Source organism: Osmerus mordax, chromosome 21 (assembly GCF_038355195.1).
Source record: "Osmerus mordax isolate fOsmMor3 chromosome 21, fOsmMor3.pri, whole genome shotgun sequence".
Lineage (NCBI taxonomy): Eukaryota > Metazoa > Chordata > Actinopteri > Osmeriformes > Osmeridae > Osmerus > Osmerus mordax.
In genome coordinates, this window is record NC_090070.1 from 12824354 (window position 1) to 13096177 (window position 271824).

General features: G+C 48.2%; 37 protein-coding genes and 3 long non-coding RNA genes across 46 annotated transcripts in view; 14 read left to right on the forward strand and 26 right to left on the reverse strand.

Moving 5' to 3' along the window:
- Window positions 1-1428, reverse strand: part of si:ch211-14k19.8 (uncharacterized) — a 1903-nt gene extending 475 nt beyond the window's left edge. Inside the window, exons 1-5 of the mRNA XM_067259112.1 lie at window positions 1409-1428; window positions 1145-1336; window positions 781-1002; window positions 263-428; window positions 1-113 (exon numbers count right to left, since the gene is read on the reverse strand). The exon at window positions 1-113 is cut by the window's left edge and continues 475 nt beyond it. Of these exons, the coding sequence (XP_067115213.1) occupies window positions 39-113; window positions 263-428; window positions 781-1002; window positions 1145-1308 (627 nt within the window). The 5' untranslated portion in view covers window positions 1309-1336; window positions 1409-1428 and the 3' untranslated portion in view covers window positions 1-38. The remainder of the gene's footprint in view (window positions 114-262; window positions 429-780; window positions 1003-1144; window positions 1337-1408) is intronic.
- A 5491-nt stretch (window positions 1429-6919) lies between these two features.
- Window positions 6920-9100, reverse strand: LOC136965109 (acyl carrier protein, mitochondrial-like). Its single transcript, XM_067259114.1, has 5 exons — window positions 8936-9100; window positions 8581-8703; window positions 8305-8392; window positions 7878-7965; window positions 6920-7515 (listed from the first exon to the last, which is right to left on the reverse strand). The coding sequence occupies exons 1-5, from the start codon at window positions 9089-9091 to the stop codon at window positions 7512-7514; spliced, it is 459 nt and encodes a 152-aa protein (XP_067115215.1). The 5' UTR covers window positions 9092-9100; the 3' UTR covers window positions 6920-7511.
- A 148-nt stretch (window positions 9101-9248) lies between these two features.
- On the reverse strand, window positions 9249-17771 carry palb2 (partner and localizer of BRCA2). Its single transcript, XM_067258960.1, has 13 exons — window positions 17724-17771; window positions 17301-17360; window positions 16812-16989; window positions 16394-16639; window positions 15419-16063; window positions 14352-15334; window positions 14053-14199; window positions 13502-13584; window positions 13193-13336; window positions 12907-13023; window positions 12720-12807; window positions 12401-12621; window positions 9249-9611 (listed from the first exon to the last, which is right to left on the reverse strand). The coding sequence occupies exons 1-13, from the start codon at window positions 17769-17771 to the stop codon at window positions 9368-9370; spliced, it is 3204 nt and encodes a 1067-aa protein (XP_067115061.1). The 3' UTR covers window positions 9249-9367.
- An 827-nt stretch (window positions 17772-18598) lies between these two features.
- LOC136965047 (zinc finger protein 721-like) lies at window positions 18599-28887 on the reverse strand. The gene is made up of 7 exons (XM_067259032.1): window positions 28660-28887; window positions 26903-26999; window positions 23278-24675; window positions 21948-22969; window positions 21713-21860; window positions 20555-21553; window positions 18599-20444 (listed from the first exon to the last, which is right to left on the reverse strand). The coding sequence occupies exons 1-7, from the start codon at window positions 28666-28668 to the stop codon at window positions 19516-19518; spliced, it is 4602 nt and encodes a 1533-aa protein (XP_067115133.1). The 5' UTR covers window positions 28669-28887; the 3' UTR covers window positions 18599-19515.
- Window positions 28888-29211: 324 nt separating this feature from the next.
- Window positions 29212-32462, reverse strand: LOC136964984 (zinc finger protein 25-like). Its single transcript, XM_067258961.1, has 5 exons — window positions 32165-32462; window positions 31808-31891; window positions 31354-31491; window positions 30797-31036; window positions 29212-30559 (listed from the first exon to the last, which is right to left on the reverse strand). The coding sequence occupies exons 1-5, from the start codon at window positions 32460-32462 to the stop codon at window positions 29847-29849; spliced, it is 1473 nt and encodes a 490-aa protein (XP_067115062.1). The 3' UTR covers window positions 29212-29846.
- Window positions 32463-33999: 1537 nt separating this feature from the next.
- Window positions 34000-38339, reverse strand: LOC136965049 (zinc finger protein 107-like). Its single transcript, XM_067259034.1, has 3 exons — window positions 37603-38339; window positions 36673-37370; window positions 34000-36232 (listed from the first exon to the last, which is right to left on the reverse strand). Exons 1-3 carry the CDS (start codon window positions 38282-38284, stop codon window positions 34058-34060), a joined length of 3555 nt encoding a protein of 1184 aa, XP_067115135.1. The 5' UTR covers window positions 38285-38339; the 3' UTR covers window positions 34000-34057.
- Window positions 38340-39959: 1620 nt separating this feature from the next.
- On the forward strand, window positions 39960-46379 carry LOC136965086 (bifunctional apoptosis regulator-like). 2 transcript variants are annotated; one of them, XM_067259085.1, is made up of 9 exons: window positions 39960-40256; window positions 40914-41216; window positions 41567-41665; window positions 41990-42092; window positions 43036-43205; window positions 43289-43433; window positions 43746-43922; window positions 44678-44874; window positions 44950-46379. In XM_067259085.1, the coding sequence occupies exons 2-9, from the start codon at window positions 40921-40923 to the stop codon at window positions 45140-45142; spliced, it is 1380 nt and encodes a 459-aa protein (XP_067115186.1). In that variant the 5' UTR covers window positions 39960-40256; window positions 40914-40920; the 3' UTR covers window positions 45143-46379. The 2 variants fall into 2 exon arrangements, with proteins under 2 accessions (XP_067115186.1, XP_067115187.1); XM_067259086.1 differs by having other exon boundaries at window positions 39960-40181; window positions 40918-41216.
- Window positions 46380-48052: 1673 nt separating this feature from the next.
- On the forward strand, window positions 48053-50335 carry LOC136965088 (gastrula zinc finger protein XlCGF57.1-like). The gene is given in 3 exon segments (XM_067259088.1): window positions 48053-48274; window positions 48797-49892; window positions 49894-50335. Coding segments are annotated over 3 exon segments (1305 nt in total). The 5' UTR covers window positions 48053-48081; the 3' UTR covers window positions 49910-50335.
- Window positions 50336-51947: 1612 nt separating this feature from the next.
- Window positions 51948-56103, reverse strand: LOC136965078 (zinc finger and SCAN domain-containing protein 2-like). The gene is made up of 3 exons (XM_067259075.1): window positions 55911-56103; window positions 55187-55438; window positions 51948-53286 (listed from the first exon to the last, which is right to left on the reverse strand). Exons 1-3 carry the CDS (start codon window positions 56101-56103, stop codon window positions 52160-52162), a joined length of 1572 nt encoding a protein of 523 aa, XP_067115176.1. The 3' UTR covers window positions 51948-52159.
- A 5376-nt stretch (window positions 56104-61479) lies between these two features.
- Window positions 61480-70567, reverse strand: LOC136965077 (zinc finger protein ZFP2-like). The gene is made up of 2 exons (XM_067259074.1): window positions 70328-70567; window positions 61480-63583 (listed from the first exon to the last, which is right to left on the reverse strand). The coding sequence occupies exons 1-2, from the start codon at window positions 70410-70412 to the stop codon at window positions 61992-61994; spliced, it is 1677 nt and encodes a 558-aa protein (XP_067115175.1). The 5' UTR covers window positions 70413-70567; the 3' UTR covers window positions 61480-61991.
- An 895-nt stretch (window positions 70568-71462) lies between these two features.
- Window positions 71463-75791, reverse strand: LOC136965576 (uncharacterized). Its single transcript, XM_067259760.1, is given in 5 exon segments — window positions 71463-71483; window positions 72409-72463; window positions 72647-73340; window positions 74227-74511; window positions 75599-75791. Coding segments are annotated over 5 exon segments (1248 nt in total).
- A 612-nt stretch (window positions 75792-76403) lies between these two features.
- On the forward strand, window positions 76404-80878 carry LOC136965062 (zinc finger protein 271-like). The gene is made up of 3 exons (XM_067259056.1): window positions 76404-76596; window positions 77891-78232; window positions 78919-80878. Exons 1-3 carry the CDS (start codon window positions 76404-76406, stop codon window positions 80805-80807), a joined length of 2424 nt encoding a protein of 807 aa, XP_067115157.1. The 3' UTR covers window positions 80808-80878.
- A 4441-nt stretch (window positions 80879-85319) lies between these two features.
- On the reverse strand, window positions 85320-91363 carry LOC136965080 (oocyte zinc finger protein XlCOF22-like). Its single transcript, XM_067259078.1, has 5 exons — window positions 91116-91363; window positions 89543-89877; window positions 88004-88468; window positions 86962-87519; window positions 85320-86739 (listed from the first exon to the last, which is right to left on the reverse strand). Exons 2-5 carry the CDS (start codon window positions 89733-89735, stop codon window positions 86399-86401), a joined length of 1557 nt encoding a protein of 518 aa, XP_067115179.1. The 5' UTR covers window positions 89736-89877; window positions 91116-91363; the 3' UTR covers window positions 85320-86398.
- Window positions 91364-93401: 2038 nt separating this feature from the next.
- On the forward strand, window positions 93402-99393 carry LOC136965073 (THAP domain-containing protein 5-like). 3 transcript variants are annotated; one of them, XM_067259067.1, is made up of 6 exons: window positions 93402-93593; window positions 94151-94435; window positions 95622-95957; window positions 96461-96775; window positions 96853-97407; window positions 98638-99393. In XM_067259067.1, the coding sequence occupies exons 1-6, from the start codon at window positions 93416-93418 to the stop codon at window positions 98739-98741; spliced, it is 1773 nt and encodes a 590-aa protein (XP_067115168.1). In that variant the 5' UTR covers window positions 93402-93415; the 3' UTR covers window positions 98742-99393. The 3 variants fall into 3 exon arrangements, with proteins under 3 accessions (XP_067115168.1, XP_067115170.1, XP_067115171.1); XM_067259069.1 differs by having other exon boundaries at window positions 99028-99393; XM_067259070.1 differs by having other exon boundaries at window positions 96853-97320.
- Window positions 97424-98703, forward strand: LOC136965097 (zinc finger protein 182-like). The gene is given in 2 exon segments (XM_067259098.1): window positions 97424-98529; window positions 98532-98703. Coding segments are annotated over 2 exon segments (1122 nt in total). The 5' UTR covers window positions 97424-97448; the 3' UTR covers window positions 98573-98703.
- Window positions 99394-100200: 807 nt separating the features above from the next.
- LOC136965056 (uncharacterized) lies at window positions 100201-106206 on the reverse strand. The gene is made up of 3 exons (XM_067259045.1): window positions 105864-106206; window positions 104160-104474; window positions 100201-103365 (listed from the first exon to the last, which is right to left on the reverse strand). Exons 1-3 carry the CDS (start codon window positions 106054-106056, stop codon window positions 101204-101206), a joined length of 2670 nt encoding a protein of 889 aa, XP_067115146.1. The 5' UTR covers window positions 106057-106206; the 3' UTR covers window positions 100201-101203.
- A 1401-nt stretch (window positions 106207-107607) lies between these two features.
- On the reverse strand, window positions 107608-112420 carry LOC136965087 (zinc finger protein 776-like). Its single transcript, XM_067259087.1, has 2 exons — window positions 112029-112420; window positions 107608-109068 (listed from the first exon to the last, which is right to left on the reverse strand). The coding sequence occupies exons 1-2, from the start codon at window positions 112291-112293 to the stop codon at window positions 107957-107959; spliced, it is 1377 nt and encodes a 458-aa protein (XP_067115188.1). The 5' UTR covers window positions 112294-112420; the 3' UTR covers window positions 107608-107956.
- A 1684-nt stretch (window positions 112421-114104) lies between these two features.
- On the forward strand, window positions 114105-125468 carry LOC136965111 (protein GPR108). The gene is made up of 21 exons (XM_067259117.1): window positions 114105-114218; window positions 115001-115268; window positions 115499-116501; window positions 117106-117225; window positions 117312-117362; window positions 117551-117642; window positions 117738-117826; window positions 118934-119037; window positions 119116-119190; window positions 119380-119442; window positions 120184-120285; window positions 120411-120544; window positions 120691-120766; window positions 121458-121531; window positions 122197-122314; window positions 122473-122603; window positions 122805-122848; window positions 122958-123007; window positions 123204-123287; window positions 123458-123579; window positions 123718-125468. Exons 3-21 carry the CDS (start codon window positions 116400-116402, stop codon window positions 123803-123805), a joined length of 1719 nt encoding a protein of 572 aa, XP_067115218.1. The 5' UTR covers window positions 114105-114218; window positions 115001-115268; window positions 115499-116399; the 3' UTR covers window positions 123806-125468.
- An 842-nt stretch (window positions 125469-126310) lies between these two features.
- Window positions 126311-130390, forward strand: LOC136964985 (uncharacterized). Its single transcript, XM_067258962.1, has 8 exons — window positions 126311-126516; window positions 127352-127411; window positions 127496-127577; window positions 128073-128193; window positions 128374-128513; window positions 128845-129008; window positions 129530-129988; window positions 130324-130390. Coding segments are annotated over exons 1-8 (1095 nt in total). The 5' UTR covers window positions 126311-126514.
- A 902-nt stretch (window positions 130391-131292) lies between these two features.
- LOC136965076 (uncharacterized) lies at window positions 131293-133891 on the reverse strand. Its single transcript, XM_067259073.1, has 3 exons — window positions 133285-133891; window positions 132109-133164; window positions 131293-131418 (listed from the first exon to the last, which is right to left on the reverse strand). Exons 1-3 carry the CDS (start codon window positions 133868-133870, stop codon window positions 131375-131377), a joined length of 1686 nt encoding a protein of 561 aa, XP_067115174.1. The 5' UTR covers window positions 133871-133891; the 3' UTR covers window positions 131293-131374.
- Window positions 133892-133896: 5 nt separating this feature from the next.
- wu:fk65c09 (keratin, type I cytoskeletal 15) lies at window positions 133897-136333 on the reverse strand. Its single transcript, XM_067258963.1, has 7 exons — window positions 136063-136333; window positions 135837-135919; window positions 135387-135543; window positions 135092-135253; window positions 134379-134495; window positions 133948-134236; window positions 133897-133907 (listed from the first exon to the last, which is right to left on the reverse strand). The coding sequence occupies exons 1-7, from the start codon at window positions 136315-136317 to the stop codon at window positions 133897-133899; spliced, it is 1074 nt and encodes a 357-aa protein (XP_067115064.1). The 5' UTR covers window positions 136318-136333.
- Window positions 136334-140886: 4553 nt separating this feature from the next.
- Window positions 140887-153998, reverse strand: LOC136964987 (calmodulin-regulated spectrin-associated protein 3). The gene is given in 20 exon segments (XM_067258964.1): window positions 140887-141207; window positions 141310-141428; window positions 141589-141735; window positions 142770-142841; window positions 143095-143384; window positions 143650-143765; window positions 143923-144789; window positions 144791-146243; window positions 146584-146614; window positions 146801-146862; window positions 147176-147227; window positions 147460-147553; window positions 147885-148024; window positions 148129-148267; window positions 149294-149341; window positions 149960-149992; window positions 150404-150487; window positions 150646-150786; window positions 150912-151297; window positions 153866-153998. Coding segments are annotated over 20 exon segments (4728 nt in total).
- A 1990-nt stretch (window positions 153999-155988) lies between these two features.
- On the reverse strand, window positions 155989-166553 carry lpar2b (lysophosphatidic acid receptor 2b). Its single transcript, XM_067259094.1, has 5 exons — window positions 166367-166553; window positions 162263-162736; window positions 160737-161231; window positions 157976-158232; window positions 155989-156348 (listed from the first exon to the last, which is right to left on the reverse strand). The coding sequence occupies exons 2-5, from the start codon at window positions 162534-162536 to the stop codon at window positions 156244-156246; spliced, it is 1131 nt and encodes a 376-aa protein (XP_067115195.1). The 5' UTR covers window positions 162537-162736; window positions 166367-166553; the 3' UTR covers window positions 155989-156243.
- A 1396-nt stretch (window positions 166554-167949) lies between these two features.
- On the reverse strand, window positions 167950-169088 carry LOC136965114 (uncharacterized). Its single transcript, XR_010879276.1, has 3 exons — window positions 168952-169088; window positions 168675-168724; window positions 167950-168418 (listed from the first exon to the last, which is right to left on the reverse strand). It is a non-coding gene; the product is annotated as an uncharacterized lncRNA (long non-coding RNA).
- A 3389-nt stretch (window positions 169089-172477) lies between these two features.
- On the reverse strand, window positions 172478-182440 carry LOC136965048 (bromodomain-containing protein 4-like). The gene is made up of 21 exons (XM_067259033.1): window positions 182312-182440; window positions 182103-182195; window positions 181820-181957; window positions 181599-181731; window positions 180895-181193; window positions 179944-180109; window positions 179625-179821; window positions 179320-179448; window positions 178962-179198; window positions 178418-178632; window positions 178207-178301; window positions 177861-178112; window positions 177471-177572; window positions 177078-177380; window positions 176327-176965; window positions 176140-176240; window positions 174655-174784; window positions 174358-174485; window positions 173994-174247; window positions 173588-173834; window positions 172478-173208 (listed from the first exon to the last, which is right to left on the reverse strand). Exons 1-21 carry the CDS (start codon window positions 182438-182440, stop codon window positions 173140-173142), a joined length of 4056 nt encoding a protein of 1351 aa, XP_067115134.1. The 3' UTR covers window positions 172478-173139.
- LOC136965116 (uncharacterized) lies at window positions 182437-184032 on the reverse strand. The gene is made up of 3 exons (XR_010879277.1): window positions 183982-184032; window positions 182779-182936; window positions 182437-182561 (listed from the first exon to the last, which is right to left on the reverse strand). It is a non-coding gene; the product is annotated as an uncharacterized lncRNA (long non-coding RNA).
- A 667-nt stretch (window positions 184033-184699) lies between these two features.
- On the reverse strand, window positions 184700-191907 carry akap8l (A kinase (PRKA) anchor protein 8-like). Its single transcript, XM_067258965.1, has 12 exons — window positions 191901-191907; window positions 191248-191527; window positions 189013-189646; window positions 187679-187844; window positions 187538-187587; window positions 187224-187254; window positions 186879-187050; window positions 186584-186725; window positions 186396-186501; window positions 186092-186222; window positions 185888-185983; window positions 184700-185786 (listed from the first exon to the last, which is right to left on the reverse strand). Exons 1-12 carry the CDS (start codon window positions 191905-191907, stop codon window positions 185100-185102), a joined length of 2502 nt encoding a protein of 833 aa, XP_067115066.1. The 3' UTR covers window positions 184700-185099.
- An 887-nt stretch (window positions 191908-192794) lies between these two features.
- ptcd1 (pentatricopeptide repeat domain 1) lies at window positions 192795-197075 on the reverse strand. Its single transcript, XM_067259061.1, has 8 exons — window positions 196350-197075; window positions 195910-196050; window positions 195430-195648; window positions 195017-195118; window positions 194043-194759; window positions 193826-193942; window positions 193542-193724; window positions 192795-193288 (listed from the first exon to the last, which is right to left on the reverse strand). Exons 1-8 carry the CDS (start codon window positions 196854-196856, stop codon window positions 193163-193165), a joined length of 2112 nt encoding a protein of 703 aa, XP_067115162.1. The 5' UTR covers window positions 196857-197075; the 3' UTR covers window positions 192795-193162.
- Window positions 197076-197700: 625 nt separating this feature from the next.
- On the reverse strand, window positions 197701-201505 carry fbxl18 (F-box and leucine-rich repeat protein 18). Its single transcript, XM_067259059.1, has 6 exons — window positions 201384-201505; window positions 200722-200919; window positions 200052-200537; window positions 198737-199821; window positions 198394-198612; window positions 197701-198085 (listed from the first exon to the last, which is right to left on the reverse strand). The coding sequence occupies exons 1-6, from the start codon at window positions 201432-201434 to the stop codon at window positions 197929-197931; spliced, it is 2196 nt and encodes a 731-aa protein (XP_067115160.1). The 5' UTR covers window positions 201435-201505; the 3' UTR covers window positions 197701-197928.
- A 105-nt stretch (window positions 201506-201610) lies between these two features.
- On the forward strand, window positions 201611-202798 carry zgc:136439 (uncharacterized protein LOC678627 homolog). Its single transcript, XM_067259101.1, has one exon. The coding sequence runs from the start codon at window positions 201783-201785 to the stop codon at window positions 202623-202625; it is 843 nt and encodes a 280-aa protein (XP_067115202.1). The 5' UTR covers window positions 201611-201782; the 3' UTR covers window positions 202626-202798.
- Window positions 202799-203315: 517 nt separating this feature from the next.
- Window positions 203316-207465, reverse strand: actb1 (actin, beta 1). The gene is made up of 6 exons (XM_067259095.1): window positions 207359-207465; window positions 206052-206176; window positions 205579-205818; window positions 204674-205112; window positions 204363-204544; window positions 203316-204141 (listed from the first exon to the last, which is right to left on the reverse strand). The coding sequence occupies exons 2-6, from the start codon at window positions 206172-206174 to the stop codon at window positions 203998-204000; spliced, it is 1128 nt and encodes a 375-aa protein (XP_067115196.1). The 5' UTR covers window positions 206175-206176; window positions 207359-207465; the 3' UTR covers window positions 203316-203997.
- A 7138-nt stretch (window positions 207466-214603) lies between these two features.
- fscn1b (fascin actin-bundling protein 1b) lies at window positions 214604-218283 on the forward strand. Its single transcript, XM_067259081.1, has 5 exons — window positions 214604-215509; window positions 216917-217073; window positions 217293-217414; window positions 217579-217749; window positions 217992-218283. Exons 1-5 carry the CDS (start codon window positions 214681-214683, stop codon window positions 218195-218197), a joined length of 1485 nt encoding a protein of 494 aa, XP_067115182.1. The 5' UTR covers window positions 214604-214680; the 3' UTR covers window positions 218198-218283.
- A 70-nt stretch (window positions 218284-218353) lies between these two features.
- Window positions 218354-220317, forward strand: LOC136965117 (uncharacterized). Its single transcript, XR_010879278.1, has 2 exons — window positions 218354-218684; window positions 218790-220317. It is a non-coding gene; the product is annotated as an uncharacterized lncRNA (long non-coding RNA).
- A 3772-nt stretch (window positions 220318-224089) lies between these two features.
- rasd3 (RASD family member 3) lies at window positions 224090-225106 on the forward strand. The gene has a single exon (XM_067259111.1). It carries the CDS (start codon window positions 224236-224238, stop codon window positions 224872-224874), a length of 639 nt encoding a protein of 212 aa, XP_067115212.1. The 5' UTR covers window positions 224090-224235; the 3' UTR covers window positions 224875-225106.
- Window positions 225107-227565: 2459 nt separating this feature from the next.
- plk1 (polo-like kinase 1 (Drosophila)) lies at window positions 227566-232130 on the forward strand. The gene is made up of 11 exons (XM_067259071.1): window positions 227566-228241; window positions 228701-228869; window positions 228992-229136; window positions 229318-229411; window positions 229607-229829; window positions 229944-229986; window positions 230156-230256; window positions 230396-230473; window positions 230622-230776; window positions 230899-231081; window positions 231450-232130. The coding sequence occupies exons 1-11, from the start codon at window positions 227879-227881 to the stop codon at window positions 231648-231650; spliced, it is 1755 nt and encodes a 584-aa protein (XP_067115172.1). The 5' UTR covers window positions 227566-227878; the 3' UTR covers window positions 231651-232130.
- Window positions 232131-232242: 112 nt separating this feature from the next.
- ern2 (endoplasmic reticulum to nucleus signaling 2) lies at window positions 232243-241781 on the reverse strand. Of its 2 annotated transcripts, XM_067259036.1 has the most exons (22): window positions 241454-241780; window positions 240240-240357; window positions 240068-240101; window positions 239895-239967; window positions 239468-239540; window positions 238956-239078; window positions 238735-238836; window positions 238360-238624; window positions 238187-238265; window positions 237914-238067; window positions 237581-237705; window positions 237211-237411; window positions 236813-237086; window positions 236520-236604; window positions 235749-235938; window positions 235571-235667; window positions 235089-235288; window positions 234581-234728; window positions 234294-234421; window positions 233998-234121; window positions 233538-233605; window positions 232243-233439 (listed from the first exon to the last, which is right to left on the reverse strand). In XM_067259036.1, the coding sequence occupies exons 1-22, from the start codon at window positions 241517-241519 to the stop codon at window positions 233257-233259; spliced, it is 2910 nt and encodes a 969-aa protein (XP_067115137.1). In that variant the 5' UTR covers window positions 241520-241780; the 3' UTR covers window positions 232243-233256. The 2 variants fall into 2 exon arrangements, with proteins under 2 accessions (XP_067115137.1, XP_067115138.1); XM_067259037.1 differs by lacking the exon at window positions 233538-233605 and having other exon boundaries at window positions 233250-233439; window positions 241454-241781.
- A 333-nt stretch (window positions 241782-242114) lies between these two features.
- Window positions 242115-244131, reverse strand: LOC136965085 (carbohydrate sulfotransferase 12-like). The gene is made up of 3 exons (XM_067259083.1): window positions 243469-244131; window positions 242901-243389; window positions 242115-242669 (listed from the first exon to the last, which is right to left on the reverse strand). Exons 1-3 carry the CDS (start codon window positions 244120-244122, stop codon window positions 242424-242426), a joined length of 1389 nt encoding a protein of 462 aa, XP_067115184.1. The 5' UTR covers window positions 244123-244131; the 3' UTR covers window positions 242115-242423.
- A 4785-nt stretch (window positions 244132-248916) lies between these two features.
- Window positions 248917-256389, reverse strand: eif3ba (eukaryotic translation initiation factor 3, subunit Ba). The gene is made up of 18 exons (XM_067259062.1): window positions 256193-256389; window positions 255373-255565; window positions 254898-255017; window positions 254214-254271; window positions 253900-254028; window positions 253410-253567; window positions 252944-253075; window positions 252671-252737; window positions 252492-252538; window positions 252083-252366; window positions 251662-251784; window positions 251434-251512; window positions 251180-251318; window positions 250443-250568; window positions 250273-250350; window positions 250044-250152; window positions 249663-249775; window positions 248917-249487 (listed from the first exon to the last, which is right to left on the reverse strand). The coding sequence occupies exons 1-17, from the start codon at window positions 256290-256292 to the stop codon at window positions 249675-249677; spliced, it is 2043 nt and encodes a 680-aa protein (XP_067115163.1). The 5' UTR covers window positions 256293-256389; the 3' UTR covers window positions 248917-249487; window positions 249663-249674.
- A 205-nt stretch (window positions 256390-256594) lies between these two features.
- Window positions 256595-261872, forward strand: brat1 (BRCA1-associated ATM activator 1). Its single transcript, XM_067259040.1, has 13 exons — window positions 256595-256660; window positions 256903-257039; window positions 257204-257358; window positions 257516-257663; window positions 257793-258324; window positions 258630-258740; window positions 258881-258972; window positions 259126-259238; window positions 259330-259546; window positions 259654-259721; window positions 259944-260028; window positions 260218-260462; window positions 260795-261872. The coding sequence occupies exons 2-13, from the start codon at window positions 256907-256909 to the stop codon at window positions 261719-261721; spliced, it is 2826 nt and encodes a 941-aa protein (XP_067115141.1). The 5' UTR covers window positions 256595-256660; window positions 256903-256906; the 3' UTR covers window positions 261722-261872.
- A 188-nt stretch (window positions 261873-262060) lies between these two features.
- LOC136965055 (zinc finger protein 271-like) overlaps window positions 262061-271824 on the forward strand; it is an 11716-nt gene continuing 1952 nt past the window's right edge. Inside the window, exons 1-4 of one of the 3 annotated variants that reach the window (XM_067259041.1) lie at window positions 264688-264918; window positions 267079-267393; window positions 267871-269206; window positions 269291-269384. In XM_067259041.1, coding sequence (XP_067115142.1) covers window positions 264726-264918; window positions 267079-267393; window positions 267871-269206; window positions 269291-269384 — 1938 coding nt within the window. In that variant the 5' untranslated portion in view covers window positions 264688-264725. Of the gene's footprint in view, window positions 262437-262734; window positions 263390-264687; window positions 264919-267078; window positions 267394-267870; window positions 269424-271824 lie in introns of those variants that run through there. The other 2 variants (XM_067259043.1, XM_067259042.1) reach the window with 2 other exon arrangements.

The following is a 271824-nucleotide window of genomic DNA, read 5'->3' on the forward strand; positions in this document are numbered from 1 at the left end:
CAGAGGTCACGGTTCAGAAGCGTGTGTGTGTGTTTCAGCTAAGCAGTCCAGCTTTTCTCCAGATCCACCAGCTCCATGCCCTCACAGTAGGACCTCGGCCTTGAGGACCTCACCTGCACACACACACACAGCACCATCAAAAACACACACACACACACAGCACCATCAAAAACACACACAGCACCATCAAAAACACACACACACAGCACCATCAAAAACACACACACACAGCACCGTCCGAAACACAAACCCAGATGCGTACCTGCCGCGGGGCTGTCCTGTGATTGGCCAGCTGCTGCAGCAGGGGAAAGGGTGTCCACTGGATGGGCTCTATGGGCCAGCTGCACACCGACAGGTCGCTGGCCTTCCCTGAGTCCAGCACACACTCCCCCAGACTGGCCTCGCTCCCCGCCCAGCCGTACTGGGAGCTGGGGCGCAGAACACACACACGGAAGGATCACTGGTTTTGTGTGTGTGGATACATTACATTACATTTAGTCATTTAGCAGACGCTCTTATCCAGAGCGACTTACAGTAAGTACAGGGACATTCCCCAAGTGCCTTGCCCAAGGACACAACGTCAGTTGGCATGACTGGGAATCGAACTGGCAACCTTTGGATTACTAGCCCGACTCCCTCACCGCTCAGCCAACTGACTCCGCATAGTAAACATACATACCTATGTTTACTTGTATGTATGGATGTATGCTTCTGTTTACGTGTATATAGGTACATACCTGTGTGTGTGAGCGTGTGTGTGTGTGTGTGAGTATGTGCCACCTGTGAGGGTAAACGGTGTTCAGCCGCATCCCGTTGCTAGGGCAGGTGGAGGCGAGCGAGAGCGTGTCGTCGTGGTAACAGCAAGTGCGGTCGAGCGCCCTCAGGTGCAGCAGCTCGTCGGAGCGAGAGAAGGCGGGATTATCCAGGGAGTCAGCTGACCCCGCCCACGACCGCAGCCAGAACCGACTGGAGAGCTCGTCGAAGTGGTTGAACCTGCGGTAGCTACACACACACACACACACATGCAGAAACACACACACAAGGTGTGTTTACTTTTCTCAGTTTCTTTCTGGCATCAGGACTGATAAAGCCACTTCCTGTTTGCTCACCTCCTGTGTGTGTGTGTGTGTATAAGTGTGTGTACCTGCTGCGTGTCTGGTCCACCTTGGCTTGTATCAGCACGGCTCTGTACCGACGCACTGCTACCATTGCCAAGGCAACCACCACGGTTACCGCGGCCACCAGGGCGCCCAGACACGCCCCCACCAGCTTCAGCCTTGTCATCCTCACGTCACAACGACCACCCATGAACCAGAAGTCATCCCCCACCAGACACCTGGACACACACACACACACACACACACCATGAACCAGAACTCATCCCCGGCCAGTGTGTGTGTGTGTGTACCTGCAGACTGGCCCCTGGTGTGTGTGTGTGTACCTGCAGACCGGCCCCTGGTGTGTGTGTGTGTACCTGCAGACCGGCCCCTGGTGTGTGTGTGTGTGTGTACCTGCAGACTGGCCCCTGGTGTGTGTGGTGGGAGCAGACTCCGTGGTGGTGGCAGTACTGGTGGTGGCAGAGGGAGGAGCAGCTGGCATTGAGGCCTGGCCTGGACACACACTGGTACCCTGGAGGGCAGCTGAGCAGCCATCCACACACACCCTCTTCCACACCTGGGGGAGGAGGGAGGAGGGGGGAGGGGAGGAGGGGAGGAGATACATAAAGAAAACCCGAGAGGGAGAAGACACTGTTAGCTGTTAGCTAATCCAGGGCTCTGTTGCCATGGGTGACGAGTGACATCTGAACTTTCCTGTTGTGACAACATCATCTCAACCTAGACCACCACTAGCAATACACACACACACACCTGACCTCTGACTCACCTCCCACTGTGATGTTTGTCACCTTTGACCCCCGGAAGCTCCTCCCCTCTCTAACAGCCTGGGCCAATCCGGTGCATTCCAGCAGAGACTCCGCCCCCGACTGTCCCAGCCAGGCCAGAGCCCCCACGGTCCTGAACTCCACCAGAATCTGGACCGCTTGGCCACTGGCACACACACACAAGCGTGCACACACACACACGTACACACACATACATTTAAAAATAAACACAGTGGTTTGAAGGGTGAGTTAATATTTGTGAAAAGCCCAAACATAACTATGGATGTAAAAACCCAGTTTGGACCTCCTCCCTCTCCCACCTCCTACTTCTCCCCTCTCACCTGCTCCAAGCTCCCAGCAGGGTGTGGAATCCTGGAGCTCTATGCAGGTGGGGCGCCACCTAGAGGACAGGGGTGGAACAGCACCAGAAAGAGAGGGGAAAATGTTACTGGAAAAGAGATACTTAAAAAAGGAAAACTGTGTCTGTGTGTGTCTGTGTCCTACCCAGGTGAAAGTATATTTCTCCAGGGTATCAGACTGGTGTGGGCCTGGGTCTTCTAGAATGATCTGCAGAAGCAGCTGGATAGAGTCCTCTGGAGCACACATACACTGTCAGTACACACACACACACACACACATCTACACACACACTGTCAAACAAACACACACTGTCAGTACACACACACACACACACATCTACACACACACTGTCAACACACACACTGTCAGTACACAAACACACTACCTTTAATGACGGCAGGCTGGTTGGGCACAATGAAGACCCTGGGTGGAGAGGTGGAGCTTCTGTCTGGGAGGACCGGAGAGGGGGGCGAGCCAGCTGCTCTACCCCATGGTGGGCTGCCCTGGCCTGGGGAGATGGGTGGTGGGGGCGGGGGGTAGGGTGGGGGCGTGGAGGCTCTGCTGGGGCTGGCTGGTGGGAGGGGGGTGGCAGTCAGGTGGGGGGCGGGGGGCGGGGGGGTTGTAGGGTCACGGTTGGGGACGGTGGTGGGGGTTGGAGGGGTAGGTTTTGCGAGGGAGGTGTGTCTGGATGAAGATGTAGGTGTGAGTGTGGAGTTTGTGTGGGGTGTGTGTGTGTCGGGTTGGGTAGTGTTTGTGTGGGGTGTGTGTGTGTCGGGTTGGGTAGTGTGTGTGTGGAGAGTGTGTATGTGTGTAGGCAGGTGGTGAGGTGCAGCTGTTGCAGTATAAGGTGTCTGTGTGGACAACAGTTTGGGTGAGGGTGTGTGTGTGCCGAGTGTGTATGTGGTAAGGTGGTAAGTTCGAGTGTGTGTGCCGTCCGTCTCAGTGTAAACCTTGTCAACCCTGCTGGCGGTTGCCGCGGTAACTTCCAATGGTGCTGATGGGTTAGAGGTCATGGGTTGTAGGGAGACGGTGGACTTCTGGACTACATCTCCCAAGGTAGGGAGCACTGTGGTGGAGGGAGCAGAGCTTGTGGGATTTGTAGTCCAACTGTAGTTTTTGTCTGTGTTGGGGCTGGGAGAGGAGGGGGAGGTGGGGGAGTGAGTCGATGATGGCGGAGGGTTGGGGGGAGAAAGGGGGCGTGGGTGAGGAGGGGGGAGGGGTGTGGAGTGTGTTGGTTCAATGACTGTATAATTTTGATTATTAAGATAGTGTGTGGTGTTTGTTTCTGAATGTGTGTTGGTCATAACAGTGGGGCTTGGTGGAGTGTGTGTGTGTGTAAAGTGTGTCTCTAAAGAGTGTGTGTGTGCGAGGAGTGTGTCTGGAGAATGTGTGTGTTTGAGGAGTGTGTCTGGAGAGAGTGTGTGTGTGAGGAGTGTGTCTGGAGGCAGTGTGTGTGTGAGATGTGTGTGTGTGGTAGAGGAGAGGGAAGGAGAGAAAGTGTCACTCAACAGTCCATCTCCAGACTCTCTCGCCAAGCGACTGGTGATGCCTGTCTCCAACGACTCAGTTGATCCTGATCGATTAGTGAGGTCTGACCCCCCCGGCTCCAGCGATGAGCGCTCCTGAGCGGGCGCTCCACTGCTACTGTCTGGAAGGAGGAAGAACGATGGGGTGCGATTAGTGATATCTCTCTCCTGAAACTCCTCCCCTTCCTGCTCAGGGTCGTGTGACGTCACGTTGAGATGTGACCTCACGGGGTCGAGGGTCCTTCCAGGGGTCGTTCGGAGGTCATGGACAGGTATGCTCCTGGGGATCCTCCAGGTCAGGGGAGCGGTCTGTCGAGGCTCCCCAGCCTCGGTGGCTCTGTCTGGGGCTAGGGTGAGGTCGAGCCCCCCTGGGGCAGGGCTGGTCGTCAGAAGCCGGGATCTGACCTGCTCTGTTGATGTTGTGTCAATTTCAGGGTGTGTGTTAGTGTGTGTGTCAGGGTGTGTGTCAGGGTGTGTGTTAGTTTGTGTGTCAGGGTATGTGTTAATGTGTGTGTTAGTGTGTGTGTCAGGGTGTGTGTTCATGTGTGTGTTAGGGTGTGTGCTAGTGTGTGTGTTGGTGAGTGTGTTACTGTGTGTGCTAGTGTGTGTGTTGGTGAGTGTGTTAGTGTGTGTGTCAGGGTGTGTGTTCATGTGTGTGTTAGGGTGTGTGCTAGTGTGTGTGTTGGTGAGTGTGTTGCTGTGTGTGCTAGTGCTGGAATGTGGGAAGGAATGTGTGTGTGTGGGTGTGCTGTTTGCCTGTGCGTCTGCATGTCTGTCTGTGCACGTGTCTGTATGTGCGTGTGAGAGTGTGTGTGTGTGTGAGAGTGTGTGTGCCGGGGCGGGGCCCAGTGTGGCGTGGGGGTCGAGTCTTGCAGCTTTATCCGCTCCATTGTGTTGTCCTTCCTGAGGAAGCAGGGGAGCTTCCCTATCAGCCTGTCCAGCCAGGAGCTGCCCTCGCTGGGGAGACAACGTCAGCAACACCCCCGGGTCCTGGAGGGTGGGACCTGGACCAGGACCAGGCTTAGGACTAGGACCAGGACCAGCACCAGGGCTAGGACCAGGGCTAGTACCAGGGCTAGGTCCAGGACCAGAGTTGTGTGTTGGTCCAGATCTCCGTATCTGCAGCTTTATAGGGGGGTGACCTCGGCTCCTCCGCCACGCCCTGTACCCTTCTTCACCCAGGGGTGAGGCGGAGGACTCCCCCTCCGTCTGGGGCTGGGGGGGGGAGGGGGGAGAGGAGGAGGAGGAGGAAGAGGGAAACTCTGGGATGAGAGGGGCTTGCTCCCTGGAACTCCTGACTGGACCTGGAAAAGAAGCCACACACACCAGGTCAGATACACACACACACACACCAGGTCAGATACACACACACACACACAGTGAAGGTGGAAACAGCAATATTGACAGAATCGAGGTGGAAACCATTACATCATAACACCATGCCATATAACACAATAACACATAACCCTGTCACGCAATAACACAGAACACAACAACCACATCACACACTGCAGAGTGAAGCTTGTGAGACCCACCTGGTCTACTACCAAGTCTCGAGACAAACATTTATTCATAGGCCTCTGCACGCGGAGCCTTGAGCTAAATAAACTACCCCACCTTGACGGTTAGCTTGGTAATAATGTAGGTCGACTTACTCTCGTAAAATACGCGCAAGTAATGCGCATCGCTGCCTGGTTTAACCTTTAATTTCCAGGTCAGCGTGGCTCGAGCGCAGCCGTGGAACAGCGCGCTTTTCCCAGTCTCCAAAACTCGTTCCGCTCCGTTGGCCCCGCAGTGTACTGACAAGAGCGAGCCATCGTCCACCATCACCGTTTCGAACCGTACCGACTGATTTGAAGGGACGTCGATGACCCATGTGCAACCGGTGTCAAACGCTTTACCGCCTCTGTCATACTTGGAATGGACGCTGTTGGGGTCCACTTTCCCCGGTATGGTGACACTGATTAAACCGTTTTTCTCCCGGTTCACGGTTCCGCCACAGTCGTACTGTAACGTAGCAAATATATTACCTGAGAAAAAGGATTGAGTTAAAAAACGACCACTCCTCAGAGACAGAACGCTTAAGACTATAAAATCACTAAACCTAGTCTGCTTTAAAACAGTTATCCATCCCCTAATTTGATTTCAAACCGAACGTAACTCTAAGTTAGAGGAACATTCCAGTAAGGGTGGAAATAAGTGCGTAACGAATTACATCCTGCTTCTAACAAACTGCCCCACTGATTACAGCGGTTCGGCCGTTTAACGTGTATTCGCCTCCTTACCTGTCGTGACAATAAAGAGAAGCCCGTACGCGTGAAGACGCATTTTGTTTGTTCAGACATCTCACGGTCCGATCCTCAAAACCCAGATACATGTATGGAGCCTCTGCGCGCGATGGAGACGACTCGGACACCAAGAACCTCACGGAAACACACTAACAGCGTGCGAGATGAGTAGAAAGCCCCCTTGCCATCGCTTCCCCGTTAACGGAAATTAGAACATTGCCCGTCAGGGTAACGTCAGCATTGAAATGGGCCACACGTGTGTTGCTTCTGTGTGTGTGTTTATAAGTGAAAGCGAGAGAGAGAGAAGGCAGTGGTTACAGCCCCCGCGCGCCTTCCCTAGTTCCATTTGAGCGTTATTAGCGCTTGGAACTCAGGGCGGTTCCTGTGGCGCGCGCGGAGGGGTGCATGCCTACGGCCAGTAGACCGCCATGATCACGGCGGGGGGCGGGCGCTGGTTAGGTTGGTTTACTCCCGGTTTATTCGGTGTGCAGGAAGCCATTACATTTTACGGGACAGGGGGACATGAAAGGGCTCGAGAGGGTAATTAGTAGTTCCTATTTGCACCCCGCGTGGAGGACAGGAGTTCGTTATAAGCTGGCGCCCGCGTGTCCTGTACAGAAACTCTCCTGGTGTTTATACAGACACGCACAACCGGCTAGGTAGACAGATGTTGATACAGATCGAACAGAGTAAAATATCCAGCGGTAGATAGACCCAAACGGAGGTTAAAGTTGACCTACGTGCTTAAAATACCTCTTAAAATATTGCCTAACGTTTTTATATATATATATGGGTTAGTCATTTCTGCCAAACCAGAAGACATGAAAACAATAATTAATATTTTTTTTCACAATACAGCGATAAACGAGAAGCACTTAATGACTTTATTTTAATCACTGAAAGGCGACAGGAAAAAAACGAACATTATATGTATACTGGCGTTTGGTTTCTGCTTGAAGAGAGAAGGGTGAGATTCAGGAAGACAGGAAGCTGGGGATGAGGACAGTCTAGTAAGATTGTCAGACAGCAAGGCATGTTTACTAACTTAGCTGTCTGTCATCATCTACTGGGTTTTCTGCAGAAAACAAACTTTGGGCTGCCACTACCCTGTGTCACCACTAGATGGTGACAAAAACACAATCACATCCAGGCGTGGAGAATTGAGACGCTACCTGTACAAACACTTCATATCTCTAAAAGCTTAAGTCAACAAACCTTGTAACATCTTATATACAGACATTTACTTTCTCTCACAGGAGTAGATTCTAGGAACTAGGAATAAAGCTTTTTATCTTCTAAGAAATGTGTCGATGGTGAGAAGGTGTGGATAGTGTGTGTGTGGATGGTGGATAGTGTGTGTGTGGATGGTGGATAGTGTGTGTGTGGATGGTGGATAGTGTGTGTGTGTGTACAGATGTTGAGGCTGGCTTGTAGGAGTAGTGTCTGCCTGTCTCCTCACCTGAAATAAACACAAAGAACATATTAGTGGGTAGAGCTAAAGCTCAGTGGTTAGAGCACCTGATTGCAGATGAGTAGAGGTTCTGATCCCCCCCTGTACGTCACTTATGGATAAAAGTGTCTCCAAAATTCATTAATCAAAAAGTCATTATTACTGCTACCAGCTACTGCTGAACTCACAGTAGCACTTTGACCAGTCTCTCAAGTCAGTTGGTGAGTGGAGAGAAAAGAGATGGAGGAATAGAGATGGAGGGAGGTAATTAAAGAGAGTGGAAGAGAGTGTAGATGAGGGAGAGGAAGGAGGAATGAGAGGAAAGGAAGAGAGAGGAAGAGAGAGAGGAGGAAGAGAGGAGAGTTACTCACAGGTAAACATCCTTCTTGTCAGCGATGTAGTGAACTATGTCCTGAGGACACATCAGCTTCTCTGCCTCACTGTCAGGGATCTCGAAGCCTGGACACACACACACACACACAGGCGGGGTCAGGGAGGCGGGGTCAGGGAGGCGGGGTCAGGGAGGCGGGGTCAGAGAGGCGAATGTGTGTGTGTGTCTAGGTGTGTATGGTGTGTGTGTGTCTAGGTGTGTATGGTGTGTGTGTGTGTCTAGGTGTGTATGGTGTGTGTGTGTCTAGGTGTGTATGGTGTGTGTGTGTCTAGGTGTGTATGGTGTGTGTGTGTCTAGGTGTGTATGGTGTGTGTGTGTGTCTAGGTGTGTATGGTGTGTGTGTGTCTAGGTGTGTATGGTGTGTGTGTGTGTGTGTCTAGGTGTGTATGGTGTGTGTGGTCTCTCACCAAACTCATCCTCCATGGCCATGATGATCTCCACCTGGTCAAGACTGTCCAGACCCAGGTCCTTCAGGAAGTGAGACGATGCTTGCAGCTGCAACACACACACACACAAACAAACATATGAACACATACACAGGTACACACACATTGACGTACAATTTAAACGGATCCCTTTAACCAGTGCATAGCACCTGCACTGGGCGAGCATGCTACTTCTAGTCTCATCAACGACGTTTCTTTCGTCCATTTCCGTTCCGCGTCAGCGAGGGAGACATTTACCTTCTCAGGGTTGATCTTGTCGTACAGTTTGAGAACGTAGATGACCCGGTCAAGGATGGTGTCGAGGGTGAGCGGGGGTAGGTCTCCATACTGCCGCTGGACGGACAACGTTAGGCGGGGAACCTGACGAAGGGACAAACGGTGTTTGACCAACTCTCAAGAACGCGGATTGAGTTTGTCCGGAGCGAATAATTGTAAGCAAACACCTAATTATCTTTGAGCGTTTCAAATGTATCGAGGCCATAGCTAATTTCTACATCGGCTTAGACCTTCCTGACCTAGTAGTAGCTAGCGTTAGCATTAGATGCTAGTTAAGGTTAGCTAGGCGGTCATGAAGACGTAAAATTACACACACCTGTGTCAAACACGTTTCTTGGCCGCTGCAAAGTTGGGAGAATAGCCTTTGACTACCGACGGTTGTCGCTGCGATTCTTACAGCGGATGTACCGTGTAACGAGGTTGTTGAATTCTGCAGTGAGCGGAGACACCGGGAAAAGATGCGAGTCGCCATCGTGGTAAACACCCAGAATGCAACTTGCGACGCATGCGCTTTTCGATCTGTAGTTTTTTGGCGAGGGTCGTTTCAAAGTCAGACATACAAGGCAAGACAAAACGAAATTGTATGAACGTTTATTACAGACATATACAAAAACACATATATTGCAACAATTAAGACAGCAGGTTAAACTTTTTTTCAAACGTTTCTTTTAAAACTCAAGTAACCGAGAATAATGTTTGGATTAATACAATAAACTACAGCACAGGATTTTGTCACTGGTGTACCCCGTCAGGTGCCTCGAGGCGTGTAGTGATAGATAGACAGGTCTCCGTTGGGGTGTGACATCAGCAAGGTGTTCTCACCTCCCCAGAGGGCGAGCAGGTAGCCCCCCTCCCCCTCCCCCAGGAGCACCGTGTCCCCCCCTCGAAGAGCCCCCAGCTCCCACACACACACACACCCGCCCCCGAGCGCCCCCCCACTCCTCTGGGTCACATACAGGACTCTGGAGCCAAGGACATCCACCTCCAACAACCTGGGACACACACACACACTTTTAAGCATAGAATAATGCAAAAATACCCCAAAACACTCATTTACATTTGAATTGTACATTGCTCTGAGTGAAAGCTTCTGCTAAATAAATAAAATATAATATGAAGTAAAATGAAGAATATTGTCCATGTCCCCCTCTCCCCCTCCTCACCTCCCAGAGCAGGCCCCACCCTGCCCCTCCTCACCTCCCAGAGCAGGCCCCACCCTGCCCCTCCTCACCTCCCAGAGCAGGCCCCACTCTGCCCCTCCTCACCTCCCAGAGCAGGCCCCACCCTGCCCCTCCTCACCTCCCAGAGCAGGCCCCACCCTGCCCCTCCTCACCTCCCAGAGCAGGCCCCACTCTGCCCCTCCTCACCTCCCAGAGCAGGCCCCACTCTGCCCCTCCTCACCTCCCAGAGCAGGCCCCACCCTGCCCCTCCTCACCTCCCAGAGCAGGCCCCACCCTCCCCCTCCTCACCTCCCAGAGCAGGCCCCACCCTGCCCCTCCTCACCTCCCAGAGCAGGCCCCACCCTGCCCCTCCTCACCTCCCAGAGCAGGCCCCACTCTGCCCCTCCTCACCTCCCAGAGCAGGCCCCACCCTGCCCCTCCTCACCTCCCAGAGCAGGCCCCACCCTGCCCCTCCTCACCTCCCAGAGCAGGCCCCACCCTGCCTCTCCTCACCTCCCAGAGCAGGCCCCACCCTGCCCCTCCTCACCTCCCAGAGCAGGCCCCACCCTGCCTCTCCTCACCTCCCAGAGCAGGCCCCACTCTGCCCCTCCTCACCTCCCAGAGCAGGCCCCACCCTGCCCCTCCTCACCTCCCAGAGCAGGCCCCACTCTGCCCCTCCTCACCTCCCAGAGCAGGCCCCACCCTGCCCCTCCTCACCTCCCAGAGCAGGCCCCACCCTGCCCCTCCTCACCTCCCAGAGCAGGCCCCACCCTCCCCCTCCTCACCTCCCAGAGCAGGCCCCACCCTGCCCCTCCTCACCTCCCAGAGCAGGCCCCACTCTGCCCCTCCTCACCTCCCAGAGCAGGCCCCACCCTGCCCCTCCTCACCTCCCAGAGCAGGCCCCACCCTGCCCCTCCTCACCTCCCAGAGCAGGCCCCACCCTGCCCCTCCTCACCTCCCAGAGCAGGCCCCACCCTGCCTCTCCTCACCTCCCAGAGCAGGCCCCACCCTCCCCCTCCTCACCTCCCAGAGCAGGCCCCACCCTGCCCCTCCTCACCTCCCAGAGCAGGCCCCACCCTCCCCCTCCTCACCTCCCAGAGCAGGCCCCACCCTCCCCCTCCTCACCTCCCAGAGCAGGCCCCACCCTGCCTCTCCTCACCTCCCAGAGCAGGCCCCACCCTCCCCCTCCTCACCTCCCAGAGCAGGCCCCACCCTCCCCCTCCTCACCTCCCAGAGCAGGCCCCACCCTGCCCCTCCTCACCTCCCAGAGCAGGCCCCACCCTCCCCCTCCTCACCTCCCAGAGCAGGCCCCACCCTCCCCCTCCTCACCTCCCAGAGCAGGCCCCACCCTGCCCCTCCTCACCTCCCAGAGCAGGCCCCACCCTGCCCCTCCTCACCTCCCAGAGCAGGCCCCACCCTGCCTCTCCTCACCTCCCAGAGCAGGCCCCACCCTGCCCCTCCTCACCTCCCAGAGCAGGCCCCACCCTGCCTCTCCTCACCTCCCAGAGCAGGCCCCACTCTGCCCCTCCTCACCTCCCAGAGCAGGCCCCACCCTGCCCCTCCTCACCTCCCAGAGCAGGCCCCACTCTGCCCCTCCTCACCTCCCAGAGCAGGCCCCACCCTGCCCCTCCTCACCTCCCAGAGCAGGCCCCACCCTGCCCCTCCTCACCTCCCAGAGCAGGCCCCACCCTCCCCCTCCTCACCTCCCAGAGCAGGCCCCACCCTGCCCCTCCTCACCTCCCAGAGCAGGCCCCACTCTGCCCCTCCTCACCTCCCAGAGCAGGCCCCACCCTGCCCCTCCTCACCTCCCAGAGCAGGCCCCACCCTGCCCCTCCTCACCTCCCAGAGCAGGCCCCACCCTGCCCCTCCTCACCTCCCAGAGCAGGCCCCACCCTGCCTCTCCTCACCTCCCAGAGCAGGCCCCACCCTCCCCCTCCTCACCTCCCAGAGCAGGCCCCACCCTGCCCCTCCTCACCTCCCAGAGCAGGCCCCACCCTCCCCCTCCTCACCTCCCAGAGCAGGCCCCACCCTCCCCCTCCTCACCTCCCAGAGCAGGCCCCACCCTGCCTCTCCTCACCTCCCAGAGCAGGCCCCACCCTCCCCCTCCTCACCTCCCAGAGCAGGCCCCACCCTCCCCCTCCTCACCTCCCAGAGCAGGCCCCACCCTGCCCCTCCTCACCTCCCAGAGCAGGCCCCACCCTCCCCCTCCTCACCTCCCAGAGCAGGCCCCACCCTCCCCCTCCTCACCTCCCAGAGCAGGCCCCACCCTGCCCCTCCTCACCTCCCAGAGCAGGCCCCACCCTGCCCCTCCTCACCTCCCAGAGCAGGCCCCACCCTGCCCCTCCTCACCTCCCAGAGCAGGCCCCACCCTGCCCCTCCTCACCTCCCAGAGCAGGCCCCACCCTCCCCCTCCTCACCTCCCAGAGCAGGCCCCACCCTCCCCCTCCTCACCTCCCAGAGCAGGCCCCACCCTCCCCCTCCTCACCTCCCAGAGCAGGCCCCACCCTGCCCCTCCTCACCTCCCAGAGCAGGCCCCACCCTGCCCCTCCTCACCTCCCAGAGCAGGCCCCACCCTGCCCCTCCTCACCTCCCAGAGCAGGCCCCACCCTCCCCCTCCTCACCTCCCAGAGCAGGCCCCAGGCAGCTCCAGTCCAGAGACCACAGCAGAGCCTCCAGTTACAGGGTTGGTGGCCAGCAGAGAGAACAGCTCTCCTCTCCTTTCAGTCTTCCTGTCATCCTCCCTCTCTCTTCTCTCCCTCTCTCTTCTCTCCTCCTCCCTCTCTCCTCTCTCCTCCTCCAGGGAGCTGTGGGACGGGTGCTGCAGCAGGACAAACAGCACCCCCTGCTGGATGCACAAGGAAATGAGTCACGTACACGATACAAACATATATCCAATAACACAGTGTTGAGTACATGCATCCAGGCCTCAGGATCACTGACCCTGGTGCTGTATCCTCTCAGGCAGACAGTCTGAGTCAAACTGTGCTGCAGCAACATCCTCTGTAGCAGCTGGCCAGTCCTCATGTTCCTACACACACACACAAACAGAGTGAGACACACACACACACGGAGACAAACCCACTATGGTTAAAGAAGCTCTTCAGATCTCTGATCTGTTCTCCCTCACCACAACACAAGATGGCCATCGTCGGTTGAGCCAATCAGAGCGTCCTCCTGCCCCTCCACAGCAGCCAGCGCACGCACACACGCACCTGGGGACACGAGAGGCTGGGTGGACTGCACCCTGCGGAGAGCACACGCACAGATAAACAAACAAGAATGAACCCACATGCAAACAATGAAACATACTGTGAATAAAACTCTCTCCCTCGCACACACACACACACCCTCTGTCTCTCCCACACACACACACACACACACACTCTCCCTCACACCCCCCCCCCTCTCTGTACCTGCCATCCTGCAGCAGAGAGAACACCTGGATGAGGGGGGCCGCTGAGTGGGAGGAGCTAACCACACACCCTCGGGACACGCCCACTACCACTTGCCCCGCCTCCTCGCTCAGCAACACCTGGGAGAGACCACAGGACAGGACCCTGCACACACACACACGTCAAGCTTCATCAATCTTTAGGGTTAGTAGTAAACCCTTATTCTGCCTGGTCTCATAGTTCTACACAACTACAGGAGTAAGAGTGTGTGAGAAATACACTGTGTGTGAGGTGTGTGTGTGTATATGACTGTGTGTGTGTGTTTCCTACCTGGTTTCCCTGACCTCCAGCTCTCCTAGAGTCACACACAGCAGCCCAGCAACATCCAGCACTGGAAACACACTGATCACTGGCTGTGGACACACACACCAAGAGGTTGTCCTGTATTACATTGTCAACAGTGTCCAGTACAGATACTCCCTCACCTCAGTGAAGTGCCAGGTGCACAGATACTCCCTCACCTGAGTGAAGTGCCAGGTGCACAGATACTCCCTCACCTCAGTGAAGTGCCAGGTGCACAGATACTCCCTCACCTGAGTGAAGTGCCAGGTGCACAAATACTCCCTCACCTGAGTGAAGTGCCAGGTGCACAGATACTCCCTCACCTGAGTGAAGTGCCAGGTGCACAGATACTCCCTCACCTGAGTGAAGTGCCAGGTGCACAGATACTCCCTCACCTCAGTGAAGTGCCAGGTGCACAGATACTCCCTCACCTCAGTGAAGTGCCAGGTGCACAGATACTCCCTCACCTCAGTGAAGTGCCAGGTGCACAGATACTCCCTCACCTCAGTGAAGTGCCAGGTGCACAGATACTCCCTCACCTCAGTGAAGTGCCAGGTGTGCAGCCGTGTGGGTGGTGTGTTTGTCCTCCACACACACACACTGCGCTCTCCTGCTATGGCCACACACACCTCTGCTGTCAGCCAGTACACACAGCATGCATCCACTACACTGTCTCCTGCAGGGGCCTGTGCACACACACACATAACACTTTTACAAAGACCATGTCGTAATGAAGACCAGGATTGTTAAATTTGGGTATGCGTGAGGTGCTAATAAAAGACGTTTTGGAGTTTAATGATAACTACAACCCCCATTCCCGAGAGAAAGACTTCTTTACCTTCAGCGTGTGGGTTCTCCTCAGGACAAATCCCTCCATCCTCTCCTCCTCTATCTCCTCCTCCTCCCCTCCCCCCAGGGAGTCTGGGGCAGGTGGGGGAGTTCTGTCATACGATCGGTTAAGGTGCGAAGGGGTGAGGAGCAAGAGGGGAGAGACGGGGGAGTCAGAAGGGCGGGGGGAGAGGGAGGGAGGGGAGAGGGCCTGTGTATGGGGGCTTCGGGTGCGGGTGAGAGTGGGGGCGAGGGGAGAGCAGGAGGGGGGGAGAGCAGGGGTGAGCCCTAGAGAGGGCAGAGAGGAGGGGGAGAGGAGGGGGGTGAGACCGAGGAGAGGTAGATGGAGGCTGGATTGCACAGAGGGGGTGTGGTCTGTTTGAATGGGTGTGGTCAGGGAGGGACTTAGGAGGAACTGGGAAGGGCCATGCTGGGGGGCGGGGCATTCAGAAGGACACTCAACTACTTCCTGATCTATAGGCTGGGCGTCTGATTGGTGGGCTACAGACAGGTGGGCTTTAGATTGGTCACAATGCTTGTCCTCTGATTTGCAGTTCATCACAGATTTGGGACCTTGTGATTGGTAGTCTACAGTGGGGATGACCTCTGGTTGGCCGAGAGGCTTGTCAATCTCACACGTTTCCTCTGATTGGTGTCCCACAGACTGCTCAGGTTGGCCAATCGAACTGTGTTCTTTCAGGGGAGGGGCGGAGTCTATGACAGAGGGCGTGAGGCTAAGTGATAGGGGCTCTGCCGTAGCTACGGCAACGTGGTACCAGTCATCGTCACGGATATGGTTGCCGAGGTGTCTGCGTCGGGTGCTGTAAGGAGATGCGGCAAAGGGTTCTGGCGTTTCTACAATGATGCGTTGCAGCTTTTCCAGCTTGAGCCTGCCAAACTGGTCGTCAGGGAGATAGAAGTCCTGGAGGTCGAAGGTCGCCAGGACTCGTGTGAGGCTCCCAGCATGCACTGCTCCGGGAGATGACACATTCCCTACACACACAGGAAGTAAACAACTAAATTACCATGGAAACTAAGATTCTGGCAAGTGATCCTCCACAGACACACAACACACACCTCTGTTTTGTACAGGAGAGCTGGTCCTGAAGATGGGGTAGACCTTGGTCTCTGGTCCTCCACAGAGAGCCTGGCCTCCTTGCCCTGGTGCCCCAGGGAGGGGCTGCGAGGCTGGGCCAGGACCAGCAGGATGCCGGGGTCTGTCTGGTGCTAAGACCTCCAGCAAGTCTAAACTCAGAGATCCTCCCAGACCCCTCCCCTTCCTGTTTCCTCTCCTCCACTTCCTGCTCTTGAGGCAGCCTCTCATTGGTTCAGCAATGCGGCCTTTGGAGACCAAGCACGCATCCTCATTGGTCACTGACTCCCGAGCAGGCATGTATTGGGTTGCCGACTCCGAGGTCACATGGTCGCCGTCCGGGCCCTGAGACGAGTGTGTGTGTGTCCCTGGCCGTGTGTGTGAGCGTGGTACAGAGTGTGTGTGTGCGGTCGGTCTGGCTCTCTTGCGCCCCCTGGAGAGCTGAGACAGAATGACTGCACGTAGATCAGGCTGGCTCTGGGAGGATGTCATGCGCCTTGTGGTGCGAACGTAATACTCCACCGGGAAAAGCAGACCCTCCACCAGTGTGCAGGAGTCCAGAACACTCCTTTCCTCTCCTCCTTCTCTCTTTCCTTGTTTCATCTCCTCTTTTCCTATTTCCCCCTCGTCTCCTTCCCCACCCCCTTCATCTTGCTCTCCTCCTCCTCCTCCCTCTCTCTCCTCTGCTCCTGCCTCCATCCTTCCTCCTCCTCCTCCCTCTATCCCTCCTGCTCCCTCCATCTCTTGGTTTACAGCTCCTCCTCCCTCCCTCCTCCCAAGCCGTGTATCTGTGTCACAGTGTGTCCCTCCTCCTCCCTCCATCTCTTGGTTTACAGCTCCTCCTCCCTCCCTCCTCCCAGGCCGTGTATCTGTGTCACAGTGTGTCCCTCCTCCTCCCTCCATCTCTTGGTTTACAGCTCCTCCTCCCTCCCTCCTCCCAGGCAGTGTATCTGTGTCACAGTGTGACATCAGCAGAGAGGGGGTTTCCGACTCCGAGCATGACAGCAGCTGTTCCTCCTCCCCCTCCTCCCCCCTCTTCTCCTCCCTCTCCTCCAGGCGCAGGCTGCTTCGTCGTGACCTGAGGCGAGGGGCGGGACTTAACAAGGGAACCTGTGTGTGTCCGGGGTCAGGGGTCGTAGGGCAGGTTCCTCCAGCAGGGAGGAGGAAGCGGACAGATGGAGTCCTCTTCTGGCCCACCGAGCTGCCTGTGAAAAATAGATTACAAACATGTTATAGACACGCTATAAACATGTTACATGCATGTAGTAATCATTTCACCAACAGAGTATAAATATATCATCCTTGTTTATAGTGCAACAGTAGAGCCGTGTCTACAGGGTTACGTAAAGTAGGTAACGTTAAGTGTTATCAACTCACCTCCAACATGGCCTAGGCCAGGAGCTGAGCCTGGGAGCGCCCTGGCCGGGCTGCCCAGAGTGAGGGGGGACGAGGCTGGGTAGAGAGCTGAGCTGGCTTGGCCTTCGTCCCTCTCCTGGTTCTGCTGGGAGATCCGGCTCCTTACGTGCCTACGGACTGTCTCTGATCGCTCTGCACGCTGGGGACAGGAGAGATGATAACAAACACACACACCTGCACGCGGGGGACAGGAGAGATGATAACAAACACACACACCTGCACGCTGGGGACAGGAGAGATGATAACAAACACACACACCTGCACGCGGGGGACAGGAGAGATGATAACAAACACACACACCTGCACGCTGGGGACAGGAGAGATGATAACAAACACACACACCTGCACGCGGGGGACAGGAGAGATGATAACAAACACACACACCTGCACGCTGGGGACAGGAGAGATAACATGATAACAGACACACACACTCACACACAGCTTGTGCACCTGAAGTCGTTGAGCTGTCCGGAGGTATTCCTTCTGAAGCAGGGACAACTTCCTCCTCAACTGGGAGGAGAGAGAGGGTGAGGAAAGAGGGAGGGAGGGTGAGGGGGGAGAGGGTGAGGGGAGAGGGAGGGTGAGGGGAGAGAGGGTGAGGAAAGAGGGAGGGAGGGTGAGGGGAGAGGGAGAGAGGGTGAGGGAGAAAGGGTGAGGGGAGAGAGGGTGAGGGGAGAGAGGGTGAGGGAGAAAGGGTGAGGGGAGAGAGGGTGAGGGGAGAGGGAGAAAGGGTGAGGGGAGAGAGGGTGAGGGGAGAGGGAGAAAGGGTGAGGGGAGAGAGGGTGAGGGGAGAGAGGGTGAGGGGAGAGATGAAGAGTTAAATGCATGTATGAATGTGTGGTTGAATAAACCCCTGAAACCTACTCTGCCCACCTGTTCCTTGTCATCGCAACTAAGAACGGCGTTTAAGTTGTCCTCCATTCTACTTGCGCCACCGATTCTGTAATGTAAAAACACACAGTACACACTGAATTTGACGTAAACAATGTGCCTTGTCAAAATAACTTACTCGTATATTTCAGTTCGTCGTTGTCAGGTAGCAAGCTAGCTAGTTAACTACTACTGTGTGTGTTATGACGTCTCGACCCAAAGGTAAATAGGGATTAATTTACGAAAACTAGCAAGCTAGCCATCCTGTTGGACACCGGCTATGTTAGCTAACAAGCTAGCATAGTGGATTACTGGTGTTGGCTCGCTAAAAGTCAACAACAACGGTAGAAAATATCGTTTACTTTACCAAGTGAACCACCAAAGAAAGTCCTCTGTACTAGTACTGTTCCCTCAAGCGCTGTTTTCCCCTCCCGTTCCGATGCTGAAGCTCCACTTCACGAGGATAGACAACTTTCCAATCTCCCGCAATTTCGGGCGAGATCAGACGATACCGGAAACCCTGTGTTGCCAGATATTATAAACCCCCTTTCTTAATGTTCATGCTTTTGGAGAACTGAGTCCTCACAAACGCAATAAAATGTGCAAATCGATTGTTGGTGTTGAATAAGAAAAAAAGAGCAATGACTATATCCGAATTAGCCAATACTACCACACCAAAACCTCAGGATATAGGCTACAAATAGGACTTAATCTTTTACTATATTTATAATGATTAAAACATTAAACCTTAAAACACCATAACATCATATTCCTAATCTGTAACATGAGCACGAGTTCACATATCTTGAGCGTGTGCGTATCGCTCATCCCGATTAATTACAACTAAACTCACTTTGACACAAGACACAAGATGGATTCAATCTTTATTATACCGTTGCTCAATGTTGTATGTCATACAGTTTTCCATAATCCAGATAATACTTGGACATGGTATGAAACCCATTTCATACATCTTGATTACATATATTTGTTGTTTTAATCAGTTACTTTGGCAACCAACCACGTGATATGGCCAGCTCCAGTAAATCCATCTTTCTCATGCAAACTCATCAAACCTTAACTAGCACTACGGTTTATTTTATGAAACTGACCGCCGCCAACAGGCCGCCGCGGCTCTCCAGGCTCAGGAGGAACAGGCTCTCCAGGTTTAGAACCCTGGTCCCGCCCCGGTCCTCTCCACACACTCACAAGATCGACCACCTCTCTCAAACACCACCTCTCTCTCAAACAAATACCACCTCAGCCCAGAGCTTCTCTGAGCAGAAAGAAATCTGATGGCACAGGCAAGCGGTGTTTACACTGAGGCGTGAACACAGTTACATTTAGGTCCGACTGTTGATCTTTAGACACTTTTAATTTAAGGATCGTTAATATAGACCAAGTGAGGATTGATAGCGACACACAAATGTTTAAGGCTAACTGTCTTCTGCATCGGTGGGCCGGGACCAGGCTCGTCTCATCACAGTGTTCGCAAGCAGAAGAACTGACCGAGGATCAGTTGAGATGTTGGGAATAATATCTGTGATGGCAGGAGGTGGAGACATGACCCCAGGGCACCGCAGACACGCAGACACACAGTTTCATGTAAAACACATCCTAGCTTTAGACTACAACGAGTAAGACTATGTTCTCCGGAGGACAAAAAAGTTAATTCTCTTAACAAAACAGTGATAACGGGAATTTCCGTTTAAGTAACTGCGTTTCCCAACGGGGTAAACAAGCCTCGTCAGTCGGCCATCTTTCCACCCGAGGACAGTCCAACATCGGCGTCATCCTAATCCTCATCGCTTTGCATAGAGTCTTCCTCCCCATTCTCCACGATCTTCATTGGCAGGGTGATTCCCGGGTGGGCCTTGCGCTGGTGTTTGAGGAGGGTGGAGGTGCGGGTGAAGCCCTGCCCGCAGGCAGAGCAGCGGAACGGCCGCTCTCCCGAGTGGGTCCTCAGGTGGGCCGTGAGGTCGGACAGCCGGTTGAACGTCTTGCCACAATGCTGGCAGCCGTGCGGCTTGTCCCTGACGTGCACCAGCATGTGCTCCTTCAGCCGGCCCGCCTGGGCGAAGCTGCGCCCGCACTCGGAGCAGGAGTAAGGCTTCACGTCCGAGTGCAGCAAGGCGTGCCTCTTCAGCGCCCCGGAGTACGAGAAGCTCTTTCCGCAGACGGAGCAGTGGTACGGCCTCTCTCCAGAGTGAACCTTCTGGTGGTCTTTCAGGTGGCCGCTCTGGGTGAAGGTCTTATTGCACATGGAGCACTTGTAAGGTTTCTCCCCGGAGTGGATCCTCATGTGGATGTGCAGCGCCGAGCGCTTCAGGCAGTCTCTGCCGCAGAGAGGACAGATGTGCTCGGTCTTCTTGGAGGGTCTGTGGGCCTGCTGGGGGGCCGAGGGCTCTTCCCCTCCAGACACTCGGTGGCGCTTGGCGTGTTTCCGGAGGCAGCCGGAGAGAGCGAAGGTTTTCCCGCAGATGGAGCAGATGTAGGGTCTCTCTCCCGTGTGGACGCGCATGTGGTCGGTCAGGGCGGACTTCTTGCGGAAGCTCTTCTCGCAGGCGGAGCAAGGGAAGGGTTTTTCTCCTGTGTGGGTCAGCAGGTGGTTCTGCAAGGAGCACCTCTTCTGGTAGCCTTTCCCACACAGCTTACAGACGTGGGGCTGGAGCGTGACGCCGTGATGGTTGGAAGCACCATCTTGGAGACTGATACCACTGGATCCTGGAGGCAGCAAAGACGGTTGGAGAAAACAAAACAGATGAAGCAGGTGAGGCACAGTACATACAGGAAAAGCTGAAAAAACGATGTAAAATCCCAGAAAATTGACTCACCAAGGCCAGGGACATCGACCATTGTTCCCTCAGAGTAGACCACAGCACCAAGACTGTCGTCTTCATCCTCATCCTCCTCTTCCTCCTCCTCCTCCTCCTCATCGCTGTCATCAACATTCACCTCTTTCTTCAGACTAAAGTCCTCTTGCTCCTCAGGCCCCTGCTGTGGCCTGCTCTGGTCACCGTGGTTACCAGTCTTCAGCATGGGGGGGGTGGATCCTGACAGGCAGGAAGTAGAACAGCTGGACTCCAACGCCTCCTGCCCGACATAACCAGAGTGAGTATAAGGAGAAGTGAGAAGGAGAGCCAAAGTCCCAAGCCCAGCCCTAGGCCCAGGCCCAGGCCCAAGCCCAGGCCCGTCCCTGGAGTGGATCTGCTGGTGTCTCTTCATGCTCCCCAGCTGGGAGAAGCTCCTCCCACAGTCCTCGCACTGGTAGGGCTTCTCTCTAGTGTGGGAGCGCTGGTGACACTGCAGGTAGGACGTCTCGGAGAAGCCTTTGCCGCACACGTCGCAGACATGGGGTTTCTCCCCCGTGTGAGTCACCTGGTGCTTCTGCAGGGCCGACAGCCTGAAGAAGGTCTTCCCACACACGCTGCAGCAGTGCGGCCTCTCTCCTGTGTGCGTGTTCTGATGCTCTCGGAGACTGCTTATCCTGGTGAACCTCTTGCCACACGCAGCGCAAGGGTGGGGTTTCTCTCCTGTGTGTGAGCGCTCGTGCCTCCTCAGCGCCCCCTGGTGACTGAACCTCACGCCGCAGTCTGAACAGGAGTAGGGTTTCTCCCCCGTGTGAACCTTCTCGTGTTCTTTCAGGTGCTCCTTCTGGCGGAAATGCTTCCCACACGTGGGGCAGGGGTAAGGCTTCTCTCCTGTGTGGGTCTTCATGTGCATCTGGAGTCTGAAGAAGGATGGACACTCCCTCCCACACTCAAGGCAGCGGTGGAACTTCTTCACTGTCTGGTTCTCCTGCTGGTTCTCATAATTGCTCTTCTCACCTTCTCCTTGAGAACACACACACACAGGGACACAGAGAACATACACACACACACACACACACACACACACAGAGCGATTGTCTTTTCTATCCCAACAACTGAAACCCAACAAAATATATCCTAATAATCCAAACATATCTTCACACAATTGACTGTCTGACTGACCTGATTGAAGAAAATCCCATTCCACTTCCTCTCCGTCAGAGTTGATCAGACCCCCTACAGCCTCCTCGTCCTCCTCACTTCCTGCCTGGTCTACACAGCTACCATCCTGTCGCCCTGGCGACACGCTGGGTATGGAATCACGGCAATCCTACAACACAGAGAAAGATCAGCGCGCAGTGACGCCAAAGATCTGCAAACTGAAACCCTCTGATGATCAACGATCCCAGTCTCCTACCGTGTGTGTGTCCCCCGCTGGGGCAGCATCGGGGCCCTGGACCCCAGCTCCTTCCACGGAAGTCTGGCTCGCCGTGCTGCAGGGGACCCCGGCTCCTCCCCCGGAGGTCTGGCTCGCCGCGCTGCAGGGGCCCAGGGAGTTCCGCTGATGCCGACTCAGATTCTCCACCAGTGTGAAGCGCATCCCGCAGACAGAGCAGTGGAACGGCTTTTCCTTGGTGTGAACCCGGAGGTGCTGCTTCAGCCGGGAGGCGATGTTGAAGCTCTTCCCGCACTCTGAGCAGCGGTGCGGTCTCTCCACGCCGTGGCTGCTCCTCTGGTGGTCCTTCAGCTTGGTGGACGTGGTGAAGCTCTGCTCGCACCGCGAGCAGCGGTAGAAGTTCTCCCCCGTGTGGATCTGCATGTGGATCTTCAGAGACACCAGCTGGGCGAAGCCCTTGCCGCAGTGGGAGCAGCGGTAGGGTGTCTCCCCCGTGTGCAGTCGCTCGTGCTTCACCAGCGTGCCCGAGTGGGCGAAGCTCTTGTCGCAGAAGGAGCACTGGTAGGGTCTCTCCCCTGTGTGCACCCTGTCGTGGCTCTTCAGCTTGGCCGCCGTGGAGAAGCTCTTCTCGCACTGGCGGCAGCGGAACAACTTCTCTCCGGAGTGGGTGAGCTGATGCAGCTTGAGGTGGGCCACCTGGGTGAAGTGTTTCCCGCACTCGGAGCAGCTGTGGGGCTTGTGGCCGCTGTGCAGCAGCTGGTGCCTCTTGAGGTCTCCCAGGTGGGTGAAGCGGCTGCCGCAGTCGGGGCAGGCGTAGGCCCTCTCCCCGCTGTGCACCTTCTGGTGGGTCTTGAGGTTGGCCGCCTGGGAGAACTGCTTCCCGCACACGAGGCAGGGGAAGGGCTTCTCCCCCGTGTGGGTCCTGTGGTGCAGCATCAACTTGTAGGCGCTGGACAGCCGGCGGCCGCACAGTGAGCAGCAGTGGGTTCCCCTGTTCTCCTGGTTGAGTTCACTTCCTCGCAAACCCTCTTCCCCTCCCAGTCCTGGGAACACAGACATGAACGTATTAGACAACATGAACATAGGGTACACCCACAAGCAGGACATCCAGCAACCATCTCCTACTCCACACCATGATCATATCTGAGTCAGGTGGCTGAGCGGTTAGAGAATCGGGCTAGTAATCAGAAGGTCACTGGTTCGATTCCCGGCTGTGCCAAATGACGTTGTGTCCTTGGGCACAACGTCATTTGGCACTTCACCCTACTTGCCTCGGGGGAATGTCCCTGTACTTACTGTAAGTCGCTCTGGATAAGAGCGTCTGCTAAATGACTAAATGTAAATATCTCACCGTACGAGGGATCTTCCTCCTCCTCTTCCTTCACCACCACCTGCCTCTCCCAGGCATCCTCCTTGCTGGACGACTCCTCAGACTGGGGTTCTGGCTGGCTGGCAGATCCTCCCTGGCTGCCTGCCACGGGCCTCAATGCCCCCCCAGACAGCCCAGCCTCCGGCCTCTCCTCCTGGCCCCCAGACTTCCTACCCGGACCACGAAAGCCCCGAGGCTCTGGTGCAAACTTCCTGTTCCCGCCGTGGGCTCTCTGGTGGACCCTGTAGTTCACCCAGAGAGAGAAGCTCCTCCCACAGAGACCGCAGCAGTACGGCTCCTCTGCAGGAGCCGCACTGGGTCTGGCGAAGCCCCTCCCAAACCGAGAGCGTCGGAAAGGCGTCTTCCTGGAATCCGTGCACACGTGTCGGGTCAGAGAGTGCCGTGGAGAGAACGTCTTCCCGCTGGCGAAGCGGCGGTTGGATATCCCCCTGGCAGGGAGGTGCTCGTGCCTCGGATCAGACCCCGGCAGGGAGAAGCTCCCGCCCTCGGGTGTTTCCTGGAGTTCCTGCAGGTCCGGGCCAGACAGACAGCTCCCCCTGCTGTCCGGGAGGGGGACTTCGCTGTTGGTCATCAGCCTGTTTTCACAGTGCGTTGCCATGTGGGACTTCAGGTACCAGAGACGGGAGAAGCGCTTCCCGCACTGCGAGCAGGGGTGCGGTTTCTCCCCGGTGTGGGTGCGGCGATGCTGAATGAGCTGCCCCTGGCTGACGAAGCTCACGCCGCAGTCGGGGCAGTGGTACGGCTTCTCTCCGGTGTGCAGACGGGCGTGGTTGTGGAGGTGCGCAGTCTCTCTGAAGCGCTTCCCGCACACGAGGCAGGGGAACGGCCTGGCGTCCGTGTGGGTGGCCTGATGCCGCCGCAGCTTGGAGGGGTTGGGGAAGTCCTTCTGGCAGACGGAGCAGGCGTATGGACGCTTCCCGCTGTGGACGTAGCGGAAGTGAGTGCTGACCTGCTCCTGGCTGATGTACGTCTTGCCGCACTCCAAGCAGCTGAAGGGCCTCTCGCCCGTGTGGGTCCTCAGGTGGACGGTGAGCCGGTGTTTGGTCAGGAAGCCCTTTCCACACACGGAGCAGCCGTGAGGTCTCTCCCCCGTGTGGGACATCGTGTGGGTCCTCAGTGTGGACGGGCTGGGGAACGCCTTCCCACAGTCCAGGCAGCTGTAGGGAAGTTTTGTCGTCCCTGACGATGCACGGCCATGCCGCCGCGGGGTTCCCGACGTGGAGGGACCCTCCTCACTGTGGAACCCCCCACTGAAGGGTTCTCCCGGAGGGGCAGAAGAGGAGCTGTGGAACCCCCCGCTGAAGGGTTCTCCCGGAGGGGCAGAAGAGGAGCTGTGGAACCCCCCGCTGAAGGGTTCTCCTAGAGGGGCAGAAGAGGAGCTGTGGAACCCCCCACTGAAGGGTTCTCCTGGATGGGCAGAAGAGGAGCTGTGGAACCCCCCACTGAAGGGTTCTCCTGGATGGGCAGAAGAAGAGGAGCTGTGATTAGGGATTTCTCACAAACCACAGAGGAAAAGATGAAGGATGTTTTCGTGTGATTTTTGAGGGAGCAGGAATGTGTACGTTATTAACAGGGTTCGTACAGATACTGTGTAATGAATCTCCAGGACTTTCAAGGACTTTTCAAGCACTATTTTGGGGGTTTTCAAGGACTACAATCAGAGATCTAATTTATCAAACATATGCTGTATTTACTTTAAATTAATCCTTATTAAAGCTACAAATGTTATTCAATCAAGAGCAGCTTGTGATTTTCTCTTTTTCTTTTGTTAACATTTGCTAACATTAATGAGACGGACAGCAGTGGGTTTATTAGACGCTGTCTCTTTAAGATCTCACGCACATGTCGTGGATCTGTCTGACACAAATCCGGGGTCAGATGGCTGAGCGGTTAGGGAATCGGGCTATTAATTACAAGCTTGCCAGTTCGATTTCCGGCCGTGACAAATGACGTTGTGTCCTTGGGCAAGTCACTTCACCCTACTTGCCTCGGGGGAATGTCCCTGTACTTACTGTAAGCCGCTCTGGATAAGAGTGTCTGCTAATTGACTAAATGTAAATCTGGTTTTCTTCCAGCTCTTCACCTTCATTTAAGATTTTGAAACTCATTTAAGACAGATTTAGGAGGATACTCACCCAAAATGGTCATTTTGACAATGTTCTGTTTCGTCCTCAAGTAGGCCTAATCAATACTGTACTGGCGCGCACTGGCTGAGAAAAAGAGGCTTTTCTCTCGGTGTGTGTGAGTCGGGTGTGTGTGCAAACAATGACGCTTCAGACTGCGCTTGTTCAGAACCAAATTGATTTCTACTTTGGCTCTTATCGTGCTTGAAAAACACAAATGAATGAGAGCATAATCATATGCTATAACACAAACCAAAGAATGCCAGAAAAAACGGATTGTGCTTTAATTAAATTAGCAGGAGGGGGGGGATGGGCTGAGGCGTTAATTCTGAGGTAAAAGACTGTTTTATAGAAGACAAAAATTAACACTTCTAAATTACTTTGTAAATTCATATATCATCTTTAAATAATTAAAGCACTTTTCAAGTACCTTGTCATTAATATGACTGTTTTCAAGGGTTTTCCAGGACTTAAATTTTAAAAAGTCAAATTCAAGTACTTCAAGCACTTTAACCCTTGTGTTATCTTCGGGTTATTCTGACCCATCAGTCATTATGACTCGCTGTCGTATTGCGACAACTTTACCGCATACAAAAACAAAGTGAAGCATTTTCTTTTAACCGTCGGGGTGTGTCAGACCCCCCACATCGCGAAGGTTCAAAGGTTCAAAAACAAATAAAGCTTTTTATTTGTTTTTATTTTGGGTAAAGTTGTCACAACACAACGATGGTTCATGTGACCCGAAGGCAGCACAAGGGTTAAGCACCTTGTACGAACCCTGTATAAAAGAATACACAATCATCAGGTCCCAAGAAGAGATGAGGCCAGTACTAACCAGTTTCCCCATCAGAACAGATGAGGACAGTACTAACCAGTTTCCCCACCAGAAGAGATGAGGACAGTACTAACCAGTTTCCCCACCAGAAGCGATGAGGGCAGTAGTAACCAGTTTCCCCACCAGAAGCGATGAGGACAGTACTAACCAGTTTCCCCACCAGAAGCGATGAGGGCAGTACTAACCAGTTTTCTCACCAGAAGAGATGAGGACAGTACTAACCAGTTTCCCCACCAGAAGCGATGGAGCAGTACTAACCAGTTTCCCCACCAGAAGAGATGAGGGCAGTACTAACCAGTTTCCCCACCAGAAGCGATGAGGGCAGTACTAACCAGTTTCCCCACCAGAAGAGATGAGGGCAGTACTAACCAGTTTCCCCATCAGAAGAGATGAGGACAGTACTAACCAGTTTCCCCACCAGAAGAGATGAGGACAGTACTAACCAGTTTCCTCACCAGAAGAGATGAGGACAGTACAAACCAGTTTCCCCACCAGAAGAGATGAGGGCAGTACTAACCAGTATCCCCAACAGAAGAGATGAGGGCAGTATTAACCAGTTTCCCCACCAGAAGCGATGAGGGCAGTACTAACCAGTATCCCCACCAGAAGAGATGAGGGCAGTACTAACCAGTATCCCCACCAGATGAATTCACCATAACGAGGCCATACTCTTCGTAGCCATCCTCCTCTTCCTCCTTCACCTTCATCACCAGGGATTCAGGTCCCTGGTTACATGGGAGACATCATGAGGTTATCCGTCAATGGATCAAAGGCATTTTAACACTTTGAATTTCGACTAAAAGTGTAACTCATAAAGCATGAATCATCTCAAGCAGCAGCACTTACATGGTGGCTTCCATTACTGCTAGCAGCACTACTTTACTGCTAGCAGCACTACTTTACTGCTAGCAGCACTACTTTACTGCTAGCAGCACTACTTTACTGCTAGCAGCACTACTTTACTGCTAGCAGCACTACTTTACTGCTAGCAGCACTACTTTACTGCTAGCCGCACTACTTTACTGCTAGCAACACTACTTTACTGCTAGCAGCACTACTTTACTGCTAGCAGCACTACTTTACTGCTAGCAGCACTACTTTACTGCTAGCAGCACTTTACTTTACTACTGCTAGATATCTTCCTTAAGCAGCGGATCATTTCAACCGAGTTCATAACACTTCAACCGAGTTCATGACGCTATTAGCCCTACAACACATTTACTCAACCATTGCTATAAAGGGAGAGCTAGCGACGCAATCCTAGCCTTTTTACAGTAAACTAACAGAGTTGAATGCTCATTTAATTTGTTTGATGTGTAACTAAACATAAGATTATCCATTGTGAACCGGTTAAACACTAACGGCTAAAAGCTCAGTAATGTGATGATTTGATGCTGGTTTGCTACATCGGAACTTGATGACTTACTCACTGTATTAAATATTTTGAGTTAATTAAGACAAACTGGACTCTGCTCCCACAAACAAGCTAGCTATGTATAGTAGCCAACTTGCTTCTCAACCTGTATCTAGTTTTGATGGCTACAACCAATTCTGTTCTATAAGAAGCCTAACCGTTACGGTCGAGTTTACATTGTTCTGAAATTAAAGAAGCAACTGATCAACTACATCCTTAGACTACTAAATAGCGTCCATGGACTCATCTGTAAACCACGAAACTGTGGTTTTCCCTGTGTGAATGTAATCTGCACCGTGTTTCACAGTCAATAAGACGCTTGCATTTACTGAAATAAGATGCTACATTTAGGCCTACACCTTAGAAATGTGTACTGTAGCTGTCTCCATCACTGCCGTAATATGGTGTCTGTCTAGTGTTTAATTGAAAGTGTAAATTAAAGAGTTGTTTTTGTTTCCAAAGCTTGCGTAACTAATGAAGCATGTTTGAGTTTTCACAACACAGATGTAGAATCCCTCTTTAAGCAAATACAGGTACACCCATTACAGAAGATCGCTAACACAGACACTGTACAATTTTCCCAGTCGCTGAATGCAGAAAAAAGGTAACTAGCCTAGCCGCTATTCCGCTATAATGAGCAGATTAACCCAAGTCCCTGCAGTGAGGCAAGCCATCTGCGTCGGAGTTGATGAACGGAAGTAACATGAGTCAAATTAAAACCCTTCAAAACGCGTTAATCTATTGTTGATTTGATAATATACATGCATGTTCTTATAGTTAATGTTATGCAATTATATAATTTTGTTATGAATATTAATTTTGTATTTCATGAAATCGCTCAAAAGGTTTCGCCCTCCCCGCTAAAGCTAGCAGTGCTAGCACTACTGTAGCTAGCTAAAAGGAGAAGCTGCATAGATAACATTTGCATTATTGTAGCTCTAATTACCACAAATTCACGACAATCATCTCACCCCATCCATCCTGAGTCGACCTCCTTTGATTGATAAATAGCTGTCGTTATCACCCTTTTTTTCTCTCCTCCTACCGTCAGTTAACACGAGGCTAACGTCCGTGATTCAGGACTGAAAGTGTTCGGTCGTTGGTTAAGGAGCACATCAGAAACAGCATCATATTGTGGTTCGGGAAATTTTTTGATATAAATAATCCACGATCAGACATTGATGGCCCTAATAATATTATTAATTGATACAATGCAAAAAGGGAACCAGTTAGTGAAGCCCTTTCTCTGCCACTGTTGGTTGATCTTGGTTTTTTTTCCGTTTCCGGGTTGCTCTCCTTTTCCGTTCCAGGTCATCGATGAGTATCATTAACCCTTTAACGTTTTTTTTTTTTCGTCCTAACTTCTATAGCTGATCTTCAGCTCGCAAGGCTGAAACCAACTATAAAAGTTAGGTCGAAAAAAAAAAGGAAGATACCTTTCGTTTGGTACCTTAAAATAAGAACCCAGATCCTTCACACCAAAGACACAAGATATATTCAGAATAATCAGTATTTATTTTAAATGTCAACAGCCATATTTCATCATCAAGATGCAAATCATCAATAATAAGCCATTTATTTCGGATAGCAGGTACATAGAGGAAGGAGGCAGATCTAATCAGTACAGCCCACACATCCTGAGCCCCCCCTCCCTCAACAATCCATGAGGCAATATCGTGATTTTGTATCATAACAAAATAGAAAAATTGGTTAATTATTTTATTTATTTATTACAAGGTTTGTGTCAAGTTACACTGCATTGGGGGTGCCGGTTGGTTTTCAAAGACGGGTGGGACAGAGTTGTTTGATAACTGAGGATTGATCGTATTAACTGCAACCGTCTTTATGATTTAGTTATTTCTAGGGAATTCCTAGTTGCTAGGAAACCACCCTAGTAACATAAGGAAATGCTGACATACTTAAAACTGTTCAGTAAAACCGAACTATACTGAGACACAGGTCCTTGACTCAAGGTCCCTAGCAGCAGGTATGACAGCAAAGCTGTGTTGTGATGAGTCGGAGGAAGCGATATCTCTCTCACACACACACACACATTTTCCACAAAAGGAAAAAAAATGGCTTCTTCAAGCCCCTGTCGTCGCTCCACACAGGAAGATCTGAGCGACAGGCTGACATCTCCTCCTGGTCCTCCCACAGCTCAGCACAGCAGCCTCCCCTCCTCCCGGTGGCTCTGCCTGGGCCGGCCCAGCTGCCTCGTGGGGCCCATGCGCCTCCCCCCGTGGGTGCGCTGGTGCTGCCTCAGTCCCTGCCGGTAGATGAAGCTCTTCCCGCATTCGCCGCATCGGTAAGGTTTCTCCCCGGTGTGCAGCCGGTGGTGCACCCTCAGCTCCTCCGCCCGCGCGTAGCTCTTCCCGCACACGGAGCACAGGTGCGGCCGGTCCCTGGTGTGGGTGAGGAGGTGGGCCGCCAGGTAGGACTGCACGCGGAAACGCTTCTCGCACACGGGGCAGCCGAACGGCCGGACGTCCGAGTGCTTCATGCTGTGCAGCCGCAGGGCGGACGCCGTGTAGTAGGTCTTGTCGCACTCGGGGCAGCGGAACTGTCTCTCCCCCGTGTGGATCCGCTGGTGGATATGGATGTAGCTCTCGTTGATGAACCTCTTGCCGCAGTCGGGGCAGGAGTAGGGCTTCTCTTGGACGTGTCCGTGCATGTGCTCCTCCAGCTGCTGCCTCTGGCTGAACTGGGTGCCACACTGCCGGCAGAAACACAGCTCCTCCAGGGGGGGCGCTGCCCAGGGGGGCAGCGGGGCACCAAGGGGGGCTGGGCTGGGACAAGCCCCCTCCTGCTGCTCCGTCTGCACCTCCTGCAGGAGGTCTGGCTCACCAGCACAGTCCACACTGGGTTTCCCTCCTGCAGAGGGCGAGAGAGAGAGAGAGAGAGAGAGAGAGAGAGAGAGAGAGAGAGGGGGGGGGGGGGGTCGAGAGCAAGAGATCATGGCTTCTGATCCACAAGCTAACATATAGGCTAAATTAAAATGTTTTTGGGATAGCCTGTTTAGGCTCCACTTTGTTCCCCTTCTCAGGGGTGAGGGATCACACTTAGCCACACCCCTCCCCTCATAGTTAATGGTCTGATCCTGTCCCTCACCTGAGTGCACCTTCTGATGCGTCTTGAGGTTTCCCTTCTGGTTGAAGCCCCTCCCACAGAGAGAGCAGCGGTGGGGCGTCTCTCCAGTGTGGATCAGCGTGTGTCTCTCCAGCTTGTAGGCGTGGGAGAACTCCCTCCCACACACGGAGCAGTGGAACGTCAGCCGTGCTCTGGGCGTCGCCACCAGGCCAGTAGGGAGGACAGGAAGTGGGAGGGTCCTCTTCCTGCCCCGCCTCCTCACTGCCGGGGTTAAAGGGACTGTTAGTTGTTTGTCGTCCATTTGTTGAAGGGACAATTACCAGAATAATTTTGGTGGAAAAAAAAATAAAAAAAATAAAGATCCATTACAGGTTATAATCTAACCTGAGAACTTCATAAGAAGGTTTCTAAAGAACTATCAAGTAATTTAGTACTCTAAACTGACAATGTAAGGACTTTACACAGACAGTTTAATCTTTAGTTTGAACTTCAATCAACCAAGCACTGTCCGGCAGCTCAGACAGGAAGCCTGCCGTTTTCACCAGGCGAGGCAGCCTCACCAGGCGAGGCAGCCTCACCAGGCGAGGCAGCCTCCATCCCAGCTCCTCCCAGCTGGCTGCTGCACCGCCGAGGCCGTGTCCCGCTGCCTGCGAGTGGGGGAGAGGCGGGGGGGTCGCCCCCTCCTCCTGCTGGAGGCTTCCGACTGCGCCTCCTTCCTGTGGGGGGATGTGCCGATGGAGGGAGGAGGGTAGAGAGGAGAGGAGCTAGGGTTTATGAACACTACTTGAGCCTGAAACCGGAAAACAACAGTGTTTTGCGAGAAAAAAGGCTTATTTTACCAGCTAAGTAAATTAAGATCATCTTCTTATTTAGGCTTCTTGCATGAAAAGGGGTTGGAAAATTCCTAACTTATATCTACTACAACAAGAAAAACATTTTTTGAAAAACTAGGATGTTCTAGAGCAGCGAGGCTGTTCTACTTGGGTTCTGCCCCATCTCCATGTCCTGACAGGAGTTCCAGGCTCTCCTCACCTGTGGGCTGACTGTCCTCCCCAGCATCGGGTCCCGGATCTGGGGGAGACGCCTTGGGAGGCCTCCCTCTCCTCCTCTTTCCTCCTGGAGGGGGGAGAGGCAATGTAAGTGGGACATTTGATTACAATGTTTAGGTTGAGGGGTGGGGGTAATTGAGGGGGGCGTAGAGGGGGTCTGTCAGTGAACTGTTTAAGTACTTTCATTTACATTTATCCCTGTTGAAGGAGCTGCAAATCAAGCATTTAATTACAAACTATTCCTGCACACTGTGCATCTGACAAATAAAGGTAGGTTTCATCAGAAGAGTGTGAGAGAGCTGGTGTGATGGATCCTGCAGAGTAGAAGGCCTCTCTTTACCGTGGATGGGAGGAACCCTCAGCACCTCCTCTTCCCATTTCAGATTTGTTTTCTCTCCTCCCCCAGTCTCCTCCTCTCTGTCTCCTCCCTCCCCTCGCTCCTCCTCCTCCTCGCCCCTGACCTCCACGATGGAGGTCTCTCCCGCTGCCTGGTCAGTCAGCCTCCAGTCCACCTCTTCACCCTCAGAGTTGATCAGGCCACATATCCCCTCTTCCCCCTTCTCCTCCCCCTCTTCCTCCCCCTCTTGGTCGTCCTCCGCGTTGACAGTCAGTCTGATGGTGTGGTCATCAGATGCCATCTTCCAACCCTCTGCCACCCAGGTGGGACTCTCTCCTGTGGCGCACGTAAAGGGATGGTCCTCAACACACACGCTATGAAGAATCCTCACATAAAAATAAAAATGTTAAATAAGATTGTTGTTAAACATGCACGTCACCTTACCTTTCACGCCCTCTTCTTCCTCCTCCTTGACAACAACTTTTATCCCCTGAAGTCCACAGCGGTCGTTATGGGCAACATGGGGAAAAAACGGTCTCTGGTTGCCATGAGAATCCTGTTGAATGAAGAGAATTAGACACACACTGTTCATTTATAGCTAGGTTAGAAAAATACCATTAAAAAGCCCTTGACGAGATAGAAACATATAACGTTACTTCAAGCATTTTAGTACACGTAACTTGTCTAGCTAGCTCTCAAATACAGTAGTCTAGTAAGTTTGCAAGCTACTATCTCATTCATTCATTCGGATAGCCTTTTTTGTAGCTTGGATAATGTAAATACATCTCGCATAACGGTAATACTATACATTTGAAACAAAGGACAAAGTCACAAACATTGTAGAAAATATGACAGGTTCCATTAGCTAGTCACATTTAGTTAGCTAGCTAGACTAGCTACATTTAACTAGTTAGCTAGCTAGTGAACACAGACGATATTGTACCTCATACATAGCGAATCAATTTCTTTCAGATTCTCCTCACTGTATTGTGAAAAACAAGTTGACTAACGTCACTAGCGATGTGAAAGGCTGTCAGGCTAGCTAGCTAACCTTGTTTAATAACACAGCAGGCTAGCTAGCCAACTAGTACTAGTACCAGCTCAACAAAACACAAAAAGTTGGCTAGCTAGCTCACGCTAGCATCTAACAAGATAACCAGCAAGCTGACCGTTAAACCAAAGCGCATAGTTCTATTCTTTAAATGTTCCATCAATTATTAGGCTGAAACAGACCCCAAACGTTTGTCTCCTTTTAGTAAATATTGTCTACAGTGTATGCCACGGTTTAAATGTATGCTAGCTAGCTGCATTTGTCTGCATGATACTGTTAACATATTACCGAATGGCTTACGTTTGCTCCTTGCGACCAAGCGCAGCTGTTGACTTTCCGGGTTTCAACCTGGTTAAGTTCCGAGTCAGTTGCAGAACCATGTCATGTCAGAACCATGACGAAATACATAAAGTACACAGGCGAGACTTATGTCTGACATTCATTCATTCAGTTATTTGTTCAGAAGGCCTTTATATCTATTTATTGCCCTTTATTTAAGTGAATACCACTGTAATTTCACAAATCAACCTCAATCATCTCACAATTAACGCAAAATGGTATGGTCTTCATGTTAATGCCCGTGTTACTTCAACATCCAGTCACACCAGCCCAGGTTATTATTTCAACATCCAATCACAGGAGCCCATGTAATTTCTCTACCCATCAACTCTAAATCTGTAGGGTGACAATCCCTTTTGTGATGCATTAAACCAAATAAACCCAAACTATAAGGAGGACACATGGTGGATGAACCATATATTATTTTATTTGTAATAATACTTTTCACATCAGGCTGAGCACAAATAGACAAACATGTCAATTCACACCACGGTGAGGGTAGACAGCTATGCGTGCAGCTCTTGCACGGTGGAAGATTTCCTCTGGTGCATCTTCTTGTGTCTGCGGTAGCTCTGCGGCGTGCTCAAGTCTTTGCCGCACTCGTCGCAACGGAAAGGGTTCTCTTCCGAATGGGTTCTCCGGTGAGAGCCAAGGTCAGACGGCTTAAAGAACACCTTCCCACAGTCCGGGCAGGCGTAGCGGTTCCCCGAGTGGGTCCTCTTGTGCTCCCTCAGACGCTCCAGGCGGGTGTAGCGCTTTGCACACAGGAAGCACACGTATGGCTTCTCCACCGCGTGGAACAGCCGGTGCCTTTTCAAGGCCCCTGAGTGGCCGAAGCTCTTGCCGCAGTCGGAGCACCGGTACGGCTTCTCTCCCGTGTGAACCCTCTGGTGGTCCTGGAGGTGGCGGTTTTGGGTGAACTGCTTGCCGCACAGGGTGCACTGGTAGGGCTTCTCCCCTGAGTGGACCCTGAGGTGGATCTGCAAGGTGGAGGGCTTCCTGCAGTCCCGCCCGCACACGGGGCAGCGGGAGCCGCTGGGCCGCTGCAGGAGGCTGCTTCTGAGACGCTGCATCGGGGGGGAGAGAGGCTGGTTCTCCCGGCTCGAGGCGGAGGAACTCACACTCTGATCTGCGGTGGAAAACACAACACTGGTTAGAGGCCGAGTAGCTGTGGACACGATGGTTTGTGTTTGAATGTGGGCATTACTCGGGATTGACTTTCCCCACTCACTGAGATCAAGAGAGTCCCATTCCACTTCCTCGCCGTCAGAGTTGATTAAACTGCCAAATTGATTTTCCCCTTCCTCTCTGTCCTCCTCTTCCTCCTTCTCATCCTCGTTCCCTGGAGGCCCGGCATAAATGATGGTCTCAACGCCCTCTTCTGACCCCTGGTCTCCATGCTGATGAGCGGTCGTCCCATGTTGAGTCTCTGCATCGTGGTTTTGTCTGTCTGCCGCTCGGTGATGGCTCCGCTCCCATCGCGGCTCACTTCCTGATTGGGCGAGAGTAGGGTGAGTCTGCAGGTGTCTGTGTAGTTTGGAGGACTGGGGGAACTGAAGTCTACATAAGTGGCAGGTGTGAACACACCTGGAAACACCCGACGATGATCCAGATTTGAACAAACAACTCCATTCTTTAGCCTCGTCATGTTCTTCCTCTTCATCATCATGCTCAGGCTCTTCAGGACACTGTGGCTGTTTTCTCAGGTCACCATGGTAACTGATAGGGTTGAGACCTCCTAGAGAAAGTGGATCAAGTTGATCAGCCATGGCAGGCAGAAGACCGGGCCGTGGCCCGTCCCTGGAGTGGATCTGCTGGTGTCTCTTCATGCTCCCCAGCTGGGAAAAGCTCCTCCCACAGTCCTCACACTGGTAGGGCTTCTCTCTGGTGTGAGCCCTCTCGTGGCGTCGCAGGGTGGAAGCCTCTGAGAAGCCTTTGCCACAGACGTTGCAGGCGTGGCGTTTCTCCCCCGTGTGAGTCACCTGGTGCTTCTGCAGGGCCGACAGCCTGAAGAAGGTCTTCCCACACACGCTGCAGCAGTGCGGCCTCTCTCCTGTGTGCGTGTTTCGATGCTCTCGGAGACTGCTTATCCTGGTGAACCTCTTGCCACACGCAGCGCAAGGGTGGGGTTTCTCTCCTGTGTTTGAGCGCTCGTGCCTCCTCAGCGCCCCCTGGTGACTGAACCTCATGCCGCAGTCTGAACAGGAGTAGGGTTTCTCCCCCGTGTGAACCTTCTTGTGTTCTTTCAGGTGCTCCTTCTGGCGGAAGTGCTTCCCACACGTGGGGCAGGGGTAAGGTTTCTCTCCTGTGTGGGTCTTCATGTGCATCTGGAGTCTGAAGAAGGATGGACACTCCCTCCCACACTCAAGGCAGCGGTAGAACTTCTTCACTGTCCGGTTCTCCTGCTGGTTCTCCTGCTGGTTCTCAGAGTAAATGTCCAACTCCTCTCCTTCAGAATTGATGAATCCCCCAACACCATTTGTTTCCCCTCCATCCTCCTTCCCCTCTTCTTTTTCCTCAACTAATTCTTCATGTTCCATCTCCAGTGTTGTGTTGAGGTCATTGTGGTGATGCAAGAGCTCCACCAGATCCAAATCTGAGCTGATCAGATCTCCTTCATCCTTATCATCTTTAAGCTTGTCTTCCTTTGCCTTCCATTCCAGTCTGGGAGCTCCAGGACCCTGTGATAGAAGAAGAAGGCACAGAGTGACAGAAGACACAATAAAAATTAAATATTTGACTGTTTTAACCTGTTTTTCGTGCAGGTCCGTCTGCACCAATTTAGTCTTCCAGCTAATACCTACCACCTCTAGGCCTCTTCAGGCCTCTGTTTTCAAAACAAAATCTAGGCGGAAATAGAAACTTTCACTTTCCTTGTGTTCAAGCTGCTATTACTCAACACTAGTAGGACTGACAGGGGTCCTGACAACAGGGAAATAACTTCAGAGTGCCAGCTTTCAAAAGAGACAATTTACATGCATGTACTCCAAATGGTTCAAGAACAGCTTTCAATTTACTTTGGGTATGCTGTTTAGGTGTTTTCAGGCAAATTTAACAGGTAAAAAATCTGCAACATAGTGTTTGATGACAAGACAACATAAATACATCTAGTCCAGCTCACCTTCCTGGGGTTTTGGGCATCACTTCCACCTTTGTGTCTCCTCAGGTGTTTCACCAGTTGCCCTGGGCGACAGAAGCTCTTCCCGCACTCGGCGCAGTGGTAGGGTCTCTCCCCGGCATGCGATCTCTCGTGGTCCCTGTGGCCGGAGGACGTGGCAAAGCCCTTCCCGCATACGGAGCAGGAGTACGGGTTCTCTCCCGTGTGGGTGACCTTGTGATCCCTGAGGCAGGACGAGGTGGAGAACCTCCTTCCACAAACAGTGCAGCCGAACGGTCTCTCCCCAGTGTGCGTGCGCTCGTGAGCCTTCAGGAGCCGCGCTTCTATGAAGCGTTTGCCACACTCGGAGCAGCCGAACGGTCTCTCCCCCAGGTGCCTCATCTCGTGTCTCCTCACATCCCCCACCTGAGCAAACTTGGCAGCGCAGATGGAACAGGAGTAAGGTTTCTCGCCGGTGTGGATCCTCTCGTGAACCTTGAGCTGCCCTTTCTGCAGGAAGCACTTACCGCACACGGAGCAGCGGTGAGGCTTCTCTCCGGAGTGCGTCATCTGGTGTCGCTTCAGCTTGTTCTGATTCACAAACTCCTTTCCACACTCGGGACAGGGGTGTGGCTTCCTGACACAGGGGTGTGACTTCCTTGCACAGGGGGGTGGCTTCCTGGCACAGCCCTCCACCTCAGAAAGGAAGTGGGAGACGCTGTCTACGTGAGAAACAGGAAACACTTAAGGGCACAGCGACACATCACATTAACCATCACATCACAATTCATTGAACAGACGCTTTAAACCAAAGCCACATTCAAATAACGCACAGGATCCGAAGTGCGTAGCTCTAATAGAGTCAAGAAATAGGGGTATTTTACCAGGCACGGTGCAAAATAACACCTAAGAAATCGTGTTGTTTAAGCCAAACCTCCATGATCTGAGACTTACCAAAACGTGGCTCCTCTTCTTCTTCACGGGCGTGCAGCTCACTGTTCTCTCCAGGAGGAACTCGTGAATTTCTCTGAGCTTTCATAGAAAGGGCTCCCTTATCAGGGTGCACTTGTTGTTGATGCATCCTCATGCCTGACGAGTTACAGAACTCCTTGTCGCAGTAAGGGCACCCGTAACGCTTGGTCCCCGTGTGAGTCTGCTGGTGATCCTTCCAAGCCTCCAACTTGGCGAAGGTCTTCCCACACTTGGCGCAATGGTGCAGTTTGTCCTCTGAATCGCTCTTCTCCTGCTCCTCCCCCTGTTCTACTTGAACAGTCAGCACCTCTAATTCATCATTGCACTTAAAAATGGCAGGGTTAGTGTCCTCGTCATTGTGTTCTGTGTTTGGAGGAGACTCGGTTGGATCATCTTTTCTATCTTCGTCTTGAACACAAAGTCTTTTGAGTTTCACCCTAACTTGGCAGCGACTGTGACGGGCACACGTAACAACCACACTTCCTGCCTGGGAGACCCGCTTTCCACTTCCTGTCTGGGAGACCCGCTTCCCACTTCCTGTGAAGGTTCCCACTTCCTGTGGGGGGCAGTGGCAGGGTGTCTCTCCTGAGTCTCTCCTCTGGTCTCCTTCCAGCCTGGCAGCTCTAAAGGTGCCCTCTTCCCTCTCCTCCCCAGACAAGTCCATGATTCTTAGAATGTCCCCCAGTTTGTTGTTTTCCAAAGCATGGCATCTACCCCCAGCTCTGGTTGCTGTGGTTACAGGCCAGGTTGGCTCAGGGCAGAGACCACTGTGTACTCCTGCATTCCAACAGAGAACAGCAGAACAGATGTTATCGAGCGCTACACACACATGTATATGTAACTAGGTAACTATGATGGTAGTAAACTACTCGCATGGACTTGGTCAAGTTTGTTAGCTGATTGACCCACACGTTTTGGATTAAATGCCGGATAATGACACTACATAGAACCTACTTAAAACATCAGAATCAGAATTCGTTTTATTCGCCATGAACGTTTGCACAGACAAGGAATTTGCTTTGGCAGGAAGGTGCAAACATTAAACATACAGGAATCAAAAAATTTTATATGAGGACTAACTATACTAAGGGTACATACCTAGCAATGCTAAGTGGAATTAGATTAAAATAAAGTATACAATAAAATATAAATTGCAGTAATTTACAATATAAAAACAAAAAATACAAATATTACAAATGGTACAAGATGTACATACAGAACAACCAACACAATAACATGTATTGAGACAAGCTACAATGAAGAAGTACCAAAATCCAAAATGTTTTTAGCAAAGCAAATCTCTTTGTCATAAACCACATGACCCCGGAATTTAGACTTATTAACTTTCAATATACGTCTATCAAATAAGTGCGAACGGACAAGAAATCATCCAATTAGATCCCCAACAAGCTAGGTCACGGTGACATCACTTAACAGTCCCCAACATATTAAATGGCCTAAATTTAACACAACAATGATGACATGAATGAAGACATGAACATTAACAGTCCCACAACCCGTATGATAATCCCCACGGACTGTCAGCCAATAGCGTGACCGTCTCCTGTCCCTACAATATTCCAGATAGCGACTGCGACTGATTTAAGACCAGGGAGACGTGAATACAAAACTAGAAAGCTACCCCATGCAAATGTTTAACTGCATCCAAAATTGTCTGACATCAGCTAGTTTGCAACCTACTAGTGCTAACGTTAGCAAGTTTACAATCCTTGACAACAACGTTTTTGGTCTAACTGACCAGTGACATAGGTGCTGGTTCAATCTTGAGTACACACCCGCAGAACATAAACTGACAAATATGTCAGTTAAGTCTAATAACACCAATGAAATGAAATAGTGTAAAACCTCGCTGGCTAAGCAAAATCGGACTTGTCTGTTTCTATTCTTCTCACTCACCTGGGTAGACAAAACTGGTTGATGGCAGACAGTAAGATGAGAACTCTTTGATCAAGAATGATTAACGTCTATTGTCCTACTTGGAACCCATAAATATACGTGCTATTGATATATTTTTATTAAAATGACAGTAGACGGTCATAAAATAGGCTAGGCTACACCTACGGCTAACGGAAAAGTGATTCACTACTTCTGTCTTAATGCGCAGATGCTGACGACAGAACAATGTATCACTGCGATGTACAAACTAGGGTAGCCCGACGAGGCGGAGTTTGTGTTCACTTGCTACTTACTGCTTGTAAACAGGCAAACCCCGTTCACCTAGGTTACAACGTGACACAAAATGTGTTTCCAAAACATAAAAGGGGAAAGCCGAAAGTCAAAAACCGGAGCTTTCTGACCTCATCTTTAATCTTGAGCGTGTACGAAATTGTTCAATGATGTCGATGAGCTGACCTCACCAATCATATTACTTTACATGTTGAGTGTAGCCAATGAGGAGCGGGACAGCATAGCGGGTGGCGTGGGAGTTGTGTTAAACTGGGTTCGGGAGCTAGCTGCTAGCTAACCTGCAAGTCCTGCGAAAGTTGATGCAAGACAAGAATGATGATCTTCCCAGCTATCGACCACAACTGAACTTGGAATAAGTAGCAGGACATTTATCTCTCCTGACGCTGTGATATGATCGTCCAGATATTTTGACTACCTTTCTTCGTCAGGTAAGATTAACTGAATTAGCTATAGCTAGCAAAGTTGTAGGGGCACCCCCTGCTAAAGCCAGACATAACGTCACGAATTGAGCTAGCTAGCTGCAGGTTATCAACACAACGATGTTATAGTCAGTCACATAACTAGCTGCTATGTACACATTGTCAATTAAAAAGTTACTGGATATTCCTTGAGTTGTTGAAGTGTAGGTCAAGAGACAGTGTCATGTGTCATTATTTTGGACGTTCGCCTGTACAAATTGTGGACGTACTTCCTGGTTAGCTAGCTAGACTAGCTACTAGCTGACCAGAATGAGCCAGTTAGCCAACAATTCTTTAAGTGGCTAGCTAGCTGTTGTAATTGAAACAGCGGTAAAGATGAGACTCGTTAACGCTCGTTATTATCCTTTGTGTCAACTTAACAAAGTGTCATAGGTTGTCGACATTTTGTTGTAGTTGGCATACAGATGGGTTACGGAGTCCATAGGTCAGAGATAGCGCCGGCCCAGTGTACACCCGTGCGTGCCCTGCAGTGAACGTACAGGTTGTGCTATGGACTGAACTGAATGTGTATGATGTCAGAGCGTTTATGCAATACAGACTCTATCTCTGTCTCTTACTCTCTCTCTCCCCCCCTATCTCTCCCTCCCCCTCCCCCTCCCCCTCCAGGCCTCGGATGATGGACTCATCCCAGATGAGAGAGGACATCAGCGGCGCAGAGGGTACAGGGGTCTTTACCGACCCCGTGGCTCCCTCCCCCCTCCCCCTCGCCTCCCCCCACCTGGCCCTCTCGGAGCGCGAGTTGTCGTGCCACTGTTGCTATGACATCCTGGTGAACCCCACCACGCTGACGTGTGGGCACAGCTTCTGCCGCCACTGCCTGGCGTTGTGGTGGGACTCCTCCCACAAGACAGAGTGCCCCGAGTGCAGAGAGAAGTGGGAGGGCTTCCCCAAAATCAACATCCTGTTGAGGTAGGTCAACTTCCAGCTGCTGGGATGGGTCGTGCTTGCTCACGGAGGACTCCTCTTTTGCTAGCTGGAAGCATGGTTACTTGGCGGCTGAGGCTCATTAATACAGATCCGTTCCTTGACTGACTGCTGATACACTGTCAGAGCTTTGCTCTTCTGATCGTTGATCTGATCAGCTGTGCTTCCGTACGCGCGTCGCTTTGGATGACAGCGTCTGCCAAATGAATGAAATGTAAATACTCCAAACTACCTGTACACACTACACATACCACCCCCACACATACTACACACCTTACATACCCACTACACACACCACCCCTCCTTCCTCTCCTCACCTTCTTGTCGTCTCTCAGGGATGCGGCTGACAAGCTGTTCTCAGAGGTAGTGGAGAGGAGACGAGCAGAGATACAGAACAACCCCAAGATCTCCCAGAGCCTCCTGGCCTTCCAGAGGTAAACAGACACACACACATAGGGTATGGAGTGGAACAGGTGTATACGTATATGTAAAGGTGTATATGGTGTATATATGTGTACTTGTGCAGGTATGGATAGGAACAGGTGTATACGTATATGTGCAGGTGTATATGTGTACTTGTGCAGGTATGGAGAGGAGCAGGTGTATATGTATATGTATACTTGTGCAGGTATGGAGAGTAGCAGGTGTATATGTGCAGGTGTATATGGTGTGTATATGTGTACCTGTGCAGGTATGGAGAGGAGCAGGTGTATATGTGGTGTATATGTGCAGGTGTATGTATATGTGTACCTGTGCAGGTATGGAGAGGAGCAGGCCTCCAGAAGCGTCCCCAGGAGCAGCCAGCCCAGAGGAGCCGGGGGGTTCTTCTCTGGAGTCCTCACTGCACTCTCATGTGTGGCTGTAAGTGTGTGTGTGTGTGTGTGTGTGTGTGTGTGTGTGTCTGGAGCCTGTGTGTAAGTGTGTGTGTGTGTGTCTGGAGCCTGTGTGTAAGTGTGTAAGTGTGTGTGTGTGTGTCTGGAGCCTGTGTGTAAGTGTGTAAGTGTGTGTGTGTGTGTGTGTCTGGAGCCTGTGTGTAAGTGTGTGTGTGTGTGTGTGTGTGTCTGGAGCCTGTGTGTAAGTGTGTGTGTGTGTGTGTGTCTGGAGCCTGTGTGTAAGTGTGTGTGTGTGTGTCTGGAGCCTGTGTGTAAGTGTGTGTGTGTGTGTGTGTGTGTGTGTCTGGAGCCTGTGTGTAAGTGTGTGTGTGTGTGTGTGTGTGTCTGGAGCCTGTGTGTAAGTGTGTGTGTGTGTGTGTGTGTGTCTGGAGCCTGTGTGTAAGTGTGTAAGTGTGTGTGTGTGTGTCTGGAGCCTGTGTGTAAGTGTGTAAGTGTGTGTGTGTGTGTCTGGAGCCTGTGTGTAAGTGTGTAAGTGTGTGTGTGTGTGTCTGGAGCCTGTGTGTAAGTGTGTAAGTGTGTAAGTGTGTAAGTGTGTGTGTGTGTGTCTGGAGCCTGTGTGTAAGTGTGTGTGTGTGTGTGTGTGTCTGGAGCCTGTGTGTAAGTGTGTTTACCTGGAGGGAGTGTGAGTGAGTAAACGGTTCTGTTTGTATTGTCCATGTGGCAGAGAGGAGCAACGTCTGTGTGTGTGTGTTTCACTGTGTCAACCAAGGTCTGGATCTGTGTGTTACACCCTGTGTGTGTGTGTGTGTGTGCGGGGGTTCAAATTAGTTTATTTTAGTAACCGAAATAACAGTTAAATAGATTTTTGCCAACGTTTTTTCAAATTATTTTATAATAGTTCATGTATTTCTAACTCACTCCACAAATTAATCCCAACCTTAGTGTTCATGTCTGTGTGTTTGTGTCTCCAGGTGCTGTTGCTGGGCTACCACTGGAGCATTGGGGAGGGGGAGGGGGAGGAGCTGGTTGCTAAGGCCATCTCCAGGTGGAGCCCAGTGGAGGTGCAGGAGTGGATGCAGCACCTGGGGCCCTGGGCCCAGCTCTACACACACCGCTTCCTGGAGGCTGACGTCAACGGGAGGTACACGCACACATCAAATCATGTGGTGATGTTGTGGTCATGTTGTGGTGATGTTGTGGTCATGTAGCGGTGTCTGTGTGCAGGTTGTTGCTGATGCTGGGTGACGAGGAGCTGGCCCTGCCCCCCTACAGCATAGAGAACCAGGCCCACAGGCGGGCCATGCTGGCGGAGCTGGAGAGGGTCAGGGCCCTGGGGGGGAAACCTCCACAGAACCTCTGGGAGTACAAGGTGAGGGGGGAGGGGCTTCTCCTGCAGTTATCTCCTGTTATCTCTGATCTCTCAGTTATCTCCAGTTATCTCTGATCTCTCAGTTATCTCCAGTTATCTCTGATCTCTCAGTTATCTCTGATTTCTCAGTTATCTCTGACCTCTGTTATCTCTGACCTCCTTGGGGTTCGCCTCATCACTCCCTTCCAAACTGTTCCTCTTTCCCCCCTGTGATTTCCCTCATCCACCAGCTCAAAAGGTCAGAAGTACACACAGAATTATAACTGTGTGTGTGTGCGCATGTGTGTGTGGTTGCGCACTGTGTGTGTGCAGGCCGTGAATGCAGGTAAATCTTTGTTCCTGCTGTACGCTCTGAAGAGTTCTCCCCGCCTCACCCTCCTCTACCTCTACCTGTTTGACTACCTGGACTCCTTCCTGCCCTTCCTGCACACCTGCTGCCCCACCCTCTCACACACCAGCCAGCCAATGGACGACAGCCTCAACAAACAGGTACCAGTCAGCTCTTTACACTGTGCCTGGCAGGTTACTTGAGATGTCTGGTAAGCACAGACCGTTCCTTGACTATGACCACTGAATTACTGTTAGAACTCTACACTTCTGATCCATGATCTTCTGCTGTGCTTTAGAGCCCGACCGATAAAGGATTTTTAAGGCCGATACCGATACAAATATTTGGTGATTTAAAAATCTGATATTCCGATATCAGCCGATATAAAAAAATATTTTAAAAATCCAGAAACGCGTAACAAAACAAACTGATTTCCCTAACAGTAGTTATTTGTAGTTTACATTTAGTCACTTTTAGCAGAAGTTCTTATCCAGAGCGACTAAGTACAGGGACATTCCCCGAGGCAAGTAGGGTCAAGTTCCTACCCAAGGACACAACGTCATTTGACATGGCCGGGAATCGAATCAGCAACCTTATGATTAATAGCCCGATTCCCTAACTGCTCAGCCATCTGACTCCTATTATTATTTCCTCACAAAAATAATATGTTAATGCAGTTTCTGATAAATAAAATGTATAATGTACAAACTTAAGATATGAAATTTAGTCCTTAAAAAAAAAACAATTATACATTTATCGGCCATTATAAATACCGATACCGATATATATTGGTCGGGCTCTACTGTGCTTTCTATGTGCACTATTGGCATGTCTCTCTTTAAGGCGACTGCTAAATTAATTAAATGGAAATGTGACATGGATTCCAATGTGATCTAACCCCATTCCTGCTTCAAAGTCACAACCTAGCTGGAGCCAGTGGGTGGAGTTTCTGGTGAAATACTTCCTGCTTCCGTACCAGCTGATCGCTGAGTTTGCGTGGGATTGGTTGTCGGTGCACTACTGGACGTCCCGCTTCATCATCGTGAACGCCATGCTGCTGTCTGTCCTGGAGGGATGCTCCCTGTACCGTCTGTGGACCCGTGCACTGATCAGGTACACACACACACACACACACACGTGTAGGTACACAGACATACCCAGTGTCTGAGCGGTGCTGTGTTCCTCCAGAGGCCTTCCCAGGCGCATGTGGGCTCACCTGTGGAGGACGCTGTCCCAGGGCCTGGCCTTCGCCCTGCTGTGGCCCGCCACACCGCGCTTCATCTGCAACTGCATGTTCTACTGGGGCCTCTACTTCAACGTCATCATCAACATAGACCTGGTGGTTCAGCAGCTACTGCACCCGGACACACACGCCATCTGACACACACGCCATCTGACACACACACCATCTGACACACACACACACACACACACACACACAGGTTGTCTGAGACACACACATACACACACGCCATCTGACACACTCACACATGCTGTCTGAGACACACACACACATGCTGTCTGAGACACACACACACACACACAGATCATCTAGTGCAGCCTGGCCCAGGCCGGGACTGAAGCTCCAGTCAGCATGACGATGATGGAGTTGACAGCTAGACGCTCTACAGGACGCTCTACAGGACGCTCTACAGGACGCTCTACAGGACGCTCTACAGTACGTCTGTGAGGTCAGACTGAGACCTCTGTTGTCTTCAAACAGGCTGTGAGGAGCGAGGATCATCTGTAGAGCTACTCTCTTTCTACCTCTCTGTCTGTCACACACTCTTTCACATTTACTCTATCTCTCTCTACCTCACTCGCACTCTCACAATCTCTCTTTCTGTCACTCTACTTCTCTCCCAATCTTTTATTGATGAGGCGAATGTGTGAATAAGGAGGCGACGGGGCAGGGTGTGTCGCTAGCGGCGGAGTTAAGGACAAATGTCTTTTCTGCAACCAACCAGGAGCAGTGGCGTCTGTTTCACTTCCTGTTGACTTCCTGTTGTGCCAAGCAAAGCCTTTCTATTGGCTCAAACTTCTTCTTCTCGTCCTCACATCTGTCTTCTTCTGTCCTTCTAGTCCTCATATTTCTGTCTTTTTTTTTTAACCGTTCCACGAGCTTCTCCCAGTGCATCTTAAAGGGTGTTTTTCTCTTAAATAAAAGGCCAGGTAAAGAGGAATGCTCTGGAAGGAAGATCTGGATCCTTAAGTTTTCAGTTTAAGGTAAATAATTTGTCTTGCTTGTCCATTTGTTTACCATGGAAGGGACGCTGGTGCACTTGGCCCAGGTGAATCTCTGCCCACCTGGGTTAGGACTGCTTCTCTGTACAACATGGTATATAGGGCTAGTGTGCTTGTTTGTAACTAATCTTACTGGCCAACCTCTGTTTTTAATCGTTAAAGAAAAAACTTCTGTCAGTGTGCAATATACTGGTCAAATTTTTGGGTTGTAGTTGTTTGTTAATATGATTAATATTTGATTAAATTAAATCTTTATTTTTTACATTATGATTAAATGTTGCACTTGAAAGGAATTCTAGAACTTTCTGCGCTGGTATTCTGTTCTCCTGTGTTCTCCAAGATGAAAACATGCCAATAAAGTTTTTATTTAAGATTATATGCCCTCAGTTATTTAATAGTTGTTACATATGCAACAAGCACAACAATTGCTCTTGTGTCTGATCAGAATCTATACACGGCTAGGTGAATGACCCAAGTTACTCATAACATTAGGGAATATATACGTTTCTATTTTCCTCATTTTGTGAAACTGGGGTGAGGGTATGGACATATGGGTATAGGCCTGCCGCCTACTGTATCTTGTAGAAGTAGAAGCCTAGCGGTTAACATGAACGTTGGTTGCAATCTGCTATTAAAAGCTAAAGAAGAGGAATATACAGAAGGAGAGCAGCTATGGGAACGAAGCCTGTTTTAAATGACTGTTTAAAGTGTCATAAACTTTAGCACGCCAGAAAGTCCGTGGTAAATTGTTGCTCCCCCGTCAGGTCAGTGTTAAAGGAACGTCTGGTTAAGCAACAAAACTTGCTAGGCTTACGGTTAGTTTCGCAGCATAAGTTGCCGTAGTAACTGAGCTTGAACGATATTCCACTGGCTTTTACGGAACCGAACCAATTGGAAATGAGTCAGACAAACGTTGCCTACATAAACTTGGCTTATTCGGTTTAATTGCTTTATGGAACAGGCCTCAGGTAAATTAGGAAGATACAACAGAGTTGTCGTATAATAACAATGCCTTGTACACAAAAGTGTACCAGTGCCTCAGCCGCCAGTGGTGGAAAACAATTTAAACTGTCCGATAGCAGACAAATCACATTGATGGGTGTGAGTGATCTATCACTTGCTATAAATAATGCCAAAATGCATCATTATACTTCTTTAAATATTTAATATTGGGTTCAATACAAGAGGACATCACTACAGTTATGTAAATAGGGGGGGAACTATAATCACTGGTAAATCTTGATGTTGTTTACATCCGGAATTAATTGGGCTACGTACCGGAAACGGAAAACCTAGCCTGGACAGTAGAGTAGCTAATTAAGAAGCTTAAGGGCCGTATCCGTTGAGCAAGGTTCGAAAATGCCAAAACGTATCCGTGAGACACTAGCAATATAGCGCTGGAGATTTTTGGTGGAGTTGAAAAAACGCTTGTTGACTAGGCTACAAAGAAGAAATCTGATTCCACAGAGGAGATTGCACGGCTACTACGGGTGTTATACTCAACACGAGATCAAGCTACACCGAACAGGTTTGATATCGAGATAGATTTGTCTCAATATTATTTGTGTGCAACAATCCGTGTGTAAATGTATAATCTGTAAATCGAAAAATACACAATACGAAAAAAACATTTGCTAACTCACAAAACGTTTGCAAATATAAAACGGATCTGCGATTATAGCCTACAAATACAAAAAAATATGGCCATATATGAGAGAGCTGTTGTCGCCATCAAAAATGACATTCATGTGAGGTCCAGTTACCTGCGTGACACAGACAGTAGTAATGGCTACGTTTTACTTGTCAGAGTAAAGTCAAAGCCCACACTTCTTTACTTAATTTGAGTGTAGTCAGTACTTCTATATATGTAGACCTACATTTCAGCTGTCATGAGACATAAAAGGCATCTAACTGTTGTCTTGCCTCTTCCTCCCCCAGAAGTGAAGCAGCTCTCTCTCCCGGAGCCCCCACAGATTAAAGAGGAACAGGCGCTGTGGACCAGTCAGGAGGAAGAGCAGCTCCAAGGACTGCAGTTTCTCTAGATTTCCCAAGGAGTCTTGAGGTTTTAGCGTCAACATGTCTAAATTAAACATGATCAGAATTTTTTTACGTGAGAGACTAACAATGGCGGCGTTGGAGATTTTCGAGGTAGTTGAAGTAATGTTTTCTGAGTGCCAAGATGAAATCTCTCGTTCCAAGGAGGAGAATGCGCGGCTACAAAGGCTGTTGGACGTTGTCACTCAACCTAATATCACGTTACACAGAACAGGTTTGATATTCATACATTCATGTTATCATCTTCTGTGCGTAGAATCGTTGTCATGTAAGAGGGGGGTAGCTAAATTAGAAAGGTTGGTTCATGCTGCTGGACCATCCGTCTTCTAGACAGTGATGTTTAGATCCAATCATAGTCTTCTTGAGGCAGATTCTATCCATTTGGGGTAACGAGAGGTTCACCTTAACACCTATTACCTGCTAAGAGCACCTTAATGTATACATTTACATTTAGTCATTTAGCAGACGCTCTTATCCAGAGCGACTTACAGTAAGTACAGGGACATTCCCCTGAGGCAAGTAGGGTGAAGTGCCTTGCCCAAGGACACAACGTCATTTGGCACGGCCAGGAATTGAACTGGCAACCTTCAGATTACCAGCCGATTTCTTAACCGCTCAGCCACCTGACTCCTATACAGACATTGTTTGATTTCAATTGGTATTTTGTTACCTGTCAGGGAAGTTAGTTTGCAGAATTATGACAAGTAGGTAAACTTATGTTTTCTCCTTCCTCCAGATGTGCAGCAGCTCTCTCTCCCAGAGCCCCCACAGATTAAAGAGGAACAGGAGCTGTGGACCAGTCAGGAGGAAGAGCAGCTCCAAGGACTGCAGTCTGAAACTACAGACTCCATCTTCACTTCTACCAGTGTGAAACATGACTCTGATCAGGAGGGCTCCTCTGAATGTTCACATGTTGACCAGACTGTTAAGGTGGAGAACAGAGAAGGAGAATCTCTACCCACCAACACAACTGAGGAGCAAATCAAAGCAGAGCTTCATGTACAAGACTCTGCAGCACCAGAACCAGGCAGTGACTCTCAGCCTCTCTCTGTTGTAGCTCCAGACTGTCCTGCAGCTCAGAGTTTGGAGGAACACGGAGGAGTGCTGCTTTTACAAAACAATGAGGCTCTTCCAAGAGACAATAGACCACAGGGAAGTCACACAGGAAAAACAATACATCAGTGTCAACAATGTAACAAAACATTTAGTCTGAAATCCAGTTTGGTTCGTCATATGAGGACGCACACAGGAGAGAAACCTTATCAATATCAACATGGTAGCAAACAGTTTGCTCATAAGTCATGTCTGGTTGACCACATGAGGATACACACAGGAGAGAAATCATATCACTGTCAGGAATGCTGCAAAAGATTTAGCTTGAAGAGTCAATTGGTTGTGCACATGAGGACACACACAGGAGAGAAACCATATCAGTGTCAGGAATGTAACAAAAGATTTAGCATGAAATGTACTTTGGTTCGTCATATGAGGATGCACACAGGAGAGAAACCCTTTCAATGTCAACAATGTAACAAACAGTTTGCTAGTAAGTTTTGTCTGGTTGACCATATGAGGATACACACAGGAGAGAAACCATTACACTGTCAGGAATGTTTCAAAATATTTAACTTTAAGAGTCATTTGATTATGCACATGAGGACACACACAGGAGAGAAACCTTATCAGTGTCAGGAATGTAACAAAAGATTTAGCGTGAAATGTACTTTGGTTCGTCATATCAAGACACACACAGGAGAGAAACCATATCACTGTCAGGAATGTCAAAACAAATTTAGCCGAAAGTCTAGTCTAGTTGCACATATGATGACCCACAGGAGGGAAACCTTAGCAGTGTCAGGAATGTAACTAATCTTTCAGTCACAAGTCTCATTTGTTTCAACATGTTCAGTCTTGTTTGAGATATCTTGTTTTATTGGGTGTGCCTGCCTTTGGCAAGGTGCCACTAGGGATGGGGATCGTTCAAGTTTTAACGGTATTACTAATGTTACTGATGCTGCTTATCAATCCGGTACTTGAACAAGTAATGAAAATTAATTTACACTAAACCTGTGTTTTGTATGGTTAGGTAAGACCATTCAAGTATAAGAATATGCTGACCACATGCTGTGCCCAGTAAGGAAATGTACTATGGATACTATCTTTGTATGTGTACTTCAGTGTATAGACGCCACTCTGTAACCTCCCCACTGCATTCATTCGACCACCAAGTGCTAGATGTTGATGGTTTAATGATTCCCGGCCGGCTACTAATACATCTGGTCAACCTTTCTCTGACTTTGTTCATTGATCCTCGGCCACCGGATTTTGTATTTTGACCTCCTTGTTTTCTGTGAGTTTCTGCTGAGATACCCTGTACAGGAGGAGTCAGGGTTCCCCACAACTGTAACATCCTCAAAGGCTCATGGGTAATCAACGAACATGTCTCATCCTACATATATGTTCATAGATCACTGTTCCCTCACAACTTAGCGGTGAACTCAGGATCTTACTCTCCAAATCTCCAAAGCTGCCGTCTCTCACAGATAAATTCTATAAACAAATCTAATTGTCCAGGGAGGTGCGTAGTTGCGTCGTTTACTGAACCACCTCTTTGTCAATAACTATCAGCTAATGTCCATAGTTTTCAAACGGTGCAGTGTAGAAATGAGACAACCTCCATTAAAAAGAATCTGTCGTTCTTCCTGAGCCCGAGTTGTGTTTTCAGACAGTACAGTGTTGCACCAATATCGGTCCAGGTATATAGTGGCAGGGGGCACCATTAAACAGATTTCAAAGTAAAAGCTGTAGTTATCCAACTTATGTTTTATTAAAGTTACCAGATTGTCAAAAAATTATATAGGCTATCGCTTTTAAGTTATTAAAGCAACAGGCAACTACAGCATTTATGGTCAAATGTTGACCAAATAGTAATCTGTCAGTTGTATTGAAATCTACAGAACATATGAAAAAATACCAATGGAACAACTCAATGTTTGATGAATCTGATATTATATTATGAAGCAGTTATAAAGCACGATTCACATGTTGTCCTTTCCCTTCTCTATTCTCAGAAGGTGATCAGTCTGTTAGATTAGATACCTGTTTTAGATGGGTATGCTTTACATCTACAGGGACTACAATAAATAATTTGTATTAATGAAATAACAACTTGGCTAATAAGAAAGTGCCAGTAAAACCTTTTAATGTTCAAAATGTAGACTGTAATACAGACTATCTTCACTACAAACCATTTCTATTAAGTGTCATCTACACATCGGTTTCTTCAGGCCTCTAGGGAAATATGTCATTCAACCTTTCAAAACATTTTTTAGCAAATATTTTAAAGCTTTAGAAACTTTTTTTTCCAAAACTTTTTATTCATTGATTTTTTGTATAAATAATTTTTCAAAAACACTTTTTCAACCTTTCAAAAAATATTATTTTCCACCTTTCAAAACTTTTTTTCCACACAGTGTAAGAAGAGGAGAGAGGAGAAGAGGGGAGAGAAGAACAGAGAAGCCTAAAATAGAGTAGAGTAAAGCAGAGCACAATAGAGTGCAGTAGTCTTTTACACTGAAAACACAGGAGGAACAGATTTCACTGGAGGTCTGAGGAAAATGGTTCCCCGCCTGTATATTACAGTCTGGCCATTTATAAAGCAATACAGTGATGCTGGTTATGTATGTTACTGTGATCATTATGTATAACAAGTTTCATCTATACGCCAGTCTTTTACACCGAGAACACAGGGGAACAGATTTCCCTGGAGGCCTGAGGAAAGTGGTCCCCCCCTATATATTACAATTTGGCCATTTATAAAGAAATAGAGTGATGCATGTTAATGTTCAGAAACCTTTTTTCAACCTTTTCAAAAATATCTAAGGTGGAAGGTAACGGTATCTAAGGTGGAAGGTAACGGTATCTAAGGTGGAAGGTAACGGTATCTAAGGTGGAAGGTGCTCCTTGCTTGGCACCAGCAGATACAACAAGGGAGGAAGCAAAGCATATAAATACCCACTGGACAGGAAATCAATTCAAACTTATATCATTTCTCATTAGATAAACCAAACTGGTCTTCTGGCATAAAACATTACATCATTCACACTATGGTTTCTCTCCTGTGTTTTCTCATGTGACCAACAAGACTACATTTGTGAGCAAATCGTTCGTCACATTGTTGACACTGAAACGGTTTCTCTCCAGTGTGTGTTCTCATGTGATCAGCAACAGAACTTTTCTTAGTAAATAGTTTGTGACATTGTTGACACTGAAAAGGTTTCTCTCCTGTGTGTCTTTTCATGTGTTGACGAAGATTACCTTTGTCAGAAAATTGGCTGTTACATTTTTGACACTGAAAAGGTTTCTCTCCTGTGTGTATTCTCACGTGACTAACAAGATTAACTTTCTGAGCAAATTGTTTGTTACATTGTTGACACTGAAAAGGTTTCTCTCCTGTGTGAATTCTCATGTGACTAACAAGATTAACTTTCTGAGAAAATTGTTTGTTACATTGTTGACACTGAAAAGGTTTCTCTCCTGTGTGTGTTCTTATGTGCAAAATCAAACGAGATTCAGATGTAAAGGTTTTGTTACATTGATGACACTGAAAAGGTTTCTCTACTGTGTGTCTTTTCATGTGACCAACATAATTTTTTTTGTGAGCAAACTGTTTGTTACATTGTTGACACTGAAAAGGTTTGTCTCCTGTGTGTGTTCTCATGTGCAAAATCAAACGAGATTCAGATCTAAAAGTTCTGTTACATTGTTTACACTGATATATTGTTTTTCCTGTGTGACTTCCCTGTGGTCTATTATCCCTTGGAAGAGCCTCATTGTTTTGTGTTCTGTTCTGGAAAAGCATCACTCCTCCATGTTCCTCCAAACTCTGAGCTGCAGGACAGTCAGGAGCAACAACAGAGAGGGGCTGAGAGTCACTGCCTGGTTCTGGTGCAGCAGAGTCTTGTACATGAATCTCTGCTTTGATTTTCTCAGTTGTGTTGGTGGGTAGAGAGTCTCCTTCTCTGTCCTCCACTTTAACAATATGGAAAAGATGAGAAAATTCAACAGAGCCCTCTTGATCAGAATCACGTTTCCAACTGAGAGAAGTGAAGATGGAGTCTGTAGTTTCAGACTGCAGTCCTTGGAGCTGCTCTTCCTCCTGACTGGTCCACAGCTCCTGTTCCTCTTTAATCTGTGGGGGCTCTGGGAGAGAGAGCTGCTGCACATCTAGAGGAAAGAGAACAGTTATATTTAGACAACATTATTTTGCAATCCAACATGTTTGACAGCAAAAAATATGCCATTTACACCCGAACACTGAAATGGAAGGGATCTCCAAATCAAATGTAATTAGTCTTCTTTTTTAAGTCACAGAGGGTTTCACATATGGGTATATACAACAGTCTGTATTTACAGGGTTAGTCAGGGAACAGTCTGTATTTACAGGGTTAGTCAGGGAACAGTCTGTATTTACAGGGTTAGTCAGGGAACAGTCTGTATTTACAGGGTTAGTCAGGGAACAGTATTTGTATTTGGGGGGTTGGATGGCTGAGCGGTTAGGGAGTTGGGCTATTAATCAGAAGGTTGTTGGCTCGATTCCCGACCGTGCAAAATGACGCTGTGTCCTTGGGCAAGGCACTTCACTACTTGCCTCAGGGAGAATGTCCCTGTACTTACTGTAAGTCGCTCTGGATAAGAGCATCTGCTAAATAACTAAATGTAAATTTAATGTATTTACCAGCCATTTCACAAATGTCCCATTAGAGGATCACTATAAATCAGACCTGAGTTAGTCTGAGTGATCATCTTCATCCTTTGATGAACCATGTCTATCCTGATGGTCTCTTCCAGGAGGGGGAGGCCTCACAAAATGATGTCATAATGCTACGGCCTTCACAGTATTATGTCATAATGCTACAGCCTTCACAGTCACCAGGGGCCGGTTGCACAAAACACCAAGTTTTTTCCTTAATTATGACACTTATGGGTAAATTTGTCCTTAGCTAAGGGATTTACTTAAGGGTGTTGCACAGAATCCCTTAAATGGTTTCCTTGACTAAGGTGAAACGTTAAGGGATTTACTACATTGAAAGTGATTTCACAGCAGTAAAATTCGACCTTTTCCACGGAGACCGCGTTTGTTCAGTTGTATCGCTAGTGCATCCCCTTACAAAAGCTAGCTCTAGCTTAGCTCTAGCTTAGCTCATAGACCTACTAAAAAATGGATGAAGGCAAGAAAACCAAATTGGTCAGAGGAGGAAAATATTGTGCTTCTACAGGAATACAACAAAAGAAAGCACATACTAAAAAGTAAATTTGAAAACAAAAAACGAATGTAGGACGAAATTGCAACAAAAATAAACTCAAGAAGTTTGGTGAAGCTGTCAATTCAAGAAAAAACAAAAAAATATGATAACTTGACTTATGTCCAAAAAAGAGATGACAAATTACAGGAGGGAGTCCAAAAAAACTGGTGATATCAACTTTACTTGTAGGTCTTGTTGCTACACAGTAACGTTTACGTGAGAGCTACTTCTTCTAACTGTGTAGATCAAAATGAGATCAACAGTTACTCTGCATTTACCGGCGTGAGTCGAGCTACTTACAGTGGTAGCCGACACATAAATAGCCTTCATGTTTAGACTGCAGCACAGTAGCCTACCAGAGTGCTATAGTGTGGGATGGGTTCATTTATCTCCATAAACTGGGCCATGTTGAGGTAAAGAATAAGTCAGAGGTACTTTAAGTTTTCTTCCTTACTTTGCTAAAGGCTTTCGTGCAACGCTTTAACAAACTTTAAGGGAATCCTTAAGTATAAGACCAAGATAAGGAGAAAACCTTAAATACTTAAGGGAACATTTAAGGAAACCTTAAGGAAAATACTTCTGGGTGCTTTGTGCAACCGATTATATTTTAAGGAAACCTTAAAGCTGACTTTAAGGTGTTTGTGCAACCAGCCCCTGGTCCCGCCCTACACCCAAGTGACCATGTGACCCCCTCCTCGACACAGCAGCATTCTAGACACAGCATCATTCTAGACACAGCAGCATTCTAGACACAGCAGCATTCTAGACACAGCATCATTCTAGACACAGCAGAGTATAACACGAAGGTATGAACATCAAACCTGTTCGTTGTAGCTTGATCTCAGGTTGGGTAACAATGTCCAACAGCCGTTGGAGTTGCACGCTCTCCTCCTTGGAACGAGAGATTTCTTCCTGGTACCCTGTAAACGGTTTCTCAGCGGCCCAGTAAATCTTCGAAGCTGCTGTTGTCAGTATTTCACCAAAAAGTTCTCTTATCTCATTTAATTGAGACATTTTGATGTCCTGTTCCTCTTTAATCTGTGTGGGCTCCGGGAGAGAGACCTCTTGCCCTTCTGGGGGAAGAATAGGCAAGACAAGAGTTAGATGCAGCCTAACATGTCTGGTAGATAGAAACCATGTCATCAGGTGTGAGGAGCACACTGGATTGGTGTCAAGAAGGGCTGGTTGTTTTTCTGACATGGTCGGCTGAGACTCTGCTACACATGTTTTTTAGGGCAAGATATCGTAGTAGATAGTGATCTCAGGACTCTGATCTGAACAGACCGGTTGATATTAAACAATGTAGGTCCTAGTAGATTGACAGTAAAATGTACACGGGGTACAACTCCACTCCCCCCTTCCTGAACATTGGATTCAATAGTTTGCAACCTCGTGGCGGTGTTCCACGAAGTCTATAACAGGGGTGGGCAAACTTTTTGGCTCAAGGGCTACATTGAAACCAATAGACTCTATAAGCTAGTTATTTGGCGGTTGTTTGGAGCTAGCCTTGGCCAAAAATATGTGGCGTTCTAACTGTTGACCTACCTGTTCGGTGTATCTTGATCTCCGGTGGAGTAACAATGTCCAGTAATCGTTTGAGCCGCGCGCTCTCCTCCTTGGAATTATAGATTTCATCTTGGAACTCAGCAAACGTTTTTTCAACGGCCCCGAAAATCTCCAAAGCTGCCGTTCTTAGTCTTTCACGGATAAAATCTCTAAACAAATGTAGTTTTGACATTTTGGTGGCTTAAAACTGATACTGTGCGCAAAAAAGCTAGCTATTAGCAGTGTCCGCAATCAGCTGCTGCTGCATGAAAAGACCGGCGAGAGTTGTCGCTTGCAGTCGGGGAGGAGTTAAAAACTATGGAATGCCGACTGTGCCAAAAGTCGTTCGTGTACAGACGTCGCCGTTTTTAATGTCTGTACACGTTTGGACCATCTATGCTTCAATGCAATTGGTTGGTGTCAACATACCCACCGCTTTTTGACGTTCGGACAAACACCCAGGTGAAATCAGTTTTATATTCGATATTCAACAGACATTCATATTTGTACCTCCGTTCAGGCTCCGCGTCATATTTAGGGACCGGGTAAAAGACTAGTACAGCCCGAATGTTTCTTCAATATCTTTGTCAAAATCGACCATACAAACTTCAAACTTGTTACACATTCTTCGACTACTAGCTGACCTAGTTGTCCAACCTTTGGTTTGGTGATAAAGTTGATTATTGATTAACCCATAAAGAGTAAGTATAAAACTAGTAGTAACTATAAAGAGATAAGGGGTCATGGTCAAATGAAGGTCAAAGGTCAAACTATGTATTATATGTCTGCACTGATCATGAAAAACAAACGGAGGCCATGTCAACATTTGACTACTGGTGGAAACTCACATCCAGGTTAAAAGTCAGTCATACAAAAACAACACTCTACCACTCTTCATTATCATTATATACACATTGCTCCCCTTCGTCGTCTTCCATGTCCTTGCTGGTGAAACAACTACAGCAGGCGACTCCTCCCTCACACTTGCAATAGTCTGTGCATGACAGGCCTGCACGGTTGCAGCTGCAGCTCATTACATCCAGGAGCCCTTGGGGAGCAACTGGGGCTGTCGAGACAGCCGGTGTGACAGTGGAGCCTTCGATGCTTCGATTATTTTATGAATGCTGTGGTGTATGATCGGTGCTTGCATACCTTTGTAGTTTTTCTTTTCTGTATGTTGTTTTCTTTTAACCAGGAACACCCAACCAATATGTTGTATTCTGACCTACCTTTTTCTACACACTGTATCTTATCAGAATCAGAATCAGAATGGGATTTATTCACCATGAAAGTTTGCACAGTCAAGGAATTTGCTTTGGCAGGAAGGTGCATACAATAAACATATAGGGACCTACAATTTAAATATGTGGACTATCTATACTAAGGGTACATAAACTAGCAGTACTAAGTGGAATTATAATTAAATAAAATATACAATAAAATAAAATATGAGTTGCCGTAATTTACAATATAAAAATACAAAAATAAAAAAATATTACAAAAAATACAAATGTACAAGATACAATTTTGTAATGCAGTGCAAAAAGCAGTGTGTTTTAAGCAGGCAGTCATTAGAGTCAGTGTGGGCCCTTGGCCTTGTTGAAGAGGCCAACAGCGGAAGGGAAGAAACTGTTTTTGTGGCGTGAGGTATTGGTCCTGATGGACCGCAGCCTTCTGCCGGAGGGGAGTGACTGAAACAGGGAGTGTCCAGGGTGGGAGGAGTCGGCCACAATCTTCCTCGCTCGCCTCAGGGTCCTCGAGGTGTGCAGGTCCTCGAGGGCAGGCAGATTGCAGCCCCTTCTCAGCAGTGCAGATGATACGCTGCAGCCTGCTTCTTTTTCTTTTTTTTATGAGATATGTACCATGTATGTTCATGAATAAAACATTTTAATTGCAAAAAAAAGAAAAGGCTCAAGACGCACTTGTTCCGGGAGTACAACGGCACTTAGGAATGCTTGGCTGGACCTGATGTTAGTTTCCCCCAGGATCACAATGACTGTTATTGAGAGACTTGTTGCTGTTGTTGGTTGTTGTAACTGTCTTAAAATGATTGTACTTACTGTGAAATATATTATTGTTGCTTGCTTTTTCCACAAGTACACTCTTGCACTTTTGAGGTTCTTGCTGTTTAATTGAAACTTGTCTAACTACATGCTCTTATTATTCTTCCCTTTGGAACTTATTTGGTTTCACAATGTATGCTTCATGTTTGGCTACCCGCAATGTTTGGGGCTATCTCGTTGTTATGATCAGTGACCTATGCACTTGTGTAAAACTCTCTTGGAAGTCGCTTTGGATAAAAGCGTCTGCTAAATGTAAATGTACTAAACACAGCAGTCACGCGATAGGGAATGAGGTGTCTGTTTCCTCTACTGAACCTATGCAGGTCACATGAAAAATGATCCAAAGACTCGTACCCAAAGACCCAGTCGGGAAATGAACGAATCTTAACTGTTTCCTCGACTGAGCCTATGCAACAGTCCCGATGCGCGGCCACGAGAAAATGAACGAATCACTCTTTGAGAAGACTCGTTACTCCCTAGTCCTTGTAAGGATTCGTTCAAAATTAACAAATCGTTCACGAACGACACATCACTAGTCTCAAGTCAAACAAAATGTATAACCGGCATTGTGAAAGACATTTTGGGCTTATGTACAATGAATGTGTTTTAAAAGAAGTTTACAATTGGCTAAGAAGCTTGATACAATGAATGTTGATTCAACTCCATTTGGCAGAGATGCCATTTGCAGTTTTATGACACCTAACTAGAGATGTGAAGTGACTTTAGAGTTCTTATCACCAACGGAAGCACTGCAGGTCTGAAGACGATGTGGATTCAACTGTGTTGTTAACCAATGACAGAAGAGTTAACCAATAACAGAAGAGATTTGGTATAGCTGCATGTCTGTAGGATGGACCAATTACTTTTGGGAACTGTCATATCTATAAAATTCACGGCCATCAGCTGCGTAGTGCTGGTGTCTGTTGGACTCTTCGGTTCCATTCTAGAATGCTAGATGGAGCTGTATGGAATTGTCTTTGTGTTATTGTCTTATGTTTGTGTGTCGATGAAGTTATGTTGGTAACGTTATTATGTTTACGTCATACGTCAAATAAACATTAACTCTGTACTTCACCCGACTTCAGCTTAACGATTGATTCTCTCAAAAACTTCCACGACAGCATTCACTGCTTCAACAATGCCGGCGCTGCATGAAGTTGAACACACCTACAAGTACCCGGCTCTCGCCTTGTGGTTATTGGTTCAAAAGTAGATACTCCATTTTACAGAATGTAAACATCATTGAGCATCTGTCCTGTATGTTCTAATCTGGGTTCTAATACCAGGTTCAATGCCAGACCAAGTTCTTTGTAGTTTAATAAGAAATTATGCAAATCAACAATGAATACAATACACCAAGGTGTCTCAAGTTTAGCTCGGCGATACCAGTCAATGTTACCAGTCTCGCTTCGTAGAGTAGAGAAGACAAAAGCCTTCATGAGAACAGTCTTGACAGAAGTCTGAGAGAGAGTTCTGCCCAGTTAAATTATGCCCAACCTGTCCAGGGCACACGTCTTGTACCCCTTCCTGGAATGGAGGTGTCTGTCAGGTGATTGGCTACCAGACGATGGAGCGAGGATGTCCTCATCCTATTTGGTTTTGGAAGGAGGTTTTGGCCAGTCAAGTTGGGAATTTCAAAGGTCAGATGATATACAGGGGGCAGAGCATTCAGGGGGCAGGGCTAAAGGTCAGATGATATACAGGGGGCAGAGCATTCAGGGGGCAGGGCTAAAGGTCAGATGATATACAGGGGAAAGAGCATTCAGGGGGCAGGGCTAAAGGTCAGAGGATATACAGGGGGCAGGGCTAAAGGTCAGAGGATATACAGGGGGCAGAGCATTCAGGGGGCAGGGCTAAAGGTCTGATGATATCCAGGTGCAAAAGGATACATTCTTCTCCGAGCAGAGGGATACATTTTCCACCGCCTAAAACCGGTTCTGTCTCCTCCTCTAGACCCACAGAGTTGTGAGGCCCATTGTACCCTCTCCTTGTCCCATGATGTGGTCATCTTGCCTCCCCTCTCTGGTACCAGACACCGGCCTTGACTTCCAAATACTCTGAAATAAATCGTATCAACCCGTACACCCCTCCCTGCCAGTATTTATTGCATTCCTCTTCTCACTAAAAGACACATTCTCTTGAGAATGACCCTCTTCTCACTCTCTCAGACACTGTCACGTCCTGGTGAATAATCATAGTCATTACTTATTTCATCTGAAGCATTGATTATATCTGGAATACATGTTCAGCATTGTTATTACACATTTTGGTATATCTGAAGTATTGATATGAAATAACAGCATAGATTTAATTCCTACACATATCGTTTTACTTCTGGCACTAGGCTCGGGAAGTGAAACAGGAGCGAGGAACTCAAGTCTGCCAGAATTATTGGTTGACCTGTTCCCGGCCGTGTGACTAGAGTACCGTACTGACTTGAATTACGTCCTGGAGTCTATCAATTGACGTGTCATATTTGATCATGTTCTGATCACAAGTCCAAAATCTACTTCTTCAAAGTTCAAAAACAGCGTGGAAACCGGAGCAGGTCTTGATACAAGCAGTAGTTTAATTCAGCTCAACACGCCTTCTTAACCCTTGTGCTGCCTTCGGGTCACATGACCCAAAGGTTCATAACGAACCATCGTTGTGTTTACCCAATTTTACCCAACAAAAAACAAATAAAAATAATTTTATTTTAACCTTCGCAATGTGGGGGGTCTGAGACAGCCCAACGGTTAAAAGAAAATGCTTCACTTTGTTTTTGTACCCGGTAAAGTTGTCGCAATACGACGGTGGGTCACAATGACTGACGGGTCAGAATGACCCGAAGAGAACACAAGGGTTAAACAACGAGAAGATTGCCTGTGTTCTGGAGACATGCTCCGGTGTCCGGAGAGTTCCCCTGTTCCCCCTTCCTTGCACGTGTGAGAAATCATGACGTTTTCTGTTGTTGCTTGGTTGGGCTGAATGTGATTTATATAATCGTGTGTGTTAGCTTATAGTGTACTCTACCTACTTTCCATGAGCATACAGTACATTTTATTGATGTTGGTTAGTTAATTTGCACTCAAATACAGGCTTTAACTCTTGTGTTATCTTCGGGTCATTCTGACCCATCAGTCATTGTGACCCACCGTCGTATTGCGACAACTTTACCGCGTACAAAAACAAAGTGAAGCATTTTCTTTTAACCGTTGGGCTGTCTCAGACCCCCCTCCCCACATTGCGAAGGTTAAAAGAAAATGATTTGAATGTGTTTTTGTATTGGGTAAAATTGGGTAAACACAACGATGGTTCGTTATGAACCTTTGGGTCATGTAACCCGAAGGCAGCACAAATGTTAAACTACAGTAAGTTGTGTTGCTCAATCGTTAGTCCCTGTTTTCAGAGTCTGTAACAGCTGGTGCTAGTATTGTTTGGGTGTCGTTTTTAACACACAACCTTACGTTTTGTTGTAGGCACAAATAAACTATTGTACTGTACAATAAGTAGGCAAGTCAGTGTTATAATTTTAGGATACTCATATTTCATTCATTATTTTACAGTGATCATAATGAGTAACAAGTTTCATCTATACACCAGTCTTTTACACTGAGAACACAGGGGGAACATATTTCCCTTGAGGCCTGAGAAAGGTGGTTCCACCCCTGTATATTACAATCTAGCAATTTATAAAGCAATAGAGTGATGCTGGTGATGTATGTTACTGTGATCATTATGTGGGGAACAGATTTATCTGTGAAAAGAGTTCCCCCCCTCCTATGTTCAGTGTCATCTACACATCAGTCTTCCTCAGGCCTCTAGGGAGATCTGTCATTCAACCTTTCAAAACTTTTTTTCAACCTTTTCGAAAATATCTAAGGTGGAAGGTAATGGTATCTAAGGTGGAAGGTAATGGTATCTAAGGTGGAAGATGCTCCTTGCTTGGCACCAGCACATACAAGGGAGGAAGCAAAGCATATAAATACCCACTGGACAGGAAATAGATACAGGTCTTCTGGCATAAAACATTACATCATTCACACGATGGATTCTCTCCTGTGTGTTTTCTCATGTGACTAACAAGATTACTTTTGTGGGCAAATTCTTTGTTACATTGTTGACACTGAAAAGGTTTCTCTCCAGTGTGTGTTCTCATGTGACTAACAAGATTACCTTTATGAGCAAATCGTTTGTTACATTGTTGACACTGAAAAGGTTTCTCTCCTGTGTGTGTTCTCATGTGACGAACAAGAACCCTTTTTTGAGCAAATCCTTTGTCACATTGTTGACACTGAAAAGGTTTCTCTCCTGTGTGTGTTCTCACGTGATCATCAAATTTGTATTTCTGAGCAAATCGTTTGTTACATTGTTGACACTGAAAAGGTTTCTCTCCTGTGTGTGTTCTCATGTGACTAACAAGATTACCTTGGTGAGAAAATTGTTTGTTACACTGTTGACATTGAAAATGTTTCTCTCCTGTGTGTGTTCTCATGTGACGAACAAGAACCCTTTTTTGAGCAAATCCTTTGTTACATTGTTGACACTGAAAAGGTTTCTCTCCTGTGTGTTTTCTCATGTGATCAACTAGAGTACCTTTGTCTGCAAATCGTTTGTTACATTGTTGACACTGAAAAGGTTTCTCTCCTGTGTGTGTTCTCATGTGTTTAAGAAGATTACCTTTGAGAGTACATCGTTTGTTACATTGTGGACACTGGAAAGGTTTCTCTCCTGAGTGTGTTCTCACGTGATCAAAAAATTTATATTTCTGAGCAAATCGTTTGTTACATTGTCGACACTGAAAAGGTTTCTCTCCTGTGTGTTTTCTCATGTGAGTAACAAGATTACCTTTGTCAGCAAATCGTTTGTTACATTGTTGACACTGAAAAGGTTTCTCGCCTGTGTGTGTTCTCATGTGTTTAAGAAGATTACCTTTGAGAGCACATCGTTTGTTACATTGTGGACACTGGAAAGGTTTCTCTCCTGAGTGTGTTCTCAAGTGATCAACAAGATGACATTTCTGAGCAAATTTTTTGTTACATTTTTGACACTGAAAATGTTTCTCTCCTTTGTGTGTTCTCATGACTGTTCTCGTGTGTGTTCTCATGTGATTAATCAAATATGATTCAGATATAAACGTTTTTTTACATTGTTGACACTGATGTTTTGTTTTTCCTGTGTGACTTCCCTGTGGTCTATTTTCCCTTGGAAGACCCTCATTGTTTTGTGTTCTGTTCTGTAAAAGCATCACTCCTTCATGTTCCTCCTCCTCCTCCAAACTCTGAGCTGCAGGACTGTCTGGAGCTACAATAGAGAGAGGCTGAGAGTCACTGTCTGGTTCTGGTGCTCCAGAGTCTTGTACATGAGGCTCTGTTTTGATTTGCTCCTCAGTTTTGTTGGTGGGTAGAGAGTCTCCTCCTTCTCTGTCTTCCACTTTAACAGTCTGGTCAACATGTGAACATTCAGAGGAGCCCTTCTGATCAGAGTCATGTTTCACACTGGAAGAAGTGAAGATGGAGTCTGTAGTTTCAGACTGCAGTCCTTGGAGCTGCTCTTCCTCCTGACTGGTCCACAGCTCCTGTTCCTCTTTAATCTGTGGGGGCTCCGGAACAGAGAGCTGCTGCACATCTAGGGGAAGGAGAACAGCTATATTTTGCAATCCAACATGTTTGACAGCTAAAAATATGCCATTTAAAACCAAACACTGTGAAATGGAAGTTCAAATCAAATGTAATTTGTCTTCTTTTTTAAGTCACAGAGGGCTTCACATATGGGCGTAGATTGGCACCTATAACCCACTTGAACTCTCAAGGAAGACAAGGAAAACATGTTAGAAACCTGGGGAGGAGCAGCTGGGTGAGGGCTCCCCTCCTCCAGAGACGGTTGGTTGGTGACAGAGAGGTGCAGAGAAGGCTGGAGACAGTTAAGTAAGAGTGGAAAATATGTGGTAGGGTCCACCTTCTGTGACTCCAACATGGAGGGAACGGTTTGGCTCAAGGAGGCTAAGATGGGTGCTGACCACCTCGGTCAAGGAACAGTCTGTATTTACCAGGCTTAGTCAGGGAACAGTCTGTATTTACAGGGTTAGTTAGGGAAGTCTGTATTTACCAGCCATTTCACAAATGTCCCATTAGAGGATCACTATAAATCAGACCTGAGTTAGTCTGAGTGATCATCTTCATCCTTTGATGAACCATGTCTATCCTGATGGTCTCTTCCAGGAGGGGGAGGCCTCACAAAATGATGTCATAATGCTACGGCCTTCACAGTCACCAGATCTCAGCTTATTCTAACACCCAAGTGATCATGCCAGGAACCATGTATGGAACCATGGATGACGAGCTCTTCCTCACAGCCTTTTCTTCTCCTTGCCCTTAACTCCTCTCTTACTTCCGGCACCTTCCCCTCTGCCTTCAAACAGGCCAGAGTTACCCCTCTACTCAAAAAACCCTCCCTTAACCCTGCCGTCCTCCAGAACTACAGACCAGTATCACTGCTACCCTTCTTTTAAAAAACAATTGAACGTGCTGTATCTAACCAACTGTCAAACTTTCTCAGAACAACCTGCTTGACCCCAACCAATCAGGCTTCAAGACTGGCCACTCCACAGAAACTGCCCTCCTGTCATTCACCACTGCCCTCCCGTCTGCCTGAGTGGCTAATGTTGTGGAAAAAACATCACACTGTTGTAATTATGAGGATGGGTAATGATTATGGATTTATATGATTGAAAATGAACCTTTTAATCACCTTTTTTGCTTTTATATGCTATATTACTGAAAACCAGATGCAAAGCTGTTGACTGAGTAGTATTGCCACTAATATGTAGAAGATATTAAGCCCAAAGTGCTTATGATTAAAAGAAGAAGAAGATTATGTGTATATGTTTCTTCCATAAGAAAACTACAAGGCCCAGCTATCAAGAGGCAAATTTACGGCCCTATGCCCAGGAATCTAGTGCAGCTGGTCTTCAAGGCCAGAGCAGGCCTAAAAAAATAGGAGTTTTCTATGCAACTGTAATCTGAAGCCCCTAGAGTAAGAGACCAATAATGTGAGAAATGCATTATGCATCTGTGACAAACAATATTGTACCAATAGCAAAATTACAGAAGTAAGTAAGTAAGACAGACTTTATTTATATAGCACATTTCATACAATAATTGTAGCTCAAGGTGCTTTACAAAGACAAGAAAGGCCTAGGACATCGGAGGGGGAGTAAGTAGAAGATGAACTTCTGTACAGCAGAAAAGTCTTCACAGTTAAATAATTAAAAATGCTGAGAATAATAATAATAATAATGTTATTGTTTATTGTGTGAACTAGCTGGGTTTGCCGTTGGGCTAATAAAATAGAAGAACATTAGTTCTTTGCGTTGGGTTAGCACAGCAGCGGAAGTGGTGAGACCTGTTTTCCGGTTTAGTCATGTGCGTTTGACATATACCCTATTAAGCAAAATTACATTTTATCCGATTACTCGATTAATCGATGGAATTTTCGGTAGAATACTTGATTACTAAAATATTCGATAACAACAGCCCTATGCTGGACCTTATGCTATTTTCCTCCAGGATCACAATGACTCTTACTGAGTGACTTGTTGCTCTTGTTGGTTAGTTGTAACTGATTTAAAATTATTGTACTCACTGTGAAATATTTTACTGTTGATTGCTTTTCTACAGGTACACTCTTGCACTTTTTGAGGTTCATGTTGTTTAATTGTAACTTTCACAATGTATGCTTCATGTTTTGGCTACCCGCAATGTTTGGGGCTATCTCGTTGTTATGATCAGTGACCTATGCATTTTTGTAATGCTCTCTGTTGGAAGTCGCTTTGGATAAAAGCGTCTGCTAAATGAATAAATGTAAATGTAAAGATATTCTCCAAAATGATGTACTTGCCTATTTTTGAAAAGTAAGTGATGTAGTACAACCAGCAGGGGGGCTTCTATGTGTGGAGTATGACTTCATTTATATGTCATATATTAAATGCTTTTGGCAAAAAATATTCCCCAAAATTATTATTTTTGAAGTGCTGTAGTACAACTAGCAGGAGACAAGTTATAATTGAGGTAAGTTTGGAAACCTTATTTATACATTAAATTAATAAATATTTTTGTGGTATCTCTTTTCGGTGTTGTAGTTTGTAGACGGTCCCTAAGCACTTGTCTTACTGCCGCCTCACCGCCGGCTGCTCGTAGACCAATGTTATTTCTTCAGGTTGGAGGACGAAACAGTACGAAAGATGCGTTATTTGTGATTTAATAACATTTCGCTATAGAGTAATTGATCCCGGAAGTTTGAATCTGTGAATGTCATTCCAACTTTACCGAACTCACGGGGTGCCACCAGGGGCGCCGTGTAGGGGGGCAAAGTTAGGACAATTCCAAGGGCCCCTGACTGACAGGGGCTCCAAAAAATTGAAAAACGATTTTTTTATTTTTTTAATGGGGCCCAAAATTCCTGGCGGCGCCCCTGGGTGCCACCCCTGAAAATCTCCTGCCACCCTCTTGCCAACCCATGAATATTTTTCTAGATCCACCCCTGGTTGGACCTAGCCTTGGCCAAAACTATGTTGCGTTTTACATTTTGTCATTTAGCAGATGCTCTTATCCAGAGCGACTTACAGTAAAGTACAGGGGCATTCCCTAAAGTAGGGTGACGTGCCTTTGTAGCGGAGTTAATGATTTCACTTGCCATCACTGTCACCGTTTAATGATTTCAATATTTATTTTATACAAATTATTATCACTCATCAACTTATTTTTGTAATGGTTTAGATCTTATTTACATTAGTTTATTTTACGGAGATTTATTGTAACGGTGTGGTTGCCATGGAGACCTGGTTGTGTGTATAGGGGGCGGGCTCTGCTGCGCCCCTGCAGACTTTAGCGGTGAACCCCAAAACTATTTACAGTCTGCATGTGCTGTTTTCATGGTAAGCTGCCTAATAGTAGCTAGGGATGGGGATCGATACCAGGTTCTGTAAGGACCCGGTTCCAAATTTCTCAAAACCCGAAGATCAATAAGGTCCGAGCTTATCGATACCGCTATCGAGACTAAGTAATATAATGTAACTTATGTCTCGAGAGATCAGGTCATCTAAATCAAATCACAAACCTACATCGATTGTCTAATAAAATTACTAAATTCAATTGAATGGCCTGCCAACCGCCTTTAAACTAAAAGAAGAAGAATTTAATTGGCTCACGCCCTACTTCGCTACATTTCTCATTTTGTTGCTAACTACGATGGCTGAATGTACTAAGCGGTCAAAGGCTTGGCTACATTTTAATAAAGCCAAAGATAAGGATGAAGCGACGTGTAATATATGTTCTAAGATAATTTCTTGTAAGGGGGGGACCGTAGTGGTCCAATAAGACCACTACTGCAACGTTGAGGTGCAATAAGCACCTCAACGTTGTGCATCAGCTAAACGTAAAATGCATTAGACTGTCTTCGAGAAGCAACGGTGCCAAATCGCCTGAAGGAGCTGAATCTCCGCCCCTCGCTGCCTACCTACGACCCAGATAATGGACGCTACGTCAATCCGAACAAAACAGTATAGAATTCGAATTTATTTGTTAAATGAGTGAAACATACAGATGCATATAAATTAATTGTTCCCCTGAGCTGTAACACAGGAGTAAAAATGGACACCAGAGACAGCAGACAGTGAGCTCTCCAACTACATCTAGCACATAGCTACCGTTTCACCAAAATACCATCATTCTACACCGAGTAGCCTAATATCAAGTTAGCGGTTTGCACTAACTCATAGCAGAGATACCTCTGGAAAGGTTATCTAGTATAATTATAACAAGCACACAGAACTGAGTGATGAACTGCTGGTGGCGGTGGATGGTCCAGGTGCGACCGGAGGAGGAACGGCCGGGAGAGCGATGCTCGGTACGGCTCCGCGCTGCAAGAGAAGCCGTGTGTCCCTGAACACCGTCTGTCTCTGGCCCATGTTAAAATTATCCGCCGTGAAATGGTCACTGCAGAGGAGGCTGTTGGAGTTTATCCGAAGCTTTCCATCAGTGTGGCTCTTCACAAAATCAATCCACCTATTTTTCCTTTCCTCATCAATCCACCTTATTCCTAGCTCCCATGATCCATTTCCTGAATTATGGGCGCGACTTCCGGAGCAGGCGATTGTCATGGTAACGCTCATTCACAGTCATTGCGGTAAGCTAATTCTGATGCGAAATAAAACATGTGGGAACACAGCCTGTTACACCTGAAACAGGACAATGTGATCATACCTCTGCCTTCTACTATCGAGGGATGGGAGGACGACCTGAAAAAGTGGCCTCAAATAACGTACACTAGCATATTTAGCTACTTTATTAACTCTGTCTTTCGTAGCCCAAACACAAAGTAGGATGCGGATTTCCTCCGTCGGCTTTTGGCCACAAAATGAAATAAGTACACATACGATACAGTGTTTTGGGTGGTCTCTTCAAGGCTAGGTTTTTCAGCTACATTCTTTTGTATTCCTCATCTGTTGGCAGGCGATGGAAACTGTACCGTTTGTCACAAGAACAATCCCTTTTTATTGTGGGTGTGTGTTCAACACACTGTCTTTGAAGCCACAGATTTAGCCAAGTCTGGTTGTTAGTACAGCCGCGAACAGCGCAACAGGTAGCCTACCAGAGCTCCGCAATGACATTTTATAACAATAATAATAACAATATAAATGACAACATATGTTTAAAAACAAACCAGTTTTAGTTCAATTATAGTTGAAATTACTTTAGAAAGAATCACTGTTGGCTGGCTGGGACTAACGTATAGCAAACCGCAACTTCCGCTATCTGCCCGGAAGTTGCACCCATAATCATTTCTACAGTAGACCCCCTGAGAATAAGGTGGACAGGGAAAATAAATAGCGTTGCAGCGCAGCTGAAGTTCTTGCATCCAGGGAAGATGCAGTTGCGGGTGGAGGGAGACATCCTGAAGCTAGCTAGCTGATGTAGGCTACAATAAAAGTACAGCAGGAGGAGCCATTCAGTGATCTGACGTAGATGGGTCAACATGACGTAGATAGGTAATTTTTTGGCTCCGCCCATTAAAACCTGATCTAAAGACGGAAGAGAAACTGTTCTACGGTCTAACTCCAATTTTCAGTGCGAAAAAGTTTTTACGCTTTGCACATGCATTCAGGAACTAATTTCACACGTATATGCTGTACTGAGAAGCAAATCATGGAATTTGCTTTACAGGATCTTTAAGCATCTTGTTAAACAATAACAGAGACAAAACAAAATAGGGATGAGATAAGGAAGGTTTGGGTTTGATTAGCTGGTCATTTAGCTATATCAGGTGCCTTTTGTTGAAACGTGTTCTGCTGTTCAACTGTTCATAACGTCTTGAACAATGACGGCTTGTCAATGTCACTTTTTGTCAACCAACCAATCACAGTCATTTATACTAGTTACTCATCCAGGTTGTGGATAGTACATCTGTAGTGGACAATTGTAGATTCAGCCAGAGCCATTGTGCCAATATGTGCTCCTTTTATCCAGTCTCCTCCTGAGAGCAGCACATTCCCCTTGTTCTATTTTACATCTGTTTTACTTATGTTATTGTTATAAATGTTGTTCAGTAATCTTGTTTACATAAAGTGTGGCGTGGGTTGTGTGGGTGCTGCTATAGGCTATGTTTAGGGAGTCAGGTGGCTGAGCGGTTAGGGGATCGAGCTAGTAATCAGAAGGTCGCCGGTTCGATTCCCGGCCGTGCAAAATGACGTTGTGTCCTTGGGCAAGGCACTTCACCCTACTTGCCTCGGGGAGAATGTCCCTGTACTTACTGTAAGTCGCTCTGGATAAGAGCGTCTGCTAAATGACGTAATGTAAATGTTTAACATTTGCCAAATTCATTCATTTAGATGGTGATTAGCTCAAGCTCACCCCAGAAAAGTATCGATAGTGGTATCGATAAAGACTCGAGCAGTCTCGAAAATAGTATCGATATCGAGTAATTGTTATGTCTTTCTTATAATCGCCTTTCTATGGGTATTCTGTAACGTTTTGCTAGCTTCATTTAGCCGTATGTTAATTTCGTTTATTTCATTGTTTTACATGGTGTTTCCTTTTTATTCATGGTCAACATGCTTAAATGTATTACATTTTCATTTGTTCTAGCATTCGGTGACTGGCTGCACGGTGCTAAATGACTTCTGTACGTCGTGTTCATCACCAGTGAAATAAATGGTTGGTGCCGAAAAATAGCCTAGCTAACGCTACGTGTCGTAAATAACACAACGCATGAGTAGAAAACCACTACACCTTGCCGAAGGACACAACATCATTTGGCACAGCCACCTGATTCCCCACTGACTCCCCACCTGACAGTTTTAACTGTCCACCCTACCTGTTCGGTGTAAATTGATCTCCGGTGGAGTACCAATGTCCAACAATCGTTTGAGCCGCGAGCTCTCCCCCTTGGAATTATACATTTCTTCTTGGAACTCAGGAAACGTTTTTTCAACGGCCGCGAAAATCTCCAAAGCTGACGTTATTAGTCTTTCACGGGTAAAATCTCTAAACAAATTTCGTTTTTAAATTTTGGTGGAGTAAAAATTATACTCGCACAACGAGGTTAGCTATTAGCACCTGGGTCCTTCCTTTGTGTTAAAACGTAGCGACGCACAACTCCTGTCGGATGTGAACAACATCGAGCTTCTGTTTACTTCCGGGCAGGCTAGTCTCGGGAAGCGCATAGCTGCGTCGTTTTCTGAACCAACGCATTGTCAACAACTATCAGCTAATGTCCATAGATTTCAAACGGTGCAGTGTAGAAATGAGACAACCTCCATTTAAAAAAAAAATCTGTCGTTCTTACTGAGCCCGAGTTGTACTGTCTGTGCAACACTGTACAGACAGTACAGTGTTGCACCAATATATGTCCGGGTATATCGTGGCAGGGGTCACCATGTCTATGGGGGCCACCATAGATATATATAAAGGCTAGATATCTTACGGCGGAGTCTAGAACGTCCGCACATGGCGGCCATCTTGCCACAGTCAGCTCGCTCACCCATAACATTGTGTTGGTGCTACATGTACTTTTTAAATAACCATAACTTGATCAATTTTCAACCGATTTTTAAACGGTTTGGTTTAAAAAGTTGGCTGGCAACGCGGACGAGACATCTAGGCCTTTCTATGGGGGCCACCATTAAACATATTTCAAAGTAAAAGCTGTAGCTGTCCAATTTATGTTTTATTAAAGTTAAATAAAGTTACCAGATCATCAAAAAATATATAGGCTATCGCTTTTAAGTTATCAAAGCAAAAGGCAACAACAGTATTTATGGCCAGATGTTGACCAAATAGGTCAGTTGTATTGAAATTTATAGAACATATGAAAAAATACCAATGGAACGACTCAGTGTTTGATGAATTCGATATTATATTATGAAGCAGTTCTGAAGCACGTTTCACACTTTGTCCTTTCCCTTCTCTATTCTCAGAAGGTGATCAGTCTATTAGATTAGATACATGTTTTAGATGGGTATGCTTTTCATCTACAGGGACACAACAGCTTCCTCAGGCCTCTAGGAAAATCTGTGATTCAACCATTCAAAACTTTAAAAAAAAAAATATTTTTCAAACCTTTATAAACTTTGTTTTTAAAACTTTTTATTCATGTTTTTTTTTATAAATTATTTAACGAAAACACTTTTTCCACCTTTCCAAACTTTTTTTCCACACACAGTGTAAGAATAGGAGAAAGGAGAACAGAGAAGCCTAAAACAGAGTAGAGTAAAGCAGAGCACAATAGAGTACAGTAGTCTTTTACACTGAGAACACAGGAGAAACAGATTTCACTGGAGGTCTGAGGAAAATGGTTCCCCGCCTGTATATTACAGTCTGGCCATTTATAAAGCAATACAGTGATGCTGGTGATATATATAATGATCTCAGTAACATACAACAAGTTTCAGCTACACATCAGTCTTCCTCAGGCATCTAGGGAAATCTGTCATTTAACCTTTCAAAACATTTTTTAGAAAATATTTTTTCTTTCTTCCACCTTTCAAAACTAACGGTATCTAAGGTGGAACGTAACGGTATCTAAGGTGGAAGGTGTTCATTGCTTGGCACCAGCACATACAACAGGGAGGAAGCAAAGCATATAAATACCCACTGGACAGAAAATCAATTCAAACTTATATAATTTATCATTAACCCTCGTGCTGCCTTCGGGTCACATGACCCAAAGGTTCATAACGAACCATCGTTGTGTTTACCCAATTTTACCCAATACAAAAACAAATAAAAATAATTTTCTTTTAACCATTCCAATGTGGGGGGTCTGAGACAGCCCGACAGTTAAAAGAAAATGCTTCACTTTGTTTTTGTATGAGGTAAATTTGTCGCAATACGACGGTGGGTCACAATGACTGATGGGTCAGAATGACCCGAAGATAACACAAGGGTTAAATAAACCAAACTGGTCTTCTGGCATAAAACATTACATCATTCACACTATGGTTTCTCTCCTGTGTGGTCCCCAGGGGGTCAGATGGCTGAGCGGTTAGGGAATCAGGCTATTAATCGGAAGGTTACCGGTTTCATTCCCGGTCGTGCCAAATGACGTTGTGTCCTTGGGCAAGGCACTTCACCCTACTTGCCACGGGGGAATGTCCCTGTACTTACTCTAAGTCGCTCTGGACTAAATGTAAATGTGTGTGTTTTCATGTGATAAACAAGATTGTATTTGTGAGCAAATCGTTTGTTACATTGTTGACACTGAAAATGTTTCTCTATGTGTCTTTTCATGTGACGAACAAGATTACTTTTCTGAGAAAATTGTTTGTTACAATGTTGACACTGAAAAGGTTTCTCTCCTGTGTGTGTTCTCATGTGCGAAATCAAACGAGATTCAGATACAAAAGTTTTGTTACAATGTTGACACTGATGTATTGTTTTTCCTGTGTGACTTCCCTGTGGTCTATTTTCCCTTGGAAGAGCCTCATTGTTTTGTATTCTGTTCTGTAAAAGCATCATTCCTCCATGTTCCTCCTCCTCCAAACTCTGAGCTGCAGGACAGTCTGGAGCTACAACAGAGAAGGGCTGAGAGTCACTGCCTGGTTCTGGTGCTGCAGAGTCTTGTACATGAAGCTCTGCTTTGATTTGCTCCTCAGTTGTGTTGATGGGTACAGAGTCTCCTTCTCTGTCGTCCACTTTAACAGTCTGGTCAACATGTGAACATTCAGAGGAGCCCTCCTGATCAGAGTCATGTTTCACACTGGAAGAAGTGAAGATGGAGTCTGTAGTGTCAAACTGCAGTCCTTGGAGCTGCTCTTCCTCCTGACTGGTCCACAGTTCCTGTTCCTCTTTAATCTGTGGGGGCTCTGGGAGAGAGAGCTGCTGCACATCTAGACAAAAGAGAACAGTTATATTTAGCCACCATTATTTTGCAATCTAACACGTTTGACAGCAAAAAATATGCCATTTAAAACCAAACACTGAAATGGAAGGGATCTTCAAATCAAATGTAATTAGTATTTTTTAAGTCACAGAGGGCTTCACATATGGGCGTAGATTGGCACCTATAACCCACTTGAACTCTCAAGGAAGACAAGGAAAACATGTTAGAAACCTGGGGAGGAGCAGCTGGGTGAGGGCTCTCCTCCTCCAGAGACGGTTGGTTGGTGACAGAGAGGTGCAGAGAAGGCTGGAGACAGTTAAGTAAGAGTGGAGAATATGTGGTAGGGTCCACCTTCTGTGACTCCAACATGGAGGGAACGGTTTGGCTCAAGGAGGCTAAGATGGGTGCTGACCACCTTGGTCAAGGAACAGTCTGTATTTACCAGGCTTAGTCAGGGAACAGTCTGTATTTACAGGGTTAGTCAAGGAACAGTCTGTATTTACAGGGTTAGTTAGGGAAGTCTGTATTTACAGGGTTAGTCAGGGAACAGTCTGTATTTACAGGGTTAGTCAGGGAACAGTCTGTATTTACAGGGTTAGTCAGGGAACAGTCTGTATTTACCAGCCATTTCACAAAGGTCCCATTCGAGGATCACTATAAATCAGACCTGAGTTAGTCTGAGTGATCATATTCATCTTTTGATGAACCATGTCTAGCCTGATGGTGGTCTCTTCCAGGAGAGGGAGGCCTCACAAAATGATATCATATGCTACGGCCTTCACAGTCACCAGATCTCAGCTCATTATAACACCCAAGTGATCATGTGACCCCCTCCTAGACACAGCAGCATTCTAGACACAGCAGAGTATAACATGAAGGTATGAACATCAAACCTGTTCGTTGTAGCTTGATCTCAGGTTGAGTAACAACGTCCAACAGCCGTTGTAGCCATGCGCTCTCCTCCTTGTAACGAGAGATTTCTTCCTGGTACCCTGCAAACGGTTTCTCAGCAGCCCAGTAAATCTTCAAAGCTGCAGTTGTCAGTATTTCACCAAAAAGTTCTCTTATCACATTTAATTGAGACATTTTGATGTTTAAAAACTTGGACTCCTGACAGGTCCACAGCTCCTGGTTCTCTTTAATCTGTGGGGCCTCCAGGGGAGAGAACTGCTGCGCATCTAAGGGAAAGAGAATACTTATATTTAGCCACCATTATTTTGAGCTAGAAACTATGTCATCAGTTTTGAGGAGCACACTGGATGGTGGTTGTTTTTCTGACGTGGTCGGGTGAGACTCCGCTACACATGTTTTTTAGGGCAAGATATCAAACAGCCATCACAGAGACCAATTAGTAATTCAATAATGTATCCTAGTAGATAGTGATCTCAGGACTCTGATCCGAACAGTAAAGATTATATTGTTCTTATTAAAGTTATGTATTGTGCTTATTAAAGTTCTGTCTTATGAACGTAGAAGTGTGCCCAGGCTTAAACATTATGTCTCACACAGGGCGGGGGGAGTCAGGGGTGCGGGCGGAGAAAGAGGAACAATCCAGACGAGTTTCGACCACAGAGTGTGGGAAAAGGGCTGTATTTTGTGTCTCTATCTCTTCATTTTCAGAAACAACCTTGAAACCGGGTGGAGACGGCACCCAAGCAGGTGGGACGCGTAGGCAAGAACAACTCCCTGCTGCAGAGGAGAACAAGCTCAACCCTCTTCTTGTGTTTTTAGTTTTACTGCACTGTATAATATATGCTGGGGCAGGGACAGATAGGGCGTTGGACTTCGTGAACCAACCCCAAACTCTGTTGCGGGTAGGGAAACGTAGACAACCCCAGAGCTCTGTAGGCTACTTGTTGATTTCCAACTGCTGCATTAAAGCAGATATTATCGGACCTCTGCGACTCCAGACCACTCTTTCTAGAACACAGACTTGTGTCATTGAATACCATCAGTACATATGGGAATAGACAAGAATTTCAATCCTTCAACAGACCGGTTGATATTAAACAATGTAGGTCCCAGTAGATTGATAGTAATATTTACACGGGGTACAACTCCACTCCCCCTTCCTGGACGTTGGATTCAATACGTTTGCAACCTCGTGGCGGCGTTCCACGACGTCTATAACAGGGGTGGGCAAACTTTTTGGCTCAAGGGCTACATTGTACTTTGAAACCAATAGACTATATAAGCTAGCTATTTGACGGTTTGTTGGAGCTAGCCTTGGCCAAAAAATATATTGCGTTCTAACTGTCCACCTACCTGTTCGGTGTATCTTGATCTCCAGTGGAGTAACAATGTCCAACAATCGTTTGAGCCGCGCGCTCTCCTCCTTGGAATTATAGATTTCATCTTGGAACTCAGCAAACGTTTTTTCAACGGCCCCGAAAATCTCCAAAGCTGCCGTTGTTAGTCTTTCACGGATAAAATCTCGAAACAAATTTAGTTTTGACATTTCGGTGGAGTAAAAGTGATACTCTGCGCAAATAAGATAACTATTAGCAGTGTTTGAAATCGGCTGCGGCTGCATGAAACGACCGGCGAGAGTTGTCGCTTGCAGTCGGGGAGGAGTTAAAAACGGCTTCGTAAAGTCAGACTCTTGGTTTGCTACGTTGACGTCACCGTTGACCGACTTTATGGATCCGTTAACTCCTCCCTGAGCCAGGTTCGAGAATCGAATTATTGGGGGAGATAGTTTTGTAAATGTTGACTGGAGTTAATAGAATAAAAACGACCGGAAGAGCCGGGTGCCTAACCGTAAATGCAATACCACCTACATCCACCGTTGCTTCAAGCCGAGGGGTGGGGGTCTGGCCTCACTGCGCCACTGAGCACTTTTTATAGAAATGAATGGGGACGCCATCTTGGAAGACAAAAGTAGATGCCTCTAGTAATATAACTCTAAGATCGGGTGGCACAACAACGTTTTTAACTCCTCCCTTACTGCAAGCGACAACTCTCGCCGGTCGTTTCATGCAGCCGATTTCGAACACTGCTAATAGCTACCCAGTTAACAAAACTAGAGCTATAGTTTCTTTGCGCAGAGTATCACTTTTACGCCACCAAAATGTCAAAACTACATTTGTTTAGAGATTGTATCCGTGAAAGACTAACAACGGCAGCTTTGGAGATTTTTGGGGCCGTTGAAAAAACATTTGCTGAGTTCCAAGAAGAAATCTATAATTCCAAGGAGGAGAGCGCGCGGCTAAAACGATTGTTGGACATTGTTACCCCACCGGAGATCAAGATACACCGAACAGGTAGGTGGACAGTTTGAACGCAATATATTTTTGGCCAAGGCTAGCTCCAACAAACCGCCAAATAATTAGCATATAGAGTCTATTGGTTTCAATGTAGCCCTTGAGCCAAAAAGTTTGCCCACCTCTGTTATAGACTTCGTGGAACGCCGCCACGAGGTTGCAAACCATTGAATCCAATGTCCAGGAAGGGGGGAGTGGAGTTTTACCCCGTGTAAATATTACTGTCAATCTACTAGGACCTACATTGTTTAATATCAACCGGTCTGTTCGGATCAGAGTCATGAGAACACTATCTACTAGGATACATTATTTAATTGCTAATTGGTCTCTGTGATGGCTGTTTTATATCTTTCCCTAAAAAACATAGCAGTCTCAGCGGACCATGTCAGAAACGCAACCATCCCTTCTTGACACCATCCAGTGTGCTCCTCACACCTGATCACTAGGGTTGGGTATCGTTTGGATTTATACGATTCTGATGCAGAACCGATTACTTTTAAAACGATTCCGATTCCTAAACGATTCCTAAAAAACTGGAAGTAATCAAAGAAAGGCTCTTTTATAGTTTTTATTTAATGGAAAATTCTTTAAATGTAACAATATATTAACGTTTTGAAAAAGCCTACTTAAATATATAATAAGTAAACTTAAGTCACCTAACACACAATTACAATAATTTAACAATAAATAACAGTTACAATATTAACACGTAACAACAAAATAAATGTTGAGTTGGAATGCTAACTAAACCAGCTTCAAACTTCAGCAGTTCTTTTGCAGAAAAATTACCATATTTGCCTTCTCTGGCAAGATACGACACCTCTCCTGACTTATGACTTAATCCGGCCGAAACCTACTGATCACATGGTTTCTATCTGCCAGACATGTTAGGTTGCATCTAACTGTTAGGTGTGTTCGACTTCATGCAGCGCCGGCTGACTTGAAGCAGTGAATTCTGGTTTTTGTCTGACTTGAGACGGCGCCAAGGCTAGGTCACTGTGACGTACCATGAGATGGATTCGAGAACTGCCGGCTGTGTAGCCGAGCGCATTTTCTCAAGAGCAACTGCATGGGTTCTAATGACGACACAGCTATTTCATGATTGGCCAGACTCAAACACGACAACTTTGACAAGTGTTTTGTATTTATTCTGCCACCCTCCGCTGGCATGTCCGACTTTACGGAGCTGTTTTTAACTCCTCCCCAACTGCAAGCGGCAACTCTCGCCAGTCGTTTCATGCAGCTGCAGCCAATGTCAAACACACCTGGTGTCTTGCCTCTTTCTTTCCCCCAGAAGTGCAGCAGCTCTCTCTCCCGGAGCCCCCACAGATTAAAGAGCAACAAGAGCTGTGGACCAGTCAGGAGGAAGAGCAGCTCCAAGGACTGCAGTCTGAAACTACAGATCCTAGATTTACAGAGGAGTCCAAGTTTTTAAACGTCCAAATGTCTCAATTAAATGTGATAAGAGAACTTTGTGGTGAAATACTGACAACGGCAGCTTTGAAGATTTACTGGGCTGCTGAGAAACCGTTTGCAGGGTACCAGGAAGAAATCTCTCGTTCCAAGGAGGAGATTGCATGGCTACAACGGCTGTTGGACGTTGTTACCCAACCTGAGATCAAGCTACAACGAACAGGTTTGATGTTCATACCTTCATGTTATACTCTGCTGTGTCTAGAATGCTGCTGTGTCGAGGAGGGCGTCACATGTTCACTTGGGTGTAGGGCGGGACCAGGGGCCGGTTGCACAAAACATCTTAAAGTCAGCGTTAAGATTTCCTTAAAATATAATCGGTTGCACAAAGCACCCTGAAGTATTTTCCTTAAGGTTTCCTTAAATGTTAGAAGCACAATATTTTCCTATGACCAATTTGGTTTTCTTGCCTTGTTTCGTAGGTCTATAAGCTAGCTAGCTAGATCTGAGCTACTAAGGTGATGCACGAGCATACAACTGAATAAACGCGGTCTCCGTGGAAATGGTCGAATTTTACTGCTGTGAAATCATTTTCAATGTAGGTTAACGTTTCACCTTTAGCTAAGGAAACCATTTAAGGGATTCTGTGCAACCCCCTTAAGTAAATCCCTTAGCTAAGGAGAAATCTACCCTTAAGTGTCATAATTAAGGAAAAAAATTAAGGTGTTTTGTGCAACCAATCTAGGTCCATATGTAAAACCTCTGTGACTTAAATAAGAAGACAAATTACATTTGATTTAGAGATACCTTCCATTTCAGTGTTTGGGTGTAAATGGCATATTTTTTGCTGTCAAACATGTTAGATTGCAAAATAATGGTGGATAAATATAACTGTTCTCCTTCCCCCAGATGTGCTGCAGCTCTCTTTCCCGGAGCCCCCACAGATTAAAGAGGAACAGGAGCTGTGGACCAGTCAGGAGGAAGAGCAGCTCCAAGGACTGCAGTCTGAAACTACAGACTCCATCTTCACTTCTTCCGGTGTGAAACATGACTCTGATCAGGAGGGCTCCTCTGAATGTTCACATGTTGACCAGACTGTTAAAGTGGAGGACAGAGAAGGAGACTCTCTACCCACCAACACAACTGAGGAGCAAATCAAAGCAGAGCCTCATGTACAAGACTCTGCAGCACCAGAACCAGGCAGTGATTCTCAGCCCCTCTCTGTTGTAGCTCCAGACTGTCCTGCAGCTCAGAGTTTGGAGGAGGAGGAACATGGAGGAGTGATGCTTTTAGAGAACAGAACACAAAACAATGAGTCTCTTCCAAGTGACAATAGACCACAGGGAAGTCACACAGGAAAAACAATACATCAGTGTCAACAATGTAACAGAACTTTTATATCTGGATCTCGTTTGATTTTGCACATGAGAACACACACAGGAGAGAAACCTTTTCAGTGTCCACATTGTAACAAACAATTTGCTCGGAAAGGTAATCTTGTTGATCACGTGAGAACACACACAGGAGAGAAACCTTTTCAGTGTCAACAATGTAACAAACAATTTTCTCACAAAGGTAATCTTCATAAACACATAAGATCACACACAGGAGAGAAACCTTTTCAGTGTCAACAATGTAGCAAACAATTTGCTGACAAAAAAAGTATTGTTGGTCACATGAGAACGCACACAGGAGAGAAACCTTTTCAGTGTCAACAATGTAATGAACGATTTGCTCACAAAGTTAATCGTCGTCAACACATGAGAACACACACAAGAGAGATACCTGTTCAGTGTCATCAATGTAACAAAACATTTATATCTGAATCTCGTTTGATTTTGCACATGAGAACACACACAGGAGAGAAACCTTTTCAGTGTCAACAATGTAACAAACGATTTTGTTACAAAAGTACTCTTGTTAGTCATGTGAAAATACACACAGAAGAGAAACCTTTTCGGTGTCAACAATGTAACAAACAATTTGCTCAGAAAGGTAATCTTGTTAATCACATGAGAACACATACGGGAGAGAAACCTTTTCAGTGTCAACAATGTAACAAACAATTTTCTCGCAAAAAAAATCTTGTTGGTCACATGAGAACACACACAGGAGAGAAACCTTTTCAGTGTCAGCAATGTAACAAACGATTTTGTTACAAAAGTACTCTTGTTAGTCATGTGAAAATACACACAGAAGAGAAACCTTTTCGGTGTCAACAATGTAACAAACAATTTGCTCAGAAAGGTAATCTTGTTAGTCACATGAGAACACATACAGGAGAGAAACCTTTTCAGTGTCAACAATGTAACAGACAATTTACTGTCAAAATTAATCTTGCTAGTCACATGAGAACACACACAGGAGAGAAACCTTTTCAGTGTCAACAATGTCACAAACTATTTGCTCACAAAAGTAGTCTTGTTGATCACGTGAGAACACACACAGGAGAGAAACCTTTTCAGTGTCGACAATGTAACAAACAATTTGCTCAGAAAAGTCATTTTGTTATTCACATGAGAACACACACAGGAGAGAACCCTTTTCAATGTCAACAATGTAACAAACAATTTACTCTGAAAGGTAATCTTATTAATCACATGAGAAGTCACACAGAAGAGAAACCTTTTCAGTGTCAACAATGTAACAAACAATTTACTCTGAAAGGTAATCTTATTAGTCACATGAGAAGACACACAGGAGAGAAACCTTTTCAGTGTCAACAATGTAACAAACAATTTTCTCATAAATGTAATCTTTCTAGTCACATGAGAAAACACACAGGAGAGAAACCATAGTGTGAATGATGTTATGTTTTATGCCAGAAGACCAGTTTGGTTTATTTAATGAGAAATTATATCAGTTTGAATTGATTTCCTGTCCAGTGGGTATTTATATGCTTTGCTTCCTCTCTTGTTGTATTTGCTGGTGCCAATCAAGGAGCACCTTCCACCTTAGATACCGTTACCTTCCACCTTAGATCAAGGTCAAGGTATCTTTATTTCATACCCACAGGTAAAATTGTTTTGCAGATAAATAGAATTTCGTTGTCCAGAAAAAACCCATACAAGACACAACAATTCACAACAAATATACCAGTTAATATCATGACAGGTTGCACCAAACACATGCATATCCCGTCTTGTATTTAACTATTTAACTATTGCATACTAAAACATCTCTCCTCTTATTTATTAATTAAAACCTCAATTTCCGCAGGAACAAAAGTATTCCTGTAGCGACTCGTTTTCCATCTCGGGGCCACAAACCGGCAACCCGAGGGAAGTAACTGAAACCCGTACAACTTGCCTTCCTGTACAACTGAGTTGTATAAATGTATTCTAGAGTCCGTTGATTTACTCCTATTATCTTACTTGCCCACTTGACAATTTGGTTTAAGGAGTTCTTGTTCTTCACTGACAGACTCCCACACCACAATGGAAAATGACATAATAGATTCAATAAAAGCAAAATAAAACAATGACAGCATGTGTCTGTCAATGTGAAATTTGGCAAGCTTCTTAAGGCAACTCAGACGCTGATGACCTTTCTTACAGACCATTTCACAAATCAAATGTCAGTTTGGAAATCAATGACTATACCTAGGTATTTGTAACTCTCCACACGATCCACAACCTGTCCTTTAACAGTTGTGGTAACGTGATCTACAGTAGAAGTTCTAAAATCAATAATCATATCTTTTGTTTTAATAGTATTTAACTGTAGATAAGAATCATCACACCAAGTCACAAAATCCTCCACAACTGGACCATGGCCAGACTCATCCCCTTGTAACAGGCTCACTATGACTATATCATCAGCAAACTTAATAAAAACTCTGTTTTCATGTAGGCTTTGACACAAGTTATTATACAAAATGTATAATAAAGGTGAAAATACACAACCTTGTGGGGATCCAGTAGATACACTTTAACCCTTGTGTTATCTTCGGGTCATTCTGACACATCAGTCATTGTGACCCACCGTCGTATTGCGACAACTTTACCGCATATAAAAACAAAGTGAAGCATTTTCTTTCTCAGCTCGTAATACTCAAGCAGTCATCTTGCTAGGATGTGGGGTTGAATAGTATTAAAAGCAGAAGAAAAATCAATGAACAACAGTCTTGCATGTGTATTATTTCCCTCCAAGTGCTTAGTCAGTAAATTTAATAAAACAAGTGAAGCGTCCTCAACACTTCTCTCTACTCTATATGCAAATTGCATGGGATCGAGGACTTGTCTAGTCTTACTCAATAACTCAGTCTTCACAAGTTTCTCAAATGATTTCATAACTAAGGAGGTGAGGGCGACTGGTCTCAGATCATTAAGCACTTTAGGATTATTACATTTAGGAACAGGAGTAATAATTGCCTCTTTCCACAGGCTAGGTACCTTTTGTGTCTGTAATGACAAATAAAAAATAAAACTTAATTTCTTTGCACAGTGCTTTAAGGTTCTACCACATATGTAGTCTGGACCCGGGCTCTTGTTCACCTCAGTGGAGAGAAAATCTTTCTCCACTGCTGCTTGTTCCACGACTAAGTGGGAATCATCTTTACACAGGCATCGCAATTCGTCTACTTCATCTTTAAAATTAAAACATTCAAATCTTGAATAAAACCTGTTAAGAGCATTAGAAAGATCGACATTGGATTTAAAACCCTCTATACATACAGTGCCCTTATTTACATTGTGCTGTAATCCCACAATTATCTTCATGCCAGACCAAACTGAGCCTAAATTATTGTCTGCCAATTTTTTCTCTAACTTAACTTTATATGCTTGCTTAGCTTTAAAAATCTCTGTTCTGACTTCTCTCCTCGCAATGCCTCTCTCTAAACCTTCCCCCTGCTTGTAGGCTAGCTTCTTATTCTGCAAACTATTTTTGACTGATTTTGACATCCACGGTTTAGTATTTGGAAAAACCTTAATTTTACGTGTAGGCACAATCATATCCTCACAAAAGGTTATTTATGAACATACAACATCAGTCAATTCATCAATTTGTTCACAAGAGTCTTTAAACGCCTCCCAGTCTTTACAATTGAAGCACCCTTGCAGGCGGGCGATAGAGTCTTCAGACCACATTTTAACTTCTCTCATCTGAGGTTGTTCCCTTTTACATAAAGGTTTATATATCGGAAGGAGCTGCACACAATTATGGTCGGCAGAAGCATCTACTTGCATTGTGGAAGGTTTTGGTGTGGTCAGGCAGGCCTAGGACTGGGGCTGAACCAAGGTTTTGTTTTAAGAGAGTGAACGCCTTTCTAAAGAGTGCTAAACAGTTAATGACATGAAACTCTGATGTAGGTAAAAATCGTCTGCTTGATCAGAGCACCGACCTTAATGGAATCCTTCACTGCAAAACCGAGTTTACCTTGTCATAGTTGAATAACAACAGTTTGGTGGGTAAAATACATACAGTGAACCTAAAACTCCATTGACACATCTTTCCTATGCAAATTTCACAATTTGAAACTGCTGCTGTAAAACGGTAGGTTTCATAAAATCCAGATGTCTCAACAGGGGCTCCACCCTATTTGGCTCTAGTCTGTACCTTTGTCACGCCCCAAAATTTGCTGCGCGCTGCTCTGTGTACTTCCACGGAATTACAAAGAAGAACGTTTTTCAAGGATATTGAAAATGGACCATCGTAAATGCAGTGTTCCAGCCTGTACAGGGAATGCTGACACTTTTCAGAGTCTTCCCAAGGAACCAAACACTCGACGGGCTGTGATGTTTGTCTATGAGAAGATCCCTGTGCAGTTCGACCCTCAATTACACATTTGCTCGAACCATTTCACCGAGGACAGTTTTGAAAACTTGGGACAATGTAAAGCAGGATTTGCTAAGAAGCTGTTGCTGAAAATAGGTGCTGTTCCGACCTTATGTTCATCACAACCGCAATCTGTAGTATGATGTTGTCGCTAACAGTTATTAGCAATGCTAACGTATCCTGCCTGTATCTAGGATTGCCACCTTCAATACAGAAAAATAAAGGACGCCTGCCGCAGCGGGGGCCACACCCCTCGGGGCCACACCCCTCGGGCCCGATGACATGCCAGTGGTGGTAAATCAAAACTTAAAACATGTTTTCATAAAAATAATTAAGATTGATACATGGACATTATAAAAATATATCTTCTATTGAAATCCGTGTGAACAGATGCACTCAGTCCATCTCTATATCACAACTCAAGTGGTCATATCGTCATAGCTGAATACACAGCTATGACGATAATAAACATAGGCCAACAAAGTTTGACAGTGAGACCACAAAAAATAGGCTTTTGGAGGAACTTGTTTTAATTAACAGATCCATAACTTATGAACTTTAAATTAAACAAATACTTTGATACTCAAAAAGGTATATTGGAAAAAATATATATAGTGCAGAAGACTTGAAAATGATCTTCCATGAACATCATGAACATGATAACATCAGTGGACCAGAAGTAGTAGTGTGCAGTACTGGAGCGTGTCAAGCCTACTTCCTTTTATAAGTGTACTTCTTATTACGCGGGGGGTATCTGGAGCTGCCTCCGCCATTCTTTCAAATCGAATCTCCGCCAAGAGACCCGCCCTCCTCTGACTCTAATTGGCCGTGAACCTAAAACAAACCAATCAAACCAACGATGGCAGCGAGTATTTCCCAATCAGGGGTAGAATAAGACGAGTCTTCACAGAATGTGGGTGGGATGATTTGCATGGGATGCTGCGTTGAAGACAACCCTGAAGATACGGGACAAACCCCGTCCCGTATTGATTCAAAACAGGACGCGCTATTTTATTCTCAAATTCGGCACAATTACGTATTTTAAGGGACGGGTGGCAAACTTAGTCTGGGTATATCGTGGCAGGGGCCACCATTAAACATATTTCAAAGTAAAAGCTGTAGTTATCCAATTTATGTTTTATTAAAGTTACCATATCATCCAAAAATATATAGGCTATGGCTTTTAAGTTATCAAAGCAACAGGCAACTACAGCATTTATGGCCAAATGTTGACCTAATAATAATCTGTCAGTTGTATTGAAATCTACAGAACATATGAAAAATACCAATGGAACAACTCAATGTTTGATGAAACCGATATTATATTATGAAGCAGTTCTAAAGCACGATTCACACTTTGTCCTTTCCCTTCTCTATTCTAAAAAGATGATCAGTCTGGTAGATTAGATACCTGTTTTAGATGGGTATGCTTTACATCTACAGGGATAATAAAGTGTGATGGCCCTCCCCTTTCCTGCGTTGCCATGGTGATTGGGTTGATTGGACACACCTGGACCAAGTGTGGCTTGAGGCTTCAAAGTACCTGCTCCAGGGATGGGGGAAGGGGGAGAGCGACCTGAGCTGACCACCAGCTTATGAAAATGTCGTCCACATGGTTACCAGTTAAACCATTGCTAACCGTTCCAGTTGTGCCTACGTCTCTTTTCCTGATTACATCCGTGAGCCAGTTGTAACAGAAGAAAGAAATAACTTGGCTTATAAGAAAAACCTGTAAAACCTTTTAATGTTCAAAATACAGACAAACTTTTTATATGGTTAAGGTCATTTACACATCAGATTATTCAGGCCTCTAGGGAAATATGTCATTCAACCTTTCAAAAAATAAATAATAATATTTTTCAAACCTTTAGAAACTTTTTTGGAAAACTTTTTTAATTCATTGATTTTTTAATTAATAATATTTTGAAAACTTATTTTCAACCTTTCAAAACCTTTTGAAAAATATTATTTTCCACCTTTCAAAACGTTTTTTCCCCACACACGGTGTAAGAAGAGGAGAGAGAAGAGGAAAGAGGGGAGAAGAAAAGCCTAAAACGGAGTAGAGTAAAGCAGAGCACAAGAGTCTTTTACACTGAGAACACAGGGGGAACTGATTTCCCTGGAGGCCTGAGGAAAGTGCTTTCCCCCCTGTACATTACAGTCTGGTCATTTATAAAGCAATAGTGATACTGGTGATGTATGTTACTGTGATCATTATGTGGGGAACAGATTTATCTGTGAAAAGAGTTCCCCCCCTCCTATGTTAAGGGTCATCTACACATCAGTCTTCCTCAGGCCTCTAGGGAGATCTGTCATTCAACCTTTCAAAACTTTTTTTAGAAAATATTTTTCAAACCATTTAAAAACCTTTAGAAACATTATTTTCAACATTTCAAAACATTTTCGAAAATATCTAAGGTGAAAGGTAACGGTATCTAAGGTGGAAGGTAACGGTATCTAAGGTGGAAGGTGCTCCTTGCTTGGCACCAGCACATACAACAAGGAGGAAGCAAAGCATATAAATACCCACTGGACAGGAAATCAATTCAAACTGATATAATTTATCATTAGATAAACCAAACTGGTCTTCTGGCATAAAACATTACATCATTCACAATATGATATCTCTCCTGTGTGTTTTCATGTGACCAACAATACTTATTTTGTGAGCAAATCGTTTGTTACATTGTTGACACTGATAAGGTTTTTCTCCTGTGTGTGTTCTCATGTGACTAACAAGAGTACTTTTGTGAGCAAATCGTTTGTTACATTGTTGACACTGAAAAGGTTTCTCTCCTGTGTGTGTTCTCATGTGATCAACAAGAGTACCTTTCTGAGCAAATTGTTTGTTACATTGTTGACACTGAAAAGGTTTCCCTCCTTTGTGTCTTTTAATGTGACTAACAAGATTACCTTTGTCAGCAAATAGTTTGTTACATTGTTGACACTGATGTATTGTTTTTCCTGTGTGACTTCCCTGTGGTCTATTGTCCCTTGGAAGAGCCTCATTGTTTTGTGTTCTGTTCTGTAAAAGCATCACTCCTCCATGTTCCTCCTCCTTCAAACTCTGAGCTGCAGGACAGTCTGGAGCTACAACAGAGATTGGTTTGTCATATGAGACAAGGAACAATTTAGATTTATATCTAAAAGTTGTGTTACATTTTTAACACTGCTATGGTTTCTCTCCTGTGTGTGTTCTCATGTGTTTAACAAGATTACCTTTGTGAGAACATCGTTTGTTACATTGTTGACATTGAAAAGGTTTCTCTCCTGTGTGTGTTCTCATGTGTTTATCAAGATTACCTTTGAGAGCATATCGTTTGTTACATTGTTGACATTGAAAAGGTTTCTCTCCTGTATGTGTTTTCATGTGATCAACCAGATTACTTTTGTGACCAAATTGTTTGTTACATTGTTGACACTGATATGGTTTCTCTCCTGTGTGTGTTCTCATGTGATCAACAAGAACACTTTTTCGAGCAAATCGTTTGTTACATTGTTGACACTGAAAAGGTCTCTCTCCTGAGTGTGTTCTCATGTGTTTATGAAGAGCACTTTTGAAAGCAAATTGTTTCTTACATTGTTGACACTGATGAGGTTTCTCTCCTGTGTGACTTCCCTGTGGTCTATTGTCCCTTGGAAGAGCTTCATTGTTTTGTGTTCTGTTCTGTAAAAGCATCACTCCTCCATGCTCCTCCTCCTTCAAACTCTGAGCTGCAGGACAGTCTGGAGCTACAACAGAGATTGGTTTGTCATATGAGACAAGGAACAATTTAGATTCATATCTAAAAGTTGTGTTACATTTTTAACACTGCCATGGTTTCTCTCCTGTGTGTGTTCTCATGTGTTTAACAAGATTACCTTTGTGAGAACATCATTTGTTACATTGTTGACATTGAAAAGGTTTCTTTCCTGTGTGTCTTATGTGTTTATCAAGATTACCTTTGAGAGCATATCATTTGCTAAATATTTGACATTGAAAAGGTTCCTCTCCTGTATGTGTTTTCATGTGATCAACCAGATTACGTTTGTGACTAAATTGTTTGTTACATTGTTGACACTGATATGGTTTCTCTCCTGTGTGTGTTCTCATGTGATCAACAAGAACACTTTCGAGCAAATCGTTTAATACATTGTTGACACTGAAAAGGTCTCTCTCCTGAGTGTGTTTTCATGTGTTTATGAAGAGCACTTTTGAAAGCAAATTGTTTCTTACATTGTTGACACTGATGAAGTTTCTCTCCTGTGTGACTTCCCTGTGGTCTATTGTCCCTTGGAAGAGCCTCATTGTTTTGTGTTCTGTTCTGTAAAAGCATCACTCCTCCATGTTTCTCCTCCTCCAAACTCTGAGCTGCAGAACAGTCTGGAGCTACAACAGAGAGAGGCTGAGAGTCACTGCCTGGTTCTGGTGCTGCAGAGTGTTGTACATGAGGCTCTGCTTTTATTTGCTTCTCAGTTGTGTTGGTGGGTAGACAGTCTCCTTCTCTGATCTCCACTTGGACAAGATGTGAACATTCAACAGAGCCGTCTTGATCAGAATCACATTTCACACTGAGAGAAGTGAGTATGGAGTCTGTGGTTTCAGACTGCAGTCCTTGGAGCTGCTCTTCCTCCTGACTGGTCCACAGCTCCTGTTCCTCTTTAATCTGTGGGGGCTCTGGGAGAGAGAGCTGCTGCACATCTGGAGGAAGGAAAAAACATAAGTTTACCTTTTTGTCATCATTCTGCACCCCAGGGTTCTTGCAGGTTTCAGTAAGTCAAATTTAAGACCTTTTTAAGACCTTTTAAGACCATAAAGATTGAAATTTAAGACTTACACGACGCATCACCCCAAAAAATATTTTAATCAAAGAAATTCTGAAAAAAACATTTTATTTCAATGAATTCAGTCATTGAAAAAGCATAAATTTAATTTACAGATAAAACAATCACATTAGTAATCTTTGAATATTTTTTGGGCAAAGTTTGCAGCGAGCCTTGTACCTGGAGCTGGGTACCGCCTGTAACCAACAGCGGAAATCGCTGTGATCTAGCCATGTCTCGTTGAAAGTACACTTTCACATTTTCCACACGTAGCTGAAGTTTAACAAACTCTGTGGAAGCGCAGACCTATTTCGCGGGCAGGTATTGCATTTATAACAGGATTTGTAGGTTTATCACCGTGTACATACCAACACCAATATCCCCCAGAAAGAACTACAACACACCGAACCAACGTTCTGAGGGCAGCGTTCTGCTGGTTTAGTTTGTAGAGCTCCGCTTTGTAGGCTGCGACTCAATACTTTTTTTGCTACTTTGTCATAACTTTCTGCGGCCAGCGGTTCTGGAAATGAACGAGGGTAAAACCTTTTTTAGACCTGACTAAATGAAATTTAAGACTTCGGATGAAAATCTGGCCGTTTTTAAGACGTTTTAAGGCCTTAAATTTAAAGTTCCGAATTTTAGACTTTTTAAGACCCTGCGGGAACCCTGGCATCCTAACATCCCTGACCGCTAAAAACATACCAATTGAAATCAAACAATGTCTGTATACATTAAGGTGCTCTTAGCAGGTAATAGGTGTTAAGGTGGACCTCTCGTTACCCCAAATGGAGGGAATCTGCCTCAAGAAGACTATGATTGGATCTAAACATCACTTTCAAGAAGAAAGTTGGTATAGCAGCACAAACCAACCTTTCTAATTTAGCTACCCCCCTCTTACATGACAACGATTCTACGCACAGAAGATGATGACATGAATGTATGAATATCAAACCTGTTCTGTGTAACGTGATATTAGGTTGAGTGACAACGTCCAACAGCCTTTGTAGCCGCGCATTCTCCTCCTTGGAACGAGAGATTTCGTCTTGGCACTCAGCAAACGTTACTTCAACTACCTCGAAAATCTCCAACGCCGCCATTGTTAGTCTCTCACTTAAAAAATTTCTGATCATGTTTAATTTAGACATGTTGACACTAAAACCTCAAGACTCCTTTTGGGAAATCTAGAGAATCTGTAGTTTCAGCTTTCAGTCCTTGGAGCTGCTCTTCCTCCTGACTGGTCCACAGCTCCTGTTCCTCTTTAATCTGTGGGGGCTCCTGGAGAGAGAGCTATGGAAGCAAATCAGTGACATAATGTTTAGAATTTTAAAAAGGCATTGAATATTAATATTGACATTTAAACAAGACTGAATTCTCACATGAATATATTTTAACGTCAAATAAAATTCAGGTTGCTCAAATTTGAGCTTAAATTCAGATTATAACATCCGGGATACCAAGGATAGGTAGAGTAATGAGCATTTGCAAATATAAAACGGATCTGCGAATATAACCTACAAAACTAAAAAAATATGGCCATATATGAGAGAGATGTTTGAAATTGTCGCCATCAAAAATTATATTCATGTAATTATACAAAGTAAGGTCCAGTTACCCGCGTGACACAGACAGTAGTAACCCTTGCATAATGTTTTGAATTTTAAAAGGAATTGAATCCTTAATATTGAAATTTAAACAAGACCGAATTCTCATATGAATATATTTCAATGTAAAATAAAATTCAGGATGCTCAAATTTGAACCTAAAAGCCAAAGCCAAAATGTTTTGAACCTATCAAATTAGAGCCGAAAAATGAAAGCTGAAAAAGTTCTGATTGTAACACCCGGCATATCAAGGATAAGTAGAGCAATCGAGCCTTAATGCAAGATTTGATCCCATCGGACTCACCGAAGCATGGTTGTTTTCCCTGGTAGTCATCATGTGTTTTCTCTTCTCTATTGCTCCATTACTCTACCTATCCTTGGTATCCCGGATGTTACAATCTGATTTTTTAAGCTCGAATTTGAGCAACCTGAATTTTATTTTACATTGAAATATATTCATATGAGAATTTGGTCTTGTTTAAATTTCAATATTAAGTATTCTATGCTTTTTAAAATTCTAAACATTATGTCACTGATTTGCTTCCATAGAGCTGCTGCACTTTTGGGAAACAGAAGAGGAAAGACAACAGTTCCTTTTATGTCTCATGACAGCTGAAATGTAGGTCTACGTAGATAGTATTGACTACACTCAAGTTAAAGTAAAGAAGTGTGGGCTTTGACTTGACTCTGAAAAGTAGCCATTACTACTGTCTTCAAACATCTCTTTCATATATGGCCATATTTTTTTAGTAGTGTTTACAAATAGTGTTTGTAGGTTATATTGGCAGATCCGTTTTATATTTTCTAATGTTTTTGTGATTTAGTTTTTTTCGTATTGTGTAATTTTCGATTTACAGGTTACACATTTACACACGGACTGTTGCACACAAATAATATAGAGACAAATCTAACTCGATATCAAACCTGTTCGGTGTAGCTTGATCTCGTGTTGAGTATAACACCCGTAGTAGCCGTGCAATCTCCTCTGTGGAATCAGATTTCTTCTTTGTAGCCTACTCAAGAAGCGTTTTTTCAACTCCACCGAAAATCTCCAGCGCTATATTGCTAGTGTCTCACGGATATATTTAGGCATTTTCGAACATTGCTCAACTGAGTTGACCCTTAAGCTTCCTAACAGCTAGCTACTCTACTTCAAATAACTTACTCTTTGTCTACTAGCTACACAACTAGCTAGCCCTAGAAGCTAGTTTTTCCGTTTCTGGTACGTAGTCCAATTCATGCCGGATGTAAACAACATCAAGATTTACCATCATTCTGTGATTATAGTTCCCCCCCTATTTACATAACTGTATTGATATCCTCATGTATTGAACCCAATGCTACATATTTAAATACGTATAATGGTGCTTTTTTGAATTATTTATTGCATATAGCATCACTCAAACCCATCAATGTGATTTGTCTGCTATCAGACAGTTTAAATTGTTTTCCATCACTGGCGGCTGAAGCACTTGTTACTATAGGACAACTCTGTTGTATCTTCCTAACTAACCTGAGTCCGAATTTATGGTTCGACACTAACCGTAGTCCGTTTTGTTGCTGAACTTGGCGTCCCTGACTTTCTGGCGTGCTAAAGTTTATGACATTTAAAACAGGCTTCGTTCCCAGTCGCTGATCTCCTTCTGTAGGCCTATATTCCTCTTTTCTCGCTTTTAATGGCAGATTGCAACCAACGTTCATGATAACCGCTACTACTGTTTTCTCAAAATGTATAGGCCTATGTTTTAAAATGGACGCCTATGCATAGTCCTTATTTTGAAGAAAACAACCTAAACGTTCGTTTAAGATATTTTTTTTACTAAACTACTAAACAAAATTTACTTAATTACTAAGTTTGTGTGGGACAATGTGGGACATGTTACCAACACTAAAACATAACCTGTCCTAGCCCAGTCTTAACTAAAATAACATTTTCTCTTTTTTGTTGCCATTATGCCACCTTGTAAAATTTTAATTTACTTATGCTCATGGAAAGTGGGTAGAGTAGCCTACACTATAAGCTAACACACGTGATTATATAAATCTAATTTAGCTCAACCAAGCAACAAGAGAAAACGTCATGAACACCGGAGCAGGTCCTGATACAAGTGGGCTTGTAGTTTAATTCAACTCAACACGCCATCTTAAACAAGGAGAAGATGGCCAGTGTTGCACCAAAAGTATGATTATTCGCGGTTTGTTATTGCTTCCTAAGGAGAAAGAGTAAAACGCTGTTGACTGACCATATTAACCACCTCAGGCATAGTAACATATGTTTATCTGAAAGTAAATAAAATATATTAAGGTACATTTTCTCTGAAAAGTTTCTAAACATGTATTTCTTTGTGACTGCATGCACAAGTTACATTTGTAATAAACTACATATTCTACTGGAAAGAAAATAAATAACTAAATATTTAATGGACCAGCACATTGGTGTCAGAATATGTGACCCCACTGTAACTGCTTAATAAATGAGTTAAACTTCAAAACATTGTTTCGGGTAGTTATGTCATTCCTTCCCATTAATCTGGACAGATGTTTTCTTATTTGGAGTCATCACAGAGCCACTACCACAGAGGTCACCATATCTGACAAGTAGCAGCCGTCAGAATATGTGACCCCACTGTAACGGCTGCTACTTGTCAGATATGCTGACCTCTGTGTTTGGGGAACTTTCCAGACCAGTTATTTGTTCCCAGTTCCTGTATTTCTCCCCTCTACAATAGTTTTTTAATGTCCAGTTTCAGTAAATTCAAATAAAGTTAAGGTATCAATAAAGTTATGTAAATAGGGTAGGGGAACTATAATCACCGGAAAATCTTGATATTCCGACCTGATATAGGCTACGTACCGGAAGCGGAAGAGCTAGCCTCTTGAACTTTAGCAGTGGTAGCTCTGGATATTTTCGGTGGAGTTGAAAAAACGCTTGTTGAGTAAGCTACAAAAAAGAAATCTGATTCCACGGAGGAGAGGGCACGGCTACTACGGTTGTTATACTCAACACGAGATCAAGCTACACCGAACAGGTTTGATATCGAAATAGATTTGTCTCAGTGTTTATTGTGTGAATAGAGTAACAATCGAAAAATACACAATCCGAAAAAAACATTTGCAAATATATAACAGATGTGCGAATAGCCTATAGTCTGTGTATTCGTTCGGTTCTCATGACGTCGCTGTAGCTTTGCGCCGCCATCATTCGGACCTACTAGGTCTCAGTCATGCCTGCAATATGTTGTGCAGTTGGCTGCAACAACAGCCGAAAGAGGAACCCCGGACTGGTATTTTATTCTATACCAAAAGAAAAGGAAAGAAGAAAGAAGTGGTTAGCTGTCATTCGAAGAGATCATTGGACACCTACGTCTCACACCTTACTATGCAATGAACACTTCGTGTCAGGTAAGCCTTCGCCTCAATTTAGTAGCAGCAGGGGCTAACAACAAGAGCTATAAAATTACGTTTGGAGAACCAAGAGAAAAAAAAAATCACACCTTTCAGCCCCTCTGTAATGCGTTGTGTTGTATTAGCTGCTAGCAGATGGTAGCTGGTACATAGTGCCTCATGTACTGGCATATTTATAGCGATCAAGATTCACGTACAAATTGGCCGGAGTTCTCCTTTAAACCTGTATTTCACATAAACACAAATCCTGAAAGTAGGATGATATGAAAGTAAATTATTCGGTCTACCTATGCAAGTCCCTATGCCAGCCCCTTTGTTTATGCCCATGTAGTAACTTAATGAAAATATTTGTCAGCCATCATTTGCTTAGTGCTATCCTAGCAGTTAAAAGGAACTAATTATTGGGCTGAACCCAGTAATTTTAAACATCCCATTTTCCTTATCTGTCCCTTATTACAACCTACATAGGTTATAAGAGAGAGAGAGAGATTTACTCAGGTGGGACAATGTCTCACACATGTAATCCTTTATTTTACTATGCTCTGACATTTTAGGAGCAAAACAGAACAATCCTTTGAGCCCCGACTTTGTGCCCAGTCTTTTTGCACACACCTCTGTGAGAGAGACGGAAAAGCAACATTACGCCTTCAAAAGGTTTCAACAGACTCAGCTGATGAAACGCAAGATGCGTGAGACCTGCAGCAGTGTGGCCGACATGGAGGAGGTCACTACTAACACTGACCATCACACTGACCACAACTATTCAAAAGACACAGGCCCTGGCATCGTAGAACCGCGCGTGAATCCATCCTGCCTTGCTACGATGTCAGCACTGGAAAGTGAGTGTGCTCGGCTCCGAGCTGTGGTCCGTGAGTTGAGGGCCAGGGCAGAGGAGCGGTCCTTGAATGAGGAGGCATTCAGGGATTTGACACCATGGTGCTGGAACTCACAGCTCTTCCATCCTTTGCCAATTTAATTGTTTTGTTTATTTCAGAATTTCTTAAAGTTGGACAATCAATGACCCCATTCCAATGTTTGATCCTAACATTTATGAGACTGAGGCTTAATGTGCCGCTTTACTTTTTAGAGTACGTTTTTGTAATATCTAAGTCAACTGTCGTCAGTGTTCAATAGCACATTAGATTGAATGTTTTTTAGATGATCAGATTTGATTGATTGATGGATACTTTATTAATCCCAATGGAAATTTAGAATTTAATCTTACGGTCCCCAAAAAAACGTATTCCAAATAGTCTCCCAATGTGTTTCAGAAATGACCTTAAGAACTGCACCTCCATCATTGATTGTTTTGAAATATTTTTAGAAAAGCCAAGTAAACTGAGATGCCGTGCACAGACACACTCACAGTACAAGTACCACAACACTGCAAAATACCTGATCTCTAACACCATAAGGTGTTAGATCTTATGTGTCAAAAGGATGGAATATCTTTTCAAAGGCTAATTCTCCTACAATTGTTGTAATGGATAGCATAATAATAGTTGGAGTCGTAGATCTTCTGTAAACTTTCTGTAGGACAATCCAGGTAGAAGCTAGCTCTAAAACGGAGCAGCTAAAGCTCTAGCAGAAAGCTGAAGTGCTCACTAGCAGCACTGACATCAACAATAATCAGAGTAGTTTCCCTTCCCTTCATGTTCTTTCAGTGAGTATAAACACATCTGACAGCTTAGCTGACAGCTAGCTGTGAGCTCACGGTAAGTAAAAATTTGCTCTGATCCAGAGTGACTTACAGTAAGTACAGGGACATTCCCCCAAGGCAAGTAGGGTGATGTGCCTTTCCCAAGGACAAAACTTCATTTTGCACGGCCCGGAATCAAACCAGAAACCTTCTGATTAATAGCCTGATTCACTAACCGCTCAGCCATCTGACCGCCCTCAACTTACGTTTGATTTGAAGATCCCTTCCATTTCACAGTGTTTGGTTTTAAATGGCATATTTTTAGCTGTCAAACATGTTGGATTGCAAAATAATGGTGTCTAAATATAACTGATCTCCTTCCCCAGATGTGCAGCAGCTCTCTCTCCCGGAGCCCCCACAGATTAAAGAGGAACAGGAGCTGTGGACCAGTCAGGAGGAAGAGCAGCTCCAAGGACTGCAGTCTGAAACTACAGACTCCATCTTCACCAGAGAGTGTTTGAATGATAAAATGTCTAAATTAAACGCGATCCAAGAATTTTTAAGTGAGAGACTAACAATGGCTGCTTTGGAGATTTTTGAGGGCGTTGAAATCATGTTTTCTGAGTACAAAGACGAAATCTCCCGTTCCAAGAAGGAGAGGAAGCGGATACAACGGCTGTTTGACGTTGTTACTCAACCTGAGATCAAGCTAAACCGAACAGGTTTGATATTCATACATTCATGTTATCATCATATGTGTTATGAATCGTTGTCATGTAAGAGGGGGGTAGCTAAATTAGAAAGGTTGGTTCATGCTGCTGGACCAACCTTCTCCTAGACAGTGATGTTTAGATCCAAACAGTCTTCTTGAGGCAGATTCCCTCCATTTGGAGGGTCACTGTATTTTGCACTGTTTCATTTTTGCACGTCTGTGTTTGCCCTTCATAGTTTTGCGCCATCAGACCAAAGCAGATTCCCTGTATGTGTAAGCCTACTTGGATATAAACCTGATTCAGAACAGAACATGTTTAACATACAAACCACGCCAGAGTCTACATTTAGACCTACATTGTTTCTTTTCAACTGCTCTATTTTTCAGAAGCCAGAGATATTAAGCTACCATTTTTGGCACAACTGAACTGATTTAGTGACAGAATGATAATCGACCAACCAAACTGTCCCTACAGAGGCTAAATCTAACTTTTCTTGCCTCTCCTTCCTCCAGAAGTGCAGCAGCTCTCTCTCCCAGAGCCCCCACAGATTAAAGATGAACAGGAGCTGTGGACCAGTCAGGAGGAAGGGCAGCTCCAAGGACTGCAGTCTGAAACTACAGACTCCATCTTCACCAGGGACTCCAACTTGCATATCAGAGCATTTCTCAGTGAGAGATTAACAACAGCAGCTTCAGAGATTTTCGGGGCCATTGAAATAACGTTTACTGAGTACCAAGAAGAAATCTCCCGTTCCGAGGAGGAGAGGAAGCGGATACAACGGCTGTTTGACGTTGTTACTCAACCTGAGATCAAGCTAAACCGAACAGGTTTGATATTCATACATTCATGTTATGGTTGCAGAATGATGACAAGAAGGTAAACTTATGTGTTTTCCTTCCTCCAGATGTGCAGCAGCTCTCTCTCCCAGAGCCCCCACAGATTAAAGAGGAACAGGAGCTGTGGACCAGTCAGGAGGAAGAGCAGCTCCAAGGACTGCAGTCTGAAACCACAGACCCCACACTCACTTTTCTCTATGTAAAACATGAGTCTCAGAGAAGCCCTCCTGATCAATGTTCACATCTTGTCCAGATTGTTAAAGTGGAGGACAGAGAAGGAGACTGTCTACACACCAACACAACTGAGGAGCAAATCAAAGCAGAGCCTCATGTACAAGACTCTGCAGCACCAGAATCAAGTGTTCAGCCCCTCTCTGTTGTAGCTCCAGACTGTCCTACAGCTCAGAGTTTGGAGGAGGAGGAACATGGAGGAGTGATGCTTTTACAGAACAGAACACAAAACAATGAGGCTCTTCCAAGGGACAATAGACCACAGGGAAGTCACACAGGAGAGAAACCTCATCAGTGTCAACAATGTAAGAGACGATTTGCTGACAAAAGTGCTCTTCTTAAACACATTGAAAAAGCACACACAGGAGAGAAACCTCATCAGTGTCAACAATGTAAGAGACAATTTGCTTTCAAAAGTGCTCTTCTTAAACACATGAGAACACACTCAGGAGAGAAACCTTTTCAGTGTGAACAATGTAACAAACGATTTGCTCAAAAAAGTGTTCTTGTTGATCACCTGAAAACACACACAGGAGAGAAACCACATCAGTGTCAACAATGTAACAAAGAATTTGCTCACAAAGGTAATCTTGTTGATCACATGAGAACACATACAGGACAGAAACCTTTTCAGTGTCAACAATGTAACAAACAATGTGCTCTCAAAGGTAATCTTGATAAACACATGAGAACACACACAGGAGAGAAACAATATAAGTGTCAACAATATGATTACAAAAGTATTCTTGTTGATCACATAAGAACACACACAGAAGAGAAACCATATCAGTGTCAACAATGTATAAAACGATTTTCTAAAAAAGGCAATCTTGTTGTACACATGAGAACTCACACAGGAGAGAAACCATATCAGTGTCAATTATGTAGGAAAAGATGTGCCCACAAATGTAATCTTGTTAAACACATGAGAACTCACACAGGAGAGAAACCATATCAGTGTCAACAATGTAACAAACAATTTGCTCACAAAGGTGTTCTTGTTGAACACATGAGAACACACACAGGAGAAAAATCTTTTCAATGTCAACAATGTAACAAACGATTTGCTGTCAAAAGTATTCTTGTTGATCACATGAGAACACACACAGGAGAGAAGCCACAGTGTCAACAATGTAACAAACGATTTGCTAAAAAAGGTAGTCTTGTTAAACACATGAGAACACACACAGGAGAGAAACCATATCAGTGTCAAAAATGTAACAAACGATTTGCTCACAAAGGTATTCTTGTTGATCACATGAGATCACACACAGGAGAGAAACCTTTTCAGTGTCTACATTGTAACAAACAATATGCTTACAAATGTATTCTTGTTGATCACATGAGAACACATACAGGAGAGAAACCATATCAATGTCAACAATGTAACAAACGATTTGTTAAAAAAGGTAATCTTGTTGATCACATGAGAACACACACAGGAGAGAAACCTTTTCAGTGTCAACAATGTAACAAACAATGTGCTCACAAAAGTAATCTTGTTAAACACATGAGAATACACACAGGAGAAAAACCATATCAGTGTCAACAACGTAACACAACTTTTAGATATAAATCTATATCGCCCCTTGTCCCATATGACAAACCAATCTTTGTTGTAGCTCCAGACTGTCCTGCAGCTCAGAGTTTGGAGGAGGAACATGGAGAAGTGATGCTTTTACAGAACAGAACGCCAAACAATGGAGACTCTTCCAAGAGACAATAGACCACAGGGAAGTCACACAGAAAACAATACACCAGTGTCAACAATGTAACAAAACTTCTGAAAATCCATTTTGATTCGTTACATGGGGACACACACAGGAGAAACCATATCACAGTCAGGAATGTCACAAAAGATGTAGTCAAGTCTAATCTAGTTGCACATATGATGACCCACAGGAGGTAAACCTTAGCAGTGTCAGGAATGTAACTAAACATTTAGTCTCATTTGTTTTAACATGTTCAGTCTTGTTTTGAAATATCTTGTTTTACTGTTTTTGTTTCAACAGCGCCCCCTATGGACAATACCATGACTGCTGTAATCGAATAATCGTCTGATGATACACTGTAGTTTGGAAGGCAGCAATAAACATATTTCTCAATTCAATAAACCTTTCTATAACTTTGTTCATCGACCCTCAGCCACCGGTTGAAAACATAACGGTACACTGTGAGAACTGGAGTCAGGTGGCTGAGCGGTTAGGGAATCGGGCTAGTGATCTGAAGGTTGCCAGTTCGATTCCCGGCCGTGCAAAATGAAGTTGTGTCCTTTGGGCAAGGCACTTCACCCTACTTGCCTCGGGGGAATGTCCCTGTACTTACTGTAATTCGCTCTGGATAAGAGCGTCTGCTAAATGACAAAATGTAAATGAAATAAAAAGAGGATTTTGTACTTTGACCCCTTGTTTTCTGTGAGAATTTGTGCTGAGATACCCTGCACAGGAGGAGTCAGGGTTTCCCACAACTGTAACATCCTCAAAGGCTCATGGGTAATCAACAAACATGTCTCATCCTACATATGTGCACATAGATCACTGTTCCCTCACAACTTGAAGCTGAACTCAGGATCTTACTGGCATCACATATGAGACCGTAGAGTCTACAATGATGGACACATCAGTGTTCAGACATTTCAGGCAGGTTAGTCTAAGCCTTTTTTGTGTAAGAAAGTGACAGAAGTTTCATAATTCTTAAATGTAAGCGTTGTGGTTGAGTAAACTCACTCAAGTGTGATTACAGGCCGTCACGGCAGGTTTGATTAACGTTCTACAGGATATGAAATTTATATAAAAAGATATGTATATTGGCTATTTTTAGATGAGATGTGTGTGTTCTAATGCAATTTATGTGCTGATGTTCGCTACAACAGGGGGTAGTTTACCTAATTGTGTACAAACCGAGGGTAGTTCTGATGGTGTACAATAGTTGTGACTTCATGCATACCACCCTTGGCCTGCCTGTGTGAGTCCACTCATGGAATCTGGGCCTCGGAACTCATAACTCTGAGCTCAAACTAAAACCGGGTTTTTCCTGCACTCTTCAGTCCTCAGAGCTCTTTTATAATGAGGACGGAAATAATAGGTTGCAAGAAACAAAATGTACAAGTTCATAAGTTAGGAATTATTTAATGTTAAAGTTTAACAGTGCATTTTACAATTGTTATAACAGCAAAGGATCTGCCAATACATTAACATTTGTAAATGTAAACAAAAGTATTTAGATTGTCATTAGGTGTGTTCGACATCGGCTGCATGAAACGACCGGCGAGAGTTGCCGCTTGCAGTCGGGGAGGAGTTAAAAACGGCTCCGTAAAGTCGGACCTTCCAGATTCTCGTGGTTTGCTGCGTTGACGCCAGTCATGGCCGATCAAGCGCTGTTTGCTTACTTTATCGTTGACGAATTGCATGGTCGCAAATTTAATTGTTTTTACACTAGAACTTGCACGAACCAGTGCACTGAAATTTGTCATTTTATGTATTGGGTATGTTAAACACTCTCTCCAATCTGCAGATTGATAATACAACCAGAACGGAAACAGTCTTTCCGTTAGTGAAGAGGCACTAAAACACTTTCTTCAACAATCGTAGGCCATCGCAGTCTGTCAATAAAGGCAAATATTTAATTCAATTAAACTGTTTGATCCGGATTTGAACATTGGCGAAACTGAAGGTGTCAGAATAAATACAAAACACGCGTCAAAGTTGTCGTGTGTGAGTTTGACCATCGTCATTAGAACCCATGCAGTTGCTCTTGAGAAAATGCGCTCGGCTACACAGCCGGCAGTTCTCGAATCGATCTCACGGTACTTTGATGGCTACGTCACAGTGACCTAGCCTCGGCGCCGTCTCAAGTCGGACAAAAAGTCTAACCAGAATTCAGTGCTTCAAGTCAGCCTCTGGCTGTCGGCGCCGCCGGCGCTGCATGAAGTCAAACACACCTATCGCATCCCTCCACCCAGCGAACAAGGTCAAAGGTGACATGCGTACAAGTCTGTAAATAAGTAATCAATGCTGTAAAACAAAACTTGCATTTGGATAAATCAACGATCTACCACAATTAACAGAAAAGCGTGGTGGGAAGATCTTTTGGGCACCGGGTCGTGAATCATCTGATTTCCTGACTGACTCAAGCCAAACCCCCTCCAACTCAACACTGCATCACGCTCAGGATTCACACCCTGCAGTGTCAACACTCCAAGCACAGCTTTGGTGCATTCTTGGTGCATTTTCCACAGACAAGCCGCTTGCATCCCTGGCAGATCTCAAAAGTTTTGTTGCCTGAACATTTGTTGACCTGACACCGTCTCCGTTTCACAGGCTGGAAGGGAGACTCGGGCAGAAGCCGCCTCCGAGCCTCCTCCGCCTTGGACCACTTCTGAGGAGCACACAGCTCCTTCACCAGCCGAAGGATGAACTTCCTCCTGCTGATCCTCACGTTCATGCTCTGCGTGTACAGGATGTGGGCATTAATTGCGGCCAGGTCCAAGATGTTGTAGAACACTGCTACCGGCCAACGGTGGCTGCCTCCCCTTACTGAGTACTGCCGTGCCATCTGGTCCATCACATTTACGCCAGTCTTGGTGCTTTTGTAGTGGGAAAGAGTGTTGGGCTGTTTCTTGGCGCCATCGTCAGTTAAAACGGTCTGATGCATTGTGCTCAGGATACACACATTTGTCTTGGGCTTTGCCTGGTAGACCGTGAGCGAGACTTTTCCAGCCTTCAGCACCTTGGTTGAAAACCTTTCAGAATGTGCCTGTGCACACCGGGGCATCCCTTTGATGCTTTTCTTCGCTGTTCCAACAACGGTGGTTTTCTTCACCAAAAGGTTGTTTGCCAGCGCCAACGAGGGGAAGAAATTGTGAGTCGTTACATTTCTTCCTTTTCCCAGGAAAGGCTCCACAAGGCGCATCACAACACTGTCGGAAAACCGCGGCCCAGCCGCGACGCTGTCATCTCTGCCTAGATAGGGCCGTGCATTCAACATGTATTTGGTTGACGCATCAGCGGCTACCCAGAACTTAATGCCAAATTTGTCCTGTTTATTGGCCATGTACTGCGTGAAACGACATCGTGCCTTGGTAGGGAGAAGCTGTTCGTCTATCGTGATGTTTTCTCCCGGCGTGTAAGAAGCGATGCTGTTTTTCACAAACTTGTCAAATATCTCAGACATCATTGCAAACCTGTCTGTCACAAGCCGGTCAGCCCTTGTGTTCTTGTCGTCGAAGCGCAGATAACGCATGATGTCTCTGAACTTTTGACGAGACATTGTATCTTTGAAAAGGGGATTTCCCAAGTCAGCCGACCAATAGTCGTCCACCTTCACGCTAGTCCCTCCCATGATGCCTCTGAGGTAAACGAGACCCACGAACGCCTTCAATTCCTCGTCCGACACTTTGAAAGCCTTCACTTCCTCATCCGACACTTTGAACGCCTTCACTTCCTCGTCCGACACTTTGAACGCCTTCACTTCCTCGTCCGACACTTTGAACGTTTCGCTTTTCCGCTCCGCTTCCGCTTCCGTGTACTGTCGAATCTTCTGCCACATTTCTGTATCAATCAAACACAGGAAACTGCTCAGTGGGCTTTCAATGTTTTCCTTGGCGTAGCTTGTGGGGCCGGGGGCTTCTTTCATGGCGCCGCCCTCCTCCCCGACTCTCCCCCGAGAGACTGTCTGCTCCACCCACACCGTGCCGTCTCTTGCCGTGTCTCGCCACCACGAGTCTCCTGGGCACTCCACTTCAGAGTCCGTTTCTGAGCCCGAATCAGAGTCGTCCCCGTCGTCCCTGTCGTCCTCTCCCTCCAACTCCCCACACTGCTCGCCCTCCGAATCCATCTCGTTAATGTTCTGGAGCAAGTCCAGCCCTTTGCGTGGCTTTGTTGGCACACTCGGAGGCATTGTAACCGACGTGAGATTTGAATTGTGGCTGAATCTCTCACTGCATTCTTGAAAAAGACTATCCCACGAGACAGCCTCGTTTTCCCGTGTTCTCTTGGATTCTAAAGTTTCTAGAATAGAAAAACTCTGATCTACAACAGAAAGGGGCTGAGAGTCACTGCCTGGTTCTGGTGCTGCAGAGTCTTGTACATGAGTCTCTGCTTTTATTTGCTCCTCAGTTGTGTTGCTGGGTAGAGAGTCTCCTTCTCTTTTGTCCACTTGGACAGCTTGGTCAAGATGTGAACATTCAACAGAGCCCTCTTGATCAGAATCACATTTCACACTGGGAGAAGTGAGTATGGAGTCTGTAGTTTCAGACTTCAGTCCTTGGAGCTGCTCTTCCTCCTGACTGGTCCACAGCTCCTGTTCCTCTTTAATCTGTGGGGGCTCGAGGAGAGAGAGCTGCTGCACTTCTGGGGGCAGAAGAGGCAAGACAACAGTTAGATGTAGCCTCTGTAAAGGACAGTATGGTTAACCACAATAGAACTGACAGCTAAAACACACTGAAGAGAAACATGCTTGTGACAATCCCTCCACCATCACTCTATAGGATGACTAAAGTTGTCAACAAGGAAGACTGTAGACACTAAAATTATCAAATGTTGGATGGACCCTGTGAAATATGATGCAACAGCACCAACCACACCTTTCCAATTTAGCTTCCCCCCTCCTACATGACATAACGATTCTACACACAGCAGATTATATCATGAATGTATGAATTAGAGCCCGACCGATAAAGGATTTTTAAGGCGGATACCGATACAAATATTTGGTGATTTAAAAATCCGATATTCCGATATCTGCCGATATAAAAAAATATTTTAAAAATCCAGAAACGCGTAACAAAACAAACTGATTCCCCTAACAGTATTTATTTGTAGTTTACATTTAGTCACTTTAAACAGAAGTTCTTATCCAGAGCGACTAAGTACAGGGACATTCCCCGAGGCAAGTAGGGTTAAGTGCCTTCCCAAGGACACAACGTCATTTGACATGGCCGGGAATCGAACCAGCAACCTTCTGATTAATAGCCCGATTCCCTAACTGCTCAGCCATCTGACTCCTGTTATTATTTCCTCAATAAAAAACTATGTTAAGATATGAAACTTGAAGTCCTTAAAAAATTTTTTTTTTTAATAAAATATTCATTTATCAGCCATGATATCGCCGATATATCGGTCGGGCTCTAGTATGAATATCAAACCTGTTCGGTGTAGCTTGATCTCAGGTTGAGCAACAACGTCCAACAGCCGTTGTATCCGCTTCCTCTCCTCCTCAGAACGAGAGATTTCTTCTTGGTACTCAGCAAACGTTATTTCAATGGCCCCAAAAATCTCTGAAGCTGCTGTTGTTAATCTCTCACTGAGAAATGCTCTGATATGCAAGTTGGAGTCCCTGGTGAAGATGGAGTCTGTAGTTTCAGACTTCAGTCCTTGGAGCAGCTCTTCCTCCTGACTGGTCCACAGCTCCTGTTCCTCTTTAATCTGTGGGGGGTCCGGGAGAGAGAGCTGTTGCACTTCTGGGGGAAGAAGAGGCAAGAAAAGATAGATTTAGCCTCATTAGGGACAGTTTGGTTGGCCGATTATCATTCTGTCACTAAATCAGTTCAGTTGTGTTGAAAATGGTAGCTTAATATGTCTGGCTGCTGACAAATAGAGCAGTTGAAAAGAAACAGTGTAGGTCTAAATGTAGACTCTGGCGTGGTTTGTATGTTAAACATGTTCTGTTCTGCAGAAGGATGTTAACAGTGAACATCTGAAGCAGGTTTATATTCAAGTAGGCTTACACATACAGGGAATCTGCTTTGGTCTGATGGCGCATAACTATGAACTATTGTGTGAGGGCAAACACAGACAAGTGCAAAAATGCAACAGTGCAGAATATGGTGACAGTAAGAGGAGATAAGGACAACAGTGTGGGTCTCTGGCCTTGTGGGTGCAGAAACCTGAATAATCAAACCCCTTTGTCACTGGTCACTAAGACAGTTGTTCGTTTGCACCAAAAGGATTGTATTGTTGACAGTCAGAACTTAATTTAAAACACATCTAGGTGAAGCATGGTCTTCAGGTGAGGAGTCAGGTGGCTGAGCGGTGAGGGAGTCGGGCTAGTAATCCGAAGGTTGTCAGTTCGATTCCCGGTCATGCAAACTGACGTTGTGTCCTTGGGCAAGGCACTTCACCCTACTTGCCTCGGGGGAATGTCCCTGTACTTACTGTAAGTCGCTCTGGATAAGAGCGTCTGCTAAATGACTAAAAAATGTCTTCACTGCCGCCAATGACCGACGTTTGGCGCTTCTAGTGTTAAGGAGTTTAACCACCGTCTTGACACTGCTTAGGGCGATTGCGGTTGTTAGGTTAACTGAAGCCAACTAAAATATTTATATTCCCGGGTATGTTGAATTTGCTTTTAAGTATAGGCCCCATGAGACATCTCATACATTTGGAAAATTATTTTTTTTCGAAATAAGGTGCTTTTAGTCAATAATAAATATACATCTAAAGTCAAACTTAAAGCTGTAAGTATACATTTATGACGTAGAAGAACAGCACTGCTATAGAATCCCTTTTAGCGCAATCGGCCGTCGGTCTCATGCCTTAAAGCACTGGGACGTGGTGACAAGTACCCCAATAACATGCACAAATAGACGTTTTGTGAGAAAACTGTAATAGGTAACTAAAATCAGACTACAGATTTGTTTAAGTCACATATCTGTTGTCCAGATTAGTTACCAATAGCCCTCTTCCTTTTTTATAGGTCAGCAAATATGAAACAAACCAACCAGCCAGAACCAGATGAAGAAGCGACCCACGGACAGCGAACACGTCCGAACTGACATCATCCAGCGTGAAAACGATAGAAAATAAAATAATGTTAAACATTTCAAAACATTCAAGTATGAGTAACAAACCTGTTCGACGTCGCTTGATCTTGGGTGGAGAAACAACCTCCAACAGCCGTTGTAGCCGCTTCCTCTCCTCCTCGGAACGGGAGAATTCTTCTTTGTACTCAGCAAACGTTTTTTCAAATCCTCCAAAAATCTTTAAACCTCCCTTTGTTAGTATATCACGGATGAATTCTCCAAACTCATCTGATTTAGACATTTTAGCGGTGTAAAACTGATACGCAACACTGTTGGCTATTATTAGCTCCTGCTCTCTCCTTAGCCCAGTACAGTTCTTACTGAATAGTAGTAGCGACGTCCAGCTCAGATGTAATGATCAAGTCCTCCGGTTCTATCTATATTGCCTGCGATGAAGCAACAAATGCAGCGCATACTAGTGATCCACAAGCTTTAATACTGCCCTTCGACATGCGTCCCAACTTAAGCCAGTCCACTCATGAACGTGGTTAGCACTTCCGCTTCCTCTTCGAAATTCGTGCCGGATGTAAACACCAAGCTTATCCGGTCAGTAGTTCAACAACATTATGCGCTTCCTGCGGTTGTGGAATTTGACTATTCAAGGTTTTATGTCGTACATGTAGATCTACATTTATTTGTTTAACTAGCTAATCAATGTATTGTGAAGGGAAAAAAACAATACTATACCGCAATAATGTTATCAGAATATTACTTTCACCACAATATATTTTCGACATTACACTGACGAAGTACAAGTCAATCAGCCATAATTTTAGACGTATTTATGGCTGGGTGTTACGAAAACTACCAACATTTTGAAAGCCCTGTTTCCATGTTAATCTTCTATATTAGCTGTGCACAGAATGTCAGAGCAAACTAATGACATTTCTATTTTATGTTTTGCATTACTTTTAACCGTTTTATATAATCCCATTATATCTAGGTTTTTATAGAAAGGTTAAGCAACAGGCAGTTTAAGAGTTTAGAAAAATGTGCTGTCCTGGTGCGTCCGTTGTACGTGGAGGGTCTGGGGTTATCGCCAGTCGTTGTCAGATTGTGGAATACATACGATCGTCTGGAAGATGATAGTACATATTACATTTAGTCATTCAGCAGACGCTCTTATCCAGAGCGACTTAAAGTAAGTACAGGGACATTCTCCCCGAGGCAAGTAGGGTGAAGTGCCTTGCCCAAGGACACAACGTCATTGTGTACGGCCGGAATCGAACCAACAACCTTCTGATTAATAGCCCGACTCCCTAACCGCCCAGCCATCTGACCCCCATGATGTGCTTTTTTTGTTTTTGTTTCAGAGGTCATTTTATGCATACGCGCCTTCATACACTTGACTGAAGGGGAACATTGTGTGCCAAAGGCAATGTGCATGAATCTGTACTTCTTGGGTGGCATTTTGCCGTCTTAGAAATCGAATTTCCATTTCCACCAGTGCTACTGGTGCAGCTTCACCCTTGTGCTGCCCGAAGGTTCACAACGACCCATCGTTGTGCTGCGACAACTTTACCCAATACAAAAACAAATAAAAAGCATTTTCTTTTAACCTTCGCTCTGTGGGGGGGGGGGGGGGGGGAGACAGCCCGACTGTTAAAAGAAAATGTGTTTTTATTTGTTTTTGTATGAGGTAAAGTTGTCGCAACACGTGGGTGGGTCACAATGACTGAAGGGTCACAATGACCCGAAGATAACACAAGGGTTAAAAGACCATCTGACAGCAGTTAAAATAAAGCTCAATGTCCGAACAGATTCAGCTTTTGGTAGGTTTAATCCACTCATGACAAACAAAAAACATGAATCTATGCAACTCTACCTGCTCTGGATTTCTCTTGCTCAGTGGAAAAAAACAAACAGATGTTCCAGTCACCAGCTGCTTACCCTGACCCCAATCATCCCTAACGCCCAAAAATAATAACACTAAAGAACTTGACTCCAGGTGAACCTACACAGTGAAAGGCAATATGCTGACATGACGGTACTTATGCAGTTACATACAGTCAATATAACAGTACAACAAAGATAAGAAACATCAGATAAGTACATGTAATGATTAGGATAAACATGAAAGTGGTAAATCTTTAAATTTATACCACAGTAATCTGGTGTTAAATCAAATGGGCCTTGTGACATTAATAAGATAACTGTCCCGTGTGCGTCCTCATGTGATCATCAAAGTCACTCTTCTTGCAGAATGTATTGTTACATTCTTGACATTCCGATGTTCTCATCATGTGACGAACCAACAGATACTTCCAAATGAATGTTCTGTTACATTCCTGACACTGAAATGGTTGCTCTCCTGTGTGTTTCCTCACATGAACAAGAAACTGAGGCCTCCGCATGAAACTTTCGTTACATTCTCGACACCGATACGGTTTCTCTCCTGTGTGCATCCTCATGTGGTCAACCAAAGCAGACTGCTGTCGAAAGGTCTTGTTACACTGTTGACACCGAAAAGGTCTCTCTCCTGTGTGTGTCCTAGTGTGTCCCACTAGATTACACTTATAAGCAAAACGTTTGCTACAATGTTGACACTGATATGGTTTTTCTCCTGTGTGTGTCCTCCTATGATCAACCAAACTAGATTTCTGACTAAAAGTTTTGTTACATTGTTGACACTGAAAAGGTTTTTCTCCTGTGTGTGTTCTCATGTGATCAACAAGATGACATTTTTGAGCAAATTGTTTGTTACATTGTTGACAATGAAAAGGTCTCTCTCCTGTGTGTGTTCTCATGTGCTTGATCAAATGAGATTCAGATATAAAAGTTCTGTTACATTGTTGACACTGATGTATTGTTTTTCTTGTGTGACTTCCCTGTGGTCTATTGTCCCTTGGAAGAGCCTCATTGTTTTGTGTTCTGTTCTGTAAAAGCATCACTCTTCCATGTTCCTCCAAACTCTGAGCTGCAGGACAGTCTGGAGCTACAACAGAGAAGGGCTGAGAGTGACTGCCTGGTTCTGGTGCTGCAGAGTCTTGTACATGAATCTCTGCTTTGATTTTCTCAGTTGTGTTGGTGGATAGAGAGTCTCCTTCTCTGTCCTCCACTTTAACAATCTGGACAAGATGTGAACATTCAGAGGAACCCTCCTGATCAGAATCATGTTCCACACTGGAAGAAATGAGTATGGAGTCTGTGGTTTCAGACTGCAGTCCTTGGAGCTGCTCTTCCTCCTGACTGGTCCACAGCTCCTGTTCCTCTTTAATCTGTGGGGGCTCCGGGAGAGAGAGCTGCTGCACTTCTGGGGAATAGAAGAGGCAAGACAACAGTTAGATGTAACCTCTGTAAGGGACAGTATGGTTGGTCATAATTCTGTTACTTTAGCCTGTTACACATTTATGATGTGATCATAGGTTTGATATGGACGAGAAAAAAAGAAAAAAAACTAGTACGCGGAAAAAGTTCACTTGTGTCGGTAGCCTAACATGCCTGGCATGTAAAGATTTTGGCTCAAAAAGGTTCAGCTCGAATTTTGGGTATCTAAGTTTCACCATTCGAATTTGAGCAGCCTGAAGCTAAATGAAGCTTGAATTTTTGGATCAGATTTTATATTTAAATAAATTAATATTTCAATGTTAGAGGTGAATTCAAAACCATCAAATTCAAGTATGGTTTGGAAGTAAAATATTTGGATGCTATGAATTCAGTGGTGTTTAAATTTCTATATTAAGTATTTAATGTCTTTTACAATTAAAAACGTAATATCACTGATGTGCTTCCATGGGATTTCAGACATAGGAAGTGTCTGTAATTTAGGATGTCATGGCTATTTCTGAATGTTTAATCAACTTTTCTACAAACAAGAGGCTATGTTGTTAGTTGTTACTAACGATGGAAGCTATCGTTAGTTTACATTATATCTAGCTTAGTTAGCACACGTATAGTTTTCCTAAATCAAATTCTGCTTAGAATTAAAGGCTTGGCACGGCCTGAGTTCGACGAACCGTTCAATTTTCACGGTCAATTTTTCTCAGTCAAGAGGTGAACAAATCGTTTGATTTTCACGTGACTGTTGGCTCAGCCAGCCCATGGAACAGTCACATGAAAATCGAACGATTTCTTCACCTCTTGACTGAGTCTTCGGCTGTTAATCAATCCACATTTTTTTCCATTCTTGTGTTCTTGCAAACTCGTTTGACGTCATCTTTCATTGCCCAAGTACGGTTCCAATCCAAAGAACACAAATCACTAAAAATACCTGGAAATGTTCTTGATCCGAGGATGCATCGGATGGTGACTTGGTCAGCAAGAACGCATATGATTTACTAAAAGTCATTGCAAGAACACACACATCTCAAATAGTGATGGGAAGTTCGGATCATTTTACTGACTCGGTTCTTTGAATCTCGTTCACAGGGGCGGATATAGAAAAATATTCATGGGTTGGCAAGAGGGTGGCAGGATTTTGAGGGGTGGCACCCCGTGGCAGAAGTGTGCGAGATAAAAATGAAAAAACTAAAGGCTGTGCAACATGTATGCATAGTCAGTGAACACTCTGAAATGGATTAGAGGTATATAGGTCACATGATCAAAAAGCTATTGAAGTTTGAAGATTTAATTTGGATAAAAAAATATTTTTTCATAACCTGAGATGAAAATAAACAACATAAAGGCTTTGCAACATGAATGCATACATCTTCAACAGTTTAACATTATTTTGACGCTCCTAGTTTATGTTGTTGAAAAGCTATTGACTTTTGAAATATGTAATTTGTTGATGGTCCCTAAACATACGCGTTGTTTAGGCAGCCAAAAGAATTGGCTAAGTGGCCGGTTGTAGCGGTGCTAAACACCGGTTAAAATAACACAATACTAGGCGTCCGAATATCTGTTGAATATTAAACTTCAAACTAACTTTACCATGGTCATCTTCGTTGTTGCTTTCCCAAAGCATTCAGGAGTTAACGTTATTAACCTCAATTCAACCGGAAAACTAACGTTGCAACTCCGTTACCCCTGCACTTTTCTAATCATTCTTAGTCATTAATGGGAGTCAGATGGCTGAGCAGTGAGGGAGTCGGGCTAGTAATCTTAAGGTTGCCAGTTCGATTCCCAGCCGTGCCAAATGACATTGTGTCCTTGGGCAAGGCACTTCACCCAACTTGCTTCGGGGGGAATGTCCCTGTACTTACTGTAAGTCGCTCTGGATAAGAGCGTCTGCTAAAAATGACTAAATGTAAATGTAATAGATAATTGCTTAACACCTCATTCCTCCGGTGTGGTTTGCTGTCCGTGCCGACGATTGCTTCCTTGAGTTGGAGCCTTCTATGGTCAGTTTGCGCCTTCCTTGTGTTCAAATGAAAGCAACTTCGGTGGCGGTGTGGGGAGGGTGGATGGAGTCGTCTCGTGCTGCATTCACTTGCAGTCGGATATTAGAAATTCGCTCTCCCAAATGTCCGATGAGCCACAACTTTTCTTTGTTTTCAAAGCTGCCAGCTGGGGTGGCAATACTATTTTTAGGGTGGCAGTTGCCACCCCATGCCACCCCGGTAGATCCGCCCCTGCTCGTTCAGTAAAATGAACGAATCTTCGAGTCAGTCGTTCATTTAAAGGGGGGGGGGCGTGTATGTAAACCAGCAGATGCTTTTTTTAAAGAAACATTTCCGCATTCAAATAATGCATTATGACAGTTTGTATGATGTGAAATGGTCATTTATTATCACACTAGCATTTAAACATCACGGCAAACAATTACACTTCACTGAACTGTAAGTAAAGTACAAAAAATAATCATTATTATTTGTGAACGAATATCATTCAAGTCTTACTAAACCTAGTCACGCGAAAGTGAATGAGGTAAACAAATATTTTCTGTTTCCTCTTCTGAGCCTATGCAGGTCACGTGAAAAATGATCCAAAGTTCCTGTGAAAAACTGCTAGGTTTAGTATAGTAAGACGTGAATGAGATTTTTTCACAAATAATAATAACAGTTTTTGTTTGTTTAACTTTTTTTTTTAATCTCGGCCACGAAAAAATGAACAAATCACTCTGAGACTACTCGTTACTCACGAGTCATAGGCTACTAAAGATTTGTTCACGAACGACACATCACTAATCTCAAATCGTTCCCCGTCCTCGCAAGACGCTTGGAAAGAACGTTCTTCTCAAGAACGCAAGTACGTTCATAGGGTTCTTCGGATTGATAAACAGCCTTCGAGTCGTTCACGAACGACACATCACTATTGAGTATAATATCGAACCTGTTCGGTGTAGCTTGATCTCGGGTTGAGTAACAACGTCCAACAGCCGTTGTAGCCGCTTCCTCTCCTCCTCGGAGCGAGAGATTTCTTCTTTGTACTCAGCAAGCGTTTTTTCAACTCCTCCGAAAATCTCCAAAGCTGCCGTTGATAATATCTCACTGATAAATTCTCTAAATAAATCTGATTTAGACATTTTGGCAGTAATACTTTGTACAGAGATGTTTGTAATAGCTCCTGGCTCTCTCGCTCGCCCAGTAGAGTTCATAGTGAATAGTACCGACGCCCTACTCAGCCAAAATGCTACCCTCCTTTACTACCTACTGAATATCTCCTGTAAATGACACCTGCAGTTCATACTTCGGTAATACACTGCATTAACACTGCCCTTCAAAGAACTGTACTACTAGCTAGACCAGTGGTCCCACTCGCAATGTAAGCGTTTCCGCTTCCCGCAAGTAAATTCTTGCCGGATGTAAACAACATCGCATTTCAAAATATATATTTTTTTTTACCGTTGTCGGACAACGTAGAAAAAACAGCCTCCTGCTGTAGTGGTATTACATTTTAATGATTTAGGTCGTTACAGTTATCAAAATCTAACTTACACCACATAACACATTTAAGAATTTACAATGACAAGAATCCAACCAATGATGTTCGTTACAGACACTGTAGATATAAACTGATTGGTCGAAGGCTTAACGGACCTCCTTCAAAATGTACAATGTTTAAAATATGTCTCCATGTTCAGACTTTCATAACTTTCATAATCACAAACTATAATTATTATTTGGTGTGTGTTTGTGAATCCATTCTATCTCTCCTCTGTTCTGTCTGGCTTCCATTTTCTCCTTCCTAGGGGTTTTTAAGTAGAGGGAAGGAGTTTCACCATCCGGGCTGCAGGCTAGCCGGCTCACCAGCAGGGCTGCAGGTCAGCCCGCTCACCAGCAGGGGGCAGCACAGGTCCTTCCTCAACATTGAGACAGACCACAACAAACTTGCAACAGGATCATGTCACTCATCATGACAACTTACAGACCACCATCAAATCAACGGCACTTAATGATGAAACTGTGGTTTGTTTTATTTTCTTATTTATATGAACTATGTGTTTGTTGTTTTGACACACATGCTAGGGAATATTAGTTTTAAATGAGCTGCATTGTTACTTTTATGCATTTAGCAGACGCTTTTATCCAAAGCGACTTCCAAGAGAGAGTTTTACAAAAGTGCATAGGTCGCTGATCATAACAACGAGATAGCCCCAAACATTGCGGGTAGCCGAACATGAAGCATACATTGTGAAACCAAATAAGTCCCAAAGGGAAGAACAATAAGAGCATGTAGTTAGACAAGTTACAATTAAACAGCAAGAACCTCAAAAGTGCAAGATTGTACCTGTGGAAAAGCAAGCAACAATAATATATTTCACAGCGAGTACAATAACTTTTAAGACAGTTACAACAAACCAACAAGAGCAACAAGTCTCTAAATAAGAGTCATTGTGATCCTGGAGGAAACTAGCATCAGGTCCAGCCAATAATTCCTAAGTACCGTTGTACTCCCGGTACAACAAGTGCTTCTTGAGCCTTTTCTACAATGTTACAATGTTACAATGTATAAAGTAATAGGCTATCTCTCTGTAACACACACACACTATCTCTTTGTTACACTTGTAATGTTTAATGTATCTTGTTTTATTGTAACCACCCAGCAGCTTTCTTCGAATACAATTTTATATTTTTGTGAAATTATATATTTTTTATATTGTTGTTGTTGAAATGTTGAATTAAGCAATAGATGAGATGCTATTGTTGCTCAGTGTTTTGTAAAATACAGACCGTTTCTCGGCTCTAATCGCTCTAGTACTTCTAGTTCTTGATTGCAAGTTTCTAAATTGTCTTCTTTCTGTGGACAAAATAATAGTAGGTGAATGTTTTCTCAAAAGCACCGAATCTGTTAGGCGAAAATTTCGGTTGTCATTTTAGGCAAGTCCAACGTTATGTTTATATAACAAAAACATTTTTTTACAACGTCTGGCTCTGTCACCAGTCCCACTTCTTATGCACACCATAAGCTACAAATCGAAAGTTGAACCGCGCGTTAATAGCTGGGTGTATACGTATTTTTGCGCAGGTAACCTTTTCCACAGAGAGTAGTAGCTGACCAATAATCAAGCCAGATTTAAAGGTAAGAATGTTAAGAGTATTTTTGCAGTCGATGTGAAGGTTGTGGGGGTGTATTAAAGCGTTTTGCAGACGGTGATAAAAGGGTTTCGACCGCGCAGACCCCGGAAAGGGCGCGCATCAAAACATCTGGAGTTTGGAAAAAGTTACCTCTTTAAGTTGTAAATGTTTGTTTTAAGGAAGAAAAAAACAATTCAATCGGTAATTATGTATTTTCTCAAACCGTATGCCTACTTTCACGAAACATGTTGGATTCTGTGACTAAACAATGTGTTTTACTATCTCGTTTACATAACCCAAATGTAACCCAAATAGTGCAGCCGTTTCCGGGAAGTTCAAGTGCAGAATGTTGAAACAGGCGCGTTTATTTAGGGTTTAAAACGTCCCTATCAGTTTCAAAACCATCCTTCTGTAGGGTTCGTTTTCCTGGCCCATCTGAGATTCCATGAAGACTGAGATTATAGTCTTTATAGTCAATTTGGCGACATGTCGTCTGGGGAAAATGACAGACAACCAGCCTGGTGTTGTTACGCAGGCTATTGTTGATACCATCCTAATCCACATCAGTCTGTCGGTAACGTATCAATAGGCTTCACTTTCCGTGAAAATAAACAGCCACACCCTTGGGAATCCCAAGGGATGTACTGTAGTGCCGCGTGACCGCCGCGAAAATAAGTGTAGGCTAATATATTTGCCATAACAGGTAAAATAAGGTCAACTTAGAAAATCCCTTCCCTCCATGTCTCTTATACACTCTATGTCCCTTTCTGCATGTTGTCTGTCCAGGTGTGAATAAACATGGCCACCTTTATGCTGTTGAAAATCCTGGAGCGCTTGGACTCGGAGCAGCTGAAGAAGTTCCAGTGGCATCTGTGCCAGGGGGCAGACAGCTTTGAGGCTATCCCCAGAGGCAGGATGGAGAAACGGGACAGACAGGACACAGTAGATCTCATGGTGAGAAAGTGGCCGGAAAATGCAGTAGCCGTCACTCTGGAGATCCTGAGGAAGATGGATCAGAATGGTCTAGCAGAGCAACTGGTGGTCAAAAGCAGGGGTGAGTCGATCAAATACAAAGAAAAACCTGAAATGTGAAATGGCGTCACAGTTCAAATTGGACATCACATTTTAATACTAGTATTTTTGGACTCCGTAAACTTTCATTCTCATTTCTTATTATTCCCCTCAACTGTAGCTTAGTTTGTACCCCTCATCCCCTCCCTCCCCTCTGCTCTCCCCTCCTCTCTCCCTTCCTCCCCTCTCTCTCCCCTCCTCTCTCTCTACCAGAAGGAGCAACAGCAGCTGTGGCCTCCTCCTCCTCTCCCCCCAGCGTTTCCTCTGCTGCGCCTCCTTCTACTCACGTCACCAACACAGCCCAGAATGGAGCCATAGTCATAAACCCTACATTCGCTGGCTCCAGTATCGGTGGCGGAGTGTCAATAACAATAAACCACGCCCCCCCGCCTCCGGCTAAACCGTAGCGATGGCGTCTCTCCTAAAAGCCAGAGGCAGGTTCAGACCCTCCTGGAAGAGATCATTTCACAGCATTAATGTAAAATAATTTAAAAAAACAAATGTTCGCAATCCCTTAAATTATACATTAGGTAATAAATGGTTTTGTGTCACACTGATGTTGCTTATTTTGTGTCGGATTTGATTGGTAACCAACTGAAACATAGGTAGGCTAATACATATTTCTGTGGATATTGTCATTTAGCATTGAAATTGTATTTATTATTTGTATCAGTCAACGTATAGGATCATCCAACAGATTTATATTTAGGCCTACTCCTGTGTGTATATTTTTTGTACATGAATGGTTGGCCTAAGCATACGCAGGCCAAGCATAGGCTACTTACAATTTACTATGAAAACATATTTACCATCTACTGTTAGTGTGTAATGTATTTTTCTCCCTTGATCGCTTCGTTCTTCATTCGTCCTCCCTCCGGTAGAGGCGTAGTAGTGACCGAATCGCAATGTGTTGACGTTGCTCTGGTGACGTGTACGTTTTGGTTGGACCAGGAAGTAGCTTCCAGTGAATTTTAAGAAAATATACCGCTAGATTCTTCGTCACTGGTTTGTCGACTTGGTATATTTTACACAGTTTTGTATTGATAAGCTAGGTAAATACTTTATCTGATTATTGCACTGGGTGAGACTGCTGATCGTCAGCTATTTGCTAGATATGGCACGGAATCGAGGAGGCGTTTCGACAGTTTTCGGTCCAACGTTGCTCGTGTTATTACTGGCCTTCTGCGAGGCAAGAATACATAAACTCTCTCTGAAGGTAACATATTTTATTTAATGTAATATAACGTAAATATAAACACAAATCCTGATTACAACAATGTGTCATGTTTTCTATTATCTCATGAAAGCATTCTTGACAGTTAGCAAGTGTCAGCTAGCATCTAGGCTAGCTAGCTGTAGCTATGTCGGGTGATGGTGACGTCACTTAGTTGACATGTTGTGATGTTGTGTCCGGATAACAGAACAAGATTGCTCAAAGCTGCGCACAGCTAGTTGTAACTAACAAGTTAGCTTGACCACGTCAAACTGTTTTCTAATGATGAGGCTAGCTATCCAGATAGCTACAGTACAACTCGCTATGTAGCGCAAATACATTGTAAACTGGGTGATAAGATAAAAAAAAAAAAGGATAGACTAGGCCTATTATTTCCTAATATGGCGGATCCCCTTGTTAGTCAGCTAAGATTGTAACGGGCATTGACCAGCTCGTTGTAAACGTGAAAAGCCTACGACTTCTGATGGTTGTGAAACGTAATCAGTTATCTTGCTAACATGTCGTCTCCTCTTTCTCCGCCCCCACCCCTCCACTCTTTTGTCCCCCCCAACGTCTCACGTCTCATCTCTTCCTCTCTCGCTCCCAGAACGAAAGTCGATTTGTCATTCACCTCAACACCTTCGGTTTCTATGCCAACGGGACACTAGATGTCAACCTGCTCTCTCTGCGTTTACCGAACAAACGCGTGGACTACATCAAAAACCCGGTGAGAACAACTAGCCGCGTTTGTGTGATTCAGGTTTGTGCGTGGCTTTGCGTCGTAACTACATCTGTTCTCGTTCTGTTCTTCAGGTGGGCTTCAGTCTGTCGAAGTCTCGCGTAAACGGAGTCCTGTCATACACTGTGAGTACGTTTCTCCCCTCCTCTCTCCCTTCCTCCCCTCTCTCTCCCCTCCTCTCTCTACCAGAAGGAGCAACAGCAGCTGTGGCCTCCTCCTGTGAGAGAGGAGGGGAGAAACGTCCGTTTGACGTGTTGTGGATGTGTTGATGATGTTGATGTTTGGACGTTTGACGGGGTGTGGTCTCTCGCAGGCGGAGGAGACGGCGACATGTCCTCTAACCCTCACAAAACCCACCAACGACGAGCCCCTCATCCTCTTCATATTCGATGTCGACAAGCTCAGGTTTGTGTGAGAGAGAAAGAAATGAAGAATGGGAGAAGAAATGGGTGGGAAACGTAGCGCAGGTGTGTATCTGTTCCATACTTGTGTGTCTCCAGGGTCCATGTGAAGTCTTATGGGGATCAGGACAGCCTGCTGACAGCCAGGATGAAGCCAACAGAGACCCCTGCGACAACAGAGACTGGAGGTAGAGGCTGGAGGGGGTGGAGGAGGTGGAGGAGCTGGGCTGGAGAATTTGTGTGTTGTGAAATATTGTGTGGTGTGATGTGTGGCATGCAGGGCTTAACCCTCGTGCTGCCTTCGGGTCACATGACCCCAAGGTTCATAACGAACCATCGTTGTGTTTACCCAATTTTACCCAATACCAAAACAAATAAAAATTATTTTATTTTAACCTTCGCAATGTGGGGGGTCTGAGACAGCCCAACGGTTAAAAGAAAATGCTTCACTTTGTTTTTGTATGCGGTAAAGTTGTCGCAATACGATGGTGGGTCACAATGACTGATGGGTCACAATGACCCGAAGATAACACAAGGGTTAAAGTGTTCCAGCACCGTACCGGATGTCCGGCGTGCGGCCATGAGAAAAAAAATTGGGACCTTGCATGCGGTTTAATATTTTCGAGTCAATTGATTTCCCCTACCAATCATATGAAAGGAACGCAGCTAAACTGGTAACTAACGTTACAGCCTATCAGAAGCAGAGCAGGGCGGGTCCTGGCAACACAGTGTGAATGAGATCCATACGTCACGTTAGCGTTGTCGGTGAAAACATGAAGCGCAAATTCATGAAGCCTGGGGGTGATGTCCAGCCCATAGATAAAGGCCTCTGAATAAATGGTGCTGGTCATGGATAGAAGTAGGTAGAGACGGCGAGCCATTTGGTGCCAGAAACTGAGAGAGCCCGGTGCTTATTTCTGCACGTTCTGCTCGAGGAAGCTCCTATATGCCAGCAGCGGTAAGAAAGTGCTTGCTCGTCATGAGTTAGACCCCGGTCATAGAGCTGCTGCCCGTGCACTCAAACTTACCACAACGTTGCCGGGAGCAACTGTTACAGCTGACACACCGTGGTCTATGACTGACCGTGTCTGAGACTTAGAAATACGTTTGTGCACATTTATTAAGGAACATGACATGTCTTAGCCACTGGTCACCCCCTGTAGAAAACTAGCAGAAGACAAAAAAGCGTTTCTCTCCAACCCCCCCCCCCCCCCCCCCCCCAACCCTCCCCTGAAAAAAGTTCAGGCTCAGGATTGTTTTCACTTTAACCCCTGGGCATGTTGTGATGTTTTCAGGCGCCAGGAGGAGGAGAGAGGAAGATGTCGCTGCTAAAGGGAAGGAGGAGGTGAATGAGGAGGTGAAGAAGGAGGAGGTGAAGAAGGAGGAGGTGAAGAAGGAGGTGGAGGTGAAGAAGGAGGTGGAGGTGAAGAAGGAGGTGGAGGTGAAGAAGGAGGTGGAGGTGAAGAAGGAGGTGGAGGTGAAGGAGGAGGTGAAGGAAGAGGTGAAGGAAGAGGAGGAGGAGGAGAAGGATGCTGACTTAACTGCCATCCAGGTAAGAATAATACTGGTGTGTGTGAGAGAGAGTGTGTGCGTGAGAGTGTGTGTGTGTGTGTGTGTGAGAGAGTGTGTGTGTGTGCGTGAGAGAGTGTGAGAGTGTGTGTGAGTGTACTTGTGTGTGTGTGTGAGCTTACCTGTGTGTATTTGACGCTGAGGTACCTCCCTGATATGTATCCCTCCCTAGTTGGGGAAGATGAAAGAAGTGAACCTCGACCTGCAGAAAACCAACGACTCCTACAGCTTCAGGGTGAGTCCACAGCACCTCACACCTCCCCTGCTCCACACAGCACCTCACACCTGCTCCACACAGCACCTCACACCTCCCCTGCTCCACACAGCACCTCACACCTCCCCTGCTCCACACAGCACCTCACACCTCCTCCTGCTCCACACAGCACCTCACACCTCCTCCTGCTCCACACAGCACCTCACACCTCCTCCTGCTCCACACAGCACCTCACACCTCCTCCTGCTCCACACAGCACCTCACACCTCCCCTGCTCCACACAGCACCTCACACCTCCTCCTGCTCCACACAGCACCTCACACCTCCCCTGCTCCACACAGCACCTCACACCTCCTCCTGCTCCACACAGCACCTCACACCTCCTCCTGCTCCACACAGCACCTCACACCTCCCCCTGCTCCACACAGCACCTCACACCTCCTCCTGCTCCACACAGCACCTCACACCTCCTCCTGCTCCACACAGCACCTCACACCTCCTCCTGCTCCACACAGCACCTCACACCTCCCCTGCTCCACACAGCACCTCACACCTCCTCCTGCTCCACACAGCACCTCACACCTCCTCCTGCTCCACACAGCACCTCACACCTCCTCCTGCTCCACACAGCACCTCACACCTCCTCCTGCTCCACACAGCACCTCACACCTCCCCCTGCTCCACACAGCACCTCACACCTCCTCCTGCTCCACAGCCCTCACACATGTCCCCGATGGCCTCATTTTTCTCTCTCTCCTCCAGTTCCGCATGACGATTGGCTCGTTGGCTGAGGGCTTGTACAACCTCAACTTCCATTACTGCAACAACCTAAAGCCTGGTGTAGACCTGCAATACTCACTCAAGGTCAGGGTCTGTCTGTTTCTCTGTCTGTGAGTGTTGACGCACGCATGCGTATGTCTGTTAGTGCGCGCATATGTGTATTAACGTGTGTGTATTGACGCACGTGTGTGTGTATGTGTGTGCTGCAGGTGGATGTGACAGAGAGGAACCCAGGAGGGTACCTGTCAGCAGCAGAGATCACTCTGCCTCGCCTCTACATCAGCATGGCTGCAGTCTTCTTCACCGCCGCCCTGGTCTGGGTCTACACACTGATGAAGCACAGGTACACACACACACACACACACCTGGTCTGGGTCTACACACTGACGAAGCACAGGTACACACACACACCTGGTCTGGGGCTACACACTGATGAAGCACAGGTACACACACACCTGGTCTCATGTGTGTGCTTGTGTATGTCTCCAGGTACAGTGTGTTCAAGATCCACTGGCTGATGGCGGCTCTGGCATTCACCAAGGCTATCTCCCTGGTCTTCCACAGTGTGAGAACCCTTACCACTGGCACCCTGACCACTGGAACCCTGACCACTAGAACCCTGACTACTAGAACCCTGATCACTAGAACCCTGACCACTGGAACCCTGACCACTAGAACCCTGACTACTAGAACCCTGATCACTAGAACCCTGACCACTAGAACCCTGACCACTAGAACCCTGACTACTAGAATCCTGATCACTAGAACCCTGACCACTAGAACCCTGACCACTAGAACCCTGACTACTAGAACCCTGATCACTAGAACCCTGACCACTAGAACCCTGACCACTGGCACCCTGACCACTGGCACCCTGACCACTGGAACCCTGACCACTGGAACCCTGACCACTAGAACCCTGATCACTAGAACCCTGACCACTAGAACCCTGACTACTAGAACCCTGACCACTGGAACCCTGACCACTAGAACCCTGACCACTGGAACCCTGACCACTAGAACCCTGACTACTAGAACCCTGACTACTAGAACCCTGACCACTGGAACCCTGACCACTAGAACCCTGATCACTAGAACCCTGACCACTAGAACCCTGACCACTGGAACCCTGACCACTGGAACCCTGACCACTAGAACCCTGACCACTAGAACCCTGACCACTGGAATCCTGACTAGTCCAGAACGACGTCTGTTCTCATCCTAACTCTGGTTCTTGTCTGTGTTCCCTCCCACAGATCAACTACCACTTCATCAACACAGAAGGACACCCCATAGAGGGCTGGGCTGTCATGTACTACATCACTCACCTGTAGGTCTGTGTGAGAGAGAGACTGTGTGTACTACGTCACTCACCTGTATGTCTGTGTGAGAGAGAGACTGTGTACTACATCACTCACCTGTAGGTCTGTGTGAGAGAGAGACTGTGTGTACTACGTCACTCACCTGTATGTCTGTGTGAGAGAGAGACTGTGTACTACATCACTCACCTGTAGGTCTGTGTGAGAGAGAGGCTGTGTGTACTACATCACTCACCTGTATGTCTGTGTGAGAGAGAGGCTTTGTGTACTACATCACTCACCTGTAGGTCTGTGTGTTGTGAGAGAGAGTCTGTGTGTACTACATTACTCACCTGTAGGTCTGTGTGTTGTGAGAGAGAGGCTGTGTGTACTACATCACTCACCTGTAGGTCTGTGTGGTGTGAGAGAGAGGCTGTGTGTACTACATCACTCACCTATAGGTCTGTGTGGTGTGAGAGAGAGGCTGTGTGTACTACATCACTCACTTGTAGGTCTGTGTGGTGTGAGAGAGAGGCTGTGTGTACTACATCACTCACCTGTAGGTCTGTGTGGTGTGAGAGAGAGGCTGTGTGTACTACATCACTCACCTGTAGGTCTGTGTGTTAACCCTGCTGGTGTGTGTGTGTTAACCCTGCTGGTGTGTGTGTGTGTGTGTTAACCCTGCTGGTGTGTGCAGGCTGAAAGGAGCCCTCCTCTTCATCACCCTGGCTCTGATTGGGACGGGCTGGGCCTTCGTCAAATACATTCTGTCGGACAAGGAGAAGAAGATCTTCATGATCGTCATCCCCCTGCAGGTCAGAGTGTGAGTGTGAGGGTAGTGTGTGTGTGTACACCTGTGGAGGTGTGTGTGCTTAAATGTTAATATTAAATGCACTTTTTGTCTGTGGCTTTGGAAAAAAGTTTCTGCTAAATGAATAAAATGTGGAGGTGTAAAAATCGAGTGTGTGTGCAGGTGCTGGCTAACGTGGCCTACATCATCATCGAGTCGACGGAGGAGGGCACCAGTGAATACGCCCTCTGGAAGGAGGTCCTCTTCCTGGTTGACCTCATCTGCTGCGGGGCCATCCTCTTCCCCGTTGTCTGGTCAGTGTCTGGAATTACGTTTTGGGAGAAACGTTTTTTTTTTTTTTTTTTCCAAAAACGTTTAAGGTTAAACACACACACACAAAGAAAAAAAAGGTTTTGAAAGGTTGAAAACATATTTGTGAAAAAAGGTTTGAGGATTGTATGAAATACAGTTGAATGTTTATGCAGGTGTGACTTTAATGTTGTGTGTGTCTATAGGTCCATCCGACACCTACAAGAGGCCTCTAGCACTGATGGGAAAGGTAAAGAATTAATTGTTTTTACGTATTAGTGTTGTTGTTGTTGTCGTTGATGTTGTGGTGGTGGTGTGGTTGATGTTGTTGCCTGAGCATATCTCGGTTTACCCCTCAGCTGCCATGAACCTGGAAAAGCTGAAGCTCTTCAGACATTACTACGTGATGGTGAGTACCTATCCATCCATCCTGCTCCGGTTTGATTAGTATGCCTGAGGGAGATCCTTGTCCTGTGGATATCTGACATCTCTACCCTTCCCTCCCTCCCCCTCTGGTCTCCCTCAATGCAATAACATCTCTTTCCCCTCCTCCCTCTCCCCCTGCCTGCCCTCCTCTCCCCCTGCCTGCCCTCTCCCCCCCCCAGATCGTGTGTTATATCTACTTCACCAGGATCATCGCCATCCTGCTGAAGGTCACCGTACCCTTCCAGTGGCAGTGGTGTTACGAGGTACGTCCACTTCTGATGATGTCACACTCTCACTAGCCACTTCTGATGATGTCACACACTCACTAGTCTGATGATGATGATCATGATGGTGACTGTTGGTCCGGACATGACACCTCTTGTATGTCAGAGAAAATAATCTCTCCCCCTCGTCCCTCTCTCCCCTCCCCTAGTTCCTGGTGGAGGTGTCTACGCTGGTCTTCTTCGTGCTGACAGGATACAAGTTCCGTCCTGCTTCTAACAACCCCTACCTCCAGCTGCCTCTGGACGAGGAGGACGTGGAGATGGACGAAGTGTAAGAGGGAGGGAGGGAGCGAGGGAGGGAGGGTTTTTGATTAAAGTGTAAAGAGGGTGACACACTTGTGGTTTTAACATTCTCCTTCCTTCCTCTTCATCCCCCTCTCTCCCCCTCCTCCCCCCCCCTCCTCTTCAGAGTGACAGAGTCAGGAGCTCTGGAGGGCGTCTCTAAAGTCAAGAAGACCTCTAACGGCCGCGAGCGTCAGAGAGAATCCACCTTGTGAGACTGTGTGTGTGTGTGTATTGCTGTGGAAGAGGAGAGGAACAGAAGAAGAGGTTCCCCCAGTCTCCCCTGTCTGAACTGTGAGTGGCTGCTGCTATGGCAACCGCTGTCTGGCTATGCAAACAACACGGACGTGTCGGACCTTGTCTCTGCCCTCCTCAGACTGTCAGTGGTTTGTTCCAGGAAGTGAGGGAGAGCAGACCCCCCCTCTTAGACTCAGATGGAACGGTCCTGTTCCTCTGTTTAGATCTGTTCTCTATGTCTCTCTCTCTGTCTCTCTCTCTGTCTCTATTACTCTCTCTCTTTCTCTAACTTCCATGTTTCTTTCTTCCTCCAACTTCGGTTCTCTCTCTCGTACTTTAAATTGTTCTTATCTCCCTCGCTGTTTGAACTCCAAAGATGGTCAGCGTTAGAGATTTTGATGTGAGGATATTTTGTATTCAGATTTAGTTTCTTCTGTTTGACTTGACTATTTAAGTGGTACTTCTGCCAATTCCTTCACTGTGTGTGTGTGTGCGCGCGCGCGCCTGTGTGTGTGTGAGAGAGAGTGTGTCTGCGTGTGTGTGTGTGAGAGCAGAGAGTGTTCACCTGTTTTAAAGCGTCCTAGACTCCTCCATAACTGCTGTATATGGATTTAACACACACCATATATGGAGTGTTCTTCCTGTATAAACCAGGAAGTACAATCTCATTGTTCAGGACCAACCACCTAACTCCTCACAACATTCATCTCTGTTCTTTCATTTTCAATAACATTTTCAATATCAACTTTTCATTTCAGTATTTTTGATTGAATATTGAAATGTATTTCAAGAATTTATATCATTCAGTATACGTTCCTTGCATAAGTTTTAGATGTTATATATTTCAGTATTGCCATGTTTTGTTTATGCTTCTCCTGAGCCGCTAGACCACTGCTGTAAAGTTAGCGCTTCGTACTGACCCGCTGCATCCCATTCCAAAACCCTGCTTCCTTCCCTGTGTCCTTGTATGGCCATGATGGTGTGCTTTCACCCAAGGCAGGAAGGGTCCAGGGCTTGAGGGGCCTAGTGAACAAGGGCCTAGTGAACAAGGCCACAGGGGAAGGAAGCACGTTTCTGGAATGGAACGCAGCCCAATGTGTGTTTTTTTTGCTGGCGGACATTTTGACCAGTCAGTCTACACAGCGTTATGCTCCCTTCCTTCCTTCCTTCTCTTGTCTCATCGATCATGGATTTCTCTGAGGAAGGAAGTACAAAACAAAAGACAGGAAGGAAGGAATTAAAGATGGAGGTATTACTAGTTTTTGGTTCCTCCTCTCTCGTGTGGTCGTAACTGGTGTTCCTGCGACCGTGTGTGCTGTGTGGTTTGACCCTCTGGCCGTGGCTGTGCCGGCGTGATCTGCTGGGACCAGGAAGCAGGAAGAAGCACAACAGGAAATGAGTATGTAAATATGGCGGCGCAGAGACGACTGGGAGTCTTGTATGTCTGTGGAGGCTACTCACCTGCTGTATCAGCAGTGGGGGGGGTCATTTGTCTCAGGTTTCATGTGGGCAAGGTGAACCCCTGCTTGTGAAGTGTTGTGAGTAGCCTCTGCATAGATCTTAGACAGATATCTGCTCCTGTGACAAGTTGAGAGGACCTCTATCTGGTTGGTAATTAAAGAAATTATGTTTTCAACACAGCCGTGGCCCTTGTGTTGTGTGGATCATGTGACTGGCAAGGTTACGCCAGGCTACATAAGAGGGAAGGAGACAAGGTTGCTTACCAGGCTACTTTGTAGCCTGGTAAGTAGCCTGAGATGCGTAGGTTCTGTTACATTATTTACAATGTTAAAGAACCAAGTTCTACTCGTCACTCATCAGACGTATCAAACAAGGTTATACTGGTGGACAGATAGAACCAGCATCTGGAGAGGGAGGGAGAGACGGAGAGAGAGAGACAGGTAGAAGGGAACCAGCATCTGCCGACTTCAGCGGGGGAAAGATGTGTGACAAGTATGAGAGAGGGAGAGATGGAGAGACAGATGGAGAGAGAGGAAGAGATGGAGAGACAGAGAGAGATGGAGAGGGTGAGAGGGAGAGATGGAGAGGGAGAGAGAGGGAAAGGGATGGAGAGACAGGGAGAGAGAGAGAGATGGAGAGACAGGGAGAGAGATGGAGAGAGAGGAAGAGATGGAGAGACAGAGAGAGATGGAGAGGGTGAGATGGAGAGGGGGAGAGAGAGGGAAAGGGATGGAGAGACAGGGAGAGAGAGAGACAGGGAGAGAGAGAGAGATGGAGAGGGAGAGACAAGCAGCAGATATATCCCAGGGTTGAACACAGAGCTGGTAGGTAGGTAGCACAGCCTGGGTCAGAAACAGGCAGTGTGTGTGTTTATTAAATGGACTATAAAAGCATTTCCCTGAAAATATTCGGATGTGTCAGAGTATGGATGAGAGAGCGTGTGTGTGTGTGTATATATTGGGAAGGAGGCTGCAAGCTATGCGCGCACCGGGTATGACATCCCTCCGCGCACGTCCGGTCCCCCGTCCCCCCCTCCCGGACAGTTTACCGGACCAGAGCTCGCTCGGGTTTCATAAGATGCGCGAGCTGCAAACTGCAGTATAAAACCCCGGCGTCGTTGAGGCTGAGGTGATCAACATTCTACCGGTCGGACCGTTCAGCCGTCTCTTTACCGGAGGAGGACAGACTTCCCGACACGGGACCGGACAGTGACACACCCCGTCGCAATGTGAGTAAAAGTGAATTGTTAGATTTCCACTGACGTGCCGTAGATAGCCATTGGCTGTTTATTGGAAACACTATAAAAGAAGGAAAAGTTTCCCAATGTCATCCTCACATCTCAGTTGGTGTGGATAGGGCGGATGCAGTTATCCGGTGATGTCGCAGTGTCGTTGGTCACAGCAAAGAGAGGGAGGAGGGAAGCTCCAGCTATGTTACCTGTCCGTTTCCAAGTTCGATCCTACTGCGTCTATACAACTCCCGGGTCCGTTGGAGCCTGGTGTATGATTCAGACGTTAAGTTAACGTCTGAACTTTACGCTAGCTTAAAAACTCACTTAGCTACACCGATGATGCGGTGTTTCAATTTATACGTTGGCTGCATTTGACCTTAAATCTGCTCCCTTCTGTTTAATTTGCAGCATTGATGTTACTTTATGTAGGGCTAGGTGAAGTACCACCCCGTCTACCGCATAACCACAGGTTTGGCTCGATTACACCCTTTAAATAACTGCTACTTGTGCGGATATAAGCGGCTTGTTTGGGTAATTGTAACGTCCTAATAGACATCCAAGGTTGTTTTTAAGATAATTGGATCTGTAACGTACCAATGGTGACCTTAAAATGCCTTTGCTTCTTAGAGGAGCTGGCATGGTGATGCAGCAAAACCTCTCTCTCCCCCCCCCCCCTCTCTTTCTCCCTCTACCTCTCTCTTTCAGAGGATAATGTGTTCCACTTTACATCTGCAGTGAAACACCTGCCTCTCTCTCTCGCATGCACACACACACACAAATAAACACACATGTTTGACTTGAGCGAGGGGGGGGGGGGGGGGTGCGCTTTCAGGTTGATCTTCTCAGGGTTGGTGGTGTGGGCTCTGATGGTTACAGCTGAGAGTGGCATTGGGTAAGAACACCTCCTTATTCTTTATATATATATGTGTGTGTGTGGATATCTCCAAGGTGTTGATATGTGTTTGTGTTCTCACAGACCCAGCACAAACTCTAGTTTCTGCACAGAGTCGAGAGAATGTCTGGAGTATGAGCTAGTGTGCAAAACAGACCAATATGAGGTGAGCGTCTTCTAAAACACACACACACAAGCATGCACACACACCCACGCGCAAGCACACAATCATGCACATACACACATCAAATGTACATGGCACACCACCATGTATCATCTTTCATGTGTATGTGTGGGAGACTATGTGTGTGCGTATATGTAACTCTGTGTGTATGTGTGTGTGTGTGTGTAACTGTGTGTGTGTGTGACTGTGTGTGTGTGTATATGTAACTCTGTGTGTATGTGTGTGTGTGTGTGTGTGTGTGACTGTGTGTGTGTGTATATGTAACTCTGTGTGTGTGTGACTGTGTGTGTATATGTAACTCTGTGTGTATGTGTGTGTGTGACTGTGTGTGTGTGTATATGTAACTCTGTGTGTATGTGTGTGTGTGACTGTGTGTGTGTGTATATGTAACTGTGTGTGTGTGTGTGTGTGACTGTGTGTGTGTGTATATGTAACTCTGTGTGTGTGTGTGTGTGACTGTGTGTGTGTGTGCTCCAGGTACGCCACTACGGCCCTACTCGCTGGGTGTCTACAGACGCGGAGGCCTACTTCCTAGGTGTGGGAGCAGCCATGGCCTTCAGACGGCTCTTCCAGTACATCACTGGAGCCAACCACCTAGGTACGGGGTCCCTGTGTGTGTGTGTGTGTGTGTGGCCCAGTGTGTGGCCCTGTGTGTGTGTATGTGTGTGTGTGTGTGACTGTGTGTGTGTGGCCCTGTGTGTGTGGCCCTGTGTATGTGACTGTGTGTGTGTGTGTGACTGTGTGTGTGTATGTGACTGTGTGTGTGTGTGTGTGTCAGGGCTCCAGATGGAGATGACCGCCCCGGTGCTGGTCAGGGTTCCTGAGGAAACCAGGGTCTGGGAGCCTGCCGTCTACACCCTCAACTTCCTGCTTCCATCAGCCTATCAGGACAACCCTCCCTCACCCACCAATGAGAAGGTTAGCTCACTCCCCCCCACAGACCAATCAGAATGTGATTGACTGAGAGAGAGAAAAAAAGAGAGAGAGACAGATGGAGTGAGACAGAAAGAGAGAGAGACAGAGGAGAATGATCAGGGGTAATCAAATCTCTTTCAACAATCTCTGTTCACAGTGTATATGTAGATATCGTTTCCATCTCATGGAAACCCAGGTTATCTCTGCATATCACTTATCTGTCTCCATGACAACTAATCCGAAGAGTCAACCTATTTGCCTGTCCTTCCCTCTCTGAGTGTGTGTGTATGTGTGTGTGTGTGTGATTCCACGGTCTGTGCGTGTGTGTGTGCAGCTGTACTTCACAGACATGCCAGACCTGGATGTGTACGTGCGGGGCTACGGGGGCTGGATGCTGTCGGTCTCCTCCAGACTCCACGCTCACCTGCTCTCTCAGCAGCTGCAGCTCCTGCATGCGCCCTACAACCTGTCCTACCACTACGGAGTGGGCTACGACAGGTACACACACACACCTACGACAGGCACACACACACACCTACGACAGGTACACATACACACCTAAGACATGCACACACACACACACCTACGACAGGCACACACACACACCTACGACAGGCACACACACACACCTACGACAGGTACACATACACACCTAAGACATGCACACACACACACCTACGACAGGCACACACACACACCTACGACAGGCACACACACACACCTACGACAGGCACACATACACACCTACGACAGGTACACACACACACCTACGACAGGCACACACACACACCTACGACAGGTACACATACACACCTACGACAGGTACACATACACACCTACGACAGGTACACATACACACCTACGACAGGTACACACACACACACCTACGACAGGTACACACACACACCTACGACAGGTACACATACACACCTACAACAGGTACACACACACTTTGTTCTAGTCTTTGTCTCCTGCCCTGACTGCTGTCTCTGTGTGTGTGTGTGTGTGTGTGTGCCCAGTCCCCTGAAGTTGCTGAACAGACACAACGAGGTGTGGTATGTCGCAGAGGGAGAAGTCGTGTGCAACGACTCACAAGAACCAACGTCCACACCCCCCCCCTCCGACACCCCCTCCGACACCCCTACACACACCTCTACACACACCCCTACACACACTCCTACACACACTCCTTCACACACACCCTCCGACACACCTAGACACACACCTACACAAGAACCCTCCGATACCCCTATACACACACCTACACACACACTCTCTGACACTCCATCACACACCCCCACCGACACCACTACACACACACCGTCCCAGTCCCCGATGCCCTCCCCCTCTCACCCACCCCCCAACCTGCCCTCCTCCCCCTCTCACCCACCCCCCAACCTGCCCTTCTCCCCCTCCCACACACCCTCCTCCCCCTCTCACCCACCCCCCAACCTGCCCTCCTCCCCCTCTCACCCACCCCCCAACCTGCCCTTCTCCCCCTCCCACACACCCTCCTCCCCCTCTCACCCACCCCCCAACCTGCCCTCCTCCCCCTCTCACCCACCCCCCAACCTGCCCTTCTCCCCCTCCCACACACCCTCCTCCCCCTCTCACCCACCCCCCAACCTGCCCTCCTCCCCCTCTCACCCACCCCCCAACCTGCCCTTCTCCCCCTCCCACACACCCTCCTCCCCCTCTCACCCACCCCCCAACCTGCCCTCCTCCCCCTCTAACCCACCCCCCAACCTGCCCTCCTCCCCCTCCCGCACTCCCTCTTCCCCCTCCCACACTCCCCCCTCTCCCTGAACCCTAGCGTGTCTGACCCCTCTTCTGACCAGCCAGGGAGCGACACGGCTGCCTGGACCACCTCTGACCCCTGACTCCTGCACCCTGAACCCTGAACCCGTGAGCAGGAAATGGATACATATTTGCTCTCATCTTATTCTGAGGGTGAAAGAGAGAGGGGTTGAAAGAGCAAGGGGGAGAGAGATAGTGACCATGTGCAGTGGCTTTCCTCTTCTCTCTAACTGTGGTCCCAGTGTGTTCGTCTCCCAGTGTGTTAGTCCAGCCCAACCCTTCCTCTGCTGTTGTCTGTACTCCAGCCTGCATCTTAAACTCAGCAACCACACCTGCAGCCTATCTACAACCCATCACATCCCTACTCCCTCCATATAGCCAATCAAATCTCCCCGCTCCCTCAATACAGCAAATAAAATCTCCCCACTCCCTCCATACAGCCAATCAGATCTCCCCACTCCCTCCATACAGCCAATCAGATCTCTGGCCACCCCATGTAATCAATCATATTGTTGCTAGGCCTTTCAGCTAATCCAACGATATTGCTCAGCTACTAAATAGCCTTAAGAGTTGTATTAGCTATATAGGATGTCTGCCATGAATATAACAATATCCAACCAGCTTGTTGTAGATGGTGATTGATTAATTGATTCATTAAAAATCAAATTGATTTGACTGTTTGATTTATTGATCACAAATAGGGCTGTGTAGACGTATAGAAAGTTTATTTGACTCGATAAAAGATAGTGACAGTGTTGCTATGTCTTTAATCTCTCTCACTCCTTTCCTCTCTCTCTACCTTTTCCTTTCTCTTCTTTTTCTCTTCCTTTCTCTTTCTCTCTCGATCTTTACAGTCATTAACAGTAGAGATGTTTTTACCTCATGTGTTAAAACCTGTTCATCAAACAAAGACTCCACCTGAAATCATCAAGGTTCTGTTCAGGAACCGTGGTTCCACCAAAGGTGAGAAGAAATACACACACGCTTCCTGTTTCATTGTTTTACTGAAGAAAAGAGGTACAGGTACAAAGAGGAAGAAGGTGTGTGTGTTCAGGACATGAGTAAAATCACTTTGTTGTTGTCATTATGAGTTCCCCACTGGAGACTGTGCCTGGGGAGGGACAGAAGGGAGGAGAGAGAGAGAGAGAGAGAGGGAGGAGAGAGAGAGAGGGAGGGAGAGAGAGAGAGAGAGAGGGGACAGGGAGGAGAGAGAGAGAGAGAGAGAGAGAGAGAGAAGGAGAGAGAGAGGGGACAGGGAGGAGAGAGAGAGAGAGAGGAGAGGGAGGGAGGAGAGAGAGAGAGGGAGGGAGGAGAGGGAGGGAGGGAGGAGAGAGAGAGAGAGGAGAAAGAGAGAGAGAGAGAGGGAGGAGAGAGAGAGAGAGAGGAGAGGGAGGGAGGAGAGAGAGAGAGAGGGAGGGAGGAGAGAGAGAGGGGACAGGGAGGAGAGAGAGAGAGAGGAGAGGGAGGGAGGAGAGAGAGAGAGGGAGGGAGGAGAGGGAGGGAGGGGAGGTGGAGAGAGAGGGAGAGGAATGGAGGTTGGTTGAAATGAAGAGCTGTTTAGAGATGACAGGCAGCAGGATAACTAAAGGTTGTTATCACAATGGAGACGATGCTAGACAGTTGCAGTCAATACAGTTACATTCAATACATGTATCTTATATAAAATTTGCATTAAATAAAGTTTGATTCAATAAAGTTACAGTTATTTAAGTTGTCTTCCATAAAGTTGCAATTAAAAAAAGTCCCACTATCAGGGGCTGTGATGTAATTCCTCTTTAAACCTGCGAGGGCGCTGTCTCACCTCCCACTGAGAAGCTGGAGGAAGAGGAGGAGCTGCTGGACATGACGCCTCCTGATGACATCACAGCAGAGCCCCCATCCATCACCATTCCACCACCTGATGACATCAGCCCACCTCCTGATGACATCACAGCAGAGCCCCCATCCATCACCATGCTACCACCTGATGACATCAGGCCGCCTCCGGATGACATCACAACAGAGCCCCCATCCATCACCATGCTACCACCTGATGAAATCAGGCCGCCTCCTGATGACATCACAGCTGAGCCCCCATCCATCACCATTCCACCACCTGATGACATCATGGTGCTTCCTGATGACATCATAGCAGAGCCTCCATCGACCACCATTCCACCACCTGATGACATCAGGGCGCCTCCTGATGACATCACAACAGAGCCCCCATCCATCACCATTCCACCACCTGATGACATCAGGCCGCCTCCTGATGACATCACAACAGAGCCCTCATCCATCACCATTCCACCACCTGATGACATCAGGCCGCCTCCTGATGACATCACAACAGAGCCCCCATCCATCACCATTCCACCACCCGATGACATCAGGCCGCCTCCTGATGACATCACAGCAAAGCCCCCATCCATCACCATGCTACCACCTGATGACGTCATGGTGCTTCCTGATGACATCACAGCTGAACCCACATCCACCACCATTCCACCACCTGATGACATAATGGTGCCTCCTGATGACATCACAGCAGAGCCCCCATCCATCACCATTCCACCGCCTGATGACATCATCTCCAAGCCCCCACCAGACAAGATAGCGCTGCCTGATGACATCTCAGCGGAGCCTCCAGACATCAAGGCCCCTCCTCCGGATGCCATCGACACCGCTGCTTCTCCGGCGCCTCCTGATGACATCACCACCTCACCACCGGAGGATGAGCTACTGAAGGAGGAGGAGCTAAACTCGACGGCGCTGGACTGCACAATCTCGCCTGATACCAAGCCGGCACCGCCTGATGACATCACAGCCCCACCAGCAGACTGAAGCATGGCTGTTCCACTCTCCATCACGACTCCACCTGAGAACGAGGAGAGGAGTACAGAGGGGAGGGGAATAGAGAGGGGCAACACTGAAGTTAGCTTAGAAAGCTGAGCTCAGCTTAGTAGCCAGGAAGTAGGAACCCCACTGCGGCGCCTACCTGATGACATCACAGTCCCTCCAGTGGACATTCCGGAAGAGACTTCTGAGCTGCTGGACCTGGTCACCACGGAGATCTCTACCGCCTCCCCGCCCACAGGCGCTAGCGCGGCACCTCCTGATGATGTCATCGTGGCCAGTCCGCCAGCCTCGCCGCCGAGGGTGGAGGAGGAGACCTCCGTGATGCTGGACCTGACGATCGTAGCCCCGCCCCCTGACAACATCCCGGAGGAGCCCAGGCCAGACAAGGCGGAGCCTCCTGATAACATCGTCAGGGACCCGTCAACTCCTGATGACGTAATCAATGCAGGGTCACTGGAGCCGGTGGAAGAGGAAATCTCTGTTCTGCTGGACCTGACGATCGTAGCCCCGCCCCCTGATGACGTCACAGAGGAGGCCAGCCCGGACAGTGCGGCGCCTCCTGATGACATCATCGCCCCGCCCGAAGAGGAGCTGTAGGAGCTGCCAGACTTCATCGTCACGGCCCCGCCCGACGACCCCACCAGTCCGCCCCCGACGCCCCCTGATGACATCACACCCGCTCGGGCGACGGAGCTGAAGGAGGAGCTTGAAGACTTCACCGCCATCGACGACCCGCCCCCTGACGACATCACTAGCCCAGCCCTGCCCAGCCCCACGCCTCCGATCCCACCCCCGGACGAACTCATCTCAGTGACCAGGCTCCTAGAGACCCTGCCCCCCCCCACGGCCACCCCCCCGGCCCCCCCAGCCACCCCCCCGGCCCCCTCCAGCAGCTGCTTGTAGGTGGTGATCTCCACCTCCAGGCGGCTCTTGATGTCCAGCAGCATCTGGTAGTCCTGAGCCTGCCGCTGAGCGCCCTCCCTCACGGACGCCAGCTCCTGCTCCAGACCTGACACCAGCTTAGACCCCGACACCAGGCGCTGGTGGAACTGCAGACCCACCTCCGACAGACGATCATCCAGGTTGGCATTCTGGAGGGGGGAGGGAGGGGGGAGACAGGGGAGGAAGGTGGGATTACGGAGGAGGAAGGTGGCATTTGGGGAGGAGTGAGTGAGTGAGTGAGTGAGTGAGTGAGTGAGTGTGTGTGTGTGTGTGTGTGTGTGTGAGACTCACTGCCATGTAAAAGGCCTCCAGCTCAATCTGCAGGGCCGTGGCATGGTTCCGACCCTCGCTCATGTCTGAGCTTTCAGAGGTCACGACCTCCATCACCTGAGCCTTCTTCATCTCTACCTACGCACACACATGCACGCACACACACATACACACATACACAGAGACACATATACACACACATTCACTCACACGTACACACGCACACACAAACACACACACCCATACACAGAGACACACATGCACACAGACAAACACACAAAGGGAAAATGTTTTGCATATGCACAATGAAACTCCTTGGTGTTTGTGTGTACCTGCCTGTGTGTGTATCTGCCTGTGTGTGTACCTGCCTGTGTGTGTATCTGCCTGTGTGTATCTGCCTGAGTCAGGTGGCTGAGCGGTGAGGGAATCGGGCTAGTAATCCGAAGGTTGCCAGTTCGATTCCCGGTCATGCCAACTGACGTTGTGTCCTTGGGCAAGGCACTTCACCCTACTTGCCTCGGGGGAATGTCCCTGTACTTATTGTAAGTCGCTCTGGATAAGAGCGTCTGCTAAATGAATAAATGTAAATGTAAATCTGCCTGTGTGTGTGTATGTGCTCCACACCTGGGTCATGTACCAGCCCTCGGCCTGGTGGGTGTGTGTGTGTGTGTGCTCCACACCTGGGTCATGTACCAGCCCTCGGCCTGGTGGGTGTGTGTGTGTGTGCTCCACACCTGGGTCATGTACCAGCCCTCGGCCTGGCGGCGGTTGTTCTCCACCACGGCCTCGTACTCTGCACGGATGTCAGCCATGGCCTGAGCCAGGTCTGAGGTGCGGGACTCTGCCATCTCCACATTCACTGTACCGCCCAGCCGGCCATGCAGGGACGCCAGGTCCTGGAGGGAGGGAGGGTGTTAGAGATCATCTCTGAACACTATGAAACAGAAAGAGAGAGAAAAGGACAGAGAGAGAAAAGGAAAGAGAGGTGGAAAGAGAGATGCTACAAATGATCAATGTAAACAGGTTAACCTGTTGATGGATCGTCATTGTAGTTGCGTGCTCCTCCATGAGCAAGTTCAGGTCTTGGACCAAGGCCTGGTTGGCTGAGTTGTAGTCTCGCTGGAGAGCCCGCAGTCCCGCGATATCTCCCTCCACCGTCTGACGCACGGACATCTCCGTCTCCCACCTGCCAACCACACGCAGAGATGCGTGAGTGTTTCACAGAAATGCGTGCAATAAGAACTTGCTAGCACGTGACTGAGGTAGCAAAGGCCAAGATGACATTAAACATCAAAATTAAAAATGTACTTCTGCGTAGGCTGCATCTTTCCATTTTCTGTCTTTTGATTTTACGCACCAATTGTCTAAGTGTTTATTGTGAGTTACACTTGTTAATAACCGTGTTCAACAACATACTTTATTAACAGTTAGTGTTTCCACAACAGACAATATTAACAGTTGAAGGTTTTAACAACATACTTCATTCTGAAGTCGTCAGCCGCCAGTTTGGCATTATCGATCTCGAGAGCCAGGTACGTGTTCATTAACATGACAGACAGTAACTGCGAAAGAATAACACGGATGGACGTCGTTAGATGTGTGTGTGTGTCATTAAAAAAATCTGCATAATTTGAATCCTACATCACAGCAATTAGATTTGAATCCAAGACAAGTGTGAAAGCACGAGCCAGACTGTCAGACCTACCTGGTCTCGGAGCGGTTTCAGCTGGTGGTCGTACACGGTGAAGTCCTGAGTCACTATCTTGGCTGCAGTGAAGCTCTTCAACTTCTCCTCGAGCTGGCGGTTGGTGGTCTCGAGCATCCGCACCTGATCCAGGTAGTGCGCCAAACGGTCGTTCAGGGACTGCATGTGCAGCTTTTCGTTCCCGGTGAAACCGATGGACATACCACCACCCATACCGGCCCCGAACCCTGCTCCGCCGCCTCCGCCCGAGCCCATACGAAACCCAGCCCCCCCCCCCCCCACCACCAGCCCCGAAGCCTTTACCGAAGGATCCATAGCTAAAGCCACTGCCTCCGCCCCCAAAACTGGAGCGCACGGAGCCCAAAGACCCCGCGTGAGACATCGCCCGGTGGCCTCCGGATCCGGAGTACGACTGAGCAGAGTACCGTTGACCGACCAGCGTCATAACTGCGGTTTCTCAAACACAACAACTGCCTAAGCGCTAGAGAGACTTCAGTCCGCTATCGTTACTGCCGTGGCTGCGCGCGTGCTGCTGGGACGCCGTGGTGTGCGCGTTCTTTCGTCGTCTGGTGTGTGTGAAGTCTTCATGCGTTAAGGACCGGGGATATATATACGGGGTGACGCCTGTTCTCCACGCCCCGCCCCGCCCCGGTGGAGTCCGATTGGACACCTGTGGTTTAACGCCCTCAAGCATTTGTTCTGTTGTTTTATATAACGATCTCCGAACTATGTCTCTGGTATAGAGAGAAGAGAGGAGAGGGGGATGAGTGAGAAAGAAAGAGGAGAATGGAGAGAGAAGAAGAAAAGGGGTGGGTGAGAGAGAGAGGAGAAGGGGGAGAGGGAGTGGAATGGGGGAGAGAGAGAGGGAGAGAGAATAAGAGGGAGAAGAGGGGGGGTGGAATGGGGGAGAGAGAGAGGGAGAGAGGAGAGGGGGGGGAATGTGGGGAGAGAGAGGGTGAGAAGAGAGGGGGGGAATGGGGGAGAGAGAGAGGGTGAGAGGAGAGGGGGGGGGGAATGGGGGAGAGAGAGAGGGAGATAGAAGAAGGGGGAGAAGAGGCGTAGGTGTTTGTGGGTTTAAATTGGTGTCTCGTGGTCATGAAACACAAAAGCACAATCATTCTTTTACATAATCAGGGCACTACCCTCATGTGAGAAAAACATTACTCTACACTAAGTGTGTGTGTGTGTGTGTGCATATGTGTGTGTGTGCATGCATCCAGATTGTCGTGTCAGTAGGCGCTTGATTGAAGTAAACCAAGTACAATAACATCAAATAGTTTTACTGTGAACCAACAAAATGGATCAAACAAATTAATCTTGACATCCAGAAATTCAAATGAAACCATTCAGGCTGCAAAACTGTAGTGAACTTTCCAAACTTACATGTCACACCAGTCACAGCGAGATGAGACGAGAGAGAGAGGAGAGGGGAAGGGAGGGGAGGAGAGGAGAGAGATAGGAGAGAGAGAAAGGGGAGTGTAGATGTGTTGGAGCCATTATACAACTTTGTTTTGTTTATATACCACTTTGGTGGTGCTAATTAATCAGCAGTTTTATGTGACACAACAAAATTAAGTTGTATAATGGCTCCAACAGGGAGAGAGGGAGGAAGAGAGAGATAAGATGTGTGTTTGGCTCAGAAGTTTGCCAACAGGGTGGAGCAAGATGAAGCCTGTGCAGTGTTCACATCCAAGCTGCCCCGGGGGGAATCAGAGGGGTAGAGACACGGGGGACCGGAGGGGAAGGGGGGAGAGGAGGGGGGAGAGGAGGCGGGAGGGGGGGGAGAGTTCTAACTCGTGGGAATGTTTAATGAAGCATGTCAAAGACTAAGAATCAGGAAGCTGATTCTGTAATAAATCTTTGTTGAGAGTTGTTAGGGAATGAGCTTAGTGAGGAAGTTAGGCACTAAAGTTTTTAACATCTAAACAAATACAGGTATGGGTGTGTCTGCATGTATGTGTGTGTGCATGTGTGTGCATATGTGTGTACGCATCTGTAAATTTGTGTTTGTGTGTGGTTTTCTCCATTCCTGCAGAGGGCTGGAATATGCAGGTGCTGCAGAACAGAACATACCCTGCAGCTGATCCATTACATCTGACATTTATTGAGATTCACCTGTGTGAGTGTCTGAGTGAGTGTGTGTGTGTGTGTGAGTGTGTGTCTCTACATTTCTATCACTGATAGTCCGCTGTTGTCTTCTTTCCTCTTCTGTCTGTGTCTCCTTCCATTGCTTCCTCTCTCCATCGCTCCTTGTGTGTATGTATGTGTGTGTGTGTGTGAGTGTGTGAGTGTTTGTGTTTTTGAAAGAGACAAGTACAGGCCTGTGTACATATGCAGCACACTAATGTCTTTGTGTGTGTGTGCGGGTGTACCTGTGTGTGTGTGCATGGGTGTAAGTATGTGTGTGTGCATGTATGTGTGAGTTTGTGTGTGTTCATGTGTCAAATGTCATATCACCAGGGTACAGGTTGTAAATGTCAGTATGTCTGAAGTAACAATATACAGTACATTGAACATAAGCACCATCTTATCTCTCTCCCCTCCTCCTCTCTCCCCTCCTCCTCTCTCCCCCCCCTCCACCCTCCCTCCTCCTCTCTCCCCTCCTCTGTCCCTCCTCCACCCTCCCTCCTGGGTATGTGTTTGACTGTGTGAGTGTGATATATAGGGGAGAGAATGAAATCTTAACTGTTGAGAAGAGAGGTTGCAGTGTCCTATGCAGGACTAGGATGGTGTGGGGGGCAGGGGGCAGGGGGCAGGGGGCGGGGGTCAGGGGGCGGGGGGCGGGGGGTTGCAGTGTGTGTGTCAGAATGCCCCTGCGTGTGCATGTGTGTGTGTCATCCCTAGGATGTGTTCATTCCTGTATTATGTACATCTCAGTGTGTGTGTATGTATCTCAGTGTGTGTATCTCAGAGTGTGTGTGTGTGTATCTCAGTGTGCATGTATGTGCGTGTGTGTAAGTATGTGTGCATGTATGTGCATGTGTGAGTTTGTGTGTGTTCATGTGTCACATGTCATATCACCAGGGTACAGGTTGTAAATGTCAGTATGTCTGAAGTAACAATATACAGTACATTGAGCATTGGCACCACCTTATCTCTCTCCCCTCCTCCTCCACCCTCCCTCTTCCACCCTCCTGGGTATGTGTCGGACTTTGTGTGAGTGTGAGTATGTGTGTGTGACTATGTGAGAGTGTGTGACATTGTGTGTGTAACTATGTGTGTGTGTGTGTGCACGTTGAAACATGCATGGGATTCAGAATCAGTTTGGAAACAGACACTTTATTCCTCTTTTGCTTTTCTTAGGGGGGAGGTCCAGGGGTTATAAACAGTGTAACCCCTGACCCTGGTGACCTGTGTGGGGTGATGGGCTGGGCCCCCCCTGTGATGTCACCTGGCCAAGCCCCCCCTTTGATGTCACCTGGCCCCCCCTGTGATGTCACCTGGCCCCCCCTGTGATGTCACCTGGCCAAGCCCCCCCTGTGATGTCACCTGGCCCCCCCTGTGATGTCACCTGGCCAAGCCCCCCCTGTGATGTCACCTGGCCCCCCCTGTGATGTCACCTGGCCAAGCCCCCCCTGTCCAATCACAGTGGGATCCAGCCGTACTCGATACAACAACCTTTCAGATACGTTGAGCGTTTGCTTTGGCCTGCCAGGAGTGGGCGTGGCTCAGTGCCTTCGAGGGGTTGCCACTGGCTCCATGGTGCCAGACAAGATCAGTCAAGCACAGATTCATCACATGAGGGGAGTAACGATGGTTACCATGGTGCAGCAGGAGGAGTCAGTCTGATGACGACAACACATGTATTTACAATCTTTGATTCTCATGGCTAAAAACACGTCCTCAATACTTTCTGTCTTTCTTTCGGTTCACAACAAACAGATGCAAATGTGATTAAAGCTATCTCTCTTTCCCAAAGTCTGGGTCAAAGTTTCCCCAAATGTCTTCTTTGTTTTGTAGAATAAAAGTCCCAAGTACTACAGATACCAAATAAAAGTCCTGTACTTGCTAGACTCAAGGCAGAAGAATGCTAGGTTTATAAGAAAAAAACACATTGCTTCATCAGACACGCAACTCAACTGAAGGCTTGAGGAAATCCACTTTTACTGAAAGAAGCTGTCATCTTGTAATTACAGTCTTTTCAAACAAGAAAATCTTAACTAAAAAGATACTTTTTGAGTGAGTGAAAGGTTAGGTGTATTTTCCTGTGTTCTACTACTCAGATATGAACTATAAAGATGTTTGTAGAAAAAGAGAATTCTTAGTGGTGTATCCCCCCCGGAAAGTGGTTGAGTCTCTGGGTCTTCTCTCTCAGGCACAGCGGACTGTACCACTTCCATGCGTATATAGGGGAGAGAAGGAAATCTTAACTGTTGAGAAGAGAGGTTGCAGTGTCCTATGCAGGACTAGGATGGTGTGGGGGGCAGGGGGCGGGGGGCAGGGGGCGGGGGGAAGGGGGCGGGGGGAAGGGGGCGGGGGTCAGGGGGCGGGGGGCAGGGGGCGGGGGGTTGCAGTGTGTGTGTCAGAATGCCCCTGCGTGTGCATGTGTGTGTGTCATCCCTAGGATGTGTTCATTCCTGTATTATGTACATCTCAGTGTGTGTGTGTATGTATCTCAGTGTGTATGTATCTCAGTGTGTGTATCTCAGAGTGTGTGTGGGTGTATATCTCAGTGTGTATGTGTGTGTGAATCTCAGTGTGTGTGTGTGTGTGTGTATCTCAGTGTGTGTGTGTGTATCTCAGTGTGTGTGTGTGTATCTCAGTGTGTGTGTGTGTGTGTATCTCAGTGTGTGTATATCTCAGTGTGTGTGTGTTGGGTCAGGATCACTTGAGCACGGCGGTCTTCCTGGGCGTGCTGGTCCTGCGAGCGTTCCAGAGGTGTCGAGGGATGGTGAAGGCGTCCACGCTCATGGACATGGTCCGGGCCGGGAGGCAGCTGAACTGCTTCCTGTCCGAGCTGTACTTGTAGATGGACTCCACCAAGGCGGGGCTTATGACCCGCGGGCCCACACCGGCCAATCGGACCAGCTCCTCGGCCTCGGCGCAGGAAGTGGAGGCGGGGCTTAGGGTGTACACGCCCCTGAACTGGCAGCTGGAGTCGCGGAACAGAATCAGGAAGTGGTTGGCTGAGCTCTTCTCCATTTCCTGTTGGGGGGAGGTGGGGGAGGGATTGGGGGGGTTTGGAGTGAATGAAAGCATGAAAGGTGCCTTTTAAAATAAACGTTATTGACACGCTAACTTACGAACCTCCACGATCTTGTTCTTCTGCTCCTCGTTGACCTTGCCGGCCAGACAGCAGCGAGACAGGGCGTTGTGGATGATGAACTTGTTGGACTTGAAGCTCGGCTCCTTGAAGAGTTTAGGGCCTGAGGACCACACACACACGCACACATGTACACACACACATAGACCCACACACACATTACAATTATAGAAATAAAATAATAAAATCATAAAAACTTAATCGTAAGGGTCTGAAAGCAGTTTTCCATTCTATTTCTTGTTTTCTGTCAGTTGGTCACGCACCAGTGTATTCTGGGATTGAGGCGGGCGAGGATCCATTGGAGCCGGTTTCCCAGTCCTTATCTCCGTTCTGATTGGCCAGTCTGCTCGGTGACATCAGCCGCGAGGGCGAATCAGGGCGGCTGTAGGGAGGGGGGTGGAGACAACGCAGGGTTAATCAGCCAATCACGCTTTGGTGACGCTGACATGTCTTCAGGAACTGCTGAGTCACTTCCATGATGTTCAAATATGAGCAGTTGTTGACAATAGAGAGAACTCACATTAGGATATAAAGTCAGGTGGCTGAGCGGTTAGGGAATCGGGCTAGAGATCTGAAGGTTGTCAGTTCGATTCCCTGCCATGCAAAATGACGTTGTGTCCTTGGGCAAGGCACTTCACCCTACTTGCCTCGGGGGAATGTCCCTGTACTTACTGTAAGTCGCTCTGGATAAGTGCGTCTGCTAAATGACTAAATGTAAATGTAAATGTAAAGTGTTGTTTCACATTATAACATTAAGTTTTGTTTTGTTTTACAAGCTTTTAAAAACAGTGAGTAGAGAATTGATGGCATCATGAAAGTTTGTGACTTTGAACCAGCCGCACGGGTCTCAAGCATGTGCTCGGTTTGACTCTCACGTAGCAATGTCGTGACACACACCCACACAACACCCACACACACACACACACAAGACAGAGATAGACAGACCGACAGAGAGGGCCCCAGGGGAGAATGTGACAGGGGTGTAATTAATGTTTTTAATCCGTTACGTAATTGTAAAAGGAGCAAGCAGAGTTTGTGCATGTGGGAATACTAGCATAAAGTACATCAGAAGAGACAGGAAAGGTGGACATGTGTGTGCATGTGCATGTGTGTGTGTGTCTGTGTGTGTGCATGTGTGTGTCTGTGTGTGTGGGTGTCTGTGTGCATGTTTGGGTGTGTGCCAGTGTGTGGATAGGTGTGGCTGTCAATGTGCAAGACTGAGTAATGGAATGTGACTGAAAAACATTAGGGGGAGGGAGAACAAACGAGGGGAGAGAGGGGAGTTACCTGGGTGGTTTTGGGGGAGAGTCTGTGGTGGTGGTGGGCGTGGTGGTGGTGTTGGGCGTGGTGGTGGTGGTGGGCGTGGTGGTGGTGGTGGGCGTGGTGGTGGTGTTGGGCGTGGTGGTGGGCGTGGTGGTGGTGTTGGGCGTGGTGGTGGGCGTGGTGTTGGGCTTGTCTTCAGCTGTGGCTGCCAGGTTGAGGGAGGAGTGGGAGTGAACCTTCGTCAGTTTAGAACCTAGAGGAGGAAGAGAGAGGGAAGATGGGGAGGGGGAGGAGGAGGAGGGGGGAGGAGGGAGGGGGAAGAGAGAGAGAGGGGGTAACTCAACATTACTGAGAACGCTGTGAATTCCACATCAGTCCTAGCGCACTAAATGAATAATACATAAATGACAAGAGGTCAATACATAACCCAGAGCTACACATCAATACTACAGTACCATTTAAGAAGACAACATAACTCATGGTTCTCTAAATGAAGACTACATTACCCATAGTGCTCTTGGCAGGACTGCATGACAGCTGTGACTCCTCCCTAGTCACGCTCCGGGGGCGGGGGCGGGCCTTCTTGACGGCAGCCCGCCCCTGATTGGCTGGTTTGTGCCGCAGCACCTTGTCCAGCTCGTCCATGATCCTCAGCTGGTGCCTCCTGGCGTACTCTGTCCTCGTGAAGTCGCCACGGCGACCAGGCGTGGCCGGGGGCGTGGGGGTGGGGGAGGGGCCGGAGGTGGGAGGAGGGGTGCGAGGGACAGACCCTGTCCTGTCCTCGGAGGAGGGGGGTCTGGGAAGAGGAGGGGGGGGGGGGTGGTGTTAATACTGCTCTGTTGGGGGGGTAGGTGTGTGTGAAGGTGTGTGAACACACACATCTGGTGTGTGTGTGTACCTGGTGTGTGTGTGTGTGTGTGTGTACCTGGTGAGTGTGTGTGTGTGTACCTGGTGAGTGTGTGTGTGTGTGTACCTGGTGTGTGTGTGTGTACCTGGTGAGTATGTGTGTGTGTACCTGGTGAGTATGTGTGTGTGTACCTGGTGAGTGTGTGTGTGTGTACCTGGTGAGTGTGTCCTGGTCCTGTCTCTTCCTCCTCAGCTCCTCTGCTCTCCTCTGCTGTCTCTCCAGCAGGGCTGCTCTCCTCTGGGCCATCTCCTCCTCACTGTGGTCGCCCTCCTGCTCTCTCACACACACACACCAGGTACACACACACCATACACACACACACCAGGTACACACACACCTGATCAGCATTCATCGTTCTCTAAAACCGAGCAGTCATTCACACAGTATAAGATGGAAGTCCCTCCCTCCCTCTCCCCGGGACACCCACCATGAAGAAGAACCCAACTCCTCTAGTCTCCTGCTGACTGCGTTCTCCAGTTGGTTCTCCCGTTGGTTTTCCCGTTGGTTCCGTTGGTTCTACCCTGGGTTCCTCCACCACCTCCCTGGGTTCCACCCTGGGTTCCAGCTCCTCTCCAGGTTCCACGGGTTCCCCTGCTGGTTCCGTGTGGTCGCTCATGGAGTCTATGGAGAAGATCTCCTGACCCTCTGAGTCTGTCGGCTCGTCGCTGCCCCCTCCTGGGCCCCCGAGTGACGACATGGAGACTTCCAACAGGCTGCGACGCTTCACTCCTCCTCCCTCTCCTCTCTCTCCTCCTCCTCCTCCTCCTCCCACGCTATAGGCAGCTGACAGCGACAACGTGTCGCTCTCGAAGGAGCACACGGAGCCTCCCCCTCCAGAGCTGCTCCCGGCCCCAGTCGGGGCCCTCCTGGGCTGGGTAAACTCGGCCAGGTCTCCCCCCGGCCCAGAGCCTTCCTCCAGCTCCAGCTCCAGGCTGAACTGGGTGGGCGTCTCGCTGGAGCCCGTCTCTGAGGCGGTGTCGTCGGGCACGGGGGCCGGCGGGGGGCCCGCCGTGGGGCCCTCCTCCAGGGGGGTACGAGGGCCCCCGATGCGGAAGGACGAGGAGGTCTGGAGGTGACACCGGCTGGGGGAGACGCGGCGCAGGTGGGGGAGGGTGTCCACAGTGTGCGGGGGGGTGAGGACGCGGGTGAGGGGGGGGAACTTGAGGTCGGAGGGCCGGGGGTGTGGAGGCTGGGGGGGCTGGCGTCTGGGGCTGCGGGCCACTGCGGAGGAGGGGATCTTGGTGCGAGGGGCGGGGCAGGAGGAAGACAGGGGCATTTTGGGGGAGCTGGAGGAGGGAGGGGGGGTGGGCGTGGCGGGAGGGGGAGGAGTTTTTGGAGGGGGTGGGGGGCCCGGTGGGGATGACCCAGGCTTTGCTGGTGGCCCTGGTGGGGGTCCTGGTGGGGGTCCTGGTGGGGGTCCTGGTGGGGGTGCGGGGGGGTGTCTTGGTGGGGGTCTTAGGGGGGGTCCTGGGGGGGTGGCGGGGGGCGGGTCTCTTCCCCGTCATGAGCTGCTGTTGCTGCTCTGTCAGCTTCTCCATGTCGCTCTGGAGAGACCTCAGAGCCTCGCTCAGCTTAGACACCACCTCACTGTACTCCACAAACACCCCCTCTCCTCCCCCCTGCTCCAGCCCTCCTTTCTCCTGACCCTTCTCGTTCTCTTGCTCCGCCCCTTTCCTGGTTTCCACGGAGAACGTGACCTGCTTCTCCAATCGCGGCAGGGGAGGGCGGAGATTCCCCTCCTCCTCCTTAACTTTCCCCTCCTTCTCCTCCTCCTCCTCCAGCTGCTCCTCCATGTGGGTGAGACGCTCCTCCAGGGTGAGACTGTCATCCCCTCCCCCTCCTCCCCCCTCTCCCTGCTCTCTCTTCAGCTGCAGGAAGGCTGTCTTGCCCAACCTCTGTCTGTGTCTGGTGAAGATGGCTTCTATCCTCCTCTTCTGGGCCTCCATGTTCTTCCTGCGCTCCTCCAGACGGGCCCCCAGCTCCCAGGCCTCTGTGCCCGCCTCCGGGGGTCTCACCCCTGGGCTGTCCAGCCGGCCTGGGGTCCCTGGGGTGGCGGGGTTGGTGGGGGTGCGGATGGGGGTGGTGGGGGTGGACCTCCTCTCTCTCCTCGTCTCGGCGAAGCTCGTCATCCGAGGGCCGTTGCCGTGGGGGCCGCCGTTGCCGTGGGGACCGCCATTGCCGTGGAGACCGCCATCGCTGGGGCGAGGGTTGCCGGGGCGCAGGTTGCCGGGGGCGTTCCCTGGGAGGTCGTCAGACGCCTCGGAGGAGTCCATGCTGCCGTCACGCAGGACGGAGTCATCGTCACGGGAACCGACCGACGTGCGCCGGTGCCTTTCTGCCCTCCTCCGTCTGTCGCCCTCCCCCCCCACCTCCCCCCCGACCACCCCCCCCACGGGCCTCTGCAGCAAGCCGGAGCGGCAGGGGGCGGAGCTACTGAGCTGGGCGGTGTCTTGTTCCTCAGGAGAATGCAGGAAGAAACCAGCGGGGGCGCCCTCAGGACGCAGTCGCGGCTCCCGCCTCCCTCCTCCTCCCCCCTTCCCCTTGTCCTTCCCTCCCCCTCTCAGGGGGGCATGTGCAGCCAGAGGAACCACCTCCTCGATGGCGGGAAGCTCGCCCAGCGGAGGCGATGTCACCACGGCGACCACCAGGCTGTCCGTGCTGACGGAACGTACCGGGTTGCCCATGACAACGTCCACGTCGCTGTCCAGGCCGAACGGGATGCCGAAGGTTACAGCCGAAAGAGGACGACTAGAGAGGAGAGAGGAGAGAGGAGGAGGGGAGGAGAGGAGAGGAGGAGGGGAGGAGGGGAGGAGAGGAGGAGAGGAGGAGAGGAGGAGGGGAGGAGAGGAGGAGAGGAGGAGAGGAGGAGGGGAGGAGGGGAGGAAGGGAGGAGGGGAGGGGAGGAGGGAGGAGAGGAGGGGAGGAGGGAGGAGGAGAGGATGGGAGGAGGGGAGAGGAGAGGAGGATAGGAGAGGAGGGGAGGAGGGGAGGGGAGGAGGAGGGATGGGGGAAAGTATTCAGTAAGTCTGTAAGTATTGTAATGCAAGGGAGGACAACTGTCAAGTGAAGAAACATGATCGCAATCTACCTGATCTGTTTCTTGGTCCAGTTCTGCTTTTCTGTTAGAGAAGCAAGAGCTACAGTAAGAGACCGGCCCAGTCACTCCTCCCTCCCTCCCACCCCCCTCCTCCTCCTCCTCCCTCCTCCCTCCTCCCTACTCCCTCCCTCCCTCCCTTCCACCCCCCTCCTCCCTTCCTCCCCTCCTCCCTCCCTCCCTCCCACCCCCCTCCTCCTCCTCCTCTTACCTGGTGACACAGGGGATGAAATGGGCACGAAGGGTTGTTTGAAGATGAAGGAGGGAGAGCCGCTGCAAACACACAGACATGACAGTAAAGTACCAGGAACAACACACACCTCATTTGTGAGGAGCAACCAATCATAAACACCATGAGAGGTAATACAGTTGGTCAGAACAATATTAGTGTGTGTGTGTGTATGTGTGTGTGTGTATGTGTGTGTGTGTGTATGTGTGTGTGTATGTGTGTATGTGTGTATGTGTGTGTGTGTGTGTGTGTATGTGTGTGTGTGTGTGTGTGTGTGTGTGTGTGTGTGTGTGTGTGTGTGTGTGTGTGTGTGTGTATGTATGTGTGTGTGTGTATGTGTGTGTGTGTGTGTCTTACCTGTTGCTGTTCCCACTGACTGGGCTGGTGCAGTCTAACAACCCAGAGGCATCTGAGAAACATCACATGTTACCATAACAACCACATGTTATTAGCATGTTATAATAACATGAAATCGTTCCCACATATATTATAACAGGACAACAGACACTCCTTGTTCATTGTTATCAATGTGAGAAGCAGTGTTGGACGAAAACATATGTTTTGTCAAATTGATCCTCACACAAACACACACGTACACACATACGGTATACACACACACACACACACATTCACACACACACCTGTGAGGTCTAGAGGCTGTAGGGGTTGAACGAACTCTGGTCTCTCCACTTCAAACCAGCCCAGCAGCTCAGAGATGAAGGCCATGATGTTCACCTGAGGACACACACACACCAATACTAAATACCCAAAAACCAATGCTAAATAATCCAATAAACACACACGCCAAACACACACACAAATGCCAATACGCTCATACACAGAACCAACAGGCACACACACACCTACAGACACACATACTACACACTACCCCCCACACACACACTACCCCCCCACACACACACTACCCCCCCCCCCACACACACACACTACCCCCCCACACACACACTACCCCCCCACACACACACACTACCCCCACACACACACACTACCCCCCCACACACACACTACCCCCCCACACACACTACCCCCACACACAGGTGCGTACGTGGAGGGTGGGCGGGGCGTAGAGCAGGTCCTCCACAGCCAGGGGGCAGCACCCCTGCAGAGTGCTGCAGCAGAATGTCCTGATCAGCTGCAGGTTGTACAAGCTGTCAGCCACCGACATGGTGTCCTTCAGACACACGTCTGGAACAGGGGGGGGGGGGGGGGGGGGGGGGGGGTTAGTGTGTGTTTGGTGTGTGTGGTGTGTGTGTGGTGTGTGTATGTATGTGTGGTGTGTGTGTGTGTACCCTCCAGAGGCAGCTTTCTGGGACAGTAGTAGTGCAGCACAGCAGCGATAGCGCAGCCGTTAGACAGATCCTTCACCCCAGACACCAGGGGGAAGGTGGGGGTCAGTTTGGACTGGACCTTGTCCTTCCTGTAGCGGATCTGAAGGAGGGAGGGAGGGAGGGGGGGAGGGAGGGAGGGAGAGAAAAAGACAGGGAGAACATGACAAAAAAGAGAGGGAGAACATGACAAAAGAAAGGAGGGTGAGAACACCTGTCCACAGGTTAAAAAAACAAACAACAAGATGACAACATACTGTGAAGCCAAGGTGAACCAGCCAATCAAACTGCAGAGAAAAAATGACAAAAACCAAGCACAAGACTGCAGTGTACACACACACACACCTTCTCGCACACACTCTCTATCTTCATGTCACACACACACACCTTCTCGCACACACTCTCTATCTTCATGTCACACACACACACACACACACACACACACACACACACACACACACACACGTACACACACACACACACACACACACACACACGTACACACACACACACACACACACACACACACACACACACACTCTCTATCTTCATGTCACACACACACACCTTCTCGCACACACTCTCTATCTTCATGTCACACACACACACACACACTCACACTCTCTATCTTCATGTATTCAGACATGACGGTTCACAACGTCGCAGTGTAAAATGAAGAAAGGATGATACGAGAAACGAGGCGGAGGTGAAGGAGAAAGAGTGATGTGAGACTGGCCTCTAGTGGAGGGGACACTATGTTCACATATGTTCATATAATGTCTGTTGATACTGTGAATGTTAATATATAATATATGAAGGAAAAGTTAATACAAAATAAGAATTTAAGAACGGAAGGAGAAAGGGATGAAAAGAAAGGAAGCAAAGGAAGTCCATCCAGTTCTGTGTTGGAGTGGAGACCAGCCAGGAGACACAGAGAATCATCCAGAGATTCAGCCAGGAGACAGCCAGGCAGAGAGAGAGGGAGAGAGAGAGACAGAGAGAGACAGAGAGAGAGAGAGAGAGAGAGAGGGGGAGAGAGAGAGAGAGAGAGAGAGAGAGAGAGAGAGAGAGAGAGAGAGAGAGAGAGAGAGAGAGAGAGAGAGAGAGAGAGAGAGATTATATACTTTACCACAGGCGGTTTGTTCCCCGACTCCTTCAAACAAAAAGCGATGGCATGCTGGGTGAGAGTGGCAGAGAAAGAGAGAGAGAGAGGGTGGGAAGGAGAGAGAGGGAGAAACCGAGAAAAGGAAAAAGAGAGGGAGCGAGGGAAGAATTGAGAGAGAGAGAGAGAGAGAGAGAGAGAGAGAGGGAAGGGGAGACAGGGAAGGAGGGAGAGAGAGAGGATGCACAGAGGTCAGTGCCAGCCATCGCCATGGGCACCGTCACACAGCAACACACAGTCACATGACAGAGTAGGGAGGAGAGGAAGGAGGAGGAGAGGAAGGAGGAGGAGAGGAAGGAGGGAGAAGGAGAGGGTTGAAAGAGGAGGGTCTTTACACACCATGATGCCTGTAAAGAGAGTGAACGTTTGGAGGAAGCTGTTTGGAGGATAGACATGTAAAACTGATCAGTTACCGCAACCTCATAGGGTGAAAGTTCATCTGGACATATCTCTAAGACACAGCACTAAGACACTTGGTGTGAGAGACAGAAAGACAGGGACAGAGAAGAAGAGAGAAAAGCACAGAAAAAGAGAGGGAAAGGGGTAGAGTGACACAGAGAGAGAGGGAGGGGGAGAGAGAGGGGAAGAGAGAGAGAGAGAGAGAGAGAGGCAGAGTTGAGGAGGAGGACTTACAGGGACCAGTTTCCAGTACCAGCGGTTGGGACACTGTCAGACAGAAGCGAGGGATGACAGAAAGAAGGAGAGAGAGACAGAGAAGGGGGGAAGGGAAATGTTAGTTGCTGAAGAATAGAAGCAGAAAAAATATCTGTGTGTGTGTGTGTGTGCGCGCGTGTGTGTGAGAGTGTGTGTCAGGTGGCTGAGCGGTGAGGGAATCGGGCTGGTAATCCGAAAGTTGCCAGTTCGATTCCCGGTCATGCCAACTGACGTTGTGTCCTTGGGCAAGGCACTTCACCCTACTTGCCTCGGGGGAATGTCCCTGTACTTACTGTAAGTCGCTCTGCTAAATGACTAAATGTAAATGTGTGTGCGTGCAGGTGTGTGTGTGAGTGTGTGGGTGTGTGTGTGTGTGTGTGTGTGTGTGTGTGTGTGTGTGTGAGTGTGTGTGTGTGTGCTCACCGCAGGCTGGACAGGCTGGAGGTCAGTGCAGGTCTGAGTCTTGTCATCATCATCCTCTGTGCTCTCCCTCAATCTCTGGTTCAGCTGCACACAAACACACACATATACACACCCAATGTAGCTCTAAGTAGATTGTATGTATTGTTCTAATACAATGAGTTATTGTAGAAGTGGAAGGGGTGTTCTAGAAGAGGTTGGGTGTTCTGGAATGGGAGGGTGTTCTAGAAGGTGGGGGGGGTTACCCGGTTGACCCAGAAGAGGAGGGCGTTCTCCCATGGAGCCCCGCCCCCTATCTGCTCCGCCTCCGCTGCCATCTTAACCCTGCCCACCGTCTCCATGGCAGCCAATGACATCAGCGCGTCAATCAGGGCCAGGTGAGCTCGCTGCAACCACAAGGAGGGAGAGGTTCTGTGAGCACACACACACACTCTCAAACACTCACACACTCTCACACACACACTCTCACTCACACACTCTCACACACACTCTCTCACTCTCTCACACGCACCGTCTTGATTGGCGTGTGTTGCAGGTCCTCCACGGTGACAGGCCTGTCCTGGTCGCGGGGGGCATGGCCTCTGGAGGCTAGCAGCTGCAGCAGCGTCGCATGGCCCCCCTGCACCACGCCCTGGGAGACCCCGCCTGGCCCCTGCCCCGGGCCCTGGGAGACCCCGCCTGGCCCCTGCACCACGCCCTGGGAGACCCCGCCTGGCCCCTGCCCCGGGCCCTGGGAGACCCCGCCTGGCCCCTGCACCACGCCCTGGGAGGCCCCGCGCAGGTGCAGCTGGCTGTGGGCCCTCCAGTAGAGGTCTGGGGAGAGCAGCAACACACTCACGCCAGCCTGGAGCTCCTGGCCAATCAGCACCGGCTCCCGGAGATCTGCCGGAACGTTCTCTACAAGAGAGGGGAGAGACACGCTCAGAACCACTCTCTCTCTTCTTCACTCTCTCTCTTTCTTCATCTCTCTCTCTCTCTTCACTCTCTCTCTCTTCATCTCTCTCTCTTTACTCTCTCTGTCTCTTCACTCTCTCTCTCTCTCTTCACTCTCTCTCTCTTCATCTCTCTCTCTTTACTCTCTCTGTCTCTTCACTCTCTCTCTCTCTCTTCACTCTCTCTCTTTCTTCATCCTTTTAGGAAAGACATGATCTTATCATCTGCATGAGCTGCTCAGCAAAAGTGTGTGTGTGCATGTTGCCAGGTCTTGGCTTGGAGGTCAAGGGCTTTTACATGCAACAGTTCAAGTATACACTACACACTGTGAAAGTGTCACACACAGACTCGCTTCTATCAGTGACCCATATTCCTCTCAGTCTTGACTGCTCAAGCAGTCAGGAAATAATATGAGCTGAATATCCCTCTATCCCTCTCTATATCCCTCCCTATATCCCTCTCTATATCCCTCTCTATATCCCTCTCTATATCCCTCTCTATATCCCTCTCTATATCCCTCCCTATATCCCTCTCTATATTCCTCACTATATCCCTCTCTATATCCCTCCCTATATCCCTCTCTATATCCCTCTCTATATTCCTCACTATATCCCTCTCTATATCCCTCTCTATATCCCTCTCTATATCACTCTTTAACTATCATTCATGGGAATAGGGCTAGTAATCTGAAGGTTACCAGTTCGATCCAAACCCCAAACCCAGTTTAACTTTCTCCATTCACTCTACAGATAGAATGCTCGGAGCTGTTGTCGTCAAGGGAACGGCGTAAGAGACTTCAGCCATTCCATCCCAGTAAAGACAGAATGAGACAGAATGAGACTAGACTGCAGAGTAGGGCCTGGCTAACCCGCTTAGCACAGCGCTAATCTAATGCCAGTTATGGCTTGTCAAGCTAACGAGGCTAGCTCAGCATGACATCTTATTTACATTTACATTTATTCATTTAGCAGACGCTTTTATCCAAAGCGACTTCCAAGAGAGAGCTTTACAAAAAGTGCATAGGTCAATGATCATAAACAACAAGATAGCCCCAAAACATTGCAGGTAGCCAATACATGAAGCATACATTGTGAAAAGCAAATAAGTGCCAATGGGAAGAAACATAAGAGCATGTAAGATAACATAACAAAGCTTTCCCTTACACATTGTAACCAAACACTGCAAAATGACCAAAACGTAATTCTGAAATAAGGTTGATGTTAGTGAGAGACCCTGTCTTGAAGACCTACCACGATGACCTCTTCCTGACCTCTGAGCTGGCTGCCACTCAGGTCATCAACTTGAGACAGGACAGATGAAGGGAGGAAGGATAGAGAGAGGGAAGAACGGAGGCAGGGTCTCTTGAGGCTAGAGAGAGAGTCAACCAGCTGTTTGTCTCACTCTCATCCTTTATTGATTCCTCAAGTCATTTAACAGTCAATGTCAACGCCTCAACACTTAAGGAATGAGTATCAGTATCAGAGCCAGTAAGAATATTTGTTAAACTCGGAACTATTTCCCTCTAGAAAGACGTATTCCTATTCAGAAAGTAGAAATCGCCAAGCACGGGACCGTATCATTCTATTGCGCGTGCAGCACATGCTAAGGTAGGCTACAACAGCACGCGCTCCCGGGAGATGTTATCTATCCAGGGATAACTGACGTGTTTGCAGTTTGAAGTCAGTCCTTCGCTGTTCCGTCTGTCCGTCAACCATTAAAATTAAATGAGGGGGCGTGTTCCGGTACCGATAACCAAGAGGATCGCTATTGAAACGTACCTTCCTCCTCCCCCCTTTTCACCTCCCCATCTTTGAAATTCTCAAATGAGAAATACCTGAGATCGAGATAGAGAGAAAAAAATGATGTAGCTATACGCTCTACTTAGGGAAACTGCATCCTGTTTAACATTTTACTTCTCTTAGCTTTTTATTTTTCATTTGTGCGGCACCATCGCTGTGTCACCTTCACAGGCTGCGATGCTCATGAGCGCGCGCACACACACACACACACACACTCTGCGTGTGCGCATGCAGAGGTTTACACACACACTGCGTGTGCGCATGCAGAGGTTTGGACCGGGACTGGACCAGTGAGAGTGCGTAACAATGCTGATCAGTCTAAAACCGTCACCATGGAGTCTGTCTCCTGTGTTTTAACGGCAACCGACCACCCTTTACACGCTGACACATTCGACTACTGTATCAACCCTTCTCCACGGAACCGTCACTCCAAATCCATATGAAACATGTATATTTTGGGTTTGATGACGTGTGCCGACAGAGAATGAGAGGCTGCAGATTATTCGTCATGATGTCATCAATTAACGATCATCCAGTTCCGACAGTAGAACAAAGTAAACCATCTCACGGATTCACGGCGATATATTGATCTAGTCCACTGTGTTCAATAAGCGCCACACCCGAGCAGCCGCGCGCACGTTCGGCCTAGGCGCTATTCTCTGCTCCCTTCACACGCCGGCGAAATCGTTACAGAATGATTTCAAAAGCGTGTCTCGCGGGGCCTATAGCTCACCTGCAGACCCGTAGGACTTTGCCAGCAGCCATCGGACACTCGCGCACACCTTGGCTCGGTTGAAGTCGTACTGGTCCAAAGGTTTTATCTCCGGTACCGTGAACGTCTTCTTCATCGCATTAGCATCCACCATCTCCCTGCCTGTCCTCTCCGGAGGCTACAGGAGGATGGGAGGGGACGAGGAGTGACAATTGCTACAAAAAAGACGCCTTCTAAAGCGGAGAAAATAAATAGTACAACATTCAAAATGTCACGGTTGCATTGCTGAACTGAGTAGGCGGTTTACGCGACAAAGCTCCTGGATTTTAGGCGTTCCGTTATCGATAGCACATCATTTTCATCCATGACTGGCAAACTGATGTTATATTTAGCTAAGACCGTCATTGACAGTAACATATGATGTATACTCTATTTCAATCTATCTTCTTCCAATCCATCGTATTGTCCATAACGGTGCATGCAGTAAGCCGCAAGCGTTTCCGTTCAGCCGGGGCGTGTAGCGCGCACCGTTGCCTGCAGCCTCAGCACCGCCGCTGCTTCTCATTGACCGAATTTGTTTCAAGCTTTGAGGATGTCAATCAAATGCCCAGCGACCAATGGCTGACGAGAGCGAGACGGGAGTCCCAGACATGGGCGGGCTTTGGAGTTTGACACGGGGAATTCTCTCCTCCTTCCTCCTCGCAAATGCGAAAATTATTTAAATTTTTATAAACTATTAGTATTTTTATATGCAATACAAGATGAGCGAAAATATTCAAAAGTATTATAATGATTGTTAAAAACAACTTTTTAAACAATTGTTAAAAGAAAGAATACTGTAGTTGTTGTATAGCTAAGAATGTTGTGAAAATAGAGTCAGGTGGTTGAGCGGTTAGGGAATCGGGCTAGTAATCAGAAGGTAGCCGGTTAGATTCCCAGCCGTGCAAATTATGTTTTGTCCTTGGGTAAGGCACTTTACCTTACTTGCCTCGGGGGGAATGTCCCTGTACTACTGTAAGTCGCTCTGGATAAGAGCGTCTGCTAAATGTAAAATAATAAAAATACTGGATTTTTCTGATCTGGTAAAAAAAAAAAGGCAGTTCTGAGAGAGAGGGGAAAGGGAGAGAGTCGGAGAGAGAGCAAGGGAGAGGGAGGCAGAGAGAGCAAGGGAGAAGGAGGGATGGTGTAACTTACCATGAATGTAGTAGAACCAGTCTGCACTTACAGAAACTGATTGTGTGTGTGTGTGGATGTGGGTGTGTAAGTGTTTGGGTGTGTGTGTGTAAGTGTCACAGCCAGGTGATCTCTCAACTGATGTGGCTCCTCCCTCTTTCTAGAACACAAGTACTAGAACACAAGTTCTAGAAAACAACACTCTCTCACACACACAGACGAGACAACAAACCAAGTGCATGGTGAGTAAACGTGTGTGTTCTGTTCAGGAAGTGAAAGCCGTCAGTGTGTTGTGAGAAACTGCGTGTGGTATTGAACTGTTGTTGTTCTTCAACTGAACCTTGTTCTACTTTTGTAGCAGATCCACACCTGACTAACCGAGAGGAAGAGAGACTGGGAAAGAGGAAGAGAGAGAAGAAGTGAGGAAGAGAGAGAGAAGGAGGAAGAGTAAGAAAGAGGAGTGAGGGAGCTCGTGGTTATGGGTGGGGGCACCTCTAAGGGGGGGGGGACCTCTAAGGGAATCACATTGGGGGGGAGGAAGAAAGAAGAGCCGGTCCCGAGCACCACCTGGAACAGCCTCAAGGGGGCGCTGTCCCTTCAGAAACCCCACCAGAAGAAGAAGAGGAACAGCACACTTCTGGACAAACTTCACCTGGAGCCCTTCAAGAAGGAGGGGCCTAGCCAGAAGAGGTTCTCATTGGCCGGGGACGGGAAGGGCCCCCTGTCAATCAAGAAGCTGTCGTTGAACACCTCTAAGAAGGAGTCAAAGTCATGGAGAAACCTGGGGAGGAAACAGAAGAAGAAAGAGAAGAAGAAGAAGAAAGAGAAGAAGAAGAAGGAGAAGGGAGGAAAGGGAGTGTTTGACAGCGTCCTGAACTATTCTCCTCCCAGACAGAGGTTCTCTCTGGTCGAGGTGCTCGCCTGACCTAGCGACTGTCCAAATGATGCGTTACCGTGACTATGAAGACCTGGCACCAGATATTGTGGAATGTATCGAGTCACGGAACATTGTTTATTGTCAGAACAGTAGCTGTCAATAAAGTTGATTCAAAGTATATTCGTCAAGTAAATCATATAATCAACAATACATGAACAATTGATAGCATTTACACAGTCAAACTAATATTTAAAAAATTACAGTGGGTGTGTGTACGTATGCTTGTGGGTGTGTGAGAGTGTGTGTGCGTGGATGTGAGTGTGTGTGCATGCATGTGTGTGGGTGTGTGTCAGCTCTCTGTAGAGTCCAGTTGCTCCTGTGAGGCTTCCAGAATGAGAGAAGTTCCATTGAGCTTGTCCTCCTCCTTCTCCTCCTCCCTCTCCCTCTTATAGGTCTACAGAGAGGAGAGGAGGTGAGGAGAGGAAGAGAGAGGCAAGGAGGATAGATCGAGGAAACATTAAAGAGAAGGGGAATGAGAAGAGAGAATGTTAGTATCATGCAAAGGAAGGAAGAGAAAGAGAGGAGAACTCAGACGTGACTAAGCGATCGTCGAACACAGGAGACAGAAAAAAATTATCAGTGGTATTTATTCCTTTTAGGCAATATTTTCTGCAACAATATATTTCTTTTGTAAAAAAAAAAAAGTATAAAAAAACATTTACAAAAAAGTTCAACAGTAACCATTGATAAAAGGCAAAATGCTATTTACAATTCTGGCTAAAAAGTTTTTATATGATCTGAACTGGTCTATATAACTAGTCTTGTTTTGAGTATTTGCAAATAACCAGCCCAAAAGCAAATACTTATTTAAGATTTGAAGTATTTGAAAACATAAAATCAAAAACAGCGTTTGATCCAGGTATTCTCGAACACCATGATAAATCATATTTCTTAAAAATCTGAAAATTAAGATAATCTACAGTTAGCTAGATACAATTACAATACCCCTTAAGTTGCTGAATATCAATATTCACTTTTAGAATCCTGTAGATTTAGCCACTAGTGGAAGAATTTGTAACTAAAGTTTGTGTGTGTGTTGTGTACAGATGTGTGTGTAGGTGTGTGTGCAGGCATATTTAGCAAATATATTATTTATTATTTTCTTTGCTAAAATACTCCCCATATCAGTGTTGCCGTGGGGATGCACAGTCAGTGACAGGACGAGTACATATAAATGATGAGTGTGGGTACAGTGTAAAAACTCTCACACATTTCTCCATGTAAGAATTAATGACTGATTTCATCAGGCCTCTGAGTCAATAAGTGTGTCTGTGTACATGACATGTGTCTCTGTGTGTGTGCGTCTGTGTGTGTGCGTCTGTGTGTGTGCGTCTGTGTGTGTGCGTCTGTGTGTGTGCGTCTGTGTGTGTGCGTCTGTGTGTGTGCGTCTGTGTGTGTGTGCGTCTGTGTGTGTGCGTCTGTGTGTGTGCGTCTGTGTGTGTGCGTCTGTGTGTGTCCACCATGCCAGAGAAGCTAGTCAGAGGAAACAAGGCAAACAGCACAACATGTTCCAACCACACACACACACACACACTCTCTAATCTCAGGCACCAGAGAGAGGAGCAGTAATAAACACATAAGGGCTCCATGTTCAGACCAGACACACCGGAGGTGAGTTAGATTTACTTCTAATCGACACATCTGAGGCCTGTTCCTTTGGTTTACGATCGCTGCGAGACGCAAATCAAGCATACCCCAAGTGTTAGCGCAGCTAAAGTCTCTAACCCGTCACAGCCTGCCGTCGTGGACACAGCTATAGCATCAAGTGTCAGGTTGGGTCAGTGGTTGGTTGCCATGGTGAAGGCACTGGATGTTGCCCCCCTCCCCCCACCCCACCCCATGTCGTCTATCCATTTAGCTTCCTCAAGTTGCCGTGGTGACCACCACGCCCCCCTCCCTCCGATAACCCCCCCCCCCTACTCTCCCCCGCCCGACCGGCCAAGCTCGCTGCCGTTGACGCCTTTGTAGCCCCCGTCGCCGTTGTTGTGACGATGGTTGCCGTGGGAGGAGTCCGACAGTACCTCGTGCTCCAGGGTGTCGAAGCGGACGGCGGACTCCAGCTGGTCGCCAGGGCGACGGCACAGGCAGCACAGGATCTTGCGGAAGGTTCTGAGCATGTCTTTGTCCCTGAAGGAGTAGATGATGGGGTTCACCAGGGAGTTGCACTCGGCCAGGACCAGGCTGTACTTCTCGTAGCGCAGCACCTGGCAGGAGTCACAGCCCAGCCCGTCCAGCAGGAGGACCACCAGCCCTGGGGTCCAGCACACCACGAAGCATCCTGGAGGAGGGAGAGGAGGAGGGAGAGAGAGCAAGAGGAGAGGAGGAGACGGGAGGAGGGAGAGAGAGCAAGAGGAGAGGAGGAGGAGGGAATGGTGAGAGAGGAAGGAAGGAAGGGAGGGGAGGGAGGGAGAAGAAGAGGAAAGGCACAAAGAAAGGGAGGGAGGAAAAGAGAGCAGGAAGGAGGTTTGAAGGAGTTGAAGAGAGGAAAGAGTGGGGATAGGAGAGAGAGGGAGGGAGAGATTGTAACTGTGCTGTAACACACACGCACACATTTCAGTGTGTGGTTTGGGGTTGGTCTTTTGGATCAGATTTCATTATGATAATACCTAATTACACAATGTAACAGCTCAGGAATTCTCTCTCACACACACACACACACAAAACATGGATTTTCATGCACACAAATTCATGCGAAACAAGGATACAGAAAGAATGTGCAAGGACAGTAAAACAACCGCACACACTCGGACACACAGGAGAGGAGAGAGAGGAGAGGAGGGAGAGGAGAGAGAGGAGAGGAGAGGAGGGAGAGGAGAGAGAGAAGAGGAGGGAGGAGGGAGAGGGGAGGGGAGGAGGGAGAGGAGAGAGAGAAGAGGAGGGAGGAGGGAGAGGAAAGAGAGAAGAGGAGGGAGAGGGGAGGGGAGGAGGGAGGAGACAGTAGAGAGGAGAGGAGAGGAGGGAGAAGGGAGGGAGAGGGGAGGAGACAGTAGAGAGGAGAGTGTTTTCGTATGGTGGCGGTTTAACTATGCAGCTCCGTCTGTCTGGACATGCTCAGAGTTTCCAAACACACACACACACACACGGGAACACACTAACACAAACACTATAGGATTTAGGTTAGCCCGCTCAGAAACTGTTGACAGGAGCAGTACTAAGAATTTAAATGTAGCTGTACTTACTTGAACTTGAACACACACACACACACACACTTTCTAGGAAGACACAATCGCTAAACACATACACATTGTGGCATGCAAATAGTTTCTGTTTTGTGCTTGTGCATAAGTGTGTGTGTGTGTGTGTGAGGAAGAGATAAAGTGGGAAACATTTAACATTCCTGAACTTGAGGAATTTAATCAGAAACTAAAACATGGGAGGATGGGAAGAAGGGTGAAGAGAGGAAAGAGAGGAGGGAAAGAGAGGTGGAGGAAGAGAGGAGAGAAGGAGGAGAGGAGGGAAGGTGGAGAGGAGAGGGAGGAGGAGGAGGGAAGGAGGAGAGGAGAGAAGGAGGAGAGGAGAGAAGGAGGAGAGGAAAGAAGGAGGAGTGGAGGGAAGGGAAGGAGGAGAGGGAGGAGGAGGAGGGAAGGAGGAGAGGAGGGAAGGAGGAGAGGAGAGGGAGGAGGACGAGGGAAGGAGAGGTGGGGGAGGAGAAGAGGGAAGGAGGAGAGGAGAGAGAGGAGGAGAGGTGGGGGAGGGGTGGAGGAGGAGAGGAGAAAGGAGAAGGAGGAAGACAGGAGGGCAGGAGAAAGGGGGAGGAGAGAGGAGATGGGGGAGGAGGAGAGAGAAGGAGGGGGAGGAGCAAGAGGAGAGCAAAGGAAGAGGAGAAGGGAAAAGGAAAGGAGTAGAGAGGATAGGATAACAGAGGGAAAGATTGATCACGTCAACAGAACATCAACAGCTAAGAGAGGAAATATCAGGGAAGGGAAAGGGGGGAGGGGAGGGAAGGAGGGGGGAGGGGAGGCAGGGGGAGGGAAGGAGGGGGGTAAGGGGAACCAGAGTGTCTGGTTGAACGAGTCAAGACAAGCAAGAGAATGTTTGCAGTGAATGAGAGTGTGTGTGTGTGTGTGTGTTTACCATGCTGTTTGGATAAAGAGCACCTGCCGAATGACTAAAATGTAAATGTGAAGTGCTAATTCCTGAATGTGTGTTAATGTGTATTTATGTCTGTGTGTTTCTGTCTATGTGTGTGTGTGTGTGTATGCTTGTGTATGTGTGATCGTGCATGTTTACAAGTGTATGTTTATGCGTGGGTGTGTTTACGTGTGTGTGGGTTCCCACATACACACACCTCCCACCCCCCCCCCCACCCAGGATCATGGACACGGTCTCCACCCCCCCCCCCCCCCCCCCACCCAGGATCATGGACACGGTCGTCCCCCCCCCTCACCCAGGATCATGGACACGGTCTCCACCCCCGTCCCGTCACCCAGGATCATGGACACGGTCTCCACCACCCCCCCCCCCTCACCCAGGATCATGGACACGGTCTCCACCACCCCCCCCCCCCCCACCCAGGATCATGGACACGGTCTCCCCCCCCCCTCACCCAGGATCATGGACACGGTCTCCACCCCCCCCCCGTCCCGTCACCCAGGATCATGGACATGGTCTCCACCACCCCCCCCCCCCCTCACCCAGGATCATGGACACGGTCTCCACCACCCCCCCCCCCTCACCCAGGATCATGGACACGGTCTCCCCCCCCCCTCACCCAGGATCATGGACACGGTCTCCCCCCCCCTCACCCAGGATCATGGACACGGTCTCCCCCCCCCCCCTCACCCAGGATCATGGACACGGTCTTCATCAGGTTCACCACTGTCTCCTTGTGCCGGGCCTGCGTGGTGTGCTGGCTCATCCTCTGGCTCTTCCTCCGCACGTACACGAAGATCCTCGTGTACACGGCCAGCATGACGGAGAACGTCAGCAGGTTCAGCAGCGCCCAGAACACCAGGTAGCTGCGGCTGTAGAGTGGAGCCATGGTGGAGCAGTTGGGCAGGTCGCACATGCAGTGCCAGCCCATGGTGGGCACCAGGCCCATGACGATGGCCAGGGCCCAGATCCCTGCGATCAGGAGGCCCACCCGCCGGTTGGTCATCTTGCTGTGCAGCTGCATGGTGAAGATGGTCTGGTGGCGCTCCACGGCAATGGCCAGGAGGTTGACCACGGAGGCGGTCAGGCTGGTGTCGATCAGGCCCTGCCGGATGAACCACTGGGTGGGCGACAGCTTGATGGTCCAGGGGCCGGTGTGGAACATGAGGTGGAGGTAGGAGATGCCTGGAGATGGGGGGTGTACTGCATCAGTTCTGTACCAATACTACATCAGTATTGTATTAATACTAATACTGAATCAGTACTGTACTAATACTATACTAAGACTGCATCAGTACTGTACTAATACTGCATCAGTACTGTACTAATACTGAATAAATACTGTACTAATGCTATACTAATACTGCATCAATACTGTACTGATACTACAATACAGCTTACGTACCAGCTTTATATTGTCTTGCTACTAGTTAGCTATCCAGCCTTTTATCCTCCAAGCAGCTGGCCAGGTTTCCCAGCAGGTAGTACTACAGTAACACTACAGTACTCCTACAGTACTACAGTAACACTACAGTAATCCTGCAGTACTACAGTACTCCTACAGTGCTCCTGCAGTACTCCTGCAGTACTACAGTGCTCCTACAGTACTCCTACAGTGCTCCTGCAGTACTCCTGCAGTACTCCTACAGTACTCCTGCAGTGCTTCTGCAGTACTCCTGCAGTACTCCTGCAGTACTCCTACAGTGCTCCTGCAGTACTCCTGCAGTACTCGTACAGTACTCCTGCAGTGCTTCTGCAGTACTCCTGCAGTACTCCTGCAGTACTCCTACAGTGCTCCTGCAGTACTCCTGCAGTACTCCTGCAGTACTCCTGCAGTACTCCTGCAGTACTACAGTACTCCTGCAGTACTCCTACAGTACTCCTACAGTACTACAGTAACACTACAGTAATCCTGCAGTACTACAGTACTCCTACAGTGCTCCTGCAGTACTCCTGCAGTACTACAGTGCTCCTACAGTACTCCTGCAGTACTCCTACAGTACTCCTGCAGTACTCCTACAGTACTCCTGCAGTACTCCTGCAGTACTCCTGCAGTACTCCTACAGTACTCCTACAGTACTCCTACAGTACTCCTGCAGTACTCCTACAGTACTCCTACAGTACTCCTGCAGTACTCCTGCAGTACTCCTACAGTACTCCTACAGTACTCCTACAGTACTCCTACAGTACTCCTGCAGTACTCCTGCAGTACCTACCAGAGAACAGGTCAGCGGCGGCCAGGTTTCCCAGCAGGTAGTAGATGGGGTAGTGGAAGCGGCGGTTGATGAAGATGGCCGTCATGACGAGGATGTTGGAGAGGATGACGATGACACAGACCGTCAGGCCGAGGCCCACCACCATGTAGTCACGGCGACGCCAGTGGTCGCTGATGATCTTCCCGCTCTCGTTGTAGAAAAACTTCACAGTTTCGTTTTCGTAGCACCTGTGGGCGTCGGCCATCGTCTGGGTGGGCGGGACGGTGGCAGCCATCTGGCCAATGAGATCGGAGCCGGGGGAGTGGGCGGGACTTCAGAGCAATGGGCCAATGGGGTTGGCTGAATGCTTGAGAGGGAAGGGGCGTATGAGAGGGACGGGGTTAGAGCTACATGCAGACTTTCCCTATTGGTGGGTTGTGTATGGACATGCCAACAGATGTTTGATTGACATGTCTCTCCTCCAAAGGTGCAGATCTGTGTGTGATAGATCAATAACAATATTTTAGACAAGAGCTGCACAATCTCAGACCATAACAGACACACAAAATACAAATAATTAAAACCATTCAAGCTCTCGAAAAAGCTTTTAGGAAAGAAACAAAGAGCTAGCTGTAATAGTCTTCAGTCTCAAGTTTGTGTGTGTGTGTGTATGTGTGTGTACAAATCATCCACAGCCTTGACACCCACACACCCACACACACCCACACACCCACAAACACCCACACCCCCCTCTCCTTCAGCTACAGAAACAGTGAGGCAGTTCTCTACTGTACAGACACACCTCAGAATTACACAATCCCCCGTGTAACCCAATCTCTATCTCAACACACACACGCACCCAAACATGCAAACACATCCCTACTGACCCAGTCTCCGACAGAGAGGGAGTGTGAGCGACGGAACTGGAGGGAGGGAAACAGAGAAAGAGTTGAACTAACTCTGACTAAAGATCAGGAATGTAGAGGGAGTGTTTGTGGTGGTTGTGTGTGTGTGTGTGGTTGAGTGTGTACGTGTGTGGTGGTTGAGTGTGTGTAACGTGTATTCCTGCACACGTGTTCTATACTGTGTGTGTCTTAGGGTCTCTTACAGTGTGTGTGTTGAAGTTTCCTATAGTGTGTGTGTGTGTGTGTGTGTGTGTGTGTGTATGTGTGTGTGTGTATGGGTGTGTGTGTTCAGGAACTGAAACATCCAGCTGTCTGAACTCACAAACTCCTCCCACGAACCCAGCTAAACCCCTCCCACACTGAGCTGTCATTGGGTCCTCTGGTCAACTCATGCCAGCTCAATACTGGAACTGAAACACTGCCTCTCTCTCTCCTCAGTTCTCATGTCTCTCTCCCCTCTCTCTCCTCAGTTCTCATGTCTCTCTCCCCTCTCTCTCCCCTCCCCCCCTCACCTCTTCCCCATACCTCTCAGTTCTCATGTCTCTCTCCCCTCTCTCTCCCCTCCCCCCTCACCTCTTCCCCATACCTCTCTCAGTTCTCATGTCTCTCTCCCCTCTCTCTCCCCTCCCCCCTCACCTCTTCCCCATACCTCTCTCAGTTCTCATGTCTCTCTCCCCTCTCTCTCCCCTCCCCCCTCACCTCTTCCCCATACCTCTCTCAGTTTTCATGTCTCTTCAAAAAGAAACAGGACCCACAGTTACACACACACGCCTCTGCAGGAGACGTGACAGTGGCATCAGTGCTTCTTAGGTGCCTCTCTCTCCTCTCTCTCCCCTCAGTTCTCATGTGTCTCTCCCCTCTCTCTTAAGTTCCTCTCTCCCCTCAGTTCTCATGTCTCTCTCCCCTCTCTGTTAGGTGCCTCTCTCTCCCCTCAGTTCTCATGTCTCTCTCCCCTCTCTGTTAGGTGCCTCTCTCTCCCTTCAGTTCTCATGTCTCTCTCCCCTCTCTCTTAGGTGCCTCTCTCTCCCTTCAGTTCTCATGTCTCTCTACCCTCTCTGTTAGGTGCCTCTCTCTCCCCTCTCTCTCCCTTCAGTTCTCATGTCTCTCTCCCCTCTCTCTTAGGTGCCTCTCTCTCCCTTCAGTTCTCATGTCTCTCTCCCCTCTCTATTAGGTGCCTCTCTCTCCCCTCTCTCTCCCTTCAGTTCTCATGTCTCTCTCCCCTCTCTGTTAGGTGCCTCTCTCTCCCCTCTCTCTCCCTTCAGTTCTCATGTCTCTCTCCCCTCTCTCTCCCTTCAGTTCTCATGTCTCTCTCCCCTGTCTCTCTTAGGTGCCTCTAACTCACTTCCTCCATCAGACCACACAGGATGTCTGTGTGTCTGATGACACCAGAAATTTATAAAGCAGTTCCATCAGATGTTCTGAATCTGACGTGGACGTCTACCATGATACCATGACGACCCCTCTGCCTCTGACACACACACGCTAACAAACAAGCATGTGTGTGTGTGAACTGGTTCAGGAAACAGCAGTTTGAATCCTAACCTGTTATTACGAGAGAAGACACACCCGCTGTGAGAGATCTCTCTCCTCCCTCTCTCTCCTTCCCCTCTCTCCTTCCCCTCTCTCCTTCCCCTCTCCTCTCTCATGACCTGTTAGAATTACCCCATAAGTACTACAAACCGTGTGAGTATGTGTGTATGTATGTGTGGGGGTGTAGGGAAGTGTGTGGGGGTGTCTTAATTGGCGTTGTTTTAATGTGTGCCGATAACACGGCCCTTATAAACAAGACAAGCCGGGTGACTGTGTGTGCACGCATGTGTAATTGTATGGTGACGGTGAGCCTTCCGCGGCGGGAGGCGGATATGAGACTGGTGCCAATTTACATTTACATTTAGTCATTTAGCAGACGCTCTTATCCAGAGCGACTTTCAGTGAGTATCAGAATCAGAATGGGATTTATTTGCCATGAAAGTTTGCACAGACAAGGAATTTGCTTTGGCAGGAAGGTGCATACAATAAACATATACCTAAAATTTAAATATGTGGACTATCTATACTAAGGGTACATAAACTAGCAGTACTAAGTGGGATTAGAATAGAATTAAATATACAATAAAATAAAATATAAGTTGCCAAGAAGGGACATTCCCCCGCGACCTGAGTACAGGGACATTCCCCCGCGACCTGACTCAATTTAGAAGCTATTCTACTCATACAGACACACTCACACAAGCCTACGTTTACCAATGTAAATGACCCACGTTCACTTGTGATAGACCGAGAAGGCGACCACAGGCAGATGCTGAAAACGACAACAAGCGCAGCCTGCATGTTTTTCCGAGAAACGAAAAGTCGTTTGGAACACCTAGAACACCTTTTGTCACACACACACACACACACACACACACACACACACACACACACACACACACACACACACACACACACACCACACACACACACACACCCACACAGTTCAACTCGAAAAGCACGATATGACTATTTCACCCCACCTCTATGAGTTGGAAAAAAGAGACTCTGACCTATGCAAATGACTATTTCACTATCTCCTCCGGTCAAGTTGAGGCGCGTGCTTGAACACCAGGCCGTGGGTACAGGCCTTGGTGAGTGTGTTACGTACGCGTGAACGTGTAGAATCCCACCGGTGATTGGCAGGACACCGACAAAACACTCCTGTTGCGCACAAACGCTCGGTAGAGTAGGTATCGGTCTAATGTAAATTGTCCACTGTCTCCCGTCCCACCGAACTAGGAGCGCTTCATCTGTCCTTGTGTCTAACTGGGGAGTGTTATTAATAAAGTTGCACCAAGCTGAAAAGCTCATGTTTTGCATGTTGACACATGAAGCGCGCTCTCTTCCTTTTAGGCACTCCACAACTGCCACTGCACGCGAGCCAACCCGCATCACCCACACACGCGCGCGCTTACCCATACTCGCGCCTCCTCGGAATAAGTTCGGAAAAAGGCGAAGGAGTGAGAGGTGAAAAGATTCGCAATAACCTCGCCTTTTGATTCGCACAAGGGAAAAATAAAGATCTTTATTTCTCCAAAAGTATTTTAGAAACAAGTTGATTAAATACAACAAGTTACGGATATGGATGTTACCGCCCATGTTGGCAGTCGCAGAGCTTTACCTTTCACAAACTGCACTGAAAAAGTTTGGCTTTGTTAGAAAGCTAACTATTCAACATGTATCTTACCGTGTTCCCCTTCCAGTCACTCCACCATGTAAAACCTCCAGGTTCAAAACTAGTCCTCTCTCTTAAATACAAAGTTGGACGAAAATCACGTTCCTTTCTCCAGTTTCGAGTGACTTTGGTCGTTGGAGAGTTTACCTGTCCGTAACGAGCTCTCTAACCGGGGAGGGTGGGGGTAGGAACGAAGGGCGCGGCTGACTCGGTGACATCCAACAAACAATAGGAACATCGGTGTGTTCTGTTCAACCTGGGCGGCCGAGTTCCCGCCCCCAAGGCCTCCCCTGGTTGGACGTGCGCACCACAGGATCCAATAGGCAGAGTCGGTTTGGTGATTGACAAGGTAGGTGCAAGTGTGGACTGAAGACTTCCGTCTGATGTATGACGTCTCGACGAAGCGTTGAGATGAGAGTTAAGAATTCAAACTGTGTTTCTACAATAAATAAAAATATTAAACTGTATGAGGAAACAGGTAGTTCACGGAAAGGTTAGCATTGTTAACGGACGCCAGATTATAAAAGACGAAGGATGTGATGAACGGGGGAGAGGGTGATAATCATGTAGCCTAATCGGAGTGATGAAGACAATTGGCCTCAGTAGCTTGGTATCAACGAAAACAGAATGTTTGGTGCGTTCTGTCTATATATTAACACAAACCTACTTGTTTATTCGCAGTATGGTCAATGACTCGGTCGGCATGCTTGTAAGGAAACACTTCTATACGTGTTTATACAAGAGTGGACAGAAAAGGTACTGATACTAATCAGATCTGTTGTGTGCGTGTGTACACTACAGGTTGTGTGTAGTTACTGTTAAGTCAGAACCCTCAGCGACTACACAGGAAGTGGGTTTGCAGGCTTTTCTGTAGCTCGGCAACCTATGAGCTCACAATGTTCACGCACAAAAACACACTCACTCAAAACACACAAATCAGAGAAGGGACACTTAATGAGACAGCATTCAACCAGAACTCCTAGCGTGACAAAGCCTGTGTTTGTGTGTTTGTGTCAATCTACAGTTGTTGTGCAGATGTGAACAAGCCTGTGAGACCGTGACTGTGTGTGCGTGCGTGTGTGTGTGTGTGTGTGTGCTAATCACAGATGGGATTGCTTATTGACATCTGGAATACATTTAGTGGGTACCTTGATGTCCCAATGATGTTTCTCCTCTCCATCCCCTCCCTCCCCTCTCTTTACCCCCTCTCCCTCCCCTCTCTTTACACCCACCCCTCCTCCCTCCCCTCTCTTTACACCCACCCCTCCTCCCTCCCCCCTCTCTCCCTCCCTTCCCCCCTCCCTCCTCCCTCCTCTCTCCCTCCCCCCTCCCTCCCCTCTCTTTATCCCCCCCCTCCCTGTCACATTAACCTTAGTCACCCTCAGATGCGTGTGTGAGTGTCTGTTTTAATGTGTGTGTGATACCCCTCACCACCTCTCTCTCTCTCGCTCTCTGATGACATCATCCCCCCACACATTCTCTGTTCCTCCGATGTCATTCTGCAGTGTGTGATGCTGATGCAGTGGGACACCTTCAGCCGGACTTTTTTTTTTCACTGAGAGAGGAATAGATCACATCAAACCTAAACACTGGGTAGAGGGGCTCAGAGAAGGTGGTGATAAATGTGTACAGGTGGGTCATTGTGTCAGAGGAGATGCTGTAGAAGGACAGAACACCAGCTGGCCAGTCCAGGTAAACTCCTACTCTGATGGACTGAGACATGTATTGTAGTCTTTTCATGATTGTGATGAACAGAGAGTTTATAACCAGGCCATTACAGACACCAGGATCTGTCGTTGTGTCCAAGTCTACAGGCAGCACTCCTCCCTCTCCTCCTGATGCTTCTATACGTCACTCCTACCAGAACCATCTTCAACAACTCCACCTCCCAGTAATGGCGTCCAGTCAGACCCTCTCTACACAGCACCTGCTGCTGTTTATCAAACCTCTCTGGGTGATCAGGATACAGCTGGTCCTCCCTCACCCTGTCCACCCTCCTGTTGTCCTCAGACAGAGAGAGGGTTCTGTGAGCTGTGTTTGGGTCCAGTGTGAGATCACAGGCATCTACAGAACAGAGCAGAGAATCTGGATCAGAATCATGATTGATTTTCAGTCAGAGGATTCTGGGATTGACCCCAGTAAGAGTGTGAGAGAGTGTGTTTGTCTGTGTGTCAGTGGATACATGTGTCAGTATGTACAGGTATGTGTCAGTATGTACAGGTATGTGTTTATCCCCCCCCCCCACACACACACACACACACAAACACTATCAACATCAAGTCTCAATGTTGGATGTACTGATGTACAAAACAACACTTACACTTCTTAAGCAGCTGTAGTTTAACCCAGATCTCTTCATTATGGTCCACACTGTGGGAGACAGAGAGGACCAGACAGTGACACACACACACACACAGCCGGTGTATGAAGAGTGGTCAGGAACAGAGATGATTAACAAAGTAAAAGAGAATGTCAAAACACCAACAGCTTTGCTAAACAGACAACCAGAACCTCAACATAACATCATTCTACAATAATCAACTACTCAGCATTGAACATGGCATATGAAGAGGAATGTATCAGTGACCAACACTAACTTGAGTTTCTCCAGTCTACAGAGTGGACCAGAGAGAACTGTGTCTCCTGGGTGATTGAAGCTCAGGTCCAACTCTCTGACGACAGTTTGAGGTGAGAGCTGAAGCCAGGGAATCACAGCCTTCCTCTGTGACTCCACAGAACGACAGCCTGCAGAGAGAAGTGAGGACGTTACAACACTGCTGCCCTCTGCTGGTGGGTGTTGTGGACATCACTGGGTACATCACTGTGGTGGCTGCAGGGCACTGAAGAGGACAGAGAGCCTTCTCTCTGGGCTTCAGTTCTCCACCAACGGTTCACAAACATCACTATTATCAGCACGTCACCATGACAAACACATTTGTTTCGTCTAGTATGAAGGAATATGTGTATTGTGTATATATTATTATGTTGTGTGTCTCTGATGGTAAAGTATATGTCTACAACGTGTGTGAAATGTATGTAATAGTAGAGTATATAAGATATTTAGTATGTATATTTAGTGTATAAAGATCTTCACCTCTATTGATTCCTGGTTGTCTCACCAACTGTCTGACTGTTACTGAGGAAAAGGAAATACATCTGATAAAAAGCCACACCTACACATTTGTGTGAGTGTGTCTGTGTGTGTGTATGTATGTGTGTATTTTCCCCTTGAGGAGTCAAACATGTGAAAAAATGTATCATCCAGTTACATAAAGTACCTACTGATGATGGATAAACAGAGACAGAGAGAGAGTGCCTCTCTCACATACACACACACACGGGTGTAACCACACACACACCTGCACACAATTTGACCAATTGGCTACTGATTATCGTAACACTGGATGTGTAAGTTGTTAGAGACTCCCTGTGTCACTACAAGGCTAACGGTCAAGTGCTTCCCGTTCCACACACACACACACTCCCCAAGAACACACACTCCACAAGAACACACGTGCCACACACACACACTCCCCAAGAACACACACACACTCCAAACACACACACTCCACACACACACACTCCCCAAGAACACACACTCCACACACACACACACTCCCCAAGAACACACACTCCACAAGAACACACACTCCACAAGAACACACACTACACACACACTCCACAAGAACACACACACACTCCACAAGAACACACACTTTCCCCAAGAACACACACACTCCACAAGAACACACACCCTCCCCAAGAACACACACACTCCACAAGAACACACACACTCTACAAGAACACACACACTCCCCAAGAACACACACACTCTACAAGAACACACACACTCCACAAGAACAGACACACGCTTGCCAAAGGTAAATTTTTAATATAATTTTAATACTTTTCTTAAAAAAGAGAGATGGTTGCCTCCATAAAGGGAAGAAGACGGATTGAACCATCTGCAGAGTCACCCACATACAAACGAGACGGATCGAACCATCTGCAGACTCACCCACATACAAACAAGACGGATCGAACCATCTGCAGACTCACCCACATACAAACAAGACGGATCGAACCATCTGCAGACTCACCCACATACAAACAAGACGGATCGAACTATCTGCAGACACACCCACACACAAACAAGACGGATCGAACCATCTGCAGACACCCACAAACAAACAAGGTATTCAAGACGAGGGGGGAAAGAAGAGAAAAAACACACAACAACCAGAATATGAAAGAAGGAGAGATGAAGGGAAGCGATAAAGATGGGATGATGATGCGGGAAAATAGAAGGTGTGAGAAGAAAACCAATATTAGTTTTATATTTTGTAGAGATTTTTCTATTCTATTTTTATTTTCAGTTGTGAGCAGTTGAGCTGCTGTAATGGGGGGGGGGGGGGGGGATCAATAAAGTTTTTGTCTCATCTTACAGGAGCATAGATCTGCAATCCATAGATCTGCATGTGTTGGGGGGGGATTCAGAATGTAGAAATATAATCCTAGAATGGATGTACTCCATTTCACCACAGCAAGCTGAATTCCTCTTCCTTTCTACTGGTCAATGGACCCCCCCCCACACTTCCTCCAGCTCTTATCCAATCAGATCAGAGCAACGGTGGGCAGGATAAAGTATCGTAAAATGAAGAACTTAAAGATAAAAAATACAATTAAATAAAATCCATAATACAACCATAACATGAAGTAAAAATATTAAAAGATTTACAGTTCAAAAGCAATAACAAGCAAAAAACGAAACAAAAAGATACCGTCCTGTGAATGAACAGTGATTCTCAACCAATGACAGCATAGACTGTTTGAAGGAACATATTTGATTGGACAAGAAGGGTGAAGAGGACCAGGAAACTCATTAGTAAGAATTAAATTAAATTACTGAAAAATTCTCAAGTACAAAGTGAAAACACAATTGTTTAAGTAAATTTAAAAAAGGAAACAAATGAATGAACTTTCAGTACTCAATAAATCGGTTTTGGCATCGAGTAAAGAAAGGAAGGCCAGAGAATGAGAGAGAAAATGGTTAGACCCATCAAGACAAAAATAAAAAAGATAGTTTAACAGAATCATAATAATTCCCCCCCTTTAAAGTCAATTTTACAAAACCAAAACATAAGCAGAGATTTAGAAGAGCCATGCGCTCCACAAAAGACAGAATTCTTTATTCTTTCTTTTCCTTCAGTTTGTGTGTGACATTTCATTGTATAGAATATATATTTATGTATCTATATATATATAATATGTATAATATGTGTTTGTGTTAGATCACAAGCTCACAGGTGCACTAAGGCAGAGGCCGCATTCCAATACTTAAACACAGTTGGTTATTCCCTCCTTCCCTCCCTTTCTCTCCCTTTCTCTCTTCCTTTCTCTCTCCCTTTCTCTCTCCCTTTCTCTCTCTCTCTCTTTCTCCCTCCTTCCCTTTCTCTCTCCCCCTCCCTCCCATTTTCCTTCTCCTCCTTCTTAATGTAGATGTCAAGGGTCAAGGAAAGCTATTTAGCTAGCAAGCTATCAAGTTAGCCGTGTCAGAAGCGCTAGGTAGCTAGCTCACAGCTAACTGACGTTCAAAGCTAACAAGCTATGCGGCTGTCAAACTGTGTAACTGTCAAGCTATGTTGTTTCCTTGCTCTGTAGCTAATTCACTAACTGTGTTTAAAACATTATCCGCGTAGGTAGAGTAGATAGCGAGCTTTTAAGCTAGGAGGCTACAACACTTTTAAATCTGTGAAGGAGGGGAGGACTAGAGGAAGGATGTGTTTATGAAGTGTTGGAATGCAGCCCATCTCCACTGGGTCCTGAGAAGAAAACCACAAAAAGGGAAAGAAAAAAAATAAGAAATCTTCCCTCACTCAGATAACCTCCCTCTGCCCTAGCACACACTCCCCCCTTCCTCCCCCACCCAACATGTGTGGAGAGAGAGGGGGAGAAGATGAGGGAGAGATGATGGGAAATAAAGAGAGGCGTTCCTTCCTCTGGTTCACTCATCGGTTTGAAACTCCCTCCCTCCTCATCCCTCCCTCCTCATCCCTCGCTCTTCATCCCTCCCTCCCTCCTCATCCCTCCCTCCCTCCTCATCCCTCGCTCCTCATCCCTCGCTCCTCATGCTAGTCCAAAAAGAGAACAAGTATTAACAAGCTTCATTAATTCATGATTTTTTTCCCTGCTTCTTCTTTTTCAGTAATTTTCTTAAATTAACCCCCCCCCCACTTGGTATTTTTCTGTTTAAAAAGACCCCTCCCCCTTTCATTGGCTCCTCCCACCTTGTCAGTGAGGAGAAGAAAGTCTGGGGCTTGATCAAGTGTCTGATTTCACTGTTGCCCTCGGCAACCACAAATCCACATGTCCACGGCTACAGGGGGGAGGAGGTGGGAGGGAGGGAGAGGGTGAGTGAGAGTGTGTGTGTGTATCGCATGAGCGATATCTTGTTGGAGGTTCTCCTCTCGTTCTCCCTCAGAACAGGTTCTCCTCTCGTTCTCCCTCAGAACAGGTTCTCCTCTCGTTCTCCCTCAGAACAGGTTCTCCTCTCGTTCTCCCTCAGAACAGGTTCTCCTCTCGTTCTCCCTCAGAACAGGTTCTCCTCCCGCTCTCCCTCAGAACAGGTTCTCCTCTCGTTCTCCCTCAGAACAGGTTCTCCTCTCGTTCTCCCTCAGAACAGGTTCTCCTCTCGTTCTCCCTCAGAACAGGTTCTCCTCTCGCTCTCCCTCAGAACAGGTTCTCCTCTCGTTCTCCCTCAGAACAGGTTCTCCTACCGCTCTCCCTCAGAACAGGTTCTCCTCGAAGATGGCCATGAGGTCACTCTGAAAGTTGATGTCTATGGTGTCTGCCATCTGAGCAGGAGAGAGAGGGGGGGACAGAAAGTTGTCTAGTATGGTATGGTATAGTGTAGTGTAGTATAGTAGTGTAGTATGGTATGGTGTAGTATAGTATGGTATGGTATAGTGTAGTATGGTATAGTATAGTATAGTGTAGTATAGTAGTGTAGTGTAGTGTAGTATAGTATGGTATGGTATGGTATGGTATAGTGTAGTGTAGTGTAGTATAGTAGTGTAGTATGGTATAGTATAGTGTAGTATAGTATTGTGTGTAGTATAGTATAGTTTTATAGTATAGTGTGTGGTATAGTGTAGTGTAGTGTAGTGTAGTATAGTATGGTATAGTGTAGTATAGTGTAATGTTGTGTAATATATTGTGTAGTAGTGTTCCTACCGCCTCCCTCCTCCTCCTCTCCTGTTCTCGCCTCCTAGCCAGCTCCCTCTGCTGGTCGAGGGCGTTCTGTGCAGCTGCGGAGGCTGGGGGCGTGGCCGGGGGCTGTGGGGGCGGAGCCTGTGGGGAGTTGGTGGGCGGGGTCGAGGCCGGTGGCGTGGCAGCCAGGGGAGACTGTTGCTCCGGACGACGGCGGGAGTCCTCCTGAGACCTGCGGCCCGGCTCCGTGGTGTCCTCGTCGTCACGGCTACTGCAGACAGGAAGCAGGAAGTGGAGGTGGGAAACATAAATTATTTTGGTATTTTTTCAACTATCCATCCTCCAGCTTTTAAGCACGCTCCTCTTTCTCTGTCCCTTCTCTCCTCCCCCCTCCTCCTCCTCCTCCTCCCTCCCCCCCCCCCCCCCTCACCGTAGTTTCTCCCTGCGGTGGGCCTGGGCTCTCAGCAGCCTCTCCCTCTCCTCCTTCTCCCGCGCCGCGCGTCTGAACTGCTCAAAGATGTCGGAGGAGGAGCGGAGCAGGGAGGAGGGCGTGGAGGGGGGGCGGAGCAGGGAGGAAGGCGTGGAGGGGGGGCGAAGCAGGGAGGAGGGCGTGGAGGAGGAGCGAAGTAGGGAGGAGGGCGTGGAGGGGGAGCGCTGGGCCAGGCTGGCCCACGAACCCATGGTCTGGAGGGGGGGTGGAAGATGAGAGGAGGGAAGGGGAGAAAAATGAAAGAATTGCATTATTCTGCTAGTCTAGATGACACACACACACACACACAATCTCACACACACACCTGTGTTTTCTTGGGGCCGGTGGGGGTTCTTGGTTCCTGCTTCACCTCCTGCTGAGAGGGGGGCGGAGCCAGGGAGTCAGGGAGGCGGAGCCCGGGACGAGAACCGTCCAATGGCTTCACATCTGATCCTGGAGAAACAATGTCATTGGTTGGTAAAAGTTTGAGAGAGAAAACATGGAGAGAGAAAACATGGAGAGAGAGAAGGGAGAAAGAGAGAGAGAAGATGAACAAAAGTAAAAGTAGAGGAAGAACGGATACATAGTGAAGAGAGTGTGTTACTTATGTGTGTGTACTTACTGTGTGTGTGTTTGCTGTCGGAGGGTTTGTGTAAGTCTTGACAAGGGGCGGAGCTAAAGGGAGAAGGGGAGGGGCTAAAGGGGGAGGGGGGCTTTTCTTCCTTCACACCTATCAAGGGGGGCCTCTGGTCCTGCTCAACACACACACACACACACACACACACACACAGTGTAAGAGTAATAGCAGTAAAAAAATAGGTACACACAGACACACCCGAGTTCACAAATGAAATGTTTTTAAATAGGCACAAACATTTTCACTACACACACTAGAGCCTGACCGATTTATCGGCGGGCCAATATTATCGGCCGATATTAGGCATTTTTAACTATCGGTATTGGCATTTATAATAATACTATTTTTTTTAAATTGTGTTCAAAGGACTTTATCTTTAATATCTTAAGTTTGTATTTTTATACATTTCATTTATCAGAACTTATAATATATTTTGATGTTCTTCTGTTCTGTTGTGACAATAAAACAAACAAGTTTATTTTTAAAGTGCATTATCCTTGTATTTTAGTGAGGACTCATAAATAACTACAAATAACTACTGTTAGGGAAATCTGTTTCTTATATACTAGTGTAATAATTGGACCAATACGCTGTTCCTATTGGTCCAGAAGACGTTCTCAAAAGTTAATAAATCCGTTTATATACCTCCTGAAAGTTCGCAGAGGTAAATAAATGTTTTTACGGACCTAGCAACAAGCGGTTGCCTTGGAGATGTAGCCATTGGCCTTAACAACGTGGCATCTGCTCGGCAACAAAGTAGCCTAAATTGCCTAAAAAAACCCTAAAACAACCAAATATGTTTTTTGCACAGGTCCGCAAATGCCCCGCAATCGCTTCCCGTTTTAAAAAAGTATCTGAAGCAGACAGAAGACGAATTGATGTTGTTGATATGTTGCCTTGGAGATGTAGTGACGTCACCAGTGCAAGTGCAGCTGATTGCTCTGACAACATGGCGTCTGCTCCAGATTCGACCTGTTTATATTTTACATTTACATTTAGTCATTTAGCAGACGCTCTTATCCAGAGCGACTTACAGTAAGTACAGGGACATTCCCCCCGAGGCAAGTAGGGTGAAGTGCCTTGCCCAAGGACACAACGTCAGTTGGCATGACCGGGAATCGAACTGGCAACCTTCGGATTACTATCCCGCTTCCCTCACCGCTCAGCCACCTGACTCCCTCCCTCCTGTTTGATTTGTGATCTTCCCACGTATTGTTGTATATAAGAAACCAAATATACTCCCCGACAGGTCAGCAAACGTTTGAACAAATGTCGGTTTACAAAGGCGTTTGCAGACCTGTCGAGGAGTAAACATTTGCTGTTTATGTTTTGTAACGTGCTTCTGGATATTTTATTTTTTATATATATATATCGGAATATCAGATTTCACCAAATATTTTTATCAATATTGGCCTTAAAAATCCTTTATCCTTTAGCTCTATCACACACACACACACACACACAACTCACAGGCTTCTTGGACAGAGAGGGAGAGTGCTGTCCTATTGGATTGTACGGAGGAATCTGGGGGGAATGCATCATCAGGGGGGAGGGGCTTCCCCTCAGGGGACCTATCAGAGACAGCAGAGAGTTACATTGGTCGGTTTAACGGGACAGAAAGGGGATCGCGTGCGTATGTGCACTTTTTGTGTGTTACCTGAAGTAAACGACTCCATCTTGTTGCCAGGCGACGGCTGCTGCTGCTTTAGCTGTTGTTGTTGTATCTGCTGTAGTTTCTGCTGCAAAGCTGCCCCCTTCTGTCCCAGCAACAACGGGTGTGTGTGTGTGAGCGAGTGTGTGTGTGTGAGCGAGTGTGTAAACTCCAGCTGTTCTTCCTGTGTCGACTTCACAAGTGTCACACCGGACATTGCCGTGTTTACTGCCGCCGCCTGCATCAGCTGGGAGTGAGTGACAGGCGGGTGTGTGTGTGTGGGTATGTGTATGTGGGGCTGTGTGTGTGTCGCGGATGGGCGTGTCTGCGGGCACATCTGAACCTGGCTCGCAGCCAGAGAGGGAGGGGGCGGAGTCTCTGAGTTTGTGGGCGTCGGCTCCTCGTCGTCCTCCAATAGGGCCTGAGGGGGCTGGGCGGAGAGGGTTCCCAGAATGCCGTGCGGCGTGGGGGAGGGGACGCGGGGGCGAGGGGGGGGTTGTGGGAGGGGGGCGGAGGAGATGGGGGGAGGCAGGGGGAGGAAGAGGGGGCCAGAGGAGGAGGGGGGAGGCTGCAGGGGTTTAGGGGGGAGGGCTGCAGCTCTGTTGCTAGGGCGAGATGGTTGCTGGGGGAGGGCGCTGTGGAGAGCTACAGTGTGGGACGAGGGACAAAAAACAGGGAGGGAAAAAGGTTTTGGATTACAAAAAGTAACTTTTAAGATATCAGAGAGCTCACATGAAATAAGTAGGTGTGTCCATACCTGGCGAGGGGTTCAGGAAGGGGCGTGTCTCGCTTCCAGAGTTGAGGTGGGGGTTGTTGCCGACGGCGACTGCCCCTGCATTATTATGGGAGGGTTCAGAGATGGGCCCGGCCTGGGGCAGTGGGGGGGGCAGGAAGTGACCCAGGGGATCAAAAGTGTTGTCCAGGGAGGGGGGGTGGGGGCCTGGGGCAGGGGGAGCCAGGGGCTGGGAGGGGGGTTGGGGGGGGGCAGGGGTGCTGGGGGGGTGCTGGGGGAGGGGCCTCCGAGGGGGCGGAGCCTTCTTCTTCTGTTTGGGAACCAACCCTGGAGAGAGAAGGGGGGGGGAGAAGGGTTAGGAAAGGGAGGAGAGAGTGTGTGTGTCAGGTGTGCGTGCGTGTGTGTGTGTGTGTGTACCTGTGTCGGGCTCATCCTCGCTGTCAGATGAAGATTCGCTGCTGCCTGATGAAGATCCAGTCTTCATCTTCATCACACTGGTCACCTCCAGAGCCTTCTCTGCTGCAACACACACACCTTTACACACCCAGTGCTGACTTCTCTGCTGCAACACACACACCTTTACACACCCAGTGCTGACTTCTCTGCTGCAACACACACACCTTTACACACCCAGTGCTGACTTGCATCTTATGAAAGAAATGCATTTCACTCACACCCCCTCCCCCCCTACACACACACTTTCTCTCTCTCACACACACACACACACACACACACACAAACACACACACTCTTTCTCTCTCACACACACACACACACACACACACTCTCGCACACACACACCCTCACCAGGTCTCTTCTTCCTGCGGAGGCTGGTGAACACGTATCTCTCCAGCTCTCTCAGCGTGGACGGCTTGAGCGTCTCAAAGTCGATCTCGATCTCGTCCGGGTTCGAGTTTTTCAGCGACGGCTCGCGTGATTGGATGATGTGGACGACGCGGCCCAGCTTGTCACCGGGCAGCTTATTGATGTCCAGGCTCAGCTGACGCTTCTCCTCGTACGACATTGGCTTAGACCGGTCGGCCCCGCCCACAAACACGCCTGGAGGGAGGAGATTGGACGAGATTGGAAAGAGGAGATGAGGAGGAGATGAGAACACACACATACCTGGGTCCTAACACACACACACACACACCTGTGTGGTCCTCGGACCCGGAGGGGTCGAGGGGGGTGGGGCCAGACTGAAGGGTGTTGCCAGGGCGACTGTTCTTCACCACTCCTTCCTTCTTACTGTGAGAGGGGGGGGGGGGGGGGCGCAGAGGGAGGAGAGATTGCAAGAGCTGAATTGTAAGATACTCAGAGTTTGCAGCAAACACTCTCACGCCTACACACACACGTGACCTCACCTCGGTTTCTTGACCTTCTTGGGCGTGACCGGGTCCTTGATGATTCTGCTCTTCCTGGTTGGCTGGAGCAGGGCAGGGGGCGGGGCCACCTCCAGAGGCTCCTCCCCTCCTGGCTTCTTCTTCTTGTCTTTCTTCTTCTCCTTCTTGTCTCGGTCTCTCCTCTTGAGGGCCGGAGGCTGCGACAGGGCAGCCAGCTGCTCATGCACCGCCTTCAGCTGCAACACACACACACGTACATAACACACACACACACATAACACACACACGTACATAACACACACACACACATAACACACACACGTACATAACACACACACACACGTACATAACACACACACACACACGTACATAACACACACCCACGTACATAACACACACACACACACGTACATAACACACACACATACATAACACACACACACACGTACATAACACACACACACGTACATAACACACACACATCCATAAACAAACAAGTAAGTATGGGCACCAACACACAATAGCTAGCTAACACACACGGGTACCAAAGTGCTCCCCCTCTCACCTGTTCCTGCAGCTCGGCCAATCGCTGAGTCCGCTCGTGTTCTGAGTCGCCGGCCGACGATTCCGATTCCGAGGGGGAGCAAGAGGAGGAGGGCCCTACGGTGGGAGGGGCCTGTCTGGTGGGAGGTGCCTGTCTGGTGGAGGGTGCTGGTTGGTGGAGGCTGGGCGAGGAGGCGGGCATAGAGGCGGGCTCCTCCGGATCGTCTGGCATCTTGGCGAATCGCATCTCGAACACATCCTGTCAGGGTTAGGGGTCAGAGTAGTGGGTGTGTGTGTTATGTACCTGTGTGTCTGTATGTGTGTGTGTATGTGTGGGTACCTGTGTGTGTGCGTCTGTTTATGTGTGTGTGTGTGTATACCTGCAGCTTGCGTGCCATGGCGACCACATCGTGGTCAGGAGGGTTGTACTTGTAGCAGTTGGAGAACATCATCCTGACGTCTGACGCAAACTCATGAGCATCCCTGTACGCCCTGTTGTCTATCTTAACCTGGACACACACACACCAGGTGAATGGTATTCCTATTATGAGCACTGTCCAGCACTGATGACCTCATCACTACTTCCTACTTGCCTGAGGACCACATCTCACCCCTAAATGACCTCACCCGCCCCCGTCAACCACTGATGACATCACCACCCCCTGTCCCCCTCTGATGACCTCACCTTGATGGTGCTGAGGTCCATGGGGTGTTTGATGATGTCGTGGTAGTCATGGAGACCCAGGGCCTTCGCGTCCACGGGCTTGTAGAAGGGCCAGGCGTAGGCTGTGTGCTTCTGAGACAGCATCTCCCTCACCAGCCCCGCGCAGCCCCGCAAGCCCTGCTCCGTGCTGGGGGTCAGCGGGGGCGCAGAGTCCCCCACTGGAGGGAGGGAGGAGGGTTACAGCACACTCTCTCCTCAGTACATGCACCTCGCTCTCACACAGACCTCATCACTCCTAACCTCATTCCCCACTGACACACACACACATCACCCCTCCTACCTCCGTGCTGGGAGTCCGGCTGGGCGGCGTCCTGTTTGGGCTGCTTGGACGCACGGCTGCTCTCTCGCCGGGGGCGGGGCTCCGACGCCAGGGGAGATGACTCGCTGAGCTGGTCGTTGGCGGTGGGCGTGGTCGTATCCGCCTTCCTCTTCTGGCTCTTTCTCTGCTGCAGGGGTCAGAGGTCAGAGGGTAACGGGAAGAAAACTACTGCTTTTACAGCGGCAGACCCTCCTCCTCCTCCTCAGGCCGCCCTCGCTCCCCCCTCCTCCTCAGGCCACCCTCCCTCCTCCTCCTTAGGCCACCCGCCCCTCCTCCTCCTCAGGCCACCCTCCCTCCCTCCTCCTCCTTAGGCCTCCCTCCCTCCTCCTTCTCCTCCTCAGGCCGCCCTCCCTCCCTCCTCCTCCTTAGGCCACCCGCCCCTCCTCCTCCTCAGGCCTCCCTCCCTCCTCCTCCTCAGGCCGCCCTCCCTCCTCCTCAGGCCGCCCTACCTCCCTCCTCCTCCTCAGGCCACCCTCCCTCCTCCTCCTTAGGCCACCCGCCCCTCCTCCTCCTCAGGCCACCCTCCCTCCCTCCTCCTCCTTAGGCCTCCCTCCCTCCTCCTTCTCCTCCTCAGGCCGCCCTCCCTCTCTCCTCCTTAGGCCACCCGCCCCTCCTCCTCCTCAGGCCTCCCTCCCTCCTCCTCCTCAGGCCGCCCTCCCTCCTCCTCCTCCTTAGGCCACCCCCCCGTCCTCCTCCTCAGGCCTCCCTCCCTCCTCCTCAGGCCGCCCTCCCTCCCTCCTCTTCCTCCACCTCCTTAGGCCACCCCTCCTCCTCCTCAGGCCGCCCGCCCTCCCTCCTCCTCCTCCTCCCCATCCTTTACTAAGCCCTTCTCCCTTCTCTGCCCCATCTCATCCCTCCATTCTCCACCCTTCTGCCCCCTTCCCCCCCACCACTCCTCCCAGGGGGACTCACCTTGGCGGGGGGTGCGGTACTGTGAAGGGGTGCCCCAGGGTGGAGGCCAGGGTGGGGGGGCACGGCGGTCAGGCCATGGCCCAGGGGGTCCAGAGAGCTGAGGGGGAAGGGGGGGCCGAGCTGGGGGGCGTGGGAGGGCGTGGTGGGGGGGACACGGGGGAGGAGGGTGGACTGGGGTGGCATGGCCAGGGGAAGAGTGGGGGGGCCCTGGAAGGAAAGGGAGAGGGGGGGAGGACGGGAGTGTGGGGTGGTGGAGGGGGAGGAGGAGTCTTGGCCTGAGTCTGATTTGGAGATGAGACCTGGGAGGGGGGGAGGAGGACGAGAGAGGGATAGGTAAGGGGAGGAGGACGAGAGAGGGATAGGTAAGGGGGGGAGAGATAGAGAGAGGGATAGGTAAAGGGAGGAGGAGAGATGGATAGGTAAGGGGAGGAGGAGGAGAGAGGGATAGGTATGGGGGGGAGAGATAGAGAGAGGGATAGGTAAGGGGAGGAGGAGAGAAGGATAGGTAAGGGGGGAAAATAGAGAGGGATAGGTAAGGGGGGGAGAGATAGAGAGAGATAGGTAAGGGGGGGAGAGATAGAGAGAGGGATAGGTAAGGAAATAGAGAGAAGAAACAGAGAGGAGGAGAGTAGAGAGAGTTAGGAACCGTGTTGGTGGCTCTGAGACAGCGTGTATGGTGAGGTCTCCATCCCATAAACCCACACCTGAGTCTCGCCGGCTGCCGCGGCGACCCTTGGTAACCACGGCGATCTCCGTCTCCTCCTGGGGCATCTCTGTGATCTTCTGCAGGAACATCTTCTCCAGAGCCTCCGCCATCAGCACGATGTCATCCCCGGGCTGCACACACACACGCACACACACACACAGCGGGTTGAAAGCCTGAAAACACTCTGGAAATGGTGTGTACGTATGTGTATGTGTGTACCTTGTTGTAGATGTAGCAGTTGGTGAACATGGTGTTGAAGTCCTGGATGCACTCCTGGGCGTTCCAGTAGTAGCTGTTCTCCAGACGCTTCTTGATGGTGCCCAGGTCCATGGGCTGCTTGATGATTTTATAGTAGTCCTGGGAGGGGGGGGGGTCGTGGGACATGGGGAGGGAGGGGGGGGGGTGGAGACAAGGAAGGAAGCTTGAGAAACGCACACACACAGTACGTACACACGCACACACACAGTACGTACACACGCACACACACACACACAGTACTTACAGGCAGGTTGAGTCTGATGGCGTCTACGGGAGCCTGGAAGGGCCAAGCAAACTGGTGCTTCCACAGGGTCTTCAACAGCACCTTCAGGAGGTACTGCAACACAGACACAGAATCACCTAGCAACACTGGATCATGTCCCACCTGGCAACACTGGACCACTGGACAACACACCACCAGAAGCCAATTGGTCCCCCAAACCACCCCCATACCTGTAGCTGATTGGTCTGCCGTTTGGGTCTCGAAGGGTTCCATGTCTCGGGAGGGGGGTGGTTGAAGTAGAGGGGGGGCGGGGCCAGGGGCAGACCCTGGCTGCTGCCCGCCTCCAGGCCGTCTCCCATAGCAACAGCAGGAGCAGGAGGAAGGGGAGGGGGGAGTCCCAGTCAGACGGTACGACCCTGGGGGGGGGGGGGGGGGGGGGGGGGGGTCACCTTCAGGCCATCATACCTCTCACTGGGCTCTCTGGGGAGGAAGATCAGCATCATCATCATCCTCATCACTGCCCTCCTCATCATCATCATCTACCTCCTCCTCCTCATGACTAGAGTATGTTGAGATGTTGTATTAGTCCTTACATCGTTTATAAACACCTCCTTGTCTCCCCCTTCCTCTCCCCCTTTCTCCCTCTCCATCTGTGAGGCTGCATGTGTTTGTGTGACGTCTGTTAAAGGGGACTTACATCTCTGCCTGCAGTTAGTTAACCTGCGTCTAGTCATGGGGAAGGGGCATCTCTGCTGGAGGTAGTCAGGGCTGATGATGGGCAAGCTGGGCTTGGTCTTGGATTGAGAGATTGGGGAATGGATGTTACCTGACACAGTAGAAATTCCCTTGAGAAAGCTTGGAGATATTACAGAGGAGGGAGAGAGAGTTGAGGGTTGGGAGAGAGAGGGAGGAGAAAGAGACGTTCTGATTAAAACGCTCAAAGAACTTATCGTACACACTCACGAGTCTAACACACACTCGCCAGAGAAACACAAAACTATTGATGACTGCGTGTTGCCAAGAATGAACAAAAACATGCAAGGCACTGTGTCAACAAAACGAGTCACAAGACTGGAAAGCGCGTCGCTATCTCCAAAACTGACATTCTAGCTTCAGTGTTTTCTAAGCTAATTAAAAGACACCCCATGGAGTTAATACGGCTTAGAAACGAGAAGGAATACCAGTGTCCTGGATTTTGACCCAATATGCCGAGTTAACAGTCAAAACGGCGCTATACCAGACAGAACGCAATGTTTTTGAAAAAGGAGTGTGTATTTTATTATGGTTGGGGGAATGTTTATTGAATGGCACCATGGCAGCGACACAACCGCTATCTAGGTTAGCTGTGTCAGCAAAAACACTGACAGCTACGTACGTAAACACTCTTTAGGAATACTAACTTGGACAATGCCGTTATTCTGAGACCTACGTCGTATTTCACACGTGCTTTGAGCGCCGTACTGCGTAAGCTACGTACCAGAAAATGCGTTAAGTCTGTCACGAATACGGCCTACGAGGCTACAAACAAACAGCCTAGCTAGTTAGCGACTAGCCTGCTGCCGTCCCGCGACTAGCATGCGCAGTGACAACAGGGAGTGCCCGCTGCTCCTTAAAATGCCCCTTACTTCATCATAAAGGCACATACAAAAAAAACGTACACCGTGTGCAGTGGACTCAAAGCTAGACAACGTAAAGACAACGTAGAGAATCTTCCCGTGCGTCCGCACCGGTGACAGGCCTGCGAAGAGACAGCTCGTGCCTCGATGCCACAGCTTGCTGACAGCAGGTGAAATACGTCACCGAGACCGGTTCCAATAGTTTTACCAGACTCCCGGGTTTGTATGTTTTCGCCTGCCGTACCAATATCGCCACAAAGTGACCCCAAAACGCCTTTGATTACCTTCCTCTTCAGATGTCAGCGCGCGCAGATCTTCCTCACCCTGAATCCAGAACAAACAGCCCCGTTTGACGTCGATGACGTAAGACGCAGGGCAGTTGAACGTCGGTTCGTCGAATGTCACCTCTCGCTATGAAAACCTTCCACGTTATATTAAAAACTAAACAAAAAGAAATGTATACATTCACACAGTGCAACTTTTTGCTTTTCCTCAACCATTATTTTCTACTATTATTTTCCTTTGTATTAGGATACACTGAGTTCAATTAGGCAATTTCTGTATCAAATGTAACACTTTGGTATTTCTGGTACATCTGGAAGTTTCATTCAGTGTTCATATTTAGGTGGTTTTAATGTAAGAAACAAAGTTATCAATACCTTTTTGAATAACCAATAAAATCCAAACGTTTTATTAATTGATGGAAAACTACTCAGGACTGTTTCTGGACTTTGCAGGTATAAACATAAAAAAAAGGTTTTGAACGGGCTCAGGGTAAAGATTGATTTTACTAGACCTAGTATACTAGATACTGCAGCATTAGTCCACGAGAGGGCGACATTCACCACCCTCTCTTTGGAGGCATGTTTGAGTCCGACAGGAGGCAGCGATCTAGCAGTACAACTGGCCCCAGCTTGGCCTGCTCTAGAACCACCTCTGAATAAGACATGTTCCATGCCGAAAACTTGAAGCAAACAAACCAAGCCAACAATAAACTGTTATAAAGGAGTTATAAATGTTTATTTCAATCAACCCAAAAAAGGAAAACAAAAACACAAGCACTTTAAAAAAAAAAGACAAAGTCAATAAACCCCCAAAACAGAAAACACAAAACATCATAATTCAGTCCCGTCAACTGAGTGTTGCTGTTGTGTCATTATAATGTACACGGCCAAGCAGCCCTCCCCCTGCCCAGACTACCACAAAGGCACAACATGAACTCAGAAACACACAAAAAACTAGGCATGTATAACCGTTTACTGTTAGAGGGTTGTGTTTGAGAGAGTTTTGGAGAGAAGGGGTGGGGAGGTGCGATGTTTATGAATTAATCTGATTGGCTGTTGCGTGAACTGGGGTTGGGCAGGGGGGCTGTGATTGGTCCAGAGTGAGGTTGGGAGGAGGGCTACTCTATGACTACAACTCCGTTGGAATCTTCCTCCTGCAACAACTCCTCCTCCTCCTCATCCCCCAGAACTGCCTCAATCCCTTCCTCCTCTCCATCATCTCTTCCTCCCTCTACCTCTCCTTCTACTCCTTCATCTATCTCCTCATCAACCAAGAACGCCTCCTCATCCCCAACTTCAAACCCTTCCTCCTCCTCATCTTCCAGTCCTGCCTCCCCCTCTCCTTCTCCTCGCTGCTCCTCAGGTCTCTTCTCCTCACCCTCTACCCCTCCTCGCTGCTCCTCAGGTCTCTTCTCCTCCTCCTCTCCTCGCTGCTCCTCAGGTCTCTTCTCCTCCTCCACCTCCTCCCCCTCTCCTCGCTGCTCCTCAGGTCTCTTCTCCTCCTCCACCTCCTCTCCTCCTTCGGCCACCTCCACTCCCTCTTCTTCCTCCATCTTCTCTTCCTTGTTCCCATCAGCTTCAGCGGCAGTCTGTCCCGCCTCTGGCCCCGCCCCTTCCAAATCTGGCCCCACCTCCTCTGTATCTGGCCCCTCTCCCTCCAAACCCGCCCCCTCTGGCCCCGCCCCTTCCACTCCTGTCTCGGTCTCCGACTGCATCTCATTAGTCAGCTCCGCCTCGGCCACCTCCATCGCCATGGAGTCCTCGGGGTCCTGGTCGTCGTGGTTACCGGTGAAAGGGTTCTCACCCTGCAGGAGAAGAGAGAGGACTGAGCGAGTGTGTACCTTGAGGTAGGCAGCTCTCCAGCTTGTTAGAGACGTGTGTGTGTGTGTGTGTATGGTGTGTGTACCTTGAGGTAGCTCTCCAGCTTCTTGCCGATGACCTTGTGGTTTAGGATGCTGCGGGCCACAGACAGACTGGCTCTCTTGGACTGCTCCATCATGCCCTGGGGTCAGAGGTCACACCACAAGGGGGGTCACAACACATACTCCAACCAAACGCACTCAACGTGTGGCGTGTGTGATGGTGAGTGTGTGAGCGTGTGAGTGTGTACCTTGCGGTTGTAGTTGTGGTCGGGGGACTTGAGGTGTTTTTGGATGAGGTGGTGCTGCATAGGGATGAACAGATCACAGGCTGCACAGTGGGCCGCCTCCACTTTCCTCATGAAGTGCTCCATACCTAGCTCTGCAGGAGAGAAGGGTTATTCACACACACACACACACACACACACCTCCATGCCTAGCTCTGAAGGAGAGAAGGGTTATTCACACACACACACACACACACACGTTGACATGTCAATGATGTCAACGTGTGTGTGTGCCTCCATGCCTAGCAGGAGGGTTCCCTGTACGTACCCCTGGTGAGGTCCTGCTCCCGGTACACCTGACACACTGCAGCACTGTGGTTCTCCATCTGACTGGTCCTCTGCTCAGTCTTCTGGTACTTGTTCATGAGGTACTCCTGTCTCACACACACACACATACGTTACAGAGAGCGAGCAGGTCGGCATGGTACCTGTGCGTGTGTGTGTCTCTGTGTGTACCTGTAGGAAGTCTGTGGTGGGCTTGGTCAGCTGGTTGGACAGGAACTTGAAGTGCTCCTTGTGGAAGCGGCTCTCTAGATGGGCAGCCATGTCCTCCTTGTAGAAGGAGCGGAACTTACACACCGAACACGCGAACATCACCCTGCAACCAATCACACACAGTGTCACTGGGAGCACGGCCAATCAGAGCCTGGCAAGTTGGGAGGTGAGGTGGGTAGAGGGAAGTTGGAGTGGTACGAGGACAGAGCAGGAGAGAGGAAGAGAGCAGGAGGAGGTGGGGCGGGGTGATCCTGACCTCTGAGTGTTAAGCTTGACCCCTGACCTTTCCAGGAAGCCCCTCCTCTTCCTGAGCTTGGGGGTCTTGTCCTGGGCAGGGGGCGTGGCCTGGGCAGGGGGCGTGGCCTGAGCAGGGGGCGTGGACTGCAGCTTCTTCTTCATCTGGGAGATCTCCTCCTGCATGCTGAGGGCTGGAGGGGAGAGAGACACCCAGAGTAAGAGACAGAGAAACACCCAGAGTAAGAGACAGAGAGAGAGAGGGGAGAGAGACATCCAGAGTAAGAGACAGAGAGACACCCAGAGTAAGAGACAGAGAGAGAGAGGGGAGAGAGAGAGGAACGATGGAGGGAGTGTAGATCAGTACCTTTGTCTCCATCTGCAGGGGCTCTGGCTTCCTGTAGAAACACAGTAGTGTTAGTCACCACTCACACCCCCCCAGGACCCCCCCTCCGACTCATCCCCACTCACCCCCCCCCCGACTCATCCCCACTCACCCCCCCCCCCCCGACTCATCCCCACTCACCCCCCCCCCCCGACTCATCCCCACTCACCCCCCCCCCCCCAGGACCCCCCCTCCGACTCACACCCCCACTCACCCCCCCCCCTCCGACTCACACCCCCACTCACCCTCCCCCAGGACCCCCGCTCCCCCCCAGCAGTAGCTGGCTCTGTACTCACAGCAGATGGGGTCTTGATCTCCTTGGTGTCTCCGTTGTTCGAGGCAGCTTCTGCAGATCAGACGAGCAGTTTAGACCCAAGCTCAGGGTGGACATGCATGTGTGTGTGTGTGTGTGTGTGCGCATGTGCATGCGTGTGTACCATGGCTGGGGTCAGGCCCTGCAGCCTCGGTCTTGTTCATCTTGGACTCTGGTTCGTCTGCAGCTGTCAGAGTCTGCTTGCGTTTCTTCTGCCCGTCGCGCTGTGGCCGAGTCTGCTGCTGCTGTGGTGGTGGTGGTGGTGGTGGATGTTGTTGTTGTTGTTGTTGCTGGGGGATGGACACACCATCAACACACACTACCAACGTACACACACACACACACTCACCAAGCATCTACACACACTCCCTCACACAGGCCATCATCATCATCACTCACCCCACACACAAACACCTAGCATCTACACACACACACACACACACACACACACTATTTAAACACACACTCCTAGTATTGTGCCTACACCACCCCTTTCTAACATAGGCAAACACCTAGGGAGCATACACACACACACACACACACACACATTAAACACATGCACTACAGACAGAAGACTCCACAATCTTACACACAGATGCAATAAACAGTTCAACAGACAACTCTAAACACACACACCATTACCCCTCCGTTCCACACACACACACACCATCCCCACTAAACACACAAACCATTTCTCCACTCTAGACACACCATCTCAACACACACACACACTGTATCTCCACTCAACACACACTGGATGCGATCACGGCAGTGCTGTTTCGTTCTTCCCCTTTAGAGGTTTGGGATTGATTGACACATGTCCTGAAGATGCTTAAACCATGTAACCATCACTGGCCCTCTGCTGTCACTGGGCCTCCCAGCATCACTGCAGACATCAGACCACCCACTGAGCTAAAACACAGAATGCCCATTTAGCAGAAATATCTCCCTTAAGGACTTCCCCTTTGTAGCGCTGTAACCATTAGCCATCGTAGCGTTAGCATTAGACCATGTAAAATTAGCATTAGCCTTTGTCGGCATCGGCCCTCGTAGCGTTAGCATTAGACCTTGTAAAATTACCATCAGCCCGTGTAGCATTAGCGTTAGCTTTGACTGTGTGGGGATGGTAAGGGGTGGGCCGGCAGGTGTTCGGGACACAAAATCAACAAGAACCCAAATTAAACGGATAAAAAGTCGATTAAAATAGGCAGAACACTGTGTTGGTGAAGGGGGCTTGGGGCTCATTCAGGATGTGGCCCTGAAGCATGTGAACTCAGCTGGCCGAGGGGAGGAGGGGGCGTTGCATTATGGTGACGTAATGGTCAGACAGGCCGTAGGTCAGGGGTCATTATCGGCAGACAGGCCATAGGTCAGGGGTCATTATCGGCAGACAGGCCATAGGTCTTGTCCAGGGCTGTGACCACGCACCACCGGGGGTGGGGGGGTGGGGGTACTTACTCGGTTGAGGGGTCTCTTCCGGCCACGCTGGCGCCCGGCCCTGGGCCCCCCTCCAAAGTGCCTCCCTGGGAAGTCATGTTGCGGGCCGGGGGGCCCCTGGTGGTGGGCCGCCCCGCCCTCGGAGTACATCCGGTGGGACAGGAGTGACGGGAGCTTCCCTCGGCCCCCCGGGGAGAGGCCGTGAGGGTGGGAGTGACCTCCTCCCCGGCCTCCACCTCCCATGGGAGTCGGGTCGGACCTGCGGCCTCCAAACCCTCCCCCTCCTCCTCCTCCTCCTCGGCCTCCAGGGCCCCCAGGACCTCCTCCCCTCCTGGGGGAGCGTCGGCCTGCTCCTGCCCACCCCCCCGCTCCTCCTCCTCCTCCTCCCAGACTGCTGGAGAAGGGGGAGTCTCTCATGGCCTGTCGCATTTTAGCGACCCCGTAAGAGGAAGGGGAGGGGCTGTCGAAGCCGCCTCCCCCCAGACCGACTCCGCCCCCGACTCCTCCTCCTCCTCCTCCAAAGCCGGACCCCCCTCGCGGGCTCAGCATGTCGCCGCCCCTCCCGTCGCCGTAACCGTAGTTACCGGAGCGGGCGTAGAGATCGCGGGAGGCGAGGGAGGACGGGCGCGAGTCGAAGGACTCGAACTGGTCAAACCTGCGGATGGATGGAGGGAGCAGAGGAAAGAGGGTGAGGGAGGGAGGGAGGGAACTACCTCCACCTCCTCCTCCCCCCTCCCTCTCTTCAAGCCTAGTTTCTCTCATGCGTATCACGATGAGGTTGTTAACTTGGACCAATACGTGCGTGACAGTCCTGGTGTCATCGACCAATCACAGTGCTTAACACTTGTGCCCCTCCCCTACTTGGGATCCAACCCTGGTGAGGGATGATGGGAAATGAAATTATTTACCCTCGATAGTTACTCTCACCCCCCCCCCTCCCCCCAACAGGGACTGGGCCTTTACAGAGGGGTGGGACAGACAGATTTGGTGGAGAACGGTAGGTCACAGAGAGACAGACAAGAGCTTTGTCCAATAGAAATCCTCTCCTCTCTGAGGAGGGTGGTTACCATTGCATCATACTGGGGGGGAGGGCAGGGGGTGGGGCACCCTGTCGATCTAATTAAAGTAAAAGGTGTGTGTGTGTGGGGGGGGGGGTGGGGAGGGTAGAGTTGACAGTAATCCCTCCCAGCCAATCAAATCGACCGCCCAGAGAGAGAGAGTTACCGTGTGGAGGATGAGAGAAATAGACAGTGGGTAAATAAAAACAAATAAAAAAAGAGGAAAAGAGATGTGGAGAGAGACCCTTCACATAGAGATCTACTGCAGGGGAGGAGAGAGATCTACTGCAGGAAAGAGAGATCTACTGTAGGGGCATGTCAGCAGTTCACGCCTCCAGGTATCCACAAGGGGAACTGTTCAGCAGATGGGATGGAATGGTTTACACGTAGCAGTTGATCTGCATTCTGCTCCACCACTGAGCTACACCCACCCACCCTGGCTTCAACTACCTAGAGAACCCTGACTCTGGTTGGGGGGGCTGTGTGTGTGTGACAAACTAAAGGTTCAGCTCCAGAGCCAAAACAAAGACCCCACCCAACCCCACCCTTGTTCCCATGGTATCCCAACCACACCCTTGTTGCCATGGTATCAACTAATCAATTATTATACACCCCCCCCCCCCGCCGTTGCTGTATACAGTCAGACACCACCGACACCAACAGCTAGCACTAGCCAGGATATCAGCTAGCGCTAGCCAGGATATCAGCTAGCGCTGGCCAGGATATCAGCTAGCGCTAGCCAGGAATTCAGCTAGCGCTATCCAGGATATCAGCTAGCACTAGCCAGGATATCAGCTAGCGCTAACCAGGATATCTTCTCTGTCCGTTATGATGCCTCTTCCTGCTGCTTCCTCTAAGCACCCAGCTGGTCAGGGATCCCGAGCACCCCTCCAGAATATTTTAACCACACCACTATATTCTCTCTAGTGCGTATCAATACCGACTGGTTGGATGGATAAAGGAGGGATATGAGAAGGAGCGAGGTATAAGGAGGGGGAATAAGGGAGGGGTGGATGGATAGAGGGAAGTTTAGGTGGAGGGAGGAGGGGGGGAAGAGGGTCAGTGGGCTGAGACTTCAGGTGAAGAGAGAAAGAAGATAAAGGAGGGAAAGGGGGAGAGTTGTCCCTAGGGGTGAAGTGAGGTACTGATCTGGAGGGGTTAACCATACAGGGCTGTAGGCTCTGTGTGTGTGTTTTACCTGTCGCTGCGCCCCCCTCCCTTCATGCCCCCCTCCAGCTGGGTCAGCATGTCCAGGCGCTGGTTGATCTTGGCGATGACCGCGTCCGCGCTGGTCCCTGTAGACGACAGCAGGGAGCTCCCAGAGAGCCCTCGCTTCATGTGCCCCCCACCCCCACCACCCCCACCCCCGTAGCCCCCTCCGTAGCCCCCCAGCCCCGACATGGGCTCCTTGTAGCCTCCTCCACCGCCTCCTCCACCACCTCCTCCTCCACCTCCATATAGGTCAAAACTGCCCGAGCCTGCAAGGAAAGATGGGGGGAAATCGAATCAATCTTACACCGGGATAACATGTCTAAACTAAGGCTAAATTGTTGTATTTTCCAACAATTAACAATTTATTGTATTTCACCTTTATTTAGCCGGGAAAGGCTCAGAGATGTAAAATCACTACAGCACTAAGTCAATACATCGTCGCAACAACTACAAATAATGTAATAACAGAATAAGTCGGTGGAGCAAAATAAAATCATAAAACTTTAAAAACATTTACAGGTCTGGGAGTCGGCCACAAAATACGTCAGCAATGAAAAAGCTTTTCAAGTTGATGGAGCCGCTTACATATAACACATTATGTACACAATGTCCTGGGTGGGTCACGGCTAGCTAGCTCACCAGCCATATACCGCGATTAGCGGTGTGGCTAGTCCAGATCTTAGCTGTGTTCAAACTTAATTACCTCTGTTTCCTGACTGTGCACCTCCTCCGCCGCCGCCTCCACCCCAGCTGGAGTATCCTCCTGTAAGAAAGGCCGTTTAAAGAAAGGTGCCAGATGCATACTGATGCGATGAAATAAGCCAACTCTTGGCTAGTAATGAACAGTCAGCTAGCTAGAGCTAGCGATCTAGGCTATGCTAGTAGGCTAACAAAGGATACCCAGTAAGGCTAGCTAGCTACTTTTGCTACTACTGGCTACTTAGCTAGGTAGCGAAGACGTGCTAATAACGTTAACAGACATTGTTCGTGAGTTACACCCGGTGAATAACGTGATTGATTTAACTATGCTACTGCGATAGCTGATGATGTAGGTCATTAGTGCAAACGACAAGGCAGCCATTTTATTAGTTATCTCGTTGGCCAAAATGAGCTTGCTAATTCTACATACCAATAGAGATGGTTTGCTAGCAGACGACTCCATTTTAACAAGACGGTCTGGTTAGGTATAAGCTCTCCTGGGTTAAATCATAGTCGCTGAGGTTAGCTACATGAATGCATGTTCGTATAGTACATACCTGAACCGTAGCCACGGCCGTCCATATTTCGGATGAGGATAGTTTGTGTCGGTTAGAGATTGGGTGCGAGCTAGCTATAACAACGCAATCTGAAAAAGGATCACACCGGGACTACCGTGGCACGCTCGCTAGTTTCTTTGATATGGACACAGAGCAACGCCTTCCCTGTTCACTGATTGGTTGTGACATCTCCTAGCTATTTAAAAGTGCGCCTTCAAGAAGGGTCTTCGATGTTTAGAGGCTAAACAATTTTTTTTTGTCAAGCAATCGAGTACTCAATATTTCAAAAACTTTTAATTATTATTCCAATGCAAAGTACGCTATACATACACACGTACGCAGTTATTTGACTTGACTGAAGGAATCCGAGCCAAAGCACAACATTGCCCCTGCAGTGCAGCCAGAGTATGGAGTGAGATTGTAGATTTACATTTTACATTTAGTCATTTAGATGTATCTTACATTTGAGAAACTGATTGTAGTAAACTGATTTGAGAAACTGAGTTACGAAAAATAAGAATAATTGCCACCAGTTTTTCAAACTACAGTTAAGAGATAATTTTTTTCACTTCCGATTTCTCACTGCATACCAGAGCAGTCTGTGTGCTGCTCTGAGAAGATGGCTGGGGTATGTTCAGTGGTCTATTAGGGCTGCTGTTCTCGCCCCCAGGGTCTGGACGGAGTTTCCTGAGCCGGCATGGAACTCAGCCACTGCTGGTAGTAACCACGGAAACCGTCGATCTGGTTCAAATAGTTGTTCCTGGATTTATACTGAGAACGAGGTAGAGAGGAAGAGAGAGGGAGGGTAGAGAGAGGGGGAGAGAGAGAGAGAGAGAGAGGGAGGGGGAGAGAGAGGGAGGGAGGGGGAGAGAAAGAGGGAGGTGGAGAGAGAGAGGAGGGAGGGGGAAAGAGAGGGAGGGAGGGGGAGAGAGAGAGAACATTTAGAAAGATAATGAGGAAACAACACACATACACACACTTCAACTTTGACTCTAAACACACACACACCCACACACACACTTACCTGGTCGTAACCAGGTGGGTATTGAGCAGCGAGCTCCAGCTGCTTGATGATGACATCGTTGGGTGGGACGTCCAGGTGTTTCATGCTCTTAATCACTTCCTTCAGGTACAGGAAGTTAAGCCTCCGAGCAGCGCGGCCAATCAGAGCGGAGAACACATGCACGCTCGGCTTCAGCCCCGCCTCCTACAGGAAGCACAGTCATCGATTAAGAAAAGACAACCTGATTGGGTCTACCTAGTGTGTGTGTGTGAGTGTGTATATATGTGTGTGTGTGTGTGTCTCACCTCCATGTCTTTCAGAAGCTGCAGTCCATCCTTCTTCTGCACACAGCCCAGAGCGAGACCACCGTAGGTCTGCATGTCAGCACATATACCTTTCTGGGTCATCACACACACCATCTCCTGCCAGCACACACACACACACATTAGGCTCACATAATGGACTTGTGTGTTTTCAGGTCTGTGTGTGTATGTATGTATATGTGTGTATGTGTGTGTGTACCTTGGCTCCGTCCAGATCTCCTGCTCTAGCAGCCCTCCGAACGAGGCTGTTGAAGAACGCCACATCCAGCTTCACCTTGTGTTGCTTGGCAACCTGCAACAGGCTCAGCAGTGATTGGCTCCCCGGCTCCATGGTGTCAGCCAATAGAGAGAGGGTTTTGACGTCGGGTCGGCACCCATCTGTGGCCATCTTTTCAAGGACACCTTCAGCCCCGCCCACAAGAGCTAGCCTATCAGAAGCTCCTGTAACCGTTCCCAAGGAAACCACACCCGTGTTGGTTACCCATAGGTCCAGCAGGTTGGGAGGGCGGGCACTGTCCACTGACTGACAGGCTAGTGAGCCAATGGGGGCCTCTTGGTCGTCTCTTCCTGGTACGAGGAGGGTGGAGCCCCCAGCGTCTTCCCCTCTCACCGTTACTGCGGGGATCGCGGCATGAATGCCTGGGTTGCTGTGGCAACCGGGGTCGTCGTCATGGCCACCGGACGGTGTAAACAGCTGGGCCTCCAGCAAGTCAACGTCCAGCGGAGCTCTGCCCCCAGAACCCCGCTTGACCTTCGACCCCCTCTGGCCCCCCTGCCTCCCCCCCTTCTCTGGGGTCAGCAGCAAGGCTGAGGCCAGCGCAGTGTCACCTATCCCACAATCCCTTGCGGCCCGGAGCAGCAGGTTGTAGTTCTTAAGGTCAGGGCGGAGCCCCATCCTCAACATCTGACGCCACACCTGACACACAGAATCAGAATCAGAATGGGATTTATTCGCCATGAAAGTTTGCACAGACAAGGAATTTGCTTTGGCAGGAAGGTGCATACAATAAACATATACCTAAAATTTAAATATGTGGACTAACTATACTAAGGGTACATAAACTAGCAGTACTAAGTGGGATAGAGCAGATCTCACACACACACATATTAAATGTATCCCAGTCAGTCAAATGTTGGGTGAAGTGAAGGCCAGTCCACTCAGGTGTGTTGTACCTGCAGAGCCAGTCTGAATCCTGCCTCCCTGTCTCTCACACACCCCATTAGCAGGTAGTGGAACGTCTCCTGGGTGACGGCATGGCCACTCTGGAGGATCTCCTACACACAATTTTAAATTACATTTAGTCATTTAGCAGACGCTCTTATCCAGAGCGACTTACAGTAAGTACAGGGACATTCCCCTGAGGCAAGTAGGGTGAAGTGCCTTGCCCAAGGACACAACGTCAGTTGGCATGACCGGGAATCGAACTGGCAACCTTCGGATTACTAGCCCGATTCCCTCACCGCTCAGCCACCTGACTCACCTAAATACACTTTATTAAAAAAGGCTAGGATCAGCCTCACTGTGAATAGCTTCAACACAACAGGCAGGACAGCCAGATCATCTACATCAACACACACACGTGTACCCTGAGTGTGTGCAGGCAGGCGCGGAGATGATTGGTCAGGGCGTGGGTCTTCAGGAGGGCGTGGAAGGTGATGTCATTCAGGGTGTGGTTCTTCCGGCGCAGCTCCTGTTCCAATCGCAGCGCCTGTTGCAACCCTGACTGTTTCCACGGCGACTCGGCACAGGCATTGAACAAGGCGGTGTAGGTGGCGTCCGTGGGAACCAGGCCTCGCTTCTTCATCTAGGGGGGGGGGGGAGTTAGGACATACACACAGGAACACACACACAGGAACACACACAGACACACAAACACAGACACACACACAGACACATGCACACACAGACACATGCACACACAGGGACACACAGACACACGCACACAGACACACAAACACAGGGACACACAAACACAGGGACACACACACAGACACATGCACACACAGACACACGCACACACAGGGACACACAGACACACGCACACAGACAGGGTGGATGTGCGTACATGGTTGTAGAGTCTGAAGGCCAGTTTGAGGTTGCCTGAGCGTCCGCAGCCCCCTATGAGCAGCGTGTAGTTGAATTCCTCTGGCTGCAGCCTCTCTCCCCGCAGCATGTCCTCCTGGAACAGCTCCAGGGCCTCGCTCAGCTGTTACCACGGAGACACGTTACCATGGGGACACGGGGGACGATGTAAACATGGAGACACATGAGGGGAGGCAATGTTACCAAGGAAACATAAGGGTGGAGATGGGGCGGGCGACATAGAAATGGAAGAAGGAGAGGTGATTGACAAGAAGTAGGCCTAGGCGGGGTAGGAAACACCAGGTGACCAATAGGATGAAGGAGAGGGGACAGAGATCAGAGGCACGCGGGAACTGGGACGGGCTTGGATCTGTCCGAGCAGTTCTCAACACGATAGAGACGGAGGGAGAGAAGTTCTCTAACCTTGTTCTCCTTGATTAGTTTCTTGCACTGTAGAAAGTACCAGTAGGGAGTGTTCCTCCTTCCAGTTCGAGACCTGAAAGGCACCGGGTCCGTGTCTTCGTTCTCTCCGTCCTCCTCACTGCCATCCCGGAACCTCATGTCCCGTAGCTGCGGGGAGGTCTTTCGGAATGACCGCTTCGAGGCGAAGGCGCCGGACAACGTGCCGAAGCGTTCCTCGGGTAACTCGTTTTCATCCTGGCTAGGCTGGACGGAGACAGATCTTGGTAGGTCCAGATGTACCGGGTTGACAAAATTCTCCCTCGGTTTCCGATCACTCGCCATTGACACCGAAACGGCAAATCCTTTCCATTGGGTGTCAGTAACTGACGCCCGTTGAAACGGGCAGAGACCCTTACCGGTGAATACCGTCGAAAGATCCCGTGTCTTTGGAACTGAAACGTACCTGACACCGTAATCAACTATACATCTTCCGTTTTTCAAGCACGAACGAGAGACACAGGGGAACATTATTTTGTAACGTTAGCTAGACTAACAGGAGACGTTTAGCTAGAAGGTAGCTGTAAATTCAACTTAAGTCAATATCAAACTAAAATGGTTTCCGGAAGGTCACAAACCATTTAGGCTTATGTGGCAAAAAATGACAAACGAAATTGATAATCCACAATTGGCGATTCTGTCATCTTTATTCTTCGTAAACACCAGATCAGCCAGCAGCAAGCATGTTGAGCTTGTTGTCCAGTGATGGATGCTAAGCAGACATGACGAGTACATAGCCGAGAAGCTGGAATACAATTAAAGAAATTAAACGCATTTCTCATTGCTGTTCTATAGAAAATTCCGTATGGTCAAATATGATCAAGCATATTCTATTATAGACTACAATTTTTCCATAACCCTTGAAATCAACAAACAATCCCAGGATGATTTCAACAGAAGATCGCCGAAAGATATTGATTAGTTTTCCTGTCAGGTTTAGAGGTCACTCGTCGAGATCTGAACCAAGCAATACTGCCCTTGTCTGGTCAGACTGGGAACTACAGTGCACAACAAGTTTGCATCATTGATGAGTACTTGATGAGGACTCCACTCTATTGTACTCTATTGTGCTCTGCTTTACTCTGTTTTAGACTTTGCTGTTCTCATCTCCCCACTTCTCATCTCTCCTCTCTTTTCACAGTGTATGTGGAAAAAACGTTTTGAAAGGTTGAAAAAATATGATTTGTTTAGGGCCCCCAAAACCCTGCCCATGTTCCTGACTACAGCAGCTCTTTTTTAAACAAATTTGATAATTTCTGAAAGACGAAGAGATAAACTTGTGTGTGTGTCAGATACTCCATACAGACAGAGAGTCATCACAAGTACATCTTTATTATCATAAATAATATACTGTGATATGACTCCCACATTGTGAACAAGACAGTCCTTTTATGGCACAAAACAGCAACCACAGGAAACTCCTTATATGGAGATCCCACCTGTCCTTCCCTTTTGATTGTGATTGGACAGCGCAGGCACGGAAGTCCCGCCCTCTTAGCGTGATTACACTCCTTCCCAGGGTGTCTTGGGGTGGCATGCCATATCACCATGGTGACCGGGGCAGGGTCTGTGCCACCCGACTCTGGAACAAGGTCACCTGATCCAAGAGGGGGAGGGGCGTTTCTCTGATGACCAATGGCAGGTCTTCATGGAGCAGAGGGTAGATGACCACACTGAGAGCAGGGCGCTCTGAAGAGAACCTGGAGGCAGGGAGGCAGGGAGGGAGGGAAGTCAGAGGAATGAGAAGTAGAAAGCGGGGGAGAGTGAGAGTGAAAGAGAGACATACAGAGAGTGAGAGTGCAAACTGGTAACCATATTAGTGACACGCAGACAGAAATATACACAGATAAACAGGCAGACAGTCAGACAGACAGGTAGTCAGACAGACAGGTAGCCAGACAGACAGGTAGCCAGACAGACAGGTAGTCAAACAGTCAGACAGACAGGTAGTCAGACAGACAGGTAGTCAGACAGGCAGGTAGTCAGACAGACAGGTAGTCAGACAGACCTGTCCAGTAGAGTCTTCTGAAGCGTGCGACAGGACACCAGGGTTCCGCCCATGAACATGTGACACATGACAACGTCACGGCAACGCTCCATGAAGGTCGCCACGGCGTCGGGCTGGAAGGTTCCGTTGCGTGAGACGAGGCAGAGCCGCTGCAGCCGGGAGCAGCAGGAAAGAGCCTCGAAGAACGCCGAATTAGCACTGAGGTAGGGCTGCTCCAGCCTGCACACACACACAACCACACACACACAAAAAATAAGTCAAATAATAGTTTGCTCACTCCTTGTGTGTTTGTGTATGGTGTGTGTATGGTTGTGTGTGTATGGTTGTGTGTGTGCATGCTAACCTGAGCTCCTGGAGCTGGCTGCAGTGCTGCAGAGCTTCCAGCAGGGCGGCGCTGTAGCTCATGGTCTTTAAGGAGCCCAGGTTGGCCAGAGACAACACCTGCAGCTCCCGGCACCGCTGGGCCACCCGCACCAGCCCCGCCCCCCTGGCCACACCCGGCACCCCCGCCAGCGTCAGCTTCCGTAGCCGCGGCAACTCCTGCAGGGCGGCGATATGGGCGTCGCCAACGACCCTCGCCCAGGCGCATGCTCGAGGCTCCGCCCACACGCGCACGCACGCCTCCAGGCGGGGAAGCGCCGACACAAACCCCGGTCCCGTCACCTCCAGGACTTCCAGGGAGGGGCAGCCGGCCAGGAGGGCGCCCAGCCCCGAGGTGCCGTCCCTGGGGAAGGAGGGGGCAGAGTCTGGCCTGTAGCTCTGGAGCCCCACGCGGGGGGGCTTCCTGAGGCCCAACAGCAGGGCGGAGGGGGAGAGGGTGTGTGTGGGGGCATGTGTGTGTGTGTGGGGGCCGTCGGCCAGCGCGCACACAGGCAGGGAGAGCGAGCGGAGGTGTGTGAGCCTGGCCAGGCTGGCGCACAGGTGTGTGTCTCCGCCCAGCCCCGCAGGGTTGTCGTGGTGATAGTGTGTGTGTGTCAGGTTGAGGTGTGCGAGGTTGGGGCAGCCCGTAACCAGCCGGTTCATCGTCTCGGCAACAAGCTCGTCCTCCCCACGTGCCCCGTTGCCCTCTGGGTAAGGGTTGTGGCTTATTCCACTGAGGTTCAGGCTGACCAATCGTGTCGCATCTCTGATTCCGTCCTCCAGCAACGACCGGACGATCTGCGGCCGTAACGCGGGGCAACGGCTGAAACTCAGGTGCTTAGGGGCGTTGCCGTTGAGAGCCCTCCGTAGTGACTCGGCGTCCAACCAGGAGCGAGGAAGCTGCAAGGCCTCCAGGTCACCGTGGCGACCCAAGGTCTGGGCCAATGAGGCGGCGGCTGGCCAGTGGGCGGGGTTGAGACCAGGAACTGAAACCAGGAAGACTCGGAGGTGTTCCGGAACACGGACGCTGAACACAGCCAGGTAGAGCAGGAGGAGGGTTTGGTTCACCTGCAACGCACACAGGTACACACACACACAGGTACACACACACACAGGTACACACACACAATGTTTATGCAACACACAAACATTGCCCAGATAAAAACTGTTGAATACAAGATCCTGCCACAGAAGCACTCACAACCACGCTCACATGCACACCCCCCCTCTCCCCCCCTCTCCCCCCCTCTCTCCACCCTCTCCCCCCCCCCCCCCTCCCTCTCCCCTCCCCTCCTTACCTCCCCAGGAGCGAGGCGGGCGGTGAACCACTGCAGCTGCTGGTAGTGTGGGACGCTGCTCTGCCCCACCATGAGCTGGCAGCACATGCTGGTGCCCTCCCTGGTCACCTCGGGGATCTCCAGCCGCAGCTGCAGCCGCTGCAGGCCGCAGCAGCAGGGCACCACACCGTAGCTGGGAGTCAGCAGCGTCTGCCTCAGAGCACGCACACGCCCCAGCGAATCACGCGCCTCCGCGCTCAGCTGGGCGGAGTCGAAGCCGGGAGCCACGTCGAAGGCCAGTGATTGGAGGAGAGGGAGGGATGAGAGGAGGCGGGAGAGGCGGAGCGTGGTGACGCGGCAACCGGACAGGTCGAGTTGAGTCACCGCCCGGCAACGATGGACCTGGTCGATGGTGGATCCGGATAGCCAATAGCAGCCGTTTAGGCTGAGGGACTGCACCTGATTGGACAGCTGCTTTAGCACCTGGCAAACGGTGGCGTCGCTGGCCTGGAGGAAGGGGAGGGGCCCGGGGACAGGAAAGAGGAAGCAGGGAACACTGTGAATGGTCACAGGATTTACGAAAGAACCAAGTGTGCCTATGAGTGAGTGTGCGTCTGTGTATGCCTGTCTGTCTGTGTGTGTGTGTGTGTGTGTGTGTGTGTTTATGTGTCTATGTGTCTGTGTGTGTTACCGTGTAGTCCTCAGTCAGGCAGACGTGGCTGAGCAGGGTCTTGTCGTGGCAGAGCGAGTGCATCTTGCGGCAGACGCGCGCCACGCTCAGTAGCAGGTCAGGCAGGGGCACGTAGCTCAGCACGCCCAGCAGGATCTCATCAGAGAAGTCCGACATGCCCACGGAGACGGCAGGAACGCCCTCCTCTCCACACACCTCCTGGGGACAGACAGGCAGGGAGACAGACAGGCAGGGAGACAGACAGACAGGCAGGTAGAGAGGCAGGCAAGCAAGCAGGCAGGCAAGCAGATAGACAGACAGAATCAGAGACAGCAGCTAAAACAGTAAACGTTATGTTTGTACAGCTCTACACAGAAACAAACCATAGCGTTCTATCCAGATAGGGACAGATGACACTGAACTACACTGGTAGCAGACTTCAGTGCACCAACAGAACGCCCCCCCGCCCCCCCGGCTAACTCACTGCAATCTTGCCACTTTGAGATACCCATTGGAAACAATAAATTATTTAAAATCAGTTAGGATTGAACGGTCAACTCATTAAAACTCACTGCAGTCTGGGTAGCGAGCCGGTGCAAGCTAAAGCTTGCTAGGTAAATATGTAGCTAGTAGGCTATTGTTTGGTATTCGGTACGGTTTCTGGAAAATATCCGTAAACTAACCTGCACAATTTGATTGTCCATGTTTTCATGTAAAGTTCCACTTAAAGACATGCTCGTTTTTAAGGGCGTTTCATGTGTGTAGTATTCTATCGGCGATGGTTTCCAGGGGCTATCTCGCCAGCGACATTACTTGGTTGAGACGTGGAACAAAAAGCTGTAGTTAGCTGTAGCGGAACACCGGAAGATCAGAAGTGACGGACTCACTTCCGCTCTTTTCAGTGAAACACGTAAACACCTAAGGAATCCGTTAACGATTTCTTCAAGTTAAGTTGTTCACTTTAGAGGAAATATTGAGGCTGGCTTCACATTGATCCGCTGGAATAACTAAGTAATAGTTTACACAGACTGTCAACAAATTATTTGTAGTACTGTGTCTGTGACCATATTATATATAGCCCTATGTGTGATCATATTAAGACGATGAAAGCTGTCATTCTTGCCGCGGGATATGGAACGAGGTTGCAAAGAGATGTCGAAAACAGCACCTGCGGAAGATTTAGCCACCTGTCTGGCATTTCCAAACCATTGCTTCCTGTGGGCAACTCTTCATTGATATCATACTGGGTTAATGCGTTGACTGCCACTGAATGTGTGGATACGATTTACGTGATTACAAATGCCCTGCACGAAGAGAAATTTCAGGAGTGGGCCAAAGATTTCCACAACGTTAAAATCCTCAGTGATGGAACAAGAAGCAATGAAGAGCGTCTTGGTGCAGTGTCCTGCCTTCAACTGTCTGTGAAGAACTTCATGATAAAGGATCATGTGGTCGTTATTGGAGGTGACACTCTCTTTAAGGAAGATTTCAGCCTCAACAAAGTAAAGGAGAAGTTTTGTGAACTTCAAGCAAAGAGTGAGGACAGCAATCTGGTACTGTCTTACCAGTGCAAAGACGAGGACACCTCTAAGTATGGCATATTGGAGGTGGATGAAGACCTCCGGGTGATGTGCATGAAGGAGAAACCACTGTTCTCAGAGACAAAATCGAGGAGGGCATGTCCCTGTTTCTATATTCTGTCCCAAACAAGCCTTCCTCTTCTAGATGACTTTCTGGATGCATTTAAGGAATCTGCCATTGAAGAGAAGGACGCACCTGGACATTTCTTGTCTTGGCTCATTCCAAGAAAACCTGTGTACACTTATGAGATCGATGGACGTTTTGATGTTGGAAACCTGCAATCCTATGTTGAATGTGATCTGTATTTTAAAGAACTTCACGATGTGAAGTCATACATGATATAGTAAACTGCAAAATACATTGACTGTGTCAGTACAACAGAACCTTTTTCTGTAACGTTATAATCATTAAAAACATTGATCAAATTTCCTGCCTATATTCCAGCTATATTACCTTTGAACATTCTAGAGATAAATTTGATTCCAAAATGTGTTTTGCAATTCATACATGTTTGATAAACGACCACTTAACTAAAAATAAATTTCACTTTATCCAAAGTAACTGTCCCAATTATTTTAGCTCCATTATCATACTGTTAATATTGTTTATATTGATGAGATCACTTTAGATTTAAAAGTTGTTTTGGGGGTAATGGGGCATTAAGTTACTTGGTTAACCCTTTAAATACCGTATTTACAGTAAGTCTGGCTGGAGCTGCGTTCCATTAGCGCACGGTCAAGTCTCGTTTTGTACACATTTATTCCAGAAATGTTACACACCACACTGGTCAAGACAAGTGATCAGAGTAGCATATTGGTTGCATTTGCTGATCGTTTTGATGGAATCAGCTGTACTTCAGCCCAAGTGCTTGCAACTGAAATGCCTAAATAACATTAAACATTTTACACCATCCTATCGTCCACATTAATCATTTAATATTTGTCATTTCTGAGATGGCAACTTGTGCTACTCTGATGGTTCTGTTTGGTCAGAGGTTGAAGTCTGAACCACAGGAGTGACGAGAGAAACAGGAGTTCATAGACATGTGCACTTTATTGAATTCTTATTGGTCGGTGTTGACAGTATCCCAGCAGCCCTCTCACCTCCCCAGACGGGGGGGTGAGGGGTGATGACAACCTTTACACTTTCATACAAAAGGTAAAGATTATTTTTTTGCATAACAAAACACAAAAAAACTGGACCAAGTATTTTTTTTCTCTTAAGGCTGAAAGTACAAAAAAAAAAACCGAACGACTTGACTCGATTACATAATTTACATATTAAGCAATACTAGGAACCAGGAGAGACTGAGTGTAAGCCCCGCCCCCCCAGCCCAGGAAACCTTCACAGAGGTAAATAAGGTGGGTGAACAGACAACTGGGACGACCTACACAACAAATATACAGGGATGATCCTCCCTCCCACAGGCCCCCTGCTGGGCCCTCGCCCCTGCACACACGAGGCAGGCAGGCTGTGGTTGCCCGGACGACGGGCCTCTTGGATGGAAGAGTGGGAGGGGCGGAGCGTGGGGGGGGGGGGGGGGTCGGAACTCTGCACACACCATTGTGTGTGAGTATGAGTGTGTGTGAGTATGAGTGAGTGTGTGACAGTGTGAGTGTGTGTGTGTGAAAGAGTGCATGTGTGTGCAGAGCTCAAGCGGTCACTAGCGGTGCGTGTAGTAAGAGGATGGGGGGGAGGGGGGAGGAGACAGTCTGTTTAGAAGCACTTCCTGTGGACGATGGAGGGGCCGGACTCATCATACTCCTGCTTGCTGATCCACATCTGCTGGAAGGTGGACAAGGAGGCCAGGATGGAGCCTCCGATCCAGACAGAGTACTTCCTCTCTGGTGGGGCGATGATCTGGAGACGGGAGGAAGAGCAGCCGTTAGACCTGAAGTAGACTCAGACGAACCCCATTACAAAGTTATTACGGCTCTAGCTGTTCCAGCATCTTGCACTTGGCTGGTAAAAACTTCTGCTTCACTGAACAAATTGCAATTATACAAATTGAAACTCTTGGAACATTAAGCTGGCCGGCGAGTTCTAAAGAAGCTTTTAGAGAGTATGTCTGTAGTCCACACCTTGATCTTCATGGTGGAGGGGGCCAGGGCTGTGATCTCCTTCTGCATGCGGTCAGCGATGCCGGGGTACATGGTGGTACCTCCAGACAGCACGGTGTTGGCGTACAGGTCCTTACGGATGTCGACGTCACACTTCATGATGCTGTTGAAGGTGGTCTCATGGATGCCGCAGGACTCCATACCTGAGGGAGGGAGTTAGAGATAAACATCTAGACCATCACCAGCAGGACATCCACCAGAACAGAAACCGAGGCCTTCAAACTAAGACCAGCGACAACCCAGTGCATCGTGGGATGTGCTGTGACACTCACCGAGGAAGGAGGGCTGGAACAGGGCCTCGGGGCAGCGGAACCTCTCGTTGCCGATGGTGATGACCTGTCCGTCAGGAAGCTCGTAGCTCTTCTCCAGCGAGGAGGAGGAGGCAGCGGTGCTCATCTCCTGCTCGAAGTCCAGCGCCACGTAGCACAGCTTCTCCTTGATGTCACGCACGATCTCACGCTCGGCCGTGGTGGTGAAGGAGTAGCCACGCTCCGTCAGGATCTTCATCAGGTAGTCGGTGAGGTCACGGCCAGCCAGATCCAGACGCAGGATGGCGTGGGGCAGGGCGTAGCCCTCGTAGATGGGCACTGTGTGGGTCACACCATCACCAGAGTCCATGACGATACCGGTGGTACGACCAGAGGCGTAGAGGGACAGCACAGCCTGGATGGCCACGTACATGGCGGGGGTGTTGAAGGTCTCGAACATGATCTGGAGAGGAGAGGAGGAGGGGTGAGGAAGAGTGACGCAACACCAGCAGGTCACTACACAGCACACAGCAGAGAGCCATGCACTAGACTAGAGACAAGTCGCTCAGTCAACAGGAGCACCGAGACACTTGTTATGTTTCCATCAAACGGTCCTGTCATTAGTAGAGTGAACATGAAGCAAGACTGGATCATCTTAGTGATGAGGCCCAAGGGGCCGGCATGCAGACAGGCAGCACACAGGAGGAGAGAAACCTGGAGCTTCCAGAGAGACTGACAGATCAGCAGGGCTGAGGAGAGAGGGCCTGAAGGAGGGCGAACGAGAACAAAAAAGGAACTCAAGAACAGTAAAGTAGGAGGTATGTTCAGGGGGGCTGCAGTTCTGAATAAGCCTTTTGCCCTGTTCACTTCCTGCCCCAAATGGATGGGAGGGTGAGAGAGAGAGAGAGAGAGACAGACTGAATCCACACCTGGGTCATCTTCTCCCTGTTGGCCTTGGGGTTGAGGGGGGCCTCCGTGAGCAGGACGGGGTGCTCCTCGGGTGCCACACGGAGCTCGTTGTAGAAGGTGTGATGCCAGATCTTCTCCATGTCGTCCCAGTTGGTCACGATGCCGTGCTCGATGGGGTACTTCAGGGTCAGGATACCCCTCTTGCTCTGGGCCTCGTCCCCCACATAGCTGTCCTTCTGGCCCATACCCACCATCACACCCTGGGGGAGGAGAGAGGGAGCTTAGTGGATTCAACAAAAGTACAGTATGCATGTTTCTGTAAAAAAAAAAATGTAGGTAAAAAAAAAAAAAAAGACTTAATTACATTTAGGAATACCAAACTTAGATGGGCATAGTATTTTGCCAAGTGAAATAAGGCAAAAGGAAATGAGCGAGTGAAAATTGTTGGTTAACTAAATTGTAGGTAAACACTTGATTGACATGTGTAGATTACCTGATGCCTGGGGCGACCGACGATGGAGGGGAACACTGCGCGAGGAGCGTCATCTCCAGCGAAACCGGCTTTGCACATACCGGAGCCGTTGTCAACGACCAGGGCGGCGATCTCGTCTTCCATTTCTGTACAAACAGGAACAAAAATGTGGAACCATTAAAATTGCGAACAAGCTATTCAGTGAGCTGTTGTACCACCGAGCGTCCGCAAGATGGCGCCGCAGCGCCCAGCTCCAGGGCCATGCCCAGTGCGGGAAGACAAAAGCCAGCTTCTCTTGGTCTAGTCATGGCCATATATGGGAATAGTTCGACCAGCTTAGTAAAAACTGCTGCTCGGCCCGTGACTGCCACCCCGCGTGCTGTTCTACAGCCGCCTGTGACAGCGAGGGGCCACTCCCTAATCCGAAACAAGGATAACCGTCCCCACGTCCCAGACCAACGCCCAATATGCGGTTGATGTCTATACAAAAATGTATAAACTCTAATGTCCCGGTACCACAAATGTCACAAAAAAGGTTCGAGACCGTTCGCAGGGCAAGTTACACTACGCGCTAACACCACACTAGTATAGTTAGCGAACCGGTCGTGTAGCTTTTCTCGGTAACGGGCTGACCCAAATGTCCTAGTTAATGAAAAGTAAAGCATTAACCCTTGTATAATTACCAATTTTTTCAAAAGGTTCAGTGCGCAGCTAACTTTAGCCGTTAAACCCTTAGCTAGCAGGCATTCAAGGGCGGCGGTCAACGTTAACGGCAGGATCATGTACGGTAGAGAGGGGTCGTGATGTAACCTCGGTTCATTAAGACTTGTGGCCGCTAACAGGCAGCTATGCCAAGCCGGTCCAGTATGCTAGCTCGAGCGGGACACACCCATGGCAACCAGACGCCATCGAAAAGAACAAGCCGTTGAAATTCAAATTCCTCAAACGCTGCCGTCCTACTAAGCCCTTTATAACATAAAAATCAAAGACAGGTAACACGGATCACCAAGTCGTCATCCTACTGCTCGATAACCAGGATAAATTAACTAGCTCCAAAGCTAACCATACAATTCGTTACTGTAGCGACTTTAAAGGGAGCCCTCGGAATGAATTAACTGGCAAAATGTCATTACTGTACATTACGTTAGCTACAGTACAGTAGCATATTGTAGTTTCTAGCTCCAGTAAAGATTTTAACGCGTGTCGAAGCAATGAATGGATAACACCAGCTCTACAGTATCAACAATATCTGGTCACATCGCCAACACTACAGCTTTTCAAACGATCTTAAGATCCATACTCAAGGCGGTACGCATTTTCGGTCTTACCTGTGTTTTAGGGAAGTGTTAACTGCAAAAGGCGAATGTATACGGGCGGTAGTCCGTTCTGCTAGATCGACTGTGGTAGAATGATGAAGCGTTGCCAAGGTGCTGGGTTTTATTTGCGCCCGCGCTGCAGCCCCTATCCATAAAAGGCAAACTTTCTGCACGGCGCGCTCTGATTGGCTCGAGCGCGTCCACTTGGAGTGGCGCATTCGGCCGGCTGAGGGACGGGGCAAGACTGGCAAAGCGGCCTACACTAAAATCATAAACTTTAAAAGATTATCGATTTGTCGTTGAGATCAGTGCTTTTGTATGAAAGCAAATTAGCCAGAGTTTCATTCACGGCTACCTTGAAAACGATAAATCAAAGTGTTTTTCGACTCTTAACCGAAAGAGTGGCGCTTCCGTCAAATGCAGGCTTAAAGTGATTTGTTTATTTAAGAATTTGTAATAATATTCGAGTTGTATGTATATCAGTCATTCCTTACAATGAACATACACACATTCCTGGGTCTCCCTCCTGCCCCGCAACAGCCTCTTAGGCTAAAGAGCTTATCTCTGTAGCAAACACAATACTTAACGACCCCCAGCCCTTCAATAAGAACCATATATAGCTGTAGGAAAGAGAAAAGAAGAGTGGAAAAAGAAGAGAATAATGAATATATATGCAATAGAAGTTGCCTACATAATGATAAAGTTATATAATGTATTAATTTAGCAGACGCTTTTATCTAAAGCGACACACAGTACATGACTTTAAGACACACTTGTAACATTCCTTACAATGAATACACACACACACTTGCAGAGCCAGATTGCGCATCGCCGATGACAGCTGGATGAGTAGAAGGGTGACAGGTCAGGAGAGCACAGCTAACACCGTTAACACGACACACACACGCACACACTAAACCAAACTGTGACGGCGATATCCTTGGCAGAACTTACAGGCTACATGGTGACAGCTCTTTGCAGCCTGTAAATCTATCACAGCAATCACCAAGTGTGTGCGTGTGTTTGTGTGTGTGTACGGCAGTGTAGGCATCGAATGTCTCTTCGTGTCGAGGCGAAAGGGACCATGTTGCCTCTGGCTCTTGTATCCACACTTTCCAAACTATCAATATATGACCAGCACCAGTACCAGATACCAGGACCAGTTACCAGAGACCAGCACCAGTATTATTACCAGTACCAGTACAGGACCAGGACCAGATACCAGAGACCAGAACCAGTATTATTACCAGTACCAGTACAGGACCAGGACCAGGACCAGGAACAGGACCAGCACAGGACCAGTTCCAGAGTCAGAGTCTCTGAAACCAGGGAGCATAGTCTTAGTGACTGACAGGACAGGCTTCAAAGTTCTGCTGTGAGGTAACACTTCATGGATTAGTGTCACACAAGCTGAATCACACACACACACCCACACACTCACCTACACGCGTACACACACAATCTGAGGAAGACTGCGACATACACACACAGGTCACAGATATGCGTGTGCACACACACACACGCACCCAAACACACACGCATCTCCCCCCCCCACACACACACACACAGCTGTAAATGGCAGGTGTGTGTTTCCCAGTGAGTCTATATTTGGAGTTCCTGCGGAGCCAACACATCCTGTCCATTGTTGTTGTGATTAAACTGATACCTTCCTGGAGGTCTACCTGTGTCCTCACTGAAACTGCCGACACTCCACACCCGTGTACTACATCACATCACCACACCCGTGTACTACATCACCACACCCGTGTGAGTCATCGCCACACCTGAGTACTTCCTCGTCACAATGTGTGAAGCACTTCACCATGTGTTCTATTGGGATGGTATGATGACGTTGTGATGAACAGGTGAGAAAGACGAGGGAGAAGAGGAGGAGAGGAGGGCAGGAAGAAAGGAGAGGAGGAGAGGAGGTGGAGAGGAGAGGAGAGGAGGAGGAGAGGAGGAAGAAAGGAGAAGAGGTGGAGAGGAGAGGAGGAAGAAAGGAGAGGAGGAGAGGAGATGGAGAGGAGAGAGGAGGAGGAGAGGAGGAAGAAAGGAGAGGAGGAGAGGAGGAAGAAAGGAGAGGAGGAGGAGAGGAGGTGGAGAGCAGAGGAGGAGGAGAAGAGGAGGATGCTGCAGTGAACATGTCTGTCCACCAAGTGACAGCAGAGAGACTAACTTTTTAAACAATGTGCTCCTTCATTACACATTCATTAAAAAGTGATTAACAAGAAAAAAAAATGAATAAAGATGTATTATGTTTAGTTCTATATATATTCTAGTGACCTGTACCAAACTCCTTAGAAGTCTCTCAGTGGACAGGGCGCTGGAGCTTGGAAATGTCTGTCCTCTGATTGGTCTACACGACCCCGGTGGACGTGACAGTTGACCTTTTTTAGACTTCTGCATCCGTGACACAGATGGCCAGAGAGGAGTCAGACACTCGTACGGGATGGGACTGAAACACACCTCGCAGTAACCATGACAACACGGAGCAAGCTGTCACAGTCTCTGACAAGGCCTTCATTATCCCAGAGGCCCAGACACTCACTGCACAGACTGTAAACAAGCCAGCTCTGGCGTTTTAGTTAGCTGTACAAAGTGTTAGTTGGTGCCTGCTATGCTATGCTATCACATGCTAGCAGTGCTTGGTATACAGTGAATGTAAACTGACTGGTTTCTGCTATGCTATGCTATCACATGCTAGCAGTGCTTGGTATACAGTGAATGTAAACTGACTGGTTTCTGCTATGCTATGCTATCACATGCTAGCAGTGCTTGGTATACAGTGAATGTAAACTGACTGGTTTCTGCTATGCTATGCTATCACATGCTAGCAGTGCTTGGTATACAGTGAATGTAAACTGACTGGTTTCTGCTATGCTATGCTATCACATGCTAGCAGTGCTTGGTATACAGTGAATGTAAACTGACTGGTTTCTGCTATGCTATGCTATGCTATCACACGGGGGGGGGGGTTGAGGAGTATCTATCGTCATTCATTAATTCCAGGAATGTTGTTAGAGTGGAATGACCTATCAGAGACTGAATAGCCTTGGAACTCACACACATGCACTCTCTTACACACACTCTCTCTCTCACACACACACTCTCTCTCTCACACACACACACTCTCTCATACACACACACTCTCTCGCACACACACACCCACACACTTAGGAGGTCCTAATACGGGCATGTCAGAGGAACAGGACAGACACCGGCAGGAGAGACAGGAAGTTCATTTCTCACGGCCTCTCTGCAGTGACTGCACACAGGAAGTGACTACACAAACACTGTGCAGCCCGGTACACTGTTGCGCTGTGTTCGTTAAGTAACAGTTCACCCTGTCATCAACATAGCTAACAACCTGGCCCTACAGTTACAAGCACACACACTCACGTTACAGTACACACACACACAGAGCCACATACACACACGTATATAAAGACACACTCACAAGCACACACATATGGAAACCCACACACACCACAAATTCACACACACACATACTGTTGATGCCTGGTTTGGGTGCAGCCCTGGTGAGCGCCGTCCCTTTAAGGGAATCCCTGGCTGACATCCATATAAGGAGAAGTTGGACGAAGTCACATGGGAGGAAGAATGTGCAGGTCTGGTCATGTGACTACTTCAGAGGAAATAAGACTGAGACTGAATGAATGAGTGTGTGTGTGTGTGTGTGTGTGTATGAGTGTGTGTGTGTGAGTGTGTGAGTGTGAGTGACACATCCTGTCAGGCTTGATCATCCTCTGGGACAGCCCTGTTGGTAAACCTTTGACAGCCCAGCCTTTAAGCAAGGTTGCCAAAGTTACCAAAGTTGCGTGTTGAATTCCTGTAAGGGTTACGCTGCAGTCCACAGCATCAGCAGTGGTTGGAATCTACAGAGTCAGGAAAGACAGGAGAGGGAGGAGAGAGAGAGAGATGGACGTATAGAGAGAGAGAGACTGGAGGGTTGTAAGGAGAAGGTGGTGACAGACTCTTGAGACTTTTGCCTGATCACACACACACACATTCACTACACACACACCACTCTTTACACAGCACACTCTTTAGAAACTTCCAGAAAAACGAGCTGCTCTGGCTCATAGCTCTCTGTGTCCTTATATGGAATAACTCAGCATGTACTCCTGTCTGTCTGTCTCTCTCTCTGTCTGTCTGTCTTTATGTACCCCCCGCCCTCCTTCTCTCCCTCTCTCTCTGTGTTTCTAGAACAGCAGAAACAGAAACATTCTTTTCACAGTCTTTTATGGCATCACATTCCTCTAGAAACACAGAGGGCATGACCAATGAATCACATTTGAATGTCTGTGTGTGTCTGTGTGTGTGCCTGTGTGTAAAATCTGTTTTGACTGCAGTCTACAAGCCTACTTGGAGAACTGAGAATGTCTGTATTAAACAAATACACACACACACACACACACTGCAGGTATGTCCCCTGGCTTGTGTTAGCTAAATAAGGTCAGATCAGGGCATGTATGTGTGTGTGTGTGTGTGTGTGTGTGTGTGAGAGAGAGAGAGAGAGAGAGAGAGAGAGAGAGAGAGAGAGAGAGAGAGAGAGAGAGAGAGAGAGGAAGAGACGTGTCACAATACTGGACCTCTTCCCCAGGGCATTCCAGCATTACTCCACTTCCTCCTTCTCTCTCTCCCCCTCTCTCTCCTTCTCTCTCTCTCCTTCTGTCTCTCTCTCCCTCTCCTTCTCTCTCTCTCTCTCTCTCTCTCTCTCTCTGTCTCTCTCTCTCTACCTCTCACGCCCTCTCTCTCGCCCTCCCTCTCTCTCTCTCTCTCTCCCTCTCTCTCTCTACCGCTCACTCTCTCTCTCACTCCCTCTCTCTCTCTCTGGTTTCTCTCAGACAGAACTCTGACAGAAGGCCAGCAGTGGTTCCCAGCAGGCTGGTGAGGTCTGGATCCACTAGGAGGAGCTAGTGTCTCTGTCTGACTGGGAGGGTGTTGTTCCATGTTCTGACCAGCAGAGGGCGCTCCAGTGTTGGAAAGGAGAAAAGACCAGAGACTCAGTAAGACACAAACATGCCACTCGGATGCATAAGCACACACCTGTATCCGGAGGGGAGGAGAATTGGGGGAGACAGGAAGAGGAAGGGAGAGGGGGGGAGTGATTTTAGAGCGTAATGTCCCTTTAATGAAGGCCAGAAGCACCTGGCTGAACAGGACATCCCTCCTGCCTCACACACACATATACACACACACATATACACACACATATACACACACACATATACACACACATATACACACACACATATACACACACATATACACACACACATATACACACACATATACACACACATATACACACACGTATACGCACACACACATGTATAAACACCTACGTATACACACATACACACACATGCATACACACATATGCACACACACATATGCACACACAGACAAAACAATCTAAGGTTGAAGAGAGGGGGATTTTTTCAATCCCTTAAATGTTTGTTTAGTTTTGTTCTAAACATCTACACACTTCCAAGGTAACATACATTACACATACAAGGTTCTCTAAACAAGCGCACACGTTCAAAACACACATCTCCACGCATTCTCTCTCTCCCCCTCTCCTTTTCTCCCTGTCTGTCTCCCTCCCTCTCTCCCCCTCACTCTGTCTCTCACTGCTCTCCTTCTCTTGATCCCCTTCCCTCTCTTCCTCTCTCTCTTCCTCTCTCTCCTCTCTTCCTCTCTCTCTTCCTCTCTCTCTTCCTCTCACTCTCCTCTCTCTTCCTCTCTCTCTCCTTCTCTCTTCCTCTCTCCCCCTCTTTTTCTTTAGATCAGAGATCAGACAGTCAAGAGCTCCATTAATAATGACTGAGAAAACACTCCCTCTCTCTCCCAGGGCTGTGTGTGTGTGTGTGTGTGCGTGTGTGTGTGTGACTCAGGGTGGAGAGCTGTTTTATAGCCCTGACCTCTGACCTTACAGCAGACGGGCGGCTACTACAACAAGGGCACTCCTGGCTTGTGTGTGTGTCTGTTTTTGCGTGTGTGTGTGCGGACAGGGGCCCAGAGAAGGGGGTCGTCAGTGTGGTTCGAGCCCGTTCTGTACATTCCTACAGAGTTCTGCTGTCATAGTTTCAATGTTTTCACTTCACACTCAATGTCCCAGAGTGCTCTGCTGTTTCGCTCATTAGATTCATGGAGTTAGAGAACACTAGAAAACAATTCTTCAGGGTCGATTGCTGAGAGAGAAAGACATATAAAGAGAGAGAGAGAGAGAGAGAGAGAGAGAGAGAGAGAGAGAGAGAGAGATGATCAGGGTCCAAGGCCCCAGGTGGTGCTGGTCTCCTTGGTCTCATGGTTAGGTGTTGTCAGGACGGAGATGACAGGGCTGTGATCCTCTTCAGCGTCCTGTGCATCTTTTTGCAGACGACAAGATGAGTCTGTCTCCATGGCAACATCTGTTGCCACGTGCCTGTCTTCATCAAAAAACTGTCTCGCCATTGGTTGGCTGCCTCTCTACCCACAATGCTTCCCTCCCCCCTCTCTCTCTCTCTCTCTCCCTTCCCCACCCTTTCTTTCTCTCCATCTCTCCCTCCCTTCTTCTCTCTCTCTCTTTCTCCCCATCATTCTGGATCACACACTTTACTGTACTTCTTTCTTTTTTTCTTTCTATCTCTCTCTTTCTTTCTTTCAGTCACTCTCTCCCTCTCTCTCTCTCTCTCTCTCTCTCTCTCTGAGGACAATGACTTGTGTGTCAGCTGCTGAATGACTCTAACCATGCAGAATAGGAGATGATCATACCTCAATTAGATACACTCTCTCTCTCTCTCTCTATGCCTGTCTATATGCGTGCAGTCAATGCCAATCAATTAGTCTATCCATCTATCTATCTAGCACTATTTACTGTGTATCTATTTACATCTATCTATTGTACTGAGGACGTAGTTGTGTCAACAGACTTTGTCCAAAGCAGGTCTGATGACTTGTGATACTGTTTGGGTCATATTGCATGCAGGTGGTGTTCTGTGTGTGTGTACAGTACTGCAGTTTTCGTTCCCAAATCGCTAGGCGTGTCCTCGTGCCCCTTCATGAAATCACTCCCGCCCCCGGCATAAATCCCTCCCCGGTGAGGCTGCAGCGCGAGGCTGTCCGGAATCCGCAGCAGGGACAGTTTGTTACCGCGTGCCAAGTTGCAAGCATCACTGCACACCAGAAACATTCTGATACGCTCGCTTACATAGATTCGCGCGCGCGTGCACATACGCTGGGGTAGCCTTATCTCAAACCGACGGACCGCTCGCTCACACACAACCATTTTCTCACTCTCTCTTTGGACAGGACACGGACGGACGGTGAAGATGTCTGCTAACGGGGCCGGTGATCTGCTGCAAATCCAGCTCGGGCTCATTAACGGCGGAGGGAAATATCTAACAGCGGAGACGTTTGGTTTTAAAATCAACGCCTCTGCCACGAGCCTCAAGAAGAAGCAGATTTGGACGCTCGAGCAGACTGGAGAGGACGGCAACGCTGTCTTCCTCCGGTCCCACCTGGGTCGGTACCTAGCAACAGACAAAGACGGGAACGTAACCGGCGAATGTGAGGCGCGCGGCCCAGACTGTCGGTTTGTCATCATCGCGCACGACGACGGGCGGTGGTCCCTGCAGTCCGAGCCGCACGGGCGCTACCTGGGCGGCAGCGAGGACCGGATCACCTGCTTTGCTCAGACGGTAACATCTGCAGAGATATGGAGCGTGCACCTGGCCATGCACCCCCAGGTCAACCTGTACAGCCTTGCGCGCAAACGGTACGCCCATCTTAGTGTGGCGGGCGAGCGCGAGGAAATGGCCATAGACCGCGACGTCCCGTGGGGGGTGGATTCCTTGGTAACCCTCGTGTACCGGGACCAGCGCTACCACCTGGAGACCTCTGATAACCGGTTCCTCCGTAACGACGGCAGCCTGGTCGGTAAACCGGACAAAGACACCGGTTACATGTTGGAGTTTCGATCGGGAAAAGTGGCTTTTCGGGACTGTAACGGCCGGTACCTTGCGCCTTCCGGGCCCACTGGTACCATGAAGTCCGGTAAGAGCGCACGGGTTGGAAAGGACGAGCTGTTCGCCCTGGAGCGCAGCCACGCGCAGGTCGTGCTCACCGCGGGGAACGAGAAGAACGTCTCCACGAGACAGGGTAAGGCTCTCAGAGTTAAACAAAATGAATGTCTTGTCATGGTCTTCTGAAAAGTTGGTTAAACTGGTGACGTTATCACAGCTGAAGCAGAGCAGTCGGCGGCACAGGGGATTAGTGTGTGTGTGTATGAGAGAGTGTGTGTCTGTGTGTGAGTTTGTGTATTAGCTGCTCAGACTGGGTCAGATTAGAGACTCCCTCTCTCTTTTCTTCTTCCACAGATTGATGACTTGTCCCCCCCCTCCTCCCCCCCTCCTCCCACCCTGCAGCATGTGGTTCTCATCAGCTCCCTCCCTCCCTCCCTCTCTCTCCCCTCCTCCCTCCCTCCTTTTTCTCATTCTTTGTTTCCCCTCAGTCTCACTATGTCCCCTTCTCTCTTTCTCACTCTGTTGTATCTCCTTCTCCCCTTCTCTAGTTCCCCCCCCCCCCTCTCTCTCTCTCTCTCTCTGTTTGTGCCCCCCCCATGTGTTGAACATTTCTCAGCAGAAATTCTATCTGTCTTTTGTGGCCAGTCCCTGTTAAATGTCTGTGTGGGTATGCGTCTACTTTTCAGTGTGAGTGTGTGTGTGTGTGTGTGAAGGAGAGGGTAAAAATAACATACTGCAGCTAATTTCAGAGAATGCTGTTCAAATGAGACACCAGACAAGGTAGAGAGAGAAAAAGAGAGAGCGAGAGGCAAAGAAAGCTAGATAGAGATAGTAGATAGAGAGATAGATAGATAGATAGAAAGACAGAGATAGAGAGACAGAATGAGAGGGTGAAAGATACAAAAGGGGTAGAGGGGATAGAGGGGTCGGTCTGGAACATTTCAATGGTCTAGAACTCTGCAATGTTCTGGAACACTGCACTGTTCTAGAACCCTGAGGAGAGGAGAGGGAAGAGGGGATGAGAGGAGCAGAGAGACAGAGATGCAGGAACAGATAGACGGAGACAGACTGAGGAAACTGGAGAAGAGGAGAGATAGAGGACAAAGGGTGAGGGGGGGGGGGGCGGAGACCCACTTTAGAGGAAGTGTGGCTTTTAGACCAGGACTGATCTGTGTGTGTGTGTGTGTGTGTGTGTGTGTGTGTGTGTAGCTCCTCTGAGGACCATATCTCTTGTCATTAACTGAGTGCATTATCTGCCACTTTTCCCCTAAACATCAAAGACATTAGTGATGCACAGGACACACACACACACACACTAGTTAACCCTTCACATGGTGTAGACTAGAGGATGTTTTCTCCATCTGATTACGTTCGATTATCACATCCTTTGATCCGATATTCGCCTCTGTTTTATGGTAACTTTAGTCTAAATCAGCTCACGTCAAATCTAGTCAAATTCAATAGCTTTAATGACTTCATAACATAATTTTTATAGCAGGATGTTTGTAGATCAGTCTACTAACAAGCCAATCCCACTCCTCAGGCATGGACCTCTCTGCCAATCAGGATGAGGAAGGAGACCAGGAAGTGTTCCAGCTGGAGATGAGTCGTGAAAACAGGAAGTGTGCGTTCCGGACGGCTGCAGGGAAGTACTGGACCCTGACAGCTACTGGAGGACTGCAGTGCACTGCCTCCACCAAGTGAGACACACACACACACACACACAGATACACACACACGCACAGACACACAGACACACACACACAGAGATACACACACACGCACAGACACACACAGACACACACACACACACAGATATATACACACACACACACAGATACATACACACACACAGAGATACACACACACATACACACACATACAGATACATTCTCCCTTTCTCTCTCCCTGTCCTTCAGGTCTGCTAACAGTCATTTTGATCTGGAGTGGAGAGAGGGGCGTGTCTCTCTGAGGGCAGCCAATGGGAAGTTCATCAGCGCCAAGAAGAACGGTCAGCTGGCCGCTACTGTGGATAATGCAGGTCAGCGCGGTTGCCACGGATACCGGCCCGAAAATCTTTTTTTGTTTTGTTTTTATAGTAATTTTTTTATTGTTATTGTTGCTTTTGTTGGATGTCAACAGATCCTTTTGGAAGGGATGTAAGACAAAAGACAATCCATTTGTGTGTGTGTGTGTCCTCTCCAGGAGACGCAGAACAGTTCCTGATGAAGCTGATAAACCGTCCAATCATTGTCCTCCGCGGAGAGCACGGCTTCATCGGGTGCCGCAAGGTTGGCATGGCAACGCTGGATTCTAACCGCGCCTCCTACGACGTCTTCCAGCTGGAGTTCCACAACGGAGCCTACGCCCTGAAAGGTGTGTGTGTGTGTGTGTGTGTGTATGTCACCTCTGGGTGTGTGAGTGTGTGGGTGTGTGTTATGCTCAGTGCTCCCATAAACACCACCTGTGTGTGTTCTATGCTATGTTCACTGTATTCCTTAATGTCTACTAAGTCCACGCTAGGAAAATGTTGTCTTCATGATGTATTTGCAAACTGGACCGATAGTTACCTCTCATTGGTCCATTCCCAGTACTCACCTCTCATTGGTTGGTTCCAGACTCCCAGGGGAAGTATTGGTGTGTTGGAGAGGAAGCTGCCGTGGTGTCCAGCAGTGCCACGCCCATCCACTTCCTGTTTGAGTTCTGCGACTACAACAAGATGGCGGTGCGCGTGGCTGGGGGGCGCTACCTGAGGGGCGACCACGCCGGCGTCCTGAAGGCTAACGCCGACACACTGGAGAGCGCCACCCTGTGGGAGTACTGAGCTACTGCAGCCAGGAGCCAGACACAGGGTGTCTGTGTGTGTGTGTGTGTGTGTGTGTGACTGTGTGTGTGTGTCTGTGTGTGTGTGTGTGTGTGTGTGACTGTGTGTGTGTGTGTGTGTGACTGTGTGTGTGTGTGTGTGTGTGACTGTGTGTGTCTGTGTGTGTGTGTGTGTGTGTGTGTGTTGAAAAGCGAAAGAGAACGATTCTAAATGTGTTCCAGAAACTGGATGTGTCTTTTGGGTGTCTGGAATTGTTATTGGAATCCTTTAATTGGGAAACTGGGTTCCTACCTTTAGTAATACTGGAGTAACGCCTAAATGGCTCCCCCTTATCATACTGGTGCAATGTGATAATGTGTCCCCAGTCCCCTTGCTTTGTTACTGTGTCATCTCAGTGTTGAAAACTGGAAATCATTTGAACTGGAGACGTCTGTCTAGGACTTGGGGGTTAGTTTAGGGTCCGGGTTAACGACTAGGACAGGACTAGGTTAGGGTCTGGGTTAGGGACTAGGACAGGACTAGGTTAGGGTCTGGGTTAGGGACTAGGACAGGACTAGGTTAGAGTCCGGGTTAACGACTAGGACAGGACTAGGTTAGGGTCTGGGTTAGGACAGACAGGATTAGAGTTGGTTGTTTCTGGCTAACTGTCGTTCATCATCTCCTCTCAATGGGAGTTAGAACTGGATAATCTGGCCCTGAAAGATGGAGGCCTTTCATGGTGTTTGCTGAGATTACAGATTAAGCTTTAGGATTAGACGACAGATCGTATGAGCAGAGAGACTCTGGGTCTGACAGCCAGGAGGTTGAAAGAAGCCTCACTTGTGTGTTGGTGGAAATGGGACCAGGTCAGTCAAGGTGCTGAGTGGTGGAAATGGGACCAGGTCAGTCAAGGTGCTGAGTGGTGGAAATGGGACCAGGTCAGTCAAGTTGCTGAGTGGTGGAAATGGGACCAGGTCAGTCAAGTTGCTGAGTGGTGGAAATGGGACCAGGTCAGTCAAGGTGCTGAGTGGTGGAAATGGGACCAGGTCTCCACAGAGACAGAGGAGCAGGTTTAACCCAGTTCCCAGTCTGTTCTCTGTTCCCTCTCCTAGCTCCCTTTCCTAGCTCCCTTCATTTGTCTCCTATGCATGTGTGTTTGGGGGGTGTAGGAAGCATGGACAGAAGAAAGGGAGGAGGGGAGGGAAGTGTAGAGGGAGGGTGTGAGGGAGGTAGGAAGGAAGGAAGGAAGGGAGGGAGGATTGAAAAACATGGACGTGATCCAGTTAGGTTGAGTGTGTCTGCATCTGGCCCAGTTAGGTCACGAGTGTGTCAGAGCCATCATACTTGCACACACGTATACATGATGACACACTCTGAAACTGTCTTGTCATGCACTTCATCTCTCTTTCTCACTTCAGAAAAGGCTTTATTGACATGAAATACAATTGTAAATGTTGCCAAATCAACTATTTCTCCTCCCCCCTCTCTCTCTTTCTCTGTCTCCCCCCCCCTCTCTCTTTCTCTGTCCCCCCCCTCTCTCTTTCTCCGTCCCCTCTCTCTCTTTCTCCCCCCCCTCTCTCTCTTTCTCTGTCTCCCCCCCCCTCTCTCTCTTTCTCTGTCTCCCCCCCTCTCTCTGTCATTCTGAGGTCACAGTGCAGTAGTTTGGGGACAGACTATAGTTCTAGAATGTAGGATTGGTGTGCCTGTGGGATCCTGTCCATGATGACAAGCACATTTTTGTAGAGATGAAACGTTTAGGTGTAGTCCAAGACCGAGGGCTCCTATTGGTCCTCCATGTGCACTAAGGGGAAATGTTATTGGTTCAGGCTGTGCCTTGTTTGGAATAGAATGAATTATGTGTTTTAATGATTCCATGCATATTTAAAAGATTGTTTTGTTACACTTCAACTTTAAGAAGTCAACGGATTTCTTTAGCCAATCAGCAGATAGTTCAACTATGAGAGAATTGTAGCTTGGGAGATAAATCATTGAGATCCAGTTTCTGTGTATGTGTCTGAACATCTTTTGAGGGGAAAACAAATAAAAGCAAACTGTTACAGTTAAAAAGAGTATTTGGAACTCAATCCATTCAGTCCAAAACTCCAAATAAAGTTTTGTCTGTTGACAGTGGAAAATGAAAAGATTTTCTGTTTTATTTGTCCTGCTGTAGCTAGATCTTGATTGACGGCAGCAGCTGACCAGTCCTGCTGCTTCTTGATGTTGCTGTGCCAACCGTTAGTTCACCACTAGCCAGCTGTACATCGCTGACTCACACAGTCACACAAACGCACAATTCTCTCTCGACGAAATCTTTTTCTCTTATTGAAAAAAAGTTTTTACTAAATAAATTCAAAAATAACTTTTTAAAACGTTAGAGAAAACTAAATCTAAGAAAGTTTTATAAAAAAGGTTTGGATTTTTTTTTGAAGACTTGATAACTCTACTGTACTCTATTATACTCTGCTTTAGGCTCCTTTCTCCTCCTTTCACTTTATGTGAAAGGTTGAAAAAATTATTTCGAAAAAAGTTTTGAAAGGCATAGACAATACAGACAGACAGAAACACGAGGAGGGGAGAGGAGGGGACTCAGTCTAGAGGGGAATATCTCTGGGTCGACAGTACAGAACAGCATCAAGTCAACATAACCCAATATACTGGGGCTGGAAGAAAGTCTTAGAAAGCACATGATATGAACACACTCTTTCTCTCAAACACACTCTCATACACACACACACACTCCCGGGGTTGGTCTGTCTAACAGTCGTCTATTCATGGTCTGTGGCTGGTCTCCGCCAGCAACAGGGTTGCCATAGGAACAACAGCTGGATAATACCGGGGTTTGGGTTTGTGGTGGTGGTGGGTGGGGTTGAAAGGAATACACACACAGACATGCAGACACACACACCTACATAGACATACAGAAACATTTCACACACATACACACAGCTGCATGCACAGACATGAATTAGACGCTTGTGAATCGGGACCTTTGTGATGGGAGGAACATGTGATGTGAAATGATTAAAGGGTCTTCAAATGTGGTCACACACACATACACAGACATTAAGACCTAGACAGTATTAATCAAAGATAAGCAGATAAGAAAGGATCAAGTCAAACAGGACTCCTGACAGAAACAAAAGATGTGTGTGTGTGTGGTGTTAGTGAGTGTGTGTGGTGCATGTGTGTGTGAATGTGTGTGTGTGTGTGTGGTGTGGTGTGTGTGTGTTTGTGAGTGTGTGGTGTGTGTGTGTGTGGGGTGTGTTAATGTGTGCCAGATGACTGAGGCAGGCTGATAACTGTCATGCCGAAAAGCAGTTAGAACACAGAAGAAGCTGGAGAGAGAGACATAGAGAGAGAGAGAGAGAGAGAGAGGGAGAGAGAGAGAGAGAGAGAGAGAGGGGAGAGAGAGAGATGTAGAGGCAGTGTAGAGGGTGTGTGAGGAAAACAGTGATCTGTGTGTATGTGACCCTGGGAAAGTGGGGCAGCAGATTTATTTTGGCAGGAGGCTGTGCGTGTGTGAGAGAGAGTGTGTGTGTGTGTGTGTGTGTGGTGTGTGTGTGTGCATGCATGCAAGTGTGTGTGGGTCCTCTCCAAAGAGTTTGACTGACTAACAGAAAGAAAGAGAACATGAAAGAGAGAGAGAGACTGAGAGAGAGAGAGAATGGAACAGAGACAGAAAGAAGTGAGGGGGAAGAAAGGAGAAAGAAAGGATGAGAGAAAAAGAGGATGAGAGAAAGGGAGGGTGAGGAAGTAGGCCAGGTTATGTAACCCTGCCCACTAACACGGCACCAGAGGAGGGTGGAGGGAGGGGAGGGAGGGGTGAGGGTGTTGGGAGAGATGGGAAAGAGGAGAGGGTGAGGGAGGAGGGATGGATAGAGGGATGGAGGGTGGGAGATATGGAAAAGGGGAGAGGGTGAGGGAGGAGGGAGAGATGAGAGTAAAAAAAAAAGAGGAACAGACAAAATGTGGCTGAAAATGTTGTGGAATGTTCACCTCAGAGGCCAACTGGATATGACATCATCAGGGAGAGAACAGGGTTGGGCGGTGGGAGAACGAGAGAGAAAGAGAGGGGGGGAGGGATAGAGAGAGAAAGGGAGGGGAGCGAAAGGGAGAGAGAGGGAGTGGAGGAAAGGGAAAGAGGCGGAGAGAAAGGGAGGGGAGGAAAGGGAAAGAGAGAGAAAGAGGAGGGGGGGGAATAAAGTGAAAGATAGTGTTGTTAGGAGCTCTGTGCTCCTCTGCTGCCCCCTGGTGGCCAGTATGACCTTCACCACCAGGTGCAGTTTACCAGCCAATCAGGAGAGGGGAGGGGAGGACAGGAGAGGAGGATTGTTGTGGATGTTTTTTGTTGCTGCTGTCATTGTTGCTGCTGTTATTGTCTCCCATCTGAATCGTGATTGAGGTGTGAAACGTTGTACCTTTTCTCTTTCTCTGTCTGTGCCTCTCTTTTTCTCCTTCAATGACTCCTGCCTTATCTCTCCCTCTCTTTCCCCTCCCTCCCTCCCTCTCTTTTTCTCCTTTACTGACTCCTGCCTTATATCTCTCTCTCCCCCTCCCCTCCCCTCCCTCCCTCCCTCCCTCCCTCCCTCCTCTCTCTCTCTCTTCTCTCTCTCTCTCTCTCTCTCTCTCTCTCTCTCTCTCTCTCTCTCTCTCTCTCCCCTCCCCTCCCCCCCCCCCCCCCCCCCTCTCTCTCTCTCTCCCCTCCCCTCCCCTCCCCTCCCCTCCCCTCCCTCCCCTCTCTCTATCTCTCTCTCTCCTCCCTCCCTCTTTCCCTTTCTTTGACAAACAGGAAAGCTCTTGACCTTCAAGTAAAAAGCAATGAAGGGAGAGAAAGAGAGAATGGCCAAACACACACACACACATGCACATACTTATGCACACACCCTCACACACACACACATACTCAAGAGACAAAGAGAGACCGAGACAGATTGCCGTCCCCTCCAGAGTTCCAGGCCCGGCCTCCAAAGACCCCCAGCTGGAGTATCCAGCTGCCCCAAGATCAGCCTCCCTGTCTGGATCAGTCCAAGCCGCTGCTCCCTTGACCCAGATGGCTATGGAGGAGATGACCCGTGCTGATATGCAAAGAGCACAGCAATGAGAAGGACAGAGAGTTAATGAGTGTGTGTGTGCACGTGCATGTGCCTGTGTGCGTATGCGTGTTGCACGTGCCTGTGTGCGTATGCGTGTGTGTGTGCATGTGCCTGTGTGCGTATGCGTGTGTCAATGGTTCCTCCTCATCCAACATGGGTGTGGGCCTCTGACAAGCTGGAGTGTCTGGACCTCTGTTGACACAATCAGGTCAACATGGATCTGTTATCACATCATGTGTGTGTGTGTGTCTGCATGTGTGTGTGTGTCTGCATGTGTGTGTGTGTGCGTGTCCTCCCACACCTAGTTTTGTGTTTCTTGTCTTCCCAAGAAACCAGAAGCCTAATTACCATGGAACATCCTTCACTGGTGTGTGTATGTATGTGTGTGTGTGTCCTGTACATCCTAGAGAACACACTCATCATAGAGGGTACATCCCTTGTTGACCTTTCTCTGACAGGTCTGGTACACATTCAGCCCTCTTATTAAACAGTCTCCTCTCACTAACCTGTCTCTCCTCTCACTAACCTGTTCCCGTTCTTTGCAATGGAATGATCTAAAATGAATTCTCATCTGATATATTGCATTCAATTCTACTTACACAATGGCCGTCTAAATACTACATTTCCATCGTAAACTTGGAGAGTGGGGGTTACTGCAAATTGCCACACCTCCAGTTTTGGAGACACGTGCGTTTGGTTCCTGTGGTTTACTCTATCTCTCTTTCTGCTACTGTACTGGGGTAGGAGGAGTCGACCTGGACAGCTATAAATTCAGGAAGCCCGAACACACCAACGATATCATCCACCTGTTGCACGAGAGGACCAGAGACGTCACCGTCTTGCGTCCTCGAGAGAGAGCAGTCCAAGTGATATTTAACCGGCTGGTTAAACAACTTTGCTAACTTTAAACATCTATAACAGACAGAGCCGTTTTATTTTCTTCAGTATTTTCTTCACGTCACGGTGATGTCTCTGGCGGTGTGCGGGAGCAGCACTGTCCGGTTGGTGTTCCTCGGGGCGGCAGGGGTCGGAAAGACCTCGCTCATCCTTCGGTTCCTGCATGACCGCTTCGAGCACAAATACACCCGCACGGTAGAGGAACTGCACGCGCTGGAGTACGACACCGGGGCTGGGAAAGTGCGCCTCGAGATTCTGGACACTAGCGGCAGCTACTCCTTCCCTGCTATGCGCGAGCTTTGTATCCGCCACAGTGACGCTTTTGTGTTGGTTTACGCAGTGGACGATCCCGGGTCGCTTGAGGAGGTGCGGAGGCTCCGCGAGGAGATCTTGGAACTGAAAGGCGGCAAGTGCAGCACGCCCATCACCGTGGTTGGCAACAAGGCGGATCTGATGGAGTGCGAGGGGCGCGCGCTACCAACAGCGGAAATCATGGCTATGGTTGAGCTGGAGTGGAACGCGAGCTTTGTAGAGGCTTCCGCGCGCACCGGGGAGAATGCGGTCGGGGTGTTCCGTGCTCCGTTGCAGCAGGTGAACCTACCGTCACAACTGAGCCCCGCGTTGCGCAGGCGACGAGAGACTGTACCCCGCGAGAGCCCTAAAAAGAGACCTCCTCTGAAAAAGAACAACAGCTGTATCCTCTCCTAATGTCTCTCTGTCTCTCCCTCTACCTCTGTCTCTCTCTCCCTCTGTCTCCCTCTCTCCCTCTCCCTCTCTCAGAGCAGCTGGTTTGCTCATGTACAGGTTCTTCCTCCCTCTATTCAAACCCTGTGTCAGAATTAATTTTTTATTTAATTTTTATGTATGTAAAGAGAGGAGCAGACAAACTGAAGTGTCCACTTGACACGCAGGGAATTCTGGGTAGTGTAGTAAAATAAAATGGGGGGGGGGGGATTTGAACTATTCCTCTGGTTCTCTCTCATGGTATCAGTCGAACAGTGTTGGTTTATGTGTTTTAATTATGAATAAATCAAGAATAGATCAAGTTGATCATAAGGTTGTTCGGTTCTTGTCATTGCACCGGTCCCTGCAACGTGGAGTTGGGAGACAGCTCAGCTTCTAGAACAGTAGAACCTTCTAGAAAAGAAGGACTTGATAACTTTCAGGTCAGTACAGTTCCACATACAATAATTTTCGGGGAGAACTATTTAGGGTTCTAAAACTCACCAAAGTATAGGGCCTAGTTAGACGTCAAGGTACTAGTTAGGCCAGTCAGACAAAGTTGTGGTCCCAGATAGCAGTGTTGACTGATGGGCTGGATTGCCGGATATTAGAGAATGTTATATGAAGGCCATGACCTTTGTATGTTGACACAAAGGAGAGGAGAGACAGCACTGTCCAGCTGGCTTACATCGCAGACTGATAAGTACATGAATATCTGCCCCCATATACATATGCACACACATCCACACACACACATCCACACAACTACATCCACACACATATCCACACAATCACATCCACACACATATCCACAAAATCACATCCACACACACATCCACACAATCACATCCACACACATATCCACACACACACATCCACACACACATATCCACACAACCACATACACACATATATACACACAACCATATCCACACACATATCCACACAATCACATCCACACACATATCCACACATCCACACACACATATCCACACAATCACATCCACACACACACATCCACACAATCACATCCCCACACACACACAATCACATCCACACACACACATCCACACAACCACATACACACACATACCCACACACCTGCACACACACACCCTTCTGTCAGTCGTGAGCATGTTAGCGAGCATCAAAATAACCCCAGGCTCTTCTGTTATTATGAAACAGGATTATTATGATAATCTCATGGCAATGAATGTGCTAATGACATAAAAGGGATATAAATATCCAGGAAAACACCAACAGACAAAACCTCCAGTCCTCCACCTCTCATCCGGTTCTACTCTCATCCCACTTTCTGCTCTATAATTAACCTGGAACTACCAAACGATGCTTAAAAATACACCACAGGGAGGGAGAGAGAGAAAGAGAGAGGGGGGAGAGAGAGAGCAAAGAGACAACATGAATGGGGTTCATTGGTAGTTTATGAATTGGTAATTCAGAGCTGACAGAGAAAAAAGTCTAAGGAGGTGTGGAGGGGGGAGGAGATGGGGGGGGAGTGGAGGGGGGGAGGAGATGGGAGGTGGAGGAGATGGGGGGTGGCGGTCATGAGATGGTGAATGGGCAAGGGATCGAAAAACCAACGATCCAGTAACAATGGCCATATAGGCACACAAACACACACAAACATAAAGCTGAAATCTTGACTCACTGATAAACTAAGGCGTGTGCTCTCACGTGTGTTTCAGTGCATGTGCTCACACTCTGCACACACACACAAATGAAACTGCAGTTTATTGTTATTTTATCCTTATAGTATTTCAGTATGTTGTCAGATGCTGTGCATGTAGATTGCCAAGATTATTTTTGTCAACAAAACGTCATGACTCACTGAGACGCACGTAGACCTGATCACAGGAACGTTCCTGTGATCTGAGAAACGTACCAAACCAACTGAGGGAAACTGTCACTGGACCTGTGGGTATTCACAGCGTCAGACGCAAACAAGGGTTGACCTCCGCAAGCAACACGTTCTGCAGAAAAACAACCTCTGCTGTTTAGTTGTTTCTTCCCACACACGTGTGTGTGGGTCTGAGTGTGTGTGTGTGTGTGTGTAGGGCAGACTGGGAGCTGATAACAGACTGAAGGGCAGCCAGAGGCTAAAGACCCAGATATCTAATGTGTGCTTATGAGTGCTTATAGTTCCCTATCTCTCTTCTCTCCCTAACCCTCTTTCTTCTTCATCATCTACACTTTATTATTTTCTCCATTTCTATCTTTGCTAACCCACCCCTCTCCGCATGTGTAGGATATTCTAAAACTAATAATAAAACATATAAGAAACAAAATTCAATATACAAATAAGAGATTAAGCGCTACGTCACAACATGTTAAACATGGCTTAAGTGTTGCTGATGAAAGTTCAGGGAAAGTGCTTCTTTTTTTTATTATTACCACCATGTTTTTCTCCGGTGCGCAGCATGTAATTGAAAAACTCAAATTCCCAAAATGCATTTGTTTGGGGAAATTGCAGGAGGATTATACACCAATCACCTACGCATATCTGGCCTTCCCGGTTTGGGATTGGCTGCATTTTGGCATATCCTCCCAGGGTGCTTTGCTTCTCTGGCTGGGAATTCAAATCGCGAGCACCAATCAGAAGCGCTCCTAACGAACAGAGCAGCATTTAAACTTGTACCAGTCACTGTTGTAGAAGGACGAGCAAATAGCAGCGGGGAAGTGATTCGGTGTATTTTTTAGTGCTGTTTTTGACTGTATTTTTGTCAAAACATCTGAATCTTGAACCTTTAAACTTGAATCTTTTTTTAGCATTCAGATTGACAGCTTTTGCACCTGTGGATATTTAGTTTTTATTTGAATTCCGTGAATGTGGAAGATTACGCTAAAGCTAGTTAGCTACTTAGTACAGCGAATCTCTATAACCTGTTAAGTAATTTAACTTTCCATCATAGTGTTTTATACGTGGTAGATTAGTATTCATTGACGTTGTGAAGCACTCTACTACTTCAAAATGAGTGCAGGAATAGCAAAACCGGCGAATCCGTCGACACACGTCGACCCCAAATCTGCACCTCTCAAAGAAATTCCAGATATTCTAGTGGATCCGCGGACTATGAAAAGGTACATGAGGGGAAGATTTTTAGGGAAGGGAGGGTTTGCGAAATGCTACGAAATAACAGATCTGGACACAAAAGAAGTTTTCGCAGGGAAAGTCGTTCCGAAATCTATGATTCTCAAGCCACACCAGAGAGAAAAGATGAGCTCAGAAATCGCTATTCACAAGAGCCTCGATGACCCGCATATCGTGGGTTTCCACGGCTTCTTTGAGGACGACGACTTCGTTTTCGTTGTGTTGGAAATCTGCAGACGGAGGGTAAGTACATCTGTTGGGTCCTTCGACGTAGCTAGCAAACATGCAAGCTATGCTAACGTTATCTAGCTAGTAACGTCGCTAAACTTCCTATCGTGGTGAGTGATAGTTGTGGGAGGCCAACGGTCGAGTCGAGCGAAGATTCATATTGCAAGCGAACTTGTTCCAGCAATCTGAAAACCATGATCGTCTGTCTAACAGGGTGTTTTGATGAAAATATATTTCCCTAGTCATTATGATTGCCATCGCTGAAATGTCAAAAATATGGAACTTCATGTTGTATCCTCCCATATTAAGTTGAAATCTTCAGGTTCAGCCTAGTTAAGCGTCATGGCGACAACTTCTGGGCCCCGCTAGCGACCTCTAGCATATGTATTCATCTCAACTTGCGTGTTGGATGTGACGGAGTAATAACTGTTTTGAATCACCTTTAAAAAAACAATACATGTATTTTTGTCGCAGTCCCTGTTGGAACTGCACAAACGAAGGAAGGCGGTGACGGAACCGGAGGCCCGGTATTACATGTTGCAGCTGCTGAAGGGCTGCCAGTACCTGCACAACAACAGGGTCATCCACCGTGACCTGAAACTGGGCAACATCTTCCTCAATGACGACATGGTAGTCAAGATAGGTATGACACACTGCCAGCCAGAACATACACACATGCCTAACAGGATAAATGGAACACACACACCTTTTCAAAACTAACACCTGCTGTCTTTTAATGAACTTCTCCCTCCATCTCTCCTCCAGGGGACTTCGGCCTGGCCACTAAGATAGAGTTTGACGGAGAGCGTAAGAAGACTCTGTGTGGGACTCCTAACTACATCGCTCCAGAGGTGCTGTGTAAGACGGGCCACAGCTTCGAGGTCGATGTCTGGTCCCTGGGGTGCATCCTGTAAGTGGAGACACACACACACACACTGACTTTCACTCTCTCAAACACACACACTTTCACTCACACACCTACCTAATGCACACTATGCACATCCAGACCGAACAACACAGGTTCTTCTACACATGGTAGTGAAGAGCGGAAGGCTCATGCATTCAGTAACCTCTCTCCCCTCCTCCCCCAGCTACACTCTGCTGGTGGGGAAGCCTCCGTTTGAGACATCCTGCCTGAAGGAGACCTACAACCGCATCAAGAAGAACAACTACACTATTCCCTGGGTGAGAACACGCTCCAGACTCAACACTCCAGCCTCTAGTGATCCTCTGTTCGATTCATTAATGTCTCTTCCTTCACCCCCTTACTCACCCTTCCATCTCCACTTTCCTTGCTCCCTTTTCCTCTCCCTCTTACCCTTTCCCTCCATCCTTCCTTCCTCCCCCCTCCTTCTTCTGTTCCTCCCTCCCCCCCTCCAGCACATCAACCCGGTGGCATCCTCCCTGATCAAGCGCATGCTGCACGCTGAGCCCACCCAGCGGCCCACCGTGGCAGAGCTCCAGGCGGACGAGTTCTTCACGGGGGGCTACGTGCCCCTGCGGCTGCCCACCACCTGCCTCACCGTGCCCCCACGCTTCTCCATCGCCCCGTCCTCCCTGGAGGCCGGCCTGCGCAGGCCCCTCACAGCCGTCAACAGCAAAGGTGGGGAGGAGGGGGCGTGACAGGGTGGTCTGGGGGAAGGGATGGAGATGGGTGAGATTTTTCCTGTCCCATTGGTCACATCTGACCAATCACATTCTCTCTCTCTCTCTCCAGGAGGAACTGAGAAGGTGGAGCAGAAGGAAGAGCCTCTGCAAAGGTGAGACACACGCATAGAACAACCCACATGGTCTTCAAGTGTAATCTGATTGAATAAGAACTGGATGAATGCTTGGATACCACATTCATCTCCAGTTACAGCAGTGGCACAACACTTTTACTTCTAAACAAACAAGCTTTACTGAAGTTAATGCGTGTGTGTGTTCCAGAGAGGTCCCAGAGCCCACCAGCTGTCACCTGAGCGACATGCTACAGCAGCTCACCAGCGTCAACGCCTCCAAGCCGTCCGACAGGGTGCTCGTCCGCCAGGGTGAGGACGGCACGCCCACTGACGCGCAATAAACGCACCTGCTGCACACACACGTCTGAGAGAATCTGTACATATTGTGGTTGAGGAGATGGTTGTTGTTCTTGTGCGCTCCCGTCTGACTTGGGGTGTTTGTGTTCAGAGGAGGCCGAGGACCCAGCCTGCATCCCCATATTCTGGATCAGCAAGTGGGTCGACTACTCTGACAAATACGGCTTGGGTAGGAGAGGACATCCACTTCTGCTTTTTCTCCTTTTCCACCCTCCCTCGTCCTCGTAAATGATGCTGAGATTGGAAGTTATTAGAAGAATGAATGAGGTGGGAGTTGTGTGCCTGTGTTTGAGCTGTGTTCTTACCTTTATTTTTAGGCTACCAGCTGTGCGACAACAGCGTGGGCGTGTTGTTTAACGACTGCACGCGTCTGATCATGTACGCGGACGGGGACAGCCTGCAGTACATCGACAAGACGGCTGCTGAGAGCTACGTTAGCGTGCGCTCCTACCCACCCACACTCACCAAGAAGGTTAGCATTGCTAGAGGAAGCCTAAGGCTGCTGCTAATTTTTTATAATGTATATTATCGAGAGAAGAAAAAAAAAAAATTGTGTAGCTCATCCTTTTCTGTAACGACTAAATCCCCCCCCAGATCACGCTGCTGAAGTACTTCCGTAACTACATGAGCGAGCACCTGGTGAAGGCGGGGGCCAACGTGGTGCGCCGTGACGGGGACGAGCTGGCACGCCTGCCCTACCTCAGCCACTGGTTCAGGACCAAGAGCGCCATCGTGCTGCACCTCACCAACGGCACCGTGCAGATCAACTTCTTCCAGGTGCCTCGCTCGCTCCCTCTCACTGTTTTATTTGTATCATCACACACACTCCCCCCCCCCCCCTCTCTCGACCACCTTCTTTTGAACGTGTGGACCCGAAAACACTGATGTACCACACGCACACCCCCCCCCCCCCTCTCTCGACCACCTTCTTTTGAACGTGTGGACCCGAAAACACTGATGTACCACACGCACTCCCCCCCCCCCCCCCCCCCCCTCTCTCGACCACCTTCTTTTGAACGTGTGGACCCGAAAACACTGATGTACCACACGCACACGCTTCAATCTAACACACACAAACACTCATCAGCCTTTTAGCTCAGTAGTTCCTGATTCCAAACTCCATGTTGTGCCCCTCCTCCCTCCAGGACCACACCAAGCTGATCATGTGTCCTCTGATGGGGGCGGTGACCTACATCGATGAGAAGAGGGAGTTCCACACATACAGGATGTCTCTGCTGGAGGAGTTTGGCTGCTGCAAGGAGCTGGCCAGCCGCATGCGCTACGCCAAACTGATGCTGGAGAAACTGCTGGCCGGGAAGTCCACTTCCTCCTCCTCCGCACGCTAGAGCCAATCACAGCACTCGCAGCCCCCAGCCGGCCTATCGTGGTGAGGGGAGGGGGGAATGGGCACGCCCCTCAAACAATCACTACCTCACTTCCTGCTGTCCGCAGGCCTATCGGACGACTGGGTGTGTGGGGGGGGTTGTGATGTCACAAGCCTGTAAATTACGCCAATTTCAAAACAATGTCTTATAGTCGGGAAGTGGGGGTGTAAATGATGATGAATTTACAGTCTGTTTAGGATTGAAGTTTTTTATTACGGTGTGTGGCCTGCTGTTCACCAACTTTGTGGGTTTTGTAAATACTTCTGGGGGTTTCCATGTGTGGGAGGGTGGAGGAGCTGGCCGCACCTTTATCATGTGACATGCGTGTTCCTCCTGTTCTCACCTGTTGTCTTTATACGTGTTCTACTCTTCTACATGCGTTACACGCTCCCCCCTTTGCAACATCTGAATGCAACAGGATTTTTTGTACAAAGATGTTTTTTAAAGAGATTTCTTTTCACTGTTAAAATTGAAATAAAGAAGTAACGAGACCTCACTTGTGTTTTATGAACTTACAGCTGCTGCGTTTTTTCTCTAAAAGCATAGACATGAACATTATTACATTTTTATTCCAAAACAAAGATACAAAAGTCATATTACCGTTGTGTGTGTGTGGGCTGTCGGTTAACTCAATTCAGAAACGCATATACATTCACTCCAGTCCCAAACCGGCATATCCACGACAACGAGATACGTGACCCACCACCAGGAAGCAATTTTGTTGCCATGGAGACACAAACCCAGGCAAGTCAGGCTCACTGCAGTGCATTGTGTTTATATCACACTCATACTAGCTCGTTAAGCTCTCTAATACACACACGCTTGGTCTCTTTCACTCTCTGAAGCGTTCATTCACACAAGTAGCGCTCAGTAAAATCTGTTGTATAACTGAAATAAAATACAATATAAAAGTTGAAATCCCCATACTACTATAGTAAGCCGGTTCAGTATGTCAAATGCAGCATGCCAAAAATACCAGGATGTTGGTACTGCATCTGGTCGCATGTTTGCTGTATACATCTGGTCACATGATTCCTGTCTGCATCCCAGCATGCTTCTCTGTCCTGACCCACAATCCTCAGCGCAGTGCAAGAAACGTCACAGCAACTAAAACACAGTTTTAGTTACACAGTAACAACAGAGATCTGGCTGTTCTCCCGTACGCTCGGCTCTGTTCGCCTCCAGAGAAGCCAAGAAAGATTTTTGTCATCAACCATTTCATCAGCATTTTCAACATAATGCGCTACGATCTGTGACGGATGTACAAGCAAGAAGGTCAAAGTTCAAGGTGCAACGTGACTAAGTAGTGTCTCCCAGCTGTACGAGTACTGCATGCAACAGTACGTGCTTCGTAAGGGCACCTGCAGTATATACTAAGTAGACAAAGTAACACGATTCGAGATGCAGCCATCTTGGATCCGCTGGTGCAGCAGTTTCCTGCATCCCTCTCAAGAGTCTGGCAGCCATTCTGGCTCCTGGCCTGAAGGCAGTGGTGGCCATTTTGAATGTTTTTTTCTCAGGACTGAGACACAGGGGGGCTTTTAACCACCGTGTGTGTGTGTGTGTGTTACTCCGGGGCGGGGGGCAGGTAGTAGGGGTGGAACAGTCTCTCGCTGGAGCAGGCGGCGAGGGCGGTGTGCGTGTGCAGCAGTAACCGTGGGAACCGCGAGGTGAAGTAGGAGACGAAGCCGTCAGGAACCTCCCCCAGCGTCTCCTGCACCTCTGCCGGGAGCTCGTGGTAGTGGTGCTTCTACACACACACACACACATTACACACACACATTACACACACACATTACACACACATTACACACACCTTCACACACACACACACACACACACACTGACCTTGTTCCTCATCGCTCTCAGCAAGTCTCTGACTGAGTTTCCTTTGTAGGTCCTGAACTTCCTCAGGTCTGAAACACACACACACTTTAGAGCAGTATGTTCTACGTGTGTTCCCTGTCTGCAGGGTGTGTGTGTGTTACCTGTCTGCAGGGTGTGTGTGTGTTACCTGTCTGCAGGGTGTGTGTTACCTGTCTGCAGGGTGTGTGTGTGTGTGTTACCTGTCTGCAGGGTGTGTGTGTTACCTGTCTGCAGGGTGTGTGTTACCTGTCTGCAGGGTGTGTGTTACCTGTCTGCAGGGTGTGTGTGTGTGTGTTACCTGTCTGCAGGGTGTGTGTGTGTTACCTGTCTGCAGGGTGTGTGTTACCTGTCTGCAGGGTGTGTGTGTGTTACCTGTCTGCAGGGTGTGTGTGTGTTACCTGTCTGCAGGGTGTGTGTTACCTGTCTGCAGGGTGTGTGTTACCTGTCTGCAGGGGGACAGAGATGTGCATCCTCCAGTTGGTTCTGACCACGGCCCTGCCTGCCGTCTCCAGCCTCACCACCATGGGACTGTCCATCGGCTCCTTCTCTATACGGTCACTGACGTCCTGCACACACACACACAGTAAACACATCTTTCTCTGTCACTTTGTCTTTACACATCCGTTGGTTTGCTTTTCACCACCTTCTCTTCCTCCCTCCTCCCCTCACCCTCCCTCCTCCCCTCCCTCCATCTCCCTCACCCCTCTCTCCTCCCTCCCCCTCCCTCCTTCTCTCTACCTGGAAGAACTGCAGCTGTTTCTCGGGGCTCCAGAAGAACGGGTGTTTGAGGACGGAGGAAGTGGAGGGGCGGGACTCCGGCTCGCCGCTGATCATTCGCTCAATCAGGTCCCGCGCGATGACATCATCTGATTGACAGACGGAACGAGCAGTTAGGAACAACCAATGAGGGGGGACACACGCATTATCTCTCCCCTTGTTTCCCTCTCATATTCAATTACTCTATTTCTCATTCACCTGCTAACAAACCCTCCCTCCCTCCCCCCTCCCCCCCCCCCCTCCCTCACCGTGTGTGTCCTCCAGGAAGTGTGTGAGGCAGTAGTCTCCTGCCAGGATGTTGCCCTGGCGACGCAGCGCGTCTCCAAACGGGTGCTGCCCCCTGCTGAGCACGTAGTGGAACACACAGCCTGCAGAGAACACGTCCACAGCTGTGGTCTGGGAGGGGGGGAAGAGGAAACCCTTTTACAGAGTGTGTGAGCATGTGTGTGTATATGTTTGTGTGAGTGTGTGAGTGTGTGTCTGGCCTGTGTGTGTGTGTGTGTGAGTGTGTGTGTGTGTCTGGTCTGTGCGTGTCTGGTCTGTGTGTGTGTCAGATGGCTGAGTGGTTAGGGAATCGGGCTAGTAATCAGAAGGTTGCTAGTTCGATTTCCGGCTATGCCAACCAAATGACGTTGTGTCCTTGGGCAAGGCACTTCACCCTACTTGCCTCGGGGGAATGTCCCTGTACTTACTGTAAGTCGCTCTGGATAAGAGCGTCTGCTAAATGACTAAATGTAAATGTGTGTGTGTGTTTACCGGGTTGCTAGCGGGCGTCTGCAGCAGCACCTCGGGGGCGATCCATCCGTCCGTTCCTGGGACTCCTGACCTCAGACTGAAGCTGCTGCGCCCAGCAGGGATCCTCTTACACAGACCGAAGTCTGAGATGACGGCCCTCACACGGCCCAGGGGCCCCGGCTGGGACAGCAGGATGTTCCTGGGCTTCAGGTCCCTGTGGACTGGACACACAGACCAGACACACACACACACATAGACACACATAAAGACAGACACACACACACGAAGACAGAAACACACTTGGTCAGGTCACTCTAATGCCATCTAGTGGACGATGCCATGTACTGCTTTGTATCGGAAGAGAGAGAGAGACAGAGAGAGAGACAGAGAGACAGAGAGAGAGAGGGAGAGACAGAGAGAGAGAGACAGAGAGAGAGAGGGAGAGACAGAGAGAGAGAGACAGAGAGACAGAGACAGAGAGACAGAGAGCTGTATGACCTCACCTATGTTGAGAGAGTGCAGGTGACTGAGGCCACTCATGGTGTGTTCCAGCAGGGTGACAGGACTCAGGTCAGAGTGACAGGACGGCTCCTCTACGTACTGCACGCACACACACACACACAGGTTAAATATCTGTGTATACCCAAACACACACACACACACACTCGCTCTCCCACTCACCTGCTGCAGCGTGGCGTTGCACAGCTCGATGGCGATGTAGGTGAACATGCGGTCGGTCTCGGTGCAGAAGTAGCGGATGACATTGGGGTGCTCGTCCGCCTCCCTCAGCAGCTCCACCTCCCGCGACGCCAGAGACACACACTCCGGAAGGATCCGCTTCACCGCCACGCGGCGCCCGTCAAAACGACCCCTGCACACACACACACATACACACACACACACAAGATGAAGTGTGTACTAGCTGGTACTTGACCCGATGTTAGTTTCCTCAAGGATCACAATGACTCTTGCTCAGAGACTTGTTGCTCTTGTGGCTAGTGGTAACTGTTTTAAATTTTTGTTCTCGCTGTGATATATTGTTTTTATTACTGTTGCTTACTTTTTTCCACAGGTACACTTGCACTTATAGCGGTTAATGTTGTTTAATTGTAACTTGTTTAACTACATGCTCTTATTGTTCTTCCCTTTGGCACTTACTTTGTTTGTTCACAATGTGTGCTTCATGTTTTGGCTACTCGCGATGTTTTTTGGCTATCTTGTTGTTATGATCAGTGACCTATGCACTTTGTAAAGCTCTCTCTTGGAAGTCGCTTTGGATAAAAGCGTCTGCTAAATGAATAAATGTAAATGTACTAAGTGTTTACTTGCTGCACTAAGTACTAGAGGCGTCTGACTCACTGTGTACTAGATGCGTCTGACTCACTGTGTACTAGAGGCTCACTGTGTACTAGAGGCGTCTGACTCATTGTGTACTAGAGGCGTCTGACTCACTTGAACACAAATGTTCCCTCTGTTCCGTGACCCAGAACTTCCAGAGGAGAGAAGGAGATCTTCCCCACCTCCACCACCCCTCCATCTAGCAGAGGAGAGGGACAGAGAGAGAGAGAGGAGAGAGGGAGAGAGGATTGGTTGCAGTTTGAAAACCATATGTATGTGTTCTGTGTGTGTGTTAAGTGTTCCTCTCACCAGGAGTGTGTGTGTTATGTGTGTGTGTGTTAGGTGTTCCTCTCACCAGGAGTGTGTGTGTTGTGTGTGTGTGTGTGTGTGTTGGGTGCTCCTCTTACCAGGAGTGTGTGTGTGTCCTGTAGAACTGTTGACTGTGGAGTTGGAGCTGCAGGTGGAGGCTGGGCTGGAGGTCAGGGGTGGGTCTGTGGACGGAGGCCGCAGGTCAGCAGTAGGGGGCGTGTCTAGAGAAGGGGACGTGTCTGCAGAAGGGGGCATGTCTAGAGGAGGGGGCATGTCTGCAGAAGGGGGCGTGTCTGCATACAGGCGTTGAAGGCGGGAGTCCAGGGCCTCCTCCATCTGCCTGCGAGCCCTCTGCTGCTGGAGAGCCCAGCGCTGACACACACACACACACACACGGTTATATACACACACTCACACAGTTATATCCACACACACCCATACACACGTGGTCCCACACACACTCCTCCACACACAGCCAGCCCCAGGCTGTACTCACAGAGGGGTAGGTGAGGGCGAAGGCCAGCCAGCCCCCCAGCAGCAGGGTGAGGGTGGCCAGGGTGAGGGGGTCCTGGGACAGGGAGCCAGGTAGCACGGAGGACAGGCCCCCAGGGGGCCTCACGCCCCCTGCTGGAGACCCCCGCACCCCCCCGTCCCCCGCAGCTCCATCACCACCGCCACGCTCCGCCACCGACCGGAACTGGAGGAGAGAGAGAGAGGTGAGAGAGAACTGGAGGGAGAGGAGGCGGGAGGAGAGGAGGGAGGAGGAGAGGAGGGGAGAAGATGAGAGGAGGGAGGAGGAGGGAGGAGAGGAGGGAGGAGAGGAGGGAGGAGGAGAGGAGGAGAGGGGAGGAGGGCCCCTGGCTCACGTGGGTGTTGTCGTAGCGGGAGGCCGGGGAGCGGGGAGAGATGACGGCATCACCGGCACGCTGCAGGTTCACTGGGAAATCTCTCAGCATGGTGGTGTGAGCTACAGGGGGCAGCTCGTGGTGACCTGCACACACACACACATACACAGAGACACACACACATACACAGAGACACACACACATACACAGAGACACACACCGAGACACACAGACACACATACAGACACATACACAGAGACCGATGCACAAACATATAAAACCACAGAAACAAAATGTCAAACATTTGTCTCTGTGTGTGTGTATATCTGTATGTATGTGTGTGTGTGTGTGTACCTATCAGTAACCAGTGGTTCTGCAGGCTGGTGGTGCTGCCGGGAGGGTAGCGGACGTCAGTGGAGGGTGTGATCTCGTAGGCCCCGCCCCTCTCCCTCACGGTCACGCCCTCCGTCATCGGGCCCTCGATACGCGCCAGCGTCAGGCCCCGCGGCTGCCACGGCAACCACACCCTCAGTCAGCCTCAGTACCAGTTCACCCAAATTACATCAATGTTTCATTCTCTTAACCAATCACATGTGAGAGGGAGGGAGGGCTGACAGGTACACTAACCACAAGGGAGACTCCATCGTGGACCAATGAGGTGGAGGCGTACAGGTGAGAGTCCAGCTTCCCTACGTAGAGGGTGGGGCTGCAGAACACACCATGACTGTTAGAACACACACACGTGTGTGCGTGTACATGGTTGTGTGTGTGTACATGGTTGTGTGTGTGTGTGTACGTACACCAGCTGTGTGTGTGCGCTGAGCTGCTCCTTGACGAACTGGTAGCTCCACTTGATGGAATGTGTGTCGCTGGCAGAGGAGAAGGTGAGGTAGCGCAGCGTCTCCGTGGCGACGGACAGGTGCGGGGCGTGGCGGAGGGTGTCGCTGGCGTACAGGTACACGCCCATCACCGGGGAGCCGTAGTCATGACTCCACAGCACATCACCCGACTCCCGGTCCACCGTCACCAGGAGACCGTCGCCACTGGAGACCAGGTGGGCCATCTCTAGGAGAGGGGAGGGGGGGAATAAAGCGGGGGTTAAGGGAAGAGGGGAGGGATGGAATGTGTGTGTGTGTTTGTGAGTGTGTGTGTGTTTGCGAGAGTGTGTGTCCTACTGTAGTCCAGCTTCTCGTCGTAGGGCGGAGCAGAGTAGTCGTTGTAGGTGGCGTTCCATCTCAGCTCTCTGGTCTTGGTGTCGTACATGGTGATCATATACTCTGGGGAACACACACATATTTCTGAGTGTATGTGTGAGTGTGTGTTTGTGTGCGAGTGTGTGTGAGTTTATGTGTGAGTGTGTGTGTGTTTGTGTGTGTGAGTGTGTGTGTGTGTGTACCGGTGCGTCCTATGTAGAGCAGAGGAGTGTTGGGACAGATGGAGTCGGAGGAGGAGGTGGTCAGGCTGGTCTGCTTCTCTCCTGTCTGGGGGTCCAGCACAAACCAGGCATCCTGCTTCTTACCTGCTCTCACACACACACACACAACATTATTTACCAAGTTGAATTATCCAATTGAATGAAAACACCAGGCCTCACCAGCAGAACACACACACACACCCCTCCAGGCCTCACCAGCAGAACACACACACACACCCCTCCAGGCCTCACCAGCAGAACACACACACCCCTCCAGGACTCACCAGCAGAACACACACACACACCCCTCCAGGCCTCACCAGCAGAACACACACACACACCCCTCCAGGCCTCACCAGCAGAACACACACCCCTCCAGGCCTCACCAGCAGAACACACAGACACACCCCTCCAGGCCTCACCAGCAGAACACACACACACACCCCTCCAGGCCTCACCAGCAGAACACACACACACACCCCTCCAGGCCTCACCAGTGTACAGGATGCCATCAGAGCTCCGACAGGGAGCAGACTGGACCAGCTCTGGGATGGTGAACGGGAGTTTCTAGAAGCAGAAGAACACACACACAGTTACCACACACACTGTTAACACACACACTGTTACCACACACACAGTTACCACACACACTGTTACCACACACACTGTTACCACACACACAGTTACCACACACACTGTTACCACACACACTGTTACCACACACACTGTTACCACACCGGCGTGTAACGTACAACACACAGTTACCACACACACAGTTACCACACACACTGTTACCACACCGGCATGTAACGTACAACACACAGTTACCACACACACTGCTACCACACACACTATGCACACACATGCTTACACATATACTGACACGCTCACACACGCTCACACACACATGGTGTTCCTCACCATCAGGCCCTCCTTGTGCTTGCCTCCCAGCACGTACAGGCTGCCGTCACTGGGGTCTGGGAGGAACCCTGGTCTGAGAGACACACCACGTCACTGAGAGGTGCTCGGAGAGCTGTGTGTGTGCTGACCGCTGTGTGAGTGTGTGTGTGAGTGTGTGTTACAGGGAGACTTACTCAGTCAGGTAAACAGGAACCTGTATTATAGGATCTGAAGAGAAAAAGGAACAGAGCTTCAATAAATCATGTCAAACTATGTGTGTCTTGTTTGTGTGTGTCTGTATTTGTGTTTGTTTGCATGTGTGTGCATGTGTGTGTGTATGTGTAGTATGTGTGTGTGTTTAGTGACCTTCTTTAAGGGTCCATTTTATGTCCCCTGACTGCTTGCTGACAGCGTGTAGACTCCCGTCCAGAGTAGAGACGAACAGCAAAGACTCAGGTAGGGTGACTGTGCTGACCCCTCCTACCTGGGGAGGGAGGGGGGAGGGGAGGGGAGGGGAGGGAGGGGACGGGGAGGAGAGGAGAGGAGAGGGGAGGGGAGGGGAGGGGAGGGGAGGGGAGGGGAGGGGAGGGGGAGGGGGAGGGGGAGGGGAGGGGGAGGGGGAGGGGGAGGGGAGGGGGGAGGAGAGGGGAGGGGAGGGGAGGAGAGGGGGGGGAGAGGACAGGGGAGGGGGGAGGGGAGGGGGAGGAGAGAGGAACGGAAAGGAGAGAGTAAAGTTCTATGAGAAGATTTTAAAACACTTCTTGTGTGTGTGTGTATCTGTGTGTGTGTCCGATGGCAGCCTACATATTAAGTGTCAGTTGAAAATAGCCTGCATGCGACAATGAGTTTAACATGTGTGTGTGGATATTTGTGCATGTGTGTGTATCTGTGTGTGTGTGTTTATCTCTGCATGTGTATATATGAGTGTGTGAGCGTACGATCACCCAAAACGATGCTGAATGTTCCTCTTTTAGCAGGATGTCCTTATGTCCTCCCCTGACTATGAGTGACTGTGTGTGTGTGTGTGTTTGTGTGAAAGTATATATGTGTGTGTGTGTTTGTGTGAAAGTATATATGTGTGTGTGTGTGTTAATATCTGCACCACTCCCATATTTACTCTCTTGCATCACATCCTAGTACAGAAGGATCAGGCTGCAGGTAGTGCTTTAGCAAACACACACACACACATTCACACATGCATACATACATACATACACACACACAAACACACACACACAGAGACGCTCTGGATAAGAGCGTCTGTTAAATGACTAAATGTTCACACACACATACATAATCACGCGCGTGTTTGCTCTTTAAGCCATTTCAATTCTATATAGCAACTTTATATTATCAAACAATAGTGCGTCTCTGTCCCTACAATATTCTCCCGTCAGTGCGCGCACTTAAATGTGTGTCCTACGGTTCGGTTCGCCCTCGCCCATCCTCCGTAGGGGCCCCGAAAATAGACCAGGCACTCCGTTCAGCACACACGCGCAGTATGTTTTATCGCCCCACCGACACTTTAGCTTCTCGGCGCATAAATAGACACCGTCAACAACAACAAGACGCTCGTTTACCTGAATCTGGTTCCCTCCCAATGATAGGAACAGAAGCGACGCTAGAAGACGTCCCAATATCCTCATGATCACAAAGACCCCTTCTTTGATATTTCTTATGAATAATTTACAGTGCTTCTCGAGGGTATAAAACTATCAACAGAGGTCGAACTATCTCCAGAATTCCAGCGCGTGCGTCCATCTGTCCGATCGTTAACGACTAAAAACAACTTTTTTGTCTTCTACACATTGACTCAACGGCTAGTGTTGACAGTAACATCTTCGGTAATAAAAGGCGAAACATGGTAATAACGCAACGAATATTCTTGCATATTTCCGTGTTGGGACGGAACTTCTGACGTCAGCTGTGAGAAAAAAAGCTTACTGTCAAAGAGCGGAGAGTACTGCCAACGAGTGTTTGATTGACAGGTGGTTCAGCCAACAGGTGGCGAGAACACTAGGGGCGGGGCTAAAAAGAGGGTTGGTTTGAGAAAGACCTCGATGTGATTTTGGCCCACGTGGAACAACAGCATTGAGCACACGCAACAAGTGATGCTTTATGTGCAAGAGAATGGAGGGCGACAGAATAGGAAACAGAACTCACATGAAATTAAACAAACACATTAGTACACAGTAAAAACAGAGTAGCACAAAATATAGCCGTGCCAGTCTGTTTGGCCATATCAAAACTAGTTAGATTTATTAATTTAAAAAAAGTATTTAAAAAGTTAACTTTTTGGGAGATTTTTTTTTTACACAATGTTCTTCCCTTTACAAAACAGTTCAGGAGACACTAGTACGTTCCTGACTGAAGTCCCTCTGCAACACACACACGCACACACACCCCTCTTGAGTGTCCTCAGAGTGGTCTGAGGTCTGTGGGTTTCAAGGCACCACCAGTGTTGCAACTGCCTGTGTAACCAGGGGCAACACGCAACCATGGCAACAGGTGTGTTTGAGGTGTGTAGGTAACAGGTGTAACAGCATGTGGTTACAGGTGTAACAGATCCTGGGGTTTGGGGTAACCGAACAGTTTGAAGTCGGGTTCATAGAGCTCATACAGCTTCCTCCGCAGATCCAGCGGAACCCCAGCGAACCAATCACGCTCCCAGCTGGTCGCCGTGCGGTTCCTGTTGCTAGGCGGGAAGCGGATCAGGCGGTCCACTCCCAGAATCCTCAGCAGCTGGTCAGCGTCACGCTCCAGATCCTCCAAACGACCCACAAAGTCGTAGTTCACCTGGATGCCCAGAAACACACTGGGATGTTAGCCATTATAGTGTTAGCCATGATAGCATCATTATTAGCATGATAGCATCATTATTAGCATGATAGCATCAGTATTAGCATCAGCATGATAGCATCTTTAGCGTACCTGGCAGGGGTGGCCGTGTTAGCATTAGCAGGATAACATCAGTATTAGCAGGATAGCATCAGTATTAGCATCAGCATGATAGCATCTTTAGCGTACCTGGCAGGGGTGGCAGAGCCGGTACACCTGACGCCAGTGCTCGTTAAACTCTTCCTCCTTCTCCGTCTCCGGGTCCAGCAGGTAACGGACAAACGCCGTGAAGGAGGGGCGGAGCCCCGCCGAGAACGCCTCTGCCGCCGTCTCCGGGAGCTCCGCCCCCCCGTCGCCGTAGCGACGCAGCATGACGGCGCCGAACTGCCGGTAGAAGTCCTGGTTGGGCTGGCCGAGTTTGTTCCGGAAGGCTGAGATGAGCCGGACGAAGGGATCTCGCACGAACAGGAACTTGGTGTAGCTCTGGAGCTTGACGGACATGAGGTGGCGTGAGAGGCGGCCGTAGCGACGCCAGAACTTGGCGAAGGTCAGGTGGAGGGTGGAGTTGTGGACGAGGTCCGAGGGCACCGCCTGGGGGTCGGCGTAGGGTTGTCCGTCCGTTGCTAGGAGACCCTGGGAGAGGACGACCATCACGCGTTTCCAGTTGGTGCACGCCACCTTGAGGAACGTCCACACACACACAGGTCACCTTAGGAAAGAGAGAGAAGGTGGGTTGAGGAGAGACACACAGTCCTACCTTGGGTACGTAGCAGTAGATGACCTTGTGTTTGTCGTCCACAATCAGGTGATCCAGCTCGGTGTTGGGGATCTGGTTAAAGGTCCGAGTCCTCCCTGGGAACTCCACAGAACCGCCTCCAGAACACACACCCCTGATCCGCCTCCTCCTCTCCTTTTGCCTCCCCTCCTCCTCTTTTCTCCTCCTCTCCTCCCCCACCTCCCTCTCCTCCTCTCCTCTCATCCTCTCCTCCCCCACCTCCCTCTCCTCTGCTTTCATCCTCTGTTTCCCTTCTTCTTTGCCTCTCCTCTGCCCAGCGGGAGTGATGAGGTCAAGGGGAGGGTGGGAGTGGCTTCCTGGCTCCGCCACCTCCCCAAGAATGGGGTCAACCCCAGTCTGATCCCCCCTGGAGGGGGGCAGGGAGGAAAACAGCCTCCCCAGGGCAGCCAAGCTCCCCCAGAAGAGTGAGAAGGGAGGGGTGAGGGATGGGCCGGGGGAGGGGGGGGGGCTGGAGGTCTGCGTCGATGTCAACCAGGGGTCACGGCGGGTGTAAAGGTCATGCAGAGGGTCGTACAAGTTGAGCGCGCTCACGTCGTCCCAGTATAAGATGATGAGCAGGATCATGAAGAGGGAGCCAATCAGGAAGGCGGCACGCACCTGCCGCCACGTTCCCATGGTTACCGGAACACCAACAAACAAACTGGAAAGAGGGCGGGTCTATCTGAGCTCCATGGCAATGCCGCCTCATGCCCAAAGACACTTCCTGGCCGGCAACCAGACCTGGGAGAAACAGGAAGCGAGATGGTCACAGTAAATAAATACAGGGTGAACAAAACAGCACAGAAAGTCACTGTTTGTTCCACACCCAGGAGTCTGGATTGGACTACAGTATGAGAATTTGTGGATTTTATAAAATACAAGGTTTTGTTCTTTGTGATGCAAACAAAAGGACGGGAAAAAAGCCTATTTTCCAGGCTGCAGACTTTGTTGTTTCCTAAGCTGGAGTGATTCAATACAGTTAATTCAACGTAACAATCATGTGAATGATTATTATTCACTTTTGTAAGCTGTAAGTATAGGACTTGAGATGTGAACCTAAACCACATAATTAAGGACAAACACATCTTTCTTCGTCCGACCGGGTTTCTAACCATTAGTAATTCAAGCCTTCATTCCCCAATGGATCTGACCACCGAAAAGAAACACACGAGATAACGGCACCGTGGGAATGTTCGTACTTCGGTTCGCACCGAGCTGCGAACAAACGGCAGCTCCGTCCCGAGGGAAGCAGCCGGTTGTTGTTCCGCGCTGTGGTGTTCCTGGCGCGAGAGTGCGACTTCAGAACCGTGCACTGCAAAAAACGTTTCTCGAACCCAGCCACCTCGCGACCAAAAGTCTACCCACGGATCACAAAATCACCATCAAGTTCCATATCGTCAACAAAATAATTAGGTTGCAAGAACCTCTTCATAACAATTAGACGCATTCTTTCACAACAATCATCCTTTTGAACGACTTAACTTTTTTATCCAAGGGTTTAGTCATAATGAGTATGATAATTAGTCATAATCGTTTAACGCAGGAGTTGGTATTTTGAGGTTATCTTTACGGCGTGTTTTCCAGTTACTTGATAGCCTACTGACCACCGTTATAACGACGCCTATACTTCCGCTCCTTGATCTTTATTAAATTTTATATGCACATTTTGTACTTCAATTTGATTACCTATGCGCCTGCTAAATGAATAAAAAGTAGCGTAAATGTGATTGAGCTGTTCATCCGAGTTGGTGTGTTTCCGGCTTGGTCTGCAAGTGCTGTAGACAGACTGATCCTGAAACGCGTCCACAAGGAACTGCCTCTCTCTCTCTCTCTCTCTCTCTCTCTCTCTCTCTCTCTCTCTCTCTCTCTCTCTCTCTCTCTCTCTCTCTCTCTCTCTCTCTCTCCCCCTGTCTCTCTCTCTCCCCCTCTCTCTCTCTCTATCCCTCTCTCTCTCTCTCTCCCGCTCACTCCTCCTCTAACCCCCTTCTCTGAAAATGAACCTAATTTATACAGTAGACTACAAGCCCTGTACAATGTTGCCCTTTCACTAGGGAATGAACAGAAACTCTCTCTCTCTCACACACACACACACACACACACACACTCACACACACACTCTCGCTCCACCACTTTCCACTGCGCTTTCCTGCAGCCTTCTCTATCCTGCCAAGTTACTGTCACTCCTGCTTGAGACACGTCTACTCGTCTCCCGTTTCTACTGTTTTCCCGTTTCATCCGACAGACAGGCTATCTCAACTCGTCTGAAATATATGGCATCACGGCACCGGTTAGCTGTCAAGAGACACTGATTAACAGTTTATCCCGTTAATTAACGGTTAGTATCCTACCAAAATCGTTAATTGGAGCCTTCACAAATGTTGACTGAACGCGAAAGTCTACCGGTTTACCTTTAGAAGAGGTACCATGCCTCCCGCTGCTCCTATACCATCCCGGTGTCTCGCAGAGTGGGTTACTAGGCGTCCGGTCGGTGGATGAGACAGTTTACGAGAGCTGAGCAGCAACGGAGCCACTGGAGGAGAGAGAACTCCAAATACAAACCCTCGCGAGATGTCTTGTCAAAGACTCATTGGTTTGCTTTATTTCAACAGGTCCAACAGTCCCAAACATAGTCAACGAGTGTTAGGTTAAAATATTATGACGTTATTCGGCAATACCACACAGAAACCAAAATGTGGTCTGTTTATCTAGTAAGTTTAGTCAAAGGAATAAATGGCATTAATATTACAATCATGGACTTTTTAAATTTGATGTTTGTTGTAGGAACCCTGAATGTGATGTGAATCCTGGCTGCCAAGAGACCTCCAGTCAACAGTCTTAACCACTTCACCACACTGCAGCTCATGAATGTTCTGTTTCTACAGACTGACTGACATGATTCTCAGCGATGAGGGCTGCGTATCACAGGCCTCCTCCCTCCAGTATATTTTAGTTTTATTGTTTTACAGACCAATCACAGTCCTTCAGAGACAGTATAGGACACAGAAGGTAGGAGAGATGGGGGAGTTGTTTGAAGTTTATATAAGTCTGCCACTCATAGTTACTATTAGCTGGGTTACCATAGTAACCATTCAAAAGGGAATATTCAACTCAGCAGAGTGAATTAGAGTATTTCTAAACACACCTTACATTTAGTACATCACTGGCTGTATGGATTACAAATACTTTATCAAAGTAGTGTAAACACTACAAACTGATATATAACAACAGGAATATTATCTTTATGTATCAGGAGAAACACAGAGGTATGACAGAGGTGTGGATGGGATGTGAATCCTGGCTCCCAAGAGACCTCCAGTCAACAGTCTTAAGCACTTCGCCACACTGCAGCTCATGAATGTTGTGTTTCTACAGACTGACTGACATGATTCTCAGCGATGAGGACTGTGCATCACTGGCCTCCTCCCTCCAGTCACCAGACTGTCCTCTGACAGAGCTGCACTTGGAGAGGATTAGTGTCTTATTCTGTTGATGATGATTATTATGATGATCATGAAGATGGTGACTTGAATGTTGTCCTTGCTGCCCTGAGAGGTCCACAGTGTAAACTGGAGACACTGAGGTCAGTACCTGTAGAGGAGTCTTCACATTAAAATAACCCAGTACACATTGATGGACATAGACTGTCACAGGCAGAGGATGTTATAATGAACATGATCATGTTATGGTAACACGGTCATTGAAAATACTTTTAACTATAGATGCATTTTCACTTTTGTGGAATATATAATTGTATTATCACTCCTGTGTACGAGTTAATCTTCATGTTGTCATGTGTTTCCTCATGTCTGATTTAGGTTGAACAGGTGTTACCTGACGGAGGACAGTTGTAGAAAGCTGTCTTCAGCTCTCAGCTCAAACTGTCTGAGAGAGTTGGACCTGAGTCATAACAACCTGCAGGATTCAGGAGTGAAGCTGCTCTCTGATGGACTGAAGAGTCCACACTGTAGACTGGAGATCCTGAGGTCAGTGATCAGACACACATGGAACCAGACAGGGACACATACAACATGTTGAAGAAGTAAATGTATGTCAGTCAACAATGTACCCAGTGATGTCAACAACACCCACCAGCAGAGGGCAGCAGTGTTGTAACGTCCTGATGACTTCTCTCTGCAGGCTGTCGTTCTGTGGAGTCACAGAGGAAGGCTGTGCTTTTCTGGCTTCAGCTCTCAGCTCAAACTGCCCCCTGAGAGAGTTGGACCTGAGCTTCAATCACCCGGGAGACACAGTTCTCTCTGGTCCACTCTGTAGACTTGAGAAACTCAAGTTAGTCCCTGATACATTCCTCTTCATATGCCAGGTTTAATGCTGAGTAGTAGTTGATTATTATAGAATGATGATTTGTTGAGGTTCTGGTCACCTGGTTACAGAAGCTGTTTGTGTTTCTACGTTCTCTGTGTTTGTCATGCTGGTCTGAGAACAGTCAGGTCCTGATATTGAGTTCTTACTGTCACTCTTCACACACAACCAGGTCCCTTTACTTTGGTAATCATCTCTATTCCTGAACACTCTTCATACACAGGCTGTGTGTGTGTGTCACTGTCTGTTTCTCTCTATCTCCCACAGTGTGGACCATAATGAAGAGATCTGGGTACATATTTATAATATATTGCCATTTTGCGGAGGAACCTGCATCGCTGCTTGCAGCTATATTTTTATTACTTGTTCTTTAACTGTACATTGTGAGTTACCTGGGCACTTGAATATTTCTTGGGGATGAATAAAGTGAATTAAAGGTATAACACCCAATCTAAAGTCTGACTCCCCAATCTGGGGAGTCAGGTGGCTGAGCGGTGAGGGAGTCGGGCTAGTAATCCGAAGGTTGCCAGTTCGATTCCCGGTCATGCCAACTGACGTTGTGTCCTTGGGCAAGGCACTTCACCCTACTTGCCTCGGGGGAATGTCCCTGTACTTACTGTAAGTCGCTCTGGATAAGAGCGTCTGCTAAATGACTAAATGTAAATGTAAAGGTGTTGGTAGTCATGGTCACTTCTACATAAACTGAAACGTGGCCTGGACTATTTTATTCTTCTCAAAGGTTTTTTTTGTTGTTGTTAACCTTTCAGTCGTGTTCCCTGAGACTTGTCTTGGAAACAAACAAGAGCTCTTGCCTCATGGTCACGTCACTTCTGCAAATTAATCTACACAGAATTAGATAACTGCACGCAGTGTTAACTCAGCTTGGAACGCTGTCACCGCACCTGCTCCCATAGAGACAGAAGCGTCTAAACCAACCCTGCAGCAGGCTGAGAAACATTCTTTTTAAACACAAGCAAAAATATATAAATATAAACATACGTGTACACCTGTATATGACAAAGGACATATAACCCCCCAAGCAACAGCTAGGTTGTAGTTACAAGTTATCTACATGAAACCTAACTTGACAAAACCACACAGATGATTACACCTTTTTCATGTTTTTTTATTTCTTTATGGAGACACGCCCCCAGGCTGTCCAGCCAATGAGAGAGGAGGAGTAGAACATATCTGAGTCTAAAGGGAGGAGGATACAAACCGCTGTAATGCCATCTCAGCATCCTAAAAAACACAGTCGCTAATTCGCTCACAACACCCCCCTCGTTTGGAGCCACGGGCGTTTCCGCAGCCATGACGACGGTGACCAGACCTGCCACTCAGCCCAGGGCAGCAGGTATGAACTGAGTCCAGGAGAGGGGGAGGAGGGAGGGAGAGGAGGGGGGGAGGACTGTTATATTTCTAGAACCAGAAAAAAGGAGAGGGAGGGGTCTGGAGATGGGAGAGAGAGAGAGAGGGGAAGGTTCAAATGCTTCTCCTCTTGCTCCCTCTCTCCTCTCTTTTCTTCCTTCCCTCGCTCGCTGTAATCGCTACGCGACAAGGCACGCTTTGATGACGTCACAAAGGTAGAATGTCAGAACTCTGGCGACTTCCAAGATTCCAAGCGCGGTCTTCCTCCTCCAATCAACACCTTCGTTCTCCTCTCCACAAACAAACGGTTGAACTGATGAGGGGGAGAGAGAGAAAGAGAGAGGTGGGGGAGGAGGAGGAAATAGTATTTAAAATATCAGCCCAAAAATGTACAAATTAGTCTTCTACCTATGAATGTTTGTGAGTTTAGGTAGATGATATTAAAGTGTGTGTGCGTGTGTATGTGAGGGAGTGCGTGTGTGTCTTACCTGCGTAGGGGACTACAGATCTCCGAGGGGAATGATTTCTTCGTTGATAAAAAACTCGATGGTCTCCTCCTCCCAGTCTTCCACGTTGCTGTCCAGCTCGTCTGTGTCCACTCCTGGAGAGAGGTCAGGGGTCATGGTTAGAGGTGAGGGGTCAGGTGTACAGGTGAGGGGTCAGGTGTACAGGTCAGGGGTCATGGTTAGAGGTGAGGGGTCAGGTGTACAGGTGAGGGGTCAGGTGTACAGGTGAGGGGTCAGGTGTACACGTGAGGGGTCAGGTGTACACGTGAGGGGTCAGGTGTACAGGTGAGAGGTCATGGTTAGAGGTGAGGGGTCAGGTGTACAGGTGAGGGGTCAGGTGTACAGGTGAGGGGTCAGGTGTACCTCCTCTCAGCTCCAGGCGCAGCTCTCTCTGCTCCTGGTGGGTGCGTGTGGTCTCCTCCCTGTAGCGGTGGTAGTCCTCCATCATGGACCTGCGCTTGTCCACCAGCTCCTACTCTCACACACACAGAGAGAGAGAGACAAACGCAGGTTACTTACAGCTGGGATCCTCAGACTAGATTAGAAAACAGCCTGTTTTGAAGCAGCGCCCCTTCCTCCCCCTCCTGCTCACCTTGGAGGCCTTTGATTGGCTGAGACGATCCTTCTGTTCGAAGATCTTGGAGTATTTCTTCAGATCCTTCTTGATCAGCTGTAGAAAGAGACCCCAGGGTAGCATTAATACCACCACTGGATCAGTAATCAATGACCTCATCCCCTCCCTCCCCCATCTCCCTCCCTCACCTTGATCTCGTCGGCGCTGAGCAGGGTGGGGGGTCGTGGCCTCCACAGCAGCTGGCAGAAGCGGTCCTTGTTGTTCTTCTGCAGCAGACGTCCCTGAAACGTCCACAGCCAGTAGGCGTTGTCCACCTACACACACACACACACACACACACACACACACACACACACACACACACACACACACACACACACACACACACACACACACACACACACACACACACACACACACACACACACACACACACACACACACACACACACACACACACACACACACACACACACACACACACACACACACACACACACACACACACACACACACACACACACACACACACACACACACACACACACACACACACACACACACACACACACACACACACACACACACACACACACACACACACACACACACGCACACGCACACGCACGCACACGCACACGCACAGGTACACAAACAGGTAGGCAGACGAGACGAGAGAAACTCATTAATTAATCTTATTACAGGCCAGTGTGTCTGGATTATTGTGTATGAATTAATGCATTAGTGAATTATTGAAAGCATGTGTATGATAGCATGTGTGTACAGAGGTGACCAGGTAGTGTGTGTGTGTACCTTGTGGCTCCACCAGGACACGGAGGTGACCAGGTAGTGTGTGTGTGTGTGTGTGTGTGTACCTTGTGGCTCCACCAGGACACGGAGGTGACCAGGTAGTGTGTGTGTGTACCTTGTGGCTCCACCAGGACACGGAGGTGACCAGGTAGCGTCCGGTGGGGTCCCACTCCACGTCGGAGGCCATGTAGTGCTCTGCTATGTTCATCATGGTGCAGTCTGACGTGTCCACGAAGGCCAGCGCCCCGTTCATGCTGGGGAGGACAGGGGTTACCACAGGCTCACACACACAGGCTCACACACACACACAGACAGACTCACACACACACACACACACACACACAGGCTCACACACACACACAGGCTCACCTCCTGAGTCCGGCCAGCACCAGGAACTGTCCCTGAGGACTCCAGAAGATGCTGTTGGCCTGCTGCTTGTCAAACATCTCTGGGGACACACACACACGATACGTTGGAGTTGTTAATAAATTACATTGTTTCAATCTAATTAGATGTGTTGAAATAAGTAAACAAAGCACTGTAAAGCGTGGCGGAGCGCCGTAAAGTGTTGAGAACAGCAGGAAGGCGCTAACTCACTGATGAGCTCGATCTTGCCGTTGTTCTTGACGTGGTAGAAGGTCACGCTGATGCGGGGCGTCTCTCCGTGCAGAACGGCAAACTTGCTGCCGTTGGGCTCCCAGGCAAACGCTATGATGCCCTCTGCAGGAGGAACGCAAGGGCACAACCACGCCAGGGAAATGGGCACAGAGGAAAACATTATACACAATAAACCTGTTTAAAATCACAACAAAAAAAAATACAGCAACTGTACAATGTACAATAAATAAAAAATGTATCATATACAAAGAAAAACTGCTACTAGATGAAAATAGGTTCAGAGTTCCCCTCGAGGAAAAGACTCCACTCTGTTACCATCTTATCTCCATCTATTAGCAGTTGCTTCTTTTCTATTTGTTTGTGTTTACGTGTGTTTGTTTGTGTCTAGGTCCAGACCCACCCTTCATCTCCACCACGTCCACCGGCACCTGCTTCTCCCTCATGCGGAAGATCTCAAAGTTGGTGACGACCCCCTGCGTGCCCTTGGGCGTGCGGTCCACCTTGACACACAGGTAGTCCCCGTTCCTCTGCCAGTGCAGCTTGCAGTCCACCACGTTGAACAGGTTCCTCACCCGGATCTCCTGCCGCGAGGGCAGCTGCATCAGCGTCACGCGAGCAGGGATGTCCTTGTCCTCCGGAACCCAGAACGCTATGATGTTGTCTCCTGGAGACCAGGAGAAGTCCCTGGGGGGAGGGAGGGAGGAAGAGAAGGGAGTGAGAGTGTGTGAGAAAACCCTGCACTCCAGGGGGTCCCTGAGGGCCTGACAGGCTGATCTACACCCAGAGGGGTCTGAGGAAACAGGACTTACTTGATTCCAGAGATCTTCAGACTCTTCTTGTCCAGCAGGCCCATAGACTGGAGAGAGACAAGGAAGATGTTAGTGTCAGCCACACACGCAGAGAGAGAGACAGGCAGAGAGAGAGACAGGCAGAGAGAGAGAGAGGCAGGCAGGCAGAGAGAGACAGGCAGAGAGAGAGACAGACTTACTGGAGTCTCGTAGATGCTTAGAGTGTCCTGGGTCATCCTGGCGAAAAACTTTCCGTCGTGACTCCACCTGAAGCCACACACACACACACACACACGTTTAGAGCCTCTACTGAGAGGGGGGGGGGCAGTGCCACATCAAATAAGTAAGGCTGAATCCATGTGTCGACGGACTAACATGTGTGTGTATAGTTTTGTGTGTGTGTACTAACTTGAAGATGGGCCAGTGTGTGTGTGTACTAACTTGAAGATGGGCCAGTGTGTGTGTGTACTAACTTGAAGATGGGCCAGTGCGCGGAGCTCTCGCAGTGGAAGCCCCTCTTCTTGTGTCCGGTCAGGATGTCCCAGATGATGATGGCCTGAGGGTCCTCCTTGGTGTCCATCAGGGGGCTGAAGGTCACCACGTACCTGGGGGAGGGGTCAGAGGTCACCCAGAGGTCACACAGCTGCTCACAGCCACCCTGAAACAGTGTCTTAAGTGCACTTCGTCAGGGGACACGCTCGAGTTTCTCTTGTGATGGTAGTGATTCTGGTGACTGAAACAACGCGTTGCATGTATATAAACTGATCACTAGGATCATTTTATGAAGGATGAAAGGTGTGTTGATTACCCATGAGCCTTTGAGTATGTGGGTCAGTACTTAGTTCATGAACAGCGGATTTAGATCTACATAAATCAGGGGCTAGGGGAGGATGGATAAGTGATCAGTTATAGTGTTCATTGATGAGGGGTATTGGTTACCTCTCGCAGGGGGAGAAGTCGATGAGAGAGACCCCCTGGTGACTGAACCTCTGAATCTGCTTGAACTTCTCGCCGCCCCACAATGCAATGCCCCTCTGGTGGAAGGTGGCCAGGTAGGTCCCCCTGGGAGACCAGCGGACGTAGGTCTCCGTCCAGCGCTGAGGAGGGGGAGAGGAGAGAGGAGGACGGAGAGAGGAGGAGAGGGGGATGGAGAGAGGTGGAGAGGGGGACGGAGAGAGGAGGATGGAGAGAGCGAGAGGATATAGAGAAAGGGATGGAGAGAGGATGAAGACAAAACAAGACAGTTAAAAAGAGGGATGGAGAGAAAGGTGTTGAGAGACAGAAGCAGGTGCAGAAAGGAGAGAAGAAGAAAGGGATGTACAGGACAGCAGAAAGATCAACACCCTGTATCTGAAGCTTGTGATGTCAGAATCAAAAGCAATTGAAACAATCCACTCTCTGCTGCAATAGGCCGAGACTGTTTACTCACCGCCCTCTCCTCAACTACGATTGGCTCCTTAGCGTCATTGGCAAAGATGGCTGTCCTCTCTCCTGATTCGTAGATGACGCTGTACTGGTCACGGCAGTCCGAATCCTCGATCCAATGACGCATGTTACCCTGGTAACACACACAGGAAGTAAAAACAAACAATGAAGTCTGCACACTTTCTACGATAACACCACCCAGTGTGTTATATTTCGACAGGATGAAGTGTCAGGTGAGCTTGTAAACATTTCAACACACCACAGCGAGCACACGCCACTAGGAACATGCGATGACATATCATGACTGAACCGACTTACAAAGTCCTTGAAAGGCTGTTTCTCTGGAGTCTCCCACTCATCGCTGATGTTCATGTACCTGGAACACACAGTTAGACAGCATGTCAGACACACACACGGTACATTAATAACGACACACATTTCATTTGGTCTCAGCTTCGTCCTATTGGTCAATAACGAGACTATAGATCAAAGACAAAGTGTAACCTTGTCCTGTAGGACTTCTCCTGGCCTGGACACCTTTACATCCTCTCTGAACACCCAGCTTGTCTCCTTTACATCCTCTCTGAACACCCAGCTTGTCTCCTTTACATCCTCTCTGAACACCCAGCTTGTCTCCTTTACATCCTCTCTGAACACCCAGCTTGTCTCCTTTACATCCTCTCTGAACACCCAGCTTGTCTCCTTTACATCCTCTCTGAACACCCAGCTTGTCTCCTTTACATCCTCTCTGAACACCCAGCTTGTCTCCTTTACATCCTCTCTGAACACCCAGCTTGTCTCCTTTACATCCTCTCTGAACACCCAGCTCGCCTCCCTGCTCTGAGGGGCTCTAGAAAACAGAATCCTAGATCTGCTGTGTCATGTGTGTAGCTTGTCTCTCGTGTGTCAGGGCCTCTTAGTTTTTACTGTACAGCACTGTGCCTGGCACCCTTTGTTGTGTAGAAAGGGGCTGTGAGAGGAGGTCCGGTGAGTGACTCTTACTTGTCGAAGTCGGTGAAGACGTTGACCCTGAAGGTGTGTTGCTTGTCCAGCTTGTAACCGTCGGCGTTCTTCACCGCCTCCAGAGCCTGCGTCGGAGCCCCGTACTCCAGGAAGATATACCTGACAGGTAGGAGAGAGAGAGAGAGTGAGAAAGAGTGTGTGTGTGTGTGTGAGAGAGATTGTGAGAGTGAGTAAGAGTGTGAGAGTGTGTTAGAGAGCGTGTGTGTAAATGAGAAAGACAGCGTGTGTGAAAGAGAGCGTGTGTGAGTGACAGAGAGAGTGTGTTTCTGTGAGTGATTGCTAGGATAGTAAAGGCTGGACCACTAACTGTGTCAGAGAGAGCCACCTGAATGTAGCTATTCTCCAAAGAGACCTGAAAATGTTGCTTTAACAAATCCTACTCAATGCATGTTGATGTTGCCTTCATCATGATTAGGACACGTTAAAGGCATTTCCACATTCTTCGGCTACTCACCCTTTGGTCAGACCGTCTGCGTCGGGGTAAAACTCGTTCGTGATTTTTCCAAACTTTGAGAAGATCTTGTGGATGACGTTCTTGAGCTTCTCCAGTCTCTCCGGGCCAACCTGGGGCACGTTATCCACCACCACCACCGAGTCGATACCGTCTGCTTCCAGAGGCTTCTCCCGAAGCACATCCTCGAGCATCTCTGCAACACAGCAGGACAAAGCGGTCGTCAAATTGCGAGGGTAGGACGGTAACTTGCAGGGTTGGTTGGAAAGGTGTGAAATACATAAGCTATTCTTTTGCCACCGAAAACTGCCAGTTGGAAAGCTAGTCCTTATCTGATCGTAGCTAGCGACAACTCTAGCTAGCTACTCTAGCAGATGGTAGTCCTCATCTACCGCTTTTAAGTTGCAAATATGGTTGTTTTTGAACCATATTTAAAATATTTTAAACCACCTCACCCCGCAGTCAGGTAAGATATGCCGTAACACCGCCATTAGCAGATCAACTCAAACATGGGACATTTAGAGAAGATGCGCGAGGGCGAGGCTTGACTGAGGCGTTAGCATGCTAGCTACATAATAACCGCTAACGTTAGCTAGCTGACGTTCGCTTGAGTTGATCTCTGACTGCTTGCTAACATATCGACATGCAGTAACAGTCGTTTAGGTTTCGGATGAATTCTAAATATTTTCGACAATATTTTCTAAACCATAGACAACAACACTGTAGCTAACTCGGTCATGTGTAGCCAGACTTTAGCTAGCTAAAGGTAAGTGCTTAGCTAGCTAGGCCGCACAAAGCCGGCATATTTCCTGCGGCCGCATACCCTCATCCTCGATGTCATCTTCGAAGTCCTCTGGGTCGCTGAAGGAAGGCTCCTCTTCGTCATACTCAGGGTCGTCCGCCATATCTACCGTATCTTGCATTTAACTGATTTGGGGTTAGTTTGATAGTGTCAATAGAATATAATTTTGCGTTGTGGACGGCAGACGGTTAGCGACTGGTGTGGCACCATGTGCGATTACGTGAAAATGGACGAAGTGTTGAAAACGTAGAGCAGGAATTTGCGCGGACCACCGGCGTCGCTGTACCGGAAGAAGAAATGGATGGTATGTAGACGGGCTTAGTAATGAGATTTAGTCTATCAAACAGTGATAGATCAGAGAAACGACGCAGTTTCAAGTCATATTTGGTGCTGTTACAAACCACACACTCTGCTTTCCGTAGCTACACTCTCACGTAGAATGAGAAACGTTCCCGCGAGATAAGATACATTTCAACTAGCAAGCTCAAAGTTAGTAAAATAATGTGTTTACTCTCTAGATTAATTTCTTGTAACGATATAATACGTGGGTGTAAAAGTCAATGGGTGTGAAATATAGAGGACAAAGCTAAACGCGTTATATTTTCCAGGGAGTGACGCTAGTGTTTATGCTTGATGTGGCGTGAAGTAACAATGTATTGTCTAACTTAGCCAAGTTAGCTGGAATCCGGTTAGCATTTAAATTGACCGGTTCATTTACGTCCACTTTTCAGCACCATGGACAGAGACTGTCTCGCATTGCTGCCCCGTGTGTGTGAGGTCCTCGCGGATCCCAAGCAGTCTTTACCGGACGACACGAGCCTGGAGAAACTCCTAGACTGGCTTTCTGGACTGACCAAAGATATTGGAGGTGAACAACTAACCCTGGGACTCCTTCCTTCCTTAAAACAAGGATAAACTGCCTCGTGCTACCTCTCTCTCTCACACTCTCTCTTTTTCTCCCTCCCCTCTCGCTCTCTATCCGTCTCTCTCATGTCTATACACTTTGCTGGAATCATATCCTCTGTGTTCCAGACTGTTCTCTTTCCCGGCTGGAGATCCAACCGTGTCTGACTGACTTCCTATCCACCGTCTTCCACAACAAAACTACAGGTCCCAGCATCCTCTCCTTCGCTCTCAGGCTCACTGGCCTGCTAGCGGCGAGGGAAGACGGCTTCAGGCTCCTGCAGGTAACATGATGGCGCACCTTGGGGTGCTAATCATTCACCCTTCTCCTCACAAAGTGTGTTATCTTTGTATCACGAAATTGGTGCAAGGTAGGGATTGACAGAGAGACAGAGGGTTGGAAAAAGAGACATAGCTGATATCTCTGCTCTCCATCCTCAGGAGGGCTCCATTTTGGGCGTGGCCTACAACAGTGAAGGCTGGCAGGAGGCGGGGTTATGGGAGGATCCCTGCGTGCGGATTGGCTGGATCCAGGGTTTGAGGAGCATGCTGCAGCATCGATTGGCTCTCCACTTCCTGGTTCAGAGAGGTGTGTGTCTAGGGCTGTCAGAGCTGGATAAGCAGCTAGATATATCTAGTCTTGAACAGCCTCTGTCTCTCATTCTAAACAGTGGTGTGTCCACTTATTGTATCTCTGTCTTTAATGTTGGCCCATCAGGACTCACCAAGCCCCTCCTCCATCTCCAGACAGACCCCAGCCTATTCGTGGCTTCAGCTGCCAATCAACTCCTCGCCCACCTGGTGGTCTTCTTCCAGCCAATGGGATCGTCCGAAGAGGAGGGTGAAGCGGTACAAGCAGATGCTTCCACGGATAACAGCCCGGAACACCTCCCTGTGGCCATGGCGACTGGACCGGAACACCTCAATGTGGCCATGGCGACTGGCCCGGAACACCTCAATGTGGCCATGGCGACTGGCCCGGAACACCTCCCTGTGGCCATGGCGAGCAGCGCGGAGCACGCCTGCGTCACGGTCGCCATCACGGACCACCTGGAGGAGTCTCTGACCTCCGACCAGCACCTCCAGACCCTCCAGAGCCTGAGGCTGCTGGGCCTGCTCCTAACCCAGGCCAGGGCTCCTCTCTGGGGAACCTTGCTCAGGCGAGTCCCAGGCTTCCTGGAGCCACTGGTCAGAGCAGGCCGCAGCCAGCTCATGCTGCAGCTCACAGACGTCCTGCTGACGGCGTACAGGTCAGTTAGCCTGGTTAGCATAGCAACCAGAGGCCTACAGGTCATGGGTCAGGCCCTGTCTGTAGACACTTGTGAAACCACACACTCACAGAGTTATGAGAGACCAAGCAACGTGATTATGTTGGTCCAGCATGATTTTCGATTGGCTAGTGGGGAGTGCCTCTATATATGATGGACACCTGTCCTCACCAATCAGATATCCAACAGCGTAGGGGAATCTGGAAGCCGTTGGGAGTATTGGACATGTATATGTATGTATATAAATGTGTGTGTTTATGTATATGAGGGTATTGGTGTCCCTCCAGGCTCCCTGTACCTGACCCGACCATCTGCAGACTGCTGACCGCCATCTTGGATTCCCAGAATTCCTTCGACGCCATCCACGCTGCCGCCGCCATGCTGCGGAGGAACCACCGGTAACCACGGAGACGATATCGCCCTGAATCATAATATTTTTTGCATCACTTCAGTCTGTGTTACTGCATTACTGCAGTGTGCAGAACAACTCTTTAATAGGTGTTAGAAGTCAATGCAGTTAATCCTTTTCGTGTTCCAGTGACCCAGTGCATACGCTCAAGGCCATCTCCATACTCATGTTGCCCCTGGAGATCCTTACTGGAGTACCTCTCCTGGAGCCACACACTGCAGGTAACACACACATGCCCTAGGCAACACACACACACACACCCTAGGCAACACACACACACCGTAGGAAACACACACACACACACCCTAGGTAACACACACACACCCTAGGTAACACACACACACTCGTACTGCAGTAACTGTGTCTGTCTCCAGGGAGCAGCACGAAGGACCAGCGCTCTCTGCTGGCTGAGCAGCTGAACAGCAAGTCCACCTGTGTGTCCCTTCTGTCTGTCTGCCTGTCCTGCACACAGACACTAACACACACGGTAACACACACACACTCACACACATTATACAACACAGCTCTCCTCCAGGACACATACACGGTAATACAGCTGTGTGTGTGTGTGTCAACAGGTCCCTGACTACCTGCCCACTCTTGCAGTCTCTGTTGTCATCTCTGTGATGTCACTACTCAGGATCTGTGGAGGCCATGCCCCCTCTCCCATTGGCTCTGGCAAAGCTTCCTGCTCTGAGCCAATTGGCCGCAACAAGGCATGTGGTAATCTGATTGGCTGCAGTAAGATTCAGAGGTGTGGCCTGGATGCTCTTGCGAACCTCAGCAGCTGTCCAGGTAAGGAACCAGCTCTTGGCTGTGTGTGTGTGAGCGTGTGTGTGTGAGTGTGTGTGTTTGTGCGAGGGGACAGGTTTAAGATGTCACCTGTATTTGTTGCTTTTCAGGAGCTGCAGTGGAGGAGGTGCTCTCTCTCCTGATCCTGTACCTGCAGAACCCAGACTCACACCCCACTGTGAGTGTGTGTGTGTGAGAGTGTGTGTGTGTGTGTGTGTGTGTGTGTGAGAGTGTGATCCTGTACCTGCAGAACCCAGACTCACACCACACTGTTATATACAGTATATACGTTCTTGTTTGTTCAGATCCTACAGACTTGTGATTGATAAGTTGACAACTAGGTTATTTGTGGACCGTGTGTATACCATGTGTGTGTGTGTACCATGTGTGTGTGTACCAGGTGTGTAAGAAGACCTATCAGGCTTTGTTAAGGTGGCTTGGTGTTTGTGCCTCCAGCCCGTCTGTCACACACCTGCTCACAGAAGGTAAATTCCACCAATCACAATCAAGGTGCTTAATCCTGTTGGAGTTACCTTGTTCGCTGTTGATATTCACCCGTGTGTGTGTGTGTCTGTCTGTCTGTGTGTGTCTGTCTGTGTGCATGTGTCTGTCTGTGTGTGTCTGTCTGTGTGCATGTGTCTGTCTGTCTGTGTGTGTGTGTTTGTACGCCACAGAGCTCCTCCCGGTACTGAGGAAGCGTGTGTGTGATGTTCATTGGGAGGTGCGTGACTCCACCCTGGAGTTCCTCAGCCAGCTGGCTGTCGTGTGTGAGGGCTCGCTGGGCCGCAGTACCACCACGCTCCTCACCGAGGCGCTGGCCGACCCTGAGAGCTACGTGCGAGCTAGCGCCATCGCTGGCCTGGCAGTGACACTACGGCTCAGTCTCCAACAGGGGGCGGAGCCTGCCGTGCTGGAACAGGTGAGGCCTGAATAACGGGGCGTCACACAGGCAGCGGCGCGGTGTGGAGCTAACAAGACCTTTTTCTGCTTTTGGTGATAAAAGCATAGTAGTTAGCATAGTAGTTAGCATAGTAGTTAGCATAGTAGTTAGCATAGTAGCTAGCATAGTAGCTAGCATAGTAGCTAGCACTACGTAGCTTCCAACGCCCACACAGAGGGTTGAATCCAGTGTGCTGTGTGAATGCACCATTAGCACCTGTGGAGGATATTTACCTGCCTATTGTAAACTCCCGCTTTGGCTTATTTTCTATGGTGTCTATACCTGTGTGTCTATGTTTGTGTGTTCTCTAGGTTGCCATAATACCCAGACTTCTGGAGATCCTCTCCCAGGATTCCGAGGCCTTTCCGAGACGAGCTGTTGTCCAGTTCTTCGTCACCTGGCTCAAGACATGCCCTTCATCATCCTCATCATCCTCTTCCTGGTCCCTGGCCACGCCCCTGCAAGCCGTCCTACAGCTAGGCAGTGCTGACCTGGACTGGGAGGTCAAAGTTCACACCCTGGAGCTGGCTGAGCTGCTGATGGAGGAAGTACTTCCGGTTCAGAGGTCACGGCCGGGGTCAAACACACACCCTTACGCCATGATGCCAACCCTGCCAGCACAGACCACACACATTCCCACCGACAAAGACACACCCCTGGGGTCTCAGTATGGTGGCTGTGGGGGGACAGACCTAGCGGCCGCTCTGTGCAGTCTGGTTCAGACAGGAGTGGTGCTTGTGCTCCTAAACGGGGTGTTTGACTGCGACAGGCCGGTGGGGCAGGAGGCATGCGGTGTGCTGCTTGCGCTGCGACGCACACTCTTCCCCGACGGCGACACGGCGACCGGCGAGGTTGCCAAGGTGACGTGTGACGTTAGGGGGCAGGCTTGGGAGCGGGACGTAGTCAGGAAGTGCCTGGAGATGAGACGGGGAAGGAAGGGTTGCGGTTGGCCGAGACAGACAGGGGACTCTGATAGGCTGGATGAGGCTGGCTCGGAGGCCGGTGATAGGTCAGGAGAGGAGGTTGTGTGTGGTGGTGAGAATGTGAGTTTGTGTGAGGACGTGAGTGTGTGTGAGGACGTGAGTGTGTGTGAGGTGCTGTGTTCGCTGGCTCTGGAGGAGAGGCAGAGCGTTGTGAGTCAGAGCAGTGATTATGTTCAGAACTCTCCCCTGTCCCTGCTACAAGACATACTGACGGCTACAATGCCCACTGAAGACGTCATCGTGGACTGTTACTGACACATGCTCAACTACTGTACATCAACATACACACATGCACTCACACACATAATATCACAGCTGTTTTGCTAAGCATTGGTCTATTTTTGTACAATTGTTTCAATGTGTCAATGTAAGAACAAAATTAATTAAAAATACGCATTTTTCTTCATTTAATTTGTGGTAAATAAGGATTTAATCGGCACTTTGTTTCTAGAATTACAAATCAATTGTATTATTTCTCAGATGCCAACGCCACTGCAAGCGGAAGAGGTTGTTTAGGCGGATGTTTTTCATCCGGTTTTCGTTTTCTTCAACAACGTTGGGAAAGCTAGTCGAAAAGGTTAGCTACATTACGGTCTTGGGATCAATGGTGTCCCAATAGTATGTCAAATTAAACGTGAAGAACACTGGAAGCTTTACGTGGAGATGGGACAGCTCGTTTGGGGTCTCGACATATAAAAACCGTTTAATTTAAGAACAGCAGGGCCAACACGTAGCACAAGCTACTGTAGTGAGTTAATTAGCTATCTTAAACTGACCTGTGTTGTTGTATATAGGCAGTGAGAACATTTCAGAATGTCCAAACTACAGCTATTTCGAGAGTTTATCAGTGAGAGATTAACAACTGCAGCTTTGGAGATTTTCGGGGCCGTCGAAAAAACGTTTGCCGAGTACGAAGAGGAAATCTCGCTTTTCAGGGAGCAGAGCGCGCGGCTACAAGGGCTGTTAGATGGTACGTCTCTACCGGGTCAAGCTTACAGTAACAGGTTCTATCGGTGTAACTTTCCCATCTGATGTGGTCACATTCGTTGTTACTTGTAAGTGTAGCTGTAGCTAGCTACACTTACAAGTTACTTTAATTAGCTTCTCTTTATGAAGTCGGACGGCGTTCCTATTGTCGACCGTCCCCCACATAGCATAGGCTACGCTCATGTTTTTCAGTACCGGACATACATGGTTTTGTTCGACGAGTTGAGTAACAAATGAATAAAGTAGATTACAATTATTTTCCTTTCTCTTCTTTCCCGTAGATGTGCAGCAGCTTTCTCTCCCGGAGCCCCCACAGATTAAAGAGGAACAGGAGCTGTGGACCAGTCAGGAGGAAGAGCAGCTCCAAGGACTGCAGTCTGAAACTACAGATTCCATCTTGACTTCTCCCAGCGTGAAACTCTACTGCGATCAGAACACCTCTGAACTTTCACATCTTGAGCAAAGTCACCCTGTGGAGAACAGAGAAGGAGACTCTCTACTCACCAACACAACTAAGGAGCAAGTCAAAGCAGATCCTGGTGGGCAGGTTTGTAGATTGCAGGATCCAGCCATCGACTTCCGGCTTCTGTCCTTCGTAGCTCCAGACTGTTCACCAGAGGAGGCCTACCCTCCGAAAAAGAAGACATTCAAATGCCCGGCATGCAGTAGATGTTACGTGACGGCTTCCAGTCTGCAGATACACATCCGAAGCCACACGGGGGAGGAACCGCTCAAGTGCCCGGTCTGTGGCAAAGTTTTTAGTAAGAAGCCACTTCTCATGGTGCACATGAGGACTCACACAGGGGAGAAGCCACATCAGTGCTCGGAATGCGGCAAAGCCTTCAGCCAGCGGACGAGTCTTCGCTTCCACATGAGGACTCACACGGGGGAGAAGCCCTTCCAGTGTCCGGAGTGCAGCAAAGCCTTCATCCAGAAGCAACACCTGCTGGATCACCTGAAGAGACACGCGGGGGGCAAAGGTCATCGGTGCCAGGGGTGTGGGAGAGTTCTGGGTCAGCAGGGCGGCCTGAGCGCCCACGCCAGGCCGTCTCACTGCCAGGAATGCATCAAAACCTTTGGGCGTCCTTCCCAGCTGCGGGGTCGTTTGAGTCCCCATGAAGGAGAGAGATGCAGTCTTCTACCTTCTGGTGTTCTGGAGGTTTGAGTGGTGAAGGGTGGGTGGGGGTGAAGGGAGGGTTGTGGAGGTTTAAACTCTTCCGAAGCATTTGATCCCTGCAGAGTGGTCTGCTGGTTAGTCATGGCGACTGTGCCGAGCGCATGAAGAAATGGAGTGTTGGATAAACGGACTTCCTGGAAATCCTCCTACACGTTAATGGAGCAGATTACAAACTAGGCCAGTATTGTCGTTGACATCTTGAATAATAAAAATAATGTGACAAATCTTGTAGAAGTGTGCGTTTCAAAAATGTGCGGTCGTAAATCTTGTTTTGGTGTTTGTATGAACAGCAACAACTTAAACTTGTAGTTATAAATTAGTTTGGGGTGTTGGGTCACATGACCAAGAAGCAATCGACGCAAGCGAAGAGTCAAACCCTCATTCCTGTTAAATACATTTTTTAAGGTAATTTTAGGTGAAGATTTATTCACAAATGTAGATATATAAAGACAAAACCCTTATCGGTGGTTGGCATAAGAACCAGCACTGTACAGCAAATCACGGAAGTTGATGAAAAAAGAAAACAGCGATAAATCTGCTGATCATTACTGATGCACAAGAAGAATTATTTGAAGATGCCCCTTAGCTATTATAATTTGTATTATTAGTATGGTTATGTGTCCTACGTCAAAATAGCCTGACACTGATGACTTGCCACATGTTGTAGTCCTACTATTATATTATGAAAACGTTAGGCTGTGCTTCAACAACAAGACATTTGTTTACACCCGGAAAGATTTACGTGCGGGACCCGGAAACGATATCATTTTTTTCTTCTTCACAATCTTTATTGAATTTAATGAGCACATTATACATAATGGCATTCGTAATAACAATATCAAATCAATATCTATTGGAAGCGCTATCCTCGAGTTAGGCTTGAGCTATTTGGAAAGCGTATCGAAGGGCGGTAACAAAGCTGGATTTCTGGAGTCTGTTCCGCATGGTTTGCTTGTTTCATTGCATGCGATGAAGGTAGACACGGAAGTGTTGTAAATTATATCTGAGCTGGCCCTCACGACTATTCACAAAGAACTGTAGGCGAGGGAGAGAGCAAGGCGCCAAAAACAAAGTATCACGTTTTCTACCGCTAAAATGTCTAAACTAGATGCGTTTAGAGAATTGATCCGTGAGATCCTCACAATGGCAGCTATGGAGATTTTTGGGGGATTTGAAAAAACGCATGCTGAGTACAAAGAAGAAATCTCTCGTTCTGAGGAGGATATGAAGCGGCTACAACGGCTGTTGGACGTTGTTACTCAACCCGAGATCAAGCTACACCGAACAGGTTGGAAAGCCTATTCATGTCATAATATGCTGCTAAATAATGAAATATCTGAAAACGGTTTAAGACAGATGCACCTCACCAGAAATTGCTATTGTCTCTCTGAAAAGTCACTAGATTACGTGACGATTTGTAGATGTACATTCATATAGTCCTACCCAGAGCCATATAAAAATAGTTACGACACTTTGATCTCACCAACACGTGATCACGTGGTTCAAGTAGTTCGCTGTAGTTCCAAAAAAACACTGCAGTCAACCTGTTTGTTTTCGATGGGACAGACAGCAGCACCATCTCGATTTACTGACATTTTCGGTATTAACACATACTGGTTACTGGTGTGTTGTATATGTCTGATAGCTACCATACTGTAGCCTAAACTGAACATTTAACTTTCGACTGTTGAAGTAAATGGGACTTGTTAAACACGTTTTCTTATTCATCAGCCCACCTACAATTTACCACGTTAACAACATTTATATTTGTAGTACTTGATGCAAGTTGAATCTAATATAGATAACAATCACACCAGCAACGGCTCAATTTAAGACAAGAAAGGATTTTGGTAAGTAGAACAGAATATACAAGGCAACCAATTGCATTCAATAAAACATTTTATTATACAATATGTCCACTGAGAGGGTCAAGTTTGTTTGTAGTGAGTGGACCTGCAATTCCTGCTGAGCGCCGAGAGCTAGCTGGACGATAGGGGACCCCTTAATCTGCAATTATAGAGGGTCAGATGGCTGAGCGGTTAGGGAATCGGGCTATTAATCAGAAGGTTGCCGGTTTGATTCCTAGCCGTGCATATTATGTTGTGTCCTTGGGCAAGGCACCCTACTTGCCTCGGGGGGAATGTCCCTGTACTTTCTGTGAGTCGGTCTGGATAAGAGCGTCTGCTAAATGACTAAGTGTAAATTCATTGTTGCTGGCTCTGATCAGATACAACTAGGCTAATAAGAGAAGACTAACTTTGTATGCCAAAGAACACCAATAACTAGAACTAATTTGACAGACTATAAACCAACGGACTTCTGGTTAAGATGCACGTGCTCTCTAGCTAGCTACAGTAAAAGTGTTGCTTACGTTAGATACTAGACCTACTAGTCTAGCTCTAACTGCATTTCTATCTAACAAGCTATATCTTACGATACACTTTAACTAAAGCTGGCTATATAAAATACTACTCCTAACAATTGATAAAAGGTCCACAGCATGTGTTGAAATATGAAAAAATGCAGTAATTTGATCAATTTACCAGCTATCTTGCTTCGGAAACACTGAAAATGAATGGGGTTGAACGTTGGAAAATACAATGTTTGGAACTATAGGTCGCACATGACACGCTTTACTTCCGCATTCTTCGATTACAATGGAAGTCTATGGAAGGGTCGCAAGTGTCTTTTTCTATGGCTCTGGTCCTACCTAATACACAACAGCGAGGACAGCGGAGCACTTTCTCCTAGCCTCAGCCTGGCAGGGACAAACAGGGCAGAGGATAGGTCCTCCATGTAATGATGGTTGAATAGCCTATGTATTGTTGTTAATAACCAATAGGTAGCAGTGTTGGTCACAGCTAAAGAGAGTGCGTTGATTAGGTTGAAGAGGAAGACTAGTCGACAGAATAAAGAACTGGCCTGGCTAGCTCGAAAAACAACGTGTGTTTGATTAATTTCTTAAACAATAAGAAACATTACACTCCAGATAGCGCAAGATAAAATGTACATTTAACTAGATAGCTAATGTTAAGTAAGATGTATTTTACAGTTAAAATTAATATACCAATGTAATGTTTGTGAAGTAGATGGCCAAATAATCATTAATATTTCATTAATTGTGAAATAATGTTCCAGCTAAAGCTATTATGGTAACTTTAGCTAGAGATAGTACTGTAGCTGAACTCAGTGAATATACCGGTAACGTAACTTCAGTAAAGAAAATACATTCCAACAACGTTTACTTAATAGTGTGTTCAAATATTCCTGATTGTATGTTCTGATGAGTTTGTTACCATTTTTCTCTCAGAAGAAAAAGATGCCTGAGTGGAAGATGGCACGAGTACAGTACGATTCAGATAGCGAGGGGCTCAGAGTCTTTTTATGCAACTAAAATGCAACTGTCTACAGAGGCTGCATCTAACTGTTGTCTTGCCTCTTCCCCCAGATGTGCAGCAGCTCTCTCTCCCGGAGCCCCCACAAATTAAAGAGGAACAGGAGCTGTGTACCAGTCAGGAGGAAGAGCAGCTCCAAGGACTGAAGTCTGAAACTACAGACTCCATGTTCACCAGGGACTCCAACTTGCATATCAGAGCATTTCTCAGTGAGAGATTAACAACAGCAGCTTCAGAGATTTTCGGGGCCATTGAAATAACATTTGCTGAGTACCAAGAAGAAATCTCTCGTTCTGAGGAGGAGAGGAAGCGGATTCAACGGCTGTTTGACATTATTGCTCAACCTGAGATCAAGCTACACCGAACAGGTTTGATATTCATACATTCATGGTAAAATGTGCTGTGTGTAGAATTGTTATGTCATGTAGGAGGGGGGAAGCTAAATTGGAAAGGTGTGGTTGAAAACTATGCGACAAACGCTTTAATATGGCTTCAAAATTTACTAATAAGAAGGCTAACAAGTAACACTAGCATGGTAGTAGCATTGCTATGAGTATTATGCTAGGTAACTTAGCCCGGAAGCTAACTAAAGCTAGCTAGCTACCGTTTCGGAAAAATAACTTGCGCTGTGGGGACCATCGGAAATATTTAGAACTCACGCATTTAAAGGTCGAGCTCTCAACTAGTATAAAGTATTTGTGTATGTTGTGTAGCATGGTTAGTCTGGTTTTGTCTTAATTAATTGGTCATGTTTTTCTACCAAACATGCATGTTTTGTTGTGCGAGTTGAGTAACGAATGAATGAAGAAGATTACAATAATTTACCTTTCTCTTCTGTCTCCCAGAAGTGCAGCAGCTCTCTCTCCCGGAGCCCCCACAGATTAAAGAGGAACAGGAGCTGTGGACCAGTCAGGAGGAAGAGCAGCTCCAAGGACTGAAGTCTGAAACTACAGACTCCATTTTCACTTCTCTCAGTGTGAAACATGATTCTGATCAGGAGGACTCCTCTGAATGTTCACATCTTGTCCAGACTGTTAAAGTGGAGGACAGAGAAGGAGACTCTCTACCCACCAACACAACTGAGGAGAAAATCAAACCAGAGCCTCATGTACAAGACTCTGCAGCACCAGAACCAGGCAGTGACTCTCAGCCCCTCTCTGTTGTAGCTCCAGACTGTCCTGCAGCTCAGAGTTTGGAGGAACATGGAGGAGTGCTGCCCTTGCGAGAGACGATCAATTCAACAATAACACAAGTACATTCAGCTGTGCCAGGTGGAAAGATGCCACAGGCAAGTCCCACAGGAGTGAAAGTACATCAGTGCCAACATAGTGTCAGTGTCAAAAGTGTTTTGGATTGTCATATGAGTACACACACAGGAGAGAAACATTATCAGTGTCAACGCTGTAGCAAACGGTTTGTTAGCAAAGGTAACCTTGTTAAACACATGAGAACACACACAGGAGAGAAACCATATCGGTGTCAGGAATGTAGCAAAAGTTTTTATGAGAAGTTTAATTTGGTTCAACACATGAGGACACATACAGGAGAAAAACCACATCAATGTCAGGAATGCAACAAAAGATTTTGCGTAAAGTCACAATTGATTAAACACATGAGTACACACACAGGAGAGAAACCATATCAGTGTCAACGCTGTAGCAAACGGTTTGTTAGCAAATGTAATCTTGTTAAACACACGAGAACACACACAGGAGAGAAACCATATCAGTGTCAGGAATGTAGCAAAAGATTTGGTGAGAGGTTTAATTTGGTTCAACATATGAGGACACATACAGGAGAGAAACCACATCAGTGTCAGGAATGTAACAAAAGACATTGCGTAAAGTCTCAATTGGTTAAACACATGAGGACACACACAGGAGAAAAACCATATCAGTGTCAGGAATGTAAAAAAGTATTTTCTCAAAATCAGAGTCTGGTTAGACACAAGAGGACACACACGGGAGAAAAACCATATCAGTGTCAGGAATGTCATAAAATATTTTGCTTAAGGTCACAATTGGTTAAACACATGAGAACACACACAGGGGAGAAACCATTTCAGTGTCAGGAATGTAATAAAGCATTTACCCAAAGTGGGAATCTGGTTAAACACATCAGGACACACACAGGAGAAAAACCATATCAGTGTCAGCAATGTAGCAAACGTTTTTGTGAAAAGTTTCATTTGGTTGAACACATAAGGACACACACAGGAGAGAAACCATATCAATGTCAGGAATGTAAGAAAAGATTTTGCGCAAGCTCACAATTGGTTAAACACATGAGGACACACACAGGAGAGAAACCATATCAGTGTCAGGAATGTAACAAAGCATTTACTCAAAATGGGAATCTGGTTAAACACATCAGGACACACACGGGAGAGAAACCTTAACGGTGTCAACTATTTATCGAACTTTGTGATCACAAGTGTAATCTCATTTTCAAACAAGATGACACAACCAGAACAGAAACTGTCAGAAGTTCTTCAGACTTTATAAAAGCTTCAAGATGTTTAGAGTTGGGGACTCCTCTCTCTCCTGAGGCCTGTTCCATAAAGGCCGCTCAAAAAAGCTGGACTTAAAGTCCCAAACAACATTACACGCCATGATTGACGTGAACGATGGGCTACGTAGGTTGAGGTCCTTTCTTATAGACCTTTACTTCATTGATTAAAAAAACAGACACCCTCTAAACACATTATTTAAATTGGACTTTTTTTTACATGGTTTTTGTGTCAGGAAAATGAAGGATAGATGTATTGATTTAGGTTTGTTTTGCCATCGTAGGCTACTGTTAACAATTATGTAGCTATGATCATTATACTGGGATAATGTAGATTGAGATATGTGCCTGATGCCTAAACATTTGAAATCACAAACTACCTCATAGCCATACGTTTAACGTAGGCTCTGTAGGTTTGTATCATTCTGAAATCATTGTTCATCATTCTTTAATGCATTAGGCTAAATGTTGTATCCTATGTATTTAAGATGATTTTCTATAAATGTAGCCTACACATTGAACTGAGGGAGAATGAGAATGTCCGTCGTAAATCATCGTTTTCCCGTCGGGTCAGTATTACAGGAACGTCTGGTTAAGCAACAACACGGGCCTGACAGTTAACCTGCCCTGGACAGGCTAGTTTCGAAGCATAAGTTGCCATTGTAACTGAGTTCGAACTATATTGAGCTGTCTTTTTAGAACCGAATGAACTAGAAATTAGTCTGACTAACTGACATAATCCTGGCTTATTCAGTAAACTCGCTTTAAGGAAGAGGGCTCTGGTTTCAAGTGTGGAAAAAGCATGAATTTGGGAAACAAGCTACAACTTAAGTTTTAGGTCTTTGGGCAAGTTTGGGTTGCAAATAAACTTGTGAACATGATTGGAAGACTCAAGTCAATATATTCACTCTACCTAATTAATATTAATTAGGAATTCCCTTGACAAGTTGAACCACAAACACATGGAGGATAAAATCGGCCATAATTATGAATACATAAACATTAGTTAATATATTTACACAAACATATTTTCTAGTCAATTATAAACGTATTTACCTATATTCGTTATGTATTTGTTATTTGTTATGTATCACTGATTTAAAAAAATACAACTTCCGCAGCTCAAGTCAAGTGATTCATCGTCACATTAGGAGCTGCCTCTTCCGGAAGTCCGCCATTTAGTCTGCAGCTGTGTTTCTGACTAGGAGAACCAGGAGCTAATAGCTAACCTTGTTGTGTAAAGAACCAGTTTTCCACCGCCAAAATGTCTAAACTAAATGTAATTAGAGAATTTATCAGTGAGATCACTTATTGAGTACAAAGAAGAAATCTCTCGTTCCGAGGAGGAGACAAAGCGGCTACAACAGTTGTTAGACGTTGTTACTCAACCCAATATTATCGTTATTTATAACCTGCTTATAACCTGCTTTGTCTAGAATCGTTCCATTTGATATGAAGTAGCCTAACCAGAACAGTGATCGCTTTTGTGTTGCTTTCCATCCCTGTGTTGGTGTAATGACACACTTGAAAACAGATGAATGCCTTGCACACATGAGAAGATTTAAAAAATGTTATAGTAAGAACGCACAATTGTCAAGACCCACTAGGACAACATCACAAAAAGCAGATCCATGCTTTACAAAAACTTTAATTTGTTTGTCTCTACCACACAAAACAATCACACTACTATTACACATTTGCCACTGCTTCATGTAACTCTTAGCTAGCTCTAGCAATTTTAGCTAACCTTTTAGCTCTACTTCTAAATCCATTTCTGCCCGACTTTGTTCACTGTCAGTTCTGTTGTGGCACTTCCTACAGGTTCAGGGTATATTGTGGACAATCGTTTTTCCATCATATTTTGCAATTGGCAAAGCAAATATTTGAGGCTTGGGCTACCAATGGACGCTTGTCAATTCGCGAGACACACCAAGTGTGTTTTATTTCTCCAATTCCCATCTCCAAATCGGCATAGGGGAGACAGATGATACGTGAGGGGGGTGAAAGGAGGGCGGGGCCATCATTAAACAGCTGTAGCCTGAAGGGTGGCTAACCCTACACGATATATTTAACAAGCACTCTTACACTTAGCTCTACATCCCAATCCAAATACTTTTTTGCCCGACTTTGTTCACTGTCAGTTCTGTTGTGGCACTTCCTACACGATACATTTAACAAGCACTCTTACCGTTTCCATAATTCAATAAATGTGTCCTCCGTTTCTCCTGTCCCCCGCGTAAAAAGCTTGCTTGTTGCTAGGCTACGGTTCGTGACGCTTTCCCAGTCAGTCA

Coding starts and splice junctions, on each gene's coding strand:
- LOC136965109 (XM_067259114.1), bottom strand. CDS start 9,091: ATGGCGACTCGCATCTTTTCCCGGTGTCTCCGCTCACTGCAGAATTCA. Junction 8,393..8,580: donor ACAAGATCAACCCTGAGAAG/GTAAATGTCTCC, acceptor TGTGTGTTGCAG/CTGCAAGCATCGTCTCACTT. Junction 7,966..8,304: donor GGCCATGGAGGATGAGTTTG/GTGAGAGACCAC, acceptor GTGTGTGTCCAG/GCTTCGAGATCCCTGACAGT.
- palb2 (XM_067258960.1), bottom strand. CDS start 17,771: ATGGAGGACAACTTAAACGCCGTTCTTAGTTGCGATGACAAGGAACAG. Junction 17,361..17,723: donor GTTGCGATGACAAGGAACAG/GTGGGCAGAGTA, acceptor CTCTCCTCCCAG/TTGAGGAGGAAGTTGTCCCT. Junction 9,612..12,400: donor CCTGGGGCCTGCTCTGGGAG/GTGAGGAGGGGG, acceptor TGTGTGTCCCAG/GTTGTTGGAGGTGGATGTCC.
- LOC136965047 (XM_067259032.1), bottom strand. Junction 24,676..26,902: donor TTCATCTGGTGGGGATACTG/GTTAGTACTGCC, acceptor CTGCCCCTCTAG/GAGAACCCTTCAGCGGGGGG. Junction 21,554..21,712: donor ATGGGATTTTCTTCAATCAG/GTCAGTCAGACA, acceptor TGTGTTCTCAAG/GAGAAGGTGAGAAGAGCAAT.
- LOC136964984 (XM_067258961.1), bottom strand. CDS start 32,462: ATGGCATCTGATGACCACACCATCAGACTGACTGTCAACGCGGAGGAC. Junction 31,492..31,807: donor GGAGGACAGTCAGCCCACAG/GTGAGGAGAGCC, acceptor ATCCCCCCACAG/GAAGGAGGCGCAGTCGGAAG. Junction 31,037..31,353: donor GATGGAGGCTGCCTCGCCTG/GTGAGGCTGCCT, acceptor TAACCCCGGCAG/TGAGGAGGCGGGGCAGGAAG.
- LOC136965049 (XM_067259034.1), bottom strand. CDS start 38,284: ATGGACTTGTCTGGGGAGGAGAGGGAAGAGGGCACCTTTAGAGCTGCC. Junction 37,371..37,602: donor AGAAGAGGAGCCACGTTTTG/GTAAGTCTCAGA, acceptor TTTCTCACGTAG/ACAGCGTCTCCCACTTCCTT. Junction 36,233..36,672: donor ATGCCCAAAACCCCAGGAAG/GTGAGCTGGACT, acceptor CTTCTATCACAG/GGTCCTGGAGCTCCCAGACT.
- LOC136965086 (XM_067259086.1), top strand. CDS start 40,128: ATGCAAGACAAGAATGATGATCTTCCCAGCTATCGACCACAACTGAAC. Junction 41,217..41,566: donor AAAATCAACATCCTGTTGAG/GTAGGTCAACTT, acceptor GTCGTCTCTCAG/GGATGCGGCTGACAAGCTGT. Junction 41,666..41,989: donor AGCCTCCTGGCCTTCCAGAG/GTAAACAGACAC, acceptor GTACCTGTGCAG/GTATGGAGAGGAGCAGGCCT.
- LOC136965078 (XM_067259075.1), bottom strand. CDS start 56,103: ATGTCAAAACTACATTTGTTTAGAGATTTTATCCGTGAAAGACTAAGA. Junction 55,439..55,910: donor GATCAAGATACACCGAACAG/GTAGGTCAACAG, acceptor TTCTTCCCCCAG/AAGGGCAAGAGGTCTCTCTC. Junction 53,287..55,186: donor GATCAAGCTACAACGAACAG/GTTTGATGTTCA, acceptor TCTTTCCTCTAG/ATGTGCAGCAGCTCTCTCTC.
- LOC136965077 (XM_067259074.1), bottom strand. CDS start 70,412: ATGTATAATTCCAAGGGGGAGAGCTCGCGGCTCAAACGATTGTTGGAC. Junction 63,584..70,327: donor GATCAATTTACACCGAACAG/GTAGGGTGGACA, acceptor TCCTTCCCCTAG/ATGTGCAGCAGCTCTCTGTT.
- LOC136965062 (XM_067259056.1), top strand. CDS start 76,404: ATGTCAAAACTACATTTGTTTAGAGATTGTATCCGTGAAAGACTAACA. Junction 76,597..77,890: donor GATCAAGATACACCGAACAG/GTAGGTGGACAG, acceptor TCTTTCCCCCAG/AAGTGCAGCAGCTCTCTCTC. Junction 78,233..78,918: donor GATCAAGCTACAACGAACAG/GTTTGATGTTCA, acceptor TCCTTCCCCCAG/ATGTGCTGCAGCTCTCTTTC.
- LOC136965080 (XM_067259078.1), bottom strand. CDS start 89,735: ATGTCTAAATTAAACATGATCAGAAATTTTTTAAGTGAGAGACTAACA. Junction 88,469..89,542: donor TATCACGTTACACAGAACAG/GTTTGATATTCA, acceptor TCCTTCCTCCAG/ATGTGCAGCAGCTCTCTCTC. Junction 87,520..88,003: donor ACTTCATCAGTGTCAACAAT/GTAAGAAACAAT, acceptor TCTCTGTTGTAG/CTCCAGACTGTCCTGCAGCT.
- LOC136965073 (XM_067259067.1), top strand. CDS start 93,416: ATGCCTGCAATATGTTGTGCAGTTGGCTGCAACAACAGCCGAAAGAGG. Junction 94,436..95,621: donor TACGATGTCAGCACTGGAAA/GTGAGTGTGCTC, acceptor CTCCTTCCCCAG/ATGTGCAGCAGCTCTCTCTC. Junction 97,408..98,637: donor ACCTCATCAGTGTCAACAAT/GTAAGAGACAAT, acceptor TCTTTGTTGTAG/CTCCAGACTGTCCTGCAGCT.
- LOC136965056 (XM_067259045.1), bottom strand. CDS start 106,056: ATGTCTAAATCAGATGAGTTTGGAGAATTCATCCGTGATATACTAACA. Junction 104,475..105,863: donor GATCAAGCGACGTCGAACAG/GTTTGTTACTCA, acceptor TTCTTCCCCCAG/AAGTGCAACAGCTCTCTCTC. Junction 103,366..104,159: donor GATCAAGCTACACCGAACAG/GTTTGATATTCA, acceptor TTCTGCCCCCAG/AAGTGCAGCAGCTCTCTCTC.
- LOC136965087 (XM_067259087.1), bottom strand. CDS start 112,293: ATGAACTCTACTGGGCGAGCGAGAGAGCCAGGAGCTATTACAAACATC. Junction 109,069..112,028: donor GATCAAGCTACACCGAACAG/GTTCGATATTAT, acceptor TCTATTCCCCAG/AAGTGCAGCAGCTCTCTCTC.
- LOC136965111 (XM_067259117.1), top strand. CDS start 116,400: ATGGCACGGAATCGAGGAGGCGTTTCGACAGTTTTCGGTCCAACGTTG. Junction 117,363..117,550: donor ACGGAGTCCTGTCATACACT/GTGAGTACGTTT, acceptor GGTCTCTCGCAG/GCGGAGGAGACGGCGACATG. Junction 117,643..117,737: donor TTCGATGTCGACAAGCTCAG/GTTTGTGTGAGA, acceptor GTGTGTCTCCAG/GGTCCATGTGAAGTCTTATG.
- LOC136964985 (XM_067258962.1), top strand. Junction 128,194..128,373: donor CACTGGAGCCAACCACCTAG/GTACGGGGTCCC, acceptor TGTGTGTGTCAG/GGCTCCAGATGGAGATGACC. Junction 129,989..130,323: donor TCCTCCCCCTCTCACCCACC/CCCCAACCTGCC, acceptor CCTGAACCCTAG/CGTGTCTGACCCCTCTTCTG.
- LOC136965076 (XM_067259073.1), bottom strand. CDS start 133,870: ATGGCGGTGAAGTCTTCAAGCTCCTCCTTCAGCTCCGTCGCCCGAGCG. Junction 133,165..133,284: donor AGGGACTGTGATGTCATCAG/GTAGGCGCCGCA, acceptor CCTCGTTCTCAG/GTGGAGTCGTGATGGAGAGT. Junction 131,419..132,108: donor CTCCAGCTTCTCAGTGGGAG/GTGAGACAGCGC, acceptor GTCCCTCCCCAG/GCACAGTCTCCAGTGGGGAA.
- wu:fk65c09 (XM_067258963.1), bottom strand. CDS start 136,317: ATGGGCTCGGGCGGAGGCGGCGGAGCAGGGTTCGGGGCCGGTATGGGT. Junction 135,920..136,062: donor TGAAACCGCTCCGAGACCAG/GTAGGTCTGACA, acceptor ATTCTTTCGCAG/TTACTGTCTGTCATGTTAAT. Junction 135,254..135,386: donor CAATGACGATCCATCAACAG/GTTAACCTGTTT, acceptor CCCTCCCTCCAG/GACCTGGCGTCCCTGCATGG.
- lpar2b (XM_067259094.1), bottom strand. CDS start 162,536: ATGGCTGCCACCGTCCCGCCCACCCAGACGATGGCCGACGCCCACAGG. Junction 158,233..160,736: donor GACCGTGTCCATGATCCTGG/GTGAGGGGGGGG, acceptor TCCCTCCTCCAG/GATGCTTCGTGGTGTGCTGG. Junction 156,349..157,975: donor TCGACACCCTGGAGCACGAG/GTACTGTCGGAC, acceptor TCCTCTCTGTAG/ACCTATAAGAGGGAGAGGGA.
- LOC136965048 (XM_067259033.1), bottom strand. CDS start 182,440: ATGGGAGACGGCCTGGAGGCGGGCAGCAGCCAGGGTCTGCCCCTGGCC. Junction 176,241..176,326: donor GATGGAGTCGTTTACTTCAG/GTAACACACAAA, acceptor TGTCTCTGATAG/GTCCCCTGAGGGGAAGCCCC. Junction 174,785..176,139: donor CCTCTCTGTCCAAGAAGCCT/GTGAGTTGTGTG, acceptor TGTGTTGAGCAG/GACCAGAGGCCCCCCTTGAT.
- akap8l (XM_067258965.1), bottom strand. Junction 186,726..186,878: donor GTCAAGCTTAACACTCAGAG/GTCAGGATCACC, acceptor GATTGGTTGCAG/GGTGATGTTCGCGTGTTCGG. Junction 186,502..186,583: donor CCACCACAGACTTCCTACAG/GTACACACAGAG, acceptor TGTGTGAGACAG/GAGTACCTCATGAACAAGTA.
- ptcd1 (XM_067259061.1), bottom strand. CDS start 196,856: ATGTTCCCCTGTGTCTCTCGTTCGTGCTTGAAAAACGGAAGATGTATA. Junction 193,725..193,825: donor AGCTTCTGAAAGACATGGAG/GTGAGACACACA, acceptor TGCTTCCTGTAG/GAGGCGGGGCTGAAGCCGAG. Junction 193,289..193,541: donor ACCCACCTGGTTACGACCAG/GTAAGTGTGTGT, acceptor CCTCGTTCTCAG/TATAAATCCAGGAACAACTA.
- fbxl18 (XM_067259059.1), bottom strand. CDS start 201,434: ATGTCTTTAAGTGGAACTTTACATGAAAACATGGACAATCAAATTGTG. Junction 200,920..201,383: donor TGGACAATCAAATTGTGCAG/GTTAGTTTACGG, acceptor GTCTGTCCCCAG/GAGGTGTGTGGAGAGGAGGG. Junction 199,822..200,051: donor CCCGCCTCGCTCCTGGGGAG/GTAAGGAGGGGA, acceptor TGTGCGTTGCAG/GTGAACCAAACCCTCCTCCT.
- zgc:136439 (XM_067259101.1), top strand. CDS start 201,783: ATGTGTGATCATATTAAGACGATGAAAGCTGTCATTCTTGCCGCGGGA.
- actb1 (XM_067259095.1), bottom strand. CDS start 206,174: ATGGAAGACGAGATCGCCGCCCTGGTCGTTGACAACGGCTCCGGTATG. Junction 205,819..206,051: donor TCGGTCGCCCCAGGCATCAG/GTAATCTACACA, acceptor CTCCTCCCCCAG/GGTGTGATGGTGGGTATGGG. Junction 204,545..204,673: donor GTTCCAGCCCTCCTTCCTCG/GTGAGTGTCACA, acceptor TCCCTCCCTCAG/GTATGGAGTCCTGCGGCATC.
- fscn1b (XM_067259081.1), top strand. CDS start 214,681: ATGTCTGCTAACGGGGCCGGTGATCTGCTGCAAATCCAGCTCGGGCTC. Junction 215,510..216,916: donor GAACGTCTCCACGAGACAGG/GTAAGGCTCTCA, acceptor CCCACTCCTCAG/GCATGGACCTCTCTGCCAAT. Junction 217,415..217,578: donor CGCTACTGTGGATAATGCAG/GTCAGCGCGGTT, acceptor TGTCCTCTCCAG/GAGACGCAGAACAGTTCCTG.
- rasd3 (XM_067259111.1), top strand. CDS start 224,236: ATGTCTCTGGCGGTGTGCGGGAGCAGCACTGTCCGGTTGGTGTTCCTC.
- plk1 (XM_067259071.1), top strand. CDS start 227,879: ATGAGTGCAGGAATAGCAAAACCGGCGAATCCGTCGACACACGTCGAC. Junction 229,987..230,155: donor AAGGAAGAGCCTCTGCAAAG/GTGAGACACACG, acceptor TGTGTGTTCCAG/AGAGGTCCCAGAGCCCACCA. Junction 231,082..231,449: donor TGCAGATCAACTTCTTCCAG/GTGCCTCGCTCG, acceptor TCCTCCCTCCAG/GACCACACCAAGCTGATCAT.
- ern2 (XM_067259036.1), bottom strand. CDS start 241,519: ATGAGGATATTGGGACGTCTTCTAGCGTCGCTTCTGTTCCTATCATTG. Junction 237,087..237,210: donor TCGCCCTCACCTACCCCTCT/GTGAGTACAGCC, acceptor TGTGTGTGTCAG/CGCTGGGCTCTCCAGCAGCA. Junction 235,668..235,748: donor GCAACGCCACGCTGCAGCAG/GTGAGTGGGAGA, acceptor GTGTGCGTGCAG/TACGTAGAGGAGCCGTCCTG.
- LOC136965085 (XM_067259083.1), bottom strand. CDS start 244,122: ATGGGAACGTGGCGGCAGGTGCGTGCCGCCTTCCTGATTGGCTCCCTC. Junction 243,390..243,468: donor TCTACTGCTACGTACCCAAG/GTAGGACTGTGT, acceptor ACGTTCCTCAAG/GTGGCGTGCACCAACTGGAA. Junction 242,670..242,900: donor GGCTCTGCCACCCCTGCCAG/GTACGCTAAAGA, acceptor CTGGGCATCCAG/GTGAACTACGACTTTGTGGG.
- eif3ba (XM_067259062.1), bottom strand. CDS start 256,292: ATGCAAGATACGGTAGATATGGCGGACGACCCTGAGTATGACGAAGAG. Junction 255,566..256,192: donor AGATGACATCGAGGATGAGG/GTATGCGGCCGC, acceptor GCTGTGTTGCAG/AGATGCTCGAGGATGTGCTT. Junction 252,738..252,943: donor GCGCACTGGCCCATCTTCAA/GTTAGTACACAC, acceptor GTGTGGCTTCAG/GTGGAGTCACGACGGAAAGT.
- brat1 (XM_067259040.1), top strand. CDS start 256,907: ATGGACAGAGACTGTCTCGCATTGCTGCCCCGTGTGTGTGAGGTCCTC. Junction 257,359..257,515: donor ACGGCTTCAGGCTCCTGCAG/GTAACATGATGG, acceptor CTCCATCCTCAG/GAGGGCTCCATTTTGGGCGT. Junction 258,325..258,629: donor GTCCTGCTGACGGCGTACAG/GTCAGTTAGCCT, acceptor GTGTCCCTCCAG/GCTCCCTGTACCTGACCCGA.